Below are 288,358 nucleotides of genomic sequence, written 5' to 3'. Positions count from 1 at the left end.
GTTAGTTGTTAGTGGTTCGTGAGAGAGAAATGGGTGTAGTGGCCTTACACCTACCCATTGAGACCGTAAGAACTCGCTCTGGGTTGGAGCCGGTACCGGGCTGCGGACTCTGTACCTACCAGCCTGTAGTCCGATGGCTTAACCACTGCGCCACCGACGCATACGCAGGCACAGCAGAAGAAAGTGATTTTTTTCTTCTTCTTCTTTCTTTTTTTTTTTTTTTTTTTTTTTTTTGTAGGTGTGTGCTGACTAACAGGGCATCGGGAGATGCGGGGACATGCTCCTCAAGAACATTTTGAAAACTAGCGAATTTTGTTTCAATGTATTTTCCGGGGAAGCATGACTCGATCCCACCCACCGTGAAACTTCGTTCGCCGGAGTCTGGACACCCCCCCCCCCCCCCCCTTCCTGCATACGCACCTGTAGGAGTTGAATTTGCATTTTTTCTTAAACCCATATGTTTAAGCATTGTAAGTGCATGTAGTTACACACTTAAGTAAAAAAAACTAAAATAACAAAAATACAATAAATACAAAATAATTAAAAAAGAAAAGAAAAAGGCTTTTAAATTGGGCCCTATAGATGTCCTGAAATGCAATTTTCTGCATTCTAAAAGTACAGTCCATCGGCACTGAAGGAAGGCGCACTCAACACATTTTATTTACGGTTATATGGAAAGAAAGAAATGTTTTATTTAACGACGCACTCAACACATTTTATTTACGGTTATATGGCAAAGAGGAAAGATATTGAAAGAGGAAACCCGCTGTCGCCACTTCATGGGCTACTCTTTTCGATTAGCAGTAAGGGATCTTTTATATGCACCATCCCACAGACAGGATAGTACATACCACGGCCTTTGTTACACCAGTTGTGGAGCACTGGTTGGAACGAGAAATAGCCTAATGGGTCCACCGACGGGGATCGATCCTAGACCGACTGCCTATCAAGCGAACGCTTTACTACTAGGCTACGTCCCACCCCCTCACAAAAAAAGGATTAAATTTGTTTTGTTTAACGACACCACTAAAGCACATTGATTTTTTATTTTATCATCGGCTATTGGACGTCAAACATATGGTCATTCTGACACTGTTTTTACAGGAAATCCGCTGTCGCCACATAGGCTACTCTTTTATGACAGGCAGCAAGGGATCTTTTATTTGCACTTCCCACAGGCAGGATAGCACAAACCATGGCCTTTGTTGAACCAGTTATGGATCACTGGTCGGTGCAAGTGGTTTACACCTACCCATTGAGCCTTGCGGAGCACTCACTCAGGGTTTGGAATGAATGAATGTTTAACGACACCCCAGCACGAAACATACATCGGCTATTGGGTGTCAAACTATGGTAATGCAAACAAATAAGGTGATGATCAACATCAATATAAAAATTCAAGATTTAAACAAAAACACAGTGTAAAGAACCGTGCAAAAACACAAATATCACAGATAGATACTGACTTTTATTCAAAATTTCAATTTGTGCTGTATTGGCCATTCTCAAAGAGAATGTTACACCCCTGCACCACGGTGAGGTTACAGCACGCGCAGAGGAGTCGGTATCTGGATTAAAAATCCCATGTCTCGACTGGGATCCGAACCCAGTACCTACCAGCCTGTAGACCGATGGCCTAACCACGACGCCATCGAGGCTGGTTAAAAGACCTATGAACCGGCCTGTGTGTGTGTGTGTGTGTGTGTGTGTGTGTGTGTGTGTGTGTACCAAGGACAGCGTGCTTCAACAATAACTAACTATAAACATGAACATATCTTTATATACTGTATTTAATATTCATAGTAGTGAAGGTGCAGATCCAGGGATTGGTGCTGGAGTGCGCACCCTCCCCTATTGAATTCCGAAGTGTCCATTAACTATTACTTTGAGCGGAGGGCATAATAAAAATAGTTTTGATACATGTCATCTAGAAATCGTGTCACAAAATGCTTAAATTTCATCGCAACGCTCCTTATAGATTCCCTTGTTATTGTAAACAAAGATGGCAGCGTCAGCGTCCGGCGGTTAATTTTGATATTGCTTTCAAGATCGTCACATGTTACCGATGCTGTGATTGGTCAGCGATGACATCGTGTAAGGGACATAATCGGTGTTACAAATTTTCTTCCAATAGAGGGCGCTAGTAGTGGATATCAATAATCTTGACTGCATGTATCAAGGCTGAATACGAGGAACGAATATTAGCCTTGATTTATGAAGATGGCGCGCACAAATGCACAATAATAACCTACTTTCTGCTCAGGCGCGTTTAGAGGGGTTTTGGGTAGAACAGGACCTTTTCCCCTCCTTTCCAGGGGGTTTGTGTAGAACAGGCTCTCCCCCCATCTTTTCCAAGCCAATGTTTTGTTTTAAATACTTTTAGGGGGACTCCTTATACAATTTTCTCACCAGTTTAGACACACACACCCATCCCCTGCACAATTTCCTGCACACGCGCCTGCTGCTTCCACTTCTGGTAGAACAAAAATAATTTTTAACACCATCATGCACGCACGCGCACGTCCACACACATGCATAGTTGTCTACGTTCTACTCAGGTGCGTTTAGAGGTATTTGGGTATTTGGGCATACCCTGCTCCCCCTTTCAAGCAAATTATTTTTTTAATGTATTTTCAGGGGGAACAGAAAGAAAGAAATGTTTTATTTAACGACGCACTCGACACATTTTATTTACGGTTATATGGTGTCAAAGATATGGTTATGGACCACACAAATATTGAGAGAGGAAACCCGCTGTCGCCACTGCATGGGCTACTCTTTTCGATTAGCAGCAAGGGGTCATTTATATGCACCATCCCACAGACAGGGTAGTACATACCACAGCCTTTGATATACCAGTCGTGGTGCACTGGCTGGAATGAGAAATAACCCAATGCGCCCACTGACGGGGATCGATCCAGGAGGAACAGAACACGACGCCCCTAAAAACATTTCTCACTAGTTTAGAAACACCTCCCCTCCCATCCTCAAGCCTCACTCTGTCCATTGCCAAATTAGCTATTTGCTAAAAAAAAATATACAAAGTGGTTACAACATTTTAATCTGGCTAATAATTTTTTTTATTAAATTAGCCACTTTTGAATAATTTTCAAGAAAATACTCCATGTGAAAACTGTCAAAAACTAAATTATTTCCAGTGTGAGCTGCATCTCCTGCAGGGGCGGGACGTAGCCCAGCGGTAAAGCGCTCGCTTTATGCGCGGTCGGTGTGGGTTCGATCTCCGTCGGTGGACCCATTGGGCTATTTCTCGTTCCAGCCAGTGCGCCACGACTGGTATATCAAAGGCCGTGGTATGTGTTATCCTGTCTGTGGGATGGTGCATATAAAAGATCCCTTGCTACCAATAGAAAAATGTAGCGGGTTTCCTCTCTGAGACTATATGCCATAATGACCAAATGTTTGACATCCAGTAGCCGATGATTAATAAATCAATGTGCTCTATTGGTGTCGTTAAACAAAACAAAATGTCATACACACACGCCTGCTGCTGCTGCCGCTTCTGGTAGAAAAGGCAATAGCATCTAGTAACTATTATTCTATTAACATAAGTAAAAATTGGCTGAAACAAATTTCTTCTTGTGTGAGCGCTGCATCCCCTGCAAAATTCCCTGTTGCTGCCACTTATTGTAGAACAAAGCAGTAGCATCTATAGTAACATAACCAGCCAGGGCGTTGTTTTCACGTAACGTCAGCATGCGAACGTGATCAGCAGCAATAAGTATATATCACAAACATTTCTGCAGCTCCCATTACCGGGTTACAAACTCGGTATCTAGATCACGACGCGGGCAACTTATCAAACAAGGCCATTCACCGAGTTAACACGAATCGCAGGACAGATACGCGTGATAACAAAAAGATCCCGACCATGCTGACCCTGATTTCGACCAATCGGAAGTGAACGCTTCACGTAAACCCGCAGTAAACAAAATGTGCATGCAAGTATAAAAAGTCCCGTTATTCACTACGATGCAGAATTATCGCAAAATTTTACCGTTGAAACTGATTTGTGTAAGAAATAGAAATAATATTACAATTCAAGATGAGAATAACACTGAGCCCGGTTAGAGATGATGGGTATTCTACCGGTAAGTCGCTAACTGTATTTTATTTTTATTTTTTATTTTTCATTTGTTTGCGATTAGATTACTATACATTTGATAGTTTTATTATATTTGTATATTATGCATTTAAATTATATTTTTTCTCTGTTTTATAGTATAAAAGAAAAGATGTGTTTAATACATATAAATTTCTTATTTTATTTTCATTTTTTCCAGACAATTCTGATGTCAGTGGAGACATCGATATTGACGTGAGTACCTTTTCTAAATGCAAAAGCAATTTACCAGTTGTTCCTGCAAATAGTTTCATTCGTCATTTAATAATAGACTAATAAGTACCTGTACTTATATAATTATAAATACTATGCACTATGTGTTTGTGTATATGTTTATCAAAAACTACGCGACGATCAAAAGTGTAGTATACCATTGCTGTAGTATTTTGCCATGTGCTTCTCAGCTGGATGTGACGTAGGTAAACAAATATCACGTGACTGGTTAACCGCTGTAAATCCCCCATTCATTGGCAACCTAGTGTGGTTGTTTTCGTTTACGGAAGGCATTTGGAGTTTGTGCTTATTGGTGTTACTGGGTCATGTTTATTAAGTATTTCCTGAAGGGTCTAAATTCAAGAAAACCTTTGCATTATCGATTCAGATCGGGACTATTTTCACCTAGCAAGGTGGGTGAAATTGTCAACAGGTCGTGACCTGTGTTCTTACGTAACTGTACAGATGGGGATTCCATGACGCATAAACTCATTAGTGATAGTAGTCGGTGGTCATTATTAATTTATTAATTGGTGTTAATGCTGCTGCTGCTGCCGTAGTAGTTTGATAATGCAGTAGTGGTTCAGTGGAGGATGCAGGTTTTTTTTCTAGCGACGTTAAAGACGGGCATCCACAGTATTCAAAAGTACACTAGCATATATTATCTACCTGGTTATTCTCCACAGAAATGTCAAGCTGACCAAGACATCATTGCATGCCTTTGCTAAACACTGGATTTTTCGAGGCACCTCGAATCTAGGGAGGTGACGCACTCTCAGCACCCTCCCCGTGGAATCGCGCCTTAATGCAAACACAAATCTACAATTTCTGGTTATTACTGAACTAGAATCATGGGACTCGTTTAAAACAACCTACTTGTAAAGAAAACCTATTATAATACACAAACATAAAAATAAATTTAATAACAATTTAAATGTTAAAATGTAAGGGGGGGGGGGGGGGCATTGACCATTAACATTAGTGTTTTTGTTAAAACTGGGTGTTTGTTTACGGAGATGGCTACCCTTGATGTTATAATAAATTTATGTGAATTCCTAGTAACGTTAATTATGACTAATGAGGTCGAGACATGCTTCCTACACAAACACATACACACCACACACGCACACATACACATAGACATACACACCACACACGCACACACACATACACATAGACATACACACCACACACGCACGCGCCTGCTAAGCATGTTTGAACCCTCGGGATACAACTAAGCAATTTGATAAACTGGCCAAGTTATACACAATTCCACGAACATAATATCATAATGGGTATGAAATGACATGGGGACGTTAAGGTATAAAACTGCAGCGTACATGTATATAGAAAACATCCGAGGACGAACTAAATCGGGCACGAATTGACCTGTCGTACGTGAATAATTAATATTAATTCGAGTTCACGGTGGTGATTAACGGTGCATACGTATTATACTTAAGTCCTTTAATTAATACAAATGTAGTTGCTTGTGATAATTATATATAATTTAAAAAAATCAATATGTTACGAACGTCAATACTAATTTCAGTGTCAGAAAACAATTAGTATCTTTTTGTATATTCCTATAAATATTTCTGATGTCCAACAATAGATGTATAATTAATTTATGGCGGGTAATCGAAAAACATTAAATTTGGAATAATAATTATCTTCATTTCAGAGTTTATATTATTTTATTTTTGTATATATTTGGTTCAGTCTTTTATTTTGGTAACCCAATAGTTGATATTTTTGTTCATACTCGGGAGTGTCTCGTCAAACATTTCTTCTGTTTCTTACCTTAAAGCTTATATAGATTGGGTGCGGTGCGTGCGTGCGGCCCAGATTTAAACAATTCGAAATACATTAGTTTCAATGAGAGCGTCAAGACTGGATGTGTGCGATTTGTGCGGCTAAAAAACGCACGCAGCCAGCCTCAACGAAATAATCGTATATTGTATATATGCCGAAAACGCAACAGTCTATATATGAGCCTCAAGGCAAGACGCTGGAACCACAATCTGATGTCAACATGCTTCTTTCAATAATCACAAATTATCAAATTGATGAATTCGTTTTTCAGCATCCTGAGTTCGGTATTTTATTCGACGTGGACGGTGTGCTAGCCAGAGGAAGCACCCCTCTAGAACCTGCCAAGAGAGCCTTCGAGAAGCTGAAGGATCCGGTTACCGGGAAGCTGCGCGTGCCGTGCGCTTTCGTCACCAATTCTTGCAATCGGAGTTACGAGAAAGCGGCACAGATAGGAAGCTGGTTTAACCTAAAGGTAAGATGTTTTTTGTTGTCAGTGGTATAATTTTATGTAAATTGTTTACTAGTCATTAATTTTAGAGGTTTTGGGGGTTGTTTTGAATTTATTTTTGCTCACAATGTAGTCATGTAATGTTCAGAAACGTCTTTAGATGATTATACTTAATTTTTTGAACTGTCAAAAGTTTGCGTTAGCTATTTCTTAAATTACGGCGTTCTAATTCTCAAACTGCGACGTTCTAATTCATTAGACTAATGTGAAATATGATATAGTTTACTTAAACTGGGAAGTGGAAACCTATCTTTAAACGTAATTCGATATTACAGAAATTCAGATGGCATTAACGAACAAGAGTTGATGGTGCGTAGATAATTTATTTCAATTTCTACATTTGAAATGTAAGTAAAAATATTGATCGGGCTCTTAACGTTTGTCATTAAGGTAACGCCAGAGATGGTGATTCACGCGCCAACTCCCGCCAAGCTGCTGAACGACGTCCACCAGAAACACACGTTGGTGATTGGACAAGAACACAGACTGGAGATCGCCGCAGAGTATCCTTGTGCTTTATAACGTATTCAAGTTTATTTTGAAGTTTATTAAAGGGATGGTTTCTGGTTCTTTGGGGCATAGAATATTTTGAGCCATGGTTAGGCCCTTACGATGTGCGATTTGAGATGATTTCAGAATTCGAAGTTTGAAATCCAGCATTAGCATGATGGTTTCATCGCATGGTGTGTGGCCATCAAGTGATGGTACGATAGGAAATCTGTCGCACAGTCAGAAAGTGAATATAACCTTATTTTCTGACACCAGTCCTTTCCTCCAATCTCGTTTCCTCCAGTCTCATAGGATTCTCCCCTAGGAGCAGCATATCATCCATTTTCTTTTTTATTTCATCCTAATAACCGTGTCATCCATCAGTAAATGATAACTTTGTGTATGCTGTATGCAAAATGTTTTGTTCCTTAATGGTTGTGTAGACTCGGATTCACCAATCTCTGCACACTTGATGACGTAACCAAAGCTTACCCATTGTTGGACATGGTGGACCACGAAAACAGGAGGCGTGTGGTTAGTACAATCACTATGTAACTATGTTATCCACATTAATATCTATACTAATTAAAGTCCGATTATTAATGAACAGTAATCTATGTAAGCAATTAATATGGCGTAAACACACATTTTAAAAATTATATCTGTTTCTACTTTGTCTTGGAAATACAGCTCGTGAACCTGAACTGTCTCTCAAGGACAGGTGGTTTCTGAATGTTGGCTCATAGATAATTTAAGTGTATGATTTTACGATAGTCTGACAAAAATAAATGTATCAGCTGGAGATTTTTTTGTAGGACTTTTAAATCCAGAATCGTCAGTGTTACGTATTCATTATTTAGTAATAACATCATCAGATATTTTGATATTTAAATTATATATGTGTGTATTTCTATTTTTGGTTTAGGCTTCTGGTTGTTACACGGAGAATCCGGATTTCCCACAAATAGAAGGTACATTTTTTTTCAGTCAGTTGCTATTTCTTTCGATGTATTAAAAATAGAAAAAGATAAGCCAACATAGGCGTCGGAAGCGGAGTCACGAGCACTGCTCCCCCTCCCTACCCCCGAAAACTGGGACAAGATTGTGCCTTGCACACCTATCAATTAAAAAGGTGACGCCTCTAAAATTTAAAGGGGCGGGACGTAACCCAATGGTAAAGCTCTCGCTTCGCGTGCGGTCGGTTTAGGATCGATCCCTGTCGGTGGGCCATTGGGCTATTTCTCGTTCCAGCCAGTGCACCATGACTGGTGTATTAAGGGCGTGGCATGTACTATCCTGTCTGTTGGATGGTGCATATAAAACAATCTAATTAAAATTAGCTCCACTATTACATGTGGATCTAAAGACAGCCAGTTGGAGCTCATGTCCACCAATCAAAATCTTACTTGCAGAATCCTGCCAGTGATTTAAAACTAACAACACTGCGTAGTCCCCAATGTCCAGGTAACATTTCGTCTATAAATAATAATTTAAATATTGACCAATCACACTTCGCCTTTTATAATGTTATTTGGGAGCATACAAATTCTAAAAATATCGGGCGAGTCTATTTTAGTGGCCGCAGTACAGCGAACCATACCAATACGTACGGGGTGGGTTATCAGTCTTCAATTTTACATTAAAAATTATTTATTTATTTATAAAATTAAAAAAAAACTAAATCAGTCTTCAGTTTTACATTACAAATTATTTATTTTATAAAATAAAACATGTTTTAAGGCATTCGTAATTCACACGAAACATGTCGTATACCCTCAGGATAATTCCGAATGTTTTCAAATTATTTTTAAATCACTGGCAGGATTCTGCAAGTAAGGTTTTGATTGGTGGACATGAGCTCCAACTGGCTGTCTTTAGATCCACATGTAATAGTGGAGCTAATTTTAATTAGATTGCATATAAAAGATCCCTTACTGCTAATCGAAAAGAGTAGCCCATGAAATGGCGACAGCGTTTCCTCTCCTCTCCTCTCCTCTCCTCTATATATCCGTGTGGTCTGACGCCATAAAACTGTAAATAAAATGTGTTGAGTGCGTCGTTAAATAAAACATTTCCTTCCTTCCTCTAAAACTTTTTTTTTTTTTTGGGGGGGGGGGGATTCTGCATTAGTAAATGTTATGGGTGCAGTATATGGGAAACAACTTGTCAAACCTATTTTTAGAATAATACTTATTAGTTGCTTCCCTTTCTTTGTTTTAAAAACACTCTATACAATTAGTTCCAATAATCTCGTTAATAGGCAGACTTTTAAATTAAATGCACGTGATATTTCAAGTAATAAAACCAACAGTATGCTATTGCAGCCATATCAGTGAGTATAGTTGGATTTAATACTAATTTAGCCATCTTGCTAATGAAGAAATATTTTAAATATTTAAATATCATGTTGTAGAATGGTATTTATTATCATTTCAGCCATTTCACTAATGAAGAAATTATTTTAAATGTTTATTTTTTTAAATATTATCGAATTGTACAATGGAATTTATTCCCATTCCAGCCATCTTGCTAATGAAGAAATTATTTTAAATATTTCTTCTTTTTATCAAATATCGTCGAATTGTACAACATAATTTGGGCGGGATTTAGCTCAGTTGCTTGAGGTGCTTGCGTCGTAGGATCGAACCACCTTAGTGAATCCGTTCAACTGATTGGCTTTTTCTCGTTCCAACCAGTGCACCATAACTGGACAAAGGCCGTGGTATGTGCTTTCCTGTCTGTGGGAAAGATCCCTTGCTGCATTGGGAAAATGTAGCGGGTTTCCTGTTGAGTCAGAATTACAAAATGTTTGACATCCAGTAGCCGATGATTAATTAATCAATGTGCTGCTCTAGTGGTGTCGTTAAACAAACCAAATTTCTTCTTCTTGTACAACATAATTTATTCCTATTCCAGCTATCTTGCTGCTGGCTGAACCGGTCAAGTGGGAGTCCAATCTACAGGTACTCCTCGACCTGCTCCTCACCGAAGGAAAACCAGTGGAGGCGCCTAAAGATCAGAAAACGGTCAACCAGCTTCCGCTCATTGCCTGTAACATGGATCTGCAGTTCATGGCAGAAGCATGCATGCCAAGGTAAGGTTGTAACCAGGTGCAGATCCAGGGGATGGTACTTGGGTGTGCATCCCTAAAATTAATTCAAATTGCCTTTGAAAAATCCGGTTTTTATCAAATACAATGGATTTCTTTCTTCTGTTGTTTTTTAATGGGAGTGTGTGGGGGTGCATGTACTACCTTGGTCTGTATTTGTGGGGAAGATTGCCATACAGATAATGCATGTTGGTCAGGTACTTGTCAGGTCAGGTTAGGTTATAGGGCTTAATGTTGTAGTGCACGCCTGTCATGGGTGCAGGTGTCCACTTACGCCGGCTCCTCCGTCCAGGACAGTATTGGGGTGGGTAGGAGAAAAGACCGCTCCGTCCAGGACAGTATTGGGGTGGGTAGGAGAAAAGACCGCTCCGTCCAGGACAGTATTGGGGTGGGTAGGAGAAAAGACCGCGAGCGCTGTCAGGTGCATGAGAGCACCAACAGCTCGACCAACTTGTCAATACTGTATGTGTCTCTTTTATATGTTGCACACCCTCCCTGCTTCCACTATTCATGACTTGTATATTCGCTATGAGTTGTTTGATATTATATTAAGTCTCCTGCTACAACTGTCAATTAAACATAATCCTAAAGAATTATCATGTCATTTTGACTTGCTTCATCCAATTATTGTTCAAGATGGCTGCCATGGGCAGTTACGGTTCAAGGACGTTGACATGGGCACAAACATTAGTTATCTTGGCTAGAGGTTAATGACTAGTTGTTTAGTATCAAATGAAAGTTGGTGTAGTGAAGTTACAAGCGAGGTTATAAAACCCTTTTGAAATAATACGATGTTGTACAATGACACTTCTTGAATTTGTTTTCCAATACTTGTGTATGTTAAACTGAATTGAAATAATTGATTGATTTTTTCATAACTTTATCAATATCAATATGACATGTATAATAATAGATAACTCTGTTCTTAAATCTAAACAATTACTGTTCATTCCAGGCTTGGCCACGGTGCATTTCTTGTCTGCTTAGAAGCATTATATAAGGTAAAAATAAAAACATTACTATATATATATATATATATATATACATATATATACATATATATACATATATATACATACATATACATATACATATATATATATATACATGTATATATTGATTATTATTACCAAACAAAACCTGCATAGTGTATTTTAATATTAAAACGTATTCTATAACATAACATATCTCCTGAACTACATTTGTATATTAAATTGTTTTTTAACCAAAATATTATGTTTATGACTTAATGAATGCTTAATTGAAATCAAAAGTACTAAACTTGAAACTTTATATATTAAATTGCACTGTGTATGAGATAAACAAATGTGACTTGACAACTATATAGATAGAAAAACATGAACAAACAATATACTAAACACTTTAATGAATTTTTTTCAAGCTCACGTTGTATATCAAATTTTAATTACAAAGTCCACACATCCAGCCTTGTTTTCTGTTCATTATATGGGCATCAAAATCAAGTTGTTCATGTTGTTGAATTTTTCTAGAAAATCACTGGCAATGAACTGGAGTACAGTAACCTTGTGGGCAAACCATGTGAACTGACGTTCCGCTTCGCTGACCATACCATCAGCACAATGGCCAAAGAGATGGGCTTTCACAAACCCATTAAAAGACTCTATTTGATTGGGTAAGATTTCACAAACCCATTAAAAGACTCTATTTGATTGGGTAAGATTTCTCAAACCCATTAAAAGACTCTATTTGATTGGGTAAGATTTCACAAACCAATTAAAAGACTGATTGGGTAATCTAATCAACCCGAAGACCCTGTTTTATTGAATAAGACTTTCCATTCCATTTCAACTTATTTTCGTGCTTATATTCAATTACGGTTAAAGCACACTGTCCTGGGCACACACACCTCAGCTATCTGGGCTGTCTGTCCAGAATAGTGGGTTAGTTCTTAATTGGTTAGTGGTTAGTGAGAGAGAAGAGGGTGTAGTGGCCTTACACCTACCCATTTAGCCTGGCTTGGAGCCGGTACCAGGCTGCGAACCATGTACCTACCAGGCTGTAGTCCGATGGCTTAACCACTACGTCACCGAGGCCGGTTAAGACTTTCCGATCAAATCTGACTATTTTATTGCATATAAAAACTTTTAAATTAATTATTATTGGAAAACGACTAGGCCTATCTTTGATTTCAAAACTGGAGATTATTTTAAAATTGTTTTTTTTAGATGAGTTAGTTTTAAAGGGTTTCCAAACCAGTGAAATAAACAATTTTGTTAGATATATAACTCGTGGGAGTCTTCAAAAGACTGTATACCACGAGGTAAACAATATCATTGTTGGTCTATATTTTCTTTGGTAATGAATACTTAAACAACGATGGGCAATCTCGGTTGAAATTGATATTAACGAACAACAATAATGCGGAAAATCGTATGACTGAGAGGGGTTTTTTAATTAAAAAAAAAATATATAGCTATATATTCTCAGTATGACATAATAATAATAAGTTTAAAGTTTCTGACGCAAATTAAGATGAATTTATCTTCATTTATTCAGTGACAACCCAAACGTGGATATCTATGGTGCAAATCTCTACAACCGGTACCTTCGGAACGTGTGGGACAACTACCGAAACGGAAACGTCAACAACCGCGCATCATCCGGTCTTCCGAAGTCTAGAATTATCCCGGATCACCCGGACCTACACGAGCAGACGGTAGAACAGTGTCACGCGCTACTGGTCGGAACCGGCGTGTACCAGCACACGGAGAATGACAACACAGAAACGGCCGAAGACATGAATCACAACGAAGACAAGACGGTCTACCACGGCCACAGAGACATCGATCACGACCCGGACCTGTCGAAACCTCAGCGGTTCGTGGCAGACGTGGAGTTCGCCATCAAGCACATTCTGGAGAAGGAGGACTTCACCATCAGTTGAGGAAGAAGTGTTGATTGTAAATTCCTGTGAGACAGCTAGTCATGTTGTATTGACGCTGTGTAAAGACTCGACAGCTGAAATGACGTTCTACGACAGCTAGTCGTGTTACATGATGGAGGTTGTATTAAGACTGGACAGCCAGCTGAATGAAGCATACATACTATGTATTTACTAGTCGTGCGTACAGTCAGAGAAGACTATGGTTAAGAGAATCAATGGTTGATGCTAGATGTTTTCTAAGAAAGGGGTGCTCAGTGAAAATGGGCACCTATATGGTATTCCAAAGAACAGGATGACGCATTGTGTATAGGCAGTCGTCACCAGAAACGACGCAGCCGACTAAGATATTGAATCTTTCCCACAAAAACTTTCTTTTGTTTGTATTCATCCTTTAAACATTAGATTTTGGAGGTACTTGGAAATTCGGGGAGGGGTAAGAACCCCAACAAACACTCCTGTGATGTAATGTACTGACGAAGTTGCCATGAAGGAGGATGTCTGCTTTTTCGGGTGCGGTTGTTGTTGTTTTTTTGAGGGGGGGAGGTTTGGGGGGTTACACTTAAATAGCACTTTACATTTTGTTAAACACCTAATGGCTACTGATTAAATAATGTACTGAGACGTCGTTAAGAACATTCCTGTCGTTTTCGCATTTTAAATATGAAAGACTTGTACTTAAAACGTATGCAAATGTATCCATAGTATCATATGCACACGTTTTAAGACACTGAGCGCACACTACTACGTCATATGCAAAGAGAAACAGAGATGCCATGAAACGGAATCTGATTCATTCGCCACGTGTACAAAATGAAGATCAGATCAACTGCTGTTAAACAGGGACCACATTTCAAATGGGGCATATTGGAGAACTGTTCCAGTACATCGTGCTGGGGTTGTCGTTAAACATTCATTCAGTCATTCATTCATTCATTGTTCCAGTACAATTAACTGTTGCAGTATAATTAACTGTCGCAAAATAATTACATTGTCAGTAATGGAAATAGGTTTCAGGAACCGGATGTGAAGGACTATTCAAACAAACGATGGCTCACCAATCGGGTACACACGGTGCAGCCCCAATTTCCATCACTGACTATTGGGGGGTGGGGGTGAGGGGTGACAAACTGTGATATTGTGTCTTTTTCTTTCAGGAAAAAAAATTGAAATCGGAATGTGTTATAGCTTTATATGTTGTGATGTACAAAGTGATTAATTTATATGTGAACGTGATGTACAGTGATTTTCATACTGGTATAAGAATGAATAACAAAACACTGCTACATGACATGTATATACCTGTCCTGTCTGTCCTGTCTCACTTTGCACAAACATTACAGAAGCTACCTTTAGTCAGAGTAAAGTTGAAGGGATCTATAGATTCATACATGTTTTAGAAGTATCATTCCTTAATTTAATAAATTGTGTGTTATCTACAGTGCAATAAATAGGTTTAAAATTGGTGCAGGGTTTACTATTTTCAGTATGTCAGTTAATTTTTGTACATTTGTTTTCATGGGTTAACTATACGTCATGGTTTGTGAATAAAAGCGGGAAGGGCTAATTGGGTCATGGTCTCTGAAATTAGGCTACCGCGAGAAGTGAGGCGTTGGCGATGATTTCGGAATTCCAAATTGAAATACAGCGCATTGTCTCGTACTTTAGAATAACCACCAACTGACGGTGCGATAGCAATATATCGCACAATTGTTAAGTGGAGGACATCCATTAGAAAATGGACAGCCATTTTGTTTAATTTTATAACATGTCTTTCCACTATTTTTCTCACAATAGCAATAATACTATTTGTTTGTACTGTATGATTATTTTCATTTTTTACATTTAAGGATCTCATCATTGCGTGGATGTGCGTGTGTTGTATATATCAGATCTGTGAATAATTTAGTGTACGTTATATTTTTAAGTCGGAAATGTGAGGCAAATGAATTAATGTATGTCGCCCTTCAGCTAAATAAATGCAGTGAACTTTTATATTTGGTTTGTTTTTATTTCTTTAATAAATTATGGTGCAGTAAAGCTGCACGACCATTGCTGCTTTTTTAGAATGTGCAGTCTGTGGAACGAGTTATCTTTAGTTGTCTTCGTCTGTCTGTCTGTGTGTCTCGGGGCCCGCGGTGTGTATTTGAAAGTGGGGGCTGAGTGCATTGTCAGTTTGATGGTCGTGGGGGGGGGGGGGGGGATGAAAATACATGTATTTGAGGGCCAAACCTCCCGATCCCCCAACACGCCCGATCCGCTTAACCCCCGCCTGATTTGTTTTGGGTTTTTTTTAGAATTTCAGGTGTTTATTAAGATGTGGCATTTCCAGCCTTATGAGGATAATAACAAGGACAAGTGGGGATTGGCTCGCTCTCTCTCTCTCTCTCTCTCTCTCTCTCTCTCTCTCTCTCTCTCTCTCTCTCTCTCTCTCCCTCTCCCTCTCCCTCTCTCTCTCTCTCTCTCTCTCTCTCTCTCTCTCTCTCTCTCTCTCTCTCTCTCTCAGTGTGTGTGTATCTCTCTCTATTTGTGTCTCTCTCGGACTAACCCCCCCCCTCTCTCTCTCACTCTCTCTCTTGAAATTGACAATTTTTGAGAAGTATATATTTCTATTTTATCTTTTAAAATATTTTAAAAAGCATATATGTTAGGTCCATGTTTCTGCATTTTATATCTATATATATAGTATTTAACATTAATAATGAGCCAATTAATAAAAACCATATTGCTTTTTTTCCTCTTTATGATTACAAACAAGACTGTCTGTTTATTGAATTGTGTATGTTCACCTTTGTCCTGGATCCATCGTTCAACTTCCTTCCATAATAGAAAGACTTTAGAGCAGTCATAGAACAAATGATCCAATGTTTCTGGGTTTCTATGACAGGGTTGAAAATTAACGTGAAAACCATGGTCGCCAGCAGGGCCAGTTGAAGACAAATCGTATTGGCCCTTCTCAAATTCAACTAGCCATCTAATTATCACATTATAATTTAAATGCACAGCCAAAATCAAAACTAAAATATTCTTTGTTGAATAATAATCGTGTGCTCACCGCACATAGTCTGTTTCCTTCAAAAGGAAACCGACGAATTTGCATATAACTTCATAATGAATACAGTTAAAATTCATATAAAAACATGTTATCAAGTTTTAAACCCATACCAACTCAAATAACATGTTTGGAAAAAAGAAGAAGAAAGAAATCCAGTATAAATAAAAAGAATTCTTTACAAATTACCATTAAATTATGATGATCAAATCTCATTTTTAATACAGGGGTGAAAACAAAATGCTAGAATAGTCGAGGTATACAGCTTGACTTGCATTGTCTCTGAAGTAAAAACAAATAATACAATACAAAGAGAATAAATGTAGAACAGCACGTGCTTTAGTGTATAAACCTAGTCTCGGAATGGCAGTCCTCTTTGTGGCGATACAAGAAGGGGTACAATCTCCAGTATCGGGTTTCCTCAGGAATGGACGAGGCACGAAGACGTGTGCGTTTAATTTGGATATTGTAAATGCTACATTAGTAGGCTACTAATAAAATAAATATCAAAAGAAAAATATGAATCTGTTAAAACCCCAAAATTTTACCGAATTATTAGATGTACTTAGTTATTATATTACATAGCATAACGGTGTACTTATTGTTTATTACAGTAACATTTGGACAGTTATGTCATTGTGTAAGTCTTGGTGTCAAGACGTTAGATCTGATATGTTCTTATTTAATGCAAATCGCTTAATTTTAAAACAATATCGACAACAAAATATATATAAATAATATTTTCATATACTTAACATTTGTGACACCCAATAGCCGATGTGTATTTTTGTGCTGGGGTGTCGTTAAACATTCATTCATTCATTCATTCAATCAATACATTTTGAGCTCTATTTTTAGAAGACCCTCCCCGAAGCCACAGAAGCTGAATCTGGCGCTATTAAAATATAGAGCATGTTCTATGTCTTCTGCTGCTGTAGTTCGCGCCAACAAAGACGTGATGTTTTTTGTCACATTCGATTCAGTTTCAATGTCTTTGTTTTTTAACTGGTACCATACTCGCCAGACCCTAATATCGACGGTCGCCTAACGGACTACCTTTATAAAATTCTTAGTCGTCCACAGCCAATAAAGGTCGACACGGGCGACCGGGCGACTGCTCATTTTCAACCCTGCTATGACAAAAATTGCAGATATTTGATTCTATGTATTTTATTTTATATAAAAACGTGTTTGTCGTAATTATTCGATGTAGAATGCTATATTGAAATCATTGTAAAGTTGTATCTTTTAAACATAGAAATGGTAAATTATACACCTTTTCCCACTCCTGTAACGATAGTATGAAACCTAAATTGTAATATTTTCTTTGGGAAGTTGGCACTATTGTCGATTTGTTTAAAATATTATACATTTATTTGCATTCTTTAGTAGTTTTTAAAAATAACTCCCATTTAAAAGGAAATATAGTATTTACGGTGTTAACCTGTTGATTGTTGATACTTAACAATATGCAGTGTATAAAGGTTTCAACTGCTTTGATTAAAGATGCATATTCTAAGAAGTTCGATTGTATGTGAAATTTAAATCTAAATGTTTCATAGGTTAAAAACCTATCCTGTTCATCCAGTAAATCGTGAATAAATATGACTCCATTTTAATATAGTTTCCATGACATATAGGTTTATGGTTAATAGTTGTTTTACTATTATACCAAATATTAATTCTCCACACGTAATAATTTTTTGTACAGATAATTTTGTAGTACGGTAACTTCAAAAACTATTTTCCATTTTGCGTCAGTTGAAAAGAGTCTGCTAATCCAGGTGGATTTTAAAGCTATCATAAAATTCAAAATATTTAGCATTTTAAGGCCACCATTTGAGTAACTTTAAGTTAAAACTTCGCGTTTTATTCTGTCTGGTTTATTTTGCCAGATAAAGTTAAAAACATTTTATCCATTTGTTTTATCATTTTGTCTGGTGGGTTAGGCAGTGAAATTAGTAAGTGTGTTAATTTGGGAATAATTAAGGATTTTAAAACAACTATACTACCGAACACAGTAAGTTTTCTTGTAGTCCAAAGATTTATTAAATGTTTGTGTGTTAAGTTGGGAATAATTAAGGATTTTGAAACAACTATACTACCGAACACAGTCAGTTTTCTTGTAGTCCAAAGTTTTATTAAATGTTTTATTTCTTTAAGTTTTATTTCAAAATTAATGGCAGTAATTTGTTTTAGGTCAACTGAAAATTTTATTCCTAACAATTCAAAATGTTCTGCACCCCATTCTAATTTCCATCTTACTTGATGGTAAACCTCTTTTGAAAACTTTTTTACTGCCTATCCAAATGACTTTCGATTTCGAATAGTTTATCTTCAACCAAGAAGCATTAGAATATACATCTAGGATTTTTAAGGTATTCTCAAGGGATTTGGGAGATCCATTTAGAACAAAGGTTGTGTCATCTGCATATTGAGATAAGAGGAATTTTTCTCCACTAATTTTTAAACCATTTATATTTTCAGAATTTCTGATTAATATTGCGAGGATTTCTGCACATATAATAAAAAATATATGATGAGAGAGGATCACCTTCTCTACGTTCACTTTTTAAGTTGAAGCTTACTGATAAAAATCCATTTTGAAGTACTCTTGAAGTTGAATTGTTATATAGGGTTTTTATCCAGTTTTTAATAGATATTTTAAAATTAAACAATTTCAACGCTTTTTTTATATTAATTTCCAAGAAAGAGAGTCAAATGCCTTTTCGAAATCTATTAATAATAACATACCAGGCATATTTTGTTCTTCTGTGTACTGCAATATATCGTATATTAATCTCATATTTTTCCACAATATATTTACCTTTTATGAAACCAGTTTGATCGCTTGCAATTAGTTTGTCTAATATATTTTTTATTCGATTTGCTATGCATCCAGATGCAATTTTGTATGTACAATTCAATAGAGTATTTGGTCTCCAGTTCTTAAGAAATTGTTTTGGTTATTTGGCTTTGGGATACAAGTGATCACACCTAATGTTTTAGTATTTGACATTTCGCTTATACTGTAACTGTAATTAATTGACCGTATAATAAAATAACGGTTATCGTTCCAGACAAATTTGAAAAACTCTGCTGTGAACCCATCGGAACCAGGACTTTTGTCATTTTTCATATTTTTAAGAAAAGCTAATGCTTCAGTGGGGGTGGCAATGACATGTGGCCTTCGGCCACAAACGTTCTCAAACGAATTTCTCGGATTCCACAACGTACCAAAAAAAATATAACTGTCGCAAAATTTAGGTGGGGGTGGGCAGGCCCCTGTGGCTCTCCCTTAGATCCACCACTGCTTGTACTGTCTTATTTATATATTATGGCGTAACCGGTACGGGGGTACGGGGGAGGGCATGGCTTTTCTTAGTCACATCTTTCTTCCCTCTACCTTATACCTTATCTAAAGGAAACGGGGAAGAACGAAAGAAACATGGAGGACACGTCACAGTAGAAAAAGAGATCCGAGGGGAGTCTGAGCTGGGGGCTGCTGGAGAAGCTGGCAAAAGACAGGCAGCAGTGGCGATCTCTGGTTACAGCATCATGGGCTTCTCAGCACGAAGGGGATTAAGTAAGTAAGTAACAGGAAATTAACCAAGATTAAAGGGCATGGCCCGAATCAACACTGCTCCCCACCCCCAACCACACCTTTTCCACGCCACCTGTTATATTTGCGTGTTACTCTGTAACACGACTCATAGATGTACAGTGCGGATGCCACCCATCACGACCCCAATGAAGGTGCCTTCCCAATATAAAATGTATGCAGCTCCAACTCCGACTTCGACGGTCCTGACAAATAAACAGCCCATAAAACAATTGTATTAAACAGGCAGGGCGGAGCAGGGGGCTCTACTCCCCTCCCCCAATAATTATGAATAAAAAATATTATTGGTAGTAAATCTCAAGCCAGAGATTAATGTTACTATTTGCGTCCGCCGTACTTGCTAAAACTTACCTCTATTGATAGATCCACTCAAACACTACGTTTTGTAGCAAATATCCAAACAGAACAACACGTAAATCGTCATCATTAGGTAGTATTAGATCCATGCACGTTTTACATGTATACACCTTTAAAAGAAATATGCTTATAGATGTCAAACAACGATTCTGTTCGCACATTTACGAAGTTAAACTATATTCAGAAGAATGAGAATGTACGTAGTATCGCTTTGACAACAATAGGCATATTAAAAATAAAACGTCAAAGCATTGTTGACGTCACAACAAAGGAATACACAATAGAAGGAAGGAAGGAAATGTTTTATTTAACGACGCACTCATCACATTTTATTTACGGTTATATGGCGCCGGACATATAGCTAAGGACCATAGATATTGAGAGAGAAAACCCGCTGTCGCCACTTCATAGACTACTCTTTTCGATTAGCAGCAAGTGATATTTTATATGCACCATCCCACAGACAGGATAGTACATATCACTTCCTTTATTACACCAATCGTGGAGCACTGGCAGGAATGAGAAATAGCCCAATGGGCCCACTGGCGACACAGATATGTTTTTATGGTAACGTTTTCGGAAATTTTTGTAACATAATGGAAAATGTCGAAATATCATTGGAATGTGTGTACAGGTAGAAAACCAGTTCTTTGTGAATCTTCAGCTGAGATTTATGTATGGATGCCAGCTCCTGACATCCTAAATGCCCACCTATGGTTTAAAAATAAAGAAAGATACAGATATTTTTAGTCTCAAGGAAATTACAAAAAGTATAATAATTATAAAGAGGACTCATTTTAAATATGTTTAATTAAATGTTAGTTTCAACATAATGTGTCAAACTGCATGATTTTAGGTGCATTTTTGACAATGTTCACATCCATACAAACCACACCCAAGCAGGAGTTGGCAGATATCACACAAATATTTATGGAAACTTTACTCATCAAACCTTACCAAAAAAATCCTCAGTTGAATAAAGGTTTAGTTATTAAATTTTTCCACAAAATCTGCTTGTTTGAAAATTACCCAAAATGATCGCGCCCCACTTTTGTCACAAGCCCGGTGTATGAATACCAAGCCTAATTACAGCTAAACCGTTTGCACAGCTGGTGAAAAAAAAGTTTGTTAAAGTTTGTTTTGTTTAACGACTCCACCACAGCACATTGATTTATTAATCATCGGCTATTGGATGTCAAGCATATATATATATGGTCATTTTGACACAGTCATAGAGAGGAAACTCATTGCTGGTGCAAAACAAAATGTCATTTTTAAAAGTAGGCCTAGCTCCTTTGTTATCAGTCAGCGTTATTATTAAAGGCGATTCGACAGGACAGTATAACATACTAACATGCTTATATCCAATGAAGGTTCAAGCACGTATCTCCCGGGCACAATCATAGGCGTACGGGCTCCCATTTGTGTAGGGGGGTACAGGCTAATTTTTGCTCGAATTTAACAAAAGTGCCCGAATCTGGATTACAATGGTTATTCATATTAGCATTACTGTCAAACAACCATATAGGATTGCAAATGAATCGCCACGCATTTTTATATGGATTTACAACTAATATTGTGGGTAGAATAATGAAAATGCATGGTGAAAAGTGTTCAAGTCAGCTCATTTTGCTCGAATTTCTCTATTGTTTTTTCCCGCATTTGAGGATTTTCTCGCCCACTCCCGTCTCGTACGCTAATGGGCTGTCTCAGACTTCGCCAGTGACTGAATCCGGCACAGAACTGGGTGGAGGGTGAGTTGGAAATGGGCAGGATTTTGGAATAGCAATTAGTTGAAAAGTTAATTGATTTTTATTTGTAATTTAAGTTAACAAGCCAAAAATAAAAACGAATTGACTACTCAGCCGAATGTGTATATTTATATTTTGAGCATTTTAGGAGTCCAAAAATAAATGAGAGAAAGAAGAGAGGATCGGACTAGATGATAATATGGGAGGAGCAATTTTAATATATCTTTAATGTAGGTGTCTAAAACGTGTGTGGCCTCGTTAAGGTCGTTGCTCGGTGAACGAGATGGGTTGCATCCCGTCAAGAACACACCTAGAGTGACAGTCATTAGAATGTTTATAAAGTTTGTTTTGTTTAACGACATCACTGGAGCACATTGATTAATTAATCATCGACTATTGGATGTCAAACATTTGGTAATTATGACTGGTAGTCATCAGTCTTCAAGAAACATGTCGACAAAAGTCAGCCGGAAAAATGACGTGGAGGCAAAGAATCTTGCTGATTAAAAAAATCCAACCTCGTGGTGCAGGCTGTCGAAACTAGAAGCATCCTAACGTTCAATCAGTTCTGGACAATGGCCGCATACATCCCAGTAGAAAACTCCATTTCGTTGACCTAATGTTTTTTTGTGGGTTTTTTTGTGGGGGTTTTTTTTTTTTTTTTTTTTGGGGGGGTTTTAATGGAGAACTCCTATGTCGAGCAAGCGAAGGCAGTGCATGCACTGCGTACAGGCAAAACAAACACGTGTTACCGCGGCGAACTCCAGACTGGGAATGGGAGATTCAATATCTATTTAGACTAAGAAGTTCGTTTTGTTTAACGACACTACTGAAGCACATTGGTTAATTAAGCATCGGCTATTGGATGTCAAACGTTTGGTAAAATTTTCTGACTCGTAGTCATTAGAGGAAACCCGCTTCATTTTTTTCTAATGCTGCAAGGGATCTTTTAAATGCACTTTTCCACAGACAGGAAAGCACATACCACGGCCTTTGTCCTGTTGTGGTGCACTGGTTGGAATGAGAAAAGAATCAGCTGAATGAATCCACCGAGGTGGTTCGATCATGCGACGCAAGCAACTCTACATAAAATATTAATGGCTGTATATTAAACGTGTGTCTGATCGTTCTACTATTTGTACTTGGTTAAATTTCATTTTATTTCGTAAAATATATTTTTTCTTACGTACGAAATTATTTGAAGACAAAATCCAGTTTGGGCTTCTTACAAATATTAAGACGACCAGAAACACATTGAATATACAGATACTGATACTGATAAACAAGAAAATATATTTAATATGTAAGTTTAATCGTAGAAATATTTTATTAATCGGAAACATCTTACAATGTAGCAAACTCAGGAAAGTTCCTTTAAGCTGCAAAAACGGTCTTCTATAATACAGACATCATGCCGATTCTTGACTCAGCTGCTAATTTGGGTACAAACTGCCAAATTTTAAAATGCAAAAACATGTAGGCCCTAATGAGAATAACTTAAACTTAAAATCCAATGTTAACTCTAATGACATAATGGGAACTTAATATTTTACCCACCCACCCTATAGAATAAAATAGCACAATGGCATCATAGTTTTTATTATATAACATTTAGTGAAATATCTTAAAATATCAGTGAAATAAAAGTGTTATCATTCACTCAGTGACGATAACACATTTTAGTGTGAAAATTTCACTATTTCACTCTAAAATGTGTTATCGTCACTGTAGAAGGTCTCTGTAAGAAAGGTGGAACTATTTTGCTGCTGGCATTTTAAAAATAAAGGTAAATTGCCAAAAGTTATATAATAAATAGAAAAGTTCATGTTGTTTGTCAAATATGATTTATATCTCATCTCATGAAGTTTGAAATCATATCACACTCGTCGCGCAATCGTGTCTCGTGAGATATGATTGCAAACTTCACTCGATGAGATATAAATCATATTTGATTAAAATACAAAGCTTGAAATATCCTCTGTATATTAAGTAGGCTACTAAATAACATCTCCCTACAATATATCACATGTCTTAACACCAGTATTATAACATATAAGGACATCTACCAAAGACAAACTGCAACTACCAAGTCCTCAAACTGAACTCTTATAACGTCCTTTAGGTGGGCCACTCGGTTGTACATATCTATATGGAACATACTTATACAGTTTGACATTAGACAATATTACTGAATATTTTATAATTCTCTTGTTTGCCATCACAACTAACAAATATGTGTCTCTCCTTTAGATTTTTAAGATATTAGTAATACTCCTTTTAATATATTATATATATATATATATATATATATATATATATATATATATATATATATATATATATATATATATATATATATATTAGGCTTAGGATTCTTAGCTTTATCCATAGGCGTTGGAAGATAATGGCAAAGTTTCTAATAACATGGAGAATTACCAGCTACTGTGAACGGAATAAATTAATTAATTAATCAATTAAATCGTTTTAAAATTTAAGAATAATAAATAATAAAATCAAAATATCCATTCATATTTAGATCGCCTTTCACACTTTAGAGTTGGGAGGGCCAGAGCCCCCTGTAATAACCCCCCCCCCCCCCCCTCAACTCACACACCACACACACTCCGTTAAACTTAGAACACACACACATACACACCATCAAACTTACAACACACACACACCATATGTATGGTTTAGGGCCTGGTGGAAGATTGGCATATAGATGCCAAACCTGTCACCTTTAATTTAATAAATAAAGTAATTATTATTATCATCCCAAATTCATGTTAGTTGGAAGCAAGATTTGGTGCTGATATTTTGTACGTTTTCGTAGTTTTATAGTAGGCCTATACTTTACAAATATGAAGAAGGAGAGGGGAAAAAAAGAAGAAGAAAGAAACAAACAAAACATTAGCTATGTCAGAAGTCTTGCAGGTAATGTCATGAAATATTATGCTTTAACCAAAAACCTAAAAAATAATTTGTATTGACAAAGAACCAGTCTAGACAATGAAAGTGGTCATCAGCATGCGCAGAAGCGACGTCCGGTATCAGAAAACATGGCTGACAAGATCACTGACGAACAACTGGTCGAAGAACTGGAAAGATTTGGCGAGAAAGTCAAACTTCCAATCAAAAGAGACAAACGCGCTTTGTTAATTAAGAAACTGAACCATTTACGTTCAAAGCAAAGAGGCAATGATCGGTCCTCAAAACGCCTGAGCGGAAGAAAAACGCTAGATGTTTTTAGCTCGGACGACAGCGAGACTGAATGTGCGGGTCAGGCGGAAGGCCGCAAGAAAACTAAAACCGCTCGAGCGGTTGATATGGTTACTAGATCATTACGGCAACGAACAGCCGCTGCCTCCACGCCAGTAGCATCTCCTCATTTTGATCATGATACAAGTAGTAGTGTGTTGAGACGACCTCTTCGTAGTAGAATGTCAGAAAATTCGAGATCTCCTACGAGCTCTAGTCCTAGGAAAGGCACACATTTAAACCAAAGCATTGGTAGCAAATCCAACAAATTATATCCCGATCTTGATGCACTGAATGAATCGGCAAATAGATCCACAGAGATTTTAAGAGATGAGACATTTGAATCATCCGATGACGAGTATTTAATTGAACAGGATGCAGACGACAGTTCATACGAAGTTCAAAACAAATCTGTGAATACAACCTTCACAATCGAAAGCAATAACAGTAGATATGATACAAATACATCACCATATCGATCAAATTTATCCTTCACCAATCATATTCATGAAGACAGAAAAAATACTCCCAAACGCAAAAGTGTTTCCAATCATGTGTCACCTAGAAATCAGAATGAGAAGCGCTATCAGTATAAAAAACGCTACCCAGAACATGTACATGTGTCTCGTGGTATTGTTATGTTTGTTGCAATATTTTTTGTGATAGTTGCAACAGGCTACATTTTTCTTCGTAAAGAAAACATTCTGTCATGGATATCATTTGGAACTTCAACTAAGCTTGGTAGTAATAATAATATGTTTTTAGATTAAACATCTTATTAAATATTTTTCATGTGTACACGGCTTCTAGAATGTTATAAAATCCACCAGCCATGGGATCAGTGATTTAAAATATTTACCAGCCACGATTAAAAATTCATTTGCCTTACTTTACTTTAAGTTAATACAATTTTACTAAATAATAGTAATAATCAAATATGTCGCCTAACATTGGGAGTGGGATGGAGGTAGTATATTCACTGGGCTACGTCTCATCCTGTATGTACATGACTATAAACCTGTATATTCATTAATTAGCTTAAACTAGATGGGTAATATTGTTTAGTAATCCAGTAAGTATCGGATTTACCACACTTATCACTATCAGTTGGCATTAATTTTATAATCTACAGGTACCTATGTATAGTATTGAATATGTTTATCTCCATCAGTTACAGTATCTTAAAATTGTATTTAATTCCTTTTCAGTTTTAACTTTTTGTAATTTCAGGTCCTAGAGACAAATTTTTGTTGTGTACTGAAAAATCAGCACAGGTTTGGATTTAAAATTTAATTTTCGTTACTATTATTACAGAGAATTCAAACTTAAGAATTTATCTCCTGCAGTAATTTTTATAAGAATTGCCATAGGTCAAACGGCTCAATGACGGCAATTTTGAGCCAGCCTAATGACATTTGCAGCAAATAAACATGACTGAAAGATTATTTTACTGTATGTTGACATATTTCAAATGTGCAAATGTTAAATATTGGCAGATTATATACACCAGCTATAATACATTTTGCCATTGTTGAGGAGCTTTACCTACGGCAATTTATATCACGACGACAGCAATTGTTGTCAGTGCTGTTAATTTCAAGCCCTGGTTTTTTTAGTATTAAGAAGTTAATTTACATGAATCTTCTCTCTTTTTGTTATTACGGCAAAGTATTCTCTCTCACAAAATATATAAATAGTTGCCTTATTCTAAAAGTTGGCGATTTTAGAGTAACTCTTAAAATCAGATGCTACTAATTTTGTCTTATGACAGAGCACTCGGCAAATATATTATAAAATATAGATACAGACCTATATATTCACCGAGATTAGAAATTTTGAATTCAGATTTGCCAAACCTTAAGTTAAATCAGTCCACTCTCGGTCCCATCCATTGGCAATAGCTTGGGTGACACAGTCTCACTGCTAGCTCTGGCACTCGCCAAATTTGCCAATTGCGAATTTTAAAAACCATTGGCGAATTTTATTTTAATTTGGCAAAATAATTTCATGTAATAATTGATATTTTGTTAGTAAATAACTGCATTTCAGCAATTGTTTTAAGTTTAATAGACAATTTGGCAAAATGTTCTGGTCACCCAGAGCTAGCCATGGATCGTCTAATTTGGCACTGTATATATACCAACACATTTCATCAGTCCTTTAATCTAGTTTAGACAGTCCACTGTATGTATGTATGTATGTATGTATACACATGTTTGTGAAGGTGTTAAAAGGTGCAGTATATTAGTGCTATACATTTATCTACATGTACACTGGTTTTTGTATGTATTAATTAAAATCAAATAAATTGCTCTGTCTCAGGTGTTTATTAATATGGTGTATGACCTAATTTTTCAGGATTGCTATGATCAGCAAGATGTTACCAAGGCAATGGTTGTCATAACAGATCTCTTTGATCTTCTAAGCACCAAGAAAGGTAATATTTTTGGTACACATTTGCAGTATTTATATAAAGCTTTGTTTCAAATTAGCAATAACCAATGTATATAATTCACTGTGACATTGAAAAATCTATTCACGGTCAACTAAGTTGGGTGTGTGTCTTTTTAACCCCCTGCCCAATTGCATACATGCTTCTGTCAGAAATAAGTCTTTATGTCCCCCACCCCTGCTCCAAATTATATCTGATGTGCCTCATGTTACATGCTCTTTTTACACTTATTTCATTTAATTATTTGTCAATTGTGAATTTTAAAAATGTTTGGTAAAAAAAAATGTTTAAACAAAATCATTTCATATAGCATTTGATATTTTGTTGAAAAACTATAGGTTTCTGCAGTTTTGAGCTTTAATAAATAAGTTAGCAAACTTCTACTCAGAGCTATTCCTGTTCACAATTTAGTTATCTACAGTGTTTATTGGTTGAGGGGCAGATCTAACTCGGCCAGTAGAGTTCTCGCCTGAGGTGCTTGCATCATAAGATCGAACCACCTCAGTGGACCTACTAGTATTCTCTGGCTGGGTTTTTTTTTAACCAGTGCACCAAGACTGGTATATCAAAGGCTGTGGTATGTGTTATCCTGTCTAGGAAAGAGCATATAAAAGATCCCTTGTTGCTAATGAAAGAATGTGGCATGTCAAAAACTACCAAATGTTTGACAACCAATTGCTGATGATGAATAAATTAATGTGTTACAATGGTGTCGTTAAACAAAACAGACTTTAACTTTTCCTTCCTTAATGAAAAGCATTTCCATTTCATTTCAACTTAATTTCATGCTTATAATCCAATTAAGCTTGAAGCACGCTGTCCTGGGCACACACCTCAGCTATCTGGGTTGTCTCTCCAGGACAGTGGGTTAGTTGTTAGCGGTTAGTGAGAAAGAAGAGTGTGCAGTGGTCTTGCACCTACCCACTGAGTCGTTAAAACTTTCTGGGTTGGAACTGGTACCAGGCTGCGAACCCAGTACCTACCAGCCGAGGCATGTTGAGTGGTTACTGTGCACAGCAATCACTGCTGTCTACTTTTCATGCTTACAATTGTACACATCACTTCACAGAAAAAGCAACTGCCAATGTTTATTAAACAGACTCCTACATTCAAAGACAACAAACGCCCTGTATCTGAGATTCGTGTGTTTGACAGGCTCATAGAAACAACATCTTGAGTGGCGAGCATGATGTCTAGTGGAGGGGCAGTCTCTACTAGTGGAGGGGGTGGGGGACACAAGCCATTTGGTTATCCTTATTTATATAGACTAATAGAGCATTTTTGTCTCTCAGACCCGCTCCCTCCAGCCTCCCTGTTCCTACATACCTGTTTGATGCTTTTAAAATTAATTGCCTTTTGTTTGTTTTTTTCATAGGGAAAGTAAACTGTGGTACTGCCCCTGCCTCGGAGAAAAACATGTCTAGAGATGAATTTCAAGTGTATTTACGCAAAATGGGACACACTGGCAATGTATGTAGTAACTAGTATGCAAGCTCTTAATGTAATTTACTAACCGAAGAATTGATATATTGAATTTTAAAAAACATTTATCATGCAGATACACTTTTTATTAATAAACGTCTCTTTTTTTTCTATGGAAGAACTTTAAACATTTTAATGCAAATGTTCATTTTAATACCATTTTGATAGTTTCATACAGGGAGCACAGTGTAAATACATTTAAACATTTGCCAGTTAATTCACTTCATTATAATGTTAGATAAGAGCAGTGAGAAATTAGTTAATTACTTAACAACTCTTAAAGGATTGTCCTTTATTTCTTTTAAGTTCATACCCAAATGTACCATACCTAAAATAAATAATATATGATCCTTATAGTTCAGTTTGAAACATAATAACAACACAAACAAGATTATATTATATATATATATTTTATTTTTTTCTAGAACAATCATGCTTAATAATAAAAGTAGCAATACAGTCCTTGCCTTTTAAAAAACAAAGGCGAGTGAAAAATCGCACATTCAAAACACTTAGGCGAGTGAAAAATCGCACTCATCAAAATTCTATGGCGAGTGAAAACCAAACATTTATTAATTTATGGAGTAATTTGTACATGTAAATGCAGAGACATATGTTGCAAAAATTAACCAATAAATCAATAATGTTTTATTCTAATTTTATGTTGTTTGGTTCATTAGTGTAGTCTGACGTCTTTTCCCTTTCAGGAATCGAGTTATAGTTTATTAAAAAGTTTTAGGAGTAGTACTATAGAAATATGACACGTATACACTGATGCAGACCATTTGATTTTTTAATTACAATATGTACTATCCAGATAGTTTGATACACACAATTATATATATATACCTTTTCAGTGTTAGATGGTTTGATGAACGTGCAGCTAAACATATATAGGAATCAACTTGTCTTGAATTTCATTATTATGTACAACGCACATGATTAAGATAGTTGGAATGGGGAAAAAGACTGGTTCCGAGGAGGTGGTGGTTCATGAACTACGACCCAAGCATCTCAGATGTGCACTACTGATTTATAGTATTAAAACTTTTTTTTAAAAATAACTCGTGAAATGTAGGCCTACAGTTACTTCAATTGATAGTGTTAGTTGGGACATTGACATTCATGTGGTATTTTTAATTCAACAATTATGCAACCAGTCTCCCTCCCTCAACATTTTGTAACACATCACTTGACCTACCGCTACAAGTTACGCACGGCTCTGACAGCGTTACGTCATTGATCTAGAACGGCCCCAATATTGTTTATAACAAAATATACAAAATCTGTCATTACAAAGGATTTTATTCCAAACGTGGGATGCCACAATAAATACATATAATAAAAAAAACACGTAATTTTAGACACCATCATCAGAGTAAAAGTAATCTGACCCTAGTAGCTCTGATTGGTCAATATGCCGCAGAGTATTGGCATCAAATCATGTTCCAGTCACATGGTCTGTGACTTTCGAAACGAAACAAAAATTAAATAATCGGAAATGACCATTGATTACTGTTACTATAGTGTGTATATATATACATATCTAAATAACATATGCATATTCATTAACCTCTGGCTGAAATACAAATATTTAAATGAAGTTTAATTTGATTTGATTTTTTTAAAGATAAAAAAAAAAATAATAATAGACGTAAAATAATACCTAGGCTTATTCCTACATACCTATTATCATTCCTTTTCCTTCTTTTTATTATTCTGTGTAAATTGTGGGTTTTGGGTGTTTTTTTTGGTTTTTTAAAAAAGAACAAAGTATAAAATTAACGATTGCCATTTTCGAGACCTTGCGTAAGCTTTGTAGGCTAACAGTTATTAACTAATCGAGACAATTTTACCAACTTCGCTGATTTCTGTGACGAGTTCATTTGTGTAGGCTACAGAAGCCACTGTTTAATTCTATCCCTTTTCTCTTTTTGTCATAACTATATGAACAGTATAAATGAGTTATCCTTATCAGACGTTGTGACCTATTACCTTACAAAAGTGGACTATTTCTAATTAATAATAAATTAAATAGGAAAAGATGTTTTGATCCGTTTGGTACGTCTTTGAAGATGTCTATTAAACCTGTGTTTTCCAATTTGTATAGCAAAGATATGTACCAGTCATATATTAAAATCTTGCATGGACGATACCGTTCTTGTAAAAAAAATTCTGGTATTATTAAGCGGATCTTTCTATCAGCTGCAAAAGGTAAATAGTGGCAATCAGTATACAAAATTATTTTACATGCACTGTTTGTTAAGTGTAACTTGCGCTATTTTTCACACTCACCAGACTGAAATTACATGCGATGTACGAGCGCGATCACAGCCGCGCACCTTAAAAGGCAAGGTCTGGCAATATAAAGTAACAAAACACACTGATGGACAAAACAACCCCCATTAACCAATGGTGGAAACTGGCAAAATCCATTAGCAAATTCGGAAATAAAAACAAAATATCAAGCCCAATTATTGATGGTAATAATGTTCACCTTCATCCAAGAGATAAAGCAAATGCGCTAAATGATTATTTTGCCTCCATATCAAGAATCCAAAACAAACCAAATCCAGTTTGGGCTTCTTACAAATGTTAAGACGACCAGAAACACATTAAATATACAGATGCTGACATTCTAAACAAGAAAATATATTTAATATGTAAGTTTAATATTAAAAATATTTTATTAGTCGGAAACATCTTAAAATGCAGCAAACTCGGGAATGTCCCTTTAAGTTCGAGCCCTCTCTATATACAAATGAACAAATTCTAGGGGCTGTGGCTGTGGCTAGACCAGTGGGATACCTTTAAACTAATGAATATAATAAATTTTTTTTATAATTAATCAAAGGTAAAAACTTACAGCATTGTGTTTCCTGTCTTCATGAGATATTGAAATTTAAAAAAATATATTTCTTACTGTCTTGATAGTCGTGATTCGTGTTAACAAGTATGCACCAAAAATGTTTTTATATTTGTTTTAGCAGCTGGAACACTTGATGAATGCCTGTCTGGATCACATCATTGAAAATCCACACTGGAAGATAAGGTGTGCACTTCCATTTTGTTTTATGACTTTTTGTACCATTAAAGCGCTCGCCTGATGCGCTTTCAGTTTAGGATCAGTCTCAGTCGGTGGGCGCATTAGGCTATTTCTCGTTCCATTCAGTGCACCACGACTAGTATATTAACGGCTGTGGTATGTGCTAACCTATCTGGAATGGTGCATATAAAAGATCCCTTGCTAATTAATGTCAGAATTACGAAATGTGTGACATCCAATAACTGATAATTAATAAATCAATGCTCTAGTGGTGTCATTAAACAAAACAAACTTTTTCTTCTTTTCCCAGTATTATATTACCTTACAGTTAGGCCAAAAAAAAAAATAGGTGTGTTTCCGGTCGACCGACCGTCCCTAGTTTTACCCCCCACCCCCCGACCCTAATTTGTTTTTCTCTTAAACTGAAAAAAAAGAAAAGAAAAAAAAAAAAGTAAAAAAAAAGAGGACAACATCACCAAACAAGAGTATTTCCTTCCTTGCATATTGTTTACATACTATTATACGATACATTTTGCACATGTAATTCCCTTCCGAAAAACCGAGAAATTATGGAAAAGCTTTTGTAATAGAGTTCCTTCCCCTGATTAGCTACCACCGAACAGCTTGGTTGGTCACGGAAGTACCCGAATGTACGAACATAGCCTTGGTACAGGTTATTTCGATTAAATATAATCGTATCAATTCAGCTTAATTCTCGTCTTCACTTAAATCAACAGGTCTTATTATTAATGCATCTCAAATGTTTGCATAAAGTATTTAAATTAAGAACAACGAAATTAATACAAATGTCCCATTAATTTAAGGAAATACACAAACAGTGCATACCAATACTACTACTACTACTACTACAACAACGACAATAACAATAATGATAATAATAATGATGAAAAATAATAATAATAATAATAATTATTATTATTATTATTATTATTATTATTATATTATTATTATAGTATTCAATTTAAAAAAAAAAAAAAAAAAAAAAACGCTACCTACCTAGCCTAATTTTTTGGGGGATGCAATCGGAAACACACCTTTTTTTTTTTTTTGCCTTATGGAAAGGAATGTTTCTCTAATGATGGCCTCTTCCCCTTGTTTAAATATGGTTATAAGTTGTTAATCATGCAGTATTTAGTCTACATAAAGAGAGAAGAAACCTGCATTTCAATTCCACCCAGAATTGATTTTTTTAAATTTTGAGAGCTTAATTTGATGTATATATTCTGTGATATTTGTATTTTTTTGTTTTAAAAGTTAAAAGTTTTTGTTTCTTTAAAGCCGCACACCCTAGTTCTATCCAGCGAAAATAAATTATAATTTGGTTAATCTACAAACCTGTAACACACTTAGATCATGTTTTTATCAAATGGAGTGAAAAAGCAGGTTTTATATCGATAAATACCATGGGAATCCCCATGTCCCAATTGCTTGAAATAATTTTGAAAGTTAGTATTCTGATGTCACCGGTAGATGTCAATCGAAGCACAACAATGCCTACATCACGACAAATTTCACAGACTTGGGGTGCGTTCGTTTCACCTCTCCTGGACATGTTCCAACTGTTCTGTCCTGGTTGTATTCCCTCTCCAGATATCGTAAGACTTAGCAAAATTATTGGTTTTAAGGGTTTGTAACGTTTTATATTGAGACACTTACTTGTCTGAACTTTACTGTTACTGAAAATGTTCACGAACTGTGAAGAAAAATCTCACAAATGAACAACAAATCGGATGTTGATTGCGCAAACCGTGCACGAGAAAACAAACCGAACCAAAATGATAACGGTCACGTGATATACCAACGTCTGTGACATTGAAATGGAAATATCCCCTCTAAAAATAGATTGGACGTCGCTTGCTTAACGTTTTTTTCTCGACAGAACGTCTTGTCAAAAAATATTTCGTGGTTTTACAAACATCAGGATTACCAAAAAGCTCTTCAGGTGAATGGAAATGTGTATTCTAAATAATAAAATGTAAGTAAAGTGCAATTTTATTTGTGAAAAATGGGGTTTAATAGCGAAAAACAACGCCGTAATGGTTAACAAATAGCCGTAACTAGGGTGTGTCCCTTTAATTATACCACTAGAGCATATTGATTTATTAATCATCGGCTTTTGTATGTCAAACATTTGGTAAATTTTGACACAAAGTCTCAGAAAAAACCTACTACATATGTTTTCATCGGCAGCAACGGATCTTTTATATGCCAGTCATGGGGCACTGGTTTGGACAGCGGAAAACCAAATCGGAGAATAGGGCCACTGAGATGGTTTGATCCTTCGATACAGGCACCTCACGCAAGCAGTCTACCGCCTGTGCTAAATCTCGCCACTCGCGTCTCATCAATATGGACTTTGTATTTGTACTGTATGAGGGGCAGGATATAGCCCAGTGGTAAAGCACTCACTTGATGCATCAGGGATCGATCCCTGTTGGTGGGCCCACTGGGCTATTTTTAATTGCAACCAGTGCACCATGACTGGTATATCAAAAGTATGGTATGAGTTATCATATCTGTGGGATGGTGCATATAAAAGATCCCTTGCTACTAATGGAAATATAGTGGGTTTCCTTTCTAAGGCTATATTTTAAAATTACCAATCGATGTGCTCTAATGATGTTGTTGAACAAAACAAACTTTTAACTGTATTAATATTTTCAGTGTTATTAATAATGATGTGTGATGTATTTTCTAGTGCTCTTGATAAAGACGGTGAACCAGCGAACAAACGGCATCAGGTGGAGTTTTTGGAAGCAACAGTCGCAGCCATGAGTTTGTTTTGTCGCATTCAGAGGTCATTCTCCAGGGTCATGTTTGCAGTGTTTGTTCTTTTCCTGAGTATGTATTCTTTGACTTGCACGTTCACTCTGATATGTTGATAATCTACATTAAGTGTCAGTTGCAGTTGGGGGGGGGGGGGGGGGGGGGCAACTGGGGGGGGGGATTTTTTAATATTCCATCTCTTTGTTCTGTTTTAATATTTAATATTAAATTAATTTTAAAAATTGCAATTTGAATTACATACAAAAATACTATATATTGCCCTACTAACCCTGTTACCTTTATTATTATCATCCATTTAAGCATATGATTTTCAGTCCTTTACCAGCCCTACTAACCCTATTACCTTTATTATTATCATCCATTTAAGCATATGATTTTTAGTCCTTTACCAGTCTAACCGTCTGTCCATTTGTTTCACATATTGTTTTCCAGACTTAGTTTTTGCAGTGCCTCAAGATACTGAGCAGACATTTTGTGTATAGCTTTATAATATAGAGTTACAGACCTTGTTTGTCTTTCATGCAGATTTGGCCATTTTTGACACTCTTATGGCCCTTGATCTTCGGAGAAATGAAAATTTGTTAGGCCCAGTAAGGACATGTATTTATTTTAGCAGTACTCTCAAAATTCTTGTTTTAGTTGAAGTTAGATTTTTTGTTTAATTTTAATAATTTTCTACAAGTAGATCAGATTTGATCTGAAATGTAGAAAAATTACCTTTATAGTTACATGGTATAGATTTTCAAAAAAAAATTGAAGATCAAGTCAGCTTTTGTTTTGGAAGGACTATAGATATACCTGCCATTTAATTGAAAGTTGCATTATAATATTTATATAGAGGCTATTTCATGGGGGTTTTACAAATACCGATTTTTATGTCAACGAGTGATGTGTGAAAACCATATTTTCATGAATTGCAAAGCAATGAGTGAAAATATGGTTTTCACACATGAGTTGACATAAAAATAGTATTCGGAAAAAATACCATGGTCTATGTATTAACTAGTATTTGTGTATCTTGACAGTTAGTGTGACTCTGTTCCTGCTCCTAAAGTTCATTCGATGGAGAATTGCTGTAAATGAGAAAGAACGGCATGAGGTGTATTCTATGGTGGAAAATATCATTGGTACGTTGATTTCTTCACTTAATAATAAAATACATATTTGCTGATGACAATAAGGTTATTGGTTCAACCCCTGCAATTGCCCAAGGCAATCGGCAATGCCATGGAGATTGCACTTTTTTTTGCTGTGGACTATATTAGAATTTGTTTTTTGCCATGGACGTGGACATTTTCATCGTTGCAGGGGTTGTGGTTATTGGTGAAATCAGTTCTATGACTGATGATAATGGGTTTTTTTAATTGTTATCAATCTGCTTGATGGGCATTTACAGATGATACAGAAACTTTTAAGTTACTTTGAATTATCATAACGGCAGGACATAGCTCAGTGGTAAAGTGCTCACCTGTTGTGTTGTCTGTCTGGGATCGATCCTTGTCATTGGGCACACTGGGCTGTGTCTTGTTCCAGCTAGTGCCTCAAAAACTGGTGCAATGAAGTCTGGGATGGTGCATATAAAAGATCCCTTGCTGCTAATTCATCAAAAAGAGTAGCTCAGCAGGTCTCCTCTCATTATCTGTGTGGTCCTTAACAATATGCATAATACCATATAACCATAATTAAAATGTGATGTGCATTGTTAATATAACCTTTCTTTCTTTCTTTGTATTCCCATTAGAAGGGGGAGGTGGGGGACTAAAGGGCACTGATCTAAGTACATGTGTTTTCTATTTTGGCAGATATCTTAAAAAAGCATTATGACCTAACTCAACAGGAGGAAGGAAAAAATCTGCAGCCGTATCTAGCTTTGCAGCATGTGAGAGATCAACTTCTTCCACCAGCTACACGGTAATTCTGATCTAGTTGGTAGTTTAGATCACCCAAACCAACAAAAAGGTGGCATTTCATCTATAAATAACAATTTAAATATCGACAAATTACACTTCGCCTTCTATAGCGTTATTCAGTAGCATACAAATTATAAAAATACCGGGCGAGACTATTTATGCTATAGGCGATCTTGATTCAACATTGAAAAAACAGGGGGGAAAGTGCAGTAATAAACTGGATTGTATATTAGTGTAAACAGATTTTATGGCTATTCCATCACACAGTTTTTTTCCGTCTTGAATTTTTTTTTGTATAAAATGTTATATGGCAATTAGTTTTCAGCATATTTCGTAATTCACCCGAATAATTTTGTATACCCTCGACATAATCCCAAATGTTTTCAAATTCTTTTCAAATCACTGGCATGATTTTGCAAGTATGGTTTTGATTGGTCGAATGAAAGGTCAACTGAACATGAGCTCCAACGGGCTGCTGTTAGATCCACATGTAATGGTGTTTGGTTTTAAACATCTCCATTATAATTTCACACAGAAAGGAGCTGCTGCCCATTTGGAACAAAGCAGTTAAATTCATTGAGGCAAATGAATCCCGCATTCGACTAGAAGAGCAGACTATTCAAGGTGAAGAATTTGCTGTCTGGAGGTGGATCCATGTAAGGTTTTTTTTTTAATACATGTTTGTTATGTACGTTCACTTAATTACTAACAAGCAGCATTAAAGGTGCAGACTCAAGTCTAGTAGAAATACCATCTTAAAATAACTAGAGCTTCTCTTCAATAACCATTACTTCTCAGACGAACATGCATTTTTAGAATTATGAAAAATGTATATTTTGGGGTATTGCCAAACCCTGCATGAACAGAACCATTTCAGATGTACAAACATTAATATTCTAAATAATAAAATGTAAGTACTTCTAATTTAAATGATCAAAAATGGCTTTAATAGTGACAAGTACATCATAGTGTTTAACAACTAGTGTCGGTTACTTTAATATTTTGTCATTTATTCCTCACCTTATGTGGGCGGGATGTAGACCAGTGGTAAAGCACTCACTTGATGCATGGTCGGTGTGGAATTGATCCCCATCGGTGGCCCATTTGGCTATTTCTCATTCCAGCCAGTGCACCACGACTGGTATATCAAAGGTGTGGTATGTGCTATCCTGTCTGTGGGGAAAGTGCCTATAAAAGATCCGTTGCTGCAGTAAGAAAGATGTAGTGGGTTTCCTCTAATGACTACGAATCAAAATTACCAAATGTTTGACATCCAATAGCATATGATTGATTAATCAATGTACTCTAGTGGTGTCATTAAACAAAACACTTCTTTTTCTTTTTTTTTCTTCTTACTTTATTGTCGTTAATTTTGTGGTAAAGTCCTACTTAGTTGGCTGAATACTAATTTATCAAGTAATTGTACAGTGAAACCCCTCTAAACCAGACACCCTAGGGACAAAGTAAAATGTCTGGTATTAAGAGGTATCTGGTTTAGAGGGGTTTAAAAAAGGACTGAAAAGTTTCTGGTTTTGGGGGAATTCCGGTTTACAGACAGTCCAGTTTTATGAGGTTTCACTTTATTTAGACAACTCTTTTATAGCTTTTTTTTCCTTCTTGCATCTATTGTGTATTTATGGAAAGCAGATGCCTGTATTAGGACAGTATTTCAAAGTTTTAAATAACTGGAAGTTGGTTTTATGTGATGTTTACCACATGTAATGGTTCACCATGTAACCAGTTGGTGGCTCTTGTGAAATTAAAGTTGCATCAATCAACACACAAACAGAACAGTGGTTTGCCTGAAATATTGTGCCCAGTATAATTGTTTTATGTCTTTTATTTCAGACGTCTCCAAATGGAAACAAAGTTTGGCAAGGACAAGGTAGGAACACCATGGATTGTAACTGTTTTATATATCACACCAATACAGAATTTTGTTTACTTTAAAAAAAAAATAAAAAAAATTAGCAGCTGAATAGTTGTTATGATATGCTGGCATATTATAGCCAAATATACTCTTCAAAAAAGTAGGGGAATCTGAAATATTAAAACATACGTTTTGACCACAGACATCCTAGTAAAGAATGTTCAGGTCTGTTTATCAACACACCTAAAGACATTCCATAGTTTGCACATGCATCACGCAGTTGCTCCATACATGTGCGTGGGGTGTCATTCTCGATTTTGACTATTTCCAGGAAGGTCCATTAATCACTGTGGAACATTATTTCTGTCAGTCTTTTTCATTCTGTTGATCATACAGTTGTTACTGTTTTATTTTTAGTCATTTTTATTGTTTGAATTTACAATTTACTGATAAAAAAACGTCAACTTTCAAATTTCACTTCTGACCCCAATCGTCCTTCAAGACCTTTGGTGGTCATAAAACCTACTGTAATAGTGAATTACCGGTTGCAGTGTTTGCCCAATTAATTCACTATTATCATATAACCATTCCCCACAGCTAATATACCTTACAATATTGGCAATTGTAAATTCGTATTAGAGTTCCCCTACTTTTTTGAAGAGTATATAATGCAGAGAACATTTTATTTTTAAAATTTCGATTAGCAACAGTTTGTGATCGGTTGAAAATTGAGTAGCAACTGCTATTTAACATTTTGAAAATTTGCGTAGGGAATCACAATACTGAAGAAAATATTCTCTCTAATTAATGATTGTATAGATTTTGTCTTTTAAAATCTTTATTTTGGTTTTTTGTGTGTGTTAAATAGGTAAAATCTTAGCACTGTGTTCACTAAGCAATATTTGATGATTTACATGATAATTATCCATCTTTTGTCAATTTTCCAGCCTTTGGTGAGCATAATGAATCGGGTAACAACCCAGTGCTGTTCAGCCCCACTCCGTGTCTGAAGATTAGGAACATGTTTGATGCCGATGTGTAAGTGTTCAACTGTCAGCTTTAATTACTAATCACAGGCGGGACGTAGACCAGTGGTGAAGTGTTCACTTGATGCGTGATCGGTCTAGGATTGATCCCCATCGGTGGACCAATTGGGCTATTTCTCGTTCCATACCAACTGGTGTAACAAAGGCTGTGGTCTGTGGAATGGTGCATATAAAAGATCCCTTGCTGCTAATCGAAAAAGAGTAGCCCATGAAGTGGCGACAGCTGGTTTCCTCACTCAATATCTGTGTGGTCCTTAACCATATGTCTGATGCTATATAATCAAAAATGAAATGTGTTGAGTGCATCGTTAAATAAAAAAATATCTATTTAATTACTAATCGCAGTCATTTGGGAGGAGGAGGAGGAATGTATCGATCACAAAGTAAAATTTTATTTAAACTAAAACAAGATTAACGTTTGTTTTGTCTAACAACACCACTAGAGTACATTGATTAATTAATCATCGGCTATTGGAAGTTGAAACATTTGGTATTTCTGACACACAGTCTACAATTTTGCATTAGTAGCAAGGGATTTAATGTCTGATAAGGCTATCTGTAATAGTGGGATCTGTTATTGATTATTCCAGGTCTGCTGTCTGTAGTGTTCTTGGAAGTAAAGTAAAACAAAATATTTAGGAAATTTATCCTGGTCTGGTCTGTCCCATGGGACTAATGTTCACTAGTAATAGGAAGGAAATGTTTTATTTAACAACACATTCAACACATTTTATTTACAGTTATACGGTATTGGATACTAGTAATAGGAGAAACGTAACAATGTTGGAAGTAGCCCACAGCAAAATTCGAATGTCAGGTGTGTGGCATGGATGGCCACAAGAGACGAGCACCTGTATCTGTTAAAAAGATAAGGTCTGTGATGTGGAGATGTATAGCAAAAGAAGTTGAAAAATAGGCCCTGTGAAATCAGGAAGAAATGAGATGGAAATGAGAGACGTGAATAGAAAGAGTGCTTTGAGATTTGTAAAACAAATACTGAAATTTATCCTCATTTGTTTACTTTTGTTGTTTTCAGAGAAAATGACACAGACTGGCACTTGAGCGTTCAGGATGCGATTCTCGAAAAGTGTCGAGATGTCAACAGTATTCTCCACACTTATGTCGATAAAGATTCAAAAGAGGTGTGTTCTGAGATAATTTACCAAATAATTGTTTGACTTATTCAAGGATTTTTCTTTAAATTTTCATTATTTTTCCTGTCCTCTTTTTAAGCAGAAAATGTAATTTGACTGTATTAATTGATTAAAATTTTATATTTTGATAATGTTTTTATTAGAATGGATATTACAATGTATTTTTGGTTATTTTATGTGTAATACTACTGAACACGCTTAAGCAATCTGAAAAATAGTTATATCTAGTTTCAAAATATATAAAAGTCTAATTCCATGGAATTAAATAATTTTTATAGGATCTGAATCAAAGCTGATTATAATATTGAATGACTATTAAAATGATTAATATTTTGTTTTACAATATATTAATATGGGTATGGGACATTGTTTGATGTGCTTCCATCAGAGAACTGTTTAAGCATGCCTGTTGTGGGCACAACCTTTTACTTCACCAGAGTTCTGTCCAAGAAATATATATTCACATTATAATGTTCACCTTTTCAGAACTCGTTGTTTAAAGGGACATTCCTGAGTTTGCTACATTGTAAGATGTTTCCAACTAATAAAATATTTCTACGATTAAACTTACATATTAAATATATTTTCTTGTTTAGAATATCAGTGTCTGTATATTCAATGTTTTTCTGGCCGTCTTAATATTTGTAAGAAGCCCAAACTGGATTTTGTCTTCAAATAATTTCATACGTAAGAAAAAATATATTTTACGAAATAAAATGAAATTTAACCAAGTATAAATAGTAGAACGATCAGACACACGTTTAATATACAGCCACTAATATTTTATGTAGAAAAATATATTTGATATGTAATAACAATCGTTAAAAAGTCTCTGTTAGTCGATAACATCTTAAAAATTTCAGCAAACTCAGGAATGTCCCTTTAAGGGGAGCTATCACTCCATAGTCCTTCCCACAGGGAACACCTTTTTTCATACTATGGAGTTTACAACAAGTTATTTATTTCTAAATTGTACACAGAAATAGTTGGGGGGGGGGGGGGGGGGGTTTGTGGGGGTTTTCCAAACGCTTTAACATTTACTGAAATTATTTACAAAAAAATATTTTTGGAGGAGGATGGGACAGAATATAGCTCTCCATCACACTCCTGAGACATCTTAGTTTAAGGAGAGTGATTTTTAGCTTCCATTAACATAATAATACCTTGAAAGGCATAACATTATCTTAAGTTAGGGAAGGAAATGTTTTATTTAATGACGCCCTCAACCTTAAGTTAGGGAGACAATTAATCACTCCCTTCATTTTTTTTTTCACGGTGAGGTCTTCCCTTTTTTTTATCTGGTCAATGCAGTTAAGTTGATATACGTCTTTGGTTTGTTTGATAGGGTTGTTGCATTTTTTAATTTGTCCATCGGAATGTTTACTCGCATTTGGCAAGTGGGCAAGTACTTTCTGCACCCCTGAAATATCATTCCTAACTGCTTGTTTGTTAAATTAATCCCATTTCATTGGTCAGTTTTAAGGATATTTGGAGGTTTTCCTAAGGGCAAGCATATATCAAACAAATGCGTGGCCCCAATTGTCTGTATTGATATACGTCTTTGGTTTGTTTGATAGGGTTGTGTCTACTTGAAGTGCAGTAGCTGTCAGGCTGCAGGCAATGCAAGGCAGGCACTGCATGGGTGGTGGTTTGACCGTAAGTATGCTTTTGGAATTCTGTATTTTTCATTGCAACATTCATTCAAGTTTACTCGATGGCTTAGTTTATTGATCAAGTATTTTTTTAAAGGTGTGAGGGCCATGTGGGCTCAGGTCTTCCCACTTGAAGACACATTTTGTGTCATACTCTACATAAATGTGTAAAGAAAATCTAGCTTGTGCAGCTCCCCTGACTTCAAATACAAGGGTGCAGAAATGGAAAATATTTCAACTAAAACCAGAACCAACAAAAATTTACTTGTCCGCCAGCCTATAGAAAATATACTTTTGTTTAGCAATATTTTATAATATCACTGGCGTAGGAAGTGGGGGGGATCCCCCCACTTTTATTACCTACGAGGTACAGCATAACAAGGGTCATATTTATCATACAATTTCCCTCGTATGTCATAACTAAATCGTATATCCTCTTGACATTGGGAGTTTAACGATTGGCTGTTGTAAGAGTACATTTCTTTCTGATTGGCTGACACGACATTCCACAGATACTACTTTCTTCATTAATACATTTTTATTTCGAGTGTAAGCTGATCACATGCCGACGTCATTCAAATTCAAAACTAATTATTTCAATTACCGTGTATTTGTTTGCTTTTTAGTATACACATGCTTTACAATTTACAGCTGTTGATACATGTATACTCTTTACTTGTGGGTGTATAAATATCACGTAACTTTAGAACTGGTTGTGATTTGTTTTCAAGACATCAATGAACAAACATTACTCCGCTGTTAAGGAAACGTTAGTTTGTAAACAATGACTGGAATGTTCATTTATGGTAATAAACAGAATATTACATTCGTGTCCATGACAGACGATGTTTACGACACTCGTGCCGTAAACATCGTCTGTCATGGACACTCATATAATATCCTCTATTTGTATGTGTGTGCATGTGCACCCCCCTTTTGGCACCTTCCTACGCCACTGTATGTATATATATTTAATGACAAAAACATTAAGGACACTTGGTAAGTTATCAACATCACATGGCAGACGAACAAAATCAAACCTTGATTGGGAAATCAATACATGTCGAAATATTCTGATCAAGACTACGTTATTCACATTTCTTTCATATAGATTTACAAAATTCAAGTGACAAATATTTAATAGAAGAATCTTTTCAAAACACACCGGCAACATACTTTTAACGTAAACAAATCATTATTTTTTAAGAATTACTGACCTTTGACAGGCCCCGTTTCCTGGGAATTAGGCTATATCGGAACCACTATCAAAATGGAACCATTTTTCTTGGCGAAAACAGAACCGATTTGGCTATAATGGCAAAAAATAATATCTTGTAGATATATAGATTGTGGGGTGCCGTTTTAATCAACGCTAAGTTCCATTTTGTCCAGTTTGGTTCCATTTTCGTTTGGGGCTGTTTTGGCATGGTTCCGTTTTTGCTATAACCCGTTTTCGGAATGTCACGCTTGTGTAGTTCGGAACTCTTAAGTCATTTATTGGCAATGTGGCACATGTATTATTGTGTGTTTTGACATCATTCTAAAACATTTGTTTGAATGGTTTGGAATTCTTGCATGACTGATGTGTAGTCGTGGATTCAATGGCAAAAAAAATAATAATAAAAAAGTAAATAAATCAAAAATGATAATACAGTCAGTCAGAAAAAGATAGATCGCCCGTAGGACTGGTAGTTGCATTTTTTTATTCGTCCATCAGAATGTTTACTCGCATTTGGCAAGTGGGCGAGTACTGTTTGCACCCCTGAAATATCATTCCTAACTGCTTGTTTGTTAAATTAATCCATTTCATTGGTCAGTTTTAAGGATATTTGGAGGCTGTCCTAAGGACAAGCATATATCAAACAAATATGTGGCCCCAATTGTCTGTATCTTTTCACATGTGCAAATGTTATGTCTTTTAATTGAAATGTTTGATTTAATGATGCACTCATTACATTTTAATATTACAATGATATGGTGTAGGCCTATTTAGCATGTCATTTGTTCTGTTACATTTACCATAATATCAACTGAGATATTTGTCATGTACAGGGATTCTATAACTTTTATAAAATCTACTAGCCATGGGATAAGTGATTTTGAAGATTTACTAGCCACGATTAAAAATTCACTAGCCCTACTCTACTTTAAGTTAATACAATTTTCCTATTTAGTAATAATGTCACTTAAAGAGGGACATAGAGCTTAAAAACACTAAGATTGGGGGATGGGAACAGGATATTCGTATTTTCAAAATATACTTAAATGCAGCATTTTATAACCTTTTTTTCACTAGCTGTTGGGCATGGCAGTGGTAGGTATTTACTAGCCCAACATTGAATATCACTAGCCATGAGATTGGGGCTACCATAATCTAGAAGCCCTGCACGTAACTGAGCCTATCATGGATTCACTGTGCCAAAAGCTGTGACATTTTATATAATAGATATGATTGCCCAACAGGCAATTCAAAGTCAGTATTATGTCATCACAGACAATCAGATGGCTATAAAGTAAAAAAAGGTATCGCTTTATTTTGATAAGAGTGATATCATTCATATGTATGTTATTGATCATTGTTAAATATCAAGATATTTTACTATAGGTACACTTGGTGAAAGTACGATAACTGTTTCCCACCAGATGCTTCTACTGGAATCCTTATTTACACAATGTCTCTTTCTGTCTTAATGTGAAATCACTGGCTTACAGTTACAGTAACACCATTATATTCTTAATTTCAGGTCGGCTGGTAACAGCACGGTATTTAAAACTCGACTACTATCACAACCGCTTCCCCGATTCTGTGAATGCTGTCAAAGCCTTGCTACCGTCGACAGACCAAATGTCATCCCTCTCCCAGCCATACTACAGGTCCTCCCTGGAAATGACATAATGTGAAGGCTCTTCAGTTTTATATATGTGATCAAAATGTTTGTGCCTTTGTTTTGATCTTGGTGTTTTGGTAAAGTGACTGTGTAATGTGTCACGTGCAGTGAACTACATTTGGTCGTTTACAACAAGCTTTTGTTTGGGGTTCATACGGGTCATGGAAATCCTGGAAAGTTGTAAAATTTGCAAATGATATTTTTCAGGCCTGGAAAGTCATCCTGGCAGGTTATCAAAAATGAAAATTGATTGATAATTTAACAAAAGAAAAAAGTAAAAAAACACAGAACAGGTTGGCAATTTATGTCAGTATATTGTAATATTGTATGTGTTGATGCAGAGAAATCATTGAAAATATTTTTTTCATTTAAAGTAAAAAGATCATGAAAAATTATGTAATTTTTTTTATAGAACTTGGTTGATGACAAAGCATATTCACCGTACATATTTATGATGAACATTGGACTGTGTAACCTAACTGACACAGAAAGGTATTACCATGTTTGTGTTAATGTTAGTGTGATGTTTTAATCACTCTCAATGCCTACTGTGTCACATGCTAACAAAATTTGCCTTGGGTTGTTCGAAATGGTCTTTGGTATGGTGAACAATTCTCTGAACTGTTTTACATAATAAACACAGACTGATACGAAGAGATTGCCTACCTTGTATGTCTGGTCGTTATGACACTTTAATGACTGTGTGATATGCCCCATGCATTTGGTCAGTCAGAAAGGCTTTTGTTTAAGATGAATACAGAACATTACAGTAAAAACTCGTCCAATGAACACGAACAGGTACTGAGTCCGTTGAAGAGATTATAAATTGACATTCAAGATTTTAATGTCACCTGTATAAAGAATTCTGTCCTTGGATCCCCAGACGTAACTACATGCTATTTGTTTAGGCAAGACTTTTTACCCTTTGTCGTATTTTATTGTCCACATTTCAAATTCCAAAGTCCAGATTCTTGGAGGGCCATTTGCCATGTGCACGGGGGAGGGGTGTTTGCACAGTGAACCAGTCCCCCATGACTTTTATATCAAAGGCTGTGGTATGCACTGTCCTGTTTGGGAAGTGCATATAACAGATTCCTTGTTGCCAATGGAAAAATGTATTGAGTTTCTTATAAGAATATCAGTCAAAAATTACCAAAATGTTTGACATCCAATAGTTGATAAATCAATGTGATCTAGTGGTATTGTTAAACAAAACAACTTTTAACTACTTTTTTTTGCACTGCGATTACAGAACACAGAAAATGGAGAAATAAAAAAAGGTCTTCTGTTGTCAATAATTGTGTTTTCATAGGAGTGGCTTGGTTTTTTGGTAACTCTTGCTACGTCAAAAAACATGAACACAGAAATTGGCCTAAACAGTCTTAAAAAGCACAAGGTCTGCATGTTTGGTGCTCAAAGTAAATTCTAGTTTAATCTTGTTAAAACATCCCTTTAACTCTGCTTTGATCAAAGATCCAAATGTTGATTATCATTTTATGATAACGGTTTTGTCGTTCAGATTTAGTCTGGAGTAACATAGCTTTATACCTACGGACCTAGGTTTTTCTTTCTACTGGGACAAAATGATTGCAGCTCCTACAGCTCAAGTCATTGTGGGTCTTTAAACCACAAGTTTTAAAAAATGTACGCTCTTTGTAATATTGATGCTCGTTTTCAGTGCTATTTTTATTTTTATTTTTTTTACGTCCGCTTTTTTGAGACACATGGTGTTTAGTGTCTCTCGTCATCCATCTTAATAATGGCACAGTGTCCAGTATCACGGTTTTGTCACAAATCAGTATATTTGTGTGGTGAATTATTGTATTGATTTTTATGTGTCTAATTGCATACATTTTGGTAAAGTTTTTAGGTCCTTTGAGGGCCTTTGTTATAAATTTTAGTCGACATTTGATGCTCAGGCATTGAGGCAAAGCTTTTTATTTCATCACAATATCATTCAGTTTGAATCAAACATGACATCATAATCTAAACTACATTTTAAAACATGACTTTCCTTTCTGTTTGTATTGGTATCTTCTGTGGTAGAATCATGGTTGCAAATTTTTTATTGGATTATGTTGTTAAGATGAATTGTCATGGAATAGCAAAGATCATAATTCACTTTATTGCAAAATATCTGTGGATGAAAGAGTTATGGTCCCTGGGGTCCATGCTTCCTACTTACGTATGGGTATCATCGTATAAAAACAATTAGATTTGCAGACTCAGTGCATCAGATTGATGTTTGCCTTAGTGAATCGTCATATGACCTTTTACTTCAGTATTCAGCTGTGCTGATGTAAAAGCTGCAGTAAAATCAATTAACGTTCTGTCAATGGATATTATTGTGAGAAGATACTAGTTTATCATCCATTAAAAGCTTTTGTAGGAGATATCGCGGGCACTATAATTTGTCATATCTCTTGTGATATTCTTCTAGGAGATCGATTCTTATAATCTTGATTGGTCAAAGTTTAATCTCATGACATTATTTTGTTACGTCACTGTGTATGTTTCAGCGCTAAACCTATCATTAGTGACGTCACGCCACTATCGTTCTGCTAGTTAACGAGTGTACCGCTGCCAAATATAGTGACATTCAACCCACATTACTGACATTGTTTACAATTGTTGCAGATGAAAAGTATGATAATGGATGATAAAAAGAATACCCCCCTCGTGTCTTGTGATATAATTTATCAGTACTTGTTGATAAAAGTATAAAAATACTTTTATCAACTTGTGGTGATAAATTATGATATCACAAGACACTTGGGGAGTATCCTTTATTTTGCATTAAAAATATAAACACCAAGGCAAAGTGCCTTTTAGCTGCAGCAAATTACTTTTGTCTCTGCATTTGTTTTCGCTGAGGCAGTTTTCAGAATCGTCCGGGCCAATTTTAAAAATGTATATTACATTCTCACCATAGAACTGGGAGTCGTAGGTTTTTTTTATCTGTCTGACAACTAGTGATGGGTATTGCCTAAATGTTTATATTGCGATACAGATACCTGAATTGCGATACGTACCACAATATATTGTGAAGACCAATTCTCAGTTATTAGCATTTATGAAGTGCTCCAATTTCATGTACATGTTGTATATCTTACATAAAATGATACACCAGTCAATTGAGACTTGTTCCAAACAAGTGAAAGCTATTATTTCTTTTCTTAAACTGGTAGTTTTTGTTTGAAAATATAATATGTGTGCACTAACACACATACAGAATATATAAGCACAGTATACTGGTATGGTAGAAAAATATTACAATACGTATTGTTCAAAATTTATATTGCAGTATACTAGTCTAAACCTTTTTACTGGATTAATCTAATATTTGCCATGGTGAAAACATTTGTACATATTATATACTCCTCTAATGTGTTACGAGAGCTAACCTGCAACCTGTGGCTCTGTGATTTTATGTGTATAAAAATCAATCTGTATTACATGTAAGGCCCTGGAGAAATGATAATCAACTGTCTTGTTATATAATGAAACAAATAATTAATCATATTAATACAAGATGTCAAAGCTGATGTTTAATTGGCAGGTGCATAGCTAGGCCAAAATTAATGATAAACATACAAGGCACAAGTTTCCTGGGTAAGGGAGACAATCTGGCAAATGACTTGCTTATATTTTCCAGTTGTTCATTTCTTGCATGACTGTGAATGCAACTAATTTGAACTAAACTTCCCTCACCCACTCTGACCCCTAGTTAAAGATACCTGCAAATTTTTGTCTTTACCTATTTTCAATGGTGTGTTCATGCATATGCCTGGCTACCTGCCCGAGTGGGACTAAATTCATGTCAACAGTGTCTTGGAGGGGGGAAAAACACTGATTTGTAGTTAATTTATTTAGACTAAATCTTACAAAATGATGCTGATTAGGAGTGAATCTAGGATTGTGAAAAGTCTGTGTGGGGGGTGGGGTTTGAGTTTGTCGAAGGCAAGTGAGGCGAGCTTCCATAGGGAGCAAGACCTGTAGGGGATTTTGAAATGAGGGCAATTTAGTGTTGTATACTGTGGATAATGAATTAAAAGAAATAAAAGACCCCAAACACCCACTAGATCTGCCCGTGCTGGTGTCAGTTTTCATTGGAGTGACTCGTTTGTTTTATCTTTGTAGTTAAATCTACAGGTATCCTATCCATTCCATTACTTACAGGTGGTGCATAAGGTAAGTATTGAACTAACAAGAACATGTTTAAAGTCACTGACCCGAATTTCTGACATATATATACTTTTTTTCTTTTTTGTTTCTCATAAAAATAATTTTGAGGTGTTATTAATAACAAGATGACCAAAAACATGTTGGATTTGACAAAATGATACTTTAAGCAAAAAGTTGTAAATAAAATATGTTTCACTCTTAGAGCTGTTTTTCATAATTGAAATCACACTTATCTTATATTTTTTTGTTTCGATTATCCATTTCCATACATCTGAAGTGTTTCTGGTCATTCTGGTGTTTCTAGTACCATAAAATGTATTTTTCTTGTTTAAAAAGGCATGTACCTCCGAGAAATAACGGTTATGGAGATGAGCTCTAGTCTGCTTTTTAAGGGTATTTCCCAGTTTTAACATCACAGATTCTTGTTTCACTCTATTGTAACTTTATCCTGATGTGTTAAAGGTTTGTAGATTAACTAAACTTGGTGTCCATTTTCACAAGTTCAAACTAGGGTCTGTGACTTCAATGGCAAAATAAAGAAACGGCCAGAAATATTTTTTATAACGGGGGTCAATGGCTCCAAGTTTGACTTGTGTGATGCTCAAATATTACTGCTATAAATGTGTGTGTAGTCATGTTGCTAAAGAAGGGAAGCGTTTGAAAACTAAAACAGTCCCAAACATTTACTTAAAATAGTGCTGTTGAAAATAAAGACTTTACCGTAAAAGATATTGGTGCCAGTTATATATATTTACAGGTGTTTTATTTTGTTCAAGAGGAGGGGAAAAAAACATTTGTCCGATTTCATCTGGAATAAATTGGAAATTTATTCACAGTACTTGTTTTTAATGTATCAATTCAAATGCAAGAGCTTGTTTTATATTCTGCAGAATATGTTTATAATATATGTATATATATATATATATAATGCAATGAAAACGTTTCTAACCTTTTCTAGAATTCATATCAATAGTACATACTTTGTCTACATTTACTATTTAGATTTCCATTATTATCTGTATCGTTTTCATCAATATGTTGACATGCTTCCTTTTATTGGAAATTCTATCACCACTGAAATGGCATTTTTGTTCTTGAACTCGACATCTTGGCAGTTTCGGTGTCTTAGTTTTGCAGGTGACAAGATACATGCTCATTCAAGTGTTTCAGGGTTCGAAACTTAAGAATTTGTCTCCCACTGCAATTTTTAAAAGAATTGCCATGGGTGAAACGTCCCACCGACGGCAGTTTGAAGCCTGTCTATGGCAATATTTTTAAAAGTGACATTTGCCGCAAAGAAACATGGCTAAAAGGTTATTTTGCTTTATGGTAGACATATTTTAAATGTGCAAATGTTGAATATTGCCAGATAATGTACACCAGCTGTATACATTTTGCCATCTTTGAGAGCTTTACTGGTGGCAGCAAAGTGCTGTCGGCAGGGCCGGATTTAGACCTGGGGGGGGGGGGGGACACTAAATGGTTCGGGGATCCCTCAACATAGAAATTAAATTACATGACAAATTAAAAAATGAACTAATTTTATAATTATTACATTTTTTTTTATAAAGGAAGTCCTAAGTCTGGGGGGCCCCTCTGACAAGGGGGCCCGGGGCAATTGTCCCCTGATAAATCCAGCACTGACTGTCGGTGATGCTCTCTACCTACGACAATTTATGTCTGTCTGTGCCGTTTGTTAAATTCGAGCCCTGGTGTTTAATACATGTATCGTAATCGAAATGTAAATATTCTAAATGATCAGTCTATGAATTTTTATTTTTAATTTAACTTAAATAATATGCTTTTACCCAGTTTTGTACATAAACCCACAGAGGAAGCTATTGTACATTTGAAGCCAACACAGTAGGCTTTTGTACATGATAATTTAATACATAACAACACCATGCATTACATTTGATCTACACATTCAGTTTCTGGCGTTCTGTTAAAACTTTTGTTTGGGCTGGATGATGAAAAGAAAATTAAAATCTGGGCTCGACCTACATTTAGTTTGTATGTCATGTGTAGTAGCCTAATCTCAAGGTGTTTTTTTTGCTAAAGGTCCCACTTCGTAGCAGGAATTTAATCATGTTCTTTGTATACACCTCTTCTACGCTCTGTAAATCATAATGCTATATGAATCATTTTTTTCATTTATTTGTTTAAACATAACGCAACAAAAATTAATATAACTTGAAAAAACAAAACATTGGAGAACAATATTACAGGTCAAAGGAACAAAAGTTAAAATTTGTTTTGTTTAATGACACCATTAGAGTACATTGGTTTATTAATCATCCGCTATTGGATGTCAAACATTTGGTAACTGAGTCTTAGAAAACCCACTACATTTTTTTCTTTGGTAGCAAGTGATCTTTTATATGCACAGACAGGATAGCACATACTATGGCCTTTGATATACCAGTTGTGGTGCATTAGCTGGATTGAGAAGTGGCCCAATGTGCCCACTTACGGGGATCGATCCTAGACCGACCACACACCAGGTGATCGCTTTTCCACTGGACTCCCACACTGTCACACTTGTTTTATATACAATTTTTTTCTTCCATACTAATTTAATATTGTTGTCAGTCGGTTATTATGTTATATATGGATGTTTGCATATTGTGCATGACATCTGGAGTGGTATTTAAAAGTAGGGCATTGTAACATTTGTATTCAGCTGAATGTTCGGGGAAAAGATTTTCTAAACGCCAAGACTGGAGATCGTGTGTATGTATAGGAAGGGCAATGAACATAATGCACTTTTTGAATGGGAGTTAAGAAATGACATAATTAAATCTTGGTATACTTGCTATATACAGTAGGATCTCCATGAGTACTCGGGTACAGGCTGATCTAGAAAAACTAGAGTCCATTCACAGGACTCTAGTACCCATTCAAGTAATAGGATAACATATTAACATGCCTATATCCAAATGAGGTTCAAGCACCATGCATGGAAGAGCATTCTTATTTAATTATATTTTTTCGTCATTTTGTCACAAGCTTGCAGCCATTTACATTACATGGTTATGAGAACGTGAAATGCAATATAATGACCATGGCATCGATGTTCAGTGCTGGAATTAAGATGCATAATGCTATTTTACTTTATTCCTTAGTCTCATTATCGTCTAGTGTAAGTGTTGGGTACTCGGGTTCGGGTAGAGTTTTATCCTCGAGTACTCGAAGTCCAGTATATTTGACTCATAGAGACCCTAATATACAGATGTGGAATTAATAACCAACAATATATAAAGTACATGTATAGGACAGCCTACCTCTGCCAAAAGCCTGAAACATAAAATTTGTCCTCTTTATTCAAAGTCTGCTAATATTAATGTTGCAATGTTTTGTTTTGCTATACTGCAAGTGAAAATGTGACTAAAAATGTGACAAAGAATGTGACTCGTTGTAGCATTTGTTTATTATGGGTAAAATTTACCTACATTTCGTTTTTCCTAATTTGTTATTTTGCTTTTAATTTATATTTTATTCACCATCTTCAGTTTGTAACATTATTTTTTACGTGGTCACCAACACAGATAGCAAATTATTATATTCACATTGATACACAACTTATATTACAGTACCTACATACAATGTGTTCGTCTGGGCTGGTTCTGGTTCTGGTTGCAAGAGCAGATTATACCAGATGAAATTATGTACTTTTATATGTATTCAAAGCACTCATGAAGATAAATGACAAATTACTGTGATTAGCTGACTTGCTGGATTCAAAGAATTGTTCATATATAGCACTGAATATCAAAACATTTGTGAAATGTATAGACTTCAGAAAAAATGTCATTTGCAAAGAATTGAATAAGAATAATTTGATAAACAAGATTGCATATTTTATCATCTTTTAAACTAGATTCAGTTTCATTGAAGGTTTGATACACTGTCATGTATATTTGTTATAATTGTTCTTCACAGATTACTTCCTTGTACATTTTAGATTCATGTGTCTTGCAGTATTAATACAATTGTGTTTATAATGGTCATTCATTTATGCTGAATATAACATTATTTTGTACACGTTTCTTAAGTAAATGGCATACTAGTTGTTACTATTTTGTAGATAATGTTCGCAAAGGTTATGGCCATCCTTTAAAAAAAAAAAAAAAAAATTGGTTTGCTGTCATCAGCATTGTTATTTCAGTTGTTGGTCATTAAGTCTTTTAGTTTCATTTATACTTTTTGTTATTTAGGGGAAAAAAAAAATGGTGATTTTTATGCTACAGGTTACAGCAATTTTTTTTTTTTTTTTTTTTTTAAATGTTGGCCATTGAATTGTCACCATTCTGAATTTAATGTTGCATCATCCACCCACAGTCAGCAAGTTTCTCGCCAGTGTATGTGAAAAAATGGCAGTCACTGGTGATAGTAGAATATGTTTGTATATTAGTTTTAGTCTCTGAAGCTTTCCAAATAATAATAATATGATTTTGTTCAAGTGCTATATTATCGGGTATTCAGCAGTAAGAATCATATGATTAATAAACTTAAGTGGATTTGCATTAGTAGTTGTTGTTATTCAGTGTTTTCTGGTGATCATTCTGTGTTTTCAGGTGATCATTCTAACTCATATAAGGCAATGGATTGTATAAAAGTTGCATTTTCCAAAATAGGTACCATCAGGGATTTATCCAGATGTTCTGTAGCTTCGAACATTGGCCCCTTCCCAAAAGGAAAATGGAAGTGAAAATTCCCAATTTCTATGCCAAAAATTTCCCATATAAATAATTATGTATGTTCTAATAATTTAATGGTGGCCTGAACAAATATCCCAAGTATGATTTACTCCTGTTAATTTTTGCAAACCCATCAGACATACGTGTAGAACACTGGTGAAAAATCCTGCATAAAATCTTTACCATATGTAGAAAATAATGCTCCCGAAGTATAAACCAGTTCATCTCAAAATTATTGAAAAGCTGGAGTTTAAAATAACGAACTGCATTCTGAACATCTCAAGTACTTTAGCTTGGACCTTGGTTGTTAATTGCATTTATTATGTTCAAAACGGACTTCATTGCACCACGAAGTAACAAAAGAAACCTGTTGTACTGACATCAGTAGTGTCATGGTCAAGTCATTGGTTTCAAGGCTGGTAGGTACTAGGTTCACATCTCAGTACCATCTCCCACCCAGAGCAAATTTTTACAGGCAGTGAATTTACACAGATTTTTAAAGGTTAATTTGGTCTTTGCTCTAAAAAATATTCCCCTAAGTTTCCCTAGTCATGAGAGGCTACCACCCCCACCACCGACTTCAACCCCATCTTGCACACCTATTGTTAGCAGAAGTTTGTTAGACAAAACACAAACTACAATATCATTGCATACAAATTTAATTTACACATGTATGTATATATTAAAACAAAACAAAAAATGATTTTTATTTGTTCTTACTATATTAAACAAAACAACGTCTTCATGTGATGATATTTATACTGGAAGAGTATTAATCATGTATAATATCGATAATATCGAATTCATTTTTGATGATAATTTTTAATTATTAGTAGACATCTGATAAAATGGGGTTAAAAATTTGTATGGTGGCCTAAATTCATCACCAAACAATGTTGATGAATTAGGCTAAATAGAATTTAACATTACAATCATTTTCTATATTCGTTGACAAATTGTTTTTAAGAAATACATAAATGAACAGACAAACGTGCAGGAAATTGTGATGGGGTGTCTACATTTGCAATCAAAGTTTTTTAGGGGGTCGGGTCATGCTCCCTCAGGAATATACACTGAAAAAAAAAAGAGGCGGGGGGGGGGGGGGAGGATCGACTTCCACCCGATGAATAATGTTTGGGTTTTTTTAAAGTTTAATAAATTGTAATTTTAAGCAAAAAAAAATTTTAATAGCAATCATTTACAGCACACTTTATGAAACTTACTTGAAAAAAATTACTGATGATGTTATTATGAACCCATTATTAACAAAGTTGTTCTTGAGCCTATTGCAGACGAGAGCTATCAGCTGAGCAGCAAGTTACTTGAGACTTTTAGCTCAGCTGATAGCTCTAACATTTTCACCACACACGATGAGCTAAGTGCTGAGCTACTCTGCTTACGACTGCAGCGATGACGTCACTTTAACGCAATGTTCGTGTTTCCATTGGTCAGTTAGTCAATTCAGCTCAGCTGATAGTTCACTTAGTCCACACACGGTGAGATTTTTGCCGCGCGTGGCCAAGAATATCAAACACAATAGATATTTACCTCACGACCACGAGAGACGAAAAACTCAGCAAAATTGCCCGCACACGACAGCTATTAGCTGAGCAAAAAGTCTCAAGTAACTTTTTGCTCAGCTGATAGCTCTCGTGTGCGGTAGGCTTTAATAAATTGCATAGAACATGCGTTGCTCATTGAATCAAAGTATGATTTATTTCAGTGTTTACAACTATTCAACATTCAAGCACGCTGTCCTTGGCACACACCTCGGATCTATCTGGGTTGTCTGTCGGGACAGGAGTTGATGGCTTTCAGTGAGAGAGAAGTCAGGGCACACCTCAGCCTTCAATCACCCACCCCAGTTCTAACATGCTTGTTAAACACAGCCATTCAGTCTTGTTATATTCAAAACGCTACTAATTATATCACATGAAATGCACTCCTTTCAAAGAATCTAATACAATGAAACCCTTCTAACAGGACCCTCTGTAAACCGGAATTCTCTCAAACCAGGACATTTTTTCCATGGTCCTTTTTTAAATATCAGTACAGAAGAGAACCTCTGTAAACCAGACTGTTTACTTCGTCTGGTTTAGAGGGGTTTAACTGTATAACAAACAAAAACTATTTTGCACCAAATAAATACTATTTGACGTGTACATCGCATCATGAACAAAAGCAGCACTATTGCATCACATCATGAACAAAGACATCAATATTACATATTATGAATGAGATTCGATGAGCAACTCGTCATGGCCTTAAAGGTACCTAGCCCCCTTGAAACTACTGTACAACTCTTCTGGCTGAATCGTAGCTTCTAGCTTTGAATATTCATGTTTGTACATTCTGTGTGTTCTTCGATGTTCTAATGTCTATACAAGCTCGAGACAGTTGTCTTGATGTGACCATTAAGCACATGCTAGAATTTTGATATGGGATTTTTTTGTTTTAATATCTTGTCAAAATACATCTCATTAAATGGCTGTGATGTGTGATAATTCACAACACTTTAAATATAAGTACTCATCTCCTGGCAAGATTTGAAATTTTGGGGCTCTGAAGTGTGAGATGAAAATTTTGGTTTTATACACAGCAAAATAAATGTCACATGACAAGTTGCTGCCGTAATCATAAAACAAAGTTCTAGACAGAAGTATCAAATATAATGGACAAACATAAATAAGGACCAGCCACAAGTTTTCATCACAGATAATTCCTAAATGTTGTTCAAGTAAATGTTTACCAATGGTAACAATGTACAGAAATTCAAGTTTTGTATGCTTTGTAAACCCAAAATCAAATGTATTTTGTACAAAATATCCAAAAATATCTTTTGGCCCTTAATTAATTTTGTTGAGTGTATATTGTTAGAGGGCAAAGTACCTTTAACGAATGATAAAAAAAACAATCACAACTAGGTCACACAACAGTTAGTCAAATAAGCACTAGCTGTGGTATAAGTCAAAGTAACCTCTGACCTTATACATCTACATATATATTAAAAACGGAAAAAACACACATTTTCAACAGCTACATTGTATACAGTTGTCAAGTATTATTTCTAAAATACATAGGGGCCAAATTTGTGCAAGATATTTTATCTCTTAGTCAGATGCAACTTCCTTAAAACCGCAATGTGTATTTATATAATTTACAATAAATTGCAAGTCCTTAGCCATGCAAGCATGTCATACTTATTTCATCGGTGTTTTAAGACTTACCTGTATATAAGACACACTCGCGAAGTCACCTTACATAAAGTCAGCCCAAAAGTTTTCTAACATTGACAGTACAAGCCTGTATGCCTACATTCCTTTAAGTTTATAGCATTGAACATCCCTAGTATATTAGCAATAGCAGTTAAAAGCTGCCCAACTAGTTTGAAAAATCAAGTGTTTCATTTTAAAATGTGCTAGTTACTGACAAAGCCAAAATCACTGAACATTGTAAATGCATATTGTATGTTCTGGATTTGGCAAGAGTGGTTTGAAAATGCTTTATAACAATCAGTGAGCCTTTTCCCCCCAACCCCGAAAAGTAAAAAAAAAACCAAAACCCCACTACAGTAACCATAAACCCTAAAAACAAACCCCAAATCGAAACAAATTATAATAATCATGTAAAATAAACAAGTGTAAATACTTAAACTATTACTTCAACACTTCTCTATATCAGATGCCAAATAACCAGTTTAAAATGTGCCGAGGTGGCATTAAACAAACATTCTCTTTTTTTTTCTTCTTTCCTTCTTTGTAGAGCACCAGGGACAAATATTCACTGTGTACGCCCTGACTATACCACTCGTCTGATGTGTACAGAAATGGACAATATGGTTTAGTTTGTACTTTACTGGAGTATTTAGTTCAATATATATATATACCAGATTATTACTTTCAATACATACAGTAGAATCCCGTTGGGTCGAACTCAGAAGGGTCGTATACACAGCAACACTCGACCCCAAAACAAAGTCCTGAGTTACACTTACACAATGTTAACTGAATGGTTGGGTCGAACTACCTGATGGGTCGAACACTTTCTCGAGCACCGACGGAGTTCGAACCAACGGAATTCAACTCTACTTTATATTATATTACAATGAAACCCCTCAAAGCTAAACCGTCGGTAAACCTAAATTCCCTCAAGACTGGACGTTATTCACGATATCCTTTTAAATATCGGTACCGAACAGAATCGCTCTTACTTGATACCCCTTAAAACTGGAATTTTTACATAGTACCATGGGTGTCTGATTTCGACAAGTTTTACTGTATATTATTACAAATAGTAGACTAATTTGGTGCTCCGTTACACATAATTATACTGGTACTTGATACAACTTTATGCATGTTGTACTTGTGGTAATACGGTTGACTAAATCCACGTTCAATACCCATATATTATACACAGAGCGGGATATACATACTTAATATGAAATGCAAAGCTGATAAAGACATGAGTTATTTTAAATTTTGACGGGGCAAGATGTAGCCTAGTTGCAAACCGTTTGACTGACACACAATCAGTCTAGGGTCGAACCCATAGGGCTATTTTTCATTCCAGCCAGTGCACCATGACTGGTATATCAAAGGCCATGGCATGTGCTATCCTGTCTTTTGGATGGTGCATAACAATAGATCCCTTGATATGTTTGACATACAACAGCCGATGATTAAATAAAACAAATTAACTTTTTAAAAGTTATGACAGGAAAAAGCCAACACATACAAGCTTCAATTAGATTTGTGAACTAAAAATACTGCTTCAAATACTTGAAGTTACAGTGTTAGTGGTCTTTGTTTTTCGTTGTTAAATTACCATTACCAATACAATTTGTGTCAACAATTTTCAGCTATTTTTATATATTTAAATTTACCATAGTTGTAATATAGTTGTCATTTAATCAACCAAAATTACAGTGTTTTTCTATAAAATCAAATTCCCCGATGTTCAGATTTATAGGGAGATAACTTTGGTTGGTTTATCAGTCTCCAGAGGAATCATCTAACAAAAATTAAATCACAAAGTATCAAAATGAAACAGTAAAATATACAGTATCATAGTACCCGGTATATTAAACATATGTTGAAGATCAAGATGTCTAATTAGCTGCTCCATGGTGATGACCTAGATATCAAAGCCAAACCATCCACTGAAATTAACATTACCACTGATGGGCAAGTTAACTGTAAGTACCAAGTGCTGTAAAAAAATTATTGTTGATAAAAAAAAAAAAAAAAAATCTGGTTTTTATGAACATGCAAAACACTTTTAAAGATAAATGATCATTCATGTATTTTATTCTATATACATTTGTTTGTGGGGGTTTTCCAAATCATAGCTATAGGCATTAAAAAAAGAATTTAAAGTAAAAATGATTATTCCCAGCACAGTTAGAACATAATCTCTATATTTAACAAAACATGTTTTTTAAACAAACAAACAAAAGTAAGATACTATTAATGAATTCCTGGATTGTTACAAGATATTCACTTCTTCAAGACTGATAGTCTTTCTTCTCTTTTTTTTTCAGGTCAGCTGCAACTAATTTTTTTTTTCTGACACCAGCATTTATAATATCACTTGCCACCGGGCATATGCATTTAACTGACATATTTTCACTTGTCACAGGCATTGGGCAATGGGAATCTTAAACTCCCTGCTAATGTAATACATCCATATTACAAATTTTCAGGTTTCTTGAATAAAAATTCACTCTTCTCTAAACATGTGATTTCAAACAGAAACTATTAAATTATCACCTTAATACAAATCTTTTAAAAGTCTATGATGATCACGCTATGTTCAATGATTTTTTCACAGCAGTTATAATGTTAAATGGCTGAGGCAATGCATTATCTTCTAGTGTTTTAGCATACGGCATTGGCACATCAGCACCAGTTACTCGCAATATCGGAGCGTCCAAGTAGTTGAAAGCCGGACCTGGAAGAGACAATAATAAATATAAAATACAATTAAACATGTCAAGAGAGTGAAACATAAAATAAAATTAAAATGTTGAACAATACTGGACACATTTAATATCCACTCCAAAGGATCATTTTATTCAGTATCATGTTGCGATTCACTATTCAAGTTTCAGAGCTTGCTACACAATTCTAAATGTTAATCAATTTTCAATTAAAAAAAAGAAATGTTTTATTTAACGACGCACTCAACACATTGTATTTACGGTTATATGGCATCAGAAATATGGTTACGGACCATACAGATATTGATAGAGAAAACCCGCTATCTCCACTTCATGTGCTACTCTTTTCGATTAGCAGCAAGGGATCTTTTATATGCACCATCCCAAAGACAGGATAGTACATACCACGGCCTTTGTTACACCAGTTGTGGAGCACTGGCTGGAACGAGAAATAGTCTAATGGGTCCACCAACGGGGATCAATTTTAAACCGACCGCACATCAAGCGAACACTTTACCACTGGACTACGTCCCGCCACCCACTCCAAAGGATCATTTTATTCAGTATCGTGTTGTGATTCACTGTGCACGTTTCAGAGATTGCTACACAATTCTAAATGGTAATCAATTTTCAATTAACAACTGTTGTCAATGAAACTTTTAAAGACAAACTATTCCCCGACTCCATTTTTAAACTTACAGAACAGCTAATAAATTTATTAACATTAGCAATATTTTCAGAAATGGGTGGATACAAAAACACCACCACTAGAACACACTGATTAATTAATCATTGGCTACTGGATATCAAATATTTTATTATTCCGACACATGGGTTTTCAAAGAAAACCTTTCATATTTTTCCATTCGCAAGGCACAATCCCAGACAGGAGAGAACATATTACAGCCTTTGATATACTAGTCATTGAGAACTGGCTGGAACAGAAAAAAAAGGAGGTTTCTATCGTAAATGTTGGGAAGTGTGAAATGTCATATATGACACATCACACTTGTGCAATTCATGTGATATGACTGTAGACTTCACTCCACAAGATATAAAATGTGTTGAGTGCATCGTTAAATAAAACATTTTCTTCCTTCACTCCACAAGATATAAATTATACTAAACAGAAAAGATGAAATGTCCTCCATTTGTTTCTGTAAGCAGTTAACTAATGATTAACCTACTCTCAATAAGCCTGGCACACACTTCGGCCCCAACTCCATACTGTGGCCAGCCTCCCTCCACCGTCACCAGGTGGTTTGTCTTCATAACGGATTTAATAAAACAGTCTTCATCTAGAGGTCGGATTGTTCGTTAACTAATGATTAACCTACTTTCAATAAGCCTGGCACACACTTCGGCCCCAACTCCATACTGTGGCCAGCCTCCCTCCACCGTCACCAGGTGGTTTGTCTTCATAACGGACTTAATAAAACAGTCTTCATCTAGAGGTCGGATTGTTCGTTAACTAATGATTAACCTACTTTCAATAAGCCTGGCACACACTTCGGCCCCAACTCCATACTGTGGCCAGCCTCCCTCCACCGTCACCAGGTGGTTTGTCTTCATAACGGACTTAATAAAACAGTCTTCATCTAGAGGTCGGATTGTTCGTTAACTAATGATTAACCTACTTTCAATAAGCCTGGCACACACTTCGGCCCCAACTCCATACTGTGGCCAGCCTCCCTCCACCGTCACCAGGTGGTTTGTCTTCATAACGGACTTAATAAAACAGTCTTCATCTAGAGGTCGGATTGTTCGTTAACTAATGATTAACCTACTTTCAATAAGCCTGGCACACACTTCGGCCCCAACTCCATACTGTGGCCAGCCTCCCTCCACCATCACCAGGTGGTTTGTCTTCATAACGGACTTAATAAAACAGTCTTCATCTAGAGGTCGGATTGTTCGTTAACTAATGATTAACCTACTTTCAATAAGCCTGGCACACACTTCGGCCCCAACTCCATACTGTGGCCAGCCTCCCTCCACCGTCACCAGGTGGTTTGTCTTCATAACGGACTTAATAAAACAGTCTTCATCTAGAGGTCGGATTGTTCGTTAACTAATGATTAACCTACTCTCAATAAGCCTGGCACACACTTCGGCCCCAACTCCATACTGTGGCCAGCCTCCCTCCACCGTCACCAGGTGGTTTGTCTTCATAACGGACTTAATAAAACAGTCTTCATCTAGAGGTCGGATTGTTCGTTAACTAATGATTAACCTACTTTCAATAAGCCTGGCACACACTTCGGCCCCAACTCCATACTGTGGCCAGCCTCCCTCCACCGTCACCAGGTGGTTTGTCTTCATAACGGACTTAATAAAACAGTCTTCATCTAGAGGTCGGATTGTTCGTTAACTAATGATTAACCTACTTTCAATAAGCCTGGCACACACTTCGGCCCCAACTCCATACTGTGGCCAGCCTCCCTCCACCGTCACCAGGTGGTTTGTCTTCATAACGGACTTAATAAAACAGTCTTCATCTAGAGGTCGGATTGTTCGTTAACTAATGATTAACCTACTCTCAATAAGCCTGGCACACACTTCGGCCCCAACTCCATACTGTGGCCAGCCTCCCTCCACCGTCACCAGGTGGTTTGTCTTCATAACGGACTTAATAAAACAGTCTTCATCTAGAGGTCGGATTGTTCGTTAACTAATGATTAACCTACTCTCAATAAGCCTGGCACACACTTCGGCCCCAACTCCATACTGTGGCCAGCCTCCCTCCACCGTCACCAGGTGGTTTGTCTTCATAACGGACTTAATAAAACAGTCTTCATCTAGAGGTCGGATTGTTCGTTAACTAATGATTAACCTACTCTCAATAAGCCTGGCACACACTTCGGCCCCAACTCCATACTGTGGCCAGCCTCCCTCCACCGTCACCAGGTGGTTTGTCTTCATAACGGACTTAATAAAACAGTCTTCATCTAGAGGTCGGATTGTTCGTTAACTAATGATTAACCTACTTTCAATAAGCCTGGCACACACTTCGGCCCCAACTCCATACTGTGGCCAGCCTCCCTCCACCGTCACCAGGTGGTTTGTCTTCATAACGGACTTAATAAAAACAGTCTTTATCTAGAGGTCGGATTGTTCGTTAACTAATGATTAACCTACTTTCAATAAGCCTGGCACACACTTCGGCCCCAACTCCATACTGTGGCCAGCCTCCCTCCACCGTCACCAGGTGGTTTGTCTTCATAACGGACTTAATAAAACAGTCTTCATCTAGAGGTCGGATTGTTCGTAAATTTATCACCTGAAACATAAAGGAATTTTTGTAAATATTTAACTCTCTTTTTTTTAAATGAAAACTAGGGTAAAACTATCATAGAACTCCCACTAGAGGTGGGCGGTATTGAAATTTGAGGTTCGGTATCGATATCGGTATTTTGGGGGTGATTTTCCTTGGTATCGGTACGGTATTCGGTATTGACACGATACCGTTATCAAGCGCTATTTTTGGTATACTCGGCTTTAAATGTATGCCTATGTTATGGCTCACCCGCTAATTTCATCTAAATACAATTAAATTCCAAACACAAGACTCTCGTCTGATTTATACTAATCCATTTAGCGTTCGTCTGATATATTATTAGTGCTTTCCGGAAAATATTTTTCAATACCGAAATTTCGGTATTTTGAAATTTGCTCGGTACGGTAAATCGGTATTGACGTAATACCGATACCGAACGGTACATACGGTATACCGCCCAACTCTAACTCCCACCCAAGCCCATTTATATAATGCCAGTGGCCTAATTCACAAATCTCTCTATGATCTTTTACGCTACACTGCATCGTCCTTGCATGTCTTTTTGTATTTCACCACGAGATTGAAAAGGAAGATAAATCATTTAAATATCAAGTTTCATTCACGGCTACCCAAAACCTCTGAAGAAATTATTATCAAAAGTTAAGACTAATTAAGTGAAAAAGCTTACAGAATATTGAAAGAATTGTTAAATTCAACAAGCATTCTGAGAGTACTGTTAAAGCAATACATGTCCCCACCAGGCTAAACACATTTTCTTATCTCCTAAATTCAAGAGCCATAACTCCGTGAAAAATGGGTAAATTGCTATGAAAATCAAACTTGATATGTAACAGTATATGATAATAAAATAATCCTTCATATGTGTCCATGTGGGACAGGGCTATTCCACCCGAGGGTACATAATTTATAAATGAGACTATTCGTAGTTTATAAAAATGTAAGTAACAAAATCACATACTTCACATTCTATTCCCTTTCCTGCAAGTTCTTCAGCTGCTTGCAGGCATACACCAACTGACTTAGAATGAGACACTAGGGTAATATGTTTTCCTGCAAAACACAAACATGATTAATTTATCACTAAATCAATGTCACTGGTACTGCAGATTTAGCATAGCTCTTACTTTTGTAAGCTTGCTTTTTAAAATATGTTTTGGATAAAAGTATATATAAGGTATGCTTGCAGTACTATAGAATTGGAAATTAACTCTTAAAAACAGAAAAACAAAAAAGGCAGGAGATGACAATGTTAAAACCAAAATCCAATTTTTACTAATGATGCACAAATTATTTTATATCTTTACCACTAACATGGTTCTGTTTATGTGAAAAAATTACATGATGAAGTCATGCTGTTGTCAAAGGCTGCGGTATGTGCTATCAAGTCTGTGGGATGGTATATATAAAAGATCCCTTGCTATTAATGAAAAAATGTAGCAGGCTTCCTCTCTATGACTGTGTCAAAATTACCATATGTTTGACATCCAATAGCCGATGATTAATAAATCAATGTGCTCTAGTGGTGTCGTTAAACAAAATAAACTTTAATAAACTTTTTCATGCTGTTGTAGTGTGTAGTGTAAAATTCCTGACCTTATTATGCGAGTACAGTATTGTAAGTGGTTGTCTGTAGCAGTAATGCTGTTAGGAAGTTTAAAATGCAACCAGTCCCATCTTACACCAGGCGCTGTGGACAGAACCCTGTGATACCTTCCCATATCATTGGTGTTTCTAATATCCATGCTTAGTAGCTATACCCTGAAGTCTACATCCGATACCTTTTATGTCACAACCTATAAAGATTCCCTGAATACTGTAGATCCTGAAACTAATGCATCCCTAACTTAATGCGAGTGATGGTGGGCAGACTAAAATGCAACATGAAATTAATGCGAGTGACCTTCCTTTGAAATATTACTTTTCTAACAACATGTGTAATGTTTGGTTAAATCTGAGTACAGGCGTCTTCAATAAGCGCAACTCACTAATATGTCTGTGTACATGTTGATTAACCTGTTTAGTCCTTAGTGTTTTTGGTGAGATCAACTCAAAGCATATTTTTGCAATAATTTACGTAACGTGTATAGTTACTTAAATCTAGCTAAACATTAGCATACATGTACCATTACAACTGTATCTTCTTTATCTGTGAAAGGCAATTAAAAAGTCATAATGAAAGAACAATTCCTAAAGTAGTATGTCAACAAAGTTACAGCAAACTGGAACAATAAAAACAAAGAAACGGTCAACCTAAGATTCGCATGCTAAAACCCATTCACGTGTGACGAATCGTGTCGGCTTTTGACAGGATGTCCAAAGACCTTGCAATCATCACACATGGCTGGCATCTTGCTGGACTATTGGACAATTAGTCTGTCTCGCTTATGATGAATTTTCCAGTTGTGTTTTATAAATATATTAGAATCAGACACATAGACAAAACATAGAAATAAATGTGTCATATTATTAATACGAATAACACGAACTCACATTTTTCGCATTAATATTATGATCGCATTAATTTCAGGATCTACAGTATTCACATCACTTTGCAAAATAAAAAACAAATGATAATATAAACTGCTGTGCCACAAACATTCTTCAAGAGTCCTGTTATATGGGAAGAATGTTTATGATTTATAATGTACAAACCTTCTCGCTCTATTTTTGCCTTTCCTATAGGGAGAAGAAAGTCGGGAGATAGTGCCTCATCAGACATCGGCATAGCAAGGCCATACATGAGTTCATGCTCCAAGAACACAACTGAAAGAAGGAATGAATGAATGTTTTATTTAATGATGCACTCAACAAATTTAATTTTTTGCTATATGGCATTGAACATATGGTTAAGGACCACAGAAATAATGAGAGACAACTGAAACAAACAACACTGATACACGAAAATGTTTCAATATAAACAGTCAGAATCAATAAAAATAAACTATTTTGAAAACAATTTATTAAAAAAAAAGCAATTAAACTGTGAAATCCCTCTAAACTGGACTCCCTCAGGATCAAACAAAAGGTATGGTTTTAAGGGATATCTGGTTTAGACAGGTTATGTTCTGTACTAATATTTAAATAGGTTTTGATGTGGGTAAGATGTGTAAATTACATACTCTAAAATCTTGAAAACTAATGGATACAGTTTTAGAATTTTTAGAAAGATTACAGTACTTGAGCTGCTGTTTAGAATTTGTCAAAGTATGTGGAATGCAGTGTCCATAGTGACAGAAAAAAGCAGAATTTCTCACTAGTCCACCCGACAAGTACATCTAAACATCTACTTGTCTGACAATATTTCACTTGTCCAAATAACTTGTTTGTTTTATTCAAGTGCAAGGACAATGTTTTTGATTGCTCAAAATGAAACTGCATTATAAATGTTTACTTGTCCACTGGACAACCATTATGTACATTTTGCTTGTCCCAGCAGATTATAATTTGTCAGGACAAATGGACAAGTGCTTATTTCGAACACTGTGTCCAATTTCAAAACATTTTAAACGCATAACCACCTAGTAGGGGCAATTATAATCCGTTTTAAACTCATAACCACCTAGTAGGGGCAATTATAATCCATTTTAAACTCATAACCACCTAGTAGGGGCAATTATAATCCGTTTTAAACTCATAACCACCTAGTAGGGGCAATTATAATCCGTTTTAAACTCATAACCAAAGTAGGGGCAATTATAATCCATTTCAAAACCACCTAGTAGGGGCAATTATAATCCGTTTCAAACTCATAACCACCTAGTAGGGGCAATTATAATCCGTTTTAAACTCATAACCACCTAGTAGGGGCAAGTATAATCCATTTCAAACTCATAACCACCTAGTAGGGGCAATTATAATCCGTTTTAAACTCATAACCACCTAGCAGGGGCAATTATAATCCGTTTTAAACTCATAACCACCTAGTTTTAAACTCATAACCACCTAGAGGGGCAATTATAATCCGTTTTAAACTCATAACCACCTAGTAGGGGCAATTATAATCCGTTTTTTTAAACTCATAACCACCTAGTAGGGGCAATTATAATCCGTTTTAAACTCATAACCACCTAGTAGGGGCAAGTATAATCCATTTCAAACTCATAACCACCTAGTAGGGGCAATTATAATCTGTTTTAAACTCATAACCACCTAGTAGGGGCAATTATAATCCGTTTTAAACTCATAACCACCTAGTAGGGGCAATTATAATCCATTTTAAACTCATAACCACCTAGTAGGGGCAATTATAATCCATTTTGTTTGTATTACATACCCTCAAAATATGGAATCATAAAAATGATGTAACATATACATTTTGGGATTTTCTCTCATGTGAAAGTCATGATTTTATTACATTGACAAAGAATCTGGTGGTGGGTAGCATGGTAAACTATATACAAAGTGCTAGTTGTGCCCAACCAGGGCACAATATTTCATGCAAACTGTGTCATGTGTCAGTTATGTAACTTAAAATTCTCACGAATTGCCAATCAGTTTTATGGGTGAACTGTTATATATTCTGAACTTAAAAGTTGCAAACTTCAGAAGATAAAATGTGTTAGACTGGATTGTACAACTGACAATTCATGTAAATGAACAATCGGTTAACTATGTAAAACTAACATTAACTAACTTCCAGTTATCAAAAAAAATATATATATATTGTAATACCTTTGTGGGAGAATCCTAAAATAGACACACATACCAGGATCTGGGTCTCTGATTGATGACTTTAATAATCCTTTACAATCTTCGGCTGAATAAGGGGAGATAACCTTGAGTCCAGGACAATTTCCATACCAAGCCGCGTAACACTGGGAATGTTGTGCAGCTACACCTGCAGACGCTCCGTTAGGACCGCGAAAAACTATCGGAACTGTTACCTAGAAACACACGCACACAAAAAGACGTGTGTATTATAATATTTTTTAAGGATGACTGTACGGTATCAACTCATCATATTAAATATAATCTATTTAATTATTCAAATAGTTGTGAACATTTAAAACAATTGGTTAGTATACCTAGTATAAGCACAAAATATAAGTGTTTTTTGTTGTGATTTTTTGGGGTCAATAAATATAATTCCAGTTTATCTTCACATAAAAAACCAAAAGGAAAAATGTTTTGAAAATAACAAAGATGTTTTATTATTTTGTGTAATTTATAAAAACATTAGTCAATATGTAAATAAAACAGCAATAGTGATGAATGTTGTCTGCTCATGAAATTTGAAATTATATTTTATTTTTTTATTTTAATTCTACGTACAAGTATACAGGTTAACAAAAGAATACTCAAATATAGAATTTAGTAGGATAAACCAATCAAGGAAATACAACTGGCCAACATTTTCACTTTTCACAAACTGCATATAGCACAGAGCTTTAGAGGTCATTAATTTGTTATTTCTGAGCATAGTGATGACTTTTAGTACAGTAAGTAATATTATTAGCAGCTGTCGAGGAATATTGAGAAGTGAATTTCCAGCTATTTTAATCTAATGAAAGCTTAACATTTCAGTTGTTTTAAGGTGAAATGTTTTGAGGTCAGCATGTTTGTACTTAATTTGGGCAGGATTATTTTGGTCAATTATATTTCGGGAACATTTGTCAACTTGACATTAGCGAAATCTAAGACCCTGTAAAAATAAAACATGTTTGTTATTTTCAAAACCCTTTTTCTTTCTTTTTTGCATCAAGCCAAACAGGAATTACTGATAAAAAAAATTAAAAATTTAAAATGTTTGCTGATACAAGGTACAAAATATTTGATGATAACGAGCTTAGAAAGTATTACTTGTAATTGCAGTGTTGTTTACCAATAAACTGTTGTGAAAAATTACGACCAATATACCTTTCATATGTTCAGGTTTATGGAGCCCTGCATGGGAAAATAAGTAATTTTCCTGAAAGGATGATAAATGCAGAGGAACAACAAAACAAAAATAACTGTACTCACCTTCCCAGCAGACATGTAATGTGTCTTGGCAGCGGAGTTAATAACCTGGTCAATAGCTTGCATGGAGAAGTTGAACGTCATGAACTCGCAAATTGGTTTAAGTCCAGCCTGGAACAGACATTTCCAAGAAAAATAAAACCCATTGCACATTTGCCGCATAATCTTTATAACTCAGTCCATAAATTTGATGAACAGAAAGAGAGGAAACTCGCTGCTACCATATATGCTACTCCAGGGTTCGAAGTTTACCATGGCAACGACAACAAGTGCAGTGGTTGCCCTCCTTACTTGCCATTCTGCCCTTCTAAATATATTCAAGTGCCTCTTTTTTTTTCTGGCTTAAAACAAACAATATTCACTGGGTTGACCTTTTCACGAGTTGGTGCAATGGCCTTTTCCCCTTAAACCTACCCTAAAAGTTTAAAGTTTGTTTTGTTTAATGACACCACTAGAGCACATTAATTTATTAATCATCGGCTACTGGATGTCAAATATTTGGTAATTTACACAGTCTTAGAGAGGAAACCCCACCAGAAAAATGTCAAATGTGGAGTACTGACTTGGATAGAACACAGACCAAATTCCATTGAGGGTGATCAGTCTGGAAATCACCTGTACCTCAGGCAAATACTCTACCACCAAGCTATATCCAGAACCCAGAGAAGACAGATATAGAGACACACCTGCAGTCAGGCAGGCAAACTGAGATGAAGAAAGAAAAAGAGTAAATGATGTAAAACCAGTACTTAACATGTTACTTACCATGGCAGCTCCAATAGCAAGACCAGTGAAACCCATCTGCAATTGAAATGAAAAATAATAAAATAATTACATGCAAACAAAAACAATATTACTGGATAAAATGACAAATCAGGGCCAGCTCTGGCACTCGCCAAATTCGCCAATTGCAAATTTTGAAAATAATTGGCAAATTTTATTTTAATTTGGCAAAATAATTTCATACATTTATTGTTATTTTTTTAGAAAATAACTGGGTTTTTTACAATTTTTTTAATTTAATAAATAATTTGGCAAAATATTCTTCTCACCCAGAGCTATCCCTGCAAATACTTGATATATATAAACACAAGACACAGCACCATGACACAAAAAGTAGTCTTGGAATGTAGTAAATTAACAACACATTCATTATCTGTACATAGTGATGGAAATTTTTTTAATTTACACTACCTGAATCTCAAAATAATATAATCTTAGATTCTATAAAAAGTGAAAATGTTTACAAAAATAAACAAACCTCTGTGATGGGTGTGTCTATCACTCGTTTGTTTCCATATTTCTTCCACAACCCTTTCGAAACCTGCAACAACATTTACACACAAACTGATTAAGAGAACAAAGATTAAAATATTAAAAGTTGCATCCATGAAGTTAACATGTCACTTTGATATGTTTTTGTGATATTTCTGCGACTTATTAAACAAAATATTTACGAAACATTACAACTGAAATGTGTTATAATTCAAATAATAATCTGCTAGTAAATAAATAAGTCTCAATCATTACCATTATCAATAAGAGATATCAGAAATTCGCTTTGTGAGAAAAGATTCCCTAATTAAATAATTTTTACTCTCCCGTTAACCTTCACCACATTTTGTTTTTACTCACAAACTAATTTAGCTACCACACCTTATATGCTCCATCATACTGTGCAACTTCTTCTCCAAGCAGAAATACACTTTCATCACGAGCAAGTTCTTCATCCAGAGCTGAATTCAGTGCATCTCTCACGGTCATCTGTGACAAGAAAATTCAAGGTAATCATTTACGACTCTTTGCAAATTTTAGGAACAATTTGCGAATTTTAATTTTAATTAGGCGAAAAAAATTCATGTAATAATTAATATTTGTTGGAAAATAACTGTTTTTCTTCTTCTTTTTTTTCGACAATTTGGCGAAAAGTTTTTCTCATCTACAGTTAGCCCTAATTTATATGTACATGAAGATTATAAATTAACTATATTTTGCAGCTATTTTTTTTTTAAAGAAGCATTATGATGTATAATGTACCTTCAGGCTGCAAATTTAGCACGATTCCATGCTTCTACAAATACCTGCTTTAAGGTTGGAAGCATAAGATTAGCCCATGACATATAAACTACAGAATCTTTTTAAAGATTCTGTTGGAATGCTAATAAAAGTTCAATGCCAGACCTTGCATATTCTGTGTTTTAACATTTGTTTTTGACTAACAACTTCAAATTGGTGGATCCTACACTAAGAGTTTGCTTAATTAATAGAAAATAAGCTTAATAACCCACTCTAAAACATCGCAATACATGAATGAAGTTTAAGTTTTACATCTGTAACTCCAAATTAATGGACACCACACACAATTTTACATAATATACGCTAAAGAATATGAAAAATGTTATGTGCTGCTACAACAGTGATTGATTATTTTTCTTGCCCATTTAATTTCAGCAACAAAACATTAATTTTGTAAGCAACAGTTTGTTTATTGTAGAACAATTCGTAAACATTTTACCTACAAACTCATTTAATCATATGCGTGGAAAATATAGTCCAGCTCATGCAACAACATAAACATGTAACTTACCAATAAATATATAGTTGAAAATATTAATTTGTTTATATATTTTTAAAACAATGATACAACCTGAAATGGCAAACAGAATTCTGAAAACCATGAGTTATGATGTCAATCGTTGTAAAGCATGAGTTATAACATCACGCGTATGTAGAAATTGTCTAGCCCTCGGGTCAGACAGATTTATCTAGCCCTAGGGTCAGACAGATTTTTCTAGCACTGTGCAAAAGCTGGATAACCCTGGATAATATTTTACTAGCCTGCCAGACCAGAACCAACTAAAATTTACTAGCCCGCCAGAATTTCTACTAGTCTATAGAAAATATACTTTTGTTTAAAAATATTTTCATATCACTGGCGTAGCAAGTGGGGGAGCTTTTTTTGATCCAGTAGCAGCATGTGTGTGTGAGCATGTGTGTGTGTGTGCCCACCCCCCCCGTTTTAGCACCTCCCTACGACACTGTTATGTATATATATATTTAATGACAAAAACATTAAGGACACTTGGTAAGTTATTATCATCATATGGCAAACAAACGAAATCAGACCCCAAACCTTGATTGACAAATCAATACATGTTGAAATATTCTGATCAAGACTACATTATTCACATTTCTTTCATATAGATTTACAAAATTCAAGTGACATCCCGCAAGTATTTAAGAGAAGAATCTATTCAATTTCAAAACACACCGGCATCATACTTTCAACATAAACAAATCATTATTTTTTAGAACTATTGATTTTTGACAGACCCTGTTTCCTGAGAATTAGGCCAAATCAGAACCACTATCAAAACGGAACCATTTTTGTTAGTGAAAACGGAACAGATCTGGCTATAACGGCACTTCAATGTAATGGCAAAAAAATAATATCATGTAGATATATAGATTGTGGGGTGCCATTTCAACCAACACTAGGTTCCATTTTGTCCAGTTTGGTTCCATTTTCGTTTGGGGCTGTTGTGGCATGGTTCTGTTTTCGCTATAACCTGTTTCCGGAATGTCGCGCTTGTGCAGTTTGGAACTCTAAATCGTTTATTGGCAATGCAGTGCATGTATTATTGTGTGTTTCAACAACATTCTACGTGTGTTTGAATGGTTTGGAATCCTTGCATGACTGATGCGTAGTCGCGGATTCAATGCACAAAAAATAATAATAAATAAATTTATAATGCAGTCAGTCAAAAAAAGATTAATCGCCTGTTGGACTGGTAGTTGCATTTTTAAATTTGTCCATCAGAATTTGTACTCGCATTGGTGAGCGGGCGAGTACTTTCTGCACCCCTGCAGTAATTCTCCAAGATGATGACGTTAATGATAAAAACTACACTGAAATATAATATAAACATAGGGTTTTATTTGTCAATTTCAGTGCAGATTGATATAAAATGAAATTGAAAATGTTTTCGAAATAACAAAAAAATGTAAGTATAATTTATTTTAAAAAACAGGGGTCAACATGTTTCGCTGCTTTATTTATATCATGACCAATGTTTTTCAAAATGCACCAAAAAAGAGAACACTTTTATTATTTCCCAAACTCTTTTCTTTTTGGTTTTTATATGAATCTAAATTGAAATTATGGATTTAAAAAAAACCCATTTAATGAAGGCTACTACAGTACTTTGGACTTGTACTTTGTTAATGGACCACCAAGAATTAGACATTGTGTGCAAAACATGTACATGCAAAAAAGTAATATGTGTTTAATCTGTCTGTCATTGTTTATGCATATAGATTGTCCAATAAACATTTTGTTTTTTAAATTAAGATGATTAATGTCAGAGGGAGACAACTGTGTATTAAGACCTCGACCCTCAAGGTCAAATTAAGATTTATATTGGGAAATATTCAAACAGAAAGGGCCTTCTCTATTTCCCCAAAATATTGATGTATATTATCTAAAATAAAGTGTGGTCTAATACTAAGCATAAACTACTGTGTATATCTTGATGCATCCTACCTGTTGGGCACATCGCGCCGAGGACAGGCTCAAATGCCTTCTCAAAACACAACATGCAGTTCCCTGTGAAAATAAAAATCCAAAAGTTAAATTTATCACAATATTACACAAATGTGAAGTATGAAAAATGACATTGGAAAGTCAAAAAATAAAGCACAACTTGAACATTCGACATAAACAAACCTTAAGCAACCGAGAACTTATAAGAGCTGCCATTTTGAAATGACCGCTGATGAATAATTCTAGCTCACTCGTCCCCGATAAAATCGTCCTTTAACCATTTTTACAACTTGCGATTTTGGGGAGGTAATAATAATAATAAAATAATAATAATAATAATAATAATAATAATAATAATAATAATAGAAGTAGTAGTAGTAGTAGTTGTTATTATTTTAAGCAGTCTCCATGAGCGAGTATTGTTGTTGTTATTGTTGCTGCTGTGGTTGTTTCTCGTGTTATTATTGTTTATTATTAGTAGTAGTATTAGTAGTAGTAGTAGTATGGATTATAACTTATTATGATTATAACTAGGACCAGATGGATTTGAAAGAAAGAAAGAAATGTTTTATTTAACGACGCACTCAACACATTTTATTTACGGTTATATGGCGTCAGACATATGGTTAAGGACCGCACAGATTTTGAGAGGAAACCCGCTGTCGCCACTACTACTGTCGCTACTTTCCGATTAGCAGCAAGGGATCTTTTATTTGCGCTTCCCACAGGCAGGATAGCACAAACCATGGCCTTTGTTGAACCAGTTATGGATCACTGGTCGGTGCAAGTGGTTTACACCTACCCATTGAGTCTTACACCTACCCATTGAGCACTCACTCCGGGTTTGGAGTGGTATCTGGATTAAAAATCCCTCGACTGGGATCCGAACCCTGTACATACCAGCCTGTAGCCCGATGGCCTAACCACTACGCCACCGAGGCCGGTAGATGGATTTGAAAACTGAAAACTGTAGACAGTACATGGACTAGGACGAGCTAGCTATGATCAAAGTAGATTTGGAACAAATTGAAGTGATGCACTAAAATATAATAGTTCCGTGCCGTGGTTGCACACCACCAATAATTGTCGTTATCAAAATGGTTTATTATATTTGCAATATCGTTTGTAATCTTTAAAATAAATGACGTTTATTTATTTATTTATTTATTTATTTATTTATATGCATTTTTAAAAAATCGAATATATGCAATTGGGACAAAATGTGACCATTCATGTCTCTTGCTGAAATATTTTTTTACCTGGGTTGTATCCTGCTACATGACACTTTTAATGTTGAAGAGTATTCCACGCTGAACGTACATACTGATAATATATAGCATATCCGTGACGTTTATTATTGACCGATCTGACCTTTTAAAGTACTGAAAATGGCCAATTACTTTGATAGGGATGAAAGTTATCAAGAAAAAAAATTAATTGGAATAACTGATGTCATCTTGTATAATTAAATGCCTATAACAATAATAAACTAGTTCATTACTCGGGGGAAACATTAAATTATATTTCAGCTGCGGATCCAAGGGTTGGAGATAATTGTTTTTAATTAACCCGGTGGGGGTTTTTGTGGGTTTTTTGTTTTGTTTTGCAGTACCCTATATCTCCTTGATGATAATATAAATTTATTGTTGAAGTCAACAAAATAGTGGGCCTATTGAGGTATTTATCGTTCCAGCCAGTGCACCGCGACTGGTATGTCATTGGCCGTAGTATGTGCTGTCATGCCTGTGGGATGGTACATATAAAATATCCATTGCTAGTAATGAAACAATGTAGCGGGTTTCCTTTCTAGGATTATATGTCAAAATTACCAAATGTTTGACATCCAATAGCCGATGATTAATAAATCAATGTGCTCCAGTGGTGTCGTTAAAAAAAAACAAAAAACTTTAAACAAAACAAAGGTTTTCAACAAAATAGATATTGTTTTTATTTTGAAATACACATCAACTTGTCCCAAAATAGGGTTAACAACCCATATGCACTTTACCACAGTCAGGACAGTACATACCACGGCCTTCAATATACCAGCCGTGGAACACTGGTTGAAACGGGCGCAAACAAACAATTACCAGTCAATGGGTACACCGAGGAGGTTCAATCCTGCATGCTACCAAAGTACCTCAAACGAGAGTTCTGTAGTGTACAGCACCTGAGCTAGGTACATGTATTAACTCACATGCCCAATATAGGACTACGTCAAACTGTGACAAATATATTATGGTATAGGCCTATGGTAGCAGTCACGAGTTTGTCAAACATCCCTTTGACTTCTCAATGCAGAGATACGATTTTTTATTATGCATATAGGCCTATAATGGGTTTAATCGTGCAAATGATATTTTTTTTTTTAACCTGTCAAATGTTTTAAGCCTCACCCCCCCCCCCCCATCAATGACGTTTTAAGACAAACGCTAATATCGATGAAATCAAACAAATACAGAATATTTTTTTACATTAAGGAATACATTTGATACTCATATAATACACAAGGCCGTTTTAATAGTTTCCAGTCAATCTGGCCACTTCTTCTTCTCTTTTCATTTACAAACTTACTATTGACAAACTGCTTTACAAATAATTTGTTCTTTGCTCGATGCCGCACTTTGCAAGCATATTTTTTGCACCCAGATCTAGTCGACTACCGCACTTACACCGTGCTAAATATCGCGAACAAAGATGAATTCCATAAATACAACGGTGATGGAAGCCGCCATCCCTGTCACTCAACATAAAAGTGACTATATACACGGCGACCATGGATAGTTAAGTGAAAGCCCGGTGTAAGGCCATTATGCCCCATTTAAACTTTCCAGTGCTAAAATTAAAAAAACTGTCATGTGATCTTTTAAAAGTTAAAAACTTTATACCATGGTTAATTAATTAAGGTAATTGTTTAACATTGTAAAATTTATTGTATGCTAAACAAAATTAAAAGCAGAAAAATTAAAAAGAAAAAAGTTCGAAAGAAAGAAGAAGAAGAGAAGCTGAAATCATAATATTATGACATATCACAAGATGGGATTCAAACCGTATTGATTTGAGAGTGAAAAAAAAACCGTGGCATGATACCACAGTTAATTTGTGTCAGTGCATTGTGTTAAATAAATATTGTTATAATTTATCTTGTTTATTAAATTCATGCGAATAATTTTATATGAAATATTTTGTGTTGTTATAATTTTATTCAATGCAATCCACATTTTAAGCTGTAAATTGTTTAGTTTTTTACCTGTCACGTCACATAATTGAGAACCAATGGAAATGGTTCCTTTTTTCACTTCTGGTGGTCGCTAGCCCACATTTCCACACCATTTGAGAAGTATGAAGGACATTTGTGTCAAAGATTTATTTTTCGATTTTTCTTCATTTATTGATATTCAGCATTATTGTATTTCATTTCATAATATTTTAGGAACATATTTTAAGTACAATTTCTTTTATAATTCATTACAGAATGTTCCAGTCAATTATACAAGCTGCAAGGAGCGGCAACTTTTCGAGCCCATTTGAGGCAAGCTGCGAAGGGTTAAAACTCAATGAAGAAAGAACGATTGCAGCTGCAGATGCTGGTATATTATTTTTAACATTATATAATTATTTTGATTTGATCAAAATGTAATTCATAACAGTACAATTATAGATGGTATTGTCATAATTGTGGACTTCGCGAACACGCGGCCTCGGACACCGGCAATATGGGTCTCGGTCCACAGAAATTTATTTCAATGAGTATAGTGAAATTTTACAAGATCTTCATCATAGACAACCACCCCCACTATCTTTTAACTAATTATTTTTTCTTGTCTTATTTCTTTAGCTTATTTATTTTGGCATAAAATCTAAAAACATTGGGTCCACAAAATAAGACTGAAAGTGATCAGAAATGCAAAAGAAAACAACTTTTATTTAAGTACAGTGAAAGTCCTCTAAACTGGACACCCTTGGGACCAAGTAAAAACTCAGGTTTTAAGAGCTATTCAGTTTAGAGAGGCTGTCTTCTATACAAATATTTTAAAGGTGGTACCAGATGTTTCGCCCCCCCTCCCCCCAAGTCAGTTCGCCCCCAAATAGGACGTGCGTAACCAGTTCGCCCCCACAAAGGTACCAGTTCGTCCCCATAAAGATAATCCCTCAATTAGAATAACGCTCACCAGAAGAGGCCACATCGAATTGGCATTGCGGTTCAAAGCCTTCTTAGGTGTTAGCCGAAGATGCATAATCAGCATTAACCATTGTTTTAAAATCAAATACAGTGGAGATTTATTGCGTTTTATTTGTGATAGTTTGAAGATACTCATAATTCTTTTTACTCATATTATTTCTTGATTCTAACAGATCCACTCATAATTCTTTTTACTCATATTATTTCTTGATTCTAACAGATCCACTCATAATTCTTTTTACTCATATTATTTCTTGATTCTAACAGATCCTATCTCTGGCAGGAATGGACGTTTTAATAAATGTTGATGTGGTTTATATGTGTAAAAGTGCTCTATATATTAATTAAACTGGTGATTGTATTATCAGTGCCTGGACTGACTCATGATCCGTCTAAATCGTGGAAAGACGACAATCCCTCCCCTCTAAAAAAAGAAACACACACACACTCAGTGTTTAACATTCCTCTAAAGAAACAATACAATAATTGTTAAAAAGTAACAAATAACTGGGAGTTGCAGGGAGCAAAGCAGCACTTTATATTTACTCGCCAACTGGCTAGTGAATGAAAAAAAATACTAGCCAACTAGAGATTGTTACTCGCCAGGCAACATATGAAGTACATGTATTTGTATGGATAATTATAATAACATAATTAAAGAACTTTAAACACCAACCTCATCCTGTGTTTATTTTTCTCAAGGGTATGTTCAAGATGCACCAGCAGTGAAGAAAATGTTCAAGTCATTAATGTTTAATATTTAGTGTGCCATTAAAATTCTGCCCTACAAACAACAGTTTCTTCAGTAGAATGTTAAAAGCATAATGGTCTACCTCCCCATAAACAAGATTACATATGTCTTGGAGAGGCTACTAGTCTTGATTACATTAGCTGTAAGTAGGACATGGTGGTTGTAGTGGGGCAAGATGGTTATGCTGAGACAATGTCCTGTGGCCATTAATTTTGACCCACACACCCTGTAGGCTTCCTTGTACCAGAAGACAGCCATTTAGTCACAGAATCAGCAGGATCAAATTCAGCCAGTTCAGGTCCCTCAGCTGAGATCAGAATTAGGTCTGACAATCTCCCTACAGACAAGCTACTTCTGACATCTGACTTGATCCGTTTTTGGGCGGAAAAGGCCCTTTCACACTCTGCTGAACTAATGGGAAGAACGAGCATTATCTCAACTAGATGAAGCACATTTCTGAAGTCATCTTTGTAAGGCTCTTTCCTCAGTAGCAGCTGCCACAGATCAGAATAGGCTTTATCCTTAAAGGAATTTGACACCAGCACTTTCAGCTGCCTCCATTCAGTTGGAATAACTTCGATGTCACATGCAGCAGCCCACAGGGGGGCCTCAAACCAGTTAGACAACACTTCAATGTCCTGATTACCAAATATCATCAGCTCTTATTTTGAGTCTGGCCATGTGTCATGATGAAAAATGTTGAATTTTTTCACAACATCCTGAGCACCACCATCTTTATTGGTTCCAAGAAGATTTTGAAATCGATCCTGTAATTCTTTAACAGTTATGTCAACAGTTTTTCCAACAGCCTGTGATAATGTGTCTTCATATTCCATTATGTCTCCCTTCATCTCAATCCCCTGGAATGTACAGAATTCAGAGTCATTTGTCTTCTGACCTTCCATACACATAAGAAATTTCTCCTGGAGCCCACCAGAAATGAGTGCATCCTTCATGCTGCTGATGGTTTCCACACAATCCTGAATTGCTGATACTACAGTGGGTAGTATTAGATTCCTTGATTGAATCTTCAGACTCAACAAAGCCACCTCTCCAAAAAGGTCTGCAAGGAAATGGCAGAATGCAACAAATTTTAAACTTGTCATCTGCTTTTTAACTTATTCTCTGTTTAATGTCAATGTTTTTACTGGTAGCTGCTAAACTTTCCATGTGAGTGAATACTGCTGCATAGTGACCATAGTCGGATGCCAAATCCCCACCCTTCTTCCCCTCAAGAAAGACTCTCAATGCCCTGTCAAGATGAGGGACCCACCTAGTTCCCTTCACTGGTGTTGGGCTGTATATCCTAGCTTCCAACTCATCACCAATCGTTTTGAGTTCCCTCTTGCTCTTAGGGATGAAATGTTAAGTCTTCCATATCAACTGCAAACAATCTGAAACTGCTAGAACCATGGGACTCTTGTTTTGTAGCTGAAGTAACGCCAATTCTAACCGATGAGCCATGCAGTGGAAATCAATTAAATGTGGGGTAATTTCTCGCAACTTTGCCACAACTCCATTTCTCTGCCCCATGTTTACACTGGCACCATCAGCACAGAAACCAACCAGTTTAGTTTTTAAATCTTCACCTAATCCCATTTCAGGGACGGCATCTTTAATTGCAGACACAACACCATCGGCATGGGCATGTTCTAATTCCTTAAGTGCTAACAATTTATTTTCTGGGAGACCAGATTTATTTAATGAGCGAACATATATCACCTCATTCTCGGATATGGAACTGTCTGTTGCACCATCTATCATCAGTGAAAAATAGTTAGCTTGAGCTAATTCTTTTGCACTATTTTCCTTTATTGTTTTAGCAATCGTTGAAAGCATTTCGGCACACTTCACATCATTAGCATATCCTGGTGTAATAGCAAGACCGTTTTACTTTTGTAGGATTAAGAGTTTTATATTTTTTGAAAGACATTTCTTCTTTGGCTATGCAATAAGCTGTGTTAAATTTAACCTTTAGCTCTGTGACAGTATTTTCATCAGACTTTGTCTCAATGGCATTAAACTGTTTTGCAATTTTAGACTGTTGAACTGGTGGCTTCAGTGTTAAATTGAGAATGTGGTCACGGCACCTTGTGTGACGACGACTTTCACTGTGTGAACGAATGTTTTCACGTTTAAATTTGTTAGATCCAGCAACAAAATCAGTAGTACCCGCTTTACGACAGTGTTCGCAATACATGTGATTCCTATTTTTATCGTATCTTAAAAATTCAAAATCTAATAACCAGGATTCTCGAAATGAACGCTCTGTTTGAACTTCACCGTGTTTTTTTCGTGTCTGTTTGACCACCAGATTCATCGTCTAAAACACGTTTACTTACAGGCGTAATGGAATTTCTCTGGAAATATGCAGTTATAGTCGCAGGTTTCTTGTTTCCAGTCGACATAACTCCTTAAAAAATCAGTTTCCAAGAATCCAGAAACAAATCATCAATTAGGCCCTATTTTGTTTTACTTTCCTTTGTAAACCGTTTTTTAATTGGGTTACGCGATTCCGACAAGTATACCGATGGCTACAGTTACCGAAACTAGGACGTATTTTATTTATTTATTTATTTTTGTTCACGATATGCTATCGTTACCAACAACTTTCTCGAAAGTTTAAAAAAAAATTATTTAGCATATTCCCGCCATGTAACATTTAGCTTAACTTTAGGTGCAAACAAATTGGCTGCGAAGCAATTGGTCCAATGCTTTGTGAAAACTCATTTACAATCGGAAAACCCCGATGTGTCACGAGGCTTTCCGAACACCTCGATTGTCAAGTCGGCCGGAGAGCTCCGAGTGTGATATCCGCAAACAGGGCAAAATGCGGAAGTGTATGTTTACAGTTTCGATCATTAGTATATGTGTCGTCTGACTAATTAGTGAAATAAATGTTCCTGTGACAGCTTCATTCTGAAAAAATAATCTACTCGCCAAAAGGCTAGTGTTTTGCAAATTTAAATTGCCATAACAGAATTTCACTCGCATAGGCGAGTGTTTCACTCACAGTATTGCGCCCTGAGTTGGGGGCGAACTGACTAAAAGTTGTAGGTGAACAGGCAAACAGTTAGGGCCAAATTGACTTGGGGAGCGAACTGGTACATGGGACAAACAGGTCAAGCTGGGGGTGAAATGCCTTGGGCATGGCATAAAATTTAAACTTTTCAGACAACCAATATGTCGTTCGTGTGGTTTTAGTGATTACACGAACAATTTTCTTCAATAGTTAGATACAAATAAAAATATTAATAGGCAACGATAATCAGACTGAGAATCTAAGATGAGTGATTTTTGTAGCTTTTCTCTATTAAACCATCCTATCATAAATACAAAAATATACTTTTTGTGTGCTATGACTAACTTGAAAGCTGTCAGGCGAAAATAAAAATTAAGCTAGTTTCGATTCGTTGGAAATTAAGAATCCTGTAAAATGCTATTCATAGTAACGAGAACACGATTGTCACGAGATCTTGCACACCGCGGTGCATGTTAATAATACTACATGCTCTTGTGACAGGCAAAATGGATTTTAAACTAATCAATCTAACGGTAGCTGCACAATTAATAGCAGTCATTTTGTCCGACACCAGGTACAGTCGCTAGAATGTCATCGTGTTTGTTATTAATAGACTCGAATCAGTCTGGAAGAAGCTACAAGTGTTGAACTCCTAAGAAAATCTGTAATCGGCCAACTTATTCCGATTGGCTTGGAGTAGCAGTGAGAGAGATTTCCATGACACCCGTAGGCGTACGGACTCCCCTTTGTGAAGGAGGCAGGCTGCTTTTTTTGCCTGAATTAAACGAAAATGCACGAATCTGGATAACATCATTTATTCATATTAGTATTACTACCAATCAGCTATATAGGGTTGCAAACGAACCACTACGCATTTTTACAACTAATTTTGATGGTAGAATGATGGAAATATATGGTAAAAAGGTATCAGGTTAGCACATTTTGCTCGAATATCTCGACAATTTTTGCCCGAATTTGAGGTTTTACTCCAGCACTACTTACGATGACACACGTCTATTTTTATTTTTAAAACATATTTTGTTTTTATCAGTGTCATTAAATTGCATCAGTATATAATATAATATTCTAAGAAACTACTCATTAAAGTTCTGTGACGTGCTTCAAACACCGAATATCATGACGCGTGCAAATGTCAGCAAATTGTAAATATGTCGGTGGCGTGCCAACGTAGGTAGCATTTTATAATGAAAGTGACGGTAGTCATGAAGAAAATAGCTGGACATGTTGAACGACAGAGGGAAAGCTGTTTAAAACATTACAATCAAGCACATTATGATGTACATCTAGGTCAGGGATTTCCCACTGCACACAGTTTTCCAAAACATTGATTATATTAGCTAACACACAGGTTTTTTTTTCTTTTTCTGACGAGCGATTACAGCTTTTGCACGAACAATCCGTCGTTTATGTTGATATTGGTTTTGCATAACCGACAGACGAACGACAGAATCGTTTGTGCCAAATTTTACGCCCTGCTTGGGGGCGAAACATCATGGATTCTTTTAAAACGGGGCAGTGATAAACATCCAGTTTTGAGGTAATTCCAATTCTTAGAAGTTTCATTATATATCGTATATAGAGCTTTTTATTTAATTTTGGCATAAAATCTTTAAAATGTTGTTAACAAAATAAGACTGAAACTGATCAGAAATGCAAACATGTCTCTTAGCATAATTGTCTAACTCATTTTAGAGCTTTTGAGACCAGTGGTAAGTTTTTTAATATATATACAAACAAATAATTTTTTTAAAGATTATATTTTCAAGAACATTTAATAAGAACGTATTATACACAAAAATAGAAATACACTGTCCACATTTATACCAGCCTAACTGACTTGGAAATTTGTTTTGCATCCTAGACTGCCAAGCTCACATATCACCAATAGTTGGGCAGCAGGGGACAATATAACACGAGAACTGTTCACGTGTCAGTTACACAACTTTAAAATTGTGAGAACCGGCAATCGGTTACATGGTGAACAATTACATTCTAAAATTAAAATTACCATATATCCGTAATGGAAGTGAAAATCAGTTTGTTGTTAAATACATTTGAACCACCAATGTAGCACAGAACCGTATTTCAAGTGTTACGATTAGGTAAGCCTAACTCATCGATTACGATTTGCAGACATCAAAATAAGTCGAGAACGGTCGTTCAGGTTACCAGGAAAGTTCCGAACGTACATCAGGCAATGCATTCAGTTTTGCGGCGTCGTGGTTAGGCCATCAGTCTACAGGCTGGTAGGTACTGGGTTCGGATCCCAGTCGAGGCATGGGAGTTTTAATCCAGATACCGACTCCAAACCCTGAGTGAGTGTTCCGCAAGGCTCAGTGGGTAGGTGTAAACCACTTGCACCGACCAGTGATCCATAACTGGTTCAACAAAGGCCATGGTTTGTGCTATCCTGCCTGTGCGAAGCGCAAATAAAATATCCCTTGCTGCTAATCGAAAAGAGTAGCTCATGTAGTGGCGACAGCGGGTTTCCTCTCAAAATCTGTGTGGTCCTTAACCATATGTCTCACGCCATATAATCGTAAATAAAATGTGTTGAGTGCGTCGTTAAATAAAACATTTCTTTCTTTTCCGCATTTCCGATACAATTTCAGAATGTCCAAGTTTTATCAGTATCAACTAGATGTGTGCCTAGTAGTTTGCAAGAATATTTAATTTAAATGTAGAAGTACCGGAAAACAGTCTATATAGTTGGGCTATATTTTGTGGTTACCAGACACAATGCTTATTTCGATGCCTGATATGTTTGTTACCAGGGTTTCTGCCAGAGGGTAGAACGGGTATGGCGCCATATCAATTTTTTTTGGCAAAATTAATTACTCTTTTCATTACTGTATGATTTTCTTGTGGTTGCATTCAATTCTATAGCGCCATACCCAAAAATGTCTTTCTGGCAGAAACACTGGTTACCTAAGTAAAACTCAAGTGAACTGACTTCCGGTTACCTAAGATTTTGAAATATTGTCCCCTAGGGCAGTCATGTTATGTAATGTTTTTAAACAAACAGAACTTTCCAGATCCTCTACCTCAGTATAAGCAGTGTATTATTATTATTAAACCATCTAAATTATATACAACATTATGTGCCATTATTCACTTAAAATCCATACATGACTATATATGTTCTGATTTAAATATTCTTACTTATGTTTTAAAATGTGCCATGTTCTTTGTATTATTCATATATACTACTCAAAAGAATTTAAGGGTCAAAAATTTATAACCAAATAAGTTTCAGAGTGTATTAGATTGATGATGTAAACTATACAATTTTTTTATTTATGGTTCCTTATTTACAAAAAACACACAAACGTCACTGTATACAAGAAAGTCACATGACATGCTGTCAAAGTTGAAGGTTGTCAGACATGGATTTTACACATTAGAACATTCGTTTAATAGTGTGTGAATCCACCCCTGGCGCGAATACACTCGACACATCGTTGCCTCATGCTGTTGATCAGACGTCTGAAGAACTCTTGGGGAATGGCCTGCCACTCTGCCATAAGAAGTTGACCCAGATCACGAAGGTTGGCCGGAGGGGCATGGTTATCCCGAACTCTCCTGCCTAATTCGTCCCAGGCGTTCTCTATTGGGGCCAAGTCAGGCGAATATGCTGGCCAATCCATCCTGGCGATACCTTGTTGTCTGAGAAAGTCCGTTACCACCCTGGCGTGGTGGGGTCTGGCATTGTCATCCTGCAGAACTGCCCCGCCGCCAATCTGCTGAAGGCCTGGGAGAACCAACGGCCGGATAATCTCATTCAGATAGCGGATTCCATTCAGATTGCCATCCACCACATAGAGGGGGGTCCTGTGGTGGATAGAGATTCCGCCCCACACCATGACGCTGCCACCACTGAACCGGTGACGTTGTCTAACGTTGACGAAGCACTCCCTAGGACGTCTGTAGACACGAACCCGACCGTCGTTGAACTGGAGACTAAACCTGGACTCATCAGTGAACATCACTCGACCCCACTGAACACGTTGCCACCGCAGTTGAAGCGTGCACCAGTGACGTCTGGCCGTTCTGTGACGTGGTAGGAGTGGTGGTCGAACAGCCTGGCGACGGCAGCGTTGATTATTGGCTCTCAGACGATTGCGTATGGTTTGATCAGACACTCGAGTTCCAGTCGCAGTCCGCAGATTGTCACGTAATCGGCGTGCAGTGGTTGTGCGTTGACGTAGAGCCATATTGGTGATGTAGCGGTCCTCTCTATTTGTAGTGCTTCGGGGTCTTCCCGAATGTGGACGATTTCGAACAGAATTCGTTGCTTGGTACCGTTGCCACAGTCGGCCAACGACACTCTGACTGACACCAAGTCTCAGAGCAACATTTCTTTGCGTATTGCCATCCTGAAGCCAAGCAATAGCCCTTCCTCGATCTTCGATAGTCAGTTGAAGTCGTACCATTGTCGAATTTGGAGTGTGCACCGTACACGAACGCAAGCTCCAATTATACGGAAATTCAGCATTGGGAACATGGAATACACGTGCAAAGCGTGCAAATGAAGTGCTTTGTGAAAAAGCAAGTTATGGGCACTTAGCAGACCTTTCGCTTTCGCCCTAATTTACTTGCAAATGTAAGCATGTTTTCGCCATTAGAACTAGTCGACAGTGTCAATGACAGTGGATTTTAATTCATTTATGGGTTGCTTAGACCCACTTTCGTCAAAATGGAACAATACCATGCGTGACATTATGGTCTAGCTAATATAATTGACATTCAGAAAATAATGTCGAAAATATCGTCTGACCCTTAAATTCTACGCGATTTTATACTACATTTGTGACTTTTATACATTGATAAATTCCTAAAAAATGAGAAACAATTCTTATAATTACAAACAGTACAAGAAGTGTACCTTAAAACACTCAAAAATAATTTCTTTCGTTCTTACCGTCAGCCATGTTCTGTAAATAAGCATAGGAATACATGTATACATACTATTGGATGTTTTGGTTTTTTTTTTTAACAGAATAAAAACAAATAAAAAATATATTGTAATTTTTTAAAATTTATAACATGAATATCTCATCCAGTTTCCCTTATTTTTTTAATCGAGAAAACAGGTCACTTCCTTGTTCTATTTTTAAAACGATCACCGAACTGGGTCATTGGGCTTCTCGCCCATCCAGCTAAAAATAGTTTCAATCGATCTTGGTCTTCCGTGATGACGTATTTTTATGAGGTTTATGGAAGGATAACGCTTGGTTTTTTAGTGACGTCAGCCAATCAGAATACAGTAAATCGTATAAATTCAGAAAGTTTGTAATTATAAAGAAATAACAATTGATTGATTGGATTGATGTTCCTGTACAAATACTTTCTTTAAATTTAAAACTCAATTTGAAGTTGAACTTAGAAGATACGATAAATTGTTTTCTGTGAATTTTTTCCCACAGTGCCTAAGATATTGAGCAGAATAATTCATGAAATATCATTTATATCATTAAGTTCATTCTCCTATCATTTCATGACAAGAAATTGCTGCTTTTATTTTTGTTTGTATCCAATAACAGGGCTAGCTCTGGATGATCAGAAATTTTCGCAAATTATCTAAAAAGTCCCAAACCTAATAGCTATTTTCCAACAAAATATAAATTATAACCCAATATTTTTTCGCCAGAGTGGCAGAGCTAGCCCTGCATAAATGAGTTAGGCAAATTTTCAATTCTCAGATGCTTGAATTTTTTATTGTATTACAGAAGGCGACAGCTGTGCATATGGATCCATGAAGTATTTCGCCTTGTGTGGTTTTGGAGGCATCTTGAGTTGTGGGATCACGCACACGGCTATCGTGCCTCTGGATCTGGTGAAATGCCGAATTCAAGTTAATTCTGAAAAGTATGGCAACATCATTAAAGGATTTCGCGTCACAATACACGATGAGGGCGTACGAGCATTAGGAAAAGGATGGGCACCCACAGCATTTGGTTATTCAGCTCAAGGACTTTGCAAGTTCGGTTTTTATGAAGTTTTCAAAGTATTCTATTCTGGACTTATGGGAGAGGTGAGTTTCGATATATTTTAACCTAGAAAATTTGCCACTCGTGTAAATTCATCCACCAAGCAAACTAAACCCAGGTTTAAACTGATTTTCTGTTTTTAAAACAATCTTCTGTTTGTTGCAACATGATCTACTGTTAAAGATTTTTTTTTTTAAATGTTAGGTTGGATAATGTTCGTGCTTAATACTCATTTTTGGAATGCTGGCAAATTTTTAGGTCAAAATTGATTCGGAATTTTTTTTATTTGAAGATTACTAATGCATCTATGTTTGAAGAATTTTTTTTATACCTTTTACGAAATATGGGTATGAAGTGAAATTATAGTAAAACATATTTATTTTGTATGAAGCCTAAACACTGGTTTCAAATTGTCAACACACAAGTAATGAACACCCTGTAATAAGATTTCTTTTTTTCTGTGGATACTTTTATACTTTGTTCACCATTTGCAGGAAAACACCTACCTATGGAGGACCTCTCTGTATTTGGTTGCCAGTGCCTCGGCCGAGTTCTTTGCCGACATAGCCCTGTGTCCCATGGAGGCGGTCAAGGTCCGTATTCAGACACAGCCAGGCTGGAGTACTACACTGAGAGAAGGTCTTCCTAGGATAATGAACGAAGAAGGATTCATGGGGTGGGTCATTTTTCTGCCGGTTAAAATGTGTAGTTTTCACTCTTGTCATCATTTAAAAAACCAAAATAATAATTTGTTGTAAATCCAACCTACATCACTGTATGTGGAATATTTATAATTAAGCAAACATGATTTAACAACGACTCTTAATGGCCTGCCGTAATTAAAGATTTTTATTTTATTGTGTCATTGTGACTATGACATACACAACCTTTATAATATTGACGGTCTGTTTGGCCATCGTAAGATATTCACTTGGACCCTTCATATGCATGTAGGGGGCGGGACGTAGCCTAGTGGTAGAGTGCTGCTCTCTTGATGCATGGTTGGTCTCAGATCAATCCTGTCAGTGGGATCACGCCTGGTATATCAAAGGCTGTGGTATGTGCTATCCTGTGTGGGTTGGTGCATATAAAAGATCTCTTGCTACTAATAAAAACATTTAAAGGGTTTCATATCTAAGATGTCAAAATTACCAAATGTGTGACATCCAATAGCCGATTATTCATAAATATGTGCACTCTAGTGGTGTCATTAAGCAATTTAACAAACTTTCATGTGCATGTTGAACAAAGAGCAAATATTAAATGCTGAACATTTTTAAAATTGATGGTTAATCTTTAGACTACTGGACTAATTTTTGACAAAAACCAATGGTGAGTGGGTACAAGTTTATAATTTTCACTTAAATAATATATACATAAAATTAAGTTTATATTTGAATCGGTAAGTATTATTTTCGTGGGTTTTTATAATTTTATGATATTTTAGATCAGTTAATGTTGACTGAAATTAGGCATAGAATCGAAAAAGTTGTGTTTACTTACTGGCATTTGTTGCCAGCTGTCCAGTATTTATGTCTATTATTCCCGATAACAGTGGTTTTCTGACCAGAATTTAAAAAAAGAAGAAAAAAGAACTACAATTCATATCCCAATATTTGGTGATTTTCGTTGTTGGTAAAACGATCAAATTTATTATCTAATTAGCTGTCACAATCAGCTATCGATCCCTGAAAATGACCGTGACGTGCTGCCATTGTTGTCAAGCGAAAATACTTTCAACTCAAAATTACAAGCTATTTTCAAAACAAAAAACCCCACCTAAAGATACAGGAAGCAGAATTGACTTCTGTTTCCTGTTATTCAAGTCTTTCTGGTGAGTGTCGTGTAAAAAACATCAGAAAATATGAATTGGGGAATGCACTATATACAGTGTACAGTTTGTTGACTGGCATGACGTTGGGCGAGATATCTTGCCTGTGGTAGTCAGCAGGTTAAATAATCTCTAAAAAAAACCCATTGCAGATGATCATGTGTCGAGTGTAAAACAAATTATATGTTCTTTGTATTAATTTTTAACAAATGAAAATTTTCACTTTTTTCTTCCAGATTATACAAAGGACTGGTACCACTTTGGGCTCGACAGATCCCATACACTATGATGAAGTTTGCCTGTTTTGAAAGGACAGTTGAAGCTCTGTATAAATTTGTTGTTCCAAAGCCAAGATCAGAATGTTCTAAAGGAGAACAGCTGATTGTTACATTCGCTGCTGGCTACATTGGTAATTGTGTTTGCCTACCTTTAGTTTTAAAAGTTGATGTACAAATATTTCTTGAAAAGTTCATGTCACATAGCTTTATAATATTAAAATCTGCATATGCTTCATATCTATGTATTGATATTGGCGAGACTCACTGTTGTTAGAAAAATCTGGGGAAAACCCTTTCTTAGTAATCCTTGTGTGCAAGTTTTTAGGGCAGATTACAGATCTTCAGGAACAGACTTGTCAGTAATTGGCATGGCTAAAAATACATCAGTGTTCGAGATTAAAATTTTTGGGCGGTATCCCAATTGGATACTAACATTTCAAAATCTGGTATCCCACCTGAGATTTTACTATCCCACTTAAATGAAATTCATAAATAACATAACAAACTTGAAAAACACTGTTCTCGTTCCCAGTCTATTAATACGCTGCAATCGAAATTGCGGAATTCGTGAAATTCGCAATCAAAGGGAATCGACAAAAATATTTGTTGCATCTATTTTTGAGTAATACTGACATAAATTAATATTTAGCAGTAATATATTAGTGTTTCTGACATTACTAATGATAAACCTACCTGTATCAATTTTCTGCAGATGTGGAATCAGTATCTCAAATAAAATTTGAAGGGAGGAAACATCCAACAAAAACAATAGCGACTTAGCAGTTCCCAGTCTACTGCTATGCCGCTATTGCTCCAGTGTAGCATTAGACTGGGTAGCGAGTTGGGGGAGATATTGTTACGACATAGCATAAGACTGGGTTCGAGCCCAAAAATACTGTTACTTAACTTCACCAGTAAATGACGACGTTCATTGTTTCAGCGAAAAATAAAAGTGCAGGATTTAAAAAAACCAACAACATTATATGGTATCCCGGTGGGATACTGGGTTATTGAAGTCTGGTATCCAAAATTAAATTCTGGTATCCCCGGGATACCGTTAATCTCGAACATTGCATCAATGTACCACTAACATTAACTAGCAGTCTGCATTTGATTATATCTACCATGGCTAGGATAAGAACTAAATGGCAAAAGAATTTTGTGCTTACACTGACCTGTTTTGAAGGGAATAGTATGGTTTCAGATTATTGAGACATCTTGCCATTAATATTTATTTGGAAAATGTTGCTCACAATATTTTGAAGCTAATAATGACCAGAATGTCCTCTTTAATTGCTTTGCTTTGCTTTCTATAAGCCTGTCTATCATTAAGTTAATAAATGTTGTTTGATGAATACTGAATTCATTTTATTTTGTCATTATTGAACATATTAAAATGCTGATTTGTTATTTCAGCTGGTGTGTTCTGTGCCATCGTCTCTCACCCAGCCGACACCATTGTGTCCAAGTTGAATCAGGACAAAGGAAGCAACTTCACGACTGTTGCCAAAAATCTAGGACTTCTTGGTAAGCCATGAGTTAAACACATACCTGTGGATAGACAAATGTAGTTAATTTCGTACTATATAAATATATTGTGTATTTTTACATAACAGGTGTAGAGTGCTTGTTTAAGATGCCATCAATCGCAGGATCGGACTCTTGTTTTGTTTCCTTGTCTCAACCAGTGCCCCATGGCTTGTACATCAAAAGCTATAGTATGTAGCATATAAAATAGCTCTTTTTGCATTGTCAGTAGGACAAGCATATGTGGTGGTTGTAGGTTTCCTTTCTTGATTAAGCGTTGAAATAATCATGTTAGATACAGAATCATAATTAGTGTTTTACAACAAATCTTTCTAAACTTGAATAAACAAGAAATGGGATGTGAAGAGCACCTGGTGGAGATGTGCTCCTAATCCGATGTCGTTCTTACTATTTTTGCATAGTTTGTTGCATAAGAATACCGACTTAAAAGTTTGTTTTTTACCATGGCAACAACAAGTGCAGTGGTCGACCTTACTTGCCATTCTGACCCTTTAAATATATTCAAGTGCCTCTTTTTTCTGGCTTATAACAAAAAAAAATTCACTGGGTTGACCTTTTCATGAGTTGGTGCAATGGCCTTTTCCCCTTAAACCTACCCTAAAAGTTTAAAGTTTGTTTTGTTTAACGACACCACTAGAGCACATTGATTTATTAATCATTAGCTACTGGATGTCAAACATATGGTCATTTTGACAGTCATAGAGTGGAAACCTGCTTCATTTCTCCAATAGTAGCAAGGGATCTTTTATATGCACCATCCCAAAGTATAACACATACCACACCCTTTGATATACCATTTGTGGTGCACTGGCTGGAACGAGAAAAAGCCCAATGGGCCCATCAACAGGGATTGATCCTAGACCTAGATGCATCAGGTGTGCACTTTACCACTAGGCTATGAAGACTGACCTAGTAACCACACGCTCCTTAGATCCACTCTCGGGTCGTTGATTGTCCAGGTCTACAGACCAGCAACTTGATTGTTGTTCCATCGAGAGTGCTTGAGTCATTGGCGTGTAATATTAATACACCTCAGTTAATGGTCTCTGAACTTCTGCTAGCCAGCTAACTGTGGCTTCTTGTGCAGTTGTTATAACCATTATCTGGGACAGAATAAAATAGTATATATTATACTCAGATCTACTTATCAGTATATGTTCCACGTAACTCGTCCATGACAAGTGTGCAATGTTTTACCAAGTTCAGGAGTCTTGATACTTTAAAAAATCACACCAGTCTTTCTTTTATAACATTCAAGTCCAGTTGGTCTCATATAATGTGTAATTAATATTTTTTAAATAGTCTTGCACTTTTTGTAATGACTCAATAAACAGATAAAGAAAATAGTTAATGTATTTCTATATAATGTCATTTTGACTTTTTTTCATATCCAGTAATTGGCTGAAAGGTCTAGAGTGAAATTTTATTCATCTCATTACTAATCTGTAAAAATTATACATTGTCGGGTTATGTATAACTATAATACAAAACAAATGCAAGATTAGTGATAAGATGTCTTAAATCGATGAGACACAGGGCTTCAAGATTATGGTAGCCCCACTTCCATGGCTAGTGATATTCAGTGTTGGGCTAGTAAATAATTACTATAACTAGCCTAACGGCTAGTGGAAAAAACCCTTGACAAATGCTGCATTTAAGTCTTATTTTGTAAATATGAATATCCTGCCCCCTCTACCCACCCCAATTTAAGGGGTTTTAAGCTCTATCTCCCTCTTTAGGTGAAATATCTCATTATTACTATTAGTAAAATTGTATTTATTTGAAGTAGGGCTAGTGAATTTTTAATCATGGCTAGTAAAAAAAAAAAAAAAATCACTGATCCCATGGCTAGTGTCTTTTTATAAAATTCTAGAAGCCCTGTGAGACATTAAAAATGCCTTTTGTGTTATATTGTGAATGTTATAAACTTTAGTGTACTTGTATAATTATGACAATCAAAAGAAAGTATGGCAATCCGGTTTTAGAAATAGTAAAACCAACACAAAATGCCAGTTGATACAAGTGTTTGTTTTAAAAGTATAATCGTTTGGTGAAACATGAACACTGTATACACAGTAATTTCCATCAAATATGTAGTTAATAAACAGCACTAGGGGTAAAATGTACAATTTCACATTAACAAAATTCTGTATACTTTCTTTTGATTGTCAGTATATCTTGGCTTAGTATGGTCTTGTATGTAATATATAAATTGCTTATCCTTGGTAGATCTTGAGTTTGGTAAGCGTTTACTCAGAGCTAAGATTGGGGAAGCCACATTTCACAGGACCACTTCCCAAAATTACGTCATTCGTTGTGCATGTGAAATCATCATGACACATATGTGTCATACTCATTATATGTCCCGGGATGTCTTAACTATGTTGATAATAAATTAATTTTTTATTATTTTTAATTAAATACACGCTCCTTAGATCCACTCTCGGGTCGTTGATTGTCCAGGTCTACAGACCAGCAACTTGATTGTTGTTCCATCGAGAGTGCTTGAGTCATTGGCGTGTAATATTAGTACACCTCAGTTAATGGTCTCTGAACTTCTGCTAGCCAGCTAACTGTGGCTTCTTGTGCAGTTGTTATAACCATTATCTGGGACAAAACACTAACTAATTTAGGAAATTAATTTGGAGAATATTTGTTGGAGATGTTCTTGATATGTCAGTACTTTTTTATAATTTTTTTTTTATTAATGCAGTGTTTATTTCATTCTTTTCAACTTATTTTTATGCTTATATTCAATTACGATTCAAGCATGCTATCCTGGGCACACATCTCAGCTATCCGGGATGTCTGTGCAGGACAGTGGGTTAGTGGTTAGTAAGAGAGAAGAGGGTGTAGTGGTCTTACACCTACCCATCAAGTCATTAAAACTCGCTCTGGTTGCAAACCCAGTACCTACCAGCCTTATGTGAGCTGGTTTAACCACGACACCACCGAGGCTGGTAGTGCAGTGTTTAATGTCCAATGTAAATTAAAATTGTATTTGGGAGATATGTTTCATTTCAAATTGGCCTAAAAGATCATTTGAAAATCGTGTCATCTGCCTTTTTTTTCTTGCCTTTTTTTCCCTAACAAATTTGAATTTGGCTACAGATTTAGTAATCAAAATTGCCAAATTGTTAATATTTCTTAGGATCCAAGTTAAACCCTGTTAATGCTAATAATTAATTAACTGAATGAAATCAGCTCAGAAACTCTGAAAATATTATCTCTTATATTATTGTGAACCCCTACATCATCAAGCAAGACAATCAGGAATAGCGTTGATTAAAATTAATCTCTGCCATTTTTGTTTAAAAAAATTATTTTAATCTTTGCAGGAATGTGGAAGGGTCTCTTCCCGAGAATCATCATGATCGGCACGCTGACAGCGCTGCAGTGGTTCATCTACGACTCTGTCAAAGTCTACTTCCGTCTGCCACGCCCACCCCCACCAGAGATGCCCGAGTCTCTGAGGATCAAGATGGGTCTTGAAGCAGCAAAACAATGATCATTAGGCACACTAGGAAATTAATGGACATTATTGAAAACAAAGAAGACTTTTTGAGTGTTATCGATTTATAGGAATATTTTATGACAGTGGTCAGCGAATGTTTATAGTCTGGGGTAAATTTATAGCCTGTGTACATTTTGACTGGAAGATGGTGGGTTTGTAGTGCATATCTTCCGGGTGGCGACTTCCGTGTACATACATACGACATACGACTTGAAACACGTTTTGAGAGGCAGCACCTGGTGTGCTGTTAATTATAAATATTTGACGTGTGTTTGTGTCCAAGTTTGGGAATTTTTATTTCTTGTGAAGTAGTAAATAAATTGCATTAATCCGGTGTGATATTTTGTGTATTTAAATTTCATTTAGAACAAGTACATACTAAAATGAAAACATGATATATATTTGACATTCAAAATCTAATCTGTCAGGATTGCTCCCATAAAAGTACTTTAAAGTGCTGAGCAAAGATCAACTTTGAGGGAGCTCTTGTGGGATGAGAGGGAGTAGCTGTTGAGAGAAGAGTGCAGTTATTTAGCCAAACATATTTTGTGTAACAAATAATTTACCCCTTAGAATTGCCAGTACTTACTGAACCGAATGTCTGAATTTGACACAAACGTTTATCCCACGGGGATCACATTTTTTTCATACTATGTAATTTACTACAAGTTATTTATTTTCCGAGCTGATTGATTTGTAAATTGCACGCACAAATTGTATTTCTTTATTTCAAAAATACTTTTACTTTTCTTCTTATGTCAAACCAAACTGAAATTATTTACAAAAAATGTAATAGAATGATGGGACGGACTATAGACGAGTAGAAATGGTGTGCTAAACCAAAGTTTTCAGCTGACTGACATTTTTATAAACTATTCTTCTCCACTTTTCTGATGTCTCGGATGTTTTAATGAAATTGTCTTGATTATACAAAGAGTAATATATTTGAATGAAGTATCCACATTAAAGTGTCCAAATTGTATTTTTGTGCATTTGTAATAATCAGAATTGTTTTTCAGTAATTTCAGTAACGGTTGTCAAGTTAGAACATTCGGTGTATGAGGGTTTTCCACTGGCTCTGGTATTGTCTATCTAATTGGAGTTGGGAAGGTGTGGCCTTGGATAGTTGGGTGAAATGGACTTTGACGGAGAATAAATTTGCTGTTTCAGTCAGTTTTTTTGCTTTTTGCTGGTCTGTTCTAACATAGCGTTGCCAAACTAATTTGTAGTTTTTGGCAGATTACAAAGTAAAAATAGTATGCCTGCTTGTTTAGGACAGCGATTGCGTGCTAAACTGGTTTTTGCACCTAATGTTAAATGATTGTGATATGAAAGAACACAATAGTACCACTCAAATTATTGTCACGTATCGGCTCTTCTGAACACAACACCCAATTGCTGATGCATCTTTTGTATTGGGATGTTGTTAAACATTCACTCAGATGTACCTTTATATGGTAATGGTCCATGAACATATGGATATTGGAATTGAAACTATCATGAAGATCCACTGGCAAAACTTGGATGGCACCAGACTTGATGAAAACCAGAACTACTGTTTAAGTTCTGTCTATACATTTGTTGTTGGATGTCTTGATTTCTAAATTATGTACTCCCAGAAGAAAGTTCCTGAACATGTATTGCACAAGATGCCGGGTACTGGTTAAAAGCAAGGCCCAATGATGTCAATAAAGTGTAACTACTACTACTAGTGTTATGACATCACCACATGGAAAAACTGCTTATCGATAGATATGCAATGAATCGTGTGTATGAAAAAGATGCTCTGTATAGGAATTAGCAGCAAGGGATCATTTGTATGCCCAGGATATTACATATCGAGGCCTTTGTTACACTAGTTGTGGATCACTGGCTGAAATGAGAAATAGCCTAATAGGCCCCACCGATGGGGATTGATCCTAAATCTGTCGCGCATCAGACGAGCGCTGTACCACTGATCTAGGTCCCATACCCATACAGTGTATATGCATAGTATCGATAAACTTTCTCGAAATCATGTTGGTGAAAAGCGGGCCTTGGAAGAATAAATCAAATCATATTCAAGAAAGTATGTATTGGACATTCGTAAAACTCGTAAGATGATTTGCACAATCATCAAATTTCAACCATTTCATTTGGTGTACAGGAACTTCTTTCTCGAAGTATATAAAGTGTGATTCCTAGTTACGTTTAAATATGTTGTACACAAGATGTTATCAAAATTCTATTTATTTTGAGTATTTAAGAGTTGAAGTAAAATAGTCAGAAAAGAGAATACTTTTCTGTTGCACTTTGATCCTTTTGTTGCATATTGAATAAAGTGGATGTAGCTCATCCAAAACTATATTTTGCCAACTTGTTTTATTTTTCTTTATTGCAAGTTGCATGATCAGAGAATACAATCTTCAAAGTATTAATGAAAAAATTAGTGATAAGTCAAACTGGAAATATATTTAAAAAAATAAAAATCGTTTTCATTTGGAGTTGATAACTAATTGCAATCCAAAATAAATATTGCAGTGCTGGTTTTAATTATGGGTGAATAATAACACTCCTGTGACCAGTTTGAACATTGGATTTATTAGATTGAAACCTTACAATGGCAGCAAACTGAGGACAGTTTCTTTAAAGATGTTTTATTTAATGACCCATTCAACACATTTTATGTAGGGTTATATGGTTAAGGACCACAGATTTTGAGAGGAAACCATGTCGCCACTTCATGGGCTACTCTTTCCGATTAGCAGCAAGGGATCTTTTATTTGCACTTCCCACAGGCAGAATAGCACAAACCATGGCCTTTGTTGAACCAGTTATGGATCACTGGTCTCTGCAAGTGGTTTACACCTACCCATAGAGCCTTGCGGAGCACTCTCGGCGTTTGGAGTCTGTATCTGGATTAAAAATGCCATGCCTCGACTGGGATCCGAGCCCGGTACCTACCAGCCTTGTTGATGGATGGCCTAACCACGACATCGGTCAAAAGGAAAGAATTATTTGTATAGCACCACCTCAACACAGTTTAAACTTTTTATATTTTTTATTATATATATGCTATTCCCATGAATGAGGGCACGATTTAGCTGTCGGTAGTATGCTTGCCCAAGGTACAAAGTTGTATCGGAGCTCCTTGGTGGGCCCATTCTATAATGGGATTTTTTCCCAATTAGTGCCATATCTGCTGTCCTTTGTGTAAGAAAATATCTAAAAGATCCCTTGTACCCAATAGAAAAATGTACGTTTCTCATGAATACTGTCGGAATTAATGTTCGACGACCAACAACCGACCGATGATTAAAATAACTTTACAGCCATTGTAAGATTTCCCCCCACGATTATTAACCGAGCGTCTTCGGCGACTAAATTTACATTTTCTTGTTTACAATGTCAGGGAATGTGTATCCATTGTCTGCAGTCATGTGCCAATGTTTGTAGTAGTTATTGTTCATTTTAGACTACTTTGTTATATATTTTTCCTACGTACGGAATTATTGAAAGGTAAAATTAGGTTTCGAGCTACTACAATGTACAAACATTAGGATGACAACAAACACCTTGTTTATACCAATAATGATAATCTAAACACGGGTCTCCACATGTACTGTGGTACAGTCTGGCCAGACTAAAGTACTAATCAAAATTATACCCATGTGATTTTCCAATCTTGTATATTAGTTATGAAAATTTATGGAATAAAAACCATAAAAATGTGTCAGTATTATCATGACCTGTTATGGTATTCAAACAACCGACCGGCATCGTGGTTAGGCCATCGGTCTACAGGCTGGTAGGTACTGGGTTCAGATCCCAGTCGAGGCATGGGATTTTTAATCCAGATACAGACTCCAAACCCTGAACGAGTGCTCCACAAGGCCCAATGGGTAGGTGTAAACCATTTGCACCGACCAGTGATCCATAACTGGTTCAACAAAGGCCATGGTTTGTGCAATCCTGCCTGTGGGAAGTGCAAATAAAAGATCCCTTGCTAATCGGAAAGAGTAGCCAATGTAGTGGTGACAGCGGGTTTCCTCTCAAAATCTGTGTGGTCCTTAACCATATGTCTGATGCCATATAACCGTAAATAAAATGTGTTGAGTGCATCATTAAATAAAACATTTCTTTCTTTCAAACAACCGGTACAAAAAATTACAATAAATGATCTGTTATAGATAGAAATAGGAGATGTATTTACAATTTTAGTGCTAAACATAGTAATTTGAAACTGACTATAACACCCAGGTTAATATTGATTACACCTGACAGGTGAAATCACAAGTACTAAGTTCAGCAGAGGGGTGGTATCAGGTGTAATCAATATCTACCTGGGTGATTTTTTGTACAGGTTGTTTGAATACTGTAACAGGTCATGATAATACTGACACATTTTTATAGGTTTTTATTCCAGAAATTTTCATAACTAATATATAAAACTGAAAAATGACATGGGTATAATTTTTATTAATACTTTGGTCAATTCACAGGTCTCCAATACCTGTGCAAGGAAGAGCACTCTCACTTAATTGTAAATATTTTTTTTGTCATTTTGCCTTACGCGTTCTGCTGGTTACATTATAGGGCTACGAGACATGTAGGTGAAACAAAAGTCAAATGGGTGGAATGCAATACAATGGCATGATTTGGCATCCATGTTTAATGCTGGAATTAAGATGCATAGTTCGATTTTACTTTATTTCTTAGTCTCATTATCATCTCAAGTGTCTGGTACGGGTCGAGTTTGACCCTTGTGGAGGCCTAATCTAAACAGGAAAATATCTTTAATATATCTAATTTTAGTAATCAAAAAAGATCTGATCGTAAACATGTTACAATGGCAGTAAAGTCGGAACAGTCTCTTTAATAAGTTAGTGTGCTCTATTGGTATTGTTAAAACAGAGTTAGTGTTTTGTTTAACGACACCACTAGAGCACATTGATTTATCAATCATTGGCTATTGGATGTCAAACATTTGGTAATTTTGACAGTCTTAGAGAGGAAACCCGCTACATTTTTTACAAGGGATCTTCTATATGCACCATCCCAGATAGAACAGCACATATCATGGCCTTTGATATTACCAGTCATGGTGCACTGGCTGGATTGTTGAAACAAATTCAACCACAACCATCCCCTCCCTGGACAAAATATGAATATCAGACACTTTGGTGCAACAGTTAAAAACCCAAATGCATGGAAGATATAATCAATCTTTCAACATGTGCATATTTGGTCTATTTTGGGCCACACTGTTTTAATACTTTAAAACATGGTTGTCATGTAATACATTAAACCACAAAATAAAAAACAATTATGAAATTATTTGTGGTCTGAGACTTTTCCCCATCATTTTCACTATGCTGGTGTACAAATTAACAACATCAAATGAGGTAAAATATTTATTTTCCATTTGCAATACAAAATTATAAAATGTACCAAAATGTAATTACGTCTTTTTTTTTTTTTTTTTCACAACTAAAAACAATTGAGCTCATTTCATTGCTACTGGTGACACCCAGTGCAGTATAAAATCAACAGTAAATACCTACAGATGAATAAGAGTTCTGAGAGCCAGACAAAAAAAATAACTGTCCTTTTCACAATACAAACTGAAGATCCAATTAAGTAAATTTACTCAGTATATTGCCTGGCATTTAATAAACAGAAATCAGATCTTTAATAGAAATTAAATACAATATGTAAAGCATCACAGAAGCAGCATACCTTTTTGTTAATTTGAAAAATGGCAAGATTAGTAGTTAAGGGTTTTTTGGTTTGTTTTTCTAAAGTGAAATTAATTGAAAATTACTGACTTGTGAAAACAAAAATCACCAGCAGATAATTCCACATTTGGCTGGACCACAAACGTGTGAGCCATTTGGTAAAATATTGTTTGAAAATGTGCATCAAACATTTAGTTTTCTTGGAATTCTTCGTTATAAAAGTTTCTAAAAATTACATATTTTAATGCATTGGTATTTGGAACATACACATTTACCAAATTATTTAGTGATGTCTTGTGAATAATTCAGTGACTGAAAATTTAAAATGCCTGATAATCTATTGAGATTTTAATTACAAGTGGGTCCCAAATACTACCAGGCAGGCTTTGGTTTGTGGTTCAAATCCTCAATGCAATGTTAAGACTAATAAAATATATCTTCCATTATGCTTTGGTATCCTTTCTATCGAAACATTTTTTATGATTTGAAAGTCTTTTGGTTTTATCCTTTTCTGCAAAGGGAAAGAAAGGCAATGGCTTTAATTTAGCGTTTATCTAAAACCAGATCAAATTAGGAGTACACTTTATACATAAAAGTTAAAATAAAGACAACAAATTGCATGGTAACACTTTTTTTTCAATTCATATTATTGATGCATGAAATGGTTAATTGGTTTTTGTTCTGTTTAGTACTGTACCATTGATGTAAAATTTGTATCGATAAGAGGTCATCAATGAAAACCCTTGAAAAACATGTGACAAAAAAAAAAGTTGATCTGCAAGTGTATCAAGTAAAAATTGAGAATAAAAGCACGACATATAGTAAAAAAGGGTTTGACTGAACAGTGTATAAGTACAAATAAATACAAAATTGCATATACAGACTCAAATGTGCGGACAATTAAAAAAAAAACAACAATTCATGATTATATATATATAATTATATATATATATATTTATATATAAGTGAAACTAAAACTGGATGAAACGATGCCCTATATAACACTTGACACAATTCTGTGTTTAGTACAAATTATCAACTATCAGTTTATTTTACACCACAAAAACTTATCATTTCTAGAGCCGATACATCATTTTCTCTTCAAAACTACTTAATTACACCTAAACAAAACAAAATGTTCTAGATATGCAACAAAGTGTTAAAATGATAAAGATGGATCATGCTTATTTGAATAAAAATCTACCTGTATGAAATTAATCCGATTAGCAAAATTAGCACATACTATTTCACACAACAAATGGCATATCAAAGATTTTTTAAATAAAATGATAGTGTTAATAAACAACTTTTTGAGTATTATGCACTAATACATATACAATATTCAAAATGGTTATCTTCTATAATCACACATTTTATCTGTAGAAGAAAAGTTACAAAGAATAACAGCTTAATGACAAGTCAAGTGACGTGATAATCAGCAATCTGGCCTACTAGTTTATCGGTTAACATAATCTGCAAAGAAAAATGGTGGATATCGCATAAAATTACATTAGTGTATCTAAGTACTAGTATATACCATTTGTCATATTTAAATTATTTGTATCATATGGTAACTGCACCAAACAATGTATTGCATCAACTATTAAATCTGCTTCTTGGTTATTATCTTTAGCACTACAAGGGATGAAAGAATTAAATTATGATTTTCAAAACGTTCTTAATTAACAAGTATGGGCATATAACAAAGAAAGCTGGTAATACAGAGTATTTTATAATGTGAAAAGCACCAGTGTTGAGGTATGTACTGTAAAGGCAATGCCACACAATACGAGTCCATTGTATGAGAATAGCGGATTGCATAGCAACTGATGAAATTGTGATGTTGTCTCGTCACAATTGGCTATTCTCATACTAAGCTATCGTAATCGTACTAGGCTATCGTAATCGTACTAGGCTATCGTAATCATACTAGGCTATCGTATTGTGTGGAGTCGTCTTAAGGGGAAGAGTGAGGTCACCAACCACAATAAAGCAGGACCTTTCTATATACTCCTGACACCTGCACTCTGGATTCATGCCGTATCTACATAGGAGACAATTTACACACTGCTTCAGGTATTTACGGTTTTAAAGGGACTGTCCTGAGTTTGTTCCAACTGATAAGATGTTTTTAACTGCCAGGGCCCCATTCCACAAAGCAATCTTAGCCCTAAGATCACCTTAAGTGCATATATTAGCCGTGCAGTTATGGTGACCTAAGGGATAAGATCGCTTTGTTGAACGGGGCCCTGATCTTTCCGACGCTGTAACATTCTACCATCTAGGGGAAATCCTTCTACCATCTGGGAAAGTCCTCCTGTGTTAAGAACAAGACATGGTCCTAATAAATGCATTATCTACTTATTTTTAGCCAATTGTGAAGTGATATGCACAATAAACTAATCATGTGTTTACTGACCGGTTACTGATATGTAAAACTACTATCAACAATTGCGGTTTTTCAAACATGCTACTGGTTTAACTTTTGTTTATCTAATTTTCATTTACATATATGTAACTTGTAGTAAATATAGATATTTGCACAACTGTAAACTCTATTTTTCATAAAAGTAAAACTATTCTCACAGAAACAAGACTACTGGTACCTTAAATTAGTTATGGTTGTAATTTAGTTTAAGTAAATAAATCAAATTAAAATACTTCACACTGGCATGACCTTAGAACTAGATAGACATGTGTATATATGGGACTCTTGAGCCCCACTGAAATACTGGGCATTTGTTTCATGGCAAAATAACATGCTTGTAAAATATACATTCTAAGCTAATGGAACCTGCCACATAGTAAATATCTCGCCTATTTATTCTCACAGTCTTTATTCCCATTCTACAAACAGTCTTCATTTTAAGGTACTCTGTGCTTTTGAAATTTGGTGATAGAAGCCTAACGACTGAATTAGCTGTTCAAAGTACTTACTGAATAAACATACTGTAACAAATGAATAGATGGTTGAACATACAGTTTTTATTGGACCTTCAAACCCATCATATTTAAAACATAATTCAAGTCTCTTACATATGAACAGCACTATATCTGGTATTAGGTTTCAAGTTAATTGAATAAATTACGGATTATTACTCAGTACATAAAAACAGACAAAGTAACCTAGATAGATAATAAAGCAAAATACGGCCTGTTGTTAAAACTCTGTTTACATGGGTAAATTTTAAAAATAATTATGACAGAATTTGTATGAAATGAAATTGTTATAAATCAGTCATATTTTATGTTAATCTCTGGAATACTGGACCGAGACATTTACATACATGAATTAACAAACTCCAGTGTACAATTATCTTTCTCCTTCCTCATAATGCTATTAATGAAAAATATGTTGTAAAACAAATTAGATTCACTTACGAAAAGTCATATAATACATAGTAAACGCATGCAAAAGCAAACACTAAACTAAAGAATGACGTTTGATTTCTCTAAAGCTGTAAAACTATATGAATGATTCAAACTGATTCTTTATAAAGCTGTATACAAAAATGGCAACAATATATATGATCACAAAATGAAGCGGAGTATGTAAAACTATAATGAACACATGCAAGTGAGGAACGACACAGTGGGTACATGGTAATTACAATAATATATCTGGATTTACAAACTACGGTTGGATTGTATAAGTTAATTACAACAAATACACACTCCTAGTGGAGCATTTGGCACGGTCTAGCAGTTCCTGTACTTGTCCGATCGGATTTTGATGGCTTTCAGATATTCGTCCATTCTTTTGTTCAGACCATCTATCATTCCAGACAGCTCTATCAAAGTTTTTTCATTATTTACAAAATCTTCTTGAATGCCTAGAAGAGAAAAATGTGGAACATAACACAACAGGAAAACATAGCAAATCTTCGAAAACTAACTAAAGTAATATTTAAAAGGATGAGACTGTGTCAGATTTTGGAGACATTTATTCATTTCAGTTTATTTCTGTGCTTATAATGAAATCAAGGTTCAAGCATGCTGTCCTGGTCACATATCTTAGTTATATGTGCTGTCTAGGACCAAGTTTACGAAGCTATCTCAGTGCTAAGATCACCTATGCACTTACAGTGACCTTAGTGCTATGATCACTTTGTAAAGTTTGGTTTGTTTAATAACACCACTAGAGCCCATTGATTCATTAATCATCGGCAACTGGATGCCAAACATTAGGTAATTTTGACATATAATCATCAGAGGAAAGCTGCTACATTTTTTTCTAATGCAGCAAGCGATCTTTTATATGCACTTTTCCACAGACAGGATAGCACATACCACCACCTTTGATATACCAGTCATGGTGCACTGGCTGGAATGAGAAATAGCCCAATAGGCCCACCGACGGGGATCGATCCCATACCAACCGCGAATCATGCAAGTGCTTTTCCACTGGGTTACATCCTGCTTCGTAAAACAGGACCCAGGACAGGTTAATGATGAGCTATTTTATCAGACAACAACTTAACCACTGTGCTATTGAAAACTTGAAAAGAAGCCTGCCTCGCATGGAGACCTGCCAGACATAGTGGCCTGTTTCTGCTATTGTCGCTTTGTCAGGTTAATGACAAGTAATAATCATCACTTCTATTGCACTATGTCAAAAGCTTCGATTTTTTGTTAATAAAAATCTGTTCATTTAATAATCTCTTCAATACCATAAAATCTATAAACAGAAGAATGTAAGATAGGAGATCAACTTTGTTATTCTTTAAATAAAATACAAATATTTTGCATTAAAAAAAAGAAAGAAACTGAATGGAGGCAGTGTCTCCGAGCATCATGAAAAAAATAGAAGTCTGACTTGAATAGAGGTCAGGGGCCTAATTCACAAAGGTCTCTTTGGCTCTGTTAGACAACAAAGCATCCTCTTTTTAAGTCTTTTAGCATTGCACTGCGAGATCGCAAAGTTTCAAGAGTTTAGTGAACTAGGCCCCAGGTCTCAGAGCATCATGAAAACAATAGAAGCCTAGATTTCTTTTTAATGATTTACAGTAGCTATGTTACACTCCGTAATAACAAAACCATAGGTATCAGGGGAGCGGGTACTGGACCCTCCATCTCTGAGGATAATACACTGGTTTATTCATTGGTGACCCGTAAGACAATAAAGAGAGTTACTCACCCTTGAGCTTGTCATATTTGTCCTGGGTGTCTGCCGCCAGCTTGTCGGCTCTTGCTTTCAGGGCAATCGCTCGTTTCTGAGACACGGACGTCAGGTTGTACTTGGAATTCAGTTCGCCCGATGTATTCTGGTAAAGCTTGTCAAGATTATTCGCATCCTGAAAGATAACATTTTATACTGTGTACAAATCTGTTTTGTTTAATGCAGGCTCCAGAAAATTGAACATGGTGTAACCCATTTATGGGTGTAAGACAAAACAAATTGAGGAAATCAGTTTTACTTCTGCATAACCCGTTATGACTATGTATATGATGTCCTAAATAATATGCTCAAATGAAAACTGGTTTAGGCGAAACCAGACTTATGTAAATGTTGCACAAAAGAAACTATTGTTACTGCAATTTTCAGAGGCCGTTTAAAAACACCACTAAAGCAAACCAATTTAATAATCATGTGCTACTGGATGTCAAACATTTTTATAACTCTAAAATATATTCTAGAAGAAACCCACTACATCTTTTCATACTATGTAAATTCAGTAAGAGACCACAAAAGAAATCAAACAATCCCAGGCTAACCACTGAATATAATTGCTTTCACACGACTTTCCAGTATTACCTTTTTTCATGTTATTCATAATTTACGTTTTATTTTGCCAACCATCAATAATAAAAGATCATAGTAGAAATCAGCCCAACAATTTAAAAAGAACTGTTTTAATTTGACTGCCTAATATATCCTTTTTTTGTTTATCATTAAGTTTTCTATCCTTTGGTTAAATCCATTGATCCTGGGACATTCAAACAATGACAATTGACCAAGTAATGTGCTGTATCCATTTTTACACTACTTAGGTCTAGTGGTGGGAGAATAAAACATGAATTCTGCGAAATTAGCTATAAACAGCTATAAATCAAGTTTTATTGATCTAAGACTTATAGTTTACGAGAAACTGATCTAAATGCAAAACTTGAAACTTGAATGCAAGAGTTGATCAACCACCGCCGCCACTGAAAAAGTAATACCTATATCTTGCCTCTTTTACTTCATAAAGGTAAGGCAAAAATAAATCCTGACAGGTTTTACCTGTTCTGCCTTGTCAGTGAGGTCGGCCGCTTCCTGTGCCGCCTGTTCCGCTCTCCGGACATTGATCTCATTCTGGATATACTTCTTCTTCAGAGCCTCCAGCCGTTTCTTCAGCTCACCGATCACTACCATGCTTTTCGAAGACGTGTCAGCAGCAGCTGTTGTCTCAGATTCAATCTGTGAACACAAGAGAGATGTTTAATGAGGTTTTCTGGGTTTTATTTTGGGTTTTTTTATATCAATGGTCACATTTTCTTGTTACAATTTAACCCCAATGTTTTAGCACTAAATGAAATTTATTTGCAAAATAATGACAATAACTGTCATTATATTTTATCTGAACAGCCATCACAATTTATTCTTAACAGTTTGGCAATAACTGTCTTCACATTTTATTCAAACAACCTTTTGAAGGGAAGAAAGGAACAAATGTTTTATTTTAAGACAAACTCAGCATATTTTATTTATGGTTACTAGCTTATCGTGTTAGACATATTGTCAAGGACCTTACAGATAACGAGAGAGGAAATCCTTCACCACAATACCATGGGCTACTTTTTTTGATTAGCTACAAGGGATATTTTATATGCACCATCCCAGAGACAGGATAGTACATACCACGGCCTTTGTTACATCAGTTATTAATGGGCTACATCTCACCCTGCCTTTTGAAGGGAATTAAACTGACATTACACATCAGGCAAAAACTCTACCATTGAGCTACATCCCACCCCCATGAGCCATACCCCTTCCCATACTGTTGTATTGACCAAGTTTAAAAGTGTTCACCATGGTAAGATCGGCTCGAGCATCCTCGATGTCTTCTTCAGCTTTCTTGATGGCTTTCTCTGCCTCCTCCTGAGCAGCTTTAGCACCCTCCAGCGCCTTGCGGACATCTTCCGCCGTGTTCAAAACAGCTGACGCATCATCTCTGAGAAAAAGTAGGAAAGTGTTTTAAAAAAACATGTACAAAAGGATAAGTGCCAGAAATATTTTGCAGTTCAATCAGTTGTATTATTTTTGTATAATTATTATAAAATTGTATTTGTACCATGATGTCACTTCTTTTCTCCGCTGATATATATAAATATTTATGTTACGAGAAGGAACACATGCAGTTTTACAAGTTAGATTTTATGTGGCATCATGTACTACCTTGCTTACGGAATGACATAGCAACGGCTTCTCACCTGCTAAATGACCAGACCAATGAACGAATGAAAAGGGCGCATTTCTGTCTAGGGGAAGTGTGCCAGACATTTTTTTCTAGCATGGCTTCTGGCACATTTCTACCAGCTGGTTGAACTAGAAACTCATATATTTCATTGCATAATCTGCCATGACCAAGTGAAAGATGTCCTAAATTTAATTTGCAAACACAAGAAAAATTACCCGTTTTTCAGAGACGTGTGTATCTACAAACTCTGATGGATCCCACACCCCTAGATGGAGCCTGGATCCCACACAGCATCCCTGACCATTACCACCATCCCCATTATTCTCAACAGGCCTACCTATGAAACTGCCACATTACAGCTACTCAACCTGCCAGATTCGCTTCTTAGCGAGGTCATCGTGGGTGTTGTCCAGGATGGTGTCGATGTCGCAAATTTCAGAGACGCGTGTATCTACAAACCCTTTATAGCCCCTGACTGACACCACCCTTTCCCTTTATTCGCACAGGGTCTATCTAAGAAACTGTCTCATATGCTATTTTATTACCCATATGGTTAAAAATATGTTGGCACATATCAAAGTGATACATCCCACTAGAATGCCAAGTGGGACGTAACCCTTTGTGATGTAGATCGATTGGCACACTACAGTCTTACAGGAACGTCAACCATATAAATTAAGATCAATTACGGGTAATAAATAGGATATTAAACTCGCTACCATTTCATATCATGTTTATGTCCTGGTTGAAATAATTTTCATTGTCACTCGCTAAAGCTTGTGACAACTGCAAATTATATCATACGAAATGGAAGCTCATTTAATATCCTATAAACACCTACTCACGCTGCCAGATCGGCCTGTTCCTTCATCCTCTTGGCGAGAACGAAGTCATCGTGAGAGTCATCCAGGATGGTGTCAATGTCACAAATTTCAGACACGTGTGCATCTACAAACCACCTTCCCCCTTATTCTCATCAGGCCTACATAACAAACTATCACATATACTATAACATCTACTCACGCTGCTAGATCTGCCTGTTCCTTCAACCTCTTGGCGAGAGCAAGGTCATCGCGGGTGTCGTCCAGGATGGTGTCAATGTCCTGCAGTCCCTGGATTGTCTGGTTGATCTTGTCCGCCAGGTTCTGGATCTGGTCGGGTGTCAGAGAAATACTGATAGCCAGTACCTCCTTTGCAACCTGGGAAAAAAACATTGAATGAATGAATGAATGAATGAATGAATATATGAATATATGAATGTGAATGAATGAATGATTGAATGAATGAATGTTTAACAACACCCCAGCACAAAAATACACATTGGCTATTGGGTAAGGGGGTGGGGGAACAAGAAAACTTTTCTCTTTTTTTCTTTTCACAAACATTTAAAGTATTACAGTTGGTGCAATATATTATCTACAACTACAACCATGCTTAGGCCAATTACAAATGTCTCTGGACTTATAACAAGGTCCTTATAAAAACACCTGTTTAATAAAATAAATGTATTTATTGAGAGGGAAAGTTAAAAGTTTGTTTTGTTTAACGATACCACAAGAGCACATTGATTTTTTAATCATCAGCTATTGGATGTCAAACATTTGGGTAATTTTGACATATAGTCTCAGAGAGAAAACCAGTTACATTTTTTCATTAGTAGCAAAGGATCTTTTAAATGCACCAACCCACAGACAGGATAACACATACCATGGCCTTTGATATCCCATTCATGATGCACTAGTTGGAACAAGAAACAGCCTAATGGGCCATCGACGAGAATCAATCCTAGACGGATCACACATCAGGCGAGCATTTTACTACTGGGCTACGTCATGCCCGAAGTTTGTTAATGAGAAGAATGTAGAAAACTTGGAACTAATAGCAATACTCATTGGAAGATATTAAGCCATCCCATTGGCTGTTGGGATGTTTGGACCAGTCTACTGTAACAGGGGGGAAATTCTATTAGTTAGACGTCAGGTTAAGTTGAAAAGAAACTAGTTGTTGCTTACAGACTCAATATCATCTGGAGAGGCATGCTTGACACTGATGAAGTCGCTGATTTGGTTCAGAAGAGATTCAAGATCAGATCGGGCTATTTCTGATTTGTTCTTCGCCTCCAAAGCTTGGTCGTACGCCATCTTGGCATCGGTCTTTGCCCCCTCGGCATCACGTTTGGCCTTCTGTATCTGAACACACAAGGAAAAAGACATATAAACAGAATTCTTTTTTCTTTTCTGTTTTTTTTTAGATGTCTGAGTAACAAACAGTAGAACCTGTTATGTTGCTTGGGAAAGAACTGGGATGCAAAGGTGGATAGCAAAAGGAAGTTTAAAGATTTTAGAACCAGAAGAATTGAGATGGAATGTAAATAGCAAAATGTCCAGTCTTAAATAACAGTTGTGGAATAACAATTTGTAACATTTGGTGTGGAAAATTGGTTACTAAAGAAGCACTGATATGGGATGACCAGAGTTGGAGAGGTGTGTAGAGTGGGGTATTTAAAACAATGGACTGGTTATAGCAAAGGAGAATATTTTGTTTTCCGAATTCTGATTAGAAACCATTGTTAATGGATTGAAAATAAATTAGCAAGTACTATTTATATAGTGAATAGTGATGTGATTTTGAACATGTTCCTTGGTTTGCTAATGACAATGAATATATGAATGTCAAATGGACAGACACAAAATTAGGCAGACACCAATGCTTTTGTGTGATTGTTTGGAACCATTTAAGACATTACTATTTTGATACCATATAAATTTATCTGCTAAGGGGAGCTAAGAATTACTCTCCTTGAACTAGTCTTAGGTGAGTGGGAGTGTTAGCTCCCCTTAAATGATGAAGAAGTTTGTTTTATTTAACGACACAACTAGAGCACATCAATTAATTAATCATTGGCCATTGAATGTCAAACATTTGGTAATTCTGACCCGCTACATTTTTCTGGTAGCAACATTGGATCTTTTGTATTCACTTTCCCATAAACAGGAAAGCACATACCACGGCCTTTAACCAGTTGTGGTGCATTGGTTGAAACGAGAAAAAAACCCAATCAGTTGAATGGATCTACAGGTGGTTCAATCCTGCAAACCAAGCACCTCAAGCGAGCACTCAACCGCTGCCTTAAACAATGAGATCTGAAAGTGATAATGTAAAATTTACCTCAGTCAGCAAATTTGTGGCTTTTTCCTCCTTCTTGGTGAGCAACTCAGAGGCCTGTTTAGACAGGTGGAGTGCATTGTCGGCCTTCGTAACAGCTCCATCCCCACAGCTGGGGCCACCGCAGCGGTTACAGCCACCTCCACCACACACATCATCACATGGGTCTCCAGGCTGTCCACACACCTGGCAAAATATAGTCATTTTGTAAATCAATACTGTCATTTACTATATCAAACTGTAATTTTCTAAATCAAAACTGTAATTTTTTACATCAAACTGTCATTTTCTAAATCAAAGCTGTAATTTTCTAAATCAATACTGTAATTTTCTAAATCAAAACTGTAATTTTTTTTTACATCAAAATGTCATTTTCTACATCAAACACTCATTTTCTAAATCAAAACTGTAATTTTCTACATAAAAACTGGCATTTTCTAAATTAAACCTCTTGTCATCATACAATGTAGCTGAAATAACAGAAATAATAGCTTTTCCTCTAATTTTTATGGTCTGTATGATAAAGATAATAACTAGCTAATGAGACAGGATACTGGCTTCCAATTAGCAATTTCTTCATTCTTATCGTCACAGGATAAGGAAGGAAGTAAATGTTTTATTTAATGATGCATTCAACACATTTTTATTTTCGGTTATATGGCGTCGGACCACACAGATATTGAAAAAGGAAACCTGCTGTCACCACTTCATAGGGTACTCTTTTCGATTAGCAACAAGGGATCTTTTATGTGCACCATCCCACAGACAAGACAACACATACCACGACCTTTGATATACCAGTCGTGGTGCACTGCTGGAACGAGAAATAGCCAACGGGGATCGATCCTTCACCAACTGCGCATCAAGCAAGTGCTATACCACTGGGCTATGTCCGGCCACTCCCGTCACAGGATAAAGCCAATACGCTACGTCATTAACTACAGTGGAACCTCTCAAAACCGGACCCTTTGTAAACCGGAATTCTCTCAAAATCGAACGTTTTTTACAGCCTCTTTTTAAATATCTGTACAAAAAAGAATCTCTCTAAACCGGATACCCCTTAAAACTGGACAGTTTACTTGGTCCTGAGTGTGTCCGGTTTAGGGGGGTTTCACTGTAGTTATGCTCTATTTGCCCCATGTTTTCACCATGTGGTTAAGACTAGACAGTCTGCCACTAAGATTCATTCTCTATTTGCCCCATATTCTCACCAGGTGGTTAAGATTAGACAGTCTGTCACTGAGATCCATCATCTATTTGCCCCATCCATGTTCTCACTATGTGGTTAAGACTAGACAGTCTGCCACTGAGATCCATCATCTATTTGCCCCATCCATGTTCTCACCATGTGGTTAAGACTAGACAGTCTGCCACTGAGATCCATCATCTATTTGCCCCATCCATGTTCTCACCATGTGGTTAAGACTAGACAGTCTGCCACTGAGATCCATTATCTATTTGCCCCATCCATGTTCTCACCATGTGGTTTAGACTAGACAGTCTGCCACTGAGATCCATTATCTATTTGCCCCATCCATGTTCTCACCATGTGGTTAAGACTAGACAGTCTGCCACTGAGATTCATTCTATATTTGCCCCATGTTCTCACCATGTGATTTAGACTAGACAGTCTGCCACTGAGATCCATTATCTATTTGCCCCATCCATGTTCTCACCATGTGGTTAAGACTAGACAGTCTGCCACTGAGATCCATTATCTATTTGCCCCATCCATGTTCTCACCATGTGGTTTAGACTAGACAGTCTGCCACTGAGATCCATTATCTATTTGCCCCATCCATGTTCTCACCATGTGGTTAAGACTAGACAGTCTGCCACTGAGATCCATTATTTATTTGCCCCATCCATGTTCTCACCATGTGGTTTAGACTAGACAGTCTGCCACTGAGATCCATTATCTTGCCATCCATGTTGTCCAGAGATTCCTCGTTCTGCTGCAGCTTCCGGTTAAATTCGTCCTTCCTCTGGTTTATCAGATTCTCCACCTGCTGGCGCGTTCGCTCCGATTCTGAAATCAGTGGCTGCGTTCCGTCAACCTTGCGCTGTGCTTCCTGCGACCTTCGCCGTGCCTCCTTTGTGATGTTGAAAGCTCCTAAAACAGAAACAAAACGAAGGTACAGTAAGTGGAATCTGTAACTAAAAACAAAACAAAAAAACAAACAAATACACAATTGGTAGAATAAGTTAAAAACCTATCTCTTAAAGATATCTCAGCACATTTTAAACTATTACACTAGTTAAGCACATTGATTAGATGGCAATCATTTGGTAATTGTGAAACATAGCCTTTAAAGGAAACCCACCACATTTTTCTATTAGAAAGGAATCATATATATATATATATATATACTCTTCAAAAGAAGAAACGCAAAACCACATTGTCGTAACATTTGGAGAATTGATTTAATTATTGAATGGTGAGTCCGATAATTACCAAATGTTGCAGGATTGTTCACAATTCACTCTAGTCCATTGTGAGTAAGTGATAGGACACACTACCAAGGTCAAGGTCATCTGAAGTCAATACCGGGTGTGGCCTCCGCGTGTGTTGACAACTGCCTGGCACCGCCTGCCCATTGAAGCAACCAGAGTACGGATGACGTCCCGGGGGATGGTGGCCCACTCGGCCTGCAAGGCTGCTGCCAGCTCGGGCAGGGTCTGGGGCTGTGGTTGTCGCTGTCGGAGGCGTCGGTCCAACTCGTCCCATAGATGCTCAATTGGGTTCAAATCCGGTGATATCGATGGCCAAGGAAGGACATTAATGTTGTTGTTCTGTAGGAAAGCCGTTGTGAGACGTGCTGTGTGAGGCCTGGCGTTGTCATGTTGGAACACTGCGTTGGCGTTGGCCATAACTGGAACGATGTGTGGCCGGTGGATCTGGTCAATGTAGCCCTGTGCATTCAGGTTGCCCTGCACGTGGACCAGGTCAGTTCTGCCAGTGTGTGAGATGGCTGCCCACACCATGACACTACCCCCGCCGAATCTGTCCACTTCCTGCACGCAGTTTGCCGCATAACGTTCACCACGACGCCTATACACGCGACATCTTCCATCATGACGTCGGAGCAGAAATCGGGACTCGTCACTGAACCACACCTGTCTCCATCGCAGTTGAGGCCATTGTCGATGAATCTGGCACCACTGCAGTCGGAGTCGACGGTGTTGTGGTGTTAAGATGACACCTCGAACTGGACGTCTGGCACGAATTCCTACCTCACGTAGGCGGTTCCGTACGGTCTGGTCGGATATCCTGCGCAAACCTGGTATTGCTGCGGCTGTGGAGGTGGCAGTAGTCAATCGTTCCCGAAGGTGGCGTACCCGGATGTAGCGGTCCTGCCGGGGGTAGTGACCCGTGGTCGACCGGATCTAGGGAGGTCACGTGTTGATCCATGTTGCTGGTAACGGTCCCACAGTCTAGAGATGGTGCTTGGGGACACATGGAATGCCCTGGCAATGGCCGTTCTGGATTCGCCTGCGTCTAGTCGGCCGATGGCATTGTTTCTCTGCGGTTCACTGAGACGTGGCATGTCCTGGATTGTCAACTGTCGGCCAGATACAGAGGCCAGGCAAGCGAACACCCTGCACTTTTATACTGTCGGTGTTCATGTTGCACGTGCAGACAACGCACGTGCAGTGATGACATGGTTTGCACGTGGCTGCGTTTTTGCGAATATTCACATTTTGGAACTTTATTGTACAGTAGCTGCGTTTTATCGAATGTAACCGTGGGAATGTGTTTGGGACATGCAATGACCTTATATTCACAAAGCATGAACCGGTAGGAAACATAAAATCGGAGTTATAACCCATTTGTACCCTTTTGCGTTTCTTTTTTTGAAGAGTATATATATATATATGACAGACAGGACAGCACATACCATGCGAGATGGCAAAATCCCCCACCAACCAATGGGTCTTTCCAGGTCCTTTGATACTATGACCCAAGCACCTCAGGTTAGCAGTCTACAGACAGCTAAATCTCACCATTAATCTTAAATGTATATATACTCAACAACGAAACTTTAGCAAATATCTTTTATGACGTCTAAATTTGCCATGCTTGAATAAACTTAAAAGAAAACCAGGTCCTCCTGTTGTGTTAAGGCAAAGGTTGATGAGTTTATGTTGTCTGTAAATGGTAAACATTTCAGATGTGAATACTAATTAATAAAAATGGGTTAATTTATAAATGTTATGCCATTTCTTTTAACATTAGCTAAACTTTCGTCGTTGAGCATACAAGTGACTAGAGATGCTCCTTAATGGTGAAAGGTGGGATGTAGCCCAGTGGTAAACGCTTGCCTGATGCGTGATCGATTTAGGATCGATCCTCGTTGGTGGGCCCACTTAGCTATTTCTCACTCTAGCTAGTGCACCACAACTGGTATACCAAAGGCCGTGGTATGTGCAATCCTGTCTCTGGGATGGTGGTACCGGCCTTGGTGGCGTCGTGGTAGGCCATCGGTCTACAGGTTGGTAGGTACTGGGTTCGGATCCCAGTCAAGGCATGGGATTTTTAATCCAGATACCGACTCCACACCCTGAGTGAGTGCTCCGCAAGGCTCAATGGGTAGGTGTAAACCACTTGCACCGACCAGCGGTCCATAACTGGTTCAACAAAGGCCATGGTTTGTGCTATCCTGTCTGTGGGAAGCGCAAATAAAAGATCCCTTGCTGCTAATCGGAAGAGTAGCCCATGTAGTGGCGACAGCGGGTTTCCTCTCAAAATCTGTGTGGTCCATAACCATATCTGACGCCATATAACCGTAAATAAAATGTGTTGAGTGCGTAGTTAAATAAAACATTTCTTTCTTTCTTTCTTTCTGGGATGGTGCATATAAAATATCCTTTGCTACTAATGGAAAAATGTAGCAGGTTTCCTCTCTAAAACTATATGTCAAAAATTACCAAATGTTTGACATCCAATAGCCGATGATTAATAAATCAATGTGCTATAAACAAACTTTTGTTATTTGTGTTGAATGTAATTATGTATATACATCATGTTTGATTGAGCTAACTCTACTTTTAAAAAATTACTTATTACAATGTCAAAAATATCTCTGCTTGAGATATTTGCATCAATGGGTTTTACAGCTTTCGTAATATTTCATCTTTCACTACTAAATATATAGAATAAATTATTTGAAGACTACAACAGACCTTCAACATCTCTAGCTTGAATGTCAGTAGCGTTTTTCCTGAGTTCTTGAGCCAAGTCTTTGAGATCATTCACGCGGCGCTTCAGAGCAGCGATCTTGTTGTTTCCGATCTGTACACGGGCCGTCGTGTTACTCAGCTCCTTGTCAATGTTATTCAGCATTTTGTTGTTATCTGTCAGATTTTTCCTGTTTACAAAGCAAAAAGTTATTTTTTACAATATTTGACTTAAAGTATAATGCAAAATGATGTATTAAATCAGAGATAGCCTAACTTAGTATTTTCACAAATGTTTATGGTTGTGTTACAAATAAAAAATCTAAATAAAATAATTGAAGAATATTCAACAAGCTTTAATTTTTTAATAAATTACTTTATGTCAGACATAAACTTGATAAAAGTATGGTAATGAATTTACTATGCTATTTATTATAAGGAATGGAATTTGACAATGTATTTATTTAACCTTCTGACTACTGCAGGCAAGATATCTCACACGTGTTCACACCAGTTGACATATTATACCCTGTATACAGTGCATTCCCCAATTCTCTTTGAGAATAGCCAATACAGCACAGAATTGAAGTTTTGAGTAAAATTCAGTATCCGTAAAATTCTGTGATATTTGTGTTTTTGCAGTTCTTTACACTGTTTTTGTTTAAGTCTTGATTTTTTATATTGATGTTGATCATCACTTTATTTATTTGCATTACCATAGTTTGACACCCAATAGCCGATGTATTTTTCGTGCTGGGGTGTCGTTAAACATTCATTCATTCATTCATTCATTCCCCAATTCACATTTCCCGCCGTTTTGTCAACAACACTCACCAGAAATGTTTTTTCTTAACAGGAAACAGTTTAGTTTACAGCATGCTAGCTTTTGTTTGTTGTTTTTCAGTGGAAAATGGCTTGGAATTTTGTGTTCAAAAATTGATTTTCGGCAAAGTATTTTCGCTTGACAACAATGGCAGCATGTCGCGGTCATTTTCAAGGATCGATAGCCGATTGTGACAGCTAATTTGATAATAAATTTGATCGTTTTACCAACAACGAAAATCACTAAATATTGCAATATGAATTGTAGTTCTTTTTTCTTTCTTTTTTTAAATTCTGGTCAGAAAACCACTGTTATCGGGAATAATGGACATAAATACTGGACAGCTGGCCACAAATGCTTGTAAGTAAATGCGACTTTTTCTATTTTTTGCCTAATTTTAATCACCATTAACTGATTTAAAATATCATAAAAATTACAAAAACCCACAAAAATAATACTTACCGATTCATATATGAATTTTATTTTCTGTATTTATAAAACATTTAAGTGAATATATGTCAGTAAAAATTATAAACTTGTACCCACTCAACGTTGTTTTTGTCAAAAATTTATCCAGTAGTCTAAAGGTTAAATCTAGAGACAGTGTGTGACTTCATAAATAGCTATTATGGGACATATCACTTCCTAGTGAGATGTGATATAAACTAAGATATGAAATATGCCTATGGACAATTAGGTCAGAATATGGAAAATAAATTTGTCAGGCTATGGCATTTCTGTAGCATGATCATTAGGATGAGCACTTGCAAACAATTTGACTGGTACCATCGTCTACTATCACATTTCATCTAAAGTCGGGCACAAAAATCAGTCTAGCCCTCCAAACGGGCCACTCTTGATGTTCACTTAAATAATTACAAGTTCACAATGAAATTATATCATAGGAACTAACCTGATATCGATGAGCATCTGTTCGATGTCTTTGACATCGACCTTGGTAATGTTGGCACTGTCCAGAATATGTCTTATCTCGTCAATGTTGCTCTGCATCTGTTTGAATTCGTCATCAAACGCCTTTATCGCACCTGTCACTGAAATGTTGTTGGCCGTCTCCACCAGGTGGTGTGTCTGATCTATAAAACAAAACAAAAACCCAATGCCATTCAGTAGTCATTTTCAACTAGGGATTTTGCAGAACTAAATGCCCCACTAACCATACACTGTATCACCATTGATTATAAATGTATAATGTTTGTACCAATAAGCAAATGCTTACGGTAATAAAGAATTAAAATGTATGTTCCATCTAGCTGGATGGACATATTTATTCAGGGACAGTTTATTAGTGACTATGTTTTAACATTTTTAGAATTGTGTTTTAATATCTGAAAATTGTGTAGCAAATTACAATGTGATACTTAACATTTTATCAATATCCACATAAAAAAGTGTATCTAAATAAAATAACTTTCTTCTAATGATACATATTACTTATATGTAAATTATATGTAGGAATGCCATCAAGAAATATATACCGGACATCAAAGGAAATGCAAATATTTTAATTAAAATAAAATTCATGATAAAATTAATTTAGTTAATATGGTTAAAATGGGCCTAAAACGTTCAAAAGACACTTGCATTGTTTACAGACCTAAAAACTAACGGGATTCAAACTCAATACTTTAAAATAAATTTAATTAATATTTGCATTTCTTTTCAGTATGGAAATATTTTATACAATAATAATAATAATAATACCTCTGAGATCGCGAACTATTCTATCCCAGTTGTCGAAGCACTCTCCACATGGTTTACAGTATGGAAGCTGCCCGGTCGTTCCCCTCGCACACCTATCACACTTGTATCCTGTGACCCCCGTCATACACTGACACTGTCCCGTGCGACGATCACACTGCATAGACGATGACCCTTGTGGATCGCAGTCACAGGCTGAAAGAAAAAAACAGGTTTCAAAAGTTTAAATTCAATTATTTGTGACAATTATCTATTAGATTTAGTTATAATTTATCACTGTAATATATTGACATTTGATTAGTCAGTACATAACAGTGGGCGGAGACCTGTGTTTAGTAGCATCTGGTACCACCAGAAGTTAATATAAAAATGCCACGTGTGTTTGCTGAAGGCCAAGTAAAGCCAGTGCCATGTTTTAATGAACCTATGAATTGACTTCTTATTTATTGTGTTATTGAAGATTTAACAATCACAAAGGTAAACAAGCATTCTGAGAATACTGCTAAAGCAATATAGGTCTCCTACTAGGCCCAACAACTTTTTGTATATCCTAAATTTAAGGGCCATAACTCCTGTCAAAAATAGGTAATCACCATGAATGTAAAACTTCTACAACTCTCAATATCTTGAGGCATTGCAAAAAATGTCCAGAGAAAAAATCTATAGTCCCTCCCACTGAACTGGTTGGGGACTAATAACATTAATCTGTGTTAATTTTTAGTACATGATAGATGGGTAGGTCAGGATCAAATAATAATTGTTGACTTCCTTTTTTTCCCAACATGACATTTTCGATGCTTTACTGAAGAATAACATGCAGTTTTCAGCAATGTCATCCACTCATTAATTAAATTAATTCTTGTTTGAGACCAGAAAATCATAACTGCAGAATGTTGGTTGTTATCAAAGATTTACTCACGGAAGCACTGGTTGTTTGGGTCTCCCCAGAAGAAATCTTCACAATCACTGCACGTTCGGCCACCTCGACCAGCTTTGCATGAACACTGACCTTCAAGCTGAAAAACAATACGTAATTAATTGAGGTGTATGTTCACGGACTTTAAAAAAAAACAATCACATGTATGATTAAAATCTTGACCATTTGGCAATCTCAACATACAAAATGATATGTGGGAGGGAAGGGTATAACAATTAGAAAATTTAGCTTTTCGTAATTAACATGAAAGAAAACATTATTTGAGTTTGAACAGGTACTAGGATGAAAATCCAGCATCTACCAAACTTAAAGTTTTTGTTTCGTTTAACGACACCACTAGAGCACACTGATTTATTAATCATCAGCTATTGGATGTCAAAAAGTTTGTAATTGTTTTTGTTTTGTTTTTTTAACAATACCACTAGAGCACATTGGTTGTCAAACATTTGGTATTTCCCACTTGTAGTCATCAGAGGAAACCCACTACATTTTTTTTAATGCAGCAAGGAATCTTTTATATGCACTCTCCCACAGACAGGAAAGCACATACCATGGCCTTTGACCAGTTGTGGTGCACTGGTTGGAATGAGAAAAAACCCCAATCAGTTGAATGGATACAACGAGGTGGTTCGATCCTACAGGTTAAAAGAGTACTTACATGTAACTTTTGATAGTAAATGTGGACTGGCCTTGGTGGTGTTGTGTTTATAAGCCATCAGACATCCAAACATTTTAACATAATAGTCTTAGAGAGGAAACTTGCTACATTTTTTCATTAGTAGCAAGACCAAATCTTTTATATGCACCATCCTAGACAGGATGGCACATAACACAGCCTTTGTTATAACAGTCATGGTGCATTGGCTTGACAAAGGCTTACGGCCGCTGACCTAACCACTACACCACAGACGAAGGAGGAGGAAATGTTTTATTTAATGTATTGTTAAATAAAACTCAACACATTTTATTTAGTTATTTGGCGTGAGACATATGGTTAAGGACCACACAGATACTGAGAGAGGAAACCCGCTGTCACCTCTTCACAGGCTTTCTTTTCGATTAGCAGCAAGGGATCTTTTATATGCACCATCTCACAATTAGGGTAGTACATACCACAGCCTTTGATATACAAGAAATAGCCCAATGGGCCCACCGATGGGGATTGATCCCATACCAACCGTGCATCCAGCAAGCGCTGTACCACTGGGCTACATCCCACCCCTACTACATCACAGAGACTGGAAGACAATCCCCTTTATTTCTCATATCTACGCACCTGGGAGCATTCCTGTGACAGAGCGCCAGTGGGATCACAGCTGCAGGCATCACAGCCTCGACCACTGGCCAGGTTCCAATACATGGGAGCACACCTGTCGCAGGTGGGACCAATCACGTTGGGCAGACACGGACACTGGCCTGTACGGCGGTCACACTGACCAGCCTGGGAATTGGTACCAAGGCTGTGGCACACACATCCTGGAAAATAAATGATAAAATAGCTCACATTTTATTTGCTAGATAAACAATATTGGATTACTTTATTACTATCATGCTCATAATCATATTGCAATTTTAACTTATATCCCAAAGATATTTAATTATTCAGTTAAACTCTAAAATTAAGATTGTTTGAAACATATTAATTAAAATTGTATTTTATCCTTCCACTTTTTAACTGATATTGTCCTGAATCTCTTAAATTACAATTAATAAGTTTTAAGCCTACAAATATAGTGTAATCACAGTACCCTGCTTCTATAATGATATTTTGTTTTGGAAACAGCAACCAGATAACATCACTGATGTAACAAAAATCAATTTAATGAAGGGAAAAAAAAAGGTAAATAAATAAATACATAAATGAATAGCAAGTAAATGCTCCCTTACGTTTACAGTCCTGGGATGTGGCATCACCATAGTAACCGGCAATGCAGTGTTCACAGCTAAAACCTTCAGTGTTGAAGAGACAGTTCATGCACTCTCCTGTGGACGCATCGCAGTTTCCGGGACGATCGGGATTGATGTTGTTGTTGCAGGAACACGGCTCACATGTCCCGCCGGGTGTCAGTGGGTTACCGAAGTAGTTTGTGGCACACCTATCACAACTCTCACCTGAAAAATATAACCCCAAAAAATTAATCAACATAATAATTGTAACAGAGGCAACTCTTGCTATAATGGCCATATTTGTTCTGTGTTTGTACTGCAGTTATAAAGAATGAAAGTATTAAAGTTTCTTTAATGACACCACTAGAGCACATTGATTAATTAATCAGTGGCTATTGGATGTAAATTATAAAGAATGAATGAATGAACATTTAATAACACCCCAGCACAAAAATACACATCAGCTACTGAGTGTCACAAATGGTAAGTATGTGCAATTATTATGTATATATATATTTATGTAAAACCACAGTGTAAGGAGCTGTGGGGAAAACAGTTTACTGGTATAACGATCTTGTGAAGAGTTATCCCCCATAGCTTGCATATTTTGTTTTACCAAATAGTAATACTATAATATGTAATAAATTACTAACATAGAAACAAAGAAAAAATTAATAATTTGCCAGTGGTTGGGATTCCATTTATTGCAATCAATCTTACGACCTTAGTTGAGTGCTCTATGACTGGGCTACATCCTGCCATCACTATTAAGCTAAAAGTCAATGCCGTACTAACCTTGATATCCCGGGAAACAGTGGCAGGTAACTACTTGGTTTCGCCGGTCCAGACTGCATGTGCTTGCATGCTGGTTATCCGAGCCGGGCCCACCGGGACACAAACACGGTTTACACGGAATGCTCACACCAGTACGAGGATCACCATAGTAACCATCCGTACATCTACAAAAACAAATAAAAGAAATACATGCCAGAACTGAGCTACATTTTAATGCAAACAGTGAGGAAATCTCCTAGTAATCGTAATAATAAGGATAAAGGAGAATGGTTATTTCTTTAATTATGTCTAATAAAATCTGGACCCAGCTTCACAAAGTGATCAGGGCATTGGAATTACTGTATATTCCCCTGACCTAAACTGTAACATTTCTCTACAGTATTATCTTCATTCTGCTATGTAGTATGTGTGTTTCTTTCCTGGAATTCACTACACATGGCTAAGACTTTTAAAGCACATATTCCAATGCTTTTAAAGACAACATTCCCTATTTTTAAATTTTTTAAAATGTACTTTTCTAAATATTGTAAAAAATCAAGTACTTTTTAAGCACAGGGCTAGTTCTGGGTCAGCAGAAAATTTTGCCAAATTATCAAACTTAAAAAAATTACAGAAACTCAGTTATTTTGTATCAAAATATCAGTTATTACATAAAATTATTTCGCCAAATGAAAATAAAATTTGCAAATGTGGTGAATGCCAGAGTTAGCTCTGTAAGCATCACAGAAATAAAAATGACTTCTGTGAGAACCCTGTATGCAATGTTTTTCAACAATCAACATACGCCGCCATTTTGGCATGTGTTAGTTGTCCACTGGTGTTTACTAGCTATGGTTGAATGAACTCTGGGCAAGTTATACTTTTGTTTTAAATTAAATGATCTTAAATTATGTCTAATAAAGTAAAACAGATTTGTCTTTGATTTTTACACTTTCTTTTTTAATAACGACCGTCTGGTTCCAGAAGATGAATATCCGGATTACAGAGTGTAGAGTTTGTTTTGCATTTTGGCTTTCCATAAGGCGGGGTTTCCAGACTACTGGAGTCTGGATTATCGAGGTCTAACTGTATACAGTCCACAAAAAATATTTGTAATATTCAATAAAACATTTTTTTTATCACAGGAAAACATTTCACACACACACACACACACACACACACACACACACACACACAGACAAACACACAGACACACACACACACACAGACAGACAGACAGACAGACATACACTCTTTACCTCTCACAGCTATTGCCCGTGGAGTAGTTTCTGCAGCGTAAACATTGTCCACTCAAGTTGTCGCACTCATCAGCATTTCCGTTACATGAGCACGGTCTGCACTGTGGGAATCCCCAGAATCCCCTGTCACACGAGTCACACATCCGCCCAAATGCGTTGGCAATACACGAGCACTGGCCAGTCTGCTCATTACAGAAGTTATCTCTCGCTCCAATGTTGTGGCAGTTGCAAGCTGAAATTAGAAACCACCAATATCAACAGATGATGTTTACATAATTTATCATTTTCATCTGTGCAGGAATGACATGATGGACTGAACTTTCCATGATGTAAAACTAATAGAAGTTACACTATAGCACTTATTACTATGTTTGTTTACTTTCCCAATTTTGTAGTAGTTGAAAGCTAAATTGAGAAACATCTGCATTTAATGAGGAAAATATTTAATTAATGGCACCCCAGCACATTGTTAAATCAACCTATTTTCACCAAGTGTGTAGTAGTTGTAAGCTGAAATTAAAACCATCAATATTTACAGATAACTATTTTACATTGCTAGAGTTGACTATTCTTTGGTTCATTTTAAGGAAGTGGTCTATTATATGCACTTTCCCCACAGACATATCAGTATTTATTATCATAAATACGCCAATGATGAATCCCTGGTTAGAACAGGAAAAAAACTGAATGAATGAATGAATGAATGAATCATCAATCAATCAATCAATGACACTCTAGCATGAAACACGTATCGGCTATTGTAATGTCAAACAAAACCCAGTGGAATTATTACTCAGAGATGACAAAACTCAAATGATACTAACAAATATTATTACCCATATGGTTAAAAATATCTTGGTACATATCAAAGTGATATGTCCCATTAGAACACCAAGTGGGACGTAACACTTCGTGACAATTGGCCACACTACAATCTTACAGGAACGTCAACCATACGAGTTAAGTGATATAAATTAAGATCGATTATGGGTATTAAATAGGATATTAAACTAACAATTTCGTATCATGAATATCCTATAATTCTTTACTGGCAAGAAAAGCTTAACACATGGATACAGAAGTTTGACGTTTTTCACTTACGAGTACATCCGTTAGGTCCGAAGCCATATGTGCCAGGAGCACACTGGTCACATCGTCGTCCCACAACGTGTGGCTTACACTGACACTGGCCGCCTTCAATGTCACAGTCACGACTCAGAGAACCCATCGGATCACACTTACAATCTGAAAAAAAACCCCACAAATTATTATTAAACCATGACATCAACCCGACAGCGAAGAGAAAAAGAAGGAAGTTATAGTCACATGACCGGAACTACAGGGAGCATACAGTAGAATAATTTTAGGCCATCCCATTGGCTGTTGGGATCATGGGCGAATGGGGACTTTGATTTAGGGGGGTCTGGAGGGGTTGATTTGCGCAAAATTTTACCCAGATAAAAACTGCCCTAATTTTTCAGTTTTCCCACTGTTTTGCCCGAATTTGGGTCGCACGCCCATGGTTGGGATGTTCGGACCACACCACTTGTGTGGAGGGGGAAGTGCACTTGTTGAGGACAGGTGATGTTCAAAGAAATGGTATTATAATTGTGGCTAAGTATGCTGTAAATTATGAAAGATATACTACTTTCATTATTATTTGTACTTAAAATACAAAATAAATGTTTGTCAGCTTGAAATAAGCAGCAGGTTTTAAAGGATTATCTCCCTTACAAAAGTAAAATCATACAGCTTTCCATCTAAGATTCACATTAGCTACTTCATATACAATTAGTAAAATTGAACAAACAAAATCTAGAAAACTAAATTTTTCATCAAAGTTAAAATTTGTTTTCTTTAAAGACCACACTAGAACACATTAATTTACTAATCATCAGCTATTGGGTGTCAAACATTTGGTAATTTTGATATATGGTCTTAAGGAAAGACATTAAATTTTCATTAGCAGCATCTTTCATCTGCACTTTTTTGCAACAGCACATACCATGGCCACTGATATACTAGTCATGGTTCACTGGTTAGGATGGGGGGGGGGGGGGATTTTCAATTGGTCCACGGAACGGGCTTGATACTACAACAAAACACTTCAAAAAGTTGTTTTATTTAACGACACCACTGGAGCACATCGAGTAATCAATCATCAGGTAATTGGATGTCAAACATTTGGTAATTCTGACACAGTCATCAGAGGAAGCACACTACATTTTTTCTAATGCAGCAAGGGATCTTTTATATGCACTTCCCTACAGACAGGAAAGCACATATCACAACCTTTGTCCAGTTGTGGTGCACTGGTTGGAACGAGAAAAAAACCCCAATCAGTTTAATGAATCCACGGAGGTGGTTCGATCCTGCGACGCAAGCACCTCAAGCGAGCTCTCAACTGATTGAGCTAAATTCCACCCCCCCCAAACACTTCAAATGAACACTCTACAGACTGAGCTATATCCAGACCCTCTTTTAAAACTAAAATCTGGAATGCTGGAAAAACCTGATGTTTTCATCTCTTTAAAAACAAATGCACTTGTCACACTAACCTATAGCCCCATTGTGCATAACGGAGGATATGCTGAAGATGTGTTTCTTGCACAGTTCGGACAGATCCATCTGAATGGAGGAGAACTGCATCTCTTTACAGCGATGTCGCAAGAAATCGTTTTTGTAATACTCCGGCAGTCCAGGTCCTTGGAAAATTGGAATGTAATCAGTGGATGGAACAAGCAGTATCTGGAATGTACAAAAGCAATCATTACTGCATTTTTAAAACTGAAAACATTTTATAACATAAAACAACAAAAGGAATGCGCTAAATATTTCCAACTCACCGGGACCTCTCCTATATACATACAATACTAATGGCGACAACCACATAATTATAATAGAAACGTATACATGTATGTACATAAAAAATTTATCTACAAATTTAGTATATTAAATCAATGTCAAGTTTGTTTTCATTTAAGCTATACTTACTCAATTAATTGGTTACAGAGATTGTTCAAGCAATACATTTCGATAAGCTATACATGATATGCACTATTTGTAATTGTTTATATTATTCAACATGCTATTGCTGAAAATACTATCCCAAAATAGCCATAATTTAGTGCACATACAATAACATTTTGACTGATATTTAAGTACTGGTAACATCCACTTATTAACAATATTGCTGGACAATTAGTTTTATTGAAACAAATAGTACATTACTATTATATTATAACAATGTAACTGTTGCTAATATTATTAAACTGTATGTATGTAAGAGAGGGCCTATTAAGTTGGCAAATTTATGCAATATTGTAAACTGATGGCGAGTGTGTTCTGTATTGTGATTGGTTAATTACGTTCTTTTTTCCAGGATTAAATAGAAAATAACACCCGGAAAGCTAATGACGTCATTAGAAAGTGGAACAGGTGAAGTTGACGATTCAAGGCCAACGCCTTCGGTCAAAAATGACATTTGCAGGATCAAATAGACAATAACACCCACAAATCTAAAAACTCCATATGGTTATTTTCTAAAAGTATGTTTTCAATCAAAGTCACAAGGCTTTTTTTTAACAACAGTCATTTGTATCAGCTTCTACAGAATATCTCTATCAACAAGTGTGACTGGATTTTAAAACATTGAATTAGAAAATGAATGTTGACCTTACCGAATCGACATACATGGTGGCGTCCGGTGTGTGTGTTCCGGTCTTGTATCTGTTGAAATCAATTCTTATTGTGTACCTCTTCCGGCTCTCCAGGCAAGATGGTTTGGAGACCAGCGAGTAACGCGAACCTGAAAACATATAGTAACGATCTTCATTAACCTTGTTAGTGACAAAAAAACACAAGAATTCCATGGTATTCAATGTTTTGCCTACGATAAACAATTGTGGTGCACTGTGATGAACATTTGAAGGTACGGCCATAAATCAAGTTTCACTGATCTAGGACATAAGTATAGGAAATGAGAAAATGGAGAAAAACAGTAGAAGAGAATTTTAGGCCATCCCATTGGCTGTTGGGATGTTCGGACCAGACCATTTGTGTGTGTGTGTGTGGTGGGGGGGGGGGGGGTGCACTTGTTGAGGACAGGTAATGTTGAAAAGAAATTATCTATAGGTGAAACTTTAAACGTTAAATTTTTAATGCAAAATTTGATGGCACTCTAATGTTTATAGTAGTATATAGTACTTGTTATGAATTAAATATGGTAATATTAAATACATGACGTCAGTGTAAAACACGTCATCAGAGACACACAGACATGAGGCAAGGAAGCCATTTTAACACAAAGTCATGGGGCTAATTTTACAACTCATAGTATCTTGTTTCCAGTGTGTTCATACACAGATTAACATTATATTATGGCAACAAGGATCTAGAAGCTTGCAAAGGGAAATGGCAAGTTGCTGCCACCGCCATCATAAAGGTTAGTCACACAAAAAAAAAAAAGCACATTTGTTTTATAAAACTCTAGCAAATTTTCTAATCATTGTTTAATAATTTATGTTTTAAGTAAATGTTTTTTTATTTTAATTTATTGATGTATAACAGTCACAAATTCTTGTGGGTCACTTTGGTGTTATTTTAACACAGGTTGGACTTTATAAATTGTATACCTAATTATTAGTTCAATGTATGTAGTTATTCTCTACCACAATGATAAAACATTCACCTGGCTGAATAGATGTTGTCTTGTGATCATCCTGTGGGTCAATTCCAGCACAGAGACCGTTGGGATCGACAGTGTCCGGTCGAATGACAGTCACTCTCACATCGTCCCATGCCTCGTTCATCTGGACATAATCAAAATGATGTCATAGATTTTTTCAACTTACTGTATTCAAAAAATTATTAGAACACACAAATATGACTCAGAGGGGCAGCCCTTGAAATTCAGACAAGTTTGCTATGGCAGTTTAGTGCTGTCGCAAATCAATTTTGCAACAGCACTACAGTGGCAATTTTAAAGAAAAGATTAATCCTGTCAAAATTATTCATCTACGATCCATGCACTGCAGTAATAATCTGCTAAACGATGACATCACAACTCTACTTTAGTACGCTTCTATACTGGAATAAATCGATTTATCTTAATTGAGGAAAAATTGAACCACACTAGGTTATAGATGCTTTTTTCTGGGATCTGTAAGTGAAATTGGACAGAGTTCAGAGAAAAATGCCTACAGACTTTTCACTATTCTCAGATTTGCGATGGCAATTTGCTGTTGCAAATCAATTCTGCGATAGCTTTTATAACGGCATTGCCAATTGCCACCGTGAATTTTGAGGACTGGTGGGACCTAGCTTCCATATACGCAGGTATGCAGCTGCCTACCACTAGAGATTACACTTTTTTTATTTTATTTAAAATATATGATGTAAATGCGTGTATGTTCTATGTACTTGCTCGCCAAAAAAAAATGTGTACCACCTGAAAATCCCAAGCTAGGCCCCTGGCTAAGCAAACAAGAAAAAAAAGACGTGTTTTATTAAATTCTGGAATTACATACAGCAAACAGGAGTTTATCACTCAAAATATACCACTAATATTGGAATAACATGTGAGACTGGGCCAATGCTTATAAAACTATTTTATAAGAGTCCAGACTCAATCTCTAATGACATCACACACATACAATTTGTATGGCGCTGCCATGACATTAGTGTCTCAGACTCTATTAGAGTCTCAAGTCTAGCTTTTAGTTTTATAAGCACCAGACCTGGTCTCAAGGTAACTTGGCACTAATCAGTATTATTTGGAAACATACAAATGTATATTACAATGTGTAATACTGAAAAGATGACCAACCCCAAAATACGCAATTACTAGTAACTGTAATATTGTATAAAACTTCAACATAAGTCTCATCACTTCAATTACACAATGACAAATCTTTTTAAACTAAAAGAAGAAAAAGATAAAATATTTTCCATGTAAAATTGTACTTAAATAAAACTATAAAAAAATATTTCCACAGAAAGCAATTTGGTGACAAAACAAAAATGTTCAACTGACAAGTTGCAGGGCACAATATTTCACACTGACTGTCATTCTGTTTGCGTGCTGCTTATGAAACTAAAAAATTAAGAGGACTGCCAATGTAGTGAACATTACTTATTAAATTAAAAGCTGCAAACTTCAGGTGCACTGACGTTTTCAAAAAATGTTCTGGACAAAAGATGTGCAGCACTATAGCCAAATTGAAAAATATCACCTTGCTGCAAATATGTTTCATTTAAATTACATTTGGAACATTCATGTTTACAACTAACAATGGGTTACCTAGGTAACACTTGTATGAACCCACTTATGTTACCTAAGATTATGAAATATTATCCCCTGAAGATAGAATAATAATGAACCTGGAATTTTGTTTTATTATTATTAAACAATAAAAAAGTAACACAACCTTGAGAAAAAAATCAAGATATAATTATAGCTGTTCCAGAACAGGATAACCCATGCTTGAAAACAACAACAAAAATTCTTTAAGTTGTATCAACTTACCTTTTAAATGTCCTGTTGACTATTTAAAACAGAAATTTTATGATAGTTTTAATTTCTAAATTCACAGTATTATCTAAAATATTTATGAGTACTATCCACATTAAAGTCTACTGTTGAAAACAGCTGTACCAGTAGTTTAAAAATAATATTAAGACCTCTCAAAACACTAATTAATCCATAAAAAGTTAAAGTTTGGTTTGTTTAACAACACCACTAGAGCACATTGATTTATTAATTAATGGCTATTGGATGTTAAACATTTAGTAATTTTGACATAGTCTTAGAGACGAAATTTGCTACAGTGCTCCATTAGTAGCAAGTGATCTTTTATATGCACCATCCCACAGACAGGATAGCACATACCATGACCTTTGATATACCATTAGTGGTACACTGGCTGAAATGAGAAATAGCCCAATGGGCCCACCAATGAGGATCGATCCTAGACTGATCTCGCATCAGGTGAGCACTTTACTACTGAGCTACGTCCTGGCCCTGATTAATCAATATGGCAGACTATACCTTAAACTTAACAATTGCCATAATTGTGATATAAATTGCTATAGTTACGATATCAATTGCTGTATGTCAAGGACTTTACCGATGCCAATTTGTTTGCCAATGAATAAAAATTATTGCCATCAGTCTATATTCGTTGCAAATGTCACTGGTTTAAAATTGCCATAGGCAGACTTAAAATTGCTATAGGTAAGCATTTTGTCGATGGCAAAACACACTTCAAAATTGCAGCAGGTAACAAATTCGTACGGTCGAACCCTGTGATAATATTACATTGTAATAACTTACCCTAGGGTCATACCGGATGACGACATCGTAGAACGTGGGAAACATGATGTTATCTACTGTGAACTCGATGCTGTCCCCTTCCATGACCTGCATGTATCCAGGACCAGTCCAGTATGACGGACCATCGGCAAATGGCTCTCGGATATACACACGAGCATTCTGATAAACAATAAAAATTAGTCATGCTAATTTGATTTTATTTACAATTTAAGAAGTTGAAATCTGATACCAACGCCTTATGCTTACAATTATACACCTCACTATATTCAGTAGATATAGCTGCACACTTTTTATTCAAAAGAGTCTCCTATTTTCAAAAATAATGAACCAGTGCAAATATAATACTAATTGTTTTGAGCTTTAATATATGATTAATAATGTTACTTATTAAGTTATTTTATAAATAATATGACAATGGTAATTAACAAGTGTAGTCACTTTAGTACAGAAACAATATTAATAAATTTCCTTTGAAGAATTGACATCCATATAAAATTGTCTATTCCCTCCCTCCCTCCCCCTCCCCCTCCCCCCTCCCTCTCCCTCTCTCTCTCTCTCTCTCTATCTCTCTCTCTCTCTCTCTAACTAACTAACTTGCTCTCTCTATTCCTCTCTCTATTACATATGTCATTGTTATAATATTTGGTATTGTGTCATTCTTATAATATGCTGTACTGTTGCATTTTTATTTAAAATAGACTATACATGTTGAACATTTATTATGATTTATAATGATAATAAATGCATGAATAAACAGCTTACCCCAATGCCACGGCCAAACTCTGCTTCGTACAGGTAATAGTCGAGATTAGCATAGAAGTATCCCGGCTGTACTTGTCTACAGTGACGTCCACTGATGTGTGGCCTGCATGTACACTGACCCGTCCTTTGGTCACATGACTCACTCAGAGCGCCACCTATATCACAGTCACAGGCATCACAACCATAGGGACCCGCACTCAAACCGTAATATCCAGGCTGCAACAAAAGAAAGTAAAATTTAGGATATCATATGGGGAGATGATTAAAATAAAATATATTTAAGATCACGGTTCCATGTATATTTCAAGGATGTGTCTAGAATTTCAGAGAATCATCAAGTCTTTTCAAAAAGTAACCCAAGATTTGCTGGCTCAGTGGATTGCTATTTTATCCTGATAAAAAGGCCCCCAGAAATGCTGAAAATGCTTTTAAATTTGGATTCAGACCTCCAACCTTCGTCCATCTGTAAAATACCCTGTTGTATGCTCACGCAAGCGAGAACCAATGCTGATAACATAATAAGCTCTCCATGTCATTTTACAATGGGTGATTGGGGAAACAAGCAAAATGCACCCCCCACCCCCTTACAAGTTAGATATGCTACTTTTATGATTAGCAAATAGTCACAGCAGACCGAGTTGCCCCTCACACCAGAAATATTGCTATAATTTTTACTATAAATAATTTTATGAGTATACAATCACTCCACCACTTATAATACATTCACTGTCCGATAGCAATATAAAATAAATATATAAACAACTATCACATTTAATTCGAAATTATTTACAGAATGTGATACAAAGTACACATTGAACACAAAATCTTTTTTTTAATAAGTACAGAAATACTCTTAATTACATCTATTAGTTATTTCCTGTGACAAATCATTTAAAGAACACAATACACAATACAAATACTCACATAACACCTATCACAGTTATTTCCAGTGAAAAATACTCACATAACACCTATCACAGTTATTTCCAGTGACAAATCGCTTGCAGCGACACAAGCCGGTCTGCTGGTCACAACCAAGGTCACCGATAGTACCCAGATGATCACAGCTACATGCTGGAAACAAATACAAAGAATTAAAGTCACAGATCCCAGTTTTTAAACACTACCAGTACAGCATATTTTACACTATTAGAGCCGTTTTTGATAACCGAAATCAGAGATTACTTAGGTTTTGTTGTTTGCATTATACATTTCCATACATCCAATTTGTTTTTGGTCATCCTAGTGTTTCCAATACAATGGAATGCATTGTTTTCATTAATTAAAATGCACATACCTCTGAGAAGTAACAGTTATGAAGATGAGCTCTAGTCTATTATTTAACGACATTTCCCATTTCAATGTCACAAACTCTTGTTTTACTCTATTGTTTAAGTTAATCCAAATGTGTTACAAGTTTGTAGATTAACCACACTTAGTATCCATTTTGTTTTGTTTTGAGATATTTTATTGACCAAAAAAGAATCAAAAGGATTGCACATCAGGCATTTTCAATGGAGGCGAGACGTAGCCCAGTGGTACGCGGTCGGTTTGGTATCTATCCCCGTCCGTGGGCCCACTGGGCTATTTCTCGCTCCAACCAGTGCACAACGACTGGTATATCAAAGGCCATGGTATGTGCTATCCTGTCTGTGGGATGGTGCATATAAAATATCCTTTGCTGCTAATCGAAAAGAGTAGGCCATGAAGTGGCGACAGCGGGTTTCCTCCCTCAATATCTGTGTGGTCCTCCACCATATGTCCAACGCCATATAACCGTAAATAAAATGTGTTGAGCATGTCATTAAATAAAACATTTCCTTCCTTCCATTTTCACTGGTTGAAACTAGACTTTAATGCAAATGTAATGATAATCCAAACAAATGTCTATGAAACTTAAAATTTGATGAAATGTTTACAAATAACTTCAGTTAAAAAAACAAAAACAAACAGTGAACACTACTGCAGTAGTATTTAAAATAACATCATTTTGCAGTAGTATTTAAAATGACATAATTAAGTTAATCAATGTAATTTGAGGTACAATGTGGTGCTATTTCGTGAGTCAGTGGTTTGGAATAGAGAAAAAACATTGATACCTTCACAGCCTTCGGGGTTTTCGTCCCTCAGGTTCCAGTAGTTGTCAATACACAGGTCACAGCGACTTCCCTTCACAAACTGTTTACAGCGACATCTGCCAGCTTCTGTTCCGTACACCGGATCTGTCCGCCCCTCACATTCTCCATTCCGCAGCGAACCAGCAGGATCGCAGTCACACGCTGCAACATAATAATAAATAATATATTTCATGTTCCCCTCATATTATTAAGATTATCATCATATTAATAAAGATAATAATAATGTTAATAATAAAAAGAAAATCACCCCTTTTCAAAAATATATTTTTAGATGGTGCATACACAAAAAATATGTTACAAATGTCTACAAGTTCAGATAGACCCTTTAATTACTAAAATTGCTAATTATAATAATAATTCAGTTCCTTTCTTAAAATGGCTAATTATGGTTTAACTCCGATGGTTCCTTGGGTGATTAAAAATGCTAATAATGGTTTAATTCGGACAGTTCCTTTAATTATTACAACTGCTAAATATGGTTTAATTCGGACTGTTCCTTTAATTATTAAAACTGCTAAATATGGTTTAATTCGGATAGTTCCTTTAATTATTAAAACTGCTAAATATGGTTTAATTCGGACTGTTCCTTTAATTATTAAAACTGCTAAATATGGTTTAATTCGGATAGTTCCTTTAATTATTAAAACTGCTAAATATGGTTTAATTCGGACTGTTCCTTTAATTATTAAAACTGCTAAATATGGTTTAATTCGGACAGTTCCTTTAATTATTAAAACTGCTAAATATGGTTTAATTCGGACTGTTCCTTTAATTATTAAAACTGCTAAATATGGTTTAATTCGGACAGTTCCTTTAATTATTAAAACTGCTAAATATGGTTTAATTCGGACTGTTCCTTTAATTATTAAAACTGCTAAATATGGTTTAATTCGGACAGTTCCTTTAATTATTAAAACTGATAATTATGGTTTAATTCGGACAGTTCCTTTAATTATTAAAACTGCTAAATATGGTTTAATTCGGACTGTTCCTTTAATTATTAAAACTGCTAAATATGGTTTAATTCGGACAGTTCCTTTAATTATTACAACTGCTAATCAAGGTTTAATTTGGACAGTTCCTTTAATGATTAAAACTGCTAATTACAATGGTAACTCAAACAGTTACTTTAACTATTAAAACTGATAATTAACTCAAACAGTTATTTTAACTATTAAAACTGCTAATTAACTCAAACAGTTACTTTAACTATTAAAACTGCTAATTAACTCAAACAGTTACTTTAATTATTAAAACTGATAATTATGATGGTAACACAATTCCTTTAATGATTAAAATGGCTAATTACGTTGGCAGACTTCTGGGTCACGGATGTCCCTGTTTGGCGACTGGTAGAAGAATCGTTTACAGTCCTGACAGTTGCGGCCCTCCGTGTTGTGCTGGCAGTTATCGCAGACGCCGCCACTGATGCGCCCCGTCAGCTCGTACACAGACGGGTCAAAGTGACACTTGTTAGAGTGGTTGTTGCAGTTACATTCTGGAAAAAGAGAAAACAGAACAAATTGCAGAAAGTTGCAGTAAATAAACAGATGTTCCTTGAATGTGAATTAAAAGTAAAACACTGGACACACTTATGTAATTAATTTTCAGATATGCAAGCCAATTTTCAGATATGCAAGCCAATTTTCAGATATGTAAGCTAATTTTCAGATATGCAAGACAATTTCAAGATATACAAGCCAATTTTCAGATATGCAAGCCAATTTTCAGATATGTAAGCTAATTTTCAGATATGCAAGACAAATTTTGAGATATGTAAAGAATTTCCTTGAGATTTATAATTCAAACTATGTTTCATTAGCCAATGAGTGAAAGTAGTAGCCTCTTTGTACAAAAATTAGCAATGCGCTAATATGGCTATGGGCAAGGTGACCCCATAATGAATAAGAAAATGACATACTATATTCAGAAAATAGATAGATGTTTCTTGATTATACAAAGTGAAACAACCTCAGGGGAAAAAAACAAAAACCTAGCTCTAAGAATTAGTTTTACAGATGTGTAAAAGCTGAGATGCTTTAAATCAAAATCCTCTTATGTACAAAATTAATTCGTAAGCTGTATGCATGGGCCTTTAAAAGGAATAGAACTTGTATTTCTTAAGCTATAAAAAAAACCCAACAGCAAGTATTTTTACCTGCTTCTAAAAGTCATTATATTATTATAATATATATTTTCTTTATCACCCATCCTATCCCTCCCACTTCCCACACATTCCTTTCCATGTGAATGTATTCAAATATATTCAAATGCTTAGCATGATTCGAATACCTCTATATTATGTGCATTGTACTTTAAGTCTGCATGTAATGGCCAAAAAAAAAAATAATAATACTTATTATGTTTATTGTTCACAAAAACTTACAGCATGGAAAAGCATTTACATAGGCCTACAGCCTCAAGGTCAATCCATTTGATTCATTAACTTACTTTTGCATACATGAGGTTCATTCTGCCTTGCTGGCCTCCATGGCAGATCATTATAGAAATCTTCACACATTTCACAGTTTAAGCCCTTGGTGTTATGTGAGCATTCACACTTGCCGTGAACCTAGATATAAACATATTACAATTTACATATCTTCATTATCTGTGTTTCTATTTAACTTAGTAGGATATTTTCAAGGGCCATATCCGTGGTTACTTTCTATGACATGTATCACAGTAATAAAAAAATTCAAACGATATAAGCACCATAGTGCAAAATCTCTTAGTTTACTAGTTGGCAAGTAAATTTTAAATCAAGCAAAACAAAACAAAACAAAACAAACTTTAAAAATGACTACTATGTCAAGAATACTTTTACTCTTGGAAGAAATAACGTAAGTTCAGTTTTGTTTTGCAGCCTGTGTAGGTATAAACTTTGCAATGTTCGCACCCAGCATCAACTTGTAAATGTTATATTAGGGCTCATGCGACTTGGCGAAGTGAGGCCAAACTTCGCTCTGACCAGCCTGACTTCGCCGTGCCAGTCACAGTAAGGCGAAATGTGTGTCGCCTTTTTAAAAACAGTCATCACTTGCAATGTACACATCACGGATGAATGGTGAAGAACTTGAGGAACACCTATTCATAAATCATAATTAAGTGTGATGTGTCTGAGAGTTTGACTATAAAACTATAGAGCATATATCCATCAATCAGCAGTAAAGACAGTAAAAAATAAAAAAATAAAAAATAAAATAAAGATTGTAAAAGTTGCACCTGTATTAAGATAACTTTTTTTCGCGTCTTTTATATTTTTGGATTAAAAATTCAAGTCTCCCTGCTGTTAAAAACGTCTCCCTCTATAGAGTTTGAGAGAGAATGACTTCACTCTATGATTTTGACTTTGCATGAGCTGGTTTGAGTGTACACAATATACAGTCAAATCCGCTTATTTGGATGTGCCTCGTGCAACAAAAATATATTCAAATAAGTGGCATATTCAATAAACCGAAGGTACAGTTTCGACATACGATATACCCAATTAAGACCTCGTTGATTTATGCAAACCCTAATTACGATTCTCCCAATTTGGGCCTCATGACATGTGGAATTTTCGTCAAAAACCGGTAAGTATTTTGTGTTAATAAAATACCGATTCCAAGTTCCATATTGTGACTCTGTTGCCATTATCAAGTTTGTCTATAAACTTGATAAATACAAGAGACAACAGTTAATGCCGTTTGTACGCCTAGAAGCAGAAGTGACTAAACATCTAATGACCCAGATAAAACCACCGGAAGCTCAATTAGACTGGCCACAGTCAAATAATTAAAAGGCCGTTATTAACTTCTTGATAATTAAATGGCCATTATTAACTTCTTTGTACATTTGTAAATCAAGTGCAACAAGACCCCACCCCAACCACCCAATATAATCTTGAATAAGTAGTCATTTCCATGTTCTGTATTTTACCAGGACGTCTATCTGACTATTATCTGTGTGCATTTGTAACTGATTTGACAGGTAAACTAGACTGGCCAAAGTCAAATAAGTGAAAGGCCGTTATTCAATGTAACAGAAGGAAAAACACAAACACAAACGCTAATATTGGGCCCGATATTGGAATGTCTTTTTGTCTGGCGACGGAAAACCATTCTGATAAGGCCTTCTCCACATTGGCTGCTTTTCCTGTTCTCTGTCTTTTTCGTTCTGGGTTAGCATTGGCTAGATACTGGGCACATATCTCGTCGTATTTCTGAGCCAAAGATAAATCGTTTCCTTTCCGTTTATTTGCCATGTTGACATTGTGAAAAAAAAAGAGTTCTTGTCAATATTTATAGCCAAAAGATGATTAATCCAACTTGCTAAGAAAATCTCCTACAACTTACCTTTTGTCGGCATTTAACAATTTAAACAATAATCACCATAATCGGTCACCCCAAATGGGGCCTCACATTGTGAGCTGCAGAGGAAAAATCACGTGATCAAAAGATCCCGCTAAAAATAACACTAGTAGCAAACGGCTTTTGTTTGTTACTGTCACCGACAATTCATAGAGAAAAATATCTGACAAGTGTTTATTTATGGATTAAACATACACTGCTTCAAAAGTGGCCGACATGAGATTAAGGGATGCCTGCTTACGAAACGCACATGGCCGCCAACAAGGTGGGAATGACCGACTTTGATCCTTGATTGTCCTGCATTGTCTCGGCCATTGGGTCACATTTGAGATGAATCTCAGAGTTCATGGATTAATTACGATGTAATTAGGAAATGTATTGATTAATAACGAGTCATCCGAAATAATTTAAGAAACAAGAAAACAAGTTTGTTGTAAGTCTTTTTCCTTTTTTTAAACAATGAAATTAAATAAAATTAAAAGTATTCATTTTTGCATGTACGATAGTATGGTATTACGTACGATCATAAATTAAAAAAAAACACATCAAGTAACACAAACTTTCCTATGTTTTACGTGCAATTGCCATTCGGCAAGGATAATTTTATATTCAAATATCCGAAAACACGTTAAAAAACACATCCAATTAACCGTTGGATTTTGTATTGTCATAATGGCAAATGGTTCCGTGCAGGACAAACATATTCAAATATCCGAAATATTCAATAATCCGACATCCAATTAAGTGGATTTGACTGTATTGGGTCTGTTTTTGTTATACAACAGAACAAACTTTAACCATTAAACAGTGAGCTGGTTTGCGTGTACACACCATATTGGGTCTGTTTTCGTTATATAACAGAACAAATGTTAACCATTAAACAGAACAAATGTTAACCATTAAACAGTGAGCTGGTTTGCGTGTACATACTATTTTGGGTCTGTTTTCGTTATACAACAGAACAAACTTTAACCATTAAACATTGAGTTGGTTTGATGTACACACTATATTGGGTCTGTTTTCGTTACACAACAGAACAAACTTTAACCATTAAACAGTGAGCTGGTTTGAGTGTACACACCATATTGGGTCTGTTTTCGTATCCTGAAACGGGAAGACAGCGTGAGGCGTGTCCGTAACATGAGCAGCTCCCCCTAACAGTCATATCATACAGAGCGTAGTAGTATTTATCCTTTATCTCAGGACGGCTGTCCAGCTGAGTGTCACCTGCAAATAAACATGGAAAAAGTCACAAACATAATTAACAAATGAGTAGACACTGCATACCAATGGCCAATGTTGAACTTTTTTTCTTCTTTTTTTGGGGTGGGGGGGGGTGGGGGGGGGGGGGGGGGGGTTGTTTTGCTGTAGCATGATGCATAAAAGTCATTCAGATATCCTTTTTCAGACAATTTCATTAAAATAATTAAAATGAAATTTAGAGGTCGTTGACAATTATTCATGTTTTCACAATCATACAAACCATAAATCACATGCTTAGGAGAGAAAGTAAATTAAATGAAGACTTGAAATTGTCAGTGACCACGAGACAACTGCTGCTCAAAATTAAGATATGCTTTCTGATAATCAATTCAGGGTTATATTGTTATTTATTTTTGGACTTGCGCTTTCAAATTTAAATATTATTAAAGTCCCTAGTCCCAATTTTGGTTTAAAAATCTAAATTGTCCTTTAGTATTCTGTCCTGGACCAAGCCACTGACTATCCATAGACTTGGCCCGCGACAGACATGCCTGAAACTGTAGTGGTATATGGGCATGCTAAAAATACTCATTCACTCACTCTGATAATCAGGTTCACCAGTAGATTTTGCTTTCTGCTACAGACTTTATAGCAATACCTGTGGTCTAGAACTGCTTCTCAATTCCCAGCTTTTACATCAAGGTTAAAGTCAGAAAAGTAAATGTTGCTTCCTATTTCACAAAATTAATTTCCAGCCTTGTTGATGCATGCTTTTAAATGGGATGGGGAAACATTGATAAAAGTATCTATTGTTTTCCCTAACTTGTTTTAGAATTGTGCAGCACCATGCCTCAATAGTCTAGCACCATATTGCCGTAATCAGCACTATGCTGCCGTGAGATTAAACAAGCCTTTATCACTAATTAATTGTACAATTGCCTTTATAAAACACCCAAAAAGGTATTATTAATTAATAAAATATGCCTTTTATATCTTTTGCCATTCATTTATTAAAGCAATCACATAAATTACATTAATGTTTATTTCAATTAATTTTTGTGTATTTTTAATGAAAAACAAGTGCCCCGAAAATGGTGAAAATGCCCCAAAAGGGTTTGGTCTACCATGCCTTGCCAAATTTCTAGGGAAATCACTAGTATCCTATGCAAAATTAATCAGGGAACATTTTCTTATTGAAGTTTTCCACAGACAGAACAACACATATCAATTATCATGGCCTTTGATATATGAATTGTGGGGCATTGACTGCGAAAACGCCCAATGGGTTCACCGATATGGTTCAGTCTATCGACCAATCTCAGATACATGTAAGTGCTCTACCAACTAAGATATATTTATTAACCAGTGAACTAATATTCATGAGTATACAGTGAAACCCCTCTAAACCGGACACCCTTGGGACCAAAACAAATGTCCTATTTTAAGAGATCTGGTTTAGAGATGTTAAATTCTGTCTTGGCTTTTAAAAAGGAACTCTGTAAAGCATCCGGTTTTGAGGGAATTCCAATTTACAGAGGGTCTGGTCTTCAGAGGTTTCACTGTACTAAAAATAAGCTGACATGTACTTATAAATGTATATAATATATATAATATACATATTCTGCACTATAAGAATGGAAAAGTAAAAAGTATATTATGACCACCTTGCTTGTAAATGAACACTGTTTCTCTCTATCACAATATATACATGTCCCTATATACACCTAATACCTATACCTATCTATACTACTTACTACAATGGACATGTACATACATGACAAAACATTATTTATATTAATGATCTGGCTTCCTGTATATACTCAGTGACAGCTACCATACATGACCTTCCAATGAATTAAGTCAACTTGTCAGAAAACAGTTTCTAGCGTAAATGAAACTGCTAGCAAGCGTACCTAATCTGTGAAGTTCTATGACTTAGTACTATGGGAATATGAGAATGCTAGCCTAACAACCGTACCTAATGTGTGCAGTTCTGTGAAGTTCACTCTGAGATTCGTCAGTTTGAGAAGATCTTGAACTTGTTCGCTGTAAGGATCACGGATTCGGATGAAAGGAGGCAGCACTCGGAAAATAACCTGAAACACATACCAACCAGTTTAAATTTCTTGATTTTGACTTTACACCCACAGCAAAGACTACTGGGACACATTTTCAATTTTAACAACTAAAATAAAGTTTGGTCTTGTGTTACCATTTTAACTTTCACAAATAAAAAATTTGGTTAAGTTCCTTTGTTCATAAATTTAAAAAACACCCCCCACACACTAAAACAAAAAAACCCAGGATCAAAACAAAACAGACACTTCAATCCTTATTTTGGACTTAGAGTTATAATGTTAAATAAAGAAGATATAGGTAGAAGTGGAATTTTTACTTTATCTATCTATCCTTCAATAAAAAATTAAATCTTAAAATAAAAGAAAAAGCAAAGAGGAAACAATGGGCTCGAAGAATTATTCCAACTGCTTGAAATAAAAACTGAAAAGTACAGGGATTTAATACCCATTTAAAAATAAATGCAGGAATGATCTTTACATAACTTACACCTCTTTAACAAGCATTATGAGTATTGCTAAAGCAATATATGCCCCCTACTAGGCACAACTAATTTTCTTATCTTCTAAATTCAAGGGCCATAACTCTGTAAAAAAATTGGTAAATGGCCATGAAAGTAAAACTTGATATGTAACTGTACATGTTAACGCATAGATACAAAATTTAATCTCATTATTTTCAGGCATTACAATAAAAAAAGTCCAGTTAACAAATTTTTGTATCTCCAAATTCAAGGGTCATAAATGTGAAAAATGGGTAAATCGCCGTTAAAGTCAAACTTTATCTGTAACAGTACATGAAAAAACTACACACATAATTTCAGTTCAGTATCTGGAGGCATTGTGAAAAAAACTGTATACAGTACCTGCCAGTTTGTCCAGTAGAGTTCTAATAATGGCTAAAGACTAGCACATTTTATCGAAAACAAATTGAAAGCTTTGTGAAAAAACCCAACCATCCTAGTAACTATATAGTATATGCAGTGCCCTCCATTTGACCAGTAGGGTTCTAATAATGGTTAAAATGGGGAAAGTTTTGTGCCTCACATGTCCGTCCATCCATCCATCCATCCTTCCTTCCTTCCATCCATCCATCCATCCATCCATCCATCCATCCATCCATCCATCCTTCCTTCCTTCCTTCCTTCCTTCCTTCCACCCACCCACCCACCCATCCATCCACCCCCCCCATCCACCCCATCCCATCCATCCACCCCACCCCATCCATCCACCCATCCCATCCATCCACCCAGCCATGACAATAATAAACATACCTCTCCATTTGTCGACGGTGTCTCTGCTGAGTATCTCTGAGAACAAATAACATCGGTCAAGGACCGGACTGGTCCTCGTCTTATGCCAGGAAACGACTTGCGACAATTTTGAGCAAAGTACCTATACACCTTCCACGTCTTACCGAAGTCGTACGACCTCTCGATAAGCATGGCCTTTGGCCTGAATGTCTTGAAGGTCATAATTAAATGAGTGAAATGGAACTCCGCCTCCAAGTCCAACTGAATACAGACTTTCTCCTTGCCGTTCTCGGCCTGATACCATCGGTGCCTGCGGCCCTTGAAAGACGACACAATGTTTTCTATCCGATGACTCTGTTCGAAGACCTGCGCCTGCCATGGCTGTCTCGAGTCACACTGAAAGCACTTGGTCTTCTTCTCCAGGTAACTCACTACACAGTATCTCTGTGGTCTGTGTATGCCACACGTGGATGAAGCGTTCAATTGTTTACCGCGACCTATCAACAAATCCCCCGTGGCGGGGTAACAGCTACCTTGTTCACATCGTGATTGCCGCCGACAGAGTGCACCTACAAAAAAGAATAAAATAAAATAAAAAATAAAAAAATAAATTACTATTACTAGTACATTCTCACAAACGTACCATAAACATTTTCAATGGTGCCGACAGATGTATCCATAGTTATTCAACTGAATAAACATTTCAAAAATTAAATTAAAAAAACATTAATTAAAATTAAAAAACATTTTATATGCATTGTGATGATCATCCATAGGTGCAACTATAAATCATGTTTCACTGATCTAGCACATACAGATTGTAAAAAATGGATCTAAACGCAAAATTATAAATTGTAAACTGATGGCGAGTGTGTTCTGTATTGTGATTGGTTAATTACATTCTTTTTCCGGGATTAAATGAAAATAAAACCTGGAAAGCTAATGATGTCATTAGAAAGTGATGTCATAAGGAATTGAAATAGGCCAAGTTGATGGTTCAAAGGTCTACAGTTAGATTGTATCTAGTTTCTTGCCCAACTCAAGCAGATGACAGCTCTATTATTTCTCCTGCTCCAAGTAACATTCAAATTATGATTTTAATATGTGAGCGATATAGCGCTAAATGGCGTTTTACATTCTCTGTTTTTAAAACACAAGTTGTTGACTTCTGTAAGGATCCGGATACAAAACTTATTCTGTATGGAAAGGAACTGCCATGTTCAACAACCATAAAACATGTTGGTATTAAATTACAAAGGTCTTTAAGTAATTGGGACAGAACACTCGAGACTTGCAAAACTATAAAATCCACCGCTATGTCTCTAGTTCAGGCTGGTTGTCACTGCCGTGGAATTAATCCTGTAACTAGCATCAAGCTAGTTCATTGCCTATCAAAAGCCTTGTATGGTAGTGAATTATGGAATAATTTAAATACAAATGAACTATTGGCGTTAGAAAGAGCATACAGATTTGTAATAAAGATTATCCAGGGTCTTCCTAAAAGAACACGAACCGATTTTTGTCTTGGACTTCTTGGCAGTATATCCCTTGAAGGACATATAGATAGAAACAAATTATACTATTTACGACATCTTTTGCAATGCCCCGTGTGGACTCTGGCTTACAAAATAGCAATCACTTGACTACTAAGTTGTAAAAATCAGTGTGTTCGTTCAAATATTGGCTTTGCAGCTGATATATACACAATTCTTCGTAAATATAATCTACAGCATCACCTCAACAAATTTTTTCTAACATCAGTATTCCCTAGTAAGCATATTTGGAATAGAATTGTAAGAAAACATGTTTTAGAATTTGATATCAAAACTAACTGGCAGTTACAAATTTCTTTAAAAGTGCATAGAGCTTGGTCAGTTGCACAGTCAAATCCATCACTAAAGGAGCAAGCAAATCACTTGATAAATATATGTGCTACATGGAGGCCAAACTCAGTACAAGGTATTTGTACGTTATGTACTAGTAACTATTCTGATCTTTTTACACACGTCATGAGTAGTTGTTCACACTTAATAACAACCAGAAATACATTTTGGATAACGCTTCTTGATATCTGTCCTATTGACCTCAGTGTAGAATTACATAACTGCCCCGATAATATTTTTATTACAAAACTCCTGTCCTGCAAACCTCCAATAAATATTGATGATGAATCATCTATGTTATATAGTGAAACTGTCATACACTTCATTTATAAAATAACGCAAATATATTATGTTAACAATATGAAGACCAATATACTGTACAGTCATGACTGTCTGTTCTAGTGCAAAAGTGCAGATCTTTATAGCGGTGTGTGTGTGTGTGTGTAAGAGAGAGAGAGAGAGAGAGAGAGAGAGAGAGAGAGAGAGAGAGAGAGAGAGATAGAGAGAGAGAGAGAGAGAGAGAGAGAGAGGCAGGGTGGCGAGTGAATTTATATGTGCATGATTGCGTGATTCTGATCAACCAACAACCTTTTCATGTAATTCTCTCACCATGTATTTATTTCCATGCCACTGTATGTTATGTATCATGTATTTTGTATTAAGTACTATATAATATCCATTAATCATTGTGCATTGTCTTTTATGTATTATGTATGTATGATAATCTGTACTGTTCAAACTCTCTACAAGAGGAATAAAGAATATATATATATATATATATATATATATATGCAGGGGTAGAATTAAAAAAAATTCGGGGCAAGGCCATTTTGGCTTTGGGTTTGAGGAAATTTTGGGGGCACCAAGGCCACTGGGCAGGGCACCAAGGGCAACATTTCGTTCAAGGGTAAGGCACCAAGGCCACTTTCTGTAAAGTTTTCACTGATGCGAGTGAGAGATGACGTTCCCTGCGCAGAACAGTCTTTACGTGGTTCTCGGATCTGTGGCTTGTAAACAATAACAACATGGCTGCGCCCATCGAAATTGTGTGTCTGAGAGTCGGCAATAATTTCTTTGGATTTCTGTTCTTATGGACGAATACACGGCAAGTGACAAATGCTGCAAAGTTCAATTTAGTTGGTACCAGGCATGAGAAGGGCACTAGGGCATACAAGGAAGACAACCACGGCTACTTATGGCCGTGGACACGGTCCAATTTATCGGGGCACCGCGTCCAGTAACAAGGGCAAGGCCAAAATCGATCCCTGTATATGAATTTTTTAGATTTGAGGGCGATATTGTCTATTTGATGCAAGACAAAATATACTACTCAAAAGAATTTAAGGGTCAGACGATATTTTCGACATTATTTTCTGAATGTCAATTATATTAGCTAGACCATAATGTCACGCATGGTATTGTTCCATTTTGACGAAAGTGGGTCTAAGCAACCCATAAATGAATTAAAATCCACTGTCATTGACACTGTCGACTAGTTCTAATGGCGAAAACATGCTTACATTTGCACGTAAATTAGGGCGAAAGCGAAAGGTCTGCTAAGTGCCCATAACTTGCTTTTTCACAAAGCGCTTCATTTGCACGCTTTGCATGTGTATTCCATGTTCCCAATGCTGAATTTCCGTATAATTGGAGCTTGCGTTCATGTACGGTGCACACTCCAAATTCGACAATGGTACGACTTCAACTGACTATCGAAGATCGAGGAAGGGCTATTGCTTGGCTTCAGGATGGCAATACGCAAAGAAATGTTGCTCTGAGACTTGGTGTCAGTCAGAGTGTCGTTGGCCGACTGTGGCAACGGTACCAAGCAACGAATTCTAATCGAAATCGTCCATGTTCGGGAAGACCCCGAAGCACTACAAATAGAGAGGACCGCTACATCACCAATATGGCTCTACGTCAACGCACAACCACTGCACGCCGATTACGTGACAATCTGCGGACTGTGACTGGAACTCGAGTGTCTGATCAAACCATACGCAATTGTCTGAGAGCCAATAATCTACGCTGCCGTCGCCAGGCTGTTCGACCACCACTCCTACCACGTCACAGGATGGCCAGACGTCACTGGTGCACACTTCATCTGCGGTGGCAACGTGTTCAGTGGGGTCGAGTGATGTTCACTGATGAGTCCAGGTTTAGTCTCCAGTTCAACGACGGTCGGGTTCGTGTCTACAGACGTCCTGGGGAGCGCTTCGCTGACGTTGACGTTAACGTTAACGTTAGACAACGTCACCGGTTCGGTGGTGGCAGCGTCATGGTGTGGGGCGGCATCTCTATCCACCACAGGACCCCCCTCTATGTGGTGGATGGCAATCTGAATGGAATCCGCTATCTGAATGAGATTATCCGGCCGTTGGTTCTCCCAGGCCTTCAGCAGATTGGCGGCGGGGCAGTTCTGCAGGATGACAATGCCAGACCCAACCGCGCCAGGGTGGTAACGGACTTTCTCAGACAACAAGGTATCGCCAGGATGGATTGGCCAGCATATTTGCCTGACTTGGCCCCAATAGAGCACGCCTAGGATGAATTAGGCAGGAGAGTTCAGGATAACCATGCCCCTCCGGCCAACCTTCATGATCTGGGTCAACTTCTTATGGCAGAGTGGCAGGCCATTCCCCAAGAGTTCTTCAGACGTCTGATCAACAGCATGAGGCAATGATGTGTCGAGTGTATTCGTGCCAGGGTTGGATTCACACACTATTAAATGAATGTTCTAATGTGTAAAATCCATGTTTGACAACCTTCAACTTTGACAGCATGTCATGTGACTTTCTTGTATACAGTGACGTTTATTTGTGGTTTTTTTGTAAATATGGAACAATAAATTAAATTTTTGGTGTAGTTTTACATCATCAATCTAATACACTCTGAAACTTATTTGGTTATAAATTTTTGACCCTTAAATTCTTTTGAGTAGTATATCATATGATTATCAAAAGATTGAAGTAAAGAAAAAAAAAGTGTAAACCATCAATGAATCAATGGGGAGGAGAAGAATATTAGAGCAGGTTTCATGGGATGTGTAACACATTGTTATGGGTGAGGTACCTCCAGGGCTTTAGATTACACCAAAGTCAAAAGTGATAAATACTGTGCCTAAAATATAAATTATTTGAAGGTAAAATCTGGTTTGGGCTACAAACATGATGACAAGAAATGTTTTATTTAACGACGCACTCAACATTCCGATTAGCAGCAAGGGATCTTTTATTTGCGCTTCCCACAGGCAGGATAGCACAAACCATGGTCTTTGTTGAACCAGTTATGGATCACTGGTCGGTGCAAGTGGTTTACACCTACCCATACTCAGGGTTTGGAGTCGGTATCTGGATTAAAAATCCCATGCCTCAACTGGGATCCGAACCCAGTACCTACCAGCCTGTAGACCGATAGCCTGCCACGACGCCACCGAGGCCGGTCCATGTGTTCAAATACACATGTATATTGATATTCTAAACATGAAAACTCTTTAATACGTAATTTAATCATTCAAAGGTTTCTGTTGATCATAAACATGATACAATGGCAGCAAACTCAGGACAGTCCCTTTAAAATGCATACATACATTAGGAGCAGGAGGCGAGGAAAAAAAGTTAAAAAAAAAAAGGTTAAAAATGTTGATAATCGTGGGTGGCCATGTAAGCCACTGGGGATATTTTGCTGAGACAGCAATTCTAGTACAGTAGTACCAAGGTAGCCTCCCACACATATACACAGTGGATATCTTAATGGTTTTATTTTAATACCAATTTAATAACATTAGTGAATTACATTTATTAGTTCCCACATTTTTTTTCTTCACACTGAATTGTGACCTTGTATAACAATGTTTTCATTGACACCTGCCTGGCTTGTTGTAAAACATAACTTCACAGGTGTGACACTGGTATGTCTCATGGTCGTTAACCTCAATACAGGTATGCGACAACCCATCTACTGTTTTATCAGAGCGACTTACTGTGCTTTACACAATGTAAATGTGACTAAGATTACAAACTCAACACTGAAAAGCAGGCCCCAGCAGGTTTGATTACACCTTTCTGTAACCGACCTCGGTGGTATAGTGGTTAAGCCATCAGACTTTTAAGGCTGGTAGGTACTGGGTTCACTTCTCAATACTGACCGGCCTCGGTGGCGTCGTGGTTAGGCCATCGGTCTACAGGCTGGTAGGTACTGGGTTCGGATCCCAGAAGAGCCATGGGATTTTTAATCCAGATACCGATTCCAAACCCTGAGTGTGAGTGCTCCGCAAGGCTCAATGGGTAGCTGTAAACCACTTGCACCGACCAGTGGTCCATAATTGGTTCAACAAAGGCCATGGTTTGTGCTATCCTGCCTGTGGGAAGCGCAAATAAAAAATCCCTTGCTGCTAATCGGAAAGAGTAGCCCATGTAGTGGCGACAACGGGATTCCTCTCAAAATCTGTGTGGTCCATAACCATATGTCTGACGCCATATAACCGTAAACAAAATGTGTTGAGTGCGTCGTTAAATAAAACATTTCTTTCTTTCTTTCTTTCTCAATACTGGCCCAATCCCACAGTGAGTCTTAACAACTCTGTGGGTAGATGTAAGGCCACTATACAAACTTCTCTCTTACTAATGTTCAGCTAACAACTAACGATTAACAAACAGCCCAGATAGCCGATGTGTGTATCCAGAACACTGAGCTTGAACCGTAATTGAATATAAGCAAGAACATAACAATGGATGAATGGATGGAACTAAAACAGGGCTGGCAATGTACATAACCAGCTAGACAATAAATAAAACAACAAACCACTATTATCTGGGACAGTTAGAAAATGTTAATTTCACACACTGATGTTAAGACTAGAGTCCGTTGACATGCATACAAAATCTCATTTGTCACACACTACTGAATGAAAACAATTACTTTAAAATATGCCTTCTATAGTTAAAACAGAGAAAGAACTCAACCCATGCTCGATGTCACCGACTAAGTCAGATATGTTGGATGTGATAAGACAGATTTCTAAAGCTTCAATAAATAATGAATACAAGCACAACATTTTTTAATGGAATATTTGGTATGTTTCTTTTTGAGTGGTAGATACTGGATCATCTATGCAGACCTTGCCAATTAAGGGGAGCTATCATTCTTGCTCCCCAGCACTCCCGAGACTAGATTTATTTTATTCATTATCCGAGCAGGCACTCATAACTGGCCCGGGGGGGGGGGGGGGGGGGAGAGAGAGAGAGAGAGAGAGAGAGAGAGAGAGAGAGAGTGAGCGAATCATATAATTTTAAACAAAAATTATCATGCACTATGTAACTTACAATATTATTTGACAATCTGGTGTTTGCAAAATAATGACTTGGTCAGTACTGCCGGTAAATACAATGCCATCATGAATATACAAACACAAAATGATGCCACGTACATGTAGTTTATAGAGTTTGCATTGTTTCACAGTGGTTCAGTGCTCGTCTGATGCGCAGTCGGTCTGGGATCGATCCCTGTCGGTGGACCCTTTGGGTTATTTTTCGTTCCAGCCAGTGCACCACGACTAGTATATATCAAAGGCTATGGTATGTTTTATCCTGTATGTGCGACAGTGGATACAAAAGACCTCTTGTTACTAATGGTAAAATGTAGTGAGTTTCCTCTCTAAGACTACATGTCAAAATTACCAAATGTTTGACATCCAATAGCTAATGATTAATAAATCAATGTGCTCTAGTGGTGTCATTTTAAAAACAAAAGAAATTTTAACGTGTTAAATTCTGTAATAAAAATATTAAAATGCTATTTTACTGGTTTTGAGGTGACATGGTTTAGTATAATTGACATACCTTTTACTTAACTGATGCTTATTTTGGCTATACTTATCTAAAATGTATAATGAGCACCATATAAATTTTATTGCAGTGACTTTGGTGAACATGTAACCTAAACTTTGTGTAATGCCTTGCAGGACTTCTAGATTATGGTAGCCAGACTCCCATGGCTAGTGATATTCAGTGTTGGGCTAGGAAATAACCACTATTGCCATGCCCAACAGCTAGTGAAAAAAAGTTGTCAAATGCTACATTTAAGTCCATTTGGTAAATTTATATGATTATCCTGCCCCCATCCCCACAGCTTAGTGATTTTAAGCTCTATCTCTATCTTTAGGTGACATATCCAATTGTTACTATTAGTAAAATTGTATTAACTTAAAGTTATAGTATGGCTAGTAAATGTTTAATCATGGCTAGTACATTTTTAAAATCACTCTTCCCATGGCTAGTGGATTTTATAAAAATTCTAGAAGCATTGGCTTTGCATACTTACATACATGTACAATGCATTAAACGTACATATAAAACTATACAGCAGAAGATTTAGTACGGAATTTGCTGAATGAACAAAAGGCAATGTACTTGGCCAAGAGGGCACAAAATGTGTGCCAAGATTTGGTATCTAGACAGAAGTGTGTGGTTGTTCCCAACTACCAGAATAGCTCACACAGGGCCACATTGCACTGGGTGCACTCTCTGCTGTACCAGACAGGCAGCTGCAAATGTGTTAACACAGGATATATAGACCATACATGTACGCACCTGTCATTGTACCTGTTCAAAACGATAGACCTTACAAACTAGTGCTCGGGCAGACACTACTGTTGAGCAGTCATACATGTCTTCTTTACTCATTCATTGATCAATGTTATCATTCATTTGTCAGTTTCATTCATTTTAATTTTTGTGCTTGTGTCATATATATATATATATATATATATATATATATATATATATATATATATATATATATAACATGGTCATTGAAAGCCCTCTAAACAAGCAACCCATGGTTTAACGACACCATCAGAACACATTGATTTATTAATTATTAGCTATTGGATGTCAAACATTTCTTAGAGGAAACCTGGTAAATTTTTCATTAGCATCAAGTAACCTTTTATATGCTCTTTCCCAGATAGTACAGCACACACCAAGCTTTTCCCCAGGATTTTTTTAAGACGCTTACATTTTTAGCATCAGTATAACACAAATCAAGCCAAAATAAGTGAGGTAGTGGGTTGAAAACAATTAAGTGTTTGCCTTCAATCCAGCTAATCATGTTTTATTTTATTTTTAAATTTATATTATTTATTTTATATTTCTTTAATTATTTTTATTTAATTTATATTATTTATTTAATTTTATTATTATAATTATTATTTTATGTTTATTATGTCAGCATTCTGTTAAAACCCGGCAGTGTTCTTGTTGGGCGAAAAGTAAAGGTGGGCGGCTGAGTAATTCCAACCCCCCCCCCTCCCCTTTCCCCCAATACTCCCTCGTCCTTCCAAGTAAATCAGAAAAATAAATCCAATAAAGACATTTGTAAGCTTGGTTACCCTATACTGTTGCTTGTTAGTTGACTATGGATAGCCCACCCCTTATTTAGCCCCTCAGTATCTGGTACAAAAAAGATTGGTACGATGTATTTTATGTAACTGAAATGGGAGATAATGTCAGTCTGTCATTCACAGGCATTCATTTTGGTAAATCGATTAGTTTTAATGTTATATTTTAATAAAAATTTCTAGTTATCTCAAATATCGCACGCGTGTGTGTGTGTGTTTGTATGTGTGTGTGTGTGTGTGTGTGTTAAAATAGGATCCCGATATGTAGGATAACACGGTTCTGACCTTTTTATTTCTATTTTGTGCAATCGAATCGATTGTTTTGATATACATGTAGGTGGCCAATAAAAGTAGTTTCATTTTTATAAAGGCAGTGTAAATATTATATGGCACCCAAGATAATTGTAATGCTAAACACAACTTCCCAAGAAGTGTGTGGTGGGGGTACAAGCAGTCATATTCCTAACAAAAAAAAAAATTTCTAATCTTTTATTAAGAATTACTGAATAAACAAATGACAGTAAGTAAAAATAATTAGTTACAAATTAAATCTACAAATGATGACAAAATATCAGATGACAGTGAATGGGTACAAAAGACATGACCGTTCTGATCACGTGACATATTTGGTGCCAAATAATTTATTTTTTCCAGGCGGGTATTGCCGACACAATACAAAATAAAATAAATGTTTTTATTGTTGAAATAAAATATAACTTTTCTTAAATGTATCGAACAGACCCAAAAAAAAAAAAAAAAAAAAAAAAAAAAGACTGGTATTGGACATAATAAATAAAAAGATTGCTATTGAATATAGTAACCCAGTTTTTATCAAAGTTTTTGTACTCGCTGACAGTGGCATATTGTGGGCGGTTTCCCCGGGTGCAAAATTCTGAACTGGTGGAAGGGACTCAAGTGTGCTACTGGTTCACTGGTTAGGGGGCGCAATACTTGCCTTGCACCTGGTGCTGACAACCCATGCTACCTCACTGCTTGCCGAAGTCGGTTTCCTTTGATGTCGAATGGGCAGACATACACAGATCGTTGTTTTCAGGGTATATGTGTGTGTGTGTGTGTGTGTGTTTTGAGAAGGGGGTGTCAGGATAGAAATGATTGATTGGCAACTTAACTGAACTTTTAAAAAGTGCTTCACCTATCGTTTATTCAGTTAAATGGTAGTTGATTCTGTCAACTGGCATCTTCTTTGATCAGCCTTGAAGCTTGATTGCTCGGCACGGAAATCCTGTTACGCGTAAGCGCCTTCCTGGCAGATTAACGGTCCCAGTAGATGTGGTAAAATTATCAAACACTTGTTTTGAGGAAATGACTGGTCCATTGTTAGGTATTTAGGAAGTGTTTTACCTATCATAGTGATTAGGTGTGCTTGAGATACTGTCACACAAGTTGTTTGCAAGAGGTAATTGACTGCCACGCTCGTACTTGTGGTAATTGTTTTTCTAAAGCACTTCAAATCAAGGCATAGCAGCAACTGATTTAAGGTGCTTCCATGCCGACAAGGCGCTTACTTTATGGACCAAGGCGTGTCGGGTCGCTACGCCTAACGGCCCTGGGGATACCCCTGCACACCATGGCCTTTGATATACCATGATTCATGGGGCACTGGTTGGTGATATCTGGTGAGGACAAGGGTTAATGTTTATTTGTTAACAGTGTTTTAAGACACCACATCTCAATGCAAATCGTTAGCTATAAATAGCTTGAGTGGGATGTAGTTCAGTGGTAGAGTGCTCGCCTAATGAGCAGTTGGTTTAGAATCTATCTGAACCACTGGGCCCATTGGGCTATATCTTGCGCCAGCCAGTGCACCATGACAAGAATATTAAAGATTGTAGTATGTGCTATCCTGTCTTTGGGATGGTATGTATCAGTAGCTGTTTTATCGAATGAACGTGGGAATGTGTTTGGGACATGCAATGACCATTCATATAGTACCCTTGTGCGTTTTCTTTTTTGAAGAGTATATATATATATATATATATATATATATATATATATATATATAAAACAAGCATTTTGAGAGTACTGCTAAAGCAATACATGTCCCCTACCAGGCCCAACAATTTTTCGTATCTCCTAAATTCAAGGGCCATAACTGTGAAAAGTGGATAAATCACCATGAAGCTTAATTTGATTTGTAAAGCTATATATAAATGATAAAGCTATATACAAAAATTCATTTTGAAATCTTCAGGCTTTGCAAAAATTTCACAACTAAGTTCAAAGGCCATAAAATGTGTAAATCACCATAAAAGTCAAACGTGATCTGTAACAGTATGTGATAAACCTATACACAAAATTTCAGCTCAATATCTAAAGGTCTTCTAAAAAAAAGGTCTGGACCTCGTTCGACGACGCGATCTTAGCGCTAAGATCACCATAAGTGTATATAGTCGTTATACACTTAAGGTGATCTTAGGGCTAAGATCACTTTGTGGAACAGGGCCCTGGAAAACAAATTTTCACATATCCTAAGTTCAAGGGCCATAACTCCATCAAATATGGGTAAACTGTCATGAAAGTCAAACTTGATCTGTAACAGTACATGATGAAACTATAAACAAAATTTCAACTCAATATCTCAAAGCATTCTGCAAAAAACATCTGGAAAACATATGTGGGACAGACAGACGGAGGGAGATGAAACCTATACTCCACTCCGGTTGGACCGGTAGGGGACTAAAAAAAATCCCTTGCTAATAATGGAATTTTTTTTAGAGCTCTAGAGGTGTTGTTAAACAAAAATAAACTTTAACTCACCTTTAATTTTTTTTACCACATTTTATTTATAGGGGTTCGAAAAAATGAAGCAACTCTCATTAAACCTCAGTATACAGACAATACACTACCGTATATGGTATTCAATTCTGTATGCAAGAATCAAACCAGTTAAACATTCTAATTATAAATGGGCATTGGTCCCCTTTCAACATTGCATAAATTTTGTACACAGGTGGGCAACAGTTTTAAAATCTGTTTTAACTCGTCAAACCAATTAGAAGAAGAAAAAAACACCTTTAACAGCATTTATTTCATTGAGAAAAATCTGTTCTGCTATTCAGAGCTTTAAATGAATTCTGCAGCTCTTCATAGTTTGGTATCATCTGTTCAGTGGCAATAACAAGCTGCCTCTCTGTTAGTAATTATTTCTGTATGACCAGTTAGTTTCCTCCCTATTTCCTCTCAGCACCTGATTCACAAGACCATCTTGCAGATCACACAATGATTCACAATATTCTGGGCTTTGAAACCGGTTTAAAAGATTCTATTCATAGATCCGCAGCACCCACGTACATTACCACAAGAATGTTTACTGAAAACAGTTCACTTTGTCAAGGCATGTGCAAACCAAAATGAACTGTGTGTACATATTGGTATGTTAAATCAGCTAGCAAATTGTTACATGAAAGCAGGGTTTAGTCTATTTATACTAGATACAAATTACAGAGCACTGGCTCAAAGCACTATAGGTTGCAGGATCAATCCTCCTCGGTAAACCAATTAAGGTATAGTACATGCACCATTCCAAAGCTACATTGTGTATGTTGAATAACTAGTATGTTATTATTGATGAAGTTTAAAGTTTGTTTTGGTTAACAACAACACTAGAGCACATTAAATTATTAATCATCGGCTACTGGATGGCAAACAATTAGTAATTCTTACAGTCTTAGAGAGGAACCAACTAATTTTTCCCATTTGTACCATCTACAGACAGGACAGCACATGTCAATGACTTTGATATATACCAGTCATGGTGCACTGGCGGAAATGAGTAACAGCCCAATGGGGCCACTGACTGGGATCATTTCTAGACTGACTGTGCATCAAGCGAATGCTTTACCACTTGGCTACATCCTGCCCTTGTAATATATTAATAAAAGGAACATTTTTAGAAAACATCTCAGTATATTTTGATGTTTAACTATCTGTATGGCACAAATCTACTCTGTAATTGTGTCATATACAATAAATATTGGGTATTGGTGCCGATAAATAGGAAACTGCCAGGGTAGTCTCATTTTTATTGAGAGGGTGCTCATATGCTTGTAGTATTATACACAAACCTGCTTTCCCACCAACTGCTCACATGCTGTTTAATCCAATTTCATTATGTGATATTTATTGTGGTTATTGCACCAATTGTTCTAGATAATGAGAGGAAAAAAAAAATTCCACAATCATAAGGATAAAAAAAAAAAAATCCAAACAAACTGTTACAAACCATAAAAACAAATCAGTAGTGCTTAAAAATGGCTAATTATGCAACTTTTCTGAGCTACTTGTAAACAGTAAACTGTTTTTAGCCAAATGGTATTGAAATGGGCAACTGTCTAACGTGGCTTTTAATATTTCAAACCTATTAGTAGAGCTTTACATGTACACTAACCCAAATACACACGGACATATATCACACGGACATATATCACACACTGAGGAATGCAATAAACCTAATATTATCATGGCATGTAGAAGTTAATGAAGTGGGTCCCGCTTCCACTATCTTAACTCCATTCATGCTATGCATACTTGCTGCCAATATCTCACGGCAGAGTGAGATACACAAGCACTGACAGGTTTGAACAATAGAAATTCCAGTGGCCAGTGTTTACTATGACCCACCGGACCAGGTAAATGCAGGTACATTGACCTTTGCTTGTACAAGCCCTGGTCACTGCTGAGAAGGCAATCCCGAACACTCAAGTTTTTACTGACCTAGCAAATGGCATAAATGAGAAGTCCATTAATTCTCAAGTCATCTTGAGAAGAAGTCTTTTTTACTTTCAGTTATTACTATTAGTGTTGAAGTATCTTCAGTGGGGGATAAAGAATACCTGTATTGTACATGTATATGAATGGCCAATGGATACCATTTATTTTACAACTTGTTTTTAAAAATATCTAACAAGTGAAATCGAGTTGGATATGTTTAAAAAAACAAACAAGTGGTAACATAAAAGGTATTTAAGTGACACTATATACATGTATAGAACTTTGTATTCTATACTGTACATGCATGTAAATGCATGCCAGGGCTAGAAATGAAAAAAAAAATCTACATGCACCAGGTGCATGCTGAAAAAAAGTTACATGCACCATTAAAATTCTGCATGCACCAAAAATAAGGCAACTTCGTGTTTTTTTTTATACGAAGCTATTCGGAATTAATCGGCAATACCTATATTTATTTATTAACAGTACCGGAACGTTATACAACTGCGTTTATTACTGATTCTTGATCAAATTTGAAAATTTCACCCAACGTAAATGCCTTAGAGAAATCTATAATAGGCCTATTACAAAAACGTACGAATATTTGTGTTTTGTATTAAGCAAGTTATCAACTTTTTTAACTCGATAAGATCTGTTGGTATAATATAAATTAGCCTACGGAATTCGATGAGAAGTTGGGACTGAAATAATCACTGGCTGACTTCGAGTCAACTACGCGAGAGTAACACACCTGCACATTCGCAATCATCTGATCAAGTGCCCATATCTGAGGTCGAAAATGTTCAAGGCAGTTACGGTACTTTGTATTGATCACAGATCTGGCGGAGTTCAATTTGTCAGTGACGACAACAACTGTATTATGCACGTGGATACCCCAAAATCGGTCTCGACCACCTTCCCTAATACCGTTCACGGATATAACCGAGATATTGCTGGCAATTTTCGCAAATATATTTCACGTAAATGACCAAAAGGGATACAAAATGGATGCGCCCATAAGATAAAAGTTATCGTTTTCATGTGACGAACAGATTACGAAATGCATACGCAAAATTCAACAACTTGAGTTTGAACAGGATACTAGTATACACAATACACAGTACTTGAAAAATATTAGCATGCACCGCGTGCACCCAGTTTTAAAAGTTACATGCACACGCAAAAATCAGCATGCACCGGTGCATGTACTAATACTGCATTTCGAGCCCTGCATGCATATCCTAAGAAAAAAAGTACAAAAATGTTTTACAATAAAAACATATTTATGCTGATTGCACAGTTGAGATGTACATGTATTATACACGTTTGACCGGCCTCGGTGGCGTCGTGGCAGGCTATCGGTCTACAGGCTGGTAGGTACTGGGTTCGGATCCCAGTTGAGGCATGGGACTTTTAATCCAGATACTGACTCCAAACCCTGAGTGAGTGCTCCGCAAGGCTCAATGTATAGGTGTAAACCACTTGTACCGACCAGTGATCCATAACTGGTTCAACAAAGGCCATGGCTTGTGCTATCCTGCCTGTGGGAAGCGCAAATAAAAGATCCCTTGCTGCTAATCGGAAGATTAGCCCATATAATGGCGACAGCGGGTTTCCTCTCAAAATATGTGTGGTCCTTAACCATATGTCTGACGCCATATAACCGTAAAATAAAATGTGTTGAGTGTGTTGTTAAATAAAACATTTATTTTTATTTTATTACACGTTTGCTACAACTAGTTTCAGAAGCATTACTTTCAGTGGACAACTTGGCTTTTACATCTAGGTCATCACCATGAGGCAGCGAATCAGATGTCTTTACTCTGATCTTAAATATGGGATATATCACTATGGAATGGAAATGTTTTATGTAATGACGCACTCAACACATTGTATTTACAGTCATATGGCATCGGTACATATTGTTAAGGACCACACAGATATTGAAAGAGGAAACCTACTGTCACCACTTCATTGGCTACTCTTTTGAATTAATAGCAAGGGATCTTTTATATACACCATCCCACAGACAGGATAGCACATACCACGACCTTTTAATATAACAGTCATGATGCACTGGCTGGAATGAGAAATAGCCCAATGGGCCAACCGATGGTGATCGATACATACTGACCACACATCGAGCGAGCACTATAACACTGAGCTACATCCTCCCCTATATTACTATGATACCATAAACTCAGTGTTCTGTCCATCCAGAGATGGTGTGAGAAACATTAACAGCACAAGAAGGGTACTCAATAGCCCACACTAGACCTGAGTGTCAACGAAAAAAATTGAGGGGAGTGAATAATTGCTCCCCATACTTAAAATTATGGGGAGCCATTTAAGATATTACCCAGGCCTTCGGATTTTACAATCGTTTCCAGTGGCATGTCGGTAAAATCAGGGAACTGAAATTTCGTTTCACATGATTATTTTATCAAGTACAACTATTCAACGAAAAGAATATTACATACATATACATATACACATACACATACACATACACATACACATACACATACACATACACATACATACAGTACACGAACCAACCATAGTGGCAATATTGGAGATCGGCTCGGCGGTTTCGGAAAAAAAAATGTTTCCAAACATTCGCCAATCGGCGTATCGGCAATTTTGTAAAATATTTATTTGAACAAGAATTACGTTTGCACTTCATCCAACGAGTAGAACTGTTCATTATGATTATATTGACCATGTTTACATGCACATTGTTATTAACAGCTTCAAGTCATAAAAGTGAAACACCAATTTTTTTAAATAAATAAATTGTGAAACTGACTCACGTGCAACTTGCGTCAGCTGTGGAAGAATTCATTATATATGATGGGGATCAGTTTGATCAGTTTGACTTTTCGATGTGCCACCGATTTAAAAAAATAAAAAATAAAAAATAAAAAAATGGGGAGGGGGGTGGTTTGAGGGACGGATGTTTAAAACCAAATTGGCTATCAGACTATTTTGTTCCACACCAGTAACAACTTGCTGCGATTCTGCAAATTCGCACTGGTCACTTTGCTGCGAATCTGTGACCTCTTTATCTGTCGGTTGTTATTAACTGCCGATATGTTATAAATTTAATTTAATTTAAAAAAACAAAACAAAAAAACAAACAAAAACCTTGTATGCCGCAGCGTTGACATACGTTTTAAAAGCAGAATTATTAAATTATTATCCTAAAACTTCTGTTATTGATATATTCCGATTGGCATCTTAAATCATTCACTCTATACTGACTATAATAAATTTTAAAACCAAAACACATGATGTAATTTAACTGACCGACAACCCTTGTAGACAGCTGAAAAAGAAAAACTATAAAGGAAAAGGAGCGTCACTGCATGTGTCTGGGGTGGGGGGGGGGGGGGGGGGGGGGGTATTGTGTTTTTGAGAGAAAAGAAGTGAAATCGACAAATAAATGTGCATGTGGCTTGCCTACGTGACGTCTGTCACAAGCGGCTAACAAAAACTTCATTTTATTTGTATTATTATTATATGTATTATTATTTAGGGTGTTTTTTAAAATTCGTTTCTTTTTTTCTTTTTCTGTTTTTGCCAATGCAGGCGCGTATGAAATAATGTTAGCAAGGGGGCGGGGGGTCTAGACTGGCGAGCTACGTTTATGGGGGGGGGGGGGGTGGGGGTTACAAAACAATGTACACAGGCGCATGTGCAGAAAATTGAGTACCGGTGTCTAGACTGGTGAGATTTTTTAGGGAATGTCGGGTCATGCTTCGCAAAAAAAATATTTTTTTAAAAGAAAATTCGGGAAGGGGGAGGAGGGTAGACCCTGAAGCACACCCCTGTGCACACGCCTGCAATATAATTATGTTTGCGGCTTAATTTACCAACGGCCCAAACGATCGCGGGTCTGCAAGCTGCTTTGTTAATCGATTTCCAAAAGGAACTAGGGTTCAGGTTTTATTTGAGGCTGTTTTTATTGTGGATATATTCCCGCTAGCCCCCATTTACATTTTCTTCACTATCTGTAACAATAGCATTATACATGTATGTTTACCACCGATTTGACAAATGATCGTTAGTCGTTTCGTCTGCGTTGGGAGTGATTTTCGATAGGAACGTACGCAGGCACGTGGTAACAATATCCGGGTGTGGGGGTTTGGAGCACAATCTCTAATGGAGGGGGCTCAGTCTCTAGTGGGGGAGGGAACAGAAGCCAATTTTAAAAAAAATCTGTATTTATATATAGGACAAAAAAAAAAAACCCCGTACATATTCGTCCACAAGTGGGAGAGGTGTGTGCTACATGTGCCTGGAAGAGGTTTTATATGGGGATGTTGTTGCTGCAAATATGTTATATCTAACCCCATTTACCTTTTCACTAGCTGTACCAATATCATTCTGTGTACCGTCGATTTGACCAACGATCTCAACGATCGCCGTTTGTTTGTGTGCTGATTTGTCAATATGAGAGTTGGCGTGATTTCCAAAAGGAACGTTGGTAAAGGTTGTATCTGGGGCTGTTGTTGTTGTTGCAAGAATATTCTCTCTAGCCACCATTTACCCTTTCTGCTCTAGCTGTACCAATATCATGTTTACCGCCGAGTTGTCCAACGATCCGAACCATCGTTTCGTCTGCGAGCTGTTTTATTTAATTAATGTGAGTTAGCGTCATTTCCTAAAGGATCTTGGATACAGGTTTTATCTGGTGCTGTTGTTATGGGCCCGGTATATCATCTCTAACCCCCAATTACATTTTCTCTACTAGCTGTATCAATAACATTGTATACTTGTTTACCGCCGATTTGACCAACGATCGCCGATCGTTTGTGTGCTGCTTTGTTAATATGTGAGCTGGCGTAATTTCAAAAAGGAACTTGGGTACAGGTTTTATCTGGGGCTGTTATTGTTACTGGTGTATTCTCTCTAGCCACCATTTACCCTTTCTCCACTTGCTGTATCAATAACATTGTATACTTGTTTACCGCCGATTTGACCAACGATCGCCGATCGTTTGTGTGCTGCTTTGTTAATATGTGAGCTGGCGTAATTTCAAAAAGGAACTTGGGTACAGGTTTTATCTGGGGCTGTTGTTGTTACTGGTGTATTCTCTCTAGCCACCATTTACCCTTTCTCCACTTGCTGTATCAATAACATTGTATACTTGTTTACCGCCGATTTGACCAACGATCGCCGATCGTTTGTGTGCTGCTTTGTTAATATGTGAGCTGGCGTAATTTCAAAAAGGAACTTGTGTACCGGTTTTATCTGGGGCTGTTGTTGTTACTGGTGTATTCTCTCTAGCCACCATTTACCCTTTCTCCACTTGCTGTACAAATATTATGTTTACCGCCGATTTGACCAACGATGATCACCTGTTGTTTCGTTTCATAACTCCTGTTAATAGTTATTGTGAGCTGGCGTGATTTCCAAAAGAAACTTGGGTACCTGATTTATCTGGGACTGTTGTTGTTGCGGGATATATATATATATATCCCTCAGTTACCTGTGTTCCAATAGCTGTACCAGTATGCTTACTAGTATATCTTTTTTACCAACGGTCCTATGTTATTTTGTCTAGGAGCTTTCTTTTAATAACTCAAAACGTGTCAGCAATTACAAAAGGATCGAGTGCGGGTTTTATATAGGGCTGTCATTTACATGTTCATTTGATTTTGATTTGGAAAAACGTGTAATCATAAAATAGGCCATTTCTCTCCAATAACCGTACATGCACAGTTGTGCGTTTACCAACCCGATTTACGAAAGTAATTTGGGTGCAGGTTTGTCTGGTGTGTGCGACCCCCCCCCCCCCCCCCCCCACACACACACACAGATAGAGGGGTTCTGGGGTTATTTCAGGTGTTATTTACTTTTATTTTATTTTTATTAAGGTCTTTTTCTTCAAATATATCAGTTTTGACTTTGATTAGTATTTACAATATTGTGACGATTTAAAAAAAAACAACAAAAAACCCAAAAACAACAACATTTTAATTCAAATTTTGTCTCGCAGCTGTTCCTTTTTAAGCACATAAAATTCAGTGCAGCGGGAGTGGAGAAACAACAGCAGTCTGAAGATTGGATTCATCCACGCTATATTTATTGTTTTATATTTTCACTTTCCCCCCCCCCCCCCCCCCCCCCCCCCCCCCCCCATAGGTGTTTAATACAGTAAGTTCAAAAATAAAATAATACGGCAGATGAAATAAGACCTTTATAACTTAGTATCTAGTATATTTTCCGACTGTATTTATGAATAATGAAATCAAATATCCTAGAATTCATCTACTCACATACTGAATTAAAACTGTGTAGGCATAGTACCTAGGTCCCCATCATCGAACAAAAGCAAAAATAATAATAATTATATACAATTAAACTCCCCACAATCTAACCACAATCCGAAGTATGCAAAACATTTCTCTTTTACGGTCTTGTTTTGCCTGCCTTACAGCAAACCACCAGACGTTTCGAATACACCGACTCCAGACATCTCGAATACACACACTCTCAAAGGAAGCAAATCACCACACCGTGCATGGGTGTTAATTCCCTCTTTTCCACGTGTTATATGGGATGGCCGGTAATTGTAAAAGGTGGGAGAAAATAGGTGTCATTGGGCCAGTTGATGATCACATAAAGAAAAACTAGGCCAGGGGGTGGAGGTGGGGGTATAGGTGCGAATTCCTCGTGCTGGGACCAACAATGGGTAAGACTCGATAAGAATAACGTTATCTAAATTTGATAGAAAAAAAAAACTGTGGATCTTTGGTTAAATTTTTTTTAATAATAATAATTTTTAAAAATCGACACCATATGCGCACGGTATCAACCGATGGTAAATATATACATGGAAGATGACGCTACGGTACTACATATAGCAACTGAAATTTTAGATGTGTACTCTGCTTTAATAAAAAAAACCCTACTTATATCCGCGCCTGGATGTTATTTATATAGTTGTGATCTATCAGCAGTGATGACAGTAAATTGTCCTATCTTCCTAAAAAAATCAATCAATCAATCAATAAAGTAAAAAATAAATGAGATGACGAAGATTGGTTTCATCCACACTTAATTTACTTTGTTTTTAATTTATGATATTTGGACTGTCATTGGATTTCTTTCTCTTTTTCAGGTATTTAATACAGTAAGTTAAAAGCCAAATAATAAGAAGACAACGAAGAAAGACCGTTACAGTAGTGTCTGATATATTTTATGTATTTGTAGAATAAAATAAAATTATCAAGATATATTAACCAAAAACGCATTTAATGGTTAAAGAATTTAACCCACCCCAATAATGAATAATGAAATTAAATATCCCAGAATGCACCCACAGACATCTTGAATTAACAAAAAAGAGAGAAGAAAGTCTATACATCATTTATGTGGCATGTAATCGGAGGGGACTTTGTTTTCACCAAAGTGACCCCCTCCCTTTTTTCTGACCCAAGTAGAAGCGTAATTCTTCTTACAGACTCTATTCCTACCCTCACCCCCCAAAAAAAAAAACCCTCCACCCAATAATTATTTACCGTTATGCTACCCATATGTGTGTGTGTGTGTGTGTGTGTGTGTGTATAGGTGTATAGGGCGTGCGCCCCCCCCCCCCTCCCTTTTGGCAGCTTTCTACGGCCACTGCTGGGTTAGCCTAATATATTTTTAATTATGCTGTTCTAAGTCAAATTTTAATATATTTTCAAAATTTTTTTTCTTTGAAATCATTTAATATTTGGTTTTAATAATTTCTCTTAACTAATGGTTACACAGTGATTAATTTTTGAACAACTGGCCCGATTTGCATGCTTGGCAACGGTCGATTCAACCGATTGTCACATATAATGAAGGTGGCATGCTGCAACAGTGTGACGTCATCTGATCTCTCTCTCTCTCACACACACACACACGATTAGACCATACTGCTCGGGGAGATCAAACATCGAAACAAACTGAGCCCATGATTTTGTTTATTCAAATTATTGCATTGACATTTTAAAATCACCCCTAAAAATGTAGTTAGTATTATTTAGCACAATTAATTTATTAATATATATCCAAAAGATATTAATTATTTCGAAGACTAATCGTCGATCAGTGCACTGGCTAGTACTTAATCCATTATGGTGACCCAGACAATGTTAGAACTGTCCCTGATACAAGACGCACGAGCTGCTTGAGAAATAGACATTGTTTTAGTTTTGACTTGGGCTTGTAGGTCAAAGAAAAAGCCGACATGAAATTGAGAACGTTTTATCATCTAAGCCAAATCAGTTATTTTCGTGTTACTACGTAATATTTGTAAAATGTGTTTGTTTTATTTAACAACGCCACTAGAGCACACTGATTTTTTTATCTTATCATCGGCTGTTGGACGTCAAACATATGGTCATTCTGACAGTATTTTATGTTTTTTAGAGGAAACCTGCTGGCGCCGCATAGGCTACTCTTTTTACGATAGGCAGCAAGGGATCTTTTATTTGTGCTTCCCACAGACAGAATAGCACAAACCATGGCCTTTGTTGAACCAGTTATGGATCACTGGTTGGTGCAAGTGGTTTATACCTACCCATTGAGCCCCGCGGAGCACTCACTCAGGGTTTGGAGTCAGTATCTGGATTAAAAATCGCATGGCTCGACTGGGATCCGAACCCAGTACCTACCAGCCTGTAGACCGATGGCCTAACCACGACGCCACCGAAGCCGGTACATAATATTTATTTATATTACTCGTTTTTACTGTGGTGTTCTTTAAAAATTTACCATTTATGAACATTTATCTCGACTGGGATCCGAACCCAGTACCTACCAGCCTGTAGACCGATGGCCTAACCACGACGCCACCGAAGCCGGTACATAATATTTATTTATATTACTCGTTTTTACTGTGGTGTTCTTTAAAAATTTACCATTTATCTGTACTTTAATATTGTTAGAAGTTAAAGTGCATTGTTTAATGACACCACTAGAATACATTGATCATAGGCTATTGGATGTCAAACACCACGTTGTCATCAGAAGAAACCCCGCTACATTTTTTTTCTGATGCAGCAAGGGATCTTTTTTATGCTCTTTCCCACAGACAGGAAAATACATATGACAGCCTTTGACCAGATGTGGTGCACTAGTTGGAACGAGAAAAAAAATCCAATCAGGTGAATGGATACACCGAGGTGGTTCGATCATGCGACCCAAGCACCGCAAGCGAGCACTCAACCGATGCCTCAAGATATTGAGTTGAAATATTGTGTACTTTTATTCTTAATTCATTTAGTATTTTTGTACTTACAATTTTGAATCAGTTGCTATTTTAACAATATTTGTCCAAATGCCTACAATTTTTACTAAATGTGGTAATCGGTGTGTGTGTGTGTGTGTGTGTATGTGTGAAACAAAGTGAATATTTCCTTTTCTGAACAGATCGGGCCCTTTTGAGGGCCACTATGGGCAACCTAGGGAGACATCTTAACTCCAACAAGGTCCCAGTAATGAGCTACTCTCGGCATACTAAGTTCAAAAATATATATAGCTCCCCATTTCCATTTAGGCGGACCGTTCAAAAATGCATCAAATTTCCTACATTCAATTATGCTTAATCCTACGGGATATCCCAAATGCCATAGTACCAAAACCACCTCCACCTGCTACCGATTGGACGTGCTACTCTCTCCCACCCACCCCAACCCTTTCCTGTCCTGGACGGAGGAGCCAGCTGAGGCCGGCACCTGTGCCCATGACAGGCATGCGCTAAAACAGCTTACTCTGAATGTGCACGTTAAACCCTATGACCTGACCTAACCCAATTATGAAAGCACTCCGTTTAAAATTTCAGTCAGGTCAAGTCATATTTAAATTGCACATTCAGAACAATTTTGGTTCTTATTGACGAACAAAATTTGAGACCACTGTCTGCATTTTTATTTTTGGTGAACCCTCTAAATTTGTGCCTAACTGTTAATCTAGTGATCACTTGTTGGCTGAATTAGACTAGTAGATGTATTGCATTTCCCCTTCCCCTCCTACTATGTAACTATTAAAGGGACATTCCCGACTTTGCTGCAATTTTTAAGATGTTATTGACTAACAGATACTTTTTAACAATTGTATTTACATATCAAACATATTTTTCTGCATAAAATATTAGTGGCTGTATATTAAACGTGTTTCTGATCATTCTAATATTTGTAGTAGGTTAAATTTCATTTTATTTCCTAAAATAATTTTTTAGACAAAATCCAGTTTGGGCTTCTAACAAATATTAAGACGACCAGAAACACATTTAATATACAGACACTGATATTCTAAACGAGAAAATATATTTAATATGCAAGTTTAATCGTAGAAATATTTTATGAGTCGGAAACTTCTTATAATGCATCAAACTCAGGAATGTCCCTTTTATATCCTAAAAGGTACCGACATAATAGTCCTCATTCTCCCACTTTTCCAGTTACTCTGTTCAGAAGGCCGGAAATGTGACATTTTAACACCTGAAATTCAAACTTTTCTCAGAGAAGCAGGTCCAGACCGTGAAATATATTTATTTTCATCTCCCAGGCCATTGAACCGACACCATGCCCCCACCCTCTCCACGCCTTTCAAATACACCCCGCGGTCATTGTTATAGGCTATATCCCTCCCCCCCCCAAAAAAAAATATATTTTCCCTTCAATTTTATTATTTATAAATACCACCCCCCATGATAGTACATACTTAGTAGCTGGAACGAGACATAATCCCACTGGCGGGGATCGACCACGATTCTAGACTTAAATGAATGCGTCCGAGCAAGGCACAAGACAACTTCATCCTTCCTGCACCGACAGTAAGAGGACTACCACTATTCCAAGATTGGATTGACAAAATGAAGCTTGATCGTGACCGCACAGTACTTGCAATATCAAAGCAACAGATAAAACAACAACAACAAACATACCAAAAAAAAACTAAAACCTAACAACCCCGTATTCAAAATCCAGCTGACAAACTTGTTTTTATGTCATTGTCTGCATCTGCACATGCACATGCATGCAGATGTTCATGTGTATTGCATCACAACCAGGTGTACGTACATGTGTTCTTACCATCTCTCCATACAGCCCACCAAAGCAAGTACAAAGCTACACAGCAAAGAGCCATAAAACCGTATTGCGTAATGTGTATTCAGTTCAAAGAGCGTGCATGTTCATGTAAAGTATGTAATTCGACAGTATTGTTCTGCTTGCTAACGCTTGGTGCCTGTGTTAAAGGGACATTCCTGAGTTTGCTGCATTGTAAGATGTTTCCCACCATTAAAATATTTCTACGATTAAACTTACATATTAAATATATTTTCTTGTTCAAAATATCAGTGTCTGTATATTCAATGTGTTTCTATTTGTAAGAAGCCCAAACTGGAATTTGTCTTAAAGGGACAAAAATATTTTAGGAAATAAAATGAAATTTACACATATTAGAATGATCAGAAACACGTTTAATATATAGCCACTAATATTTTATGCATAAAAATATATTTGATATATAATTACAATCGTTAAAAGATCTCTTGTTAGTCGATAACGTCTTAAAAATTGCAGCAAACTCAGGAATGTCCCTTTAAAGGGACATTCCTGAGTTTGCTGCATTATAAGAAGTTTCCGACTAATAAAATATTTCTACGATTAAACTTGCATATTAAATATATTTTCTCATTTAGAATATCAGTGTCTGTATATTCAATGTGTTTCTGGTCGTCTTAATATTTGTAAGAAGCCCAAACTGGATTTTGTCTTCAAAAATTATTTTAGGAAATAAAATGAAATTTAACCTAGTACAAATATTAGAACGATCAGAAACACGTTTAATATACAGCCACTAATATTTTATGCAGAAAAATATGTTTGATATGTAATTACAATCGTTAAAAAGTATCTGTTAGTCAATAACATCTTAAAAATTGCAGCAAACTCGAGAATGTCCCTTTAACAAAGTAGCTCGCAGATGAAACAACTCGTGATTGTTGGTCAAATTGGCGGTAAACATATACAGGTAATATTGGTACAATTAGTGGAGGAAAAGGTAAATGGGTGATAGAATACATCTGCAACAACAGCTCCAGATAAAACCTATACCCATGTTCCTTTTTGAAATCATGCCAACACACATTTATTTAACAAAGTTCGTAAACGACATGTAACCCGCGATCGTTGTGATCGTTGGTCAAATCGGCGGTACACGTTTACAGGTAATATTGGTACAATTAGTGGAGGATAAGGTAAATGGGTGTTAGAGAGAATACATCTGCAACAACAATAGCTCCAGATAAAACCTGTACCCATGTTTATTTTGGAAATCACGCCAACACATATTTATTTAACAAAACTCGTAAACGACATGTAACCTGCGATCATTGGGATCGTTGGTCACATCGGCGGTGAACGTATACAGGTAATATTGGTATAGTTAATGGAGGAAAAGATAAATGGGTGCTAGAGAGAATAAACCTGAAACAACAGCAGCTCAAGAAAAAACCTGTACCCATGTTCTTTTTGGAAATCACGCCAACACACATTTATTTAACAAAACTCGTAAACGACATGCAACCCGCGATCGTTGGGATCGTTGGTCACATCAGCGGTGTACGTATACAGGTAATATTGGTATAGTTAATGGAGGAAAATATAAATGGGTGCTAGAGAGAATAAACCTGAAACAACAACAGCTCAAGAAAAAACCTGTACCCATGTTCTTTTTGGAAATCACGCCAACACACATTTATTTAACAAAACTCGTAAACGACATGTAACCCGCGATCATTTGGGATCGTTGGTCACATCGGCGGTGAATATACAATGAGTTTTGTAGTCACATTTTATTATTATTGTTGAAAACTTTAACGAAGACACACAAAAAAATAAAGTAAATAAGTACTACAATATACTACTTGCTCCAAAATTTGTGGCAGCACCTGAAAAGGTATCATAAAACATACCAATAGACTTAGCGGGGATCAAATACTATATATATGTAATGTATTTTATTGGCCAAACAAGAAAATTAATAAAATTTGAAAACTAACGCCCTAGCGAACAGATTCAACATCCCAGGCCTGTGGGAATTTAGGTGGACCGGGGGGGGGGGGGGGGGGGGGGGGGGGGGGGGGGGGGGGGGGGGGGGGGGGGGGGGAGAAAGCAGCCTGCCCCGTTTGCACTCGAGGACAAAAATAAAGTAAAAATATGGCCTGTGTCCCATCTCCACACTATGGGGGCTGTGATCCCCCACTAAGTTGTGCACCCTCTCCCAGATATTATTCCTACGGACCTGGGAACCTGATTCCCTCCGACAAATAAAACAATATCCATAGCTGCCCATGACAATCGTCACGTAGGCAAAAGCAAACTTATTATTATTTTTAAATATTTATTAACACGCAGTATCCCCCCCCCCCTCCTTTTAAAAACTATTATTTTTATCATGTTCTCTTTTATTATTATTATTATTTATTTAACTTTTTTAAATGTAGTAAACGTAAAAACAGATTCAACATCCCCTCACAAATGAAATGAACTGTCCACTGCTGTGCTAATTATCACGTATGCAAAAGCAAGCTTATTCTTTCGTTTACCCCTTTTTCTCTCGATTTCACTTCTTTCCTTAGTAAACCGAAGAACTCTTCCTTCTCCATACACTCCTGTTCATTGTTTGTTTATTGTAATCGTTTCCCACTGAACGATTTACAAGGGCTATTGGTTAATAAAAATCTATTATTTAATTATTATTTTCAATGTAGTGTGAATGCCTTGTAAACACATCAATCGCGATTTAAGAAAAACCATGTGAAAATAATATATATATATATATATTTTTTTTTTTTTTTACTTCATAACATCATGTAGTGGCAATTGACAACCCACAAAAAAAGCTTAGAGGCTCAAATCAAGTAGCTTGTGCACATTTTCAGTGTCTGCAGCTACCGCCGATCAACCGTCTAAACAGGAAATTTTGCCGACTAGTCTAGACGCCGTCTAGCTTGGATGGAGTCGCCGTCTAGATGTAATTATGGTTGGTTTGCATACTGTATATAATAAAAACAGTTTCTGATGGGTTCGCATGATCACAAGACATGGAACCGAAAAAGTGTTTCCCATGAAATTAGAAATCCTATGGCCTGTTCAGCAAACAGGTTGGTCAGTATAGCATCGCGATTAGCTACATCAGTTTCAGAGATTGCTACACAATTTTGAAACATTAAGCAGTATTTATTTGCTAATCAATTTTCAACTGACTTGAAATATTGCCGATCATGATTTTAAAAACAAAATGTCCCCTGCTGTTACCATATATATTGAGCATTGCTATTTAATCCTTTTTTTAATTCACGTGCTAAAGGGAGCCTAAAATTACTCTCCTTGAACTAGTCTCTTGGGTGTGATTAGGAGCAAGAGTGATTAAACTCCATTTAAATGGGGAGGTGTGCCCAAACAGGGATAGAAGCTAATGCTTGCCCCCTCGCCCCATGCAAGTAGAAATCCCTAGGGTTGAGTACAATTTAAATGGTGCTAGTCTCCCGGGCGAGTAATACTGGGCAGTTGTGACCCAGATTCATGATGCAGACAGTCAAACTATTTTGCTAATGAAACCTGTTAAATGTACAAACTGTAGATGTATGTCATCAAAATTTGCCATGACAGATTGACAAAGTTAAAAGTACCGCAGTTTTGTTTAGTCTCGATAAATCCAGATGTTTACTGCAAACACAATCAGAACTTTCCGGTTTTTGTTTTTGAATTCCGAAAACTGCCGTAATATTCGGAGTATAGATAAGGCATGTTCAGAAGGGAAAATGTTTTTTATTTGTGTGTGTGTGTGTGTGTGTGTGTGTGTGTTGGTGATTTGTGTTCATTTCGTTGGTAGTAAATACAGTCTTTAATTAAACGCATTGTAATAGATCATGTTGGCATTGATTAATTTTAACTTGCTGCTTCCAAACATCTCGAGTGGAGATTTCTGAGTTTACCAGTGGCCATCTGAATGTAATAGGACAGAATAAAATAATTCAGTAACAGTAAATATAATTCCTGAGTGTTATTTGCACCATTAAAGATAAAGTACAAGCAACTTAGTAATGTGTGTTCGATCCTTGATCCCATATAGGTTTCGTCTTCTCAAACTTCTTCAATAATGAAGTGGGGGTGGGGGGCTAGTGATTTTTCCTGGGGACTAGTAACTTTCCTCAGCTACTAGTCCCCCAGGCCAGTGAAAATATTTCCTAATTTCTACCACTGCTACACTGGTATCATTCGATTCATTGGTATAAAATATAAAACAATGTGGCCATGCTGAACGTAAAAGACTGATAATGGGCCGATAAAGAGGTGTACATGTTAACTACTAGACCTATTTGCGGTAAATGTCTGACCTACATATTATCAGCCAAAGAGCGGTGTACATAAAACACCTCAACCAGCCCACACCTTTCTGTCAGAGCTATATGGTACCTCGGTTTCCTCATGTTCAGTGCGTGCTCAGTGCATACATCAAGACTGTGCCAGAGACAGTGCCAGAGAAAACTTACAGCCGTTACAAACTGTTATATACATGTGCACGAAGGAGAAGAATGTAACTAGTTTAATAGCAATAAAATGAGGATTTGTTATATATATGTAGGTGGGCAATGCAAATATTTTAGTGTTTAAATAAGGAATTGTTACACACATGTAGAGGGAAATACAAATGTGTTAACAATAAAATGAGGATTTGTTATATATATGTAGGTGGGCAATGCAAATATTTTAGTGTTTAAATAAGGAATTGTTACACACATGTAGAGGGAAATACAAATGTGTTAACAATAAAATGAGGAATTGTTGTATATACATGTAGGTGGGCAATGCAAATATTTTAGTGTTTAAATGAGGAATTGTTACACATATATATACAAGTAGGGGAATGCAAATGTGTTAACAATAAAATGAGGAATTGTTGTGTGTGTATATATATAAATATATATATATATATATATATATATATATATGTATGTGAGCAATGCAAATATTTTAGTCTTTAAGTGAGGAATATGTGAGTGTGGGGGAATGCAAATTTGTTAACAATAAAATGAGGAATTGTTGTACATGCTGGTGGGAAATTTGCATTTGTTATACAAGTAGGTAGCAATTTGCAAATATTTTAGCAATAAAATGAAGAATACACATGTAGCTAGATATATGTATGTATCATGTATGTAAGTAGGCGATGCAAATATTTTTACAATAAAATAAGGAATTATGAACCATTAAATACAAACATGTAGCAAAAACCAGTTTGGTAGAACTGATAAGGATTAATAATAAGGGGTATGATATTTTTAATGCCATTTTGTTTAGTTTCTTACTTATTTAATCAATACAGGTAACAATTTTAATTTTATCTGTATAGTACATGTATTGTCTGTCTGTCTGTCTATCTGTATGTATGTAAAAGGATTACTTAAATAATCAAGTTTCCATTTTGTCATTATTAAACAAATTCTCCCATTTAAAGGAATGCTTTTTTTGTGTTGGAAAACAAATATTAAATTTGACATACATGTACACGTGTGTGTATATATATATAGTGTTTTCCTTAGCTTGTTTTAGCAAGGTGTGCCACCATGCCTAATAGTCTAGTGTCATCTTGCCTTAATGAGCGCCATGCTGCCCTGAGATTAAACAAGCCGTCAGTTCTAAAATTATCTTTATAAAACATTCCGAAAATTTATTATTAAGTAATAAAATATCCCCATTATATATTTTGCCATTCATTTATTAAAGCAAGCACATTAATTATATATAATTTTATTTCAATTAGTTTTTGGTCTTTAATGAGAGAAAAATATGTGCCCTGAAAATGGTGAAAATGCCCTCAAAGTGCCTTGCCAAATTCCATGGGAAAACACTAATATATGTACTCTGTATTTTCCATCTAGTTTACATGTACACATTATTAGTGTTATTTCTTAAATACAATGTACCATATAAAAATTTAAACCAAATTTGATAATCAACTTAAAACTTAAAATTCACTAAACCAGCTCTTCAAGTTGCTCTGCAATGGACAAACTTTGACCCAAAAAACTTAAAAGCTTACAAATTAAATTGTTTTTAAAAACATTAAATAATGAAATATAAAAGTCACCAACATCACAAAAGCTTACAAATTAAATTGTTTTTAAAACATTAAATAATGAAATATAAAAGAACCAACATCACAGCTGAAAATTTACTAAACTGTTTTTAAAAGAACATACATGTATGTAGGGCCAAATTTATGTAGCCAGGTATTTAATCATTGTAAAATGTATGTAATATAATATATGTGTAAGACAATTTTTTTTTTAAACTTGGCCCATAATATACAAATTTAGATCAAATTCAAAGACCCAACTTCAAATATATGTAGTTACACACGTGTAAGACAAAAACTTTATAAACGTGGCCCATAATGTACAAATTTATATCAAATTCAAAGACACTAGGAGCTATATCGCTATGAGGTGTGACCGACAATTTCCAGTGCACAGTATCACTGTTAGTGCTACAGAGGAAATAGCTGAGTAGAGAACGGTATCAAGTTGCAACCACTGCAAGCAGTGTCCAACCACACAGTAGCCAACATCTGGGATGGATGTAATTCAGTAATAATCAGGAGCGAGATAAATGTGCCACAAAAATGTGCCACACAGACTAGGCGAGAAACGATAAATGTACATGTAGGTCATCTTTAACTAGAAGCCACATAATTACATGTGGTTATCAATATCAAGATGGTTGTCTCTTTTATTTTTAAATACAAGATTACATCCATAGATACAGTATAGTTGCATTTTTTGTAGAGCTATATAAAATTATTAAAAGACTCAAGTTTTTTTCTTGATGCAATTCTGGGTTGACCACTTAATTTAAAAAAAAAAAAAATTTATCAGGACTTCTGGTGTGCAGAAATGGAAAATATTTAACTAGCCCGCCGGACCAGAATCAAATAAATTTTACTAGCCCACCAGAATTTCGATTAGTCTGCCAGTCTATAGAACAATATATTATTAACAATATTATAATATACAGGGTCTTCCCTTCAAATGAAATATATATCTATATATTGACAAAACATTATTAATAGCACTCAAGTAAGTAATCAATATCTTGTGTCAAACAAAATCATAAAGACAGATAGACCATCAGACTGGTAGTTGCATTTTTTAAATCGTCCATAAGAATTTTTACTCGCATTTGGCAAGCAGGCAAGTACTTTCTGCACCCCTGGGACTTTAGATTGTATCAAAGTTGAGGTGATAAATGTTGTGTCTAAAACAAGTACACCCAAATTAACTATGTACAGACATATAAACCTCAAAACCACAGGGATGTTAAAGCCACACACCCTAGTTCCATCCAGCGAAAATAAATTATAATTTAGTTAATCTACAAACCTGTAACACACTTAGATCACGTTTTTATCAAATGGAGTGAAAAAGCAGGTTTTATATCGATAAATACCATGGGAATCCCCATGTCCCAATTGCTTGAAATAATTTTGAAAGTTAGTATTCTGATGTCACCGGTAGAAGCACAACAATGCCTACGTCACGACAAATTTCACAGACTTGAGGTGCGTTCGTTTCACCTCTCCTGGACATGTTCCAACTGTTCTGTCCTGGTTGTAACCCCTCTCCAGATATCGTAAGACTTAGCAAAATTATTGGTTTTAAGGGTTTGTAACGTTTTGTATTGAGACACTTACTTGTCTGAACTTTATTGTTACTGAAAATGTTCACGAACTGTGAAGAAAAATCTCACAAATGAACAACAACAAATCGGATGTTGATTGCGCGAACCGTGCACAAGAAAACAAACCAAACCAAAATGATAACGGTCACGTGATATACCAACGTCTGTGACATTAAAAATAGATTGGACCTCGCTTGCTTAACGTTTTTTTCTCGACAACACGTTTTGTGAAAAAATGCAAAAAATGCATTTCGTGGTTTTACAAACATCAGGATTACCAAAAAGCACTTCAGGTGAATGGAAATGTGTATTCTAAATAATAAAATGTAAGTAAAGTGCAATTTTATTTGTGAAAAATGGGGTTTAATAGCGAAAAACAACGCCGTAATGGTTAACAAATAAACGTAACTAGGGTGTGTCCCTTTAAGCTGTAATTAGATTAAAATAACACGAAATGCATTTGTGAATATCTACAACTCTTTACAAGCTATTCATTTAATTGCATTACTGCACTGCACTTAAAAAACCTCTGTGAGCTCAGAAAAAACACAAAATCTGTTGTGCTCAAATTAATGAGATCTAAAGGCCTGTTTATATATTGGGTGGGTTTTTTTTAACCATCTCAGTATCCACTCTAGAGCAGGCCTATGACTGAAAAGAATTATGTTTTAGTATTTCGTTGAACAGGACTTTTAGATTATGGTAGCCTCACTCCCATGGCTAGTGATATTCAATGTTGGCTAGTAAATTTATAACTATTGCCATGCCCTACGGTTAGTGAAAAACATTTGTCAAATATTACAGTTAAGTCTATTTTGTAAACATGAATATCCTTTCCCTACCCCAAACCCCCAATGTTAGTGTTTTTAAGCTCTATCTCCTTCTTTAGGTGACATATGTCATTATTACTATTATTTAGTAAAATTGTATGAACTTAAAGTAAATTAGGGCTAGTGAATTTTTACTTGTGGATAGTAAATTTTTTAAATCACTGATCCCATGGCTAGTGGATTTTATAAAAATTCTAGAAGCCCAGGTTGAACATTTTTAAAAGTGGCTAATTTAAAAAAAAATTTATCAGCCAAGTACTTGGACTTAATGCTGTAGCCACTGTCTAAACAAAACCCCAAAAATTCCATGGAATTAAATGTCTCTATCATAAAATGTTTCTGTGCACAGTGATGAACATCCATAGATGCGACTATAAACCAAGTTTCAATGACCTAGGAATTATAGATTGTGAAAAACTGAGTTAAACTTTAATGCTGATGCCATCGCAACTGCCACAACTGGTGTAACAAAGACTGTGGTATGTGCTATTCTGTCTGTGGGATGGTGCATATAAAAGATCCCTCACTGCTGATCGAAAAGAGTAGCCCATTAAGTGGCAACAGTGGGTTTCCTCTCTCTCTATATCTGTCTGATGCCATATAACCGTAAATAAAATGTTTTGAGTGTGTTGTTAAATAAAACATTTCCTTCCTTCCATCGCAACTGTCATTGGAAAAATACTTATACATTTTTAGTTTGTAATGTAAAGGCTACAGACAGGGTGAGCTCTGCTAGAAAAAGAAAAGAAACCTGTTGCTTACCACATGGCTTTTCGTAAATAGTCAATCAGCAGCAAAGATCTTTCATATTGGTTGAGAAGTATGTTTTGCCGTGGACATTTTGTTAATTGCAGGGATTGACCAGATATATTAATTTGGTTGTTGTTAAGTACTTTTACCAATGGCTGTAACTTTTATCCTTCCGACCCACAGCAAATTATATCTCAACGTCGTTAAGTTCAAGCTCTGGATCGCTCTCCTGCTCAAAATGGTGCTAGATGAGCAATTACATGAAGCTTCAAAGAGCTTCTACAATTTTAATAAAATCCACTAGCCATGGGATTAGTGATTTTAAAAATTTACTAGCCATGATTACAAATTCACTATCTCTAATTTACTTTAAGTTAATACAATTTTACTACTAATATAATAAATCAGATATGTCACATAAATGGATAGAGAGCTTAAATACACTAAGATAGGGGAGTGGGGGTGGGTGCAGGACATTTATATAAAATAAATTTACAAAATAAGATTTAAATGCAACATTTGATAACTTTTTTTCACTAGCTGTTGGGCATGGCAGTAGTAGTTATTTACTAGCCCAATACTGAATATCACTAGCCATGGGAGTGGGGCTACCGTAATCTAGAAGCCCTGCTTCAGATAAAATATATTTAAATTTTACTGCACAGCGATCACTCTGCTTAAAACTTTCCAAATGAATATCGAGGGGAGCAGGAGTGAACACTTGCCTTTCCTGGAAAAGTTTAGTACAGATAATAAAAAAGTAATGATAAAAATGCTAACCACTGTTGATCAGTTTTGCTACAATTTTTTGTGGAAGCTATAATTAAAAAAAAAAGTAAGGAGGAAAGACGTGTATGGCACCAACTGGAGAGACAAGAACTGGGATGTGGAGGTGGACAACAAAATATGGAAGATTGGAGGAGTTTCCAATCAGGAAGAAATGAGAGACAAATGAAGGAAAGAATTAAAAGACATAGTTGGATTTTTAAAAGAAAGTAGTTTGATTCAGTTACAGTTTAGAAAAGATTAAAAGTCTGTTAAATACAAATTTGTGCACAAAGTGTTGTCTCCCAGATGTTCAACTGCATATATATATATATATATATATATACATATACACACACACAAATATATTTATATATACCAGCACTCACCTCTTAAACAGATGCATGTAAGTGCAATTGCAAATATCACACGATCCATGGTAAGAGTTCTTTTCACACTCAATCCATCCAGATCAAAGGTAATCCCAAAAATCAGGAACACAATCCCTTTTTGATGTTCTGTCCTTCAGACCCAACGTAAATACAGTCTTCAAAATGACTCCAGAAGTATTCCTATATCATCTTGATCTTTCAGTCCTAAAAGAGTGCATTGAAAATATAAGAAAATGCATGTTAGTGTTATACAGAAAACATTCCTAAGAAAAAAGAAAGAAGCTTGATAAAAATAGTTGAAGTAAATATTTATTGGTATATTTCATAATAGGAAACAAGTGATCATTCGTGGCGACTAGCAACTTGTCTATGCTACTATTCCCCCAGACTAGTGTGTTCATTAGCTATTGCTGACACTATTGCGACCAATTTTTCATGCTTTAAGTAATAAACCTTCATTTACTTTTCTGAAACAACATCCTATTTTCAAAAATAATGAACACCCTGCAGACTAGTGGAAATAGTTCTAAATTATTATTTCTGTGTAATTAATATTTTAATTTATGTTTCTGGTGGGGGGGGGGGGGTTTAAATAAATAAATAGAGTATCATTCAGTAAATAAAGTGGACTGGTCTATATTTAAATGTCTCGAGATCTACAAGATAACACATATATACACATATGTAAACGAAAGACAAATAAAAATTATACAAACTGGGACATTCATGAGTACTACACAACACCCAGATCAGTGATTAAAATAAACAGAATGTTTCACTAGTCCACTGGCCAAGTACATCTACAAATCTACTTGTCCATCAATATTTTTACTTATTCAAATAAGTTGTTAGTTTTATTCAAGAGCAAGGACAATGTTTTTGATTGCTCAAAATTTACTTGTCCACTGGACAACCACTAAGGTATATTTTGCTTGTCCCAGCAGATTATCACTTGTCATGACAAACGCATAAGTGCTTATTTCGAACACTGCAGACACATACATGTAATTTGTATAATCAACAGGGACTTCTGCAGAGGGTAAAATTCAATACACAAAATATTCTTAGGTAGAATACCTTCAAAATTACTGAGGACATTGTTTTTTAGAAAGGTTAAGAAGTGGTTTAAGCATTCAAGTAATCTTTGAGAAAGAGTCAGTGACATGATATAGTAAAAATGTATTTTAATCATGATTCATTTACCATTAAGTATATAACCAGGTGTGTAAGCAAGGAGAGGGTTTCAGTGTTTGAACCCCTCCCTGCTGAAGCACTTTTCTTTCAATATATTTTCTGGGGGAGCATGAATTGCCCCCCCCCCTACTTTGGTCTAGGACCCCCCCCCCCCCCCCCCCCCCCCCCCATCCCTGCTAAAATTCATACACATGCATCTGTATGTAACATATACTCAGGCTTCTCTAAATATACAACTGCTTGTGCTTGCCTCATATTCATCCAAAAATGGGTTGTTTCTTGTTCCAACCAGTGCCCCACAACTGGTCAAAAGTTATGGTATACATGTACTTTCATGTCTGTGGGAAAGTGCATATAAAAGATTCCTTGCCTAGGGAAAATGTTGCGGGTTTCCTCTGTTGACTACGAGTCAGAATTACCAAATGTTTAATATCCAATAATTAATTAATGTGCTCTAGTGGTGTCGTTAAACAAAACAAACTTTATTGTTGTCTGTTAGTGGTGCTTTTCTGTACACTTAAAAAATAAATATTAAACTGGTAATGTACAATCTAAAATTTCTTATCTATTTTTTTATCTATTATTATTAACTCAAATATAAACATATAAAATGTACATCACTAACAGGTACATGCATTAACTAACAAACTTTTGGTGGGGACGTTACACAAACTTGCAAACAAAACTTAACAAAGTTCTAAAACTTACGTTTATCTTGGTAATTTTTATCAAAGTTCTATATTTGTTATGCCCCAACTCCTATATTACCATATGATGATTTAGGACATGCGTATAATATTCCTACAGTATAATATAAATGGAATTTGCTCATCAAATATCATACGGCCTGAAATACTTACTGTTCTCCAACTTCCAACTTCTCACACCATCAATCCAGACGATGGCGGACAATGGAAGAGCCACTTGTCACAAAAGAGGAACCCCGTATTATGATGGTATGTTTTAAAATCAGTACATATAATAACTTCAGTCAGCGTGTGGCTTCACAAGATATGGGTACTGATAATCCTTTTAGAATGACTATAACAAAAATCAGATTCTTGGTTATTTCTTACAGTAACATATCTTTGCGCAGAGAAATTTTGATTAGGGATGGTACTTATATAATAGAACAGCCACCGACTGGTCAAAGGTCAAAGTTGAAATAATCAGGTCGTGCACTAATGTGCTATGTCATTTCCGCGGGAAGTACGTAACTACGAGACTTGTGAGATAGGAAGAAGTGTTGTTGCTGTCATAAGAGTGTAAGTTCATTTTATTTTAATTGAACCCCAATAAAAGTCAGCAGTCACGCAATTATTTAGCAAATTAACATTTTATGTGCAATAAACAACGACAAATTAATCGATCACAAACATAATCTTTTCATAAATAACTCATAAATTTTTTAATATCGAAAGTGTAATCATATGGTGTTTGCACCCAGTCACGCATCTTCATAAATCAAGGCTAATATTCGTTCCTCGTATTCAGCCTTGATACATGTAGTCAAGATGGTTGCTAGTCACTTCGTACGATGGTCATTTCGTACCATAGTCATTTCGTACCTAATTTGGTCATTTCGTACCCAGTTCATTTCATACCTTGGTCATTTCGTACCATTGCAAAAAGTAATTTCGTACCTTGGTCATTTCGTACCTTGGTCATTTCGTACCTTGGTCATTTCGTACCATGGTCATTTCGTACCATTGCAAAAAGTCATTTCATACCCTAGTCATTTCGTACCTTGGTTATTTCGTACCATAACTGAAAGTCATATCGTACCATGGTATAACAATTTATAACAATCACCCCGGTAATGTCTTTTACAAAATAACATTAAATTACAAATTTGTGGTTAATTTAAGGGATATTTTATCAGCAAAAGACTAAAAATTATTGCCACTTTGTATAAACATTAGCAATTGCCTAACTTGGCAATCAGTAATGTAGTTAATGTTTTAATGGCTGTTATTGTTTATTTCTTAAACAAATAAGATGCAAATAAGCAAGTTTGAAAAGAAGACCTAATAAATAAATAATATTTTGTTGGTCCATTATATTGTTTTGTTGTTTTTGACTAATTATCTGGAGCCATTTCACACAAAATCGAAGTTGGCAGTTAGTAGTAAATATCATATATGGCTCTTGTCAGGTAAAATGGAAATAACAGTTGACAGGTATTATGGGTATCAATAACGATATGCTGCACAATAACGTGTTCTGGTTTTCAAACTGTCAAAATAAAGTTTTAAGACAAAACCCACTGCTTTTATGCTATAGTCAATTCGTTTTCGTACCATAACTGAAAAGTCAATTCGTTTTCTATGTATTGGAATGAAATGACTAGGGTACGAAATGACTGGGGTATGAAATGACTTTTCACAATGGTATGAAATGACTAGGGTACGAAATGACTTGGGTACGAAATGACTTTTTGCAATGGTACGAAATGACCAAGGTACGAAATGACTAGGGTACGAAATGACCAGGCAGCATGGTACGAAATGGATGGTACGATATGACTTGGGTACGAAGTGACTATGATTCGTCAAGATTACTGATATCCACTATAGCGCCCTCTATTGGAAGAAAATTTGTAACACTGATTATGTCCCTTACACGATGACATCGCTGACCAATCACAGCATCGGTAACATGTGACAATCTTGAAAGCAATATCAAAAATTAACCACTGGACGCTGACGCTGCCATCTTTGTTTACAATAACACAGGAATCTATAAGGAGCGTTGCGATTCGTTGCAATCAGATCTCATCGCATCCAATGAAATTGAAGCATTTTGTGGCACGATTTCTTGACTACATGTATCAAGGCTGAATACGAGGAACGAATATTAGCCTTGATTTATGAAGATGCCAGTTACGTAGTCCAATATAAAGTTTTAAGGACAGGAAGGACTTTCATTTGGCACTGTCACTAACCCTAACTCTATTTATGATCATTATTGATGAGTATTTATAATGTTCTTTATACGTGACCATGCCAAAGGAATGTCCTTCCTTTTTACATTATTATCAAGGGAACTTTTATATGCACTATTCTACAGACGGGATAGCACATACCATGGCCCAGGCATCGAAATAAGTCGAGAACGGTCGTTCAGGTTACCAAGAGTTTACCACATGTAAGAACATTCGAAAACAGTGTTTCATTGGGTACCAGACGTTTCGCCCCATGCCAGTTTGCCCCCAAATAGCAGGACTCGTGCTGTCGTTCGCCAAAGCCAAAAAAAAATAAAAAATTGGCGAAAGACTTTCTTTTACCGTATAATTTTTTGTTTATAACTTTCAACCCATTTTGTTTAGTGTTCCGGTTCGTACCAAATTTGAGCACGCATGGCTGGTTTTCACTCTATTTTCGGAAACAAGTGAATATCGATCTAATACTCAAAATTAGAATACACAGTTAAAGATTTTAATGATAAAATATTAGATTATTATATAAAATGTGTTTTACCCAAAATAATATCTAAAGTTTTCTTTTACCTCAGAAAGCTTTCGTTTAATGTAGGTTAGGTCGCACAGCCCAGTTCATTTCTAGAATGTGGGGGTGCAAGTAGAAAATGTACACATGCGTTCCACCGTTCTACAAATATAATTCAACTATCTTTAATGTTACTGGTATAAATTGTATATAAATATTATTTCAAATACACTTGGTCAGCAAATTGTTTGTGCTATATTTATTAATAAACTTTATCCTAATAAGCCTCACTGTTAGAAATAGAATGCTCGGAGCAAGTTGTCGCTTTCTACCTATTTTCGGATTGCAATAGATGCCGGTGTTTTGTTTGCAATAAACATGTAAAAGATGCGTTCTTTGTGTTTATTTATATTTTATTGACTGTCTACAATGAGTAAGACAAAAAACAAAAAGAACAATAGTGTTTAACATCAAAGCGTACAAGTAATTAGTTAAACAATTGGTCAGATTGTAAATACGGCCAGTTGCTGGCAGTGTTATCACTGTGTTGATCCGAACTGATTACCACTGTCTATACACCAAACAAATAAATCGGTGATTAGAACTTATGATTTATGTTATCTTTGCTTTCAAAAGAAAATTAATTAATATATTTCTTGTGCTAAAATAACTACTGGCTACCAGTTTAGGAGGCCATATTTGACATGAAGAACTTATTAGACGTGTTACGTATATAAACGACATGAACAATATTTTTATTCACATTTCACACTAAATGCGTCTAAATTATGGGGAAACGAAAAATTAATGATCGGAATGAAAGTGGTGCCAAAGTACCAAAGTTATCATCATTTGGGTTTGTTGGGTCCTGTCCAAATTTAGCTTCATCATCCAAAGAAAATGTAGACACCCCAGTGATTGAAACACCAAATATAAAAATTAATAGGCCTACTGAAAACAGAAAATTTCAACAAAGCTGGAAATTTCACAAATACTGTACTTTATCAGTATTGATGTATTTTTGTATTTATATATTCCAGTTGCATGGCTAACTAAGTTGGTTGTGTTTAAAGTTGATACAGTGATGTATTTTCTGATATATACAGTGCTATACTTCACAGATAATGTGCTCTATTAATACTGATGTTTTTTGTTTTGTTGTATTTAAATATAGTTTATGTCATTTGTTGTGTGTAGACAACTATTTTTCAGATTATAATTTGTGCTGTAAAAATGTGTTTTGTTGTGATTAAATATATACCCAGTACACAAATTTTTTTCATTTTTTTTATTCTGAATATGTCGCTCTGACTTCATCTGTGCATTCCACTATTAGATAGTGATTGAAAGAACCTGTAATGCAGAATGTACAATTAAGAATATGTATATCTTAATTATTATACATTAATACTTGACATATAATTTCTTTTTTTATTTGGTCAAAATGTCAAAATATACTCTTCAAAAGAAGAAACGCAAAACCACATTGTCGTAACATTTGGAGAATTGATTTAATTATTGAATGGTGAGTCCTATAATTACCAAATGTTGCAGGATTGTTCACAATTCACTCTAGTCCATTGTGAGTAAGTGATAGGACACACCACCAAGGTCAAGGTCATCTGGAGTCAATACCAGGTGTGGCCTCCGCGTGTGTTGACAACTGCCTGGCACCGCCTGCCCATTGAAGCAACCAGAGTACGGATGACGTCCCGGGGGATGGTGGCCCACTCGGCCTGCAAGGCTGCTGCCAGCTCGGGCGGGGTCTGGGGCTGTGGTTGTCGCTGTCGGAGGCGTCGGTCCAACTCGTCCCATAGATGCTCAATTGGGTTCAAATCCGGTGATATCGATGGCCAAGGAAGGACATTAATGTTGTTGTTCTGTAGGAAAGCCGTTGTGAGACGTGCTGTGTGAGGCTTGGCGTTGTCATGTTGGAACACTGCGTTGGCGTTGGCCATAACTGGAACGATGTGTGGCCGGAGGATCTGGTCAATGTAGCCCTGTGCATTCAGGTTGCCCTGCACGTGGACCAGGTCAGTTCTGCCAGTGTGTGAGATGGCTGCCCACACCATGACACTACCCCCGCCGAATCTGTCCACTTCCTGCACGCAGTTTGCCGCATAACGTTCACCACGACACCTATACACGCGACATCTTCCATCATGACGTCGGAGCAGAAATCGGGACTCGTCACTGAACCACACCTGTCTCCATCGCAGTTGAGGCCATTGTCGATGAATCTGGCACCACTGCAGTCGGAGTCGACGGTGTTGTGGTGTTAAGATGACACCTCGAACTGGACGTCTGGCACGAATTCCTACCTCACGTAGGCGGTTCCGTACGGTCTGGTCGGATATCCTGCGTAAACCTGGTATTTCTGCGGCTGTGGAGGTGGCAGTAGTCAATCATTCCCGAAGGTGGCGTACCCGGATGTAACGGTCCTGCCCGTGGATAGTGACCCGTGGTCGACCGGATCTAGGGAGGTCACGTGTTGATCCATGTTGCTGGTAACGGTCCCACAGTCTGGAGATGGTGCTTGGGGACACATGGAATGTCCTGGCAATGGCCGTTCTGGATTCGCCTGCGTCTAGTCGGCCGATGGCATTGTTTCTCTGCGGTTCACTGAGACGTGGCATGTCCTGGATTGTCAACTGTCGGCCAGATACAGAGGCCAGGCAAGCGAACACCCTGCACTTTTATACTGTCGGTGTTCATGTTGCACGTGCAGACAACGCACGTGCAGTGGTGACATGGTTTGCACGTGGCTGCGTTTTTGCGAATATTCACATTTTGGAACTTTATTGTACAGTAGCTGCGTTTTATTGAATGTAACCGTGGGAATGTGTTTGGGACATGCAATGACCTTATATTCACAAAGCATGAACCGATAGGAAACATAAAATCGGAGTTATAACCCATTTGTACCCTTTTGCGTTTCTTTTTTTGAAGAGTATATATTTGGCGAAAACATTTTCAAATTGGTGAAAGAATTTAACGATTGGCAAATTTTTAGGCCAATGCAAATTGGAACCCAGGGCTAGCCCTGAAATAGGATGTCAGTTCGCCCCTACATGCATAACCAGTTCGTCCCCACAAAAGAGTTAGCCGAAGATGCATTATCAGCATTAAGGTTATGTAGCTGATTAACCATTGTTTGAAAATCAAATACGGTGGAGGTTTATTTCGTTTTATTTGTGATAGTTTGTAGATACTCATAACTCTTTTTACTCAAAATTATTTCTTTATTCTTAAAACAGATCTGGCAGGAATGGATGTTTTAATAAATGTTGATGTGATTTATATGTGTAAAAAACTGGTCGATAACACTTTTAATTGAAAAAACCCCTCTGAATTAATGCACTAAAAGTATACTTTTGCCAGCCTCGATCAACGTGTTTTTCTATCACCTGTCATCACGTGTCTGTCAACGTTGTAATGATCAACTTACATAAATTTACATAGAAGCTTCAATACATATCTTATTGTAATTTATGAATCCATAAATGAAATGGACATCTTATTTAATCTGTTAACGTAAACATCCAAGCATACTTTGAATTTCCCTCCGAGTGACACAATGCAAAATGGCTGCACACGGACTTTGAAGATTGCACTTACAGCATGGCCTAGTTTAGCTATAGTCTGTTTCAAAATTATCATTGATTGTCCTATGTATCTAACAAACACTATTTGTGCTCATTTACACAGTTAATAACAGACAATTTTTCTTGAATAATGATAAAATATTTTTACATTGGCTTTTTTTTATATTGTCATTTTGTGTTGTCCAAACTAAGGAGCATGGGACACCATTTATATTTATCTTATTTGCACAATCTAAATGTTTCTGAAACAGACTATAACAGGAAGTGTTTGTTATTTAGAACTTATAAAAAATCGGAACCATTATTTGTTGCTGTTTTATGTAAACATTACCGACAGAAGTGGTAGTTTTAATGTTTGCTGCACAGACTTATGTGCAGGCCAGTAAAGGCAGGGAGGTCCCACAAAAAATGTGCTCATTACTTGGAGTTTAAAAAACATTAAAATTAAAATAACTTTAGTTGTAACACGTTTATTGTTCCATTGTACTGTGGCGGTGAAACAAATATTTTTAAAGAAATATTTTAACTTTAAAATATAACACAAATGCTTAGGTGCGCAGACTTAGGTGCCACCAGTGTGTATATATATATATATATATATATTAATTAAACTGGTGATTATAACAGTAGTTTCATTTCCGATCGTAAACCAGGCAATGCATTCTGGAATTCCGCGTTTCATTTTCTCGTAGGAATTGTATCTATGTTCGCATGCACTTGTGCAATTGCAAGCAATTATAGTCATTCCGCGTTTAAGCAGTGTCCACTAGATGAATTTACTTCCACGTTTAGTTTTCTCGTACGAAATTGCACCAGTGTTTGTGCACACTTGTGCAATTGCAAGCAATCTTGGCAAACCGTGTTTAAGCAGTGCCCACTAGATAAATTTACTTCCAGATTTCATTTCTCGTACGGATGTTCGTGCACACCGATACAATTTTAGAATGTCCACGTTAAAAGTAATAGTAACAGGAATTCATGCAGTTAAAACTTTCATATAGTTGTGGTAAGGCGTATTATAAAATATTGGTTATTTCCGGTTACCCGACCGACCCTAATTTGAACCTGCCGACCCTAAAAAATTTTTTGTATATCCAAAAATATTTTTTTAATATAACAACGATTTCTACAACAACATTCCAAAACTATCACAAGCACTAATTTGGTGTCATTTAGGGGATAACCCTACTGTGTTTTCCGATTTGCGGACGTATATCGGTGGTTTTACTGTCGCAAATTTAGTTTTATTGGCGACCCATTAGCCACAAAATGTTTTCTTCTAACAATTGATTGATGGAGTTACTTCCCTTCAAATTGAAGTTCGGTAACCTTCGTGAGATATCGGGCAATGAGTCGGAAAATTGTTTTCACGAATATATGCGATCTTTTCCGATTTACTCTACATCTAGCGTAGCGAGGTGTTCCGATTAATAATAATAATAATAACTATAACTATATTTAATTATTTACTCCAGCGACAAACTGGCCTTATAGAAATTTAGTGACCTTCTGATAAACTAGGGGAGGGAATGTTTACCGATACTGATGGAGTTTACTGCCAAATCAAATGATTAAATATATCAGTAAGATCTCGATGCGTTTTGTTATTTTTTGTAAGTGGTCACTGGGAACTTTGCGGGTTTCCTCTAAAAACAGTGTTAGAATGACCATGTGTTTGACGTCCAATAGCCGATGATATTAAAGATAAAAATCAATGTGCTCTAGTGGCGTCGTTAAATAAAACAAACTTTACTTTTCAACATTCGTTTGAGCATCCTGAGCATTTGTACTGCATTTCTATTCATTGGACCAATTGATTGCTTCAAACCAAGTGTGTACTTCAATACTGGATGCATTCAGAATAAAACTAACATTGCAAATTATAAAATTGGTAAGTCTACCATTTCTTATACACACTAGGAAAGATAATATTCATAACATTTTTTTTTAAATGTTATTGTTAATATAGAACCCTTCTTGTCAGTTTTTATTAAAAGAAATTGTTATAACTTATTTACTGGTTTCTATCCAATTACGGTTCAAACAAGTCTGTCCTGGACCAGTACAGAAGTTAAGTGTTAGTATGAGAGTAAACCTGCCTATTATTAAACAGCAAGGAGTCTTTTGTATGTACTCTCCCACAGATAGGTTAGCACCATGTTGCCCTCAAAATCAAAATGCCTTGCCTTTTATAAATTTATAAGTTGCCATGTAAAAAGAAGCCTTTAAACACACCTATGTGGATAGTACTACATATTTCCTTTTTTCAATTAAGTTTATGAAAATAAAAAATAGATATAGAAAATAAAAATGGGCATACGTACTGGGTTTTTGTCCTTTTGAAAATTGTATAATGGACCAGTGATCCATAAAAAAAAAAGCCCTTATATTTAAAACTGCACATAAAATATGCCCCCAAAACATCACTTTACCATGCCTTACTTCATTTCTAGGGAAAACACTGTGATGAATGGTATTGTTGGTTTGCATAATGCATTTCTATACATGCAGAGGTTATTTTGGATACCGGTAGTCAACACTTTTATTTAATATTCATAAAGAAAATTATTTTCCAAAATAAAATGTTTTTCCTACCTACCTACCCTATATTTTTTCCAGTATGTAATAGGAAACAAGTAAAAAAAATTTTTTCGGCCTAACCTATAGGTTACCAGGCTATATTTTGTGGTAACCTGTAAATGGGTTACCAGACAATGCTTATTTTGATGCCTGATGGCCTTTGATAAACCAGTCGTGGTGCAGTGGGTGAAACAAGAATTCTAATACAACTTTCATATAAGCCTTTTTTCCATAGGTTAATTTTCATGATAAATGCGACGGTAGATGTATGCTGTCATGGGCAACCAGGATTTATCACGATAACAAAATTTTGAGAACTCGTTCAATATATTCTCACTTAGCGTCATGTGTGGTGTTTATATTTAAACGTCGATATAAATAATTTTTAACAGGATTACTAACTTCAGATGAAAATGATGTTATTGTTACTATTTTGTTATTATGTTGTGCCATTGTAACTTTTAACACTTCGTTAGCAGCAATGAACTTGCACCCACCCACCCAAGGTTGAAAATTAACTCACACTAACAATGACATTTTCCAGTAAATATAAAATTCATATAAAAACATATCAATCTATTAAATTGTAAACCCATACCATCTGAAATAACTGTTTTCAGTGTAAATAATAATTAAAAAATATCTATAAAACTGCATAGGTTAAAAAAAATTCTGATACAGGTTTTACGGCAATTGATGGCACATCCAAGGTAATCTGAATGTCAGAACCATAATACCAGATCAGGGCCGTATCTCTGCACAATGCAGAGTCGAATGGCAAAATAGTAGATGATTTCATCAATCGTTATCTAGTGCCTTGTCTGTAGGAGGACAGCCACTTCTGAAGAAATCCTTTACTGAAGAGTTCATCCCTCTTACATTGTCATGAAGAGGACTGCCACTTGTATAGTAATTTACTAAAACGCAAAGTTCTATCTTTTAAGATTTCAGTCTCTTTGTACTGCATTATCGATTACTTCAGAGATAATGCAAGTGAAGCTGCATACATTGACTATTCTAGCATTTTTCTTTACACCTGTATTAAAAATTATATTTAATCTGTATCATTTAATGGTTAGTTTGACACCCAATAGCCGATGCATTTTTTGTGCTGGGGTGTCGTTAAACATTCATTCATTCTATTATATTCATTTAATGGTAATTTGTAAAGAAACATTTAAACATTTTTTATAATGGATTTCTTTTTACAAAAATGTTATTTGGGTTGGTATGGGTTTAAAACTTAATATGTTTTTAATATGAATTTTAACTTTATTTATTATGAAGTTACCTGTCAATTCATCGTTTTCCTTTTGATGCAAACAGACTATATACATGGTTATTATTATAACAAAGACAATTCTAGTTTCGCTGTGCAGTTAAATTGGAGGGCTAGTTAAATTTTAGAAGGGCCAGTAAGATTTTTTGTCAACTGGCCCTGCTGGCGACCATGGTTTTCATGCTAATTTTCAAACCTGCCCCTTTATGTTTTCAAAAGGGTGCAAGCAGGTTCATCAGAAATAATTATATCAGTAAAATTATACAATAAAATTAATAAAGAAGACAAGATGGAAATGACTTGATTTTTTAAACACAATTTTAAACAACATTAACTGCTTTAAAATATCGCACAATTCTAAAAAACTTGAAAATAATACTTGCCCCTTAGTAAATGCATATTATTTTATGTATTTATATAAACTTTAAGTGAAAATATGTTATCAAGTTATAAACTTATAGACCTACCCCATCAACATGGTTTTTGTACAAAATTAAACCAGGCGAATTCCTTGAAATAATTCAATATGAGGTTGAAACACCGCTCACAAATGTAAAGTCACAGAAATTAGCAGCCAACAAAAATGTTTCTTTTAGTGTATCCTGTATTACAATAAATCATGGTCAAAACACAGACTACAACGCTGATAAATTTGTCATTTGGTTCGCTCCTAAATCAGTGACGTCATGTGAAGAGAACGAAAAAAAATTTATGTCATACTTTTACTTACTACAAGCGTTTTCATTGACTATCGTAAGTAAGTAAGGAGAATAAATAAAAAATTTTTTAAAATATTTGTATGATTTCTTTAATAGGTGTAGTATTAGAATAGGGATAATATCACAGTGTTTCTTTGTTAACTATAAGGATTTATCACAAAATGTTTGGATTTAGGGACTCTACCTCATCTCATCCCTAAATCCAAATTTTGTGATAAATCCTTATAGTTAACAACGAAACACAGTAATATTATCCACTAAATAGCCCAATAGGCCTACCGATAGGGATAGATCCTAGACTGACCATGCATTAACAGGGGACAATATTTCGAAATCTTGGGTACCATCGATGTCCCAAACTGATTTCACCTAACGACAAAAACATGAATACGATATTTACGGAATTATTATTTTACATTTTTCATCTACAATATGTAAAACAAAACAGATAGCAATCAGTTATGGTAAAAAATCAACAATGTGGACATAAAACAAATCCATTCTAGCAAACAAAAGTGAAGCGCCCTCCAGTAAACAGGAAAGAGTGCAATATTTCTAACTGTGTTCAGGCGCATGCATGTGCAAAATGTATTGTACTGTGCATGTGCAGTCTGTCAGTTTCCGTTTTTAAGGCCACTACATTAACAAATATATGTTTTAAAAACAGTTGACGAACACTTTATTAAAAAAAAAATTCAAGCATTCTGGTCCAGTCCGCATTTTACCAACACCCATCGCTAACACATGATGTGAATACTGATAGTTAGTTACGTATACGTTAGTTAGTTGTTACTTCAGTGCTCTACAAAGCAAGTTCAAATTTTCTGTTTCCTGGTCAGTAAAGTATAATATTTTAGTCACCAACCACTTATATTTAGCAGCCAGCTAATATATACTTGTAATTAAATTGATTCATCTGTATTCTTTTTTTTTTCCGAAATGATAAAATGTAAACCAGGTGCTTTTAGTGCCATTTTACGGCACATTACTAATGTCGTAATTGTTATTAGGACTGCATTCGAATGAACTCGTGAAGGGGTAATTCTTAGTTGTTAAATAGTTACTGTTTGTGTCCGGTTCCACCAAAACAGTCATTAGCAAATACCCAATAATTTTATTAAACGAAATTAAGCGAATTACTATTTTAATGGCACTGCTAAGATATGCATTTAAATTGCAGTACTCATTAAAAGTTAAATAAAAGCATTGTGATAATATCTACCAGGCTTCAATGTGTTACTACTAGTACTAGTAGTTACTAATTGACTACCTTATTTTTGGTTTAAATAATATTTATTTTCATCACATACTGCCTTGTAAATCCATAAATACTGTTTTGTAAATAGTTATGTCTTTAAAGCCATCTAAAGTCGAGTCATGAAAATAGAAACATGTTTTCATCCTCCACTGGTGAACATGACTTCCGACATCGTTAAAACGACATTCACGACTGGAGAAGTCATTATCATGGAAGGACCCGTTATCACAATAAGCAGGAGACGATTGGAGTGCAGCATAACACATATATAAGTCAAACATTTGAAATAATTAACCTTTATGTTTCAAACAGACAAGTAAAGACACATAGTGACTCAACAATCTCATTTTAATACATAAATAAAACCGGGTTCAAAATGGGACAGGACCAACTTGGTCCAAAACTGAACTGGGGCCGAATTATTTGCAAACGCTTGAAATTCAAGTTAAGGGAGATAACATCATAACATAGTATTACCTCCCTTAATATGTTTATTCTTGAATAAAGTAAAAAATTTTTTAGTCATCATGGTGAGTATTTTACTCGCTTTGTAGAGCACTGTAGCGGTTAGTGCGAGAGAAGAAGGTGTAGTGTTATTACACCTACCCATTGAGTCGATAAAACTCGCTCTGGGTTGGAGCCGGTACCAGGCTGTGAACCCTGTACCTACCAGCCTTATGTCTGATGGCTTAACCACAACACCACTGAGGTCAGTGATACACAACAAAATGTTCCCTGTATAGTATATGGGAGATAATTCTTAATTTTAAATATAAAGTATATTATAAGCCCATTGGAGTTATCTCCCTCTTTTTCTTGAATTTGAATGTTATTTTATAACATTCTGATCATGAAAGTTATACCAAAGCAGATCCATTAAAGGGACATTCCTGAGTTTGCTCCATTGTAAGATGTTTCCGACTAATAAAATATTTCTACAATTAAACTTACATATTAAATATATTTTCTTGTTTAGAATATCAGTGTCTCTACATTCAATGTGTTTCTGATCGTCTTAATATTTGTAAGGAGCCCAAACAGGATTCTGTTTTCAAGTAATTTCATACGTGCAAAAAATAATAATAATTTAGGAAATAAAATGAAATTTAACCTAGTAAAAATATTAGAACAATCAGAAACATGTTTAATATGCAGCCACTAATATTTTATGTAGAAATATATATTTGATATGTAATTACAATCGTTAAAAAGGCTCTGCGTTAAACTGGTTTTTTGATGCCATGGTGCTCTAAATATACATGTCAGAGGCCCTAATTTTTCAAACACAATCTTAAATCATCCTATCACAGTGTACATGCTGTCTTATTTTCAGCAGGCCATTTTTATTTTTAGCAGGACATTTTACTTGACCTGCAATTTTTAAAGAAAAATAGAGGCCATAGTTTACAGTTTCAAGCCATGTATTGTTATATCACCTAAACAAATATAACTTGTGAAAAACATCTAGAGTTCTTTTAAATTCCACTACTTTACTCTTCTCACATTTTTTCATTTGGATAGAAAACTAAAGGAACAACTAGTTTTTAACTCACATATTTTTGTCCTGGACAGGCAGTACTTTATATTTTATTCCAGATTATCCATTTAGTAGAACTGAGGTATGTGCCAAGAATGGATTTTTTCAGTGCTATGAAAGTAGCTTAATTGGAGTATAAGGCACTGTTTTAAAAGTCTCTTCTTTAAGTTATCCAAATGAAAGGTTTGAAACAGAGTGATTTTTCTTAGATGTGCCAAGTTTCTGTAGTGTCCTGTCCTCAGTCTGAACAAACTTATATATGTGTTTTATGTTTTGTTCTAGTCAGTTTAGGCATGATTAAGGTATTGCCTCATTGGTCTAGGCCAAATGGCCTTGCCCTCTGAAATTTAGTATGAAAATAAACCAGAATTTGATCAGTTCAAGCTGTATTGGCCTGTATACGATGGGGTCACTTGGAAAAGGTACTTCCAGTTCTTGTTCTCCAGGCAGTGTTGTTTTTATTATCATCCTATGACATAACTTTACTTTTTGCAGTAATTAATTATTCAAAATTCTCCATCTTGAATTCTGTCCCGGCCCAGATCACTGGCTATCCTGAGATTGGGCCCAGTGGGATGTTAGACCTCTTTCACCCAAAACAGTCCAGATAGTGGTATATGCCCAGGACAGGCTTATATTGGTTAAAAGGGTACTCACTCTCTCTCAGTCTCTGTCTCTCTCTCTCTCTCAGAATTTGAGGCCTGTATCTGGGGTCACATTGGAAAGGTCTCCTCTCTCTCTCATCCTCTAACTCTTTATTAAATTAATTATTCCTCTCTCTGTCCCGGACCTCTCTCTCTCCCTCTCTCTCTCTCTCTCTCTCTCTCTCTCTCTCTCTCCCCTCTCTCTCCCTCTCCCTCTCCCCTCCCTCCCTCCCTCTCTCCTCTCTCTCTCTCTCTCTCTCTCTCTCTCTCTCTCTCTATCTCTATCTCTATCTCTATCTCTCTCCCCCTGTGACATATTGTTCTTTGAATATAGTGGCTAATTTGTGAGGGTCATACAAAAGTGTATCCGTTCACTATTAAACACAGATTACTTGTCATAACAAGGCTTGAAATTTATTTTGTGGAGTGGGAAGCAATCTTTCCTTCAGTTCTCAAGTTTTAAGCTGTCCAGAAGCAAATGCAAGAAAATGAGAAGCAGTTGAAAAGAGTGGTCTTAGAATTAGACTACTAATTAGACTTAAGTCTTGTAGTGTTACTTTTTAAACAGCAATGTTTATGATTTATATTATCGCTCTTGAACATGAGGAGGACCGGCCTCGGTGGTGTCGTGGTTAGGCCATCGGCCAACAGGCTGGTAGGTATTGGGTTTGGATTCCAGTCGAGGCATGGGATTTTAAATCCAGATACCGACTCCAAACCCTGAGTGAGTGCTCCACAAGGCTCAGTGGGTAGGTGTAAACCACTTGCACCGACCAGTGATCCATAACTGGTTCAACAAAGGCCATGGTTTGTGCTATCCTGCCTGTGGGAAGTGCAAATAAAATGTCCCTTGCTGCTAATCGGAAAGAGTAGCCCATGAAGTGGCGACAACAGGTTTCCTCTCAAAATCTGTGTGGTCCTTAACCATATGTCTGACGCCATATAACTGTAAATAAAATGTGTTGAGTGCGTCATTAAATAATAAAAATTTCTTTCTTGAACATGAGGAATTCTCGATATACAATGTATCTGTAATGCTGTCTAACATAAGATAGTTCTAAAGCAAAAACTTCTTGTGAAGTAGATTATCAGAAAGCATATTATTGTCCATTTCGAGTAAAATTTTCTGTCTACCCACTGTCAGTTTTGAGATGCAGTAAAGAAGTTAATTATAGTGAAAACACTATTTAATTTAAAACTCTGGATGTATTTGTATTGTGCATTAGTAAACATTGTTACAAGTTTGGAAAGCAAGTTTGCAGCCTCCAACACACAAAATGTGACCTGCTAGGTTTTCAGAATATATATGTATGTAGTGATTGACAACAAGAGCTTTTACTTTTAATTGAAATAATATCAATAGACATTTCTGAAACTCTGGCTCGCCTAAGGTACAGTGGCTCATAGTATGGATTGTCTTTACAGGACCCATTTGTTTTTGAGGCGAGATGTAGCCCAGTGGTAAAGGAAGGAAATGCAGGGCTTCTAGAATATTTATAAAATCCACTAGCCATGGGATCAGTGATTTAAAAAAATTACTAGCCACGATTGAAAATTCACTAGCCCTACTTTACTTTAAGTTAATACAAGTTTATTAAATAATAGTAATAATCAGATATGTCACCTAAAGAGGGAGATAGAGCTTAAAAACAGTAACGGTGAGGGGTTGGGGGGGGGGGGGGGGGCAGGATTTTTCATATTTATAAAATAGATTTAATTGCAACATCTGACCCAAAAATATTCACTAGCCGTCGGGCATGGCAATAGTAGTTATTTACTAGCCCAACATTGAAATCACTGCCATAATCTAGAAGCCCTGGGAAATGTTTTATTTAACGACACATTCAACACACTTTATTTATTGTTATATGGCGTCAGATCATACAAATATTGAGAGGAAACCTGCTGTTGCCACTTCATAGGCTTCATTAGCAGCAAGAGATCTTTTATATGCACCATCCCACAGACAAGATAGTACATACCATGGCCTTTGTTACACCAGTTGTAGAGCACTGGCTGGAATGAGAAATAGCCCAATGGGTTCACCTATGGGGATCGATCCTAGACCGACTGCGCATCAAACGAACACTTTACTACTGGGCCAGTAGCAAGTGTTTGTCTGATACACAATCGATCTAGGATTGAACCCCATTGGTTGGTCCATTTGGCTGTTTCTCATTCTAGCCATTGCTCACCAAGTGGCTGGGTTTGTATTAATTATCCTATCTGTAGGGTAGTGCATATAAAAGATCCTTTACTGCTGATTGAAAAAAAGAGTATCCTGTGAAGTGGTGGCAGTGGGTTTCCTCACATTATTTGAGTGTGGGACGTAGCCCAGTGGTAAAGCGCTCGCTCTATGCACGGTCGATCTAGGATCAATCATCATCTGGAGACCCATTAGACTATTTCTCGCTCCAGCCATTGAACCACAACTGGTATATCAAAGGTCGTAGAATAGTATATATAAAAGATCCCTTGCTACTAATGGAAAATAACGTAGCTGGTTTGCTGTCTAGGACAATTTGTCAAAATTTCCAAATGTTTGATATCCAATAGCCAATGATTAATAAATCAAGTGGGCCCATTGGGCTATTTGTCGCTCCAGCCAGTGCACCATGACTGGTATATCAAAGACTGTGGTATGTGTTATCCTGTCTGTGGGATGGTGCATATAAAAAATCCCTTGCTGCTAATCAAAAAGAGTAGCTCATGAAGTGGCGACAGCGGGTTTCCTCTTTTAATATCTGTGTGGTCCTTAACCATATGTCTGACGCCATATATCTGTAAATAAAATGTGTTGAGTGCATCGTTAAATAAAACATTTCCTTCCTTAGTAAAGCAATGTGCTCTAGTGGTGTTGTTAAACAAAACAAACATTAACTTTTAACTCCTCACATTATTTGTGTGTGTTAATCATATTTCTAAGTGCAAGTAAAGTTGTAAAGAAACCTGGGGTTTTTCTCTGGGCTTATTCAGTGCCATCCAGTGACTGGTCCATCAAAGATTGCATATATACCTATATATGTGATTACCTGTTAATGGGACCATTTAAATAAAAGATCCCTTGCTGCTGTTTGGTAGCAGTGGCAGGGCTAGCTCTGGCACTCACCAAATTTGCCAATTGCCAGTTTTAAAAACATTTGACAAATTTTATTTTAATTTGGCGAAATAATTTTGTGAAATAATATGATGTTTTGTTGGAAAATAAATGGGTTTCTGCAGTTTTTGAAGTATGATTGATAATTTGGCGAAATTTTCTACTGACCCAAAGCTAGCCATGAGTGGTTTCCATCCATCCATTATCTAGACACCAATTAGCCAAATGCGAATAAGCATAATGTGGTCACATACCTGTATGTTAGACATCAAATACCCATAGTTAAAAATGTGTTGATGTGAATAACCACCATGTGGTCACATACCTGTTTTATGTTAGACATGAAATAGCTGTAGTCAAAAATGTGTTGACATGTTGTTAAACCAATCGTCCTTTCTTCTTGACAATATAACCCGAAGCTGCTTTATTTCAAAGTCTGCAAGTTGAACATAAAATTTACAGGTTTCCATAGATATTGAGAAATAAAAGGGCAGGTTGGTTTTAATTTGGAACATGTGTCCTTTGCCCTTGGGGGAAATGAAAAACAGTAGCTTTGATATGGTATCTGTGTTCTGTTTATTATATGACGTCAATATGATTTCTGCTTTTACAATAAACCTAGTCATGTTTTAAAATGTTTTGTTACAAGCCTTATGTGTTGGAAAGATGCATATCTGGAACACCAACACATACTGACACTTTAACAAATGAAAATTTTAGAGTTAATAAAAAACCATGATTATTCCTGCTAACTGGGGGCAGCCGTTTTGTTTTGTGATGTCTGGTGGTATAACTTGGGTCGAAGTGATGTCAGTTATAGTATTTTTCTTTTTAAAAATATCTAAAGAAAGAAATGCATATTATTAGACCTATTGGTAGGGTACGTTCGAGCAAAAACGACCACTCACAATACCCAAGTGATACTTTTCTTTTCTTTGGGATGACGTAATTGGTCAGTTTTGCAGCCACTGTGGCGTTGTGGTTAGGCCATCGGTCTACAGGCTGGTAGGTACTGGGTTCGGATCCCAGTTGAGGCATGGGATTTTTAATCCAGATACCGACTCCAAACCCTGAGTGAGTGTTCCGCAAGGCTCAATGGGTAGGTGTAAACCACTTGCACCGACCAGTGATTCATAATTGTTTCACCAAAGGCCATGGTTTGTGCTATCCTGCCTGTGGGAAGCGCAAATAAAAGATCCCTTGCTGCCTGTCATAAAAGAGTAGTCTTATGTGGGTTTCCTCTAAAAAAAAAACAGTGTCAGAATGGCCATATGTTTGACGTCCAATAGCCAATAATAAGATAAAAAATCAATGTGCTCTAGTGAGGTCGTTAAATAAAACAAACTTTACTTTTGTTTGGTCAGTTTTGTGATTTTAGATGGGAAAGTCTACTTAATCAAGGGTTTTACAGAATTACTTACAGTAATAAAGCAGGACGGCTGATAATGTCCATTACGATTTGAGGGGTATCTGTGAGGTTATCGCACAATACCCTGTGATCTTAATAAAAGAGGCACGTCTTTTTAGTGTGTCTAGACACAGTGTCTGGGAACCGTCTAAATATACACCTGCCAATCAGGAACCGTAGGTACAGGCCACGGAAAGAAAAGTCCAATTAACCAAGAAAACACTCCGATTATTATTTCAGTACATGGGTTAATTTATGTACAAAACATAACACAGTTATTTCAACACTTTGACAATGGTGGTTTATTTTGTATTGAAAAATAATATATAATTGTTGCTGGCTTACTGGGATGGCTATTATTACAGAACATTGTGATGCATCCGCAAAAATCAGGTATGTTTTGTTTCTTCAGTTCGAAGACTAATTCCTGACGTGACACGTTAGGTATTACGTAACCACCAGCTCACCAGGGGACATATTCACTGGGATGGTACAAAATGACTGCGCCCGTTATATATAATAGCCGTCACATTTAACGTTATTATTAATTAACTATACGATTATACTTGTTGATATTAAGCAATAATGTGCATTATATATCATTGGATATGCTTACCAGGCCAAATGCCTTAATTGTCCCCTCCTTTAACATTTAGATTATATATTTATGCTGGTAGACCTTCAGACTGCACGAAAGTCAAGGCAGTAAATGTTATGCCCAAAATCATGCCAATAATAAGTACAAACATGCTGGCCTCAAAACCAGTTAACTTTTAAAAGATTAAAATAACTTGAAAAGCATTTTTGAATATCCACATCTTTTCACCAATCTGATATGTAGTCAGTCTAGGATTGATCTGCCCATTGTGCTACTTCTCATTCTAGCCCAAACAAGTAAATGCTAAATTAGGTAGAATATCATTAAATAGATACTTACAAAATATTTACTTGTCATTTTAATATGAAAGAAATAATTGACGAAAATCAGTTTTATTCTTTTTCCGACACTACTTTAGTATACTGTGTCCATAGAATTGAGATTCCTAACCATGTCTTTGTCTTCTGTCATTTTAGCAGACATATATATGCACACACACACACACACACACACACACACACACACACACACACACACACACCAGTTTATTTTCAGTCTGTTTGCCAATCTTATGACTGCACAGTGGCATAGGAAGGTGCCGGGGGGGGGGGGGGGGGCACACTTTTATATTTACTTTATATTTACATACTTTTACACTTATAAAACAAATATAAAGCAAAATATCTGAAAAGTGGGGGCACATGCCCCCTTCCCCCCCTCCCCCCCCCTCCCACACACACACCTGCTTCCTACATCAGTGCTGTGGTAGCCTTAGTCCTTCTCACCTTAAATAAATAAAGTGTTACTATGTACAAGACACACACACATACACATCCAACACATACATACACACATACATACATACATACATGTATACACACTGCATACCACCACTTTCACTCTCTTTATAATTTGCATACATAATTTGTAGCTGGTCCTATACACCAGTTGAAAGGGTCCAGCAGTCAGATTTTGAACTGTAACTGTGAAACCACAAGACATGATTTATACTATATAATAATTATGTTTTGAGACTTTAGTGTCAGTATTACACAACTAACAGATGTCTGTTCAATATAAGATTTCTCTAGTCAATATGTACACGTATGTATGTATGTATTATAATAGTACAGTACTTAGTATACATGTATTTTCTTTTCCAGTGTTTCAATGTATTGCTGAGGGCCTAGTGGAAGATTAGCTTGTGCTAAACCTTTCACCCTCATTAAATAAAGTTATTATTATTATTATTGTTATTATTATCTGATTACATTTGGAAATAAAAATCAACCCTAACCTACTGTGATGATATGAAACAGATGACAGTGTGAAGTTATTTTTTTCTGGTCTGTGTTATTTGCCATGTGTTGTGTAGATAATAAAAGATAAAGATTGCATAACTTTATTGCATAATATAGACATTCCACATACAGAACTGGATACAAAACATGAGCACAAACAAGACACAAACAAACATCATACTATTCTAATGACTAAATAAGGACTAATTATGGGTAATACATGTATAATCATGAACAAATTTGCATACCGCACCAGCACAGGCTAGATTTTGGTTTTGCATAATAAATGTAAATTTTTCTTGCATACTCATACTTGTAAATAGGTAATTATGGAAAGTTAGATATGCATATAATTTGACACGTTGAATATTATATTTCTTACATATTGTGATATGATGGTATTCATCTTCAATTACATTGCAGTGGTCACATAAATGTTCTTCCACTGGAGTGAAGGGTTTTGTATTGCGCCCAGTCTCTATTTTTAATTTGTGGTCACTGAGACGTAATTTAGTAAAAACTTTATGGTATTCTGGATGTATACAGTGTAATAAATATGGCTCTAGTTGAATACTGTCTTTATATAATTTGTATGTTCGCATCTTATTACTGGATCCATCTCTTTTGGCTGGAGCTGTGAGATTTTCTTTTTAAATATTGTGATACTTAGTTTTAATTATATTTATAAGATGAATGGGATAATTGACAATGCTTCATTTTTGATTCAACTCACCAATGTAATAATATAGTTTGTGAAACCAACCAATATTTTCTTTTCAAGGATTGTGCATTAGAGAAAGCATGTTGTAAAATAATGTTGTCCGTAGTTTGCATATGGGAGTAAAAATGTAACATTTGTTTTACCACAGACAACATGAGTGGGTATAAACCTAGCTCAGCTCTAGAGGCCCAGTTATGGATATGACTGTTAACCTGTAATGTTGATTTACAATATTTTAAAAGCACTCTCTGGCAGGAAAGTTTCCAAAGATTTTAATGATATGAACTGGGCACCCCAAACCTCACTGGTATATAAAAGGACAGGTTCAACAAGAGAATTAAATAACTGACATGAAATGTCTACTGGTAGGTTAATATTTGAGAATTCTTTCTGCATTTTGTAAAAACAATCTAGTCCTTTGCTCCAAATTGATCGGGAACATTCTTTAAAATATTGGTGAATTAATCACTTGGTTATCCTGCACACTAGTAAATCAACATCATTAGGACAACAGTTAACTGTCGGATCATTTAGTAATTCAGACATAAGTCTTAGAGGGGAAACCCGCTACATTTGTCCATTAGTAGCAAGGGATCTTTTATATGCACCAACCCACAGACAGGATAGCACATACCATGACCTTTGATATACCAGTTGTGATGCACTGGCTTGATCGATAAATAGCCCAATGGGGCCCACCGACGGAGACCAATCCTAGATCGACTGCATATCAAGCAAGTACCAGTCACCTACGTCCCACCCCCCACATTTGTTATGATCAGTGTTACTTGTAGATTACAGAAAACTGTATTTTAGACAAATCTAATTTTGAAAATCTACCGGAGGGAAGCATGCTTTCAAACACTCGAAATTCAAGCACTACAGATCTGAGTTAGTCAGGTCCCCTAGTGTTTGTTGCTCTCACCATGCCTGGTATATGAAAATGAATTTCTAGAAACTATGTATGTTATTCATGCAAGATGCTAAATATCACTAGATAAGAGGTAATACAGGTTCATTATACTGACTAATATTAGCTGTGGTTATTAACCCTTTCCCAGGCTAGGTTTCTAATAGGTATTACCCTGCTGATCTTGTCTTCAGTCGTTTGCAGGGGGAATGGTTAACGATGCATTTAGCTTTCTGTAAGGTGTACTATAGAGCACTTGCCAGATGTTCTTGTGTTTGTTTCAATTTATTTCTGTGCTTATATCCAATTATGGTTCAAGCATGTAGTCATGGGCACATACCTCAATTATTTGGGCTGTGTGTCTAGGACAGTGAGTTCATGTTTACATGTAGACTTTGTTAATGATTATTGAAAGAAGTTTGTGTAGTGGCCATCGGGTTATTAAAACTAATTCTGTTTGAAATTCGGTACCGACCAAGGATATAAAACCATTTTGTATCAGCATTGAGGCTGATTAATCAGTTAACTACCATACCAAAGGCCAGTCTTTTAACATAGGGGTGGATCATACATTTGAATTATCACTCCCCCATTGTATCCATTTGGTTTTTCCCATTAAGAAAACTGTAGCAAGTTTCCTCTGATGACGAGTCAGAAATATCAAATGTTTGACATCTAATAGCCGATGATTAATTAATCAATGTGCTCTAGTGGAATCTTTTACACAAGACCAACAAACAAACAATGGCAAAAGCATATAAAAGATCCTTTGTTAATAGTAGCTATGTGGTGGTATCAGGTTTCTGTTGTTACCAAGTGTTACCTGTACCATACCATACATATATGTATGATACTAGCAGATGTAGCTAAACATGTGTGCTGGTCTTTTGGAAAACAAACATTCCATTCCTTTGAAAAAAAATTAAGTTTGTTTTGTTTAACGACACCACTAGAGCACATTGATTTATTGAATCATCGGCTGTTGGATGCCAAACATTTTCTATGTGTAATTCTAACACGTAGTCTTAAGACGAAACATACTACATTTTTCTATCAGCAGCAAGGGATCTTTTATATGCAAATTCCACAGACAGGTCCGCACCTACTATATCTTGTGATATACCAGGTTTGAGATGCTAGTTGGGAAGGTGTCAGTTGGGCTATTTCTCGTTCCAGCCAGTGCACCATGACTGGTTTATCAAATGTGCTTTTCTGTCTGCAATCTGATTAATATCAGCTCTACTGGTCTACCAGTAGATCTAACAGCATTGCGTGGACTCCCATGTCCAGGTGACATTTCATCTAATAATAACAATTTAAATATCGACCAATTATACTTCGCCTTTTATAGTGTTATTCGGGAGCATACAAATTCTAAAAATAACAGGCGTGACTATTTATGCAATAGGCGAACTTGTTGGTCTATTTCAACATTAAAAAATGGGGAAAAGTGCAGTAATAAACTCTGGATTGTATACTAGTATAAACAGATTTTATGGCTATACCATCACGTTTTGGGGGGGGGGGGGGGTCGTCTTGAAACAAATTTTATATAAAATTTTATATTGAAATTAGTTTCCAGCATACTTCGTAATTCACCTGAATCATTTCGTATACCCTCAGCATAATCCTGAATGTTTTCAAATAGTCTTATTCAACTTACTGTGCTAGCACAACAAATATGCTATTCAACCTGAGTCATACCTACACACTGCAGAATTCTCTCCCTTGCCGGATATGCGCAATGCTATCCTTGCACGGGCTACCTGTAACTTCATTCTCAATTCTGCAGTCCACCTGTTAACACCTGTTAAGCTTTGGCAAAAAGTTTTCTTTACTTGTAATTTTGTGTTTGTTTTTTTGGTTGAACTTGACATACGGTTGGTAGTTGGGAATTCTATGTTGAATTTACCATGTCCGACGCGAGTTCGTTGACAGCTAGCGCACGGAAAGTTTGTGCGCGAGATGGTTGTCCATTTCCTTTACGACGTAAAGACACACACATGTTGTGTCTGGACTGTCGGTCTTGTTCTCAAGACCGTCAGTGTGAGATCTGTGCCACGTGGTCTCCTGACCAGTGGGTTCGGTTCGGTTCGCAGACTCAGGTTTCGGGTACCAGCAAAATCTTGTCGTCTGCTTCGGCAGTAGTCGGCAAGTCGGACTTAGTGGGTAGGTCCCATAAGTCTGTAGACACTTCGAAAAGTGTCCGGAAAGGGGGGAAACACAAGGGTGTTTCTTCTTCGGTCCGTGTTATGAGTACAGTTACAGATACTTCGGGAGCGCCCCCCCGCCCGGGCTCCTATTGTGACCGTGGTACGTGAGCCGTCTTCATTAGTGACGGCGCCTTCTTCTGTTTGTGTGGCTTCGTCACGGGCGTCGCCATCGTCGTTACGGTTACCTTTACAAACAGAAGGGGGCCAGGGTGGAGTCATCGCGGCACCGGTTTTGACGACTTCATCGGTTACCGAGCACATGCACTCCGTTGTGCATAGGTCCACTGCTTCGTCCGCAGAGCAGGTGGCCCCGACTTTGCCTTCGATTGCTGACAGTCGCTTCGGCACCTCAGCATTCTCAAGGCCCGAGGAGAGTTCTGCCAGTTTGCTTCGAACTGAGCCAGTTGTTCCGATGCCGGGATCCGTCTCTGATGGCATCCCGACCGATGTTTACCGTTGGGTGGAGGACTCATCCCGTTTGGGTCCTCCGTTTGCATATGTTTACCCCAAGGGTCCGGTGACTTCGGTAGCAACGGACATCTCCTCACAGTTTGCACCGTCTTTGGTCCCTACCTCTTCGACTTTACTTGATAGAGGACGAGGTTCGCGCAGATACCCCTCGGCTGGGGGTACTCTGTGGCCGCAAACTCCGACCGTTCCGCACTTGGCGCAGGAACGACCGTTAGGCTTTCAGGAAACGTTGTTTCGGAGTTTTGTGGAATTTTTGAACGCTTCGCCTCAGTTGGGATCATTGCTTTCGCAGACGGGACCGTCGGGTGCGGCTCCCATTCTCTCCCCCCCCCCCCCCCGGTTTTCCGCCAAAACCAGCAGAAACTGCGTCTCGACAGCAGTTTGACGATGCAGTTAGGGATTGTCGTTCGGTTCCTATTGTTTCCGTCTCGGGAGACGCTGCCCCAGGGGCGTCTCGATTAGGGGGAGGAGTCCATATCGATCTTCGGGATCCAGTGGACAGTGACCTGGCTTCAGAGGAAGCGTCGGTTGGACCGGATTCTGTCGCTGACCCAGCTCTCTCTCACTTCGGTTCGGAGGTAGAGGAGGAGTGCGATTATCCGGCGGTTCTGGCTTTTGTCAGGGACCAGGTCCGACAGGTATGCGGGGACGCTATACCTCAGGTTGAGGCCCAGCCTACATTCAAGGGTGTCTCCTTCGGGAACCGTTCTTTGAATTTGGTCACTCCTCGTGAGGAGTCGGGTTTACCACTTGCACAGGAGGCGCACAGTTCACTTTGTGACATTGATGTGTTGATCACTGGCAGTGATCGTATCCTGGGAGTGGGTGTTGATGAGTACCCAACGGCACTGCCTACGGGGAAAATCTTAACGGGAGCGCGCATTTTTCGTGCCGACTCCTATGAGACGTTGGGGGCAGATTTTCTAGAACATCCGGCGGTCGTTCCCGCTAGTGTCCGATCCGCTTGTTCCCCATCACCGCATGTGTCATTGCCAATCGCGGATCTGGAATCGTTCGAACGGCTGGCTAAGTCGATGTTCCAGGTTAATAACCATTTAGGTACGTTCCTATTTGGCTTGGATAAGGCTGTCGAGAGCCTTCCCGCGATGGCGAAAGGCTGTTTGGAGGCTGCGTCAAAAGCCTCTAAGCATATCGCTCAGTTATCTGGCCGATTGTTTGCGAACAGTCTTTTGTTACGGTGTGACCATTACCTGGCGGGTTTGAGTGCGTCAAACGTTGCGAAGACGTTTTTTCGTACACGTTCGGTACGGGAAAATTTACTTTTCGGTCCCGATTTTAATATTGTCCTAGACAAGGATTTGTCGCGACCAGTCCCGAACACTCGACCCTCAACCTCTGGTAAACGTCGGTCCACGTTTTCGGGGTTCAAGCCTCCTCCTGTAAAAAAGGCTGCTTTTTTACAGTCGGCTCAGATCCCTAGGGTTCCTGACACTAGGAGGCAACCAGGTAACAACCCATCTTCCGCTAAGCGAGGACGCAAACATCGTACTGCGTTCCGTTCTCAGTCCACCAAAGGCGTTGCGCCTATGGGTGGTAAGCGGTTGGGGTGAGGGTACGTGAACGATCGGCAGTTGCTTTCGGAGGTACCGTTAGCAACCATACCCGTGGGGGGCAGGCTCCGCCATTTCCTTCGAAATTGGTGCAAGCTGCCTGGTCTCGACCCCTGGGTTCTGTCGGTCGTTCGACACGGTTACAAAATACCCTTTTCTTCGAGCCCCCCTCTTACTTCCACTCCGAGAATGCCGCCGTTACCGTCCGCGGATCGGCGCGTTTTAGTGGAGAGTATGATTGCCGAGTTTCTCGACAAAGGGGCCATCCAGAGAGTCAGTCTGGACACTCCGGGATTTTATTCTCATCTTTTCTTCGCCCGGAAGAAAAATGGGGAATGGAGACCAATCCTAAATTTGAAGCCACTGAACGTCTACGTCGATGTTCCTTCCATGAAAATGGAAACGGTTCATTCGGTCCGGAACCTGCTTCAAATTGGGGAGTGGGCTGCGTCGATCGATCTGAAAGACGCATACCTCCATGTCCCGGTGCACAAGGCGTTTTGGAAGTTTCTGCGCTTCCTGTTCGACGGGAAAGCGTACGAGTTTCGTGTGCTCCCGTTCGGTTTGGCGACGAGTCCCCATGCTTTTACACGTGTGGTAAAAGCGGTGGTAGGTCATGTTCATTTGTTAGGGGTTCGAATACATACCTATCTGGACGATTAGTTGATCCCAGCTTCGTCGCAACAGGAGTGTCAGACCAATGTCGGGTTGGTTTTGGACACGATCCTCCAATTGGGTTTTATTCCCAATTGGGTGAAATCGGAGTTAACGCCGGCTCAGATTTTCACATATCTCGGAGTGGTCTTCGATCTTGTGGTAGCGTCGGTTCATCCCACCGATGCGCGTATCCACAATTTCCAAACGTCGGCGCGACGTTTGATGGGGGAGCAAAGTACTACGGTACGATCTCTCCACGTGGTGTTGGGCCACCTCGAATCTCTGGCCTCATTGATCGTGCGGTTCAGACTATTCAAACGACCACTCCAGTGGCATTTGTCCCCACGGTGGGACGGTCACAATTGGGACACGATAGTGCCTCTGGGCCCATGGTTCACTCATCCGATACAGGAGTGCCTGTCGGACAAGTGCATGTCCCTATCGGTTCCGTTGCACCCCCCTGCTCCGGATCTGATCCTGTTCACGGATGTAGATTACTTCTTGTGCCGTACAGCTTCTTCTGGAGAGTTGTTGTAGTTGTCCAGGTAGTCTCTCTCAGCTACTGTAGGTTTATGCAGTCTAAAATGTTGTATAATATGAGTAGTTCCAAGTTTACCCGTGACTGAAGTGACTGTGTGTGTATTGTATGTATACCAACCCCATCAATTAAGAAAATGTTATGTGATCAGCAACATAACATGTATGTTGTGGGGGAAAAAAATTGAATATAATGCACAGCAAAAAAAAGTGCAGTGTAGAATTTTAAAACTCTACAGTATTGCCAATTGCCAGGGGTTGATATTCTGACAGAAAAGTACAGGAATATCTGTTAACAACACATAAGCACATTTTGAACTTTGTCTGCTTGGTATTTAACATAATTTTGGTATTTTGACACTTGATTGAGATTGGGAGTCTGTTGTCTGACACGGTTTCTTTCAGAGGGTAAACCAGGTATCACACCGTACCCAAATTGTTTGGCAGATTTCATTTTTTAAAGTTAACTTTTTGACAAAATTAATTTCTCTCTAATTGTATGAATTTCTTAACTCTAAACCCAAACATCACCCATTTTCTTTCTGGGGGAGGCCCTCCCATACCTCCTGTTGACTCTGGTTGCATTCAATTCCATAGCATCATACCCAAAAATTTATTTCTGGCAGAAACACTGAGAAAACACAAATCTTACTGCTACCACATAGACTGTACTACCCAAAAGCAGTAAGCGATCTTCACCATGAGGAAAATCAAGGCGAGCTGAAGATCACTCTCCTGAAATGATAAATCAGTCATGGTGCACTGGTTGGGATGGGGAAAAAACCAATCTGAGAACTGGTCTACTGAGGTGGTTCAATCCTACAATGCAAAAAACACCCCACCTCAGGCGAGCGCTCTACCAACTGAGCTAGTCTCATTCATGAAGTTTCAAATAAAATGTGTTAAAATGTTTGTTGCAAGGCGATCAACAACCCCTGCAATTGCCCACGGCAATCGGCAATGTCGAGTTTTTCATTCTCCATGACACTTTATAGGCTGTGGTCTATATGAGATTGTTTTTGGACGTTTTCCTAATTGCAGGGGTTGGATTAACATGCCATTGTCCTAAAACTTTCCAGGCAAGTGTTGAGATCTGCAGGAGTGCATGATAACTCGTCTGTCCTGGCGAAGACTGATAAGGATATTTTTTTAATGCACTTTAGCCAAGAGCTTTACTATATGTAGCATCTGGGTTAAATCCCTCAAATCAGAAAGACAACAATGCTGGGTAGGATTCGGTTTATTTGGCAACCGTCAAATAAAGGTCCTGATGGGCGTCTCATCAACCAAATTGATCCGATGTTGTACTTTTGTGCAGTGCTCAATGTCAACGTCGCCAGACGAAAATACATCCTGATACTCTAAAATCAGGTCTGTACCCCTTTGTAGTTGCCCCTCAGTAAGACCTTCCTTCGGGAGTGTCATCTTCTGGAGTAACCAATCACCGTTTGTATCATTGTCAGATGAAATATCATCTTCCAATGTTACCTCATGTAACTCGCATAACAAACCCTTGGGTGGTATAACAACTGTCCTAGTCGTAACATTAGACAATCTAACTTCTATTGGAGCAACAGAGTTAAACTGGTAATTAACAACCACTGGAGCAACTTCCAAATCAGGTTGAACACACTCTCCGGCAGCTACCATCATAGCACACGTACTCCTGAAAGGAATCTTCTTGTCTATGAAACCTGAAAGAGTAACACAAGAGTTTGGTGAGATGGCCATACTATTCCTCTGTGCACTTCGAACAAGTCCTTTGTCCTGTAAAACAATACTACGAAAGGCTAGATACCATGGAGTGTGTAAGTTTGCAACCTGTAAAAACCTTTCGCCATGTTTATGACGGCAGTCATTCAAAGCTGGAATTAAAACATTAGTCCCCAATAAAACAGGCACAGTAGCATTGTATGCGCTGTTGGGAACCACTAAGCACAAACAACACATTGGTTTATCAGTAAACCCCTGTAAAACCAAAGAGACTTCCACATAACCACTATACGGCAAAGACTCCCCATCTGCACATTCAACGTTCAAAAGTTCAGTAAGTGGGTGAATCTCTTCATCCAACAAATACTCACAGTAAAACTTTTCACTAACTGTAGACACTGGCTCGACACTGGCTCGACAGTGTCTAACAGAGCAGTGCATACGTGATCATTAACCAAAACTGATACCTCGTTGGCTTTTCCTAAAAGACCATCGGGTACAAAATTGGCAAATACAGTGGAGCTACTTTCCTTGTTTACCTTTGTTTGCTCCGCAACAAAAGTTCTGTTCAGTTTAAATGAACGGACTCGTTTCTGCAACCTCGGGCAATGTGACCTGGCTGACCACACTTGTAACACTCTATTTGTTGTCTGCGTCTCTGTCTTTGTCCATTGTCCACGGTAGACTGTCGTCTCACATCTTGTGAAATCGATGTAGATATCGGTTTTGGCTGGAAAATCTTGATTTGTAGTCTTGGGCGCGGTGTCATTCAACCTGTTCTCAAGCTTATCAAATCGTGCTGACAGTTTGTACATCATAGCTTCCAATCTTTTAATACCATCTGCCTCGTCAATCGATGATGCATCTACAGCAACAGTGCTTCTCTTAGCGGGGATTGGTTTCTTGCTGGGAATAGATTTCTCTGTCAAAATAAACTCATGATGATTCTGTTCTACCCGACGTAACTCAACTCTTAATCTATCAAAGTCCTGAGTTTTATCGAAGATGTGTCCACTACAATCCTTCATCCATTGTCTAAGTCCACCCCCAGAAACGAGTTCGTAACGTATGGTTGGAGTTTGCAAGATGCCCACTAGACTTGAAAGCTTTGTAGTACAACTGCTCAACTCGGCAACCCCAAGATGAAACATCCTCATCATCCCTTTGATGAGCACTATAAAATTCTGCAAGCAACGCTTCGCCCTCATCCACTGAACCATAAATACTCTTCAACTTATGAATAAGCTGATTCACACTCGCCTCTGGACCCAACCTCATCGCAACTCGAGCTGCATCACCTTTCAGAGAAGAGCGTACAACCCTAGCCACAACATCTGTGGAGTGTTTCTTATCTCTCTGCAAACACTCAACCTCGTACACCCAAGTATCAAAGGAACTTTCATGCTTAATTCCACTATCACCTGAAAAGACTGAGATTCTTGCTGATAAGTATTAGCAATCGGCGGCGTCTGCCCAGCTGGAGAGGAATCACTTAAAGACTTCGCATATTCTAAAGCCCAAGCTTTAAAATCTTCTGGAGTGTCAGACTTAGGTTTAATACCTAACTGTTTAAAGGTGGCGAGCAAGGTTGGAAGTTCTTCCATAGTAATGTTTTCAGCCTTTGAAGTGCTAGTACTGGTGCACTGGTTTGGACAGGGAAACTGGGAACATTTTGTTCAGTATCGAGTCGTGATTAGCTACACAAGTTTCAGAGATTGGTACACACTTTTAAAACATTTAAACAGTAGTTGCTAATCAATTTTCAATTGACTAGAAATAACACTAATCAAGATTTTGGAAACAAAATGTTCCTTGTGGAAAATGTTGAGTTTATTGAAGGTAATTGATCCTGTGATCAATCGCATCTCACGCAAACAATCAGAATTACCAAATATTTGACATCTAATAGCCGATGATTAATTAATCAATTGCTCTAGTGGTGTCATTAATTTTTTTAATTTATTTATTTAACTCGTGCAAGAAAGGGCAGAGCATAACTCAGTGTTAAAGCACTTGTCCGATGCATGGCCACTCTAGTATCAATCATTGTTGGATCCCCAACTGGTGTAACAAAGGCCATGCTACATATTGTCCTGTCGGTGGAATGCTGCATATAAAAGATCCCTTGCTGCTAATTGGAAAGAGTAGTCCGTTGTGTGGCAGTAGCGGGTTTCTTCTCTCATTATCTATTTGATCCATAACCGTATGCCATATAACCATGATTAAAATGTATTGAGTGCATCATTAAATAAAACATGCCTAATTCCTTCCTCAGGCAAGCAGGCAGTTAATACATGTATTTGGTATCAGAGATTACATTAAAATGTAAACAGCATTACTTTGTAATCTGTTTGGCACTGTATAAAATGTAACAGAGTAGCAAAATACACTTTTCTGAGAAATTTGTTTTATAAAAGCATGTAGTTCAGAATTGATTTTTAAAATTTTGACTTCACTAATGTCCCTAGCTGTCCTTGCACAGAAGGAGAATTTTTGCATTTTTTTTCCTTCCTTGCATCCTTGCTCCCTCCCTCCCTCCTTCCCTCCCTTATCCTCTCTCTCTCTCTCTCTCTCTCTCTCTCTCTCTCTCTCTCTCTCTCTCTCTCTCTCTCTCTCTCTCTCTCTCTCTCTCTCTCTCTCTCTCCATCACCATCACCATCACCATCACCATCTGTACCTCCATCTCCTCAACCATAAATAAACACAAAGTGGCTTTGTTTTGTTTTCAACGAAATCAATACAGATGGAAAAATTTTAATTTTCCACTCGCACATTTCATGGTGAGCAAAAACTTTTTCTTGAGTTTAAAAAAAGTATTTGGTGCGCTCAAGCTGTCTGATCAGCTGACGAGATTGTAGTCTGTCGATTGGCTCTGTGTCTGCCCTTGCTTCTCCGCCAGTGGTATATAAAGCCTGGAAAAACGTGCCCAGCTTCACACAACTGGGTCAACCCTAGTCTCTAGTAACTACTAGTGCGTTCAGCTTTTGAGGTGAGAACCGTTTGGTGAGCTGGCAAGTTTTCTTAAAGCATTTGTTGACATGCAGCCTGTTTTTATGTTTTACCAGATAAACAGACAGATTTTGTACATATATTTATAGTACATGGATTTAGCTTGGACAGGCTTATATAGCTTGTGATGTTCATTATAGTTACGTAGCTATTCAGTTCGGTTATATTGATTACAGATTACTGGATTTGTATGTAATGTTTGTATAGTGTAGCAAAGTAAAAGAGCATTGTTGAGTTAAAAAATATATATTTCATTTAGTCTGCTAATATGTACTTAATATAATAAGTATAGATACCAAGATCCTGTATTGATTTTCTGGTAGTAAAAAATATTATATAAATGTCAACAAGACCCCCAAAAAACAACTTATAAACTTTGGGTTGGTCCAATTGTTAATTTAACCAGCAAAAAATAACTGAAAGATTAAAATAAATTAGGTATTAAACTACTTGAATGATATATAATTGATATTAGATTCTGTGTTGTCAGCCAAGTCAAATATTTTCTAAATGGCAGTATGCGTACAAGTATACGATTTTTTTTTTTTTTTAATTTCCACTAAGTGATCTGATAAAATATATTTATAAGTGCCATTAAAATCTGTTGTTAAAGTAACAAAATATAGGTTAATTTATACTAATTACTACCATTGTCAGATGGATACGGTTCAGATGTATCAATCTAATATTGGTAGTTGCGTCATCAGAAGTATATGCTTCAGTGGTTTTGACAGTATGTATTGGTTAAGTGTATAAATTCAGGTGACATGTATGTTGAAAACTGCCATTTCATCGCGTGTCCACGTAAGTGCAGTCAACCTTGCATGAATTTAGTATCTGTTGTTTTATACTCGACAAAATTAATTAAGGACAGGAAATATTTTCAATGCTCATTTTTTTCTTTAAAAATATGGTACTGGTTTTAAAAATCCACAAAAAACTATCCTTTTATCTATTGACATTGTGGCACATTGTTAAACTTTGTGACTTGCACAACAATTTAGGGGCAGGATGTAGCCCAATGTTAAATCACTCGCCTGATACACAGTCGGTCTGGCCAGTGCACCAGCCAGTGCACCACAACAACTGTTTAGAGCAAAAAAGAAAGAAAGAAATGTTTTATTTAACGACGCACTCAACACATTTTATTTACGGTTATATGGCGTCAGACATATGGTTAAGGACCACACAGATTTTGAGAGGAAACCCGCTGTCGCCACTACATGGGCTACTCTTCCGATTAGCAGCAAGGGATCTTTTATTTGCGCTTCCCACAGGCAGGATAGCACAAACCATGGCCTTTGTTGAACCAGTTATGGATCACTGGTCGGTGCAAGTGGTTTACACCTACCCATTGAGCCTTGCGGAGCACTCACTCAGGGTTTGGAGTCAGTATCTGGATTAAAAATCCCATGCCTCGACTGGGATCCGAACCCAGTACCTACCAGCCTGTAGACCGATGGCCTGCCACGACGCCACCGAGGCCGGTTTAGAGCAAATGAAATGACAAGTAGTTTTATGATTCGACATGAAACAAATCTTAACTAAATGAGAATTTCTGTAGTTTAAATTTTTTTTTTTAAATAAAAAATCATTTTGCATGATGTTTTACATACATTACAGTTAATATTTTATTGAAACAATGTTTTACGGTCATCTGTGATCATTGCATAGCAACATCTGTTGTATGTGCTATCATGTCTTGGATGGTGCATATAAAAGGTCATTTGCTACTAATTAAAAAATGTAGCTGGTTTCCTCTCTAAGACTGTCAAATTACCAAATGTTTGACATCCAGTAGGCGATGATTAGTAAATCAATGTTTTCTTGTGGTGTCATTAAACAAAACAAACTTTAATGGTATATTACAGTTCAAATTTAATTGAAACAATGTTTAAAGGTCATCTGTTGTCAGTGCCCAATGACTGGCATTTCAAAGGCTGTGGTATGTGCTATTTTGTCTTTTGGATGGTGCATATAAGAGATCCCTAGCTACTATTCGAACAATGTTGCAGGTTTCCTCTCTAAGACTATATGCTAAGATTACTGGTAAAAAAAAAAGGGGGGGGGGGGGTCTCTCTTTTCAATGGAACCGACTTCATTGTGTACATATATATGCTGCACATTGGCTGCAATGGGGAGAGGGGACTTAGCCCAGTGTTAAAGTGCTCGCTTGATGCACGGTCGGTTTGGGATCGATCTCTGTCAGTTGGCCCATTGGGCTATTTCTCATTTCAGCCAGTGTACCGCAACTGGTATATATCAAAGGCTGTGGTATGTGCTATCCTGTCTGTGAGATGGTGCTTATAAAAGATCCCTAGCTGCTAATGGAAAAATTTAGCAGTTTTCCTCTCTAAGACTATATGTCAAAATTACAAAATGTTTGACATCCAATGATTAATAAATTGATGTGCTCTAGTGGTGTCATTAAACAAAAGAAAAGCTGCAATAGTGGTGTGATTCCTTAGAAGTTAATACTAAGTACTATGTAAGCAACCAGCTGTTAAGAGGCCACTTTGATGCTGATGGTACATGGCTATTTATATTTATCATCGGAGAATGCATAATGTATGTAAATAAAGTCACAAAAATGTATTCATTTTAAACTGACACTCACAAACTGTCAAAATAATGTAGATATACATTTATCTGAACATGTACTTTTGGCACTGTTGTTGTTTTTCCAACCCCACCCCCACCCCGTTTATATTTTCTCTACTCCCCTACATAATTAGGTCACTGTGTTACAGTGATGTGTCATTCTTCATCTAGTTAAAGAAGACGGTTTCCTGCCAATTTACTAAACACTAAATTATTGGAGCATTATTACAGTTCATTGTAAAAAGCTAGGATATACATGTAGTTCATTGCTATATGTATGTATACACATTTGTACAACCATATTCTTTTGATATTTCCCTCTTTATCTTTCTCCCTAGCTAGTGTTTCACAAGTCGATTACTGTCACTGGCGTAGGAAGTGAGGGGGTGCTTTGTAGCAGCAGCGATGGTTTTTATATATTTATACATGTATTTAAAGTATCTATGTGTGTGTGACCCCTACACACACACACACACACACACACACTTTTTGGCACCTTCCTACGCCCGGACTGTTTCTGTGTTTCAGTTTCTGTTTTGCTGATGTTAAGTAATTTTCCCCCATGAAACTTGAGCAGACCTATTCTTGCCACTTTAACCTGTCCCAGATACAGGACAGGGATGATGAAATCAGAAGCTGGAAATCGGGGTGGGCACACGTGATATTGTGATATCCGTGATAAGTTGATATTGACATGACATGGACAGAGTTCCCGGACCCTGATGCCTTCCAGCTGACAAATTTTTTTTATTGGAGCATTGACACAAATCATGGTAAACAAGTGGTAAGAGTGCAAATGCCCTCCGTGGAATCAGGGTTTTTTCCATGCACCAAACCAATGTCTCATGTTTGATGTATCAAAGGTCATTGTATCTGCTGCCCAGTCTGGTAAAATGTATATAAAAGATTACTTGCTGATATTCGAAAAAAAGAAAATGTAGTTTGTGTGACCAGTGGTAATGGATTTTTTTTTTTCTCTCTCTCTCTCTCTCTCTCTCTCTCTCTCTCTCTCTCTCTCTCTCTCTCTCTCTCTCTCTCTCTCTCTCTCTCTCGCCCTCTCTCTCTCTCTCTCTCGCCCTCCCTCCCCCTCCCCTCCCTCCATCTCCCCTCATCCTATCTCTCCCTCACCCTCTCTCCCTTTCCCTCTCTCTCTTCCTCTCTCTCTCTCTCTCTCTCTCTCTCTCTCTCTCTCTCTCTCTCTCTCTCTCTCTCTCTCTCTCTCTCTCTCTCTCTCTCTCCCTCCACCCCCCAAAGTTATAAAATTACTAGTCATACAACATGTATGTTACACACCAAATAGTTTGAAATGTGCTGAGCTGTTGTTAAATAATTATTTTTCTCTGTAATGTACTACCTTTTTGAGATCCTTAAAAATAAGGGTTGTACCTTTAAGAGTCACCTGCAATTGTCCTTTAATATATTACAAGTGGCCGGTAGAGCAGGCTTGGCTGTGCTTGTACTGACAGGTCGTCAAACTCGGTCCTTGGGTTCAAAGTGGGATTAAATGCCAGGTTTTATGTGTCTAAATCTTGACAGAACGGTACCTGTGGCTCTGAATTTTCTAAGTTTAATGCTCTTCCCAGTTGAATCCTTGGGCTTATAATAATCACTGCTGCACATAAACATGTCATGTGGATAAAACAATACAGTAAAGATGGATTATTATGGTTTCTGTTTTATATATATTAGGATGTTTTGTTTTGTCTTAACCGCATTTTGTTTGACTCTGGATTTTATTTTAAAAGCAGGATGTAGCTCAGTAGTTAAGTGATATTGATAGCCTGGGGTGATATTGGTCATAGGAACCTGTTGAGTTTTATCCTCTCCCACCTAATGCCACAGGAAATGCTGTGGTATGTGCTATTCTGTTTATGGACAAGAACATATTTAACCTCCTTTGCTGCTGTGTGATAGCAGTAGGTTTTTTTTTCTCTCATCAAATGAAAGGAATTGTTTTATTTAACGACGCACTCAACACATTTTATTTACAGTTATATGACATCAGACATATGGTTACGGACCACACAGCTATTGAGAGAGAAAATCCGCTATTGCCACTTCATGGGCTATTCTTTCCAATTAGCAGCAAGGGCGCTTTTTATATGCACCATCCTACAGACAGGATAGTACATGCCATGGCCCTTGTTACACCAGTTGTGGAGCACTGGTTGGAACGAGAAATAGCCCAATGGGCCCACCGACGGAGATCGATCACTGAGCTACATCCCACCCCCTCTAGATCAAGAGTTGAAATACCTGTAATCATGTTATAAAGAAAGAAAGAAATAGGGTTGTTGTTTTTTTACGATGCACTCAACACATTTTATCTACGGTTATATGGCATCAGACATATGGTTAAGGACAACACAGATATTGAGAGAGGAAACCTGTTGTCACCACTTCATGGGCTGCTCTTTTTGATTAGCAACAAGGGATCTTTTATATGCACCATCCCACAGACAGGGTAGTACATACCATGGCCTTTAATATACCAGTCGAGGTGCACTGGCGGGAACGAGAAATAGCCCAATGGGCCCACCGACCGCGCAACGAGCGAGCGCTCTACCACTGGGCTACATCCTGCCCCCTAATAATCATGGTATAGTCACCAAAACACAGGTGTCCACAATTTTAAAACATGCTGATGGTTTGTGAAACATTCCTTTCCTTTCTTTTACACATGTTTTCTTTTATTTTTTCAGAGATCATTGTGTCGCTTTCAGTGCAGAGCACACAAGGAAACAATTAGGTAAGTGTTTATAAATAACTTTTTTTCTCTTTGTTTTTTTTTACATATGTGATGTTGTGCATATTTCAGTACTTAGATTGTGATGCTTAAAGGCCACTAGGTTTTTTTTTCTTGAATCTTTAATGAAAAATGGAACAATTTGTTTATTTCTCATTTCAAATAGTCTTCTACAACTGACATACCAAAGGCTATGGTTTGTGTTGTCCTGTTAGGGAGTGAAATCCAACAGCTGATGGTGGTGGTGTTAAACACAACAAACTTTAACTGTCAGGGAGATGCATAAAGAATCTTGGCACTAATTTTAATAGAGTATACTAAAACAATTTTTTGTGTGGTAAATTTGCATAAATAAAAGATAACTTTCAAAGTGAAATCAGACACTAAATTTGATGCAACATTTATCAGTCTTAAGTAACCGGATATTGTCAATACAAGATAAAATGTGTAACTGTCAAGTACAATGCAGATCGAAGCACCAAATTGCAAAACGTTTTTATCTTCGTATAGCTTGTGTGGTAATTGAAGGTTACTTGTCTTTTCACTAGACCACCAAGTGTTACATTTATTTATTTATGACTGACATGCAACAGCCACTCTTTAAAATGAATCTGCCGAGGTGTCAGAAAAACAGACATTCCTTTCATTTTTTTTAATGCTATGTCATTGTTTGAGTTACCTGGGTGACCGAACTACAGAAAACGAAAGAAATGTTTTATTTAATGACATGCTCAACACATTTTATTTACGGTTATATAGCGTCAGACATATGGTTAAGGACCACAGAGATATTGAGAGGGGAAACCCACTGTCGCCACTTCATGGACTACTCTTTTCGATTAGCACCACGGGATCTTTTATATACACAATCCCACAGGATAGTACATACCACGGCCTTTGATATACCAGTCGTGGTGCACTGGCTGGAACGAGAAATAGCCCAATGGGCCCACCGATGGGGATCGATCCCAGACCGACCGCGCACCGAGCGGGCACTTGTCCACTGGGCTATGTCCCATCACACTGAGCTACAGAGCCACAAGGTTCTGCATGTTTCATTTCCATTACTGCCCCACTGTTTTAGTTCATTTACAGAACCTTTTATGTCATTTTCCTATGGTTAGTATTTCAAAGGATGACACGCATTATCATAAAATTGTGGTTTAATGTAACTGACAGTACTCACGAGATGTCACGTAGTCCCCACGGCAGATTCGATATTCTCTCGTCTCCCATTACGTATATCAGCAACTTTATATAATGATTTAGTTACCTCCAGACCATTGGTTGTTATCTACAAGTGTACATTACTAAAAGAAGAAATATTTACGCTCCCACAAATCAGTGTTATTGCACACATATTAAAGTTGAATCAATTCCCTTTCATCCATCCGGCAATTTCCTAATAACCAGAGCGTGAGTTGTAATTATTTTCTAACGTCGTAATGAAGTGTAGAATACACTTATCTTGAGTTAATGCAATACTGGTATTTAGTGGGGATTTGACCACTTAATACATCTTTCATCTGAGATTGAGGAAAATATAATTAACCTGGTATTTCTTCTCCGATACAGATAACGGTTGATATTAACCATTAATAGTTGAGACTTAGGATATTACCTGTATTATTTGTCATTTATACAGTTGTCATTGGTTTAGAAACTGGTTGGGCTGTGTATATAAGTATCATCTTGTGCATGTTTCATCTGTGTTCATGTGGATATATATAATATTACTTCAAATGACTGGATAAGTAATAAACTCAAGCAGAATGCAGAAATTTCTGTCAGTTACTTCAAAGGTAGGTTAAACAGTGGTCTAGAGAAGTTTAAAAGGTTAAAGTTTAAAGTTTGTGTTTTGTTTAACGACACCACTAGAGCACATTGATTAATTAATCATAGGCTATTGGATGTCAAACATTTGGTAATTGTGACACGTAGTCATCAGAGAAAACCCGCTAAAAAAAATTCTAATGCAGCAAGGGAGCTTTTATATGCACTTTCCCATGAACAGGAAAGCACATACCACAGCCTTTGACCAGTTGTGGTGCACTGGTTGGAATGAGAGAAAACCCCAATCAGCTGAATGGATCCACCGGGGTGGTTCGTGTAGGTGTGGGATTTAGCTGAGTCATTAGAACACTTTTCTGAGGTGCTTTGAATTTGATTGTATGATCAAACTCCATTGGTGGAGCCATTCCCTGATTTGGTTTTTCCTATCCTAATCAGCACACCATGACTGGTATATCAAAGGCCAGGGTATGTGCTGTCCTGTCTGTGGGAAAGTGCAAATAAAAGATAGCTTGTTGCTGATGGAAAATGTAGGTTTCCTCCAACTCTAAGACTATTTGTCAGAATTATCAAATTTTTGACATCCAGTAATGAATGATTAATAAATCAGTGTGCTCTAGTGGTGTCATTAAACAAAGCAAACAAAATTCATCAGTTTGTTCTAGTGTTGTTGTTAAATGTCTATTTGCCTGTGCAAAATAAATGGTTTTGTGTGTAACACTAGTAAATGTTTCTAACAACATGTCTCACCAGACAAATCAACTTAAAATTACAGTATACTGACAAACTGATATTTTATTCATGAATATATTATTATACTGATAGAAAGAACTACGGGAACACACAAGTAGTAACAGCTAATATCGACAGCGTAAACCTTCATTCATAGTATCGGGAAGCTAACCATATGTTACTGATATTCAACCCCATATTAGTGACATTCATTGTAGTTATGATCCAATGGTTGATCATAATAAAAACAATTGATTGGTTAGCTCTACCTATGTGATGAACGATTATAAAAATCCATAATCAATTGTGTTAGATGATGGAATTGATGTAAATATGTTGGGGTTGGTGTTTGGGTTTTTTGGTATGTAAATAAAGAAAACAGATATTAAATGTAAGGTTAGTGATTTGTAAGGTCTGTCACGTATGATGAACATGACAGTAGGTGCATGGGCCCGATAACACAAAGCACTCGTAACACTTACGTCTAGATGTACACCACACCCACACATTATGTGTGGCGTACGTCTGACATAAGTGTTACGAGTGCTTTGTGTTACCGGGCCATGGTCTTTATAATTTAAATCCTTCTTATGTTCATATAATTCTAACCAAATGTGTAATCGAAAGTTGATCGGTTGGTGTAAACCAATCATTACTGAAGATCCATGATAAAATTCCAACCCATTCCCATCACTAATTCATTTGTACATTGCATCTTCTTTTTTCTTTCTTTTTTCTTTTTCTTTTTTCTTCTTTTTTCTTTCTTTTTTCTTCTTTTTTCTTCTTTTTTTTATCCCACTGCCCTTTTCCTTTTTCTTCTTTGAATTCCATCTCATTTTTTTCCCGATCTGGCACCTTCTCCTATCTTTCATCTTTCAACTTCTTTTGCTGTCCACCTACACATCCCAGTCCTTGTCTCTCCAACCACGACAGGTGCTTATTACATCTTTGTATTTTATACAGATATAACTACGTTAATAATCCATTAAATATGTGCCTAAAAGTTTGAGTGTTCTCTTTATTTCTTTTCATCAGTATATTTGACATTTTTGTTATTAGTCAAGCGGATGTTCTGCTGCCTAACAAGAGACCACTTAAATATAGATTTACTCTTTTAACAGAAACGTGAGGGAGTGACAGGTACTTTTCAGGCGGGATGAGTTCAAACGTTCACACACTTGTAGACAGGACAAGCTGATGTTGAGAATGCATATTTACTGACGATCAAAAGATACATGTAGCTTACTAAAACAGTTTTATGTCATTTGGTACATTTTACAATTACAGTGTATCTACCAATATTCATATCTCACCAAATCTGATCTCACACTGGGAATAATTTTGTTTTAGCTACTTTTTATGAAAAAAGTTACAAAATGGCTAATTTAAACAACATTTTATTAACCAAAAACTAAATGTAGCCATTTTATATAAAACAAATATTTTAGCAATTGGCTAATTTGGCAATGGACAAATGATTATTCTTTCAAATTGTAATGTGTAGGGAATATTTTGTTCAGTATCATGTCACTATGCAAGTTTCAGAGATTGCTACACAATTTTAAAACATTGAACAGTACTTGCTAAATTCAATTTTCAGCTGACTTAAAATGTTGCTAATCAAAATGTTCCCTAACGTGCATAAAATGCATACAATTGTGTTTTGTGTCATTTTTACTATTTCAGAAACAACCTCTGTAATTGACCAGGGAGATTTTTAATTCTCCACCGCACTTTTTGGCCTTGGACTATATTCAGTTTTCATCAATGGCATTTTTTTGCCGTGGATAAATTTTTGTTCTTAATTGCAGGCGTTGCAAAAAAAACTTATCAATATACTTTCTGTATTACGATGTATATAGAAAGTCCTTTTTTGTTCAGTTGCATGACTTGTTTTAAACTTAATTCAGTCTTCACCATATCCAGACTAGAAACGATATATTCGAAGCAAGGGATGTGGTGGAATCCTTTAGATTCCACCTTGAACTTGTACTAAAGTTTTTAAAAGAAACTGGATTTTATTCCAAATTTATATTTACTTTTGTGTAATATTTGATTTGTAACATGAATTTTACCTTTATAACAAATGTGATATGTATTATTTTGTACAGCTCTTTACACTGTCTTTGACTTAACATTTCAAATTTCATGTACCACCACACAGCTCTATACACTGTTTTTAACCTAACCTTTTATTTTTTATGTTTACCATTGTATGACACCCAATAGCCGATGTATTATTTGTGCTGGGGTGTCGTTAAACATCCATTCAATTCAGTTCAGTCTTCACCATGAACAAAATCAAAGCAATGTGAATATCTCTCTTTTGAAATGGTTCTAGCATTCGCGTGAAGTTTCAATTAAAATGTATTACGTAAATTGTTTTATTGCAAATTGATCAATTTTCCACTATTCTTAAACATTCCAGATAAATGTGGAGGGGAGCGCAAAGACTGTTAATTTGTACTGTGTATAATGTACAAGTATTTTGTAACAAATTTACCTGTATTTTGTAACAGACGAATTTAGTTGTTTTATATCAGTAAGGATATTGATTGGTTGATACGTTTAATGAAACATTTCGCGGGAATCTGTAAGCTTCCTTATTAGTGACTCCAATAAAGGGAAGTAACTAGTGTTATTATGTAAGTGGACAACAATGGTTTGGGCAAACCAATAAAAACAGCTGTTTACTATAACTAGATTACATGTCACAGTTATTTAGTTGGGCAGGACGCTTGATGCATGGTTGGTCTAGAATCAATCCCCGTCTGTGGACCCATTGGGCTATTTCTCTTCCAGCCAGTGTTCCACAACTGGTGTTGGTTGTGGGATGGTGCCAGGGTTTCTTCCAGAGAGTAAAATGGGTATGGCGCCATACCCACATTTTTTGCATATTTAACTTTTTGACAAAATTAACTACTCTTATTAATACTGTATGATTTTCTTAACCCTAACACTAAAGTCAAACCATTTTCCTTCTGGGGGAGGTCCCCCATACCCCATGTTGACTGTGGTTGCATTCAATCCCATAGTGCCATTCCCAAAAATTTCTTTCTGACAGAAACACTGGTGCATATAAAAGATCCCTTGTTGCTAATCAAAAACAGTAGTCCATGAAGGGGTGACAGCGGGTTTCGTCTCTCGATATCTGTGTGGTCCTTAACCATATTATGTCTGATGCCATATAAACGTAAATAAAATGTGTTGAGTGTGTCATTAAATAAAACATTTCCTTCCTTCCTTCGGTGGTTTAGTTGTTTAGCCTTTGAATTTAAGACTGGTAGGTACTGGGGTCGTATCGTGGTACCGGCTTCTACCCCGAGTGAGTTTAACAACTCTGTGAGGAAGTGGAACTAAGGCCACAACATTGACTTCTCTCTCACAAAGTTAACAACTAACAACTAACCACTAACTCATTGTCCTGGACAGACAATCCAAATAGCTGAGGTGTGTGCCCAGGACAACGTGCATGAACCTTAATTGGATATATATATATAAGCACGAAAATAAGTATTATCAAACAAACTGTCTTCGGTGGTCAAATTAATGGTTAGCCATTAGATTTAGGGCTTCAGTGGTCTAATTAATGGTTAGCCATTAGATTTAGTGCTTCAGTGGTCTAATTAATGGTTAGCCATTAGATTTAGGGCTTCAGTGGTCTAATTAATGGTTAGCCATTAGATTTAGGGCTGGAAGGTATTGGGTTCACATCCCTGTAGAAGCTCCTTAACCATTAACAAAAGTAAAAAAAGTTTGTTTTATTTAATAACGCCGCTAGAGCACATTGATTTTTTATCTTATCATCGGCTATTGGACGTCAAACATATGGTCATTCTGACACTGTTTTTAGAGGAAACCCGCTGTCGCCACATAGGCTACTCTTTTTACGACAGGCAGCAAGGGATCTTTTATTTGCACTTCCCACAGGCAGGATAGCACAAACCATGGCCTTTGTTGAACCAGTTATGGATCACTGGTCGGTGCAAGTGGTTTACACCTACCCATTGAGCCTTGCGGAGCACTCACTCAGGGTTTGGAGTCGGTATCTGGATTAAAAATCCCATGCCTTGACTGGGATCCGAACCCAGTACCTACCAGCCTGTAGACCGATGGCCTGCCACGACGCCACCGAGGCCGGTCATTAACAAAAGATTATTAACCTAAGTTTTGGCCACAAGAGACGAGCACCTATCATAGTTGGAGAGATGAGGACTGGGATGTGGAAGTGGACAACAAAAGAACTTGTAAGATAGGAGGAGCTGCCAGATTGTCAGGAATTCAGGTGGAATTCGAAGAGAAAAAGCGGGATCAGTGGGATATTAAAAAAAATTGTATATAATTTTTTTTTTTAATAAGTTTTTCTCCTCTTTTTTTTTACGACCTTAGTTTGATATAAGCAGGAAAATCAAGTTCAAATGACAAATAATGAGATAGATTAGATCTAGTTTTGTTTTTAGCCAATCATAAAATTTCAGTATTTTGATTGAAGTACCATGTAAAGCATAAATGATGGAACTGATTGTATAAGTCTGTGTGAAATTGAGTTCCAGAAGACGCATATTGTATAATTTATTATAATAAGATTTGATGAAATTCAAGACATGGCAATAGATCATATTTGTGGAGATTACTTTAAGCTTCAGTTGGTTTCATTGTCATATCGGTTCATTCAAAATTGATGACTCAGCAGAAATTCAAATATCACATACATGTATTATGTTAAAATATTTTATGTGATATTTTATAAGTAAAGTTGTAGTATTTTGGTTTTGTGTCTTTGGAAAGAATAAATAAAACATGCTAAGATGCATGTTAAATGTACATATATATATATGTATATATGATTCTTTTTTCCACACATTTTTCAATTAAACTTCACGACAAAACAAATTTAGAGCATATAATGTGCTCTAAATTTGTTTTGTTGTGAAGTTTAATTGAAAATGGTGGTTTATAGCACTACATTTCCATATAAACATACACTTAAAAACCTTTATTAAAACTATAATGATAGACATTTTTTTTAAATGAAATATTTACCTAATCCCCCCAACCCCCCCCACCCCCACCCCCACCCCCCTCCAAGATATTAGGCTATAATTGGCAGAAAGAAGCTGTATATACAATGAAACTTAATCCGTTTTACTTTTATAGTGATTATACTTTAATGCTCAAATGTAAGCTAAGCATTATCAAAACTTTTTATTTTTATTTTAAGAAGCTTTTAGCTTTTTTAAATACAAGATTGGCCATGTGTTTTTCAAGATGCTGACTCACTGATTGCATAAAGAGTTCATCAGCCACATATAAAATGTACTGATGGAAAGAAATAAGGGAACGCATGGAATTGTAGACCAAACATAAAAGATAAAAACTTTATTGCATATAAAACATTCCACCTGTAAACATTCCATCTGTGCCCTGGGGGGGAAAAAAGAAAAGAAAATGTGCTTGATCCAAGAGGGGTTTCAACCCCCCCCCCCCACCCCCCCATGGTTGCATTCAATCTTTGCTGACCGGCCTCGGTGGCGTCGTGGCAGGCCATCGGTCTACAGGCTGGTAGGTACTGGGTTCGGATCCCAGTCGAGGCATGGGTTTTTTAATCCAGATACCGACTCCAAACCCTGAGTGAGTGCTCCGCAAGGCTCAATGGGTAGGTGTAAACAACTAGCACCGACCAGTGATCCATAACTGGTTCAACAAAGGCCATGGTTTGTGCTATCCTGCCTGTGGGAAGCGCAAATAAAAGATCCCTTGCTGCCAATCGGAAGAGTAGCCCATGCAGTGGCGACAGCGGGTTTCCTCTCAAAATATGTGTGGTCCATAACCATATGTCTGACGCCATATAACCGTAAATAAAATGTGTTGAGTGCGTCGTTAAATAAACCAGTTCTTTCTTTTTTCAATCTTTGCTGTTACAATCTGTATGGTCCTTATTTTCTTTCCATCAGTATACAAACTGCTAGAGGACTGTAGACAGCAAAACCACATGTCCAGGCCTACGTGAGGTTTGCCATGCCACAAGACCTAGCTACACACAGACTGCCTGCTGTGTGGCGTGGAATGACTCCGATCAAGGATACAGTCGGAGATCTCGTCAGAGTTCTCAGCTATCCAATACCTGGAAGCTAACATAGCTAGTACACTGTGCCAGTGGCCAATAAATCACCTCCGACTTCTGTATCCATGCATGGTTCACTGAACTTGGATTAAAGGTGCAGTGTCATGTTCGCTTCCTTATCCTAGGATGATACTGTTTTTTATTAATGCAAAATACAAACACAAGTGGGTTTTTAATAAACTTGGGTGTTGTCACTATCAACATATATGGTCAACTGTTTGAAAGCTAACATAGCTAGACAAGTACACCTTACCAGTGGCTAATAAATTCTCTCTGACATCTACATATCTGTGCATGGTTGGCTGTCGCACAATCGCTTCCTTATCTTATGTTGCCATATATAAACACAGTGTTTTAATAAACTTGGGTGTTGTCACTATCAGTGTATATGATTAACAGAGGTAAAAATGTTTTGGAAATCCAGATATTTTATTCATCTGGGCTGTGTTTTCACTATCAATATATACTCTTCAAAAGAAGAAACGCAAAACCACATTGTCGTAACATTTGGAGAATTGATTTAATTATTGAATGGTGAGTCTGATAATTACCAAATGTTGCAGGATTGTTCACAATTCACTCTAGTCCATTGTGAGTAAGTGATAGGACACACCACCAAGGTCAAGGTCATCTGGAGTCAATACCGGGTGTGGCCTCCGCGTGTGTTGACAACTGCCTGGCACCGCCTGCCCATTGAAGCAACCAGAGTACGGATGACATCCCGGGGGATGGTGGCCCACTCGGCCTGCAAGGCTGCTGCCAGCTCGGGCAGGGTCTGGGGCTGTGGTTGTCGCTGTTGGAGGCGTCGGTCCAACTCGTCCCATAGATGCTCAATTGGGTTCAAATCCGGTGATATCGATGGCCAAGGAAGGACATTAATGTTGTTGTTCTGTAGGAAAGCCGTTGTGAGACGTGCTGTGTGAGGCCTGGCGTTGTCATGTTGGAACACTGCGTTGGCGTTGGCCATAACTGGAACGATGTGTGGCCGGAGGATCTGGTCAATGTAGCCCTGTGCATTCAGGTTGCCCTGCACGTGGACCAGGTCTGTTCTGCCAGTGTGTGAGATGGCTGCCCACACCATGACACTACCCCCGCCGAATCTGTCCACTTCCTGCACGCAGTTTGCCGCATAACGTTCACCACGACGCCTATACACGCGACATCCTCCCATCATGACGTCGGAGCAGAAATCGGGACTCGTCACTGAACCACACCTGTCTCCATCGCAGTTGAGGCCATTGTCGATGAATCTGTCACCACTGCAGTCGGAGTCGACGGTGTTGTGGTGTTAAGATGACACCTCGAACTGGACGTCTGGCACGAATTCCTACCTCACGTAGGCGGTTCCGTACGGTCTGGTCGGATATCCTGCGCAAACCTGGTATTGCTGAGGCTGTGGAGGTGGCAGTAGTCAATCGTTCCCGAAGGTGGCGTACCCGGATGTAGCGGTCCTGCCCGGGGGTAGTGACCCGTGATCGACCGGATCTAGGGAGGTCACGTGTTGATCCATGTTGCTGGTAACGGTCCCACAGTCTGGAGATGGTGCTTGGGGACACATGGAATGCCCTGGCAACGGCCGTTCTGGATTCGCCTGCGTCTAGTCGGCCGATGGCATTGTTTCTCTGCGGTTCACTGAGACGTGGCATGTCCTGGATTGTCAACTGTCGGCCAGATACAGAGGCCAGGCAAGCGAACACCCTGCACTTTTATACTGTCGGTGTTCATGTTGCACGTGCAGACAACGCACGTGCAGTGGTGACATGGTTTGCACGTGGCTGCGTTTTTGCGAATATTCACATTTTGAAACTTTATTTTACAGTAGCTGCGTTTTATCGAATGTAACTGTGGGAATGTGTTTGGGACATGCAATGACCTTATATTCACAAAGCATGAACCGGTAGGAAACATAAAATCGGAGTTATAACCCATTTGTACCCTTTTGCGTTTCTTTTTTTGAAGAGTATATACAGAGGTGAAAATATTTTGAAAATCCTGATTTGTTAATCACCTGGGCTGTGTTTTCACTATCAGTGTATATGATTAACAGAGGTAAAAATGTTTTGGAAATCCAGATTTGTTAATCATCTGGGCAGTGTTTTCGGCTTTTCCACAGTTTGTCAAAACACTTCCATATTTTCCATTCAAAATTTACGTTATGGTTTAGACTGATACTTTGCATGCATTTTGAATGGGGACCACTATTTCATATCATTGAACAACCCCTAAAATTATCTGAATTATGTAAATTTGATCCATTTCAAGGTCTAAGGTATGCATCATTGCCTATCAGATTGCACCCAAATATGAAATAACTTCTAATCCTACATGTATATGTATATATTATGAAGGGGTCAAAGATGACCTTGCATACAGAGGTCAACAGCAAAAATGATTTTCTTAATTAATCCACTTGAAAAAATCACAGAAACCCCTATTTCAAGACTCGCACTCTAGATTTACTGGCCTCAGTGGCATCGTGGTTAGGCCATCGGTCAACAGGCTGGTAGGTACTGGGTTCGGATCCCAGTCGAGGCATGGGATTTTTAATCCAGATACCGATTCCAAACCCTGAGTGAGTGCTCCGCAAGGCTCAATGGGTAGGTGTAAACCACTTGCACCGACCAGTGATTCATAACTGGTTCAACAAAGGCCATGGTTTGTGCTATCCTGCCTGTGGGAAGCACAAATAAAAGATCCCTTGCTTTAATTGTTAACCTTGTTCAGGTTGAATTTATTTCAGTTTTGACGTGGGTTTTTTTTTAAACAAATAAAAGGAACATCTTACTTTTAAAATATATTTGTGATGTATGTAATTTGTATACACGTACATGTATTTGTTCAGGGGTGGGAATTCTCCTCAGATCAGCTGTTTTCCTCTCATGGAACATTGCATTTCCTCGCATTTTAATCGTCTTTTCCTCCAAAATGTATCAGATGGCACAGATTTTAACCTAGGATTTCAAGAATTTCCAGACCCCTCAAGATTTCCTCTTTTTTTTTTACAGTTCACCAGTTCCCACCCCTGATTTGTTAAAACCACTCATTTTCCGGAAGACAAATATTGTCCACTACAATGCATGTGATAGATGATTTTTTTTGCCAAAATGTAGACTAGTTGTGATGATACTCGGCTGACCTTTTATTGTATAGAAAAACATACATTATAATCCTAATTTGACAGTTAGGAACTGGTTGTTATATGTACGGACAGCCATAAATTTGTGTCGACAGCTGACTAATTAGAATGTCATGTATTTCCGACACCTAAATTTGTGCCTTCAGCTTCTTTCTGTTAGATAATCCATTAACTTTGGGCTTCACTTTAATTTACATGTACATATTATGTTTGATTGTTTAAATTACTGCCTTAAGTTATTGCAGATGATATATTTTAATGTACACATTTGTATGCATGCTATTCATTAGTTGTGTAATTATACATATGTAGTTCATGATATTTTTGCAACTAAAATCTGTCCTAGACTAGTATCATATTTCAAAAACAAAGTGGCACCACAATTAAATTATATGAGACACAAATTTATTAAATTTGCCATTGTGTAATTTTTGGTATCAAAAACCTTGAGGAAATGTTTGGGGTTTGTGTTTTTTTTTGTGTGTTTTGTTGTTGTTTGTTTGTTTGTTTGTTTGTTTGTTTGTTGTTGTTGTTTAACACATTTCTAGTTTAACCGTATACGGTATGTTTATCAGTGAAGACATTAAAACATATTTCTTGTGTGTGACTATTTCTTTTTGTCACTATCATGAAAACATTAACCTGACTCATGCAGGTCATGTAAGTATACATGTACACGTACACCATAAACATGTGATTGTGACTCAACGCATACATTTGGTCATGGTACACGGATACCCGGATACGCGGTTCCAGTTATTTACTTTAAGGGTGACCAACCACATTTTTGTTGTAATCCTGCTATATAGATTTGTAACAAAGATATTTGTTCCTAGGGCATGTGATGTTTAGACACACAAATTTAATGTCATGTAGCTACTAACATTATAAACATCATACATTGAATCATTCATGTGTTACTGGTGAACAATACACATGTACATTATATATATATATATATATATATATATATATAATCTGTATATATATTTTTTTTGGTGTGTGTGTACAAAAAAGAGTGTGACTTGATACATTTTTCAAGCAGTTGTTTACCACTCCACTAAGGTGATGTGAAAGTGAATTTGTTGAATATATTATTTTGTAATGAATTTGTCACAAGGTATATTGGCCAAATTGTTTACAATTAATTTGCTTTGTTTTGTTGTTATTTTATTAAACCGATACATTTGTTTTGTCAGTGGCAGGACTTAACCCAGTGGTAAAGTGCTCGCTTGATGCGCGGTCGGTCTGGGATCGATCCCCGTCCCATGAAGTGTCAACAGCGGGTTTCCTCCCTCAGTTTCTGTGTGGTCCTTAACCATATGTCTGATGCCATATGACCGTAAATATAACGTGTTGAGTGCGTCATTAAATAAAACATTTCTTTTTTTGTTATGTTTAAATTTGAAAAATCATCATATAACAGAATTAATTCAATTACTAACATTAGTAAAAATGTGTATATTATCCACTGATATGATAATAAATAATAATTGCTACATCTATCTTTTTCATTTAGTTGTCATTTTGTTATGGGTATATACTAGTAGTTTACGGTACATGTATAACGCTTACATTTCAAAGCAGATGTTAATAAGTAATTTTGGCAGGAACCTGCAATCTTGACATGGCACACTGGCTTATTAAGCAGAGGGGTCTAAGTCCCCCTCCCCCACTTTGTAGCAGCAGCGATGATTTTTATATATTTATACATGTATTTATATATATATATATATATATGTGTGTGTGTGTGCGTGCCCCCCCCCCCACCCCGTGCCCCCCCACATACACACTTTTTGGCACCTTCCTACGCCTGTGTGACATCTTTAAATGTAGACATAATGTAATTTATCATATAATATCTTCCATTTTCAGTGCAATCAAAGTATGTGATATTTTTCAGATCCCATACTTTAAGAATTTGATAACTTTGCAAATTAGATGTAAATTAGTCGAGGTCTCGGCACTAGGTTTATTGACATTTAAGCAAACATATTTGGGTGATACTCCATGATTGACGTATGCATTCATAGTCATCAAATAAAAACATTTCAATGGCAATTTGACACTGAAAGCTGTCCAGCGTTCAGAAAACAAAAAACATTAGGCATAACTTTATTTTGATGTAAGGACATCCAAAATGTCGTCATTAGAGTTTGACGTCATTTCCATTCAAAAATACACCGCGCCACATATTCGTACGTCATTTGAATATCTAGTAATGGCGGACTGGAATTAAAGTTGCGTGTACAGTTTACAAAAACATGTATTAAGCTTGAGCTTATATGATAAAGTGATTATTACCCTCGTGTATTTCGGTATCGTCAATATCATATATTAGGAATAAAAATAATGTATTATGCTCGCCAAAGGCTCGCATAATACAATTTTTATTCCTAATATATGATATTGACGATACCGAAAAACACTCTGGTAATAACCTCTATATGTGTACATATCTAATCAGCTGCATTTATCATAAATTAATATAATATTATTAAATATATATTTCTGTTTAGGAAAGTTACACTTAACTAGTGCATAAATATCTTCTCCCTTTTTTTTTCTTCTTTCATAATTTAAATTAAAAAATATATACATGTATATCTTTAAATTTAAATTAAAAAATATATACATATATATCTTTAATCTTAATCAGTATTTGGTGTTTTTCTATTCATTAAAGGGACATTCCCGAGTTTGCTGCAATTTTTAGGATGTTATCGACTAACAGAGACTTTTTAACGATTGTAATTACGTATTAGATAGATTTTTCTGCATAAAATATTAGTGGATGTATATTAAACGTGTTTCTGATTATTCTAATATTTGTACTAGGTTAAATTTCATTTTATTTACTAAAATATTATTTTTTTCGATGTACATCCCGTTTGGACTTTTTACAGATATTAAGATGACCAGAAACACATTGAATTCACTGATATTCTAAACAACAAAATATATTTAATATGTAAGTTTAATCATAGAAATATTGTATTAGTCGGAAACATCTTACAATGCAGAAAACTCAAGAATGTCCCTTTAAGTAAATAAGGAAATTATCAAAATATTTCCTCCATGGTTTGATAATATATTGGTTATTAGTAGTAGTAACTTACTACACAGGTAAATAAAGCCATAAACCTTGAGAAGATGTATTGTTACAAAGATTATGCCATGTCACGATGTGATGTATATATATGTTGTGACTGACAGATCATGTTGGGTGTAGAATATACCTGTATATATAACATGTCATTATCTGGGCATTCAGTACACAATAGTGCAAACCTCAGTCATTTTTCTTTGGAATGGAGGTAGTGTCGGATTCTTATAATGTGTCAACTTTGATGTATTGCTAAAAAAAGTAGAACGTGTGTTCTAAAACCATTGAAAATTAGTCTGCCACCTGTGTATACATGAATCTGTACGGTAAATTGATATAGGGTTTATGTGATTGTTTGTATATAGCAGCAAAAACATTGTTTTGCAAATTAGATTATGTTAAATTGCAACATTTTTTTTATGCATGCATTTTCTGCATGGGTTGCTAAATTACTTACACCCGGTACATGTATTAGTTTCTTAGAAAATGTTAACATTATCAGGAAAGGGAATTGATATGGTGTAATGGAACCTAGAGGTACAACATTCAACCCATTCCTGTGATGACACACTATTGTTCCTACTATAGATTATTTTTCAAGAATCTGCAGCTGTGAACAATACAGTTTGAACCTTTTTTGTGTGTTCATGTTGGTGATTTAAACCCACAACTGACAGACCTTGTCCATATGGTAAATTGATCCAGTGTTTCAGCCCTCAGGGCTCAGCCTTTTAAACCTAACAAGTGATAGAATAGTATTCTGATGGAATACAATGAATATTGTTGAATACTAAATAGGACATTATAGGTGAACACTTTTAGCAGGTGTACACAGGCATCTATCCAGATGTTCTGTGGGTCCAAGGGCGGGACGTAGCCCAGTGGTAAAGCACTCGCTTGATGCACGGTCGGTTTAGGATCTATCCCCGCTGGTTGGCCCATAGGGCTATTTCTCATTCCAGGCAGTGCACCATGACTGGTATATCAAAGGCCGTGGTATGTGCTATCCTGTCTGTGAGATGGTTTGCACACACTTGAAAAGGCCCTAAATTTGATGGCCCTAAAAAGCCCTATATTTTACGGACAAGTTCACAAAAGACCCTAAATTGGGCCATATAAGCCCTGAAATTGATAGACATTTTTCTTCTTCGGGTAACATTAAATAAATTGCCAAAAATACATCGATATCTACTTTCATTTGTTGATCTCTGTGCTCACTCAAACGTTGGTGTGTAAACAATGCCAAAATAATACCAATGATTCATTCGTAACAGATTGTCAATGTTCGGTATTGTTTGTAGAAGGACATGGGATCCTTGTAAAAAGTCCTGGATAAATCTCTGGGACATGTATCATGGTGCTTAATGCCAACCAGGGGCCAGGACGTAGCTCAGTGGTACAGCGCTCGCTTCATGCTTGGTCGGTCTAGGATCAATCCCCGTCAGTGGACCCATGCATTAGGCTATTTCTCGTTCTAGCCAGTGCTCCATAACTGGTGTAACAAAGGCCGTGGTATGTACTGTCCTGTCTGTGGGATAGTGCATATCTGTAGTTAGGGTTATTAGTTTTGTAAATATTCCTTGTCCTTTTAACCATTAAAAAAACATTTAAAATTGCAGTCACATTTAAACATTTAATAAAAAATGGATTAAGTTGGAGAAAACACTTTAAACTGTGGATTTGTGGAAAATAATTAACTTGCCTCTATACATGGCTAATTATTTTTCACGAATCCACACATTCTTGTAGATTCTCCACTACATATTCTTGGCTAGAGCATTAAGTAAGTTAACTTCCAACCAATTGTTTTATATTCAGGGACAAGGTTACACAGTAAATAAACTCCACATGTATGGTATATATATATATATATCATTCTCTGTATCCCATATACAGTATTATGATTGTGGTTATTTATACAATTTGTATGTATACATGTACGGTATGTAAATGTCTTACTGGCTACTTGATTGTTTAGTTGGAAATAAAATAATTTTTCTGTTTTACCACTAGGATTATATTTATACATGTATTATACATGTATTTATATTCTCTCTTTCTCTCTCTCTCTCTCTATCTCTATCTCTATCTCTATCTCTATCTCTATCTCTATCTCTATCTCTCTCTCTCTCTCTCTCTCTCTCTCTCTCTCTCTCTCTCTGTCTCTCTCTCTGAGGGTCCATAAATAAAAATAAAACCGATCATAAGTAACCCAATTAGGTGGTTATGGATTTGAAATCTTGAAATTGGACACTGAATGTCATGTACTTTCACAAATTTCAAACAGCAGTTTTCTTGCTATAATTATTTTTTAAATTATTAAAATGTATTTATTAATTTTGAAGATTTTTACCCATCAGTACTCTGGCAGAAAACCCTGATAGTGTCAGAATTAACAAATGTTTGACAACCAATTAATTAATCAATATACTGTAGTGGTATAAACAAAACAAACTTTTTCTTTTTCTTTTTTTTATCTTATTATAATGAAATGTATAAATACCACCAGAGCTTTAGATCTCAATCATTTGGGCACAATGAGGACGTTTGTCTTTTTTGAGCGCAGGAAAGTCGTTTTAGTTCAGTACTGTCATCAACAGCTGCTAGAGAGGTGTTAGTATTCAGAAATGTATTTCAAGTTATTTTAATGTAATTAAACTTAATATTTCAGTGCTTTTGAGGTGCAATATTTTGAGGTCAGCATGTTTGTACTTAATCTGGACGTGATTAATTTTGGGCATATGTATTTTGGGTACATTCATCACCTCGACTTTGAGGCAATCTACACAATAGCCGATGTATTTTTTGTGCTGGGCTGTCGTTAAACCATTCATTCATTCATTCATTCATTCATTCATTCATTCATTCATTCATTCATTCATTCATTCATTCATTCATTCATTCATCCATCCATCCATCCATCCATCCATTCATTCATTTATTCATACAATCTAAAGCCCTGATACAGCACATATTTGTTGGAGACAAACATCCCAGTATAAAACTTGACAAAACACTGGGTGATAACACCTGTTGTTTCTTAATTTCAATATAATGAATACATAGGTAAACATGTAACAGAATGGACTAATAATGTGATATAGATGAATACATAGGTAAACATGTAACAGAATGGACTAATAATGTGATATAGATGAATATGTTATGTCTGTAGCAATAAGTATTACAGTTTCTGTTATTCAGTACTGGTAATTGTTTTGTGAAGAGCTTGTTCTCAATATAATAATAATGAAAGTAATTTATATGAGACTGATATTGAAATTACTGTTGTGATTGAAGTGACTGAGAAAACAAGTTTTTAATAATCAGCATTCAGCTTATTGGTATTCCTGATTGGTTTGTAATGAAACTGCAACGTTCCACGTTAACTATCGTTCTTTTGATGATTCTCGCAAGGAAAGAAGATGTTTCGTGTTTGTGTTTAACAATTTATTATTGGAAAATTTGAGTTGGGGAAACAATTCAATTGCACTTTAAAAAGTTTGTTTTGTTTAATATTAACACTAGATATTGCACATGAGATATTGCCTGAATGCACTGCAGTTATACATTTTTACCAGCCCCAGTGGCATCATGGTTAAGCCAATCAGACATAAGGCTGATAGGTACTGGGTTCGCAGCCCGGTACCGGCTCCCACCTAGAGTGAGTTTTAACGACTCAATGGGTAGGTGTAAAACCACTACACCCTCTTCTCTCTCACTAAACACTAACAATTAACAACTAACCCACCTAATAGCTGAGGTGTGTGCCCAGTACAACATGCTTCAACCTCAATTGGATATTTGTCCTGAAGTAATTATTGCCAATTTTTATATATGAACCCAAGTGATAATAGTTGGATTTGAAAGCGTTGAAAGATTACGACTGGTCAATTCATTAAGGAGCAGCGTTCATCCCATCTTTCTCCATGGTACTGGTAGTTACAGAAACATTTAATGGTGTTCTGGTTGACTGATAATAACTGTAACCAGTATACAGGAATTTTTTTTATTACACAGTTACCTCCAGTGGTGTCGTTAAACAAAACAAACTTTTACACAGTTACCCGAAAGCAAAATCTCTAGATACAATTTTCAAGTAATGAAGAATCAGGAAATTTGAGAAAGTCAGGAAATGTGTGACTGTTCATGAATATCACTTGCAATATTTTTGTCTTTGATTTGCAATGGATCATGATTATTGTTGAGGAATTTATGAAAGTAACGAATAGTGGTCAAATTCATGATTATCAATGAACTGAAAATCTCTATATTTTTTTTTTCAAACAGCGAAGAATCAGGGAATTTGAAAAAGTCATCAAATTGTCAGGAAATTCATGACTTCGTGAATATCACTTTAAATATTTTTGTCTGATTTATAGTGCGTCACGATTATTCTTGAGAAATTGGTGGAAGTTGTTTTGATAGTTAGGGGGCAAACTCATGACTATTAATGATAATTAAGTAAAAATCTTTGTTGTCTTTGCCTTGCAGTGGATCAAGATGAATACCTTGGCTTGTCCGTTCCTGACCAAGCTGCCAGTGGGCAGTCTGCGCCAGTTTGCGCCGCAGCTGCTCAGCTATGGTGCCAGTCACTGCCCAATAATGGCACATGCGGCCCAGTACTTTTCTGTTGCTCCAACATCTGACAAAAAGGAACAGGAAGGTAATATTTTTTATCCTGCAATCACTTTATTCATTGGTAAGATATGATGACCAGATAAATCTCTGTATTTTTGGTCACTGACCCAAAATGTAGGTCACGTGACATAAGCTTGACTCGACTTTAGTATTTCAGACTAGATTTTCAATAAACATACTTTTTAAATCATTTGTTTTAGTATAGTAAATACAAATAACTTTTAATTTTGAGATAACAATATTAAACTTGTATATTTATTTATGAATTAAGAGTTAAGAAATGCTGTTTCAATGTGACAGAATGTAGCTAGCGTCTTACAAAGAATGACGTCATGTATCTTGTATGACGTCATACTGCAAAAACCTTGCTAGATTTATGATACTCGATTTGCGTACACAAAATGGATTAAAAAATGATTTTCCGACTATTCCTGTAGGATTGCAGGATAAAAGAAACAGTTGGTTACTGTCTTAAGATATTGGCTTTATCCTGCTCAGGTCGAATGGCGAATGCAACGAGGCTCTAACCTTCGCAGCATAAAGCCGATATCTTAAGACAGTAACCAGTTATTCCTTATATCCACTACAATGTTTAAGGTGTTAGAATTTAAATAAAACAAACTGGTGTCAGTGTTGGACAAATCCACTAGCCCTTGGTCCTGGCTAGTGACATTTTAGGTTTTGGCGAGTGGTAGTTGTCAAATGTATTACTATAATATAAAGGGCACTAGCCAAAGCTTCTGTTAGGGCTAGTGACTTTCTCGAACATTTGTTGAACACTGCTGATACAGCATTTCATTTCTAAAATTTGACTTGATGCCCATGGCTTTAACTGAGAATTTTTGTGTCGTTTTACAAAATGAAAGAGGGAATTTTCATCTTATTAAACCAAGTTAGACTTTCAAAGAGTAATAATATACATACATGTAATTTTATTTCTTCTAATTAATATATCTATTTTGTGTTATGAAATGTTATGGGTGAGGAAAGGGGTGGTTGTCAAGTGTTACGTATCAATTTCAAAATAGATCTGTATATGATAATAATAAACAAAACAAATATCTACTTTCATATTGGGAATGTTTTAGTCCAAAATTGGGAATAAAAAATGACATCTACTTTTGTTAATGGTGGGGAATGATGCAAATTATCAGTCTAGAAACATGGGTAATAAAACCCTGTGATATTTAGAGAGTTACTCTTTATGGGGGATGTGAGGGAACAGGTGCGAGAGGGAAATTAAAGAGACAGTTTAAATATATTTTAAAAATAAGTTAAGAAAATATTGTTTTACTTTAGATTTCACTCGGTAATGTTTATAAGTACTTTTAATGAGTAGGTTGTTTTCTTATAGTGGTCATAGGCATATGTTATGTAAGGGGTGGAAGTACATGTATTGACCTGTGGGTAAATATTTTCATAATGGAAATCAGCAAAACAGATTCAATGAACTGGCGAAACAGAAGCTTGCTTAATATCCTGTATATGTTTGAATGCTAACAAAAATGTGAATATCATTTCTACATACACCTAAAATAAAGTGAAAATATAATTTTTATTGTAAAAATATTACTTTTCACCAAATATCACTTTTATGGTTTCTGTAGATGTATATATTTTCATAGCTGTGTATAATAACAAAATGAATTGACTGTATTATTGCAGCTATTGCCTCGGTGTCCAAGTGTCCGTTCCTGGCCAAAGAGGCGGTGGCTACTCCGGCCGTCAGTTCTGAGGTCCAACAAGACGCCATCAGTGTTCCAACATCGGGTAGGTCAGCACGATGATCGTAGACATCACACGCCACTAGTGGCTTTCTTAAAGGGTAACTTTATTATTACGAGATATCCCTACTGTCCAACAAGACGCCATCAGTGTTCCAACATCGGGTAGGTCAGCACGATGATCGTAGACATCACACGCCACTAGTGGCTTTCTTAAAGGGTAACTTTATTATTACGAGATATCCCTACTGTCCAACAAGACTCCATCAGTGTTCCAACATCGGGTAGGTCAGCACGATGATCGTAGACATCACACGCCACTAGTGGCTTTCTTAGAGGGTAACTTTATTATTACGAGATATCCCTACTGTCCAACAAGACTCCATCAGTGTTCCAACATCGGGTAGGTCAGCACGATGATCGTAGACATCACACGCCACTAGTGGCTTTCTTAAAGGGTAACTTTATTATTACGAGATATCCCTACTGTCCAACAAGACTCCATCAGTGTTCCAACATCGGGTAGGTCAGCACGATGATCGTAGACATCACACGCCACTAGTGGCTTTCTTAAAGGGTAACTTTATTATTACGAGATATCCCTACTGTCCAACAAGACGCCATCAGTGTTCCAACATCGGGTAGGTCAGCACGATGATCGTAGACATCACACGCCACTAGTGGCTTTCTTAAAGGGTAACTTTATTATTACGAGATATCCCTACTGTCCAACAAGACGCCATCAGTGTTCCAACATCGGGTAGGTCAGCACGATGATCGTAGACATCACACGCCACTAGTGGCTTTCTTAAAGGGTAACTTTATTATTAGGAGATATCCCTACTGTCCAACAAGACGCCATCAGTGTTCCAACATCGGGTAGGTCAGCACGATGATCGTAGACATCACACGCCACTAGTGGCTTTCTTAAAGGGTAACTTTATTATTAGGAGATATCCCTACTGTCCAACAAGACGCCATCAGTGTTCCAACATCGGGTAGGTCAGCACGATGATCGTAGACATCACACGCCACTAGTGGCTTTCTTAAAGGGTAACTTTATTATTACGAGATATCCCTACTGTCCAACAAGACGCCATCAGTGTTCCAACATCGGGTAGGTCAGCACGATGATCGTAGACATCACACGCCACTAGTGGCTTTCTTAAAGGGTAACTTTATTATTACGAGATATCCCTACTGTCCAACAAGACTCCATCAGTGTTCCAACATCGGGTAGGTCAGCACGATGATCGTAGACATCACACGCCACTAGTGGCTTTCTTAGAGGGTAACTTTATTATTACGAGATATCCCTACTGTCCAACAAGACTCCATCAGTGTTCCAACATCGGGTAGGTCAGCACGATGATCGTAGACATCACACGCCACTAGTGGCTTTCTTAAAGGGTAACTTTATTATTACGAGATATCCCTACTGTCCAACAAGACTCCATCAGTGTTCCAACATCGGGTAGGTCAGCACGATGATCGTAGACATCACACGCAACTAGTGGCTTTCTTAAAGGGTAACTTTATTATTACGAGATATCCCTACTGTCCAACAAGACTCCATCAGTGTTCCAACATCGGGTAGGTCAGCACGATGATCGTAGACATCACACGCCACTAGTGGCTTTCTTAAAGGGTAACTTTATTATTACGAGATATCCCTACTGTCCAACAAGACGCCATCAGTGTTCCAACATCGGGTAGGTCAGCACGATGATCGTAGACATCACACGCCACTAGTGGCTTTCTTAAAGGGTAACTTTATTATTACGAGATATCCCTACTGTCCAACAAGACGCCATCAGTGTTCCAACATCGGGTAGGTCAGCACGATGATCGTAGACATCACACGCCACTAGTGGCTTTCTTAAAGGGTAACTTTATTATTAGGAGATATCCCTACTGTCCAACAAGACGCCATCAGTGTTCCAACATCGGGTAGGTCAGCACGATGATCGTAGACATCACACGCCACTAGTGGCTTTCTTAAAGGGTAACTTTATTATTAGGAGATATCCCTACTGTCCAACAAGACGCCATCAGTGTTCCAACATCGGGTAGGTCAGCACGATGATCGTAGACATCACACGCCACTAGTGGCTTTCTTAAAGGGTAACTTTATTATTACGAGATATCCCTACTGTCCAACAAGACGCCATCAGTGTTCCAACATCGGGTAGGTCAGCACGATGATCGTAGACATCACACGCCACTAGTGGCTTTCTTAAAGGGTAACTTTATTATTACGAGATATCCCTACTGTCCAACAAGACTCCATCAGTGTTCCAACATCGGGTAGGTCAGCACGATGATCGTAGACATCACACGCCACTAGTGGCTTTCTTAGAGGGTAACTTTATTATTACGAGATATCCCTACTGTCCAACAAGACTCCATCAGTGTTCCAACATCGGGTAGGTCAGCACGATGATCGTAGACATCACACGCCACTAGTGGCTTTCTTAAAGGGTAACTTTATTATTACGAGATATCCCTACTGTCCAACAAGACTCCATCAGTGTTCCAACATCGGGTAGGTCAGCACGATGATCGTAGACATCACACGCCACTAGTGGCTTTCTTAAAGGGTAACTTTATTATTACGAGATATCCCTACTGTCCAACAAGACTCCATCAGTGTTCCAACATCGGGTAGGTCAGCACGATGATCGTAGACATCACACGCCACTAGTGGCTTTCTTAAAGGGTAACTTTATTATTACGAGATATCCCTACTGTCCAACAAGACGCCATCAGTGTTCCAACATCGGGTAGGTCAGCACGATGATCGTAGACATCACACGCCACTAGTGGCTTTCTTAAAGGGTAACTTTATTATTACGAGATATCCCTACTGTCCAACAAGACGCCATCAGTGTTCCAACATCGGGTAGGTCAGCACGATGATCGTAGACATCACACGCCACTAGTGGCTTTCTTAAAGGGTAACTTTATTATTAGGAGATATCCCTACTGTCCAACAAGACGCCATCAGTGTTCCAACATCGGGTAGGTCAGCACGATGATCGTAGACATCACACGCCACTAGTGGCTTTCTTAAAGGGTAACTTTATTATTAGGAGATATCCCTACTGTCCAACAAGACGCCATCAGTGTTCCAACATCGGGTAGGTCAGCACGATGATCGTAGACATCACACGCCACTAGTGGCTTTCTTAAAGGGTAACTTTATTATTACGAGATATCCCTACTGTCCAACAAGACGCCATCAGTGTTCCAACATCGGGTAGGTCAGCACGATGATCGTAGACATCACACGCCACTAGTGGCTTTCTTAAAGGGTAACTTTATTATTACGAGATATCCCTACTGTCCAACAAGACTCCATCAGTGTTCCAACATCGGGTAGGTCAGCACGATGATCGTAGACATCACACGCCACTAGTGGCTTTCTTAGAGGGTAACTTTATTATTACGAGATATCCCTACTGTCCAACAAGACTCCATCAGTGTTCCAACATCGGGTAGGTCAGCACGATGATCGTAGACATCACACGCCACTAGTGGCTTTCTTAAAGGGTAACTTTATTATTACGAGATATCCCTACTGTCCAACAAGACTCCATCAGTGTTCCAACATCGGGTAGGTCAGCACGATGATCGTAGACATCACACGCCACTAGTGGCTTTCTTAAAGGGTAACTTTATTATTACGAGATATCCCTACTGTCCAACAAGACTCCATCAGTGTTCCAACATCGGGTAGGTCAGCACGATGATCGTAGACATCACACGCCACTAGTGGCTTTCTTAAAGGGTAACTTTATTATTACGAGATATCCCTACTGTCCAACAAGACGCCATCAGTGTTCCAACATCGGGTAGGTCAGCACGATGATCGTAGACATCACACGCCACTAGTGGCTTTCTTAAAGGGTAACTTTATTATTAGGAGATATCCCTACTGTCCAACAAGACGCCATCAGTGTTCCAACATCGGGTAGGTCAGCACGATGATCGTAGACATCACACGCCACTAGTGGCTTTCTTAAAGGGTAACTTTATTATTAGGAGATATCCCTACTGTCCAACAAGACGCCATCAGTGTTCCAACATCGGGTAGGTCAGCACGATGATCGTAGACATCACACGCCACTAGTGGCTTTCTTAAAGGGTAACTTTATTATTACGAGATATCCCTACTGTCCAACAAGACTCCATCAGTGTTCCAACATCGGGTAGGTCAGCACGATGATCGTAGACATCACACGCCACTAGTGGCTTTCTTAAAGGGTAACTTTATTATTACGAGATATCCCTACTGTCCAACAAGACGCCATCAGTGTTCCAACATCGGGTAGGTCAGCACGATGATCGTAGACATCACACGCCACTAGTGGCTTTCTTAAAGGGTAACTTTATTATTACGAGATATCCCTACTGTCCAACAAGACGCCATCAGTGTTCCAACATCGGGTAGGTCAGAACGATGATCGTAGACATCACACGCCTCTAGTGGCTTTCTTAAAGGGTAACTTTATTATTACGAGATATCCCTACTGTCCAACAAGACGCCATCAGTGTTCCAACATCGGGTAGGTCAGCACGATGATCGTAGACATCACACGCCACTAGTGGCTTTCTTAAAGGGTAACTTTATTATTACGAGATATCCCTACTGTCCAACAAGACGCCATCAGTGTTCCAACATCGGGTAGGTCAGCACGATGATCGTAGACATCACACGCCACTAGTGGCTTTCTTAAAGGGTAACTTTATTATTACGAGATATCCCTACTGTCCAACAAGACGCCATCAGTGTTCCAACATCGGGTAGGTCAGCACGATGATCGTAGACATCACACGCCACTAGTGGCTTTCTTAAAGGGTAACTTTATTATTACGAGATATCCCTACTGTCCAACAAGACTCCATCAGTGTTCCAACATCGGGTAGGTCAGAACGATGATCGTAGACATCACACGCCACTAGTGGCTTTCTTAAAGGGTAACTTTATTATTACGAGATATCCCTACTGTCCAACAAGACGCCATCAGTGTTCCAACATTGGGTAGGTCAGCACGATGATCGTAGACATCACACGCCACTAGTGGCTTTCTTAAAGGGTAACTTTATTATTACGAGATATCCCTACTGTCCAACAAGACTCCATCAGTGTTCCAACATCGGGTAGGTCAGCACGATGATCGTAGACATCACACGCCACTAGTGGCTTTCTTAAAGGGTAACTTTATTATTACGAGATATCCCTACTGTCCAACAAGACTCCATCAGTGTTCCAACATCGGGTAGGTCAGAACGATGATCGTAGACATCACACGCCACTAGTGGCTTTCTTAAAGGGTAACTTTATTATTACGAGATATCCCTACTGTCCAACAAGACTCCATCAGTGTTCCAACATCGGGTAGGTCAGCACGATGATCGTAGACATCACACGCCACTAGTGGCTTTCTTAAAGGGTAACTTTATTATTACGAGATATCCCTACTGTCCAACAAGACTCCATCAGTGTTCCAACATCGGGTAGGTCAGCACGATGATCGTAGACATCACACGCCACTAGTGGCTTTCTTAAAGGGTAACTTTATTATTACGAGATATCCCTACTGTCCAACAAGACTCCATCAGTGTTCCAACATCGGGTAGGTCAGAGCAGTGATCATAGATTATTCCATTTAACACACGCCACTAGTGGCTTTCTTAAAAGGTAACTTTATAATTAGGGGATAACTCTACTGTGTTTTTGAGTTGCAAACGTTAATTGGTGGTTTTATTGTCACAAATATAATTTTATTGGCAACATGTTAAAAAATGTATGGTTCGACAAGTCCACTAGCCCTTGGTCCCAGCTAGTGATTTTTTGGTCTGGGCTAGTGGGAATTATCAGCTGAATTACTATAATATACTACTCAAAAGAATTTAAGGGTCAAAAATTTATAACCAAATAAGTTTCAGAGTGTATTACATTGATGATGTAAACTACACCAAAAATTTAATTTATTGTTCCATATTTACAAAAAACCACAAATAAACGTCACTGTATACAAGAAAGTTTACATGACATGCTGTCAAAGTTGAAGGTTGTCAAACATGGATTTTACACATTAGAACATTCGTTTAATAGTGTGTGAATCCACCCCTGGCGCAAATACACTCGACACATCGTTGCCTCATGCTGTTGATCAGACCTCTGAAGAACTCTTGGGGAATGGCCTGCCACTCTGCCATAAGAAGTTGACCCAGATCATGAAGGTTGGCCGGAGGGGCATGGTTATCCCGAACTCTCCTGCCTAATTCGCCCCAGGCGTGCTCTATTGGGGCCAAGTCAGGCAAATATGCTGGCCAATCCATCCTGGCGATACCTTGTTGTCTGAGAAAGTCCGTTACCACCCTGGCGCGGTGGGGTCTGGCATTGTCATCCTGCAGAGCTGCCCCGCCGCCAATCTGCTGAAGGCCTGGGAGAACCAACGGCCGGATAATCTCATTCAGATAGCGGATTCCATTCAGATTGCCATCCACCACATAGAGGGGGGTCCTGTGGTGGATAGAGATGCCGCCCCACACCATGACGCTGCCACCACCAAACTGATGACGTTGTCTAACGTTAACGTCAGCGAAGCGCTCCCCAGGACGTCTTTGACACGAACCCGACCGTCGTTGAACTGGAGACTAAACCTGGACTCACCAGTGAACATCACTCAACCCCACTGAACACGTTGCCACCGCAGATGAAGCGTGCACCAGTGACGTCTGGTCGTTCTGTGACGTGGTAGGAGTGGTGGTCGAACAGCCTGGCAACGGCAGCGTAGATTATTGGCTCTCAGACGATTGCGTATGGTTTGATCAGACACTCGAGTTCCAGTCGCAGTCAGCAGATTGTCACGTAATTGGCGTGCAGTGGTTGTGCGTTGATGTAGAGCCATATTGGTGATGTAGCGGTCCTCTCTATTTGTAGTGCTTCGGGGTCTTCCCGAACGTGGACGATTTCGAACAGAATTTGTTGCTTGGTACCGTTGCCACAGTCGGCCAACGACACTCTGACTGACACCAAGTCTCAGAGCAACATTTCTTTGCATATTGCCATCCTGAAGCCAAGCAATAGCCCTTCCTCGATCTTCGATAGTCAGTTGACGTCGTACCATTGTCGAATTTGGAGTGTGCACCGTACACGAACGCAAGCTCCAATTATACGGAAATTCAGCATTGGGAACATGGCATACACGTGCAAAGCGTGTAAATGAAGCGCTTTGTGAAAAAGCAAGTTATGGGCACTTAGCAGACCTTTCGCTTTCGCCCTAATTTACGTGCAAATGTAAGCATGTTTTCGCCATTAGAACTAGTCGACAGTGTCAATAACAGTGGATTTTAATTCATTTATGGGTTGCTTAGACCCACTTTCGTCAAAATGGAACAATACCATGCGTGACATTATGGTCTAGCTAATATAATTGACATTCAGAAAATAATGTCGAACATATCGTCTGACCCTTAAATTCTTTTGAGTAGTATACATAGGGCACTAGCCAAAGCTTCTGTAAGGGCTAGTGACTTTCTCAAACATTTCTTAAACACTACAGTTAAATATGATTTTTACAGTGAAAATATAACTTTTTACCAAATATCACTTTTATGTATCATGTGATTTTTTAATAAAAAAATTTAAAGGTACTACAAAAGGTCTGGAAATATATATAAATATTGAAACATGCTTAGATATATAATACATGTGTACTTCTTTTTTTCCCCCTCAGTCTACACTGTTGAGCCTGTTGCCGAGACAACCACTCTTACTGAAACAACCATGTCACCAACAATGGAAGTGACTGAAAACGTGGAGTCTAAGAAAACCACCGGTGGGTTCATGTCTGGTCTGAACTTCGAATCGGCCTTCAAGTCCTTCAAGAAGGGAAGTGGTGGACCCCCCACCGGAGGTGAGGTCATCAGATCCTAATCTAGAAGAGAAACAGTAGAAAAGATTACTTTGCTCTTTTAGGAAGAAAGGGGAGAATTTTAATAAAATTAACAAAATAGACAAAGCAAACATTTACCAGTGCATTTCATAAAGTTTCATCACATTCTGTTTTCATTTGTAAAGGTTCTAAATTATTGATTCATGTAATATTTTGATATCAAATACTAATGCTTCCGGTAATATTAAATACCAAATATCAAATACTAGTAACTAGTAACAAGTAACTGATAATTAATATAATTAATGTGCTATTGTTATGTTAAAATGAAAGTAATAATTAGGATTTTTTTGCATTTTTTCCTACTCACTGCTCACACAATTCTGGTTTTACATAATACATTTTTTTGTTCACCTAGGAATTTTGTGGTTGTTGCTGTTACTCAGTTCTGTCTAGATGTGTACATAGCTTAAGTACATGTACATTAAGTGAAATAGATGTAATTCTGCAGAATTCTTGTTCTAATATTTGTGGGTGGGTTTTTTTTAATGTGTTTTACAGATCCACCGAAGCCGTTCTTCAACTACGACCGGTTTTTCTCGCACCAGGTGGAGAAGAAGAAAAAAGATCATACGTACCGTGTCTTCAAGAAGGTCATGAGGAATGCGTCAACGTTTCCGTTCGCCAAGGAGCACACCGGAGGAGCAAAAGACATTACCGTCTGGTGTAGTAATGACTACATGGGCATGAGCTGGCATCCGGAGGTCAAACAAGCTGTCGGGTAACCAGCAGTTTATTTTATTTCTCATTGTGTTATATTTATTGGGGGGGGGGGGGGGGGGGGGGGGGGGGGGGGGGGGGGGGGGGGGGGGGGGGTAAAGTATTAGTCCGAGACTGTCAAAACCCATGTTAATTGGTGTACTGGCTAAGATGATACCAATATACTCTTTGTGTTTAAAGTTAAATAGAGTAGCAGTGGGTTGGAATAGTCACTTGTGGATGTTTTGGGTTGTTTTGTTTTTTTGTTGGAGGTGAATGGATCATGTCCTATCCTGTTTGTGGGAAAATACACATAAAACTTTTTGGGGGTGTCATTTTGGTAATTAAATCGAAAAGTCATGATTGTGGTAGTTTTCAACATAGCGAGAAAGATCATTTCATTTACACGCTGCTTGTGCAAGTCTCGTTTTGCACATCCCTTTTTTCATTTCGCACATTAAATTTAGAACATAGTCATGACATATAATGCAAAAATCAAATGGGTTACCGCTACCTGAATTTTGGATTGCCAGTCACCAATGTGAAGTTAAAATATTATTACCTCGGCATTTTTTGTTTTCTTCACAGGAAAGCTCTAGACAGGCATGGCGCGGGTGCAGGCGGAACCAGGAATATATCGGGAAATTCGCCACTGCACGAGCAGCTGGAGGCGGAGCTTGCGAGGCTGCACCAGAAGGAGGCTGGTTTGGTGTTCACGTCCTGCTATGTCGCCAATGACACGACGCTCTACACTCTACTAAAGAAACTACCAGGTTAATACTTGTTCCGATCAAAACTATGTCTGACTTGAGAACCAAACAAAGATTGCAACATCTATGTACAATCAATCATTACTGGTCAACGAACAAGCGGGACGTAGCCCAGATGTGAGGCACTCACTTGATGCGCGGTCAGTCATGGATTAATCCCCATCAGTGGGCACACTGGGCTATTTCTCGTTCCAGCCAGTGCAGTTTATTGGTATATCAAAGGCTGTGGTATTTGCTATCCTGTCTGTGGGATGGTACATATAAAAGATCCTTTGCTACTAATGGAAAAATGTGGCAGGTTTCCTCTCTAAGACTATACGTTAAAATAACCAAAGTTAGACATCCAATAGCCGATGATTAATTAATAAATGTTCTCTAGTGGTGTCGTTAATACAAACTTTTACTGTTCAAAAATTCTAAGAATAATTGAAGATTTCTATCGAAACATTTTCATTTTGAAAATAATTCCTGCTTCCATACTATAAGAGTACCAGATGGCTAAACTTATTTTTCTTTTTATAGTATAAATTGACATGTCTTAAGCAGCCACCTGTCTTAAGAGGTCACTCGCCTTGGTTATTGCTTAATACAGGTTTCTTTTAAAAATAATTTTCTTTCCCCCACAGGTGGCAAGGCATAGCCCAGTGGTAAAGCGCTCGCTTGATGCGCGGTTGGTTTGGCATCGATCCCCGTCAGATCCCCATTGCGCTATTTCTTGCTCCAGCTAGTGCACCACAACTGGTACATCAAAGGCCGTGGTATGTGCTATCCTGTCTATGGGATGGTGCATATAAAAGATCCCTTGCTGCTAATCGAAGAGAGTAGCTCATGAAGTGGCGACAGCGGGTTTCCTTCCACAATATCTATGTGGTCCTTAACCATATGTTTGATGCCATATAACCGTAAATAAAATGTGTTGAGTGCATTGTTAAATAAAACATTTCCTTCTTCTTTTTTCCCCCACAGGTGCCCATATTTTCTCTGATGCCGGTAACCATGCGTCCATGATCCAGGGTATTCTGAACAGTGGTGTGCCGAAGCACATTTTCCGCCATAACGATTCGGACCATCTAGAACAACTACTCAAGGAGGTGGATGTCTCAGTGCCAAAAATTGTGGCTTTTGAAACTGTGCATTCGATGGACGGTAGGAGCCAAATTCATTCATTTGTCTTGTGTTGACGAAATCAAAAAGATAGATATGAGTATTACTTTTTCGACTGCATTGTTTGCATTTAGCACCAATTTTAAGTTTTGGGATTTACTTCCATTTTGTACAAACTATGAGTTCTAGATCAATGAAACTTGATTTATAGTTACATCTGTGTATGTGCATCATAATTCAAGATCAATGAAACTTGATTTATAGTTACATCTTTGTATGTTCATCATAATTCAAGATCAATGAAACTTGATTTATAGTTACATCTTTGTATGTGCATCATAATTCAAGATCAATGAAACTTGATTTATAGTTACATCTGTGTATGTTCATCATAATTCATATCAATTTTCTTTCCTTTTTAAATCTATGGATGCACCTCTGGGCTCGAATTAGCAACTGCTTGGTCTCAAATGTGACCACAATTTCACATCTGGTTATAAATAAATTGCTTTATTAATTAACAACATATTATGCTACAATGATTTACTCATCTTTTTTTTACTAATCACACAGGCAATATGGTTCATAACCAAAAGCACTTTCTTCTAACATGACATCGCTTTTAGTAATGATATTAAATCTAAATTTTAGCCTTTTTTGGGTTTTTTTTACCAGGTTCCATCAGTCCACTAAATGAAATGTGTGATATTGCCAAGAAGTATGGAGCGCTGACGTTTGTTGATGAGGTGCATGCGGTCGGTCTCTATGGCGACCACGGTGCTGGTGTGGGAGAACGTGATGGCTGCATGCACAAGATTGACATGATCTCAGGAACTCTGGGTAAATTAGCCATCTCTTCATTTATTTTTTAAAATAAAATTGTTTTTCATATTATTCAAAATTTTAAATATACCATCATTTATCTTTATATTTTGGTGGTTTTGGTTATGCTACTTGGGCCCATTTCACTAAACATTGTAAGTTTAGATATCGTAAACAGTTATACCGGCTGTGCGTTTACACACGTTTGTCATCTATTTCATGCAGAGAATTACATCATTACGGAAGCTGGAGTATTTTAAAGACAAAAGAAAATGAAATATGTGTTTTTCAAACTATATTTGTTAAACTATGATAGTAATAAGAATTGTGGTTTAGTCGTAGATTTACATTTACGTGCGAAACTAGGCTTCCGATGTTTTGTGAAATTGGGCCCTGGTGGTTTACTTGTAGACTGCCCAATCGTTAGATGTTTTAACATTTAATTATTAAAGAGATTGTCCTGAGTCAGCTGCCATGGTAATATGTTTCCTACTAATAAAACCCATTAAACAATTACAATTACGTATTGAATACATTTTCTTAATGAGAACATAGTGTTTTTATATTTTCATCAAAACCCATTAAACAATTAAAATTATGTGTTGAATACGTTTTCTTAATGAGAAAATACCATTTTTATAATTTCATCAAAACCCATTAAACAATTAAAATTGTGTTGAATACGTTTTCTTAATGAGAACATAGTGTTTTTATATTTTCATCCTAATTTTTGTTCTGACCTAAATGGGATTTTACTTAATAATTTTGTAAATTTGAAAATAATATATTTTTGGCAGTAAAATGAAGTTTGAGTAATGACAAACATTAGAATGACCAGAAATACATTGGATACACAGAAACTGATATTCTAAACAAAACATTGTGATTAATATTAAATATCAGTTTTTGAAAGGCTCTGTTAGAAATATACTAACAATGGCAATAAACTGAAGACCGTGTTTGATTTTTTCTTTTCTTTTTAAAGTAACAGTCAACATAGAGATACTTATAATGGGTTTTGACTTTATGCGTACCAGTATGTCAGTTTTTTCTGTTTTCATTTACCTTCCAAGTATTGACGATGAGCAGGGTTTAAGCTGTCGTATGCCAAATTGCCATATGCAAATTCAAGTTGGATTTAGCAAATATATTTCATTATAAAATCGCCAGAAAGCTAATTTGAAAATCGCATGCCATAATTCCACCTTTTTTTTCTGTGTTTTTTCAGGCAAGGCATTTGGCAACATGGGTGGCTACGTAGTTGGGTCTGCGAGTACGATCGACATGATTCGAAGTTATGCATCCGGCTTCATCTTCACCACCTCTCTTCCTCCCACCCTTCTCTCTGGAGCTATAGCAGCTATCAAGGTCAGTTTGCACTCCCAGAAATATGTCTCGGACTAAGCTTAAAAATATAGGACCGAATTTAAGAAGCCTGTTTTTCTTAAACGCAGGTTTATTGAGCATTGTAAATGAATGTAGGCTTTTTTAAATTCGGCCCATATTGTGTACCAGGATACAGATTTTATTGAAGCTATCTTAGCACAACAATATCGTAAAATCATCTTAAGCTATAACATCACTACAACATAGCCATAGTGACATCATAGCCTACGATGGTTTTACGATATTGTAGGGATACGATAGCTTCAAAAATATGGAACCAGTACTGTTACTAGCCTATTTGTAAAAATCACCCTGACTGAATTCTCTTTTCTTTTTCTTTTTGTGATATAATAATTAAAATATTTCAGGTATACTCTTTCAAAAGAAGATTCATTTTATATTAATTTTTGCCCCATATGCACTCACAGACACATACACCAACACCACCACCACCACCACCACCAACAGGAAGTTGTGTGTGCGTGAAAGAGTAATATTTGCTATTGAAATTCTCTTCTTTTTCTCTCCAAAAACTCACTCTTGTTTAATCCCATGTACATACCCCATATATACTGTACCTACCTTTTTAGATAGGTTTAACAAAATGGTAAGTATTTTTGTATGTTTCAGGTGTGGGTAGCGGGATGTAGCTCAGTGGTACAGCGCTCGCTCGATGCGCGGTCGGTCTAGGATCGATCCCCGTCGGTGGGCCCATTGGGCTATTTCTCGCCAGTGCAGCACGACTGGTATATCAAAAGTATGTGCTTTCCTGTCTGTGGGATGGTGCATATAAAAGATCCCTTGCTGCTAATCGGAAAGTGTAGCCCATGAAGTGGCGACAGTGGGTTTCCTCTCAATATCTGTGTGGTCCTTAACCATATGTCTGACGCCATATAACCGTAATTAAAATTTGTTGAGTGCGTTGTTAAATAAAACATTTCTTTCGTTTCAGGTGTTGTCGGGTCCAGAAGGTCAGAAACTGAGGGCTAGACACCAGACCAACGTCAAGTATCTCCGTGATAAGTTGATTCACGCAGGCATTCCAGCAATGCACACTCCCAGTCACATCATCCCCATCCATGTAGGTAGATTAACATTACAGCCACATGTAAAAAGTCTATATTACTTTGTAACAAAAGTAATTAGCCTAGATATTTTTTTCATGTTGGAGTGTCATTACATTTGTTTGTTTTTTTTCAAATAGCAAAAATATTAATGTGGAATAATATCTTCACTGTTTTACAATACATACATTATTAATAAAATTAATAAATATATAAAAACAAAAATGTTATTCTTAGTAAAGCATTAAATTTTCCCCAAAATATGAACAAAATTTGTCTGTCCATCTGTCTGTCCTACATATAGTTTTTCGGATGTTTTTTTCTTTCACAATGATTTGAGATATTAAGATGAAATTTTATATTTAGCTTTATCATGTACTGTTACAGATCAAGTATGACTTTCATGGTGAGTTACGGCCCTTGAACTTGGAGATATGAAAATTTGGTTTTCTGGATGGGTTTTTTCACAGTGCCTTGACATATAGAGCTGAAAATATGTGTATAGCTTTATCATATACTGTTACAGACCGAGTTTGACTTTTATGGCAATTTTATCCAACTTTGACAGAGTTATGGCCCTTGAACTGAAGAGATATGAATAAAACTAAATTCTGCATGTTTTTTCACAATGCCTTGAGATATTAAGCTGAAATTTTATCATGTACTGTTATAGATCAAGTTTGACTTGCAAGACAATTTGTTAATTATTCATAGTTATGGCCATTGAATTTAGGAGATAAGAAAATTTGTTGGGTGCGGTAGGGGACATGTATTGCTTTAGCAGTACTCTCAGAATGCTTGTTTTTTACATTAATTGGGAATGTTACATCAATGATTTTCTTAATTATTATTATTATTCACTTAATCAATTTATGGTAGACAAGTGATTTAATTCCTCAGAATTTTTGTTAATTTTATATATCTACAGTGAAATCTCTCAAAACCAGACCCTCTGTAAACCAGAATTCTCTCAAAACCGGACCTTTTTTATGGTCCGTTTTTAATTACATGTACTGAAGTGAACCTCTCTAAACAGGATACCTCTTAAATGAAGATTTTGTACTTGGTACCATGGGTGTCCAGTTTAGAGGAGTTTTACTGTGTGTGTGTGTGTGTGTGTGTGTGTGTGTGTGTGTGTGTGTGTATATAATATATATGTATGTATATATACTTATACATATACAATGTATATATATTTTAGATTAGCAATATATATCAATACATCTCTTTCAGATTGGCAATGCCCAGATTTGCACGAAGGTCTCCAACGACTTGATGCAGAAACATGGCGTCTACGTGCAGGCGATCAACTACCCGACGGTGGCGATGGGGGAGGAACGTCTGCGGTGCGCGCCCACCCCCCACCACACCTACGAGATGATGGACGATCTCACCAACTACCTTGTGGACGTCTGGAAGATGAACGGCCTTGAACTCTACAGACCCATGTGTCCGAAGAATTGCGAAAATTGTCTCAAACCCCTAAAGTTTGAGTATTTCTTCAGCTCTGACCCTATTTGCGAGCGTTCCAATTGCACTTACACTGCCATGCAGGACGCATTAGCTTGAATTGCCAAGCCCCGGGCAGTCGAGGTTGCTGTTTGATTTCCATGTTTGTAGTTGAAAAAAACATTTCTTTCGTTGTTAAGGACAATATCTTTTTTTTTTTAAACATCTGTTTTATTTTCATGTTGGTAGTTAAAAGAAAGTTTCTTACTTCTTTAAACACAGTGTTTGGAATAGAAATATTCGTCATTAATAAATGCTACATATTACCCTGCTGTTGCGTTAATGTTACAAGTATGTTTGTGGTTAAGAAAAGATTATTTCTTCTTTATTAAAGACAGTTTTAGCTTTGGTGTTGTTGTTTTTTGGTGTTTTTTTTTTTTAATTAATGTGATGAATGAAAACAGATATCTTAGTAATTAATAAATACTACTCATTAGCCTGTTATTATGTTAATGTTAAAAGTATGGACAATAATGAAATTGTGAAACAAAATTATTCACTTCCATGTCCCTATAGGGATGTTTGACAGATATCATTTGATCAGTTTTTGGCAGAGTTATTGCCCTTGCATAGTTTTCTAGTTGAATATAATTTTGGTATACCAAGCAAAAAATAAAGTTTTAAAAGTTGTTTTCTTATAAAGTATAATGAACATAAAAATACAAAAATTCCACAAAACATTTAACTTGTAGAAAATGAAAACTTTAAGACTTGTTACTCATAAAATGTAAAGAATGTCTCTGATTTGATTATTTAATGCAAAACTGATTTGATTATTTAATGCAAAACTGATTTGACTTATTAGTGTTAAAAACCTATATCACATTGTTTTCGCTATAAACATGGGAATAACATGCAGACTGTTGAGTGTTTAGTGGAATCCAACTATATGGACTGGAACATTTAGTTTTAAGTGGCTTTTTGTGTATTCTTATAACCTACTAGGCTGTTTTAATCCGTTTCTTTGTGACGTCTGTAGATTTTCTGATTTATCGACTATACTCTTAATAATATATTGTGTATGGGAAGGTATTTGATGGAATTTGAATCTCTGGTGCAAACATGTTTTTTTTTTGGTGAGTTTCATTATGAATATATTAGTGAAAATTACAAAGTAGTTTTTTGTTTGTATGCAATTAATTTTTCTATTTCGGTATTTAATGTATTTTTTCTGGCTGAATAATAAAGAAATTACTTGACAAAAATTGTGGCATCAAATCCTTGTGTGAATTTTATGTTTGATTTCTAAATATGTATGATTAACATAATAGTGCTAAAATGCTTTAAATTAAGCAAGGTTTGGATTGTATAATTGAAAAATTAATATGAAGTCAAATATGTGAAATAATTTACCAAAATAGAGTTTTGATGATATAAAAATAATGTTGGTTTTGGATTTCATTTCTTCTTTTTGTTTCTTCTGCATTAGTTAATATAGTTTGTCTTTTATCACTTCAGTCTTTCAACAGTGGTTTTGGTTGTAGCTCTGGCACACATTCCTTCATTAATTTGCACAAGTATCTATTGTAATTTTAAAATGTCACCATTTCTTTCTAAAGTTAAAAACTATTCTCATTTGTGTTGATATATTAAAATTTATCTTTATTTGACCAATATTTTTTTTTATATTAGAATGTTTCTAGGTTAGTTAAAAAAGATAATTTTATGTTTTATTCAATTAATATTTAGTTAGATTGCAATATATCTGCTTCGTTCATACAGATAAAATTATAAAATATTAATTATTGCTATTACGCAGTCAATTTTTTAATTTATTAAAATAACTAAATTTTAGAATCTGAATTTGTAATTAATTTTGGAACGTTAAGTGGTAACAGATCTTATTTATTCAAATACAACTAAATAATTAATTAGTTAAAATAAACATCTGATCTGCTTTTTTAACAATGAAGGGATTGTGTGCTGGTTTTAGGATTAGTTTGGTGTTGGGCTAAGTTCGTAACAAGTCATTAAATGGTGTAGGAAAAACTCTTAAGGGAATTCTTGGGGGAGGCTTGTTTAATGCTTTTATTTTTTCAAGATGTAGCTTGGTTCTCCGTGAAAATATTTTGTTATTCATAATTAGAACATAACCATGCTTTTAATTATTGTAAAGCTTAACACACAAAAAAAGTTATTAAAAAAAAAAGGCAAAAAAAAAGAAGCCTTTTGGTTATTTTCTTTTCTTTTCTACAAACATTTGACAACTGGAAACGAAAACTTGGGAAGTTACAAATATAATAATCTTTGGAAGTTTGAATTTTAGTAAATTAAAGTATAAAATCAATTAAAAAAAAATAAAATAATAATTTCATTTGTACTAAAGATAATGTACATACAGAATTTTTAAAAACATTCAAAATTGATCTTTTGGTGTTAATGAAGAATATGTTTGAATATTTATAATAAAAATTCTCCATTTTTATATTATATACTGGTATTTCTCTAAAAAAAATTTTTTATTAATTTGAATTTTACGTGATAAAAAATAAATAAAATATACTCTCCTTTTATTAACATAATATGATCCCAGCTGTTATTTCTAGATGTATCTGTTGGATTTTAAACAAATAATGTTACTAGTTTGTGTAATACATGTAATGTTTAGTTTCCAGCCTGTTCTTTTCAAGTCAAGAAATTTTATTGAACAAAACAAATTATTGGTGAATTTATGTACTTGCCAGGTCCGTAATGTAATGGTGTATCTTGATCTAAAAATTAATTTATCTTTTCATTTGGTTAAATTTTCATTTGATAATTTTTTATTTTTTTTATTTCTGAATTCTCAATGATAGCAAAGGCATGATAATGTTCTAAGTATCCAACATTTATTTAATTCTGTTAAAAATTTACAAGTTTAATTTTTCTAAGGTGCCATTTTCCCATTTCAGTTTATGATCTGGATTTGACTATTATTGCCACATGCTGTACTCTTGTTTATAATTTTATTGTTTTGTTAACAAGATTTCTGGTGATGTAGGATAAAGTTTACTATATACAATGTACCAGTAAACTGCCCGGGTCAAAAATAGGGTCAGAGCATTGATTTTATCAAACTTTACATGTTTATTTTTTAATATTGTGTTTCATCTGTTTTATTTACAACATCACATACAAGATTGTTTGAGAAATTGTTCTCAATTATCTTTGTGGCATTATTATCCATGTTTATTTTACACTTTAAAAATGTTATTACATTTATCTGACACTGGCATAGTTCTCAGGTTGTTTTCGTCTCAGAACTGAAGCATCGCTCATTACGACTTGATGAACTCCAGCGAACCGACTTATATGAAATGACTACTGTTCAGAAAATATTTAGAAAAGACAAATGAGTGACCGTTGGATACCAAGAACAGATCAAGAAAATATTTTGAGGGAATGGTGCTTAAGGGAAAAAGATCACATGGACCAATGTAAACAAAATTATTTTGTGTTAAAAAGTAAGAGAGAAAAAAAGGCACTTGAATATATTAAGAGGGGATGAGTAACCTGGACACTATCCCCCCCCCCCCCCCCCCCCCCACTGGATACCATTTATCTTATGAGTTGTTTCAAAAGGTGTATAGAGTGTAAGCGAGCTGAATACTTTTTCAAACAAGTTGTAAGATAAATGGTATCTAATGGCCACTTGTAGTATTCTATTTCTTACATATCCTCATTAATCATATTTGGAACAAATTTAAAAGTATTTGTCAACAAAAAGGTATATGTTCATTGGAACTTAAACATTATTTTGTGATTGAAATAACAGGTGACACATTTTGCACCACGGTGCTCTTTTATTCTAATTTTGTATTCATAATTTTGCAATATTGATGATATGCTGATTGTGACCTGTTATCTTTATAGTTTATGCAATAAACTGAAGTCTTGTGAGACTTCAAAGTTAGTCACTATTAAATGCTAATTTGTAATATTATTTCTGTATAATATCTTGAAAAAGATAAATTTTATACATTGTTAATTATGTTATGTTTTCATATTTTGACTGAATAAAATGCTGTATATTTTACCCAGCATTGAACATTTACATTTAAGTTGTTACCGGTATTGAACATCATAGTTTTTTGTTCCTTTTTCTTACAAAAATGGCAGAAAAACCACAATATCTTAACAATATAGATACATACTCTGGTAGCAAAGAACTGGACTATTATATCAAAGCATGATACTTTTTCTTTTCAGTTTGATAAATTTGTACATCATTGTCGTAATTGAAAAATGTAACTATGGTTTAAATGGTTCTGCACAAGCTTTTGCTGAAAATAATTCTTAAGTGGATGCCAGTACTTCCCCAGTTTTATTCCAGTTTTCTGGACTTGGAACTCTGAAATTGTTAGTTTTTTTCTTTATCATGGCACGACGTTTACTCATAGTATCTTTTAATCAAATGTACAACTCTGTTAATCAAAAGATTTTCAATTGTTTTTCAAATTGTATTTTTTAACACATTCCTCACGTTCATAATTATTTCCGGTTTATAATTTTTATAAGTAAAAATAAATTAACACAATTTTATTGTATTGAACAATCTTTCTACAAGAAGGTACAACTGGTTTTTACTAAAACTATGTAAAATATTTTAAGAGTATTTTTGCCTTGTGGCTGGCAATAGTTTTGTTTTAATGTTCATCATCGTTCCCAATTTTGAGGTTTGTGTTTTATTTTCACCATCTTTATCAAAGCCTATCTTGCTGAAGGTATTGAAGCTATGGTGGATAATAAGTACATTAAAAAGTGGGTAAGCGCTTTGTTAGATATTACCTAACCGCAAACAAGACAATAATTATTGGCAGAAATTCTGCTCGACCAAATTCTCAGGTAAAATACATTTTATTGATTGGAACTAATTATTTTTTTGTATTTCAAGAAATGACATTATTTCTTTTGTTTTACACTGCCAAATACAAAAGTGTATTTACCTTCAAACATGACATGAAATACCAATATGATGTATTGATGGGAAATGTTTATAAAATTGTTAATAATTTATTGAAATAAGTGGAAAATAAAATAACCAAGATGCAAAGTGGTTGTTCTTTTGTGTATTTGTGAGGTTTTGTGTTGACTGTGTTGCCGTGTCACATGTCAGTCTGATAAGTTGCTTTAAAAAAAACATACTATGAACTGAAACACACATTTTGCATTCAGATACAAACACTTAAAAACACTACCCAATTTTCAGTTCTTATTGTGTGTGAGGTTGCTATAACACATACAAAAACCCTAACTCTTGTGTAAGTCTACAATTTGGGGGTTATTTTCTGCCTATTGGAATACAAGCAGTTGTAAAAAAAAATCTGATTATTTATATAATTTTTACAATTGTAAATCTGGTGTATTTTCAATGTAGTTCAGTATATTTGTGATTAAACACACTGCTTTTACATAAACATTTTACATTAAGCCAATGCAGATAGCTGTTAAATACGCAGAACATACTGATTATACATTGCTATGTCATGTTTCAAATACAAAAATACCAGATTAATTCATAATGGTACAATTTCATTTAACATAATTTCTGCACTATTCAAGGTCCAAACATGCTGTTCTCTAGAAATGCTAAAGTCCAGGTTAATTTTTATTTTTTAAATGATAACACTAGAGCACATTGATACATTAATCATTAACTATTGGATGTGAAATTTTTGGTAATTTTTTGAACATACTTGGAGGAAACCTACATTTTCATTAGCAGCAAGGGATGTTTTATGTGTACTTTCTGACAGATAGGGCAGCACATACCATTAGCTTTGATATACTGTTTGGGGGAGAATGGGTCCATGGAGGTTTAATGCTGTGACTCCAATATCTTGGACAAATACAATACCAAATCTAAACTGTTTAATTGTTGGTTTTATATTTAAAAGAAGTTCATTAAGTGATTTTTTTTTTTTATCTGGACACCACCAGTTTCACAAATGTGACCAACAGTCATAGTTAAGGAAATTCATCAGTGTATATATACAAGCTTAGCTGTAGGAGCTCCAATAATTAAAGTAAAAGTTTTGTAATAAATATATTAAATTTAGTAATTTCAGCAATTTTGTTTAAGTGAATAATTCATTAACACTTACTTGCATCCAACTTGTATCTTTATGGCTGGTAAAGGGTGAGTATAAACTAAATTTCGTTGAAATTTTATTTTAAACGTTGAGAAAATGTATTATACCCAATTGAGGCCCCAAAGGTTTGCGCACTATCTGATTAACGTGTAAAATTGTCATTTATTTTAACGTGGAAAACGGATTGTTATTAATCACTGGAGACATGGTAAAATACTTAAGGAGACATACATTGAAACATTTAGATATCTATTATGCAGCGCCGTACTTAACCTTAAAAACAACAACAACAAAATGGCTGGGTTGGGACAGTAAAATTAGAATTACAAAAAAAAACCCAACAATCTTCTCTGGAGAAAAGCCTAAAAATAACCATTGCATGTTTTGTTTCTTGGAAGATATTAAACTAATAACGCATCATTTTGATCAATTTGTTTCGGTCAAATGACCATGATACATATGCTAGTAGCGTGCTTCCACCTATTCGAGTAAAGCATGAATTGCCCGTCCACACATAAACGGGTGTGAGATAGAAATCGGTGTGTGGTGGGGAGGAGGAGGAGGGAATAACTGATGATTGGGTAAGAAAAGCCATGCGTTATATCTGTGCGTCATTTTCTTATGATGCCTCTTACCAAAGTTCAAATCAATCAACTGATAAACTCAACGCACCAAATAAAAGATATATATATATATATATATATATATATATATATATATATATATATATATATATATATATATATATATATGTATGTATGTATGTATGTATGTATGTATTGATGTATTAATATCTATATATTGTATGTATGTATGTATATATATATATATATATATATATATATATATATATATATATATATATATATATATGTATGTGTATATATATCGCGTAATTACAAACAGTACAAGAAGTGTACCTTAAAACACTCAAAAATAATTTCTTTCGTTCTTACCGTCAACCATGTTCTGTAAATAAGCGTAGGAATACATGTATACATACTATTGGAAATTGTCCGCTAAAAATAAAAATAAGTATTGAATCAACAAAAACGGTGTATATGTATATGTATATGTATATGTATATGTATATATATATATATATATATATATATATATATATATATATATATATATATATATATATACTACTCAAAACAATTTAAGGGTCAGACGATATTTTCGACATTATTTTCTGAATGTCAATTATATTAGCTAGACCATAATGTCACGCATGGTATTGTTCCATTTTGACGAAAGTGGGTCTAAGCAACCCATAAATGAATTAAAATCCACTGTCATTGACACTGTCGACTAGTTCTAATGGCGAAAACATGCTTACATTTGCACGTAAATTAGGGCGAAAGCGAAAGGTCTGCTAAGTGCCCATAACTTGCTTTTTCACAAAGCGCTTCATTTGCACGCTTTGCACGTGTATGCCATGTTCCCAATGCTGAATTTCCGTATAATTGGAGCTTGCGTTCGTGTACGGTGCACACTCCAAATTCGACAATGGTACGACGTCAACTGACTATCGAAGATCGAGGAAGGGCTATTGCTTGGCTTCAGGATGGCAATACGCAAAGAAATGTTGCTCTGAGACTTGGTGTCAGTCAGAGTGTCGTTGGCCGACTGTGGCAACGGTACCAAGCAACGAATTCTGTTCGAAATCGTCCACGTTGGGGAAGACCCCGAAGCACTACAAATAGAGAGGATCGCTACATCACCAATATGGCTCTGCGTCAACGCACAACCACTGCACGCCGATTACGTGACAATCTGCGGACTGCGACTGGAACTCGAGTGTCTGATCAAACCATACGCAATCGTCTGAGAGCCAATAATCTACGCTGCCGTCGCCAGGCTGTTCGACCACCACTCCTACCACGTCACAGAACGGCCAGACGTCACTGGTGCACGCTTCATATGCGGTGGTAACGTGTTCAGTGGGGTCGAGTGATGTTCATTGACGAGTCCAGGTTTAGTCTCCAGTTCAACGACGGTCGGGTTCGTGTCTACAGACGTCCTGGGGAGCGCTTCGCTGACGTTAACTTTAGACAACGTCACCGGTTCGGTGGTGGCAGCGTCATGGTGTGGGGCGGCATCTCTATCCACCACAGGACCCCCGTCTGTGGTGGATGGCAATCTGAATGGAATCCGCTATCTGAATGAGATTATCCGGCCGTTGGTTCTCCCAGGCCTTCAGCAGATTGGCGGTGGGGCAGTTCTGCAGGATGACAATGCCAGACCCCACCGCGCCAGGGTGGTAACGGACTTTCTCAGACAACAAGGTATCGCCAGGATGGATTGGCCAGCATATTCGCCTGACTTGGCCCCAATAGAGAACGCCTGGGACGAATTAGGCAGGAGAGTTCGGGATAACCATGCCCCTCCGGCCAACCTTCATGATCTGGATCAACTTCTTATGGCAGAGTGGCAGGCCATTCCCCAAGAGTTCTTCAGACGTCTGATCAACAGCATGAGGCAACGAAGTGTCGAGTGTATTCGCGCCAGGGGTGGATTCACACACTATTAAACGAATGTTCTAATGTGTAAAATCCATGTTTGACAACCTTCAACTTTGACAGCATGTCATGTGACTTTCTTGTATACAGTGACGTTTATTTGTGGTTTTTTGTAAATATGGAACAATAAAAAAAAAAATTGGTGTAGTTTACATCATTAATCTAATACACTCTGAAACTTATTTGGTAATAAATGTTTGACCTTAAATTGTATAGTATATATATATATATATATATATATATATATATATATATATATATATATATATATATATATATATATATATATATATATATGTATGTATATATATATATGTATGTATATATATATATATATATGTATATATATATATATATATATGTATGTATATATATATATATGTATGTATGTATATATATATATATGTATGTATGTATATATATATGTATGTATGTATATATATATATATGTATGTATATATATATATATGTATGTATGTATATATATATATATATATATATGTATGTATATATATATATATATATATATATATATATATATATATATATATATATATATATATATATATATATATATATATATATATATATATATATACCTTCTTAGGGACCCAGGCACTGCAGCATGACTGGTATATCAAAGACAGTGGTATGTGTTATCCTGTCTGTGAGGTGGTGCAAATAAAAGATCCCTTGCTACTAATGGGGAAAAAAAAAAGCGGGTTTCCTCTCTAAGAATGACCAAATGTTTGATATTCAATAGTGCTCTAGTGGTGTCTTTAAGCAAAACAAACTTTTTCTTCTTCTCAAGGCACCTACAGTATATAGATAGGAATACACTAACATGCATATACATGCTATATGTGTGTATGCGCGCTTGCGTGTGTGTGTTTCGATTTAGGCTCTGAAGAAGTGGCCCTGCCGGCCCCACCATTCCCTCGCTCAGTAATCCCCCTTCTCTCTCTCTCTCTCTCTCTCTCTCTCTCTCTCTCTCTCTCTGTCTCTCTGTCTCTCTCTCTCTCTCTCTCTCTCTCTCTCTCTCTCTCTCTCTCTCTCTCGTTCGCCCTATTTCTGTGACCGTTTTCGTCTCGGGGCGGGACGTAGGCCTAGCCTGATGATAAAGCGCTCGCCTGATGGGCGATCAGTCTAGGATCGAACCCGTTTGGGGGTGAGGGAGGGGGGAATAGGCTGGCTTTTGCCAGAATTAAACGAAAATGTCCGAATCTGCATGACAACAATTATTCATATTAGCATTACTACGAACAGCTATATAGCTAGGGTTGCAAACGAATTACTACGCATTTTTACGTGGATTACAACTAATTTTGAGGTTAGAATGATGGAAATACATGGTAAAAAGGTCTGGGTTTGCACATTTCCCCAGAATATATGTACAATTTTTGCCCAAATTTTAAGTTTTTCTCCAACACTCCATCTCAAAGAGTAGCCCATGATGCGGCGACAGCGGGTTTCCTCTTTCAATCTGTGTGGTCCTTAGCCATATGTCCGACGCCATATAACCGTAAATAAAATGTGTTGAGTGCGTCGTTAAATAAAACATTTCCTTCCTTCAGTCTCGTACGCTTAAATGTGTCAACGCTTCAGTTACGTAATCAGATTAAGGATAAACCTAACGGTGATTAGTACGAGTTAATTGGTAAACAGTTGTATATTGTCTACCACTTCATCTAGTTTAGTCTTATAACAAGTTACTTAATATGCCGACCATACATAATAGTCCAAGCCTTGTTAGGGCTAAAGACGCGGCATCCAGCTGTAGGCCTAATCTAGGCACGGCAAAGTAAAGTTTCTAAGGGGCTTGTCCCGGGACAGAAAAAAAAATTAAGCGGACAATTTTGAAATTTACATCCAAAAATTAAATAATGGGCCTTTAAAATTTTGATGCGCATCTCTAATATGATAAAGAAAATTCTACTCATTAAATATGGTCGCTAGATTAGATCGGGTGGTCAAAAAGAAATTTAGATAAGATGGGGGTGGGGGGGGGGGGGGGGGGAGAGGGAGTTAGAGTTGAAAATGGGCAGAATTTTGAAAATAGCAAATAGTAAAAAATTTAATAGAAGTAAGAAAAAAAAAATTACAAGCCAAAAATAAAAAGAATTGACTGCTCGGTCGAATATTTATATAACCTGGAGCATTTTAGAAGGACAGTCCAAAAATAAATAAGAGAAAGAAGAGAGGATCGGACTATTTAATAATATTAAAAAACAGAAAGTAATTTCGACATAAACGTTTGAACGAAGGTCTAAAAGTTTAAAGTCCGATCTATATGTCCACGTGAGTGTCCTCGTTAAGGCCGTTAGGGTGCACAGCTTGTAGGGACGAGATGGGCTGCATCCCGTCAAGAAAACCCCTAGATTGACAGTCAATAGACGTTGAAGGTGTAGTGCTGTGCTGAAATACAGATCTTGAGAAGCCGGATCCGTCTGAACGAGAGAGAGAATCAGACTAGGGTATAGTCCAGTCGTCATAGATTGGTATAGTGGTGCGGACGGGTCCGATTCCGGAGGATACGAGATGGTATCACAATAAAACAAAGTAAAGTCTAGAAAAGAGTAGTAGGTGCCGAACCCGCTTCCTATTTCTTCTTAGAGTGGGGCGGTCAATCTTCCAGTGCTGCTAGGACAGGCTCGGACATGTAGAGACTAAACGCGAACAACCGTGGCGTTCTGCAGAATGGCCGTTATACGAGTCACGAAAAAAGAAAGTCAACATAGTCAGACGGAGAAATGACGTGGAGACAAGGAATCTCGCTAAAAAAGAATCCAACCTGGTGGTGCAGACTGTCGAAACGAGAAGCGTTCCAGCATTCAATCAGTTCCAATGGCCGCATACATCCCAGTAGAAAACTTCACTTCGCTGATAAAAACAACAAAAGTGAAGGATCCCCAAGTCGATCCGCGAAAGCACGTGCAGTGTGCACAAACACGTCTTATCACGACGAGCTTCAGACTGGGAATGTCCTGAAATACAATTTATTTTACAAGTAAAATCTCTGCTTTAAGATTTACTACCAATAATATTTTTGATTCAGCTCCCACATGCTCCGCCGTGCCTGTAGTCAATGTTTTCTTCAGGATAGGGAGAGGGGTATGGAGAATCATGTAGCATATGAAAGTGCTTTTTGTGATAAAATTTATAGCTAAATAAACCAGGGCCGACAATTAAAATAGACCTACATGTATAGTATGTGTGTTTATTACACACCTGTGCAAGATATTGCTCATGTCATAACAATCACACAATATCTAACTATAGTGTAATATTGGCATGGTGTGAGTGTGACCAATTTCGAAGAAAAATAGCGTGTAGTAGGTCTCGACATGAAAAGAAAGAAAGAAATGTTTTATTTAACGACGCACTCAACACATTTTATTTACGGTTATATGGAGTCAGACATATGGTTAAGGACCACACAGATATTGAGAGAGGAAACCCGCTGTCGCCACTTCATGGGCTAGTCTTTTCGATTAGCAGCAAGGGTTCTTTTATATGCACCATCCCATAGACAGAATAGTACATACCACGGCCTTTGTTACACCAGTTGTGAAGCACTGGCTGGAACAAGAAATAGCCCAACGGGTCCACTAACGGAGATCGATCCTAGACCGACCGCACATCAAGCGAATGCTTTACCACTGGGCTACGCCCCGCCCTAGGTCTCGACATTTGCTTACTTCTGCGTTGTGGCTTGTTTGCAGGTGGTTTGTAATAAATAAAATACTAAACTAGCTTGCCTGTCATACTATTTTTATGAAACTGGTGAACAGTATTGTATCTGACTCGCTTTCGCTCGTCAGATACCGATACTTCACTAATTTAATAAAAATGGTATGACAGGCAAGATCGTTTGGTATTATATATATATATATTAAATGATTGTCTTGTTTTTGTTTTTTTTATTATTTGTTGCTATGACGGCAGCTCTTCCACTCCACTCACCCCTACAAACACCCCTACAAACATGCCCATTTCAATTTGCTCCAAATCCGGTTAATACACGAATCCTAACAATACACACTCCCAGCAGATCGACGGTAGCTACCGTGTGTGTTTACAAATGGAAGCTCGCGAGAGATGAAAGGAACGATGTGCGTACTCAAATGTATCTTGTGCAACAGGCAAACAGTATGAATGGCGCGGGGAATTTCAGATTTACTTGTCAAAAAGAACTCCAAGTTGGAAAGTTATTTAAAGCGATTTCTTTCGGAGGAAACGTACGAACGGATACGTGCGTACGAGTCGTGCATAATTTTTTCGGAGAAAGAGAAGAAAGCATTCAAGTATGTTGTTCTTGGAGATGAGTGGATCTACTTGACTGAGAATCCACCCAAGACAATCCAACAGACAGTGCATCTGGGAGACGTGATCGACGTAGAATTGGTGAGAATATGTCATGCATTTCAAGTTTGATACTGTTTAGAAAAGGACATAAAAATATTGCCCGCTGGCCATGCATCTGCCCTTTCACCCAAAAGAGGCCCAGTAAGGGTTCGCTTAAGTACATGTTCGAAAACATTAATTTTATTAAAGTTAAATTATGACAATGCAATGTATGCTGTGGAAGTACCCTAGTAACCTAACTATAAGCATATGCAGGATCATGTATACTGGTAGATTTTATTTTATTTTGTGTGTTTTGTTTTGTTCTAAATCTCCCTCTCCCTCCTCTCTTCCCCCTCTTCGGAGTCTTCCCCTCTCTCTCCCCTCTCTCTCCCCACTCTCTCCCCTCTCTTTCTCTTTGTCTGTCTGTCTGTCTGGTTCTCTCTCTCTCTCTCTCTCTCTCTCTCTCTCTCTCTCTCTCTCTCTCTCTCTCTCTCTCTCTCGTTCTCTAGCCCTGTTTTATTTACATCTGGATATGTGAGAATATGAATAGAAGGTAAAATTGGGCTGCCCCTACATCATCACTTTAAACTTTAGGGTTAGGGCTGGATTGAAGTTTAGGGTTAAGGATACATTTAGGGTCAGGCAGTCAGAGGTGTGTTTTGTTTGTGTATGTGTGTGATCTGGAGGCCTACCGTGGAAGGACAGGTGGGTTTGAAATTTTTTATTTTATTTTATTTTAAAAAAAATGTTGGGGGAGGGGCTAAGTCATGCATTCACAAACTAATAGACAGGTATTTTAGACATTTGAATTGGGTAATTTTGATTGAATTTTAAGTAGAAATTGAAAATTGAAAATTTAAAAGTCATCTCCTTTGATTGGGTAGTTCTGAAACTTAGTCAGTCCTTGACTTTTGAAAAACAAAGGCGAGTGAAAAATCGCACACCTCAAAACGCTTAGGCGAGTGAAAAATCACACTCATCAAAATGCTAAGGCGAGTGAAAACCAAGCATTATTAATTTATGAAGTAATTAGTACATGTAAATGCAATAAACCAATAATATTTCCTTCTAATTTTATGTTGTTTGATTTATTAGTTTAGTCTGACTTCCTTTCCCTTTCAGGAACAGAGTTATAATTTATTAAACGTTGTACCAGGGGCGGATTATGCTTTAGGTTTCCGAAACAGTATGTAAATTTTTATAATTTGAAATTATAAATTTTATGTGGACATCAATTTAGATCTACGTGGTTGTTTTCTTTTTCTTTTTAGCCGAGGGGTGTGTGTCGTGCAACTGGCAACCCCCCATAATCCGCTCCTGAATACTATAGAAACATAATTATGACATGTACACACTGATGCAGACAATTTACTTTTTTAAATTACAATATGTGCTATTCAGATAATTTACTGCAATCAATTATATATATATATATACCTTTTCAGTGTTAGATGCTTTGATGAACGTGCAGCTAAACGTATATAGGAATCAACTTGTCTTGAATTTCATTATTATGTGCAAAGAACATAATTAGGATAGTTGGGATGGGGAAAACCCACTGGTTCCGAGGAGGTGGTTCATGAACTACGACCCAAGCATCTCAGGTGTGCACCACCGATTCATATTATTAAAACATTTTCTTTTTAAATAACTAGTGAAACATAGGTCTACAATTACTCAACATTTTGTAACACGTCATTTGACCAACTGCTACAAATTACGAACGGCTCTGACAGTGTTATATCATTGATCTAGAACGGCCCCAATTTTGTTGATGAAAACCCCCCAACAAACTCTTGACAAAATCTATCATTACAAAGGCTTTTATTCCATACGTTGGATGCCATAATAAAGATAATAAAAAACCCCATAATTTTAAACACCATCATCAATGCATAATAAGTTGTCAAGTAGACCAGCGTGTGTGTGCAGAATTCCAAGAGTAAAAATAATCTGACCCCGATAGCTCTGATTGGTCAATATGCCACAGAGTACTGCGCATCAAATCATGTTCCAGTCACATGGTCTGTGACTTTCTAACAAACGAAACAAAACTTAAATAGTCTGCGATGATCATTGATTACTGTTACTATAGTGTGTACATATATACATATATAAATATCTTATGCACATTCATTAACCTCTGGCTGAAATACAAATATAGTTTTATTTGATTATTTTTTTAAAGATAAAAAAGAAAAATAATAGACATAAAAACAATACCTAGGCTTATTCCTACATTATTATTATTTCTTTTCCTTCTTTTTATTATTTCATCTATATTTCCTTTCTCTTCTTTTTAATTTGTTTTTTTTAAAGAAAGTGTAAAATTACACGATTGCCACGTAAGCTTAGTAGGCTAACAGTTATGAACTAATCGAGACAATTTTACCGACTTCCGTAACGAGTTCATTTGTGTAGGCTACTGAAGCCACTATTTGTAATTCAATCCCTTTTCTCTTTTAGTCATAACTAGATATGAACAGTATAAATAAGTTATCCTTATCAGACGTTGTGATCTATTACCTTACAAAAGTGGATTGTTTCTAATTAATAATAAATTAAATAGGCAAAGAAGTTTTGATCGGATTGGTACGTCTTCGAAGATGTCTATTAAACCTGTCATGTAGTAAAATCTTACATGGACGCTATCGTTCTCATAAAAAGAAATTTCTGGTATTATGAAACAAATCTTTCTATCAGCTACATAAGGTAAATAGCGGCAATCAATATACAACATTATTTTACGTGCACTGTTTGTTAAGTGTAACATGCGTTATTTTTCACACTTGCCAGATTGAAATTACATGCGCTGTACGAGCGCGATCGCACCCGCCCACCTTAAAAGGCAAGGTCTGCTTAGTATAAATATTTTCAGGGGTAGTATTCACATTATTTGAGAGATAATTTGGAAATTTTGAATTGGGGAATTCTTTTTAAATTAAAAAATTTCAGTAGAAATCAACTTTGAAAATTTAAAAGTCTACCTTCTACTAGAGTTTTAATCAAATATTTTTGAAACTTAGTAAGTCTATGATTCTTTGGAGCAGTCTTCACACACTAATAGAGAGAGATTTTTATATGCCTGTCTATGATGGATCATATTGTGGTATGGCGTTGTCCGTCAGTCCGTACATCTGTCTATTAACTTTTTCTTGTCCGGACCATATCTTGCATACAGGACCATAAACCTCACATGTAGGAACAACTTGAGATGGTGGTGTGTTGCATACTATTACTAGGCCACTGTGGCCTACTTTTCATGGTCTACTGCACTTCATCCATATCATTGCAAACATTTCACATAATTAGAATTGAATTATACCTGCAACATTATCATTAATGTCTGTGGTTTTCCATCAAACTCTTAATGGGCGTATCATGTCACCGGTACTTTTGTTCATTTCGTATTAAATTTAAAATTTTTTAAAGGTCCACAATCATGGCACATTATTAATACACAGTATATAAAAAAAATACATAAAGATTACATTATTAACCATAAAAAACAAAAATACCACCCCAATTATTAATAAAGCGACTTTTTGTAAAACGCTCGTGGGAAAAAACACTGATCCAGTGGATTTTACCTGCATTTGACCTGTGATGTAGCATCAGGTGAATTCCACTCATTCATTAGTAGGTTAGCATGGCGACAGCATGTAATAATTCTTCGGAAAATAGCTCATTCTTATCGGACATTAGTTTGGACATTTCGGACTCGTCACATTTGTCTATTTATTCTAATGCTACCTCGATTGGTGAGGAAGAATGAGAAAATCTGTTAGGGGTACTTCCCTATCAGTTTGAACCGTAGTACATCGACAATGATCCGTCGAGCCAAATGCGATCAGTCTATTTGCAGCACAGAGCCCGGACGTCTAAAAAATATTTGTCCTACATTTATTTTTTTAACATATATAAATGCATCGTGTTGAGGTGTATCTTTGTGCCAAATATGAACAATGTACACCTCGGCATTAACATTAAGGTTTTGTTTTTGTCTCCGGGCGACGTTCAGACTCCTGGCTGCAAATAGGCTGAACGGGGGGGGGGGGGGGGGGGGGGGGGGGATACAGACTTGGAACAGACAAGTTCTTTAACAAAAGTTTTGGTGCCATTCCCATCGACCATCTTGGATAATTGTTGTAATCCCCAGGTGTGAAGTAGTCACTGCAAATCGAATCCCATCTTGACGAACCTTTCCAATACGCACGTGTTCGGTTTAAGAACTGCTTCCGTGCAAACAATGTCGGTTTGTCTTTCGGAAAAATATGCAAACTTCTTTTGCCTTTAACTGCAGCTTTTGTACATCCATACACCAAACAGTGGTTCACCATGTTTCACATTTGAAAGATATCTTCAAAATAATATTCCAAACATACAATTCAGTTCAATAGAGTAACATTTTCATGTTTTAAAAATACACATGTTCCATTTCCATGTAAAATGACCGAAAGGCTGCGAATCACACATTCATGTTATGCCGGTTAGCAGGTCACGGGGTCACGTGACTTGACTCTTGGAGTTTAGAGGCTTTTTGGCTTGTTGGGGGGGAAAACATGACTTTTTATTGTGAATATATTAAAAAAAGGTAAATTTAAATAAATTATTTTATTGATACTTCATATATATATTGTAAAAGGTACATGTATACGTAGATACCAAACAATAGTCAATTACGTTTTTGATAAATGTAGACCTTTAAATAAACAATTAACATTGGTCATTACATATTAATGAATTATCTACCAAGTGACAAAATTGATAAAAGGTCTCTTGTTCAGTATCTAACAGCAGGGTTTTAGATTACATTAAAGTCGAAGCGATAAATATGCCCAAAATACATAAGCCCACATTAAGTACAAACATACTGACCTCAAAATATTTCACCACAAAAACCACTAAAATATTAAGCTTAATTACATTATTTAAATAACTTGAAATACATTTCTGAATATTGACAACTTTCCAGAAGCTGTTAATGGCAGTATTGAACTAAAACAACCTGCCTGCGCTCGGAAAAGACAAAAGTTTCCGTTGTGCCTAAATTAATGCGATCTAAAGCCCTGAACAGTCTTTGCCAGAAAAGGCGAGTCATGACTCTGTCTCCCCTCTACACTCACCTTGAAAGTTTTCTAAAAGCTGCAGATTGATCCCCTTGTAATAAAAAATTACAGCGTGGAGCGACACAATACCGAGCCAAAGAATGAGGACAAAGGCATTAAAAATAGAAAGTGCTTAAAATTAGTAAAATAAAAACTAGTTGAAATATTAGATCAGACTTGTTTTTAACTAATACTGGAGCAAAAGTTGTTGTTTTCTTGTTGACCTGACCATAGTGGGGGGGGGGGGGGGGGGGGGTGTCAAAACAAGCAATTGCAGTTGGCGATGTAAGTTACACCATGACATTTTGATCAAATAATACAATGAATTAATTGATTTAATGAGATGTAAATGGGTGTGTTGTGGTATCTCATTTCAGTGTAATCGAGAGGTTAAAAAAAAATCACATTTGACTTGGTAGTAAGCTGATATACTTGTGGACACTGAAATTACAATGTATGCTGAGTTTAACTTTTTCTTGAGAAAGCAGTATTAACAAATGGCGTCTTCTTTTCCCATGTCAATTTTTGTTTCTGAATCAGAAAGAGATGCAAAGAAAAACTATGTCGTATGTTAGCAGACACCAAAATCATCCATCAGTCAAAATTAACAACATAATCCAGAAATATGACAACAAAATGTGAAAAATTCTTCAGTTTTTTTTTTAATTTGACTTCTTTTGAATTAATCAGATAACAATCAGTCACTGAAAGAAATATTGGCTGTAGGCATTAATTGTTGGTGGCTTCAGTGCTTGAACATCTTTCGACAGAACCCAGGACACATCATCAAGTTCGGGAAAGCTGTAATAGTTGCCCCTCTTCTTCAAAAACTGGACTCTGACTTCATCTCTGTCAATTTGAAGAACGTGAAATGAAAAGAGATCAATCAATGTCTTGGAATTTCTAGAATTGGAGCACACACACACAAAATGGCAGCTATTTATCAGAAAAAATTCTCATCTCTATTCAGAACAGGACAGGACATGCAGAACTGGACTTGACTAAGCTTGCAATAATTTACTTGCATAAAGTTTAATATCTTAAAACTTCCTTTTTAGTTTAAAACTGGGCTGAAGTTACAAAGACTTGTTTTTGTTAAATGCACATGTTTAACCAAATTGTAAATGAATATAGTTACACATGTGCAAGTTAAAAACAGGCTTTGTAAATTCAGCCCATAATATTTAAATAACTTACAGTTCTATTAAAAACAGCAGTGGATTCTTCTTGCTGTTTCTGTTGAATCCTATGCTCTCCCAGTGGGAAGGATCTGAAACAAGAAGCATTTCCCTTGTTATTTCAACAACAGACAACAGAGAATGAAGCACAGTAAACTCAACCAAGGAAACAGTAGCAAACAAAACCAAGAATAAGCTACATGTCAAATTATAAAAAGTCAAAGCAAGGAATTTTTAAAAATAATTTTCATGTATTTTGTTGCTTATAAAACCAGTGGATTTATTACAAAGATTTGAACATTTTACTGTGCTGGTTTGTTGATTGCAGAGGTACTCACATCAATCACAAGTGGTGTGTGTGTGTGTGGGGGGGGGGGGGGGGGGATGTCTCTAGGATTGTCATCAAGTGGGTTGCCATTCTCTTTGCCAGAGTTGTCAGCAGGAGGGTCATCGTTTTGACAGAGTTCATCTGCAGGAGTGACAGGAACTGGTTCAGCAACAGGATGTGTAGCCAGACATGTATTTGCATCGGGATCCTGCTGGAAAACAAAAAATAGAATACAGTGAAACCCCTCTAAAACAGACACCCTCGGTACCAAATAAAAAGACAGGTTTTAAAAGGTATCCAGTTTAAAGAGGTTAATTTCTGTACCTGATTTTTAAAAAAGGACTATGAAAAATGTCCGGTTCTGAGGGTAATTCCAGTTTACAGAGGGTCTGGTTTTGAGAGGTTTCACTGTATTTAGTAACTTGATTTTAAAAACCTATGAATTGCGCCTGGTCAACCTGAGGAAACAGAAACACTGTTAGTAGATATTAAAAACTTGTGTCTCAAAATGTACTTAATTAAGAACAAGCAGCTCCATTTAAATAAAAATAGTACATGTACATCCAACAACAGGTGAAAAAGGTTACATCCCTGAATCGAGCAGTATAAAAACCTACAAATTTTTGTTGTCCTTACTAATTGGAATATAGTATTACACGTTTGAAGTAAATTGCACACAGCATAAAATTATACATACAGTACCTTGCTACATTTGAGCAAACTAGCAACATTCCATTCCCCGGTAATATCTGCATATCAGCAGCTGCCTTCTCTGTGCAGACACAACAGAAACGGCTCCTTTCTCTGTTGCTGATGACGTACATGTATGGTTTAATCATCCTTAGACAGTCAGTGTTTGTGCTAGAAAGAAATTTTTGGGTATGGCGCTATGGAATTGAATGCAACCACAGTCAACGGAGGGTATAGGGGAGGGGGGCTCCCTCAGAAAGAAAATTGGTTAAGTTTAGGGTTAGGGTTAAGAAAATCATACAGTAATGATAAGAGTAATTAATTTTGTCAAAAAGTTAACAAAACAAAAATTAATCTGCCCCAAAATCTGGGTATGGCGCCATACCCGTTTTCCCCTCTGGCAGAAACCCTCAGTCAGTGCTGCAGTCTTGTCTGTAGTAAAGGCTTCCAGGCCTTGACCTTAACTTTTTTCAGTGGTAGCCTACCGGGCTTCCAGGTTATGAAATCTGGTAGCCCTAAGTAAAACTAGTAGCCCATAATTTTCATAAACTTTTAAAAAAGGAGAATTTTGTCAAAAGGTTAACTTATAAAATAACATATACTAAAAGTTTTGAGTTCCGTTTTTACCCTCTGGCAGAAACCCTGGTACCTATTTCTGCTCTGCTTTCCCTGACTCGCTGGTTAATGGCCTTTTTTAGGGTACTAAACTCGCGGTCGCATGGTCCTTTGCCATGCCGTGTGACAAAAAAAATGTTGTTCACAATGAACTCCAAAATTCTTGAAAACCATATCCAAGGTTTCAGAAGACAGACTTGTTTTTGTACTGTGTAGGTGCTCCATCGGAAAAATGGATAACTTTTGTCATGATGATGCCAAGTTGAACCAGAAATCCATTGTCGCAAAGTTGAAAGCATGCTTAGCATCATGGCAATGCTTCAGGTCATTGCTTACAAAAATTAATGAATAATTAGTCATCAGGGCACATGCATGAGCAACATTAGCATGAAGATCAACCAAATCATGTCCCAAATGCACTCCCAGAGCCTCGTCTTAGTACCTTGTCAAGAATATTTTTCAGCAAAATCCTGGCAGATGATGACCCAGCTTGCTGGTACATTGCTGGAGACTGCGTCATATTGTCTTCCTTGCCATCTGGCATTAAAGAGGTGTTTCGAGATACTGGCTACCTCTTCTACCAGTTCCGACATGCCTAGCCATCTTCTTCTTACTGACACCTTTGTGAACATAGGCAATGTTCTCCCACTTAAAAAACCCCATTTGGTGTTCAATGTGAGTCCAGCAGAGGACGCAGTTTTATTTAAATGGCAGATATCCCACAGACTGTACATCTCCTTTTGAGGCATGTCATGTTGTACTTACCATCCCCCTTCCCCCCTTGGTCACAGAGTTGACCTGGACAGGTCATATCTATCCTTATACATCAGATCTTGTAGACGCTAAGATGCAGCAAAACGCCCAATACCCTCTAGTTTCAGGTCGACATTTGCACAATACTCGCAGAGGCAGTTCTGTTTTCTGGTGTGTGTTGAAGTTAAGATGTCCTCCAGTGTCAGCTGTCTGAATTTTGTCTTTGAAATGGCTGAAAATGGATTTTTTTACCTGAAAAATTTCGTAGTCGACATGTCCATTACCGGGTTACTCTCCTCACCACTGGATACTGGTACTCATCATTACTTAGATGCTTTCTTTGCACTTCGCACATCTGGCTGAGTCCGAGAAATGTCGTTCCTCCTGTAAAATTGCTACACTTTTTGGATAGTCTGTGATGGCAGTACATTTTTCCTTTTTCCGGACGTTTAAGTCATCCAAACTGTTGACTTTTTGTGCCTTCTTGAGTAGTTTCTAATTAAGTCTTAAAATTTAGTTTTCTGAGTATGAGTATTTTTTCTTCATAATCCGCATGAGCGCCACTGTTTTCTTAGCACTGACGTCCCTCTTGTTTGTTTTCTTCCTGAGTGGAAGGACGGCTTCCCTGAGTTAGCATCAAGAAAATTTATCCTCTTTCTAGACTTTCGGTGAAGAAGTCACATGGTCCACCATGGTTCCAAACACAAATTTCCCTCGATCAGCTGGCATTGCTTTTTTCTTTCGCCAGACACCTTTATTGAGCGTGTTCTTCTTGTGGCATATAAAGGTTGTGGTATGTACTACCCTGTCTATGAGATGGTGCATATAAAAAATCACTTGCTGCTAATCGAAAAGAGTAGCTCATAAAGTGGCGACAGAAGGTTTCCTCGCTTAATATCTGTGTGGTCCTTAACCACATGTCTGACGCCATATAACCGTAAATAAAATGTGTTTAATGTGTCGTTAAATAAAATATTTCCTTCCTTCCTTCCTTCTTGTAAGCAATTGCAGGGACTGATTCTACACATGAAAAGATAGGTTCTTCAGAATCGAGGGTTGATGTTGAAGGGGCACACTGAGGATCTAGGTATGAAAGTAAAGTACATGGCTGTTCAGGATCAGGGTTTGATGTTGAAGGTTGGTCATCTCCATCACTGCTAACATCCTTTCCATTTTGAGCCAGACTTGAAAATGATATCAACTTCAGCTGTAGTTTCCTCTTTGTTTGCCCTCCACCTTCTCATGCGCTCATTAATCACTATCTGGTACTGCATTTTCTTTTCTGGTGTCAGGTTGGCTAAGAATAGCGTTACCCTGTTGTTTCCTTATTCCAAGTGTTTTCGATATCTTTCCGGGTCTGCCTTTATTCTCTTTCGATAATCACTTGATGACCGCACTACTTTTCTTTTTCTGTGTTGACTTGATGCCATTTTCTGCTTGTAGAACAGTGTCAGTTTTCACTGCAATTTTGACACTTTGATGTGTATGTATAATTTCTCTTGTTGCTCACCTGGAATCAGTTGAGGAGAGTGATCCTCAGCTTGCCTTGATTTTGCTCATGATGAAGACTAAGGTTCATTACCGGCCTCGGTGGCGCAGTAGTTAAGCCATCGGACTACAGGCTGGTAGGTACAGGGTTCGCAATCCAATACGGTCTTCAACCCAGCTTGAGTTCTTAAGGGCTCAGTTGGTAGGTGTAAGACCACTACACCCTCTTCTCTCTCTCACTAACCACTAACCAACTAACAACTAACCCACTGTCTTGGACAAACAACCCAGATAGCTGAGGTGTGATTGCAAAGGACAGCGTGCTTGAACCTTAATTAGATATAAGCACGAAAATAAAGTTGAAATGAAATGAAAATGAAGTAATTAACTGTCATCACATAATATTCCTGAAGTGTAGAGTATAATAATCAGACAGAAACTAATGGTGTAATGCTCATCCCTTGTATCCCAGGCTAGTAGACAGTTTTGGGGATGAATACATATTAAATGATGCTACGTAATTTCATGTATTCTAATGTTAATTTTAGATTGTACTTAATTTCATGATATATAAGGTTGTCAGATCTGAAATCTTCTTCATGAAAAAATCCAAAGGTTTTTCTTCTCAGGAGAGACCCAAAATGTTGTTGACTAAGATGTAGAACTGCCAGTTACATATTTGGTTGACAGAGAGAAAGAGAAGAAACCCACTGCCAACACATAGGCTATTCTTACTAATAACACAGCAAGGGATATTTTATATGCACTTTCCTTGGGCAGGACATTACATACCATGGCCTTTCATGTATCAGTCATGTGGAACTGGTTGGGTCTTGGGAAATACTCAGACCATAGAGTGAAGTTAAGCCTGCAATAGGGCCTCTACGAGTCCAAAATATTGGACTCGAGTACTCAAGGGTCAAACTCTACCCAGATCCGAGTACCTGCCACTTAAACTAGATGATAATGACACAAAGGAATAAAGTAAGATAGCACTATGCATCTTAATTCCAGCACTGTATATGGATGCCAAATCATGTCATTGAATAATAAACTATTGAATTCCATTCATTCGACTTTTGTTTTCCATCCATGTATCATAGCCCTATAATGTAACCGGCACCAAGCATAAGGCAAAATGACGTTTAAAAATATAATTAAAATTTATTGAGAGTGTTCTTCCTTGTACGGGTACTCGAGTCCTGTGAACGGACTCGAGTCTTGCTAGTTTGGTATTGTAACAGAAACTTTCGTCTACGTCTCAGTTACAGAACAGAAGATCGTGTCGATGTCAGCGCTACATTATCGTATCTAGAGTCTTGCTAGACTCGGCCCGAGCCCGAGTACTTGTGGAGACCCTAGCCTGCAACCCATCGAACCTCAAGTGAGCACATTGTCACTGAGCTACGTGTATAACTCACTTTTTACTGTTTCAAATGCCAACAAGGACTTCATAAATGTCAAATCAATCTTTATGGTCCTTTTTATGGACATATCTAAATAATTTGTTTCAATCTGTGCATTGTGTAAGTCAGTGTGTTCTGCTTGTATAGCTTGACCCTATGTATGCGAATACATGTGTTGAACTTGTGTGTGAATGAGTTTTTGTTAGCTTCGTTATTTTATTTTATTTTTTTTGCTTCTTAGAACATGGCTATGTACATGTGTATACATGTAAAGCAGTGATTCAGAACTCCCAACCCCAACACTACACTGTTTGATCTGTGACAATGAATATTTAAAAACAAACAAAACAAAAACAACTTTATGTGGATCATGTTACCAGTTTATCAGATTTTTTTTACATCATAACATTCAATAGCCGATGATTAATAAATCAATGCTCTAGTGGTGTCATTGAACAAAACAATTTTTTGTTTAAAACATCATATCATTTGTGCATTTCTTTTAAACATTTATAAAGCACTGATGTTTTATCACTTTGACATTCAGAGATCCTAGATGATGAGATGTATTTATGCCAAAATGCACATAGGAGCCAATACAATGACATGAATGATTAATAGCACTAGTCATACTTTTAGTACTTGCCTGCAAATAATATCACGTTATTAAATACATCTCACAACTAATTTATTTGTTTCAAAGTAGTAAAGTTTTATTTATGAGATACTTTTTAAACTATCAGGGCTTTAGATTTTTCTAATTTGGGCACAATGGAGATTTTTGTCTTTTCAGTGCAGGAAAGTCGTTTTAGTTCAGTACAATCATTAACAGCTGCTGTAGAGCTGTTAATATTCAGAAATTAATTTCATGTTATCTTCATCTAATTAATCTAAACATTTCAGTGATTTTGAGGTCAAATATTTTGAGGTCAGCTGGTTTGTAGTTAATTTGGGCATATGTATTTTTGGGCACAACGTTCATCGTCTTGACTTCAATGCAATCTAAAGCCCTGACTATATTCCTGTTACTAGTAGCAGTGCTACAAATATGTTAGCTGATATATGATCAATGTATTCTGTTACTAGAAATGACATTTATCCTATAACATACCCATAGGAACCATGTCCTAAACCCATTTGATATTTATCATTATTAACTTGGTTAATATTTTGTTGTTGTCAATAGGTTCTGTATACCTAACGTAATGTTTTGTTTAGATTTAGTTAAAGTGCATGGCGTGAAATTACATTTGTGCTAATAGAGATGACATCAGTTTACCAATGGAGGTGGAATTAGAACTGTGATTCACCAAATATAAAATTAAAATGTTTTTTAAAAGTGTTATTTAGTTTAAATAGAATTTGCTACTTATTTTTTCAGTGCATAAAATATCAACCTCGTCTAGTTAATTGATATTTGTCTTAGCAGACCCTCGACAGATAATGAATAAAAGAGACTTTTTTGATATTTTCTATATTAAAAATAATTCATAACAAATCCTATATATATTATCTCAAAATGTATGACATCATATTGCTACACACATGCTTATTAAAGAATAAGCTACAGTGCCTATGGAGTAAAATCTCCAGTTCCAATTTTGTGTCTTTTTCTACCTAAATTTCTTTGGGCCAGTTATCCATGTATAATTACCAAATTTCTGCTGTTGTACGATTTACTCAATTCTGATTGGACGACGTTGAAGAAAAACTGAATGTTATCCTTCAACAAACCTCAGAAAGTGACTTGTTTACGGCATCTGGGATGTCATTACGTAAAACAGGTGATGGAAAGGACACTAGAAGCTGATTTTTATGTATTTTAACTAAATATTAATTAATATGTATTCAGGCACGTGTGTATACATTTTAGAAGAAGGTGCGGCTAAACTGTGGCTAGTGAAGTTTATGAGGGGTTAAGATATGCTTCCCTAGAAAATGCATTGAAAAAAAGAGAAAATTGGCTTGATCAAGGGGATTGTTCGACCACCGAAACACACTTTCTGCACATGCTCCTGTGTTTGTACAGATACAAGAACTGTTTGTCATTTTAAAATGTATTTATCAATGTACAACTGTCACAAACTGCATAAGATTGCATAATGTAGTGAAGGATTTTAAACTAAAAACCTAAGTAATTATGTGTAGTTTTGACTAAAGAAGTTGTGCTGTTTGTAATTATAAGAATTGTTTGTAATTTGTTATGAATGTATCAATGTATAACAGTCTAACAGTATAATGTAGCGACACAATTTTATACAATTTGTGACTGTTATACATTGTATACATTGATACATTCATAAAAAATAAACAGTTCTTATATATCCACTTTAGTTTTTATTTTATTTTATTTTTTTTAAATTTATTTATTAAAAAAAAATCTGTGGCAGTTGTGAGGTTGCATATGGTATATTAGCACATGGTTGAGAGAGCGAAAGAGAGAGAGACAGAGACAGACAGACAGAGAGAGATAGAGAGAGAGAGATAGATAGAGAGAGACAGAGAGAGAGAAAGGCAGAGAGATAGAAAAAAGAAATGTTTTATTTAACAAGGCACTCCACACATTTTATTTACGGTTATATGGCGTCAAACATATGGTTAAGGACCACAGAGATATCGAGAGAGGAAACCCGCTGTCGCTACTTCATGGGCTACTCTTTTCGATTAGCAGCAAGGGACAACACAATGGGTAGGTGTAAGACACCCTCATTTCTTTCACTAACCACTAACAACTAGCCCACTGTCCTGGACAGACAGCCCACACAGCTTAGGTGTGTGCCCAGGACAGTGTGCTTGAGCCTTAATTGGATATAAGCACGAAAATAAGTTGAAATGCATGAATGCAACCAAAACCCTCATCCATAGTATTACTGATATTCAACCTCACAATACATATTTGACCTTTATATAGACATTACAGTGCTGATAGTGACTAAAATTTGGTCTATAGTACCAAGTTTCTTTGACTATATTTTTGTGAAAGGGTTATGCTTTACCGATTGAAAATGGAAATGCCTGAAACATCTATCATTATTATGGTTTTATTATTGAGTTAGCCTGGCTGCAAATATCTGGCTACAGAGCACAGAATCCATTATATTGATTGAAATTATTTCACGGGTGCAGTGATCCTTGGAATTAGTTGACAGGTTTTTTTTATGAATGTGGTAAGATCTCACATTTTTTTAATGAAAGTTAAAAGGTTGTGTTGTTTAATGCCATGACTAGAGCTGATTTATTAATCATTGACTGTTGAATATCAAACATTTGGTAATTCTGACATATCTTAGAGAGGAAACCCACTACATTTTCCCATTAATAGCAAGGGATCATTTATATACAGCATCCTACAGACAGGATAACACATACCACAACCTTTGATATACCAGTCGTGGTGTGCTGTCTGGAACAGGAAATAGCCCAATGTACCCATCAATGGGATCGTAAAGTAGGAGTCCATATTTATTGTGTTCAGATTTAAATTCAACTTTTAATACTTAATTAACAGTTTGTTTATAAGACATGATTTATTAGAACAAAATTTCAGTAATCAGAATCTAAACAAATTACATTAAAATATTTTTAAATTTTTAATGGGACATACCCTAGTTTCTAAACACTAAGGCATATTTTTTACTTTAGAGCCGTTATTGATAACTGAAATCATACTTTACTTAGATTTTATCGTTTATATTATCTGTTTCTGTGTATTCAAAGTGATTTTGGTCATCCTGGTGTTTTTAATATCACAAAATGCATTTCTCATATTTTTAAAAATGCACGTGTGTCTGAGAGGTAACAGTTATGGAGCCCCTGCGCGTGCTGTAACCTCATCGTGGTGCAGGGGTGTAACATTCTCTTTGAGAATGGCCAATACAGCACAAATTGAAGTTTACAGTAAAATTCGGTGTCCGTAAAATTCTGTGATATTTGTATTTGTATTTTTGCACAGTTCTTTACACTGTTTTTGTTTAAACCTTGAATTTTTATATTGATGTTGATCATCACTTTATTTATTTGCATTACCATAGTTTGACACCCAATAGCCGATGTATTTTTCGTGCTGGGGTGTCGTTAAACATTCATTCATTCAGTTATGGAGTTGAGTTTTAGTCTATTTTTAGAGGGTATTTCACCAATTCAAAGTCACAGACTCCTGTTTCACTCAATTGTAACTTTATTCAAATGTGTTACAGGTTTGTAGATTAATTAAACTTAGTGTTAATTTTCACGGGTTGAAACTAGGGTCTGTCCCTTTAAGACATTTTGAGGATTTTTGTTAAAATTTTGCTCAAACATTTTGCTCAAACATTTTGCTCAAATTCTACAAAAACATATTTTATGCCATCTAATATTTAAAAATATGGTAGACATGTTAGCAGATTCCAGATTTTTAATTTTTTTATCTACATTGTAGGAATACTTATTTAAAAAAAATTCATGACAATTGATTATGGATTTCATAATCTCTCCTTATACATTGGTAGAACCCAACCAATCGATTATCTGTTACAATCGACCATCAAAACGCCATTAATTTCTAGCCAGCTACATGTATGTATATAAATAATAATACTTATAAAATAAGATATATTTAGGTTTAGTTATTTAGTTTTGCAATATTTTGTGTTTTAAAATAGTTTATAAGAATGATTATATACAAATAAAACTTTAAAATTGTATTAAATATGTGTTCAGTCGTGAAACATCTGTGGTCAGCTCTCTTTTGAATGAAAATTTGTTTAGTTAAACAACACCACTAGAGCACATTGATTAATTAATCATCAGCTATTGGATGTCTGACATGTAGTCAACAGACAGGAAAACACATACCACAGCCTTTTTCCCAACCAGTGCACCACATTTGGTATATCAAAGGCTGTGGTATGTGCTGGCCTGTCTGTAGGAAAGTGCATATAAAAGATCCCTTGCTGCAAATGGAAAATGTATTGGGTTTCCTCTGAATGACCAAATGTTTGACATTCAAAAGTCAATGATAGTGGTGTTGTTAAACAAAACAACTTTGTTTTGCATATTGCTTAGTCTTGAAACATCTGTGGATATAAGCTCACCAGTGAAACATGGCATACGTCATGCACATGGCATTATACATATACATGTATGTACATGTAAATACATTCCTTCATTTTTCGAAGGATGTTTTAGCTTCAGATTTCACCAACTGTGAAATCACGCCACCGTTGTTTGTGTTGGTTACTTTACATTATAGCAACAGTATGTTGTATCGGTGGGGGGAATATTGATTCGTATTAATACAACTGACATGTGTGATTGACCCTAGATGACACTGTATAGGGGTACACTGAACAAATTAATTCCTCAATGGCTATAGTTCATATATACATGTACATTATTAAACAATATTGGTTTTTCTAGTATGCAGAAATTGCATTGTCTTAAGGAGATTAGATAATCTATTATGGTGTATGTAGGAGTTGCGGACAGTATATTGATCTGCTGTTTTATAGACACTAAACCTGTAAATTATTAATATAGGCAAATCCCATTGCGGAAATATATGATGGATAAAGAACTAGCTTATATGTCTTAAGGTATTAATATAATGTCAAAGATGTAATGAATACAATCGGTGAAGAATACAATGAACATGACTGAGATGATGAATATAAATATGTACATGTATGTATGTACTCACACAATATAAATATGTATGTATGTATGTACATACAGTGTTATGTACATGAAGAAAACAGTATAACAAGTACCAGACAAATGAAATAAAATAATAGAAAAAACTTAACTGAGCACTTAATAACATCAATAAAGTGTTTAATCCATTAAAATGTGGATTTTAAAAATTATTATTATTAATTAATTTACTATTCTTTTTTTATTTATTTTGAAAAAATACAACTAATGTCTATTTAGCTATATACTGGTTAAAAGTTAAAGAAATGTGGCACCAGTCAAAATCCTTCCTCTATACACAAGTATTTTACCTGGAAATAAAGATTTGAACATTACTGAAATCTAATCAACAGTGAAATCTGTTAATTAAGTGGCCACCAAAGGGAGAGTCAAAAACTGACCTTTTAAAATAGGTGGCTGCTTAATACAGGTGCAGGTGTAAGCCAATAAAGCAGTTTCGTTTTCATATAATTGGGGTAGATTTAATTTTGCACCCAAAATATAACTATATATACAGCTTTAATTAAAAAAAAAGAAAACTTACTTTTATTTTTTTAATAAGCATGGATATTTGAAGTAAAAAAAAAAAAAAAATCAAATGTTTTTTATTAAAAGCACACATGATACATTAGGTATTTAAAATGTTTTGCTACCTCTTTTGATAATTTCTATAAAATCCTTCAACATTCATCACATTTATATCACTCCAAAGAAGTCTCAAAAGTGTGATTAAAATTGTATTATATCAGCAGTAATCACAAAAATACCTTTTATTTGGAGTTGGCATAAAATAACAGTTCATAAGTACATTTAGCAGTGCATACCATCAATTTGACTTAAATAGCATTTAAATTTAATATCAGCCAGTGCATCACGACTGGTATATCAAAGGCCATGGTATGTGCAATCCTGTTTAAGATCCCTTGCTGCTTATCGAAAAGAGTAGCCCACAAAGTGGCGACAGCGGGTTTCCTCTCTTAATATCTGTGTGGTCCTTAACAATATGTCTGATGCCATATAACTAAATAAAATGTGATGAGTGTGTCGTTAAATAAAACATTTCCTTCCTTAAATTTAATGTCATAAATATATTATACATATCATTATACAGGGAACGTTTTGTTCAGTATTGTGTTGCGATTCACTAAACAAATTTCAGAGATTGCTACACAATTTTAAAACATTAAACAGTAGTTGCTAATCAATTTTCAATTGACTAGAAATATCCCTAATAAAAATTTTGATGACAAAATGTTTCCACATTTACTTATATTAACGAAAATGCTTTTCATTAGAAATTTAAAATTCTCTTCTTCTTTTTACATTCAGGTGAATGATGTAGCCGAATTCTTCAGCAAAGATGAGCGTAAGAACATACTTCATCTTCAGGTGACCTATTTAACTACAGAACCCATCAAAAAGCAATGGCGTCGATCTTTTCGGCGGGTTAGATCCGAATCGGTCATAGATGTGGTTGGGGGCTATGATCGATCGAACGTATCGACCCCGATGGGGTACGCGGAGTCTGTGGACAGTTTCACCGAGGACACTGGGTACTACACGCAGAGTACAGCGAGCTCTCAACCCACTCGTCCCGACAGTGAGACATCCAGTTTGTCAAACAAAGACTCTGCGCGGGGGAGCGTCGTCTCAAAGAAGAAGAAGAAGCTGAATGACAGTCTGGATCACGACAGCTACCTGCAGGCTCTGAAGGAGATCGAAGAAGATGACCAAGAAGACAAGAGTCTAAAAAAGATCCTATCCGTGCCTAATTCACATCCAGCTGCTGGTGACCACGTTCATAGCCGGAAAAAGCCTCACGTTTCCAAGACAGCCGTTTCTCAGAATCTTACAAATAGTCTTACCCAGAACTCAAAACAGTCCACTCCAGCAGTACCTAATGGTAAAGACTTAGCAGCTCAAGATGTTCCCAAGAAGGGCGTTTCTCCAATAGGGGATGGGTCTGATAGTGCAAAGAAAAGCACCAACTGCTGTTGGCCTATAGTCCGAAAGCGGAGCAGCACTCAGGTGACCCAGGATCCTAAGCAGATGGAAACGAAGGAATCGCCGAGGACAACGTCTGTAGACTTCACAGCAGTAAGCCAGGAACAGAGGCCCCTGGTGCCTCTCATAGAAGTGGACTCCTTCAGGAGATCTCACGGGTCGATGGTTTCATTCACAGACAGACCTTCCAGTCGTCTGTCGGCAGACATTTTTTCAGTAAGAGGGTCTATATCTAAATCCAGACCATTGGAGAATGAGAGGAACAGAAGGTACGTGCATGAGGAACGAGCTTTTATTTTTAAGAATATTTCACAGTTTTTGTTTATGTATAAAATCAAGTGATAAGTTTACATTTCCAAGCAGTTGATGTTACTTTTTAGGCAGTGTAAAAAATTGTTTTGGATATTCCAGCTTTTTCACTGTTAGCTGACTCATGTCTTATTAAAGGTTAAAGCGGTGTTCCGGCTTCTTGCATGCGATTTGTCGTGGTGACTCGAATTGTGTATGCGGGAAGACGTTACGTCATAACATTTGATGACATCAGACAAAGCTCGTCAATTTAAAAATATTTTGTGTGAATTGTAAGTGCATACAAACGTCCACTGAAATAAAGAAAACATGAATGTAGACAATTTACTGATGGTATTATGTACCAAAACAGTTATTGACCACATCTGGACAATAATAGGTTTTATGGACCCATGAAATCGGATATTTATAAAGTAAAGCAAAAAACCCAGAGTTGACAAAACTGAACGGTTAAACTTTAATTTGATTTGATTGGCTGAGAGCTTAGAATTTATCGTGAGAAATAGAACACGTTCTACTCTGTACGATTCCGTCACGACTTGTCGTATGACTAAAGTCGTTCCGATTTAGGTGTTATCACAGTACGATTCGATCGCATGCGACAAGTCGGTGCAACTAATCACATACTGAGAACGCCCGTTAACTTTATAATAAAGTAAAGTTAAAACCAGATAAACATTTTTGTGCCAAGTTGTAGTCAAATATCAGGAGATG

General features: G+C 36.6%; 7 protein-coding genes and 2 non-coding genes across 15 annotated transcripts in view; 7 read left to right on the top strand and 2 right to left on the bottom strand.

The window, feature by feature from the left end:
• The first annotated feature begins 3,986 nt into the window (after positions 1 to 3,986).
• LOC121369051 (haloacid dehalogenase-like hydrolase domain-containing 5) lies at positions 3,987 to 15,193 on the top strand. Its single transcript, XM_041493873.1, has 10 exons — positions 3,987 to 4,109; positions 4,302 to 4,336; positions 6,441 to 6,641; positions 7,068 to 7,180; positions 7,610 to 7,700; positions 8,092 to 8,137; positions 10,083 to 10,260; positions 11,231 to 11,276; positions 11,787 to 11,929; positions 12,814 to 15,193. Exons 1-10 carry the CDS (start codon positions 4,064 to 4,066, stop codon positions 13,199 to 13,201), a joined length of 1,287 nt encoding a protein of 428 aa, XP_041349807.1. The 5' UTR covers positions 3,987 to 4,063; the 3' UTR covers positions 13,202 to 15,193.
• A 9,846-nt stretch (positions 15,194 to 25,039) lies between these two features.
• Positions 25,040 to 48,119, top strand: LOC121369050 (inner nuclear membrane protein Man1-like). 3 transcript variants are annotated; one of them, XM_041493871.1, is made up of 15 exons: positions 25,040 to 25,979; positions 26,469 to 26,512; positions 27,597 to 27,675; positions 29,066 to 29,160; positions 32,160 to 32,224; positions 34,938 to 35,080; positions 36,052 to 36,153; positions 36,829 to 36,937; positions 37,472 to 37,592; positions 38,785 to 38,821; positions 39,754 to 39,844; positions 40,889 to 40,994; positions 42,584 to 42,662; positions 45,403 to 45,591; positions 45,959 to 48,119. In XM_041493871.1, exons 1-14 carry the CDS (start codon positions 25,040 to 25,042, stop codon positions 45,552 to 45,554), a joined length of 2,163 nt encoding a protein of 720 aa, XP_041349805.1. In that variant the 3' UTR covers positions 45,555 to 45,591; positions 45,959 to 48,119. The 3 variants fall into 3 exon arrangements, with proteins under 3 accessions (XP_041349805.1, XP_041349806.1, XP_041349804.1); XM_041493872.1 differs by having other exon boundaries at positions 32,163 to 32,224; positions 45,403 to 48,119; XM_041493870.1 differs by having other exon boundaries at positions 45,403 to 48,119.
• A 6,955-nt stretch (positions 48,120 to 55,074) lies between these two features.
• Positions 55,075 to 74,400, bottom strand: LOC121369049 (pyruvate dehydrogenase E1 component subunit beta, mitochondrial-like). The gene is made up of 11 exons (XM_041493869.1): positions 74,352 to 74,400; positions 74,169 to 74,231; positions 71,282 to 71,389; positions 70,887 to 70,949; positions 70,391 to 70,426; positions 69,629 to 69,736; positions 68,373 to 68,550; positions 66,320 to 66,430; positions 64,626 to 64,717; positions 63,508 to 63,649; positions 55,075 to 60,380 (listed from the first exon to the last, which is right to left on the bottom strand). The coding sequence occupies exons 1-11, from the start codon at positions 74,382 to 74,384 to the stop codon at positions 60,232 to 60,234; spliced, it is 1,083 nt and encodes a 360-aa protein (XP_041349803.1). The 5' UTR covers positions 74,385 to 74,400; the 3' UTR covers positions 55,075 to 60,231.
• A 2,970-nt stretch (positions 74,401 to 77,370) lies between these two features.
• LOC121369048 (phosphate carrier protein, mitochondrial-like) lies at positions 77,371 to 97,652 on the top strand. Its single transcript, XM_041493868.1, has 7 exons — positions 77,371 to 77,508; positions 77,643 to 77,758; positions 87,875 to 88,179; positions 88,630 to 88,811; positions 90,203 to 90,375; positions 91,661 to 91,771; positions 95,131 to 97,652. The coding sequence occupies exons 2-7, from the start codon at positions 77,644 to 77,646 to the stop codon at positions 95,298 to 95,300; spliced, it is 1,056 nt and encodes a 351-aa protein (XP_041349802.1). The 5' UTR covers positions 77,371 to 77,508; position 77,643; the 3' UTR covers positions 95,301 to 97,652.
• Positions 92,710 to 92,905, top strand: LOC121369545. The gene has a single exon (XR_005957649.1). It is a non-coding gene; the product is annotated as a small nucleolar RNA SNORA53 (small nucleolar RNA).
• LOC121369546 lies at positions 94,214 to 94,409 on the top strand. The gene has a single exon (XR_005957650.1). It is a non-coding gene; the product is annotated as a small nucleolar RNA SNORA53 (small nucleolar RNA).
• A 3,034-nt stretch (positions 97,653 to 100,686) lies between the features above and the next one.
• Positions 100,687 to 180,862, bottom strand: LOC121369047 (laminin subunit beta-1-like). Of its 2 annotated transcripts, XM_041493866.1 has the most exons (31): positions 180,817 to 180,862; positions 178,760 to 178,966; positions 143,303 to 143,850; positions 141,932 to 142,049; positions 139,832 to 139,977; positions 136,850 to 136,970; positions 135,708 to 135,896; positions 134,360 to 134,539; positions 133,225 to 133,334; positions 132,261 to 132,476; positions 131,499 to 131,657; positions 128,856 to 128,976; positions 127,846 to 127,973; positions 126,724 to 126,913; positions 125,267 to 125,410; positions 124,166 to 124,397; positions 122,928 to 123,091; positions 122,133 to 122,357; positions 121,522 to 121,721; positions 120,228 to 120,324; positions 119,312 to 119,503; positions 118,503 to 118,683; positions 116,773 to 116,957; positions 113,466 to 113,701; positions 111,592 to 111,774; positions 110,436 to 110,612; positions 109,447 to 109,622; positions 108,036 to 108,177; positions 107,247 to 107,423; positions 106,161 to 106,317; positions 100,687 to 104,856 (listed from the first exon to the last, which is right to left on the bottom strand). In XM_041493866.1, exons 2-31 carry the CDS (start codon positions 178,806 to 178,808, stop codon positions 104,723 to 104,725), a joined length of 5,277 nt encoding a protein of 1,758 aa, XP_041349800.1. In that variant the 5' UTR covers positions 178,809 to 178,966; positions 180,817 to 180,862; the 3' UTR covers positions 100,687 to 104,722. The 2 variants fall into 2 exon arrangements, with proteins under 2 accessions (XP_041349800.1, XP_041349801.1); XM_041493867.1 differs by lacking the exons at positions 139,832 to 139,977; positions 141,932 to 142,049; positions 143,303 to 143,850; positions 178,760 to 178,966; positions 180,817 to 180,862 and adding an exon at positions 139,582 to 139,595.
• A 307-nt stretch (positions 180,863 to 181,169) lies between these two features.
• Positions 181,170 to 260,184, top strand: LOC121369046 (5-aminolevulinate synthase, erythroid-specific, mitochondrial-like). 4 transcript variants are annotated; one of them, XM_041493863.1, is made up of 12 exons: positions 181,170 to 181,221; positions 218,534 to 218,580; positions 237,961 to 238,132; positions 239,773 to 239,877; positions 247,580 to 247,759; positions 248,300 to 248,519; positions 249,086 to 249,270; positions 250,234 to 250,413; positions 251,047 to 251,211; positions 252,422 to 252,561; positions 253,532 to 253,660; positions 254,877 to 260,184. In XM_041493863.1, the coding sequence occupies exons 3-12, from the start codon at positions 237,970 to 237,972 to the stop codon at positions 255,210 to 255,212; spliced, it is 1,803 nt and encodes a 600-aa protein (XP_041349797.1). In that variant the 5' UTR covers positions 181,170 to 181,221; positions 218,534 to 218,580; positions 237,961 to 237,969; the 3' UTR covers positions 255,213 to 260,184. The 4 variants fall into 4 exon arrangements, with proteins under 4 accessions (XP_041349797.1, XP_041349796.1, XP_041349795.1 ...); XM_041493862.1 differs by lacking the exon at positions 181,170 to 181,221 and adding an exon at positions 213,156 to 213,224; XM_041493861.1 differs by lacking the exon at positions 181,170 to 181,221 and adding an exon at positions 213,161 to 213,210.
• Positions 260,185 to 267,890: 7,706 nt separating this feature from the next.
• LOC121392383 (uncharacterized protein C12orf56-like) overlaps positions 267,891 to 288,358 on the top strand; it is a 57,222-nt gene continuing 36,754 nt past the window's right edge. Inside the window, exons 1-2 of the mRNA XM_041523618.1 lie at positions 267,891 to 268,152; positions 286,661 to 287,604. Of these exons, the coding sequence (XP_041379552.1) occupies positions 267,904 to 268,152; positions 286,661 to 287,604 (1,193 nt within the window). The 5' untranslated portion in view covers positions 267,891 to 267,903. The remainder of the gene's footprint in view (positions 268,153 to 286,660; positions 287,605 to 288,358) is intronic.

This window comes from Gigantopelta aegis, chromosome 3 (genome assembly GCF_016097555.1).
Source record: "Gigantopelta aegis isolate Gae_Host chromosome 3, Gae_host_genome, whole genome shotgun sequence".
Taxonomy (NCBI): domain Eukaryota; kingdom Metazoa; phylum Mollusca; class Gastropoda; order Neomphalida; family Peltospiridae; genus Gigantopelta; species Gigantopelta aegis.
Note: the sequence above shows the minus strand (reverse complement) of the source record. Positions and strands in the feature narration are given on the sequence as shown.

Bases quoted from the DNA above. Each gene is read 5' to 3' on its own strand.
- LOC121369049 (XM_041493869.1), bottom strand. From the start codon at position 74,384: ATGGCAGCTCTTATAAGTTCTCGGTTGCTTAAG. The intron at 68,551-69,628 runs GTGAGTACAGTT...GTGTGTTTCTAG, and splicing joins ATTACATGTCTGCTGGGAAG to GTAACAGTTCCGATAGTTTT. The intron at 60,381-63,507 runs GTAGGTTAATCA...TGTCTCTTCCAG, and splicing joins GTGTGCCAGGCTTATTGAAA to GTCCGGCTTTCAACTACTTG.
- LOC121369051 (XM_041493873.1), top strand. From the start codon at position 4,064: ATGAGAATAACACTGAGCCCGGTTAGAGATGATGGGTATTCTACCG. The intron at 4,110-4,301 runs GTAAGTCGCTAA...CATTTTTTCCAG, and splicing joins AGATGATGGGTATTCTACCG to ACAATTCTGATGTCAGTGGA. The intron at 11,930-12,813 runs GTAAGATTTCAC...TCATTTATTCAG, and splicing joins AAAAGACTCTATTTGATTGG to TGACAACCCAAACGTGGATA.
- LOC121369050 (XM_041493871.1), top strand. From the start codon at position 25,040: ATGGCTGACAAGATCACTGACGAACAACTGGTCGAAGAACTGGAAAGA. The intron at 26,513-27,596 runs GTTTGGATTTAA...CTAATTTTTCAG, and splicing joins GTACTGAAAAATCAGCACAG to GATTGCTATGATCAGCAAGA. The intron at 27,676-29,065 runs GTAATATTTTTG...TTTTTTTCATAG, and splicing joins TCTTCTAAGCACCAAGAAAG to GGAAAGTAAACTGTGGTACT.
- LOC121369048 (XM_041493868.1), top strand. From the start codon at position 77,644: ATGTTCCAGTCAATTATACAAGCTGCAAGGAGCGGCAACTTTTCGAGC. The intron at 77,759-87,874 runs GTATATTATTTT...ATTGTATTACAG, and splicing joins GATTGCAGCTGCAGATGCTG to AAGGCGACAGCTGTGCATAT. The intron at 88,812-90,202 runs GTGGGTCATTTT...TTTTTCTTCCAG, and splicing joins AACGAAGAAGGATTCATGGG to ATTATACAAAGGACTGGTAC.
- LOC121369046 (XM_041493863.1), top strand. From the start codon at position 237,970: ATGAATACCTTGGCTTGTCCGTTCCTGACCAAGCTGCCAGTGGGCAGT. The intron at 238,133-239,772 runs GTAATATTTTTT...GTATTATTGCAG, and splicing joins TGACAAAAAGGAACAGGAAG to CTATTGCCTCGGTGTCCAAG. The intron at 239,878-247,579 runs GTAGGTCAGCAC...TTTCCCCCTCAG, and splicing joins CATCAGTGTTCCAACATCGG to TCTACACTGTTGAGCCTGTT.
- LOC121369047 (XM_041493866.1), bottom strand. From the start codon at position 178,808: ATGGATCGTGTGATATTTGCAATTGCACTTACATGCATCTGTTTAAGA. The intron at 136,971-139,831 runs GTGTGTACACTC...GTTTATATCTAG, and splicing joins ACGAAAACAGACCCAATATG to GTTCACGGCAAGTGTGAATG. The intron at 113,702-116,772 runs GTCTGTTGTAGT...TTTCTGTTTTAG, and splicing joins TCAAGCTAGAGATGTTGAAG to GAGCTTTCAACATCACAAAG.